Here is a 288,358-nt window from a genome sequence, read left to right as displayed (position 1 = left end):
CTAATTCAGGAGCAGTTTCTTCTCCTCTGCCATCAGATTTCTGAACGCTCCATGAACACTACCTCTATATTCCTTTAAATTTGTGCTACTTGTTTATTTAGTAATTTATGGTAGTTTTATGCCTTTGCACTGCTCGGCTGCTGCAAAACAACAAACCTGATACTGATTCTCATTCTGAACGCAGCCACCAACACCAGCGGCTACATCAATAGCCTGATAGTATCCACGTTGGCCATATTCCCAAATGGTCTGTGAAGATCATCCAGATTCACTCATGTGCACACACAGTTCCTGACAAGGTGCTAGCTTGGTCCATAGACACCAACCCAGTGATTGGTGTAATTTGGTGCCGGTTGTGGATCTGCTGGGAACCGCTGGTCCAATTTTACAAAGCCCTTAATTACAAATGGAAATGATCACATGGAATGGGATGCAAATAAGCGTGGGTGAATTCAGTTTTGGATCATGTAACATTGAAGAACAGCCAAGTCCATGGCACAGATATAATATTTAGAATTAATAGCCTGATCGTATTTCCGAATGGTTCATGAACATCACCTTGTCCTTTCTTTATTCCTTTAAATTTGTACTGCTTGTTTATTTTGTAATTGACAGTAATTTTATGTCTTTGCAATGCCTTGCTGCTGTAAAACAAATTTTCTATCAAATAGACAGCGATAATAACCTAATTCTGATGATTGTTCACTACATGAAAGGACAGTTATGAGTTTTTTATAGCTGTATGGGACCCTTTTCAAGCTGTAAGGAGAAGTGTGATCCAATTTCAGTTTTAACACGCTGTTTAGCAATGGATTGTTGGTGTGTAATATAAAAAAATATATTTTAGACAGGGCCCTGATTCTTTGGTTTGACTTTTTTTAGTTTTTAGCATGAATAATTCTGCCGTAAATGACGCATTTGTCACTGTTAACTTCAAGGAATGAATGGGAAAAGGAGTGCGTTTGGAAGGTAGCCATAAGGGTAAACTATACAAACAAGTAGATGAGTAAGCCCATTTTCACTGATGTGCTCAGTTGAAAGTGACAATGTGAACTTCTGTTCATTTTCTTCCAAGTGAGTGAGTGAACTATAACACACAGGAATAAAACTCTGTCAAGATAACAGGGGAGCTAATAAGGAAGCCTTTCTTTAGATATCTATTTGTACCTGATTTCACAGTCCATTCACCATTCTAATTTACACTTCCTTTATTGTGCTTGCGATGTTAATTTCATAATCTTCAATCTGACTCTTTAGGATTTACACAGGTGCTGTTTCCAGATGGCCTGCCTACACTATCTCACAGTTCCAGCAACTCCCAGGGCAAGGTGTGGTCGACATTGGAAGGGCAAGGCCAAGTCTAAATAGGCCCTGATTGCTGGCACACCACAGCAATATGTGGAATATTTTGTTTTTCCTTTACTCTCCACAGATACAAAAAATATTCTCACAAAATATATGAAGCATATATCTTGAAATGATTTTTTTACGGATTGTTTTGGGATTCCTGTCACAAATTTATCTAATTCAATGCTAGACCAGTCATTGGTCAACTGGCCATCAGCAAGCGTGTACTCTAACATATCCCGTTTGTTGTAGGTTTTCCCTGTTTCTGGGTCTGTGACAGAAATGACACGTCGCTGTGAAACGATCTTGAAGATCTTAGGTGAGATTTCATGTTTCAGATTGTGAATTTTTATTTGCTTCAAATCATCTGCCGCACACAGGAGGTGGTATTGCATGTTAGTTTTAGAGGAGAATCTGATAAAAACTAAAACAATTTGTTTCATTTTACTCATTTGCTCACCCCTTTGCATCAGGTTCCCTCCTGAGCCCAGCAGCAGATGCTCTCCTTGCCAGCCAAACATGAAATACTGCTGGGACCGGTCGGAACCCATCTTAGTGATCTCCTTGTCCTTATAAAAGCAAATTTGCTCAGTTGATAACTACTGCTTTACATGAATGGAACACGAATCACGCAACTCAGCTTAGTGCACAGATATTGCCTTTCAGGCTAGTATGAGATATGGTTCCGTTACGGACAACATTTATATGGTGAAATGTAACAGGTTTTATTTGCCTGCAAAGGATTTTATTTGCCTGCTGTCAGAAAATTAGGAAGATCTATAACCTTCATTTACCCAATTCTGAAACTAGCTGTTAGTGATTTTGTTGTTGAAGAGCGCTGTCAAGTCATGGTGACCCGAGAGGTGGTGTTGTTGTCCATAGGGTTTTCATGCCAAGATTACCTTTCTTCTGCACAGATACTGTTGCTGCCCAGGTTGGGGCACAGCCAGATTTGAACTCAGGACCATCTGCCTCCAAGTCCAGTGCTGAGACCACTACACCACCATCCAGTCCATTAGTGATTTTAATTCCCATTTATTAACTTTTCAGGTTGTAATCCCCATCTATAGCTCCAATGGCCTCATTGCTAGGTTATGGTAAATGCATTTATAGTAAAGTACTTTAAAAATTATTAATCTTTTAAAATATTACATTGCTAGAGAAACAATGCAATGAACACAGCAGGTATCAATTGTCTGCAGAAACACCACAGAAGTGGCAGTGGTAATTATCCTGTGATGGAATAACTGAGGATCTGCAGGTGTTATTATTTAAAAATATAAAAGAAAATCTATATCATTTTAAGAAAAAAGGCAAAACTTTACAAGTTCAATGCATTAACATTTAATTTTGTTTCCATTTAATTGAACATTTTGTTCTGAATCCAGGAAAACTATTGAACCCTGTCAAGCCAGTTTTTAAGCTCTGCAATTATCACATCCATTCTGTCTGTAATGATGCATGCCATTTGAATTTTCTCTCTCTAGTTTGATGAATGTTTGATTCCCAGGTGAGTAATTAACATTCGAAGCTGATGTCCATGCTTCAGTTGAAACCACTCAATTCTAGACCTCTCCTCAGTTTTGGTCTTCACATGGACCAAAGAACTGATCTCTAGAGGCGAGGTGAGGAGGACTACATGTAATATTAAGGGAACATTAGATAGTAGTATGAAGCTAATAGGTTCAGGAGAAAAGAAACAAATGTTCGAGTCATACTTCCAAAACAAAAAATGGTTGTGATGCCTGGAGCACAAGCATATAAGCCCCAGGACATCCAATGCAGGAGTTCCTCAGGAGAGTGATCTAGTTCTACCAACTTAAAGAAAATCTATCTGTAGTGTGTTCAATATTTCAGTAATACTTGAGTTGTATTGAAAATATATTGTTTGATTGAGCAGTCTTTGTTTATATAATTCATTAAAGGTTATTTTTAAGAATGTGAATGGCATACATTATTATGCCACCACATCATATGTGAACATTTCTGTAAAACAAAAAAAAACTATGTAGGCAAGTATCTTGGCTCCTGTATTTTTCTTTCAATTATTTTCTGGAGTTACAAAACATAACAGTGGCAATGAGGAAATTTTAAAACAAACCCAAGACGACTACCTATCTGTTGACACACAACCCATTTTTCTTCAGAAGGGGAGCAAGACATTCGAGTTTTAGAAAAGGCAGAAAACGGAAAAAATTAACACACAATGAGTAGGGCCACAGGTTGATAAACAGTAAGTATCGGAAAATAATAATAAATAATAAAAGGAGCAGAAATGGCTGACTACATCAGAAAGATAATTTTGATTGCGGGATAGATAACTGGATGATGTATACTGAATGAATTGAGCATAGCTGATGAGAAATGAGTTCCAGTATTGCTGAATGCATTGGGTGCAAGAGTGTACAGTTTGCTTAGAAGTTTAACTGCTCCAACCAAGGCAGCTGAAATGAGCTTTGCTGATACTGTGAACATAATACAGGAATGTTTAAACCCAAAACTATTGTTGATTGCATAACTCTTTAGGAATCAAAGAAAAGGAGTCCATTTCAGCTTACATGGCAAAATTGAAGAAACTGTCCGAGCATTGTCAGTTCAGTGATCGGCTTAATGACACACTGAAAGATCATTTAGTTTGTGGAATCTCTCAAGAAAGCATTTAGAAATGCTTCCTAACTGAAACCCAACTCACATTTAAAAGATCAGTTAAAATCATGGTCTCAATGGAAACAGCAGCCAGAGATGCAATTGTGTTGAATAAAAATGAGTTGCGCCTACACATCTTATGTGAGTGCCTCGCTTAAAAAAAAGGGGAAAATCTAAGCAGACAAATATCCCAGCTCCTGTATTTTCCTTTTGATTAGTGGAGTTACAAAACATAACACGCTCCTTTCACGTTAATGTCAGAAGAAGGGACTCGGGATGTCCAAGAATGATTCTATAAAGTTTAATTCCATTCACTGCTGATCAGCAAATGGAACAAAACTTGGGCAACTTTCAGGCACGGGCTGATGTGGTAAAATAATATTCATGCCTTTAAATGTCAGCTACGGTATGGTAAGGTAGCAGTTAGCATAATGCTATCACAAATCTTTCTGCTGCCTGTATAGAATTTGTATGTTCACCCCGTGACTGTGTGGGTTTCTTCTAGTTGCTCCGGTTTCCTCCCACCAACTGCAAGACACAAGTCAGGAAAATGATAGGCTTTTCTATTCCTGCCAGGATCACTGTAACCTTTAATAAAGTCAACTCCCTCCAGGACAAAGCAGTGAATGGTAGCTTTTCGTCACCCTTAACATTTGCTTTCTCCACCATCAGTGCACAGTGGCTTCAATGTGTACCATGTACCAAAGACACTGATATAGTTAACTGTAGTAAGATTTAATCTTGCTGGGTACTCTTCCAACTTTACTGCTTTCAAGTGTGACAATTTGCAGCTTTAAAACCAAGCCCCCCTGTGAGCAGCATAGTAGTTCATTCCACTGCATTGCAGTGTCTCGCTTCCCACCACTGTCTGTATGGAGTTTGTACGTTCTTCCTGTGGCCACTTGGGTTTCCTCCAGGTGATCTGGTTTCCTCCCGCGAGTTAGGGTTAGTAATCTGTGGATGTACTATGTTGGCGCCAGAAGCATGGTGACACTTTTGGCCTGCACCATCACCCCCTTCTTCCCCGCACAATCCTTGTACTCTGTTGGTTGTTGACACAAAATGACACATTTCACTGTATGCTTTGATGTTTCAAACTCCATGTCATAAAATAAAGCTAATCTTGTAAATCTTTCTCTGGATTTAAAAAATCTTGCTATTACTCTCTACTTAAATAAATTTTTAATATTTTATATTTTTAATCATATCATTTAAAGTTGCAAATTGTCTCACTTGAAATCATTAAAGTTGTACCTTTATATAGAGCAAGAATTTTCATTTTTTGCAGAGTCCAGGTGCCCTTACTGTGAAACCCTAGTGGACAACTTGAATGGTATCAACAGAAACCTTTTCCTGTAATTTTTTTTCAGATCGATAAAGCTATTTGGCAAAACAGTCTTATGTTGTTTAGAAATAGTTTCATCTTCTTACTGCCTCCCTTATTTTCCATATAATTATCTCCTAAACCTACCTCAATTGCTTATTATTTAAGTAATATCCAGAAATTTAGTACTCATTTGGCTGAATAAGTTTGTTTCCAACCTCTAAATATTTTTATTTGTGTGTTTGGAAATGAATACGTTCAGTTTCCTTTTGCAGTGGGCGGTACAGAACTCCAAGAAGAAAGGGAAGAAGGTAAGACTGCAATGGACGATTATCATCACTGCGAGTGGTAGTCCTGCCTAGTAATTAAACTACAGCATTCACAGGAATTGTCCCAACTGAATTACATTTTAAAAGCCTCTAAAGTTCTCTAAGAAGTACATTTGGGTATATTAATTCATTTCCATTAGCCATTAAATACACAGAACAATCTTCACATGCTGATACGCTGACAATCCAGGGCTCTGTGGAGTCAATCATTTTGACTAAATGAACTGAAATAGCTTGAACTCTGACATGCTTCCAGCTAATCTGCACCATTTCAGCTAACTTACGTTTGCAGTCCACACTAGTGATGTTCAACCAATGGAGACAAATGATCTACTGAAGGTGTTAATTAATATTGGTAGAAAAGTACAAATCAGAGGAGGTAATGATCATGATGTAGTGTTATGGTCAATCATTACTCAAACCTGTTTTAGTTGCTAAGAATTGGAAGAGTTATTCCAGGGCTTGAAGGAATGCAGAGAAGAGTGGCAATGCTTGTCTACGTGCATATGGCTCTTGGTGATGTAGAACAAATGGGTAGACTTGGGTATTTTAATGTTAGGTGAATTTTGTTACTTAGCTAAAGAAAGTTAACCTTTAAATTGCACTGTCAGAATCAGAATCAGGTTTAATATCACCAGCATATGTTGTGAAGTTTGTTAACTTTCTGACAGCAGTATGATGCAATACAGGGAAAAAGACTGTGAATTACAGTAAGTATAAAGATGCATGTAAAATAGTTAAATAAGTAGTGCAAAAACAGAAATTAAAAAGTCATGCAGTAGTGTTCATGTTTTCAATGCCCATTTAAGAATTGGATGGAAGAAGCTGTTTTGAATTGCTGAGTGTGTGCCTTCAGGCTTCTGTACTTTCTTCCTGATGGTAACAATGAGAAGAGGGCATCCTGGGTGGCAGGGGTCCTTAATGATGGATTCTGCCTTTCTGAGGCACCTCTCTTTGAAGATGTCTTGGATACTATGGAGGCTAGATCCCATGACGGAGCGGACTAATTTCACAACTCTCCGCAGCTTACTTCAATCCTGTGCAGTAGCCTCCCACCACGACCCCACACCAGATGGTGATGCAGCCAGTCAGAATGCTCTCCACGTTACATCTGCAGAAATTTTTGAGTGTTTTAGGTGACAAACCAAATCTCCTCAAACTCCTTCTGAAATACAGCTGCTGTCTTGCCTTCATTATAGCTGCATGGAGATATTAACACCCAGGAACGTGACATTGCTCACTCTCTCCACTTCTGATCCCTCTATGAGGATTGGTATGTGTGGTTACTGATGCTGAGAGCACGGTTGTTGCTGCAATGCCACTCAACCAGCTGGTAGATCCTGTGGCTGCAGTATTTGGGATACAGGAACATTTCAGTAGTAAATGTTAATTCTAGGACTGCTAAAGCAACTTCTACCTCACAAAAAAAAAGTGTCAGTGTGTGGAATAGATTTCCAGGCAGATTATTAGAGCACAAGCCTCAGAATTATTTGAACAGCTGTCAAATTTTCCAATAACAGGAAACTGTTGCAGAAGGATAAACTCTCATGGGGTGAGTATTTCTACTGGTGTGTCATTATTGTTGCAATGACCATGTGGATCTCCATTGCATGGGAGGCATTTCTATCAATATACACTTGAAAAGATACTGTACTATTTGGAAGAGGAATGGCATGATGTGATTTAATCCATGGATATGCCTTCTATCTGATGCTGTAATGGGAACTGAGTCAGAGATGCAAGATCTGCAAAAGATTTATTTCTGTACTTCAGTAGATTTAATTAAATTACTAATGTTTTAAGGCAACATTAATTTTAATTCTAGGCAATGGTATTGTAAAATAATATCTGAAAAGAAACATTTTAAATTCAATTGACTTTTTACTTTAGAGCAATTTATCCATTTCCACAAATATTTTGCCAGTATCTTCTTCCTCATTTCCCAATACAATTGTTAAGTACTCTAAACTTGTTAAATACTTATCACCCTTTTTGTCCTTAATATATCCTATTTGCCTCTTACTACCTGCTTCTCTGTGGATTGCCGTGCTGGAGAAGCTTGTGTGGTCCTGAGATCCCGAGAGCGATGCCATCTGGAGCTATGCTCCTGGTAGGGTCACCCATGGCGGTAAGGTCGAGGGTGAGGTCCCTGACAAAGAACAATCCAACCAAGACCTCAACGGTGGAACAGGCGGGCGAAGTTACTCCGAACTCAGCGGCTGTGAAGGCGGATGAAGGCTGCAACAAATCCATCAGCTCCAATCGTCGTGGTTTCCATGCCATTGGAATCATTTGGTTGATTTGTGAAGTATCGTGTGCTTCTTGGAGTGCAACATCAAGTACACGTTAAACAAATACACGCACAGGTGTCTTTGCTCTCTGGGCCACTTCTTCAGAACAAAGACCATCATCCTCGACCTCGAGAGATAGCCACGACGACCTACTTACTAAGTACAAAGTTCAATGTTCAAAGTAAAATTTATTATCAGAGTACGTGCACATCACAATATACAGCCTTGAGTTTCTTTTTCCTTCCGGTCTACTCTGCAGATCTATAGAATAGTAACTGTAAACAGGATCGATGAAAGATAGAACATAGAAGACAACAAACTGTGCAAATATAAATATAAATAAATAGTATTAAATAATGAGAGCATGAAATAACAAGACAAAGACTCCTTAAAGTGAGATCATTGGTTCTGGGAACATCTCAATAGATGAGTGTGGTGATCTTCTTTTGTTCAAGAGCCTAATAGCTGAGGGGTAGTAACTGTTTTTAACCTGGTATTGCAAGTCCTGAGGCTCTTGTACCTTCTACCTGATGGCAGCAGCGAGCAAAGAGCTTGGCTTGTGAGGTGTGGATCTTTGATGGTGCGTGCTGCTTTCCTACGACAGTGTTTCATATAGAACTGCTTTCCTGTGACAGCATTTCATATACAGGCTGGTAGGAGGTATTTCTGAGCTCCCTTCTGTTCAATGTATATTTTCTCCCTTTGCCAGTCATATTTTCCGATTCAGTTGCACTTATAATTTGTTTCTGGTCTGAACAGTTCACCTGCACACATCATGCACCCTCCATTTCAGTTTCATCATATTCTCTAATGCCCTCCCATCATCCAAAGCCCCACATTTGCCCTCTTGTGTGAATGAACAAAATCTGCATCTGAAACATTTTCTCCTAAAAGGAAATGGCTGCATAGTTGTTGGCATGAGCTGTTTTCGTGCCAACAACCTGCGTTCGATTCCGCCGCTGTCTGTACGTTCTCACCGTGATCATGTGTATTTCTTTGGGTGCTCCGGTTTCCTCCTACATTCTGACGATACACAGATCAGGAGGTTATTTGGTCACATGGGTGCAAATTGGCGTTGTGGTCTTGTCGGGCCGGAATGGCTTGCTACCAGGCTGTATCTCTAAATTTAAAAATACAATTAGCTAACATTCAGTTAAAGTATCTCCTTTCAACCTTCCATTGAATTTCACCTTGGCTGGATTGGTCTATGCCTTTTGGAGTAAGTTCTCTTCCTACTTAGAAATTCTAGTTCAGATTGTTCCTTTCCTTGGCTTTTATGGATTTTAATCACTCCTACCCAATGTTCTCCTGCTGTTAACTTGGTTTACTTGGCCCACTTCATTTTCCAGCACCAAATCTAGACACGTTGCTTTTCTCACTGGGCCAAGAACACTCAAATTTCAGAAAGTCTGCCTCCTCTTTTCCCCCTAACATTATCGCACTTAACACATGGGTATTTGAAGTCCCCCGGTATTCTTGCGCAGCTCTCTAATTTCACGAGTTGAGATGGAGGTTCGGGTTCTAGCATCTGGAGTTGCCGGGACTCTCCAATTTCTCCATTGCTTTGCTTTCCTCTCCAACATCAGGGGTATCAAACTCATTTTAGGTCACGGGCCGGATTGAGCAAAATGCAGCTTCATGCGGGCCGGATCAGTCGGACGCGTGCGAACGCAGCTTTCGTTGCCTCCGTTTTTTCAGCCTGCTCTCATGTGTCTCAGTCTCTGCTATAACTACAAAGTGTTTCACTTTACAAATTCCGTTTCTTATGAAGAAGACTGCCGAGCAAGACTGCCGAATAAACACTAAAAACCCTGAAAACCTGGTACCTGAATAAACTCAGCATTAGCCATATCATACGCCATAGGCGCTTCGATTACTGGGGCCAGCTTTAATAGTAATTAGATATTATCTCGCGGGCCAAAGATAATTCCACCGCGGGCCGGATTTGGCCCGCGGGCCTTGAGTTTGACATATATGCCTTAGGTCAAAAATCTTTCATCAGAACTTTATATTTTAGCTTTGTTTTTTCCTGAACACTTCACACCCATGAAAATCCAGACCTCACCCCTTTAAAAACTTGGCTCCAAAAGCAGAACTTATTTGGCTGCAGATTATTACAAACAAGATCATGCGATTACATCAAACTTCAAATCACCTGCCAGGTGCTACTCCTTCCCCTCCCTCACCTTCTCATTCTGGCTTCAGCCCCTTTCCTTTCCAGTTCTGATGAAGGGTCTCTCCCCTCCAAAGGTCCTGCCTGACCGACTGAGCTCCACCAGCATTTTGTGTGTGTTTCTAGTGAAACAGTTTGCACTACGGAAGTTGAGAGTGTAAATAAAATGACTGGTTGAATCATTAGGTTTTTAAGGAGTTTGACATAATGGGCAGGTTTAGTGAGAGAAGGGGTGGAAACTGGGCACGGAAATAATATTAGGAACACAATGTTTGACGTACTCAGCTTGTTCAGTGCTGTCCAGGGAGGAAACTCCCGTCAATCACCTTCGCGTCTAGCCTGTACAAACTGACCTGTTGATTGGCTGGATATGTCACCCGAGGATTCTAAAGAGAGTGCTAGGTTTCCCTGTGCCCTATAGCTGGAGCACATGTCGGTGGTCATGCAAGAAGTTAGTCTGATTTGACAATCAGTAAAATGTGGCAAAGAACAGGCCTCAAGGTACTTGAGCATGGGCCCAGCTTGGTGGGGGAAGTATAGGAACCCTGGATAACAACGACTTGGGATAAGTCACAAGTACCTGGATGCTGTCCTGAGAAAGATCCCATGAACGCGAAGTGAATGGCCAAGGACAGTGGGTACATTTTCAGTTACCATGTCCTACCTTCTGCTTTCTGGCCTCAGAATTCTCAGTTCTCAGCTCCATTCACTCACCATCAACCGGTAGCCCTCGCATCACTGCGCTAGAATGTTGAGGGTTCAGGTCCCACTCTGGGGAATTGTGCCCCCAAGATGCTGCAATATTTTGGAACAGCAACTCTGTCAAAGATGACATTAAGCTGAACCCTTGTCTGCTTTCTCTGGTGGCAGTGATGGGCTTGTTGTGAGGGCTGGGGACTCTGGGTGAGCACATGGTTAAAGGGCTGGAGAGCTTTAGTGAGAGAGGGTCTCACAGAACTCCCATAGAAAAGAAGGAAAGCTTCTTCAGGATAAGCATACCTCAGAGGCTTTGCAGTGGAGCATCAAAATGGAGACATAAAAGATTCTGCAGATGCTGGAAATCTCCGTTTTTCTTCCCTTTCCTCCACTCCCTTTTGCTTTCCTTCATTCCTGTGGCCCCCTCATTCCTTCTCTTCCCCTCTCCCGACCACCTACTTCCTCCCTCTCACCTGGATTCCCCTGTTACCTGCCAGGTTGTGTTCCTCCTCCTTTCTCTGCCTTCATCCTGTTCTGATGAAGGGTTTCAGTCTGAAACATCGAACGTTTGTCTTCCTCCATAGGTGCTGCCTGACCTGCTGAGTTCCTCCAGCATCTTGTTTGTATTGCTCGAATTAATGCTGATAACATTTACATGTTATTTCAGAATGTTAAGACCTCAGTTCTGCCACATGTTATGATAAGTAAAGATGGTATCAGATTGCACCTTGTAATGATCAAAATCAAAATAGACCACCTCATTGCTGAGGTCACACAATGATATGGAGTCCTAATTCCCAAGTCAATGATGTGTTGGACTGCGTCACACTGTACAAACAAAACCACTGGAGAAATGTTGTAGAGATGTTCATCTCTGACCTTGAAATACCAAAAACCTCAGTTTAATTATCAAGTGAAGAACAATAAATGCATTGAAAATGCACCAAAAATGTACTGGCCATTTCATATGGATACTAATCTATGCAAGTCACAAAATTCTCTTGATGTTTCTAATCATATTTTAAGTTTTTACTATCAGGATTTCCATGACAGCTTCTAAACCCTCTTCAGGAGCTATTGTAAGATTCTCAAAGCACTTAATTCCTCATCCTTAGCTTCTGACTAGTCTGCTTTATAGCAATTACCTAGATGTTAGGAACTCTGCTAATCTTTCTTTCTTTGAGATAAATGCTTTGCTACTGTCCTCATGAATCTTAAAGGTTTTTATTAAATGGTGAGAATCCAACTAGATTTATACTTTGTCTTTAATGGTTACCATTTTATAAGAAACCCTCAATTATCTTCAGTATAATGGCAAAGCATTTTCTACTAAAATTAAACAATTAAAAACGCAAAATGGAACCAGAAAGCACTTGAAATTGTTTTATTATTTCCCAGGGTATTTTAGAGGCAATTAATTGTATTTCTGTGCAGCCATGATTATATGTTAAAATAAATTAATTCTCAAAGTGTGCATATGAGCCTTGAGATTCATTTTCTTGCAGGCATTTACAGAAAAATAAAGAGATACAACAGAGTTTATGAAAACAATATATAAACAAAGACTGACAAATGCAAAAGTAGACAAGTTGTGCAACTAAAATAAATAAGCAAATAATACTGAGAACATGAGTTGCAGGGTCCTTGAAAGTGAGCCTGTGGGTTGTGGAGCAACACACAAGACGCTGGAGGAACTCAGCAGGCCAGGCAGCATCTATGGAAATGAGTAAAGAGTCAATGTTTTGAGCCGAGACCCTTCATCAAGACTGTAATGGAATCAGGTCAGAGTTGAGGCAAGTGGAATTTATTGACATTGGCTCAGGAGCTTGATGGTTGTAGGATCACGAGTTAAGGGTGAAAGGTGAAATGCTTAAGGGGAACGTGAGGGGAAACTTCTTCACTCAGAGGGCCGTGAGAGTGTAGAACGAGCTGCCAGCACAAGTGGTGCATGTGAGCTCAATTTCAACTTTTAAGCGAAGTTTGGATAGGTACATGGAAGGTGGGGATATGGAGGACTATGGTCGATGGTCATTTAACCAGTTTAAATGGTTTTGACATGGACCAGATGGGCCAAAGGGCCTGCTTCTGTGCTGTACTTTTCTATAACTTTAATAGGTAAGTAGCAGGTAGTAGGTAGTAGATAATAAGTAGGTAGATGCTGAGGCCAGTTTGAACGAACATAATTCTGAAAAGTGGAAGTGAAGACACAACAGTTATTGTGTTTTTAGTCGGCAATTCAGGAACAAATGTACAAATCAAAACTATTTACTTAATTCTTCAAACTGGATGCATGATCTGTTTTTGCAGCTGAATTGGCCGATGGCACTTCTCTGATGGCCATACTTCTGACAAAACAATGTGTGATTTATAAACTCCCTAAGTTCAAAACTGGGACATAAGATCACAAACTTCTCAAAACATAGAACCAAAGAGAAGTAGGAGATGGAGTAGACCACCAGATTTCTTCCACCTGATACTCTCTCTCAATACCACAGTGCCACTCTCTACACACTCCCTGTGACACCCTTTGAATCAAGAAATGTCTCTATCTCCTTCTTAAATATATCCAGCAAGTTAGTCATAACTGAGTAATGCAAAAAAGAGTGAGGGTAAGGTATTTGTGTTACTGGTATAAATTCAGCTGACAGTAGTGATAAATAGGATAAATGTCGAAGTATTTTAATGGGCATCACAGAACCATCGCATTGTTATGGCAGAGAAAGACGTTATTTGGTTCACTGTCTATGTTGACTCCACATAAATCAATCCTGTTAGCTCCTTTCCTACAGCCCAGTAGATTATTCCCTCTTGTATGTTGATCCAAAGCCCTTTGGAAGTGATTAAATTTCCACCTTCCTTACAGCTACTCTCTCAGCAGGAGTAATTTACCATGAAATATTCTGTCCAAAATTTTAAAATCTGTTTCTTTTGATTTTTGAATCGTCATCTTAACATTCAGCATTCCTCTGTTTACCTGGTCCAAACTGGTTGTGATCTTGTACTCATTTGTCAAACTGCTTCTCAAACCTCTCCAAGGACTATAATACCGGCTTCCTCGGGTAGAAGAGGAGCTGTTTATCATTTGACTTTTAACAGATGAGCCCTGTTGCACCCACTCTCGTACTCAGTACTTTTCCCAGCTATGTGGCTTTACTGTAGCTTTGACCTGGAGTACTGGCTGCCGCTGAGAAGCGAGGTGAGGCAAGGCGAGGAGCAGCCACCAGACCTCGGGCAGTGGATCTGCAGCCCTGCCCTGCGGCCGCCTGACAGCTTGCTGCTGTAAAAGGCCTTCGAAGTACTTTGAGATTTCTCTGAGAATCAGATACAAATAGAGGCTGTTCAAATAAATTTAAATAAATAAACAAGAATTAAAGAGAAATGTTACTTAAAACACCTTAAGTAACTTAAAAATAATCAAAAGCATAAAAATAAGATAATATAAAGAAAAATAAGCCACATGCTTGAACTTCTTTAAAAACAAGATTGGCAGTCCTATTCCAATGAATGGGGTTGTGCTACCTTTGCACAATGTGGTTGCTTCCAGTCCTTCAGCTCTGTGCACCTGCCTCAGGCCACCGAACCTGTTGGTGGAGTGGGAAGTCTGATGTGCCAGCATTGAGCCCCAGCTCATCCCTAACTTCAAGACACATCAACTAATTTGAAGACTGAAGACTGGAAACAAGTTTGTGTGGTCTTTCATCGATTCTATTATGGTTATTATTCTATTATGGATTTATTGAGTATGTCAGCAAGAAAATGAATCTCAGGGTTGCATACGATGACATGTATGTACTTTGATAATAAGCTTACTTTGAACTTCGAGGTATCTCTCATGACACTGTTATATTAAAAACAAGCTATGAAGAACAAGTGCCTAGATGATTTTGGACAGCTGTCATTGTAATGATCACCATGTGCTGTGGCTTTAGAACAATCGTCCTTCTGTACCTTGGTGCAGGAGTCTAGGCTGAGTTGTGACCAAAAACAGCGATCCTAATGAGGGTCAGACGGGGTTTGTAAAAGGTAGGTGTCCTCCGGAATTTTGAAGAAGGTAATTCAGCTGTTCCTAAAGGCAATTCGTGCTCAGTAACAAGCTGACCGAGTTTAGAAAAATCCTCAGTTAGATAGAATACGCTTTGAAAGTTTAATTGTTGTTTCAGACTATCTAAAATTTTTATATTAAAATGCATCATGTTATCTGATTTTAGAATAGAAAGAGGGGACATTAGCTTGCTGATATTTACAGTCTGGGCAGATCCATACACCAAGCATTTACAGTATAAAAAGGCACAGATATCATTTCAACAACTCTCATGCCTTCCTTTGAATTAGACAATAGGTGCAGAAGTAGACCATTCCACCCTTCGAGCCTGCACCGCCATTCTGAGATTATGGCTGATCATCTACTATCAATATCCAGTTCCTGCCTTGTCCCCATATCCCTTGATTCCCCTATCCATAAGATACCTATCTAGCTCCTTCTTGAAAGCATCCAGAGAATTGGCCTCCACTGCCTTCCGAGGCAGTGCATTCCAGACCCCCACAACTCTCTGGGAGAAGAAGTTTTTCCTTAACTCTGTCCTAAATGACCTACCCCTTATTCTCAAACCATGCCCTCTGGTACTGGACTCTCCCAGCATCTGGAACATATTTCCTGCCTCTATCTTGTCCAATCCCTTAATAATCTTATATGTTGCAATCAGATCCCCTCTCAACCTCCTTAATTCTAGCGTGTACAAGCCCAGTCTCTCTAACTCTCTCATTACTCTAATTCTCTAACTCTAACTCACTAATTAGTTTGATGTTTTGAAGTTACAAAACGTAACAGCACTGACATGCAACCCTGTTAAGGTGGATGAATTCTAATCGACTGAATTCTGCTAGTCAGAAAGTCTAGAAGCCAGAAACAATGTTAGAAAAGCACTGTAGTCTAGAAGTCCTGCTAAATCATTGAAGCATAATTGTGTTTCAACACCCTTATTTTTATTTCTACTTGGAGTTAATTATTCATAAGGCACTTTCTGCTATGTAAACACAATTATGTTTTAAAAGCATTTACTGTTGCATGTTACTTGTTTTATGGAAATTTTTTTTTCACTTTAAAATATAAGTATTGATCTGTAATATCTGTAATTTTATGCATCTTCAGATTAAAATACATAAAAGTACTGTCATAGTAATTTTCTTCCAGGCACCAAAGTTATTATAGAGACTTGGAAGTCAAGTTCAACAGAAATAGAAATGGAAAGTGCCAGAAATGCTCATGAGGTCAGAAAAGTCCTAGACGCCCATAATCAAGAATGAGGTGTTCACCCTGTTTGTCTTTCCACAGATGCTGTCCAACCTACAGAGCATCACCAGCATTTCAGCATCTGGCCTCCGCAGTTTTACTTTACTTTTAAATTCACCAGAAATATTTTGTGACAACCGAAAGCCTCAAAGTTAAAAACTCACCAAGGTTAATTAGGTAGCATGCCCTCGATGCTCATTTAGAAGCACCCAAGGCCTCGAACACCACCAGTTGTTACTGCATGCTTTATGTCCTGTAGTGTGTGCCAAGGAAAATGTGTTGTTTGTTAGTTGGTTCTGGACAGGGGAGATGTTGGGGAGGAAATAAGGACGGAAGTTGGTGGAGCGATTTGGGACCTGAAGGAGATTCCAGTGATTGGGACAGAGGTATGGTGTGGTGTCCACAAATCAAGGTTTGGGAAGGTGGGGAACAACGGGAGTCTGAAATGGGCTACCTACCGATTGGAACGGTGGCCAATTTCCAAGGCAAAGCTCCAGGAGAAATGACATCATTCCCAACTGATGCAGAACTCACACCAGCCAGGGATGAATACATCGTGGTGAGAAATACCTGGTTAAAGTTCCCGAGTGGCACATAGTGGCACCAGAAGCCTGCTGCCCCCAGCACAATCCTTAGACTCTGCTGGTCATTGACACAGATCGATGCATACATTGTTGTACAGTTGGCATCTGAAGCTAATCTTTATTCTACTTGGAAATTAATGCAATGGTTTCCATCCTGCAATATGTGGCACTGAACAAATCTGTGACATGTGAGCTTCTAGCTCATTGCCTCTGTGCAAATTCTCTGTGCAAAGTGTGTTTTCTGATTTCTTTCTTACTTCATCTCTCTCTGCGTTGTTTATGTCAGCGAATTACTCCTCCTCATATTCTTCCTTCTGTTTCTTAAGTGTTTAAGTTGAAAACATTAATTCCCTCAGCCTCCATCAGTGAGGAATTTACTTAGTCACATCTCACCAGTTTGATAGCTGCAGTAATCTCCCCACAGCACATCTTGTGCAGCAGTGTTCTAAAGAAATCCAAAACTGAACAGCCATCTCAGCTGCCAGAGGCATCTGCATCAATGTGTTGCATCTAGATGTCTGCATTTCTTTCTCGTCAGAGGAAATGCAGACATCTAATTGCAATGCATTGGCATTTTTAGGAATGAACAACAACACCCGTTTGTTAAAAGCAATGTTCTCTTCCAGTGTATGAAATTAGTTTTTAATTAACTGTAAGTCATTGCTGGAGAGTTGGAAAATGTACCATGACTGCAGTTTTCTATTACAAGAATGAAGTCAAATAGTATTAATTTTAAAAAAACAGAAATACTGGGATTACTTAAAACAATAGACAGTAGGTGCAGAAGTAGACCATTCGGCCCTTCGAGCCTGCACCGCCATTCTAAGATCATGGCTGATCATCTACTATCAATACCCGGTTCCTGCCTTGTCCCCATATCCCTTGATTCCCCTATCCATAAGATACATATCTAGCTCCTTCTTGAAAGCATGCAGAGAATTGGCCTCCACTGCCTTCCAAGACAGTGCATTCCGGACCCCCACAACTCTCTGGGAGAAGAAGTTTTTCCTTAACTCTGTCCTAAATGACTTACTCCTTATTCTCAAACCATGCCCTCTGGTACTGGACTCTCCCAGCATCTGGAACATATTTCCTGCCTCTATCTTGTCCAATCCCTTAATAACCTTATATGTTTCAATCAGATCCCCTCTCAATCTCCTTAATTCCAACATGTACAAGCCCAGTCTCTCTAACCTCTCTGCGTAAGACAGTCCAGACATCCCAGGAATTAACCTTGTGAATCTACGCTGCACTTCCTCTACAGCCAGGATGTCCTTCCTTAACCCTGGAGACCAAAACTGTACACAATACTCCAGGTGCGGTCTCACCAGGGCCCTGTACAAATGCAAAAGGATTTCCTTGCTCTTGTACTCAATTCCCTTTGTAATAAAGGCCAACATTCCATTAGCCTTCTTCACTGCCTGCTGCACTTGCTCATTCACCTTCAGTGACTGATGAACAAGTACTCCTAGATCTCTTTGTATTTCTCCCTTACCTAACTCTACACCGTTCAGATAATAATCTGCCTTCCTGTTCTTACTCCCAAAGTGGATAACCTCACACTTATTCACATTAAATGTCATCTGCCAAGTATCTGCCCACTCACCCAGCCTATCCAAGTCATCCTGAATTATCCTAACGCCACATGTCACACTGTCACCCAGTTTAGTATCATCAGCAAACTTGCTGATGTTATTCTCAATGCCTTCATCTAAATTGTTAATGTAAATCGTAAACAGCTGTGGTCCCAATACTGAGCCCTGTGGCACCCCACTAGTCACCACCCGCCATTCCGAGAAACACCCATTCACCATTACCCTTTGCTTTCTATCTGCCAACCAGTTTTCTATCCATGTCAATATCTTTCCCCCAATACCATGAGCTCTGATTTTACCCACCAATCTCCTATGTGGGACCTTAACAAATGCCTTCTGAAAATCGAGGTACACTACATCCACTGGATCTCCCCCATCTAACTTCCTGGTTACATCCTCGAAAAACTCCAATAGATTAGTCAAGCATGATTTGCCCTTGGTAAATCCATGCTGGCTCGGCCTAATCCTATCACTGCTATCTAGATATGCCACTATTTCATCTTTAATAATGGACTCTAGCATCTTCCCCACTACTGATGTTAGGCTGACAGGACGATAGTTCTCTGTTTTCTCCCTCCCTCCCTCCTTTCTTAAAAAGTGGGATAACATTAGCCATTCTCCAATCCTCAGGAACTGATCCTGAATCTAAGGAACATTGGAAAATGATTAACAATGCATCCGCAATTTCCAGAGCCACCTCCTTTAGTACCCTAGGATGCAGATCATCTGGACCTGGGGATTTGTCAGCCTTCAGTCCCATCAGTCTGCTCATCACCGTTTCCTTCCTAATGTCATTCTGTTTCATTTCCTCTGTTACCCTATGTCCTTGGCCCATCCATACATCTGGGAGATTGCTTGTGTCTTCCTTAGTGAAAACAGATCTAAAGCACTTATTAAATTGTTCTGCCATTTCTCTGTTTCCCATAACAATGTCACCCAATTCATTCTTCAAGGGCCCAACATTGTTCTTAACTATCTTCTTTCTCTTCACATACCTAAAAAAGCTTTTGCTATCCCCCTTCATATTCCTGGCTAGCTTGTGTTCGTACCTAATTTTTTCTCCCCGTATTGCCTTTTTAGTTAAGTTCTGTTGTTCCTTAAAAATTTCACAATCATCTGTCCTCCCACTCACCTTAGCTCTGTCATACTTCCTTTTTTTTAATGCTATGCAATCTCTGACTTCCTTTGTCAACCACTGTGGCCCCTTTCCCCCCTTTGAATCCTTCCTTCTCTGGGGGATGAACTGATTTTGCACCTTGTGCATTATTCCCAAGAATACCTGCCATTGCTGTTCCACTGTCTTTTCTGCTAGGCTATCCGTCCAGTCAACTTTGGCCAGCTCCTCCCTCATGGCTCCATAGTCTCCTTTGTTCAACTGCAACACTGACACCTCCGAGCTGCCCTTATCCCTCTCAAATTTCAACAAATTTTTAATAATTTATTTGCTATACATACATTGAAGAAAATAGTTTTAATTATGAATGGACCAACAAAACCTGCTTACTATATGAAAATGCATGATAGTAAACCAGAAATAGGTAGCTCTTAAGTACACAGTACACAGCTTATAACTTATAGGTATTCCTTTAAGGCATACAAATCAGGAACAGTTTCCAAAGTCTGAAAGGTAATAAATTTTGCCCCAGGGAAAAAGAAGGCAACAGATTGTAGACCAGCTAACTTGACTTGAAATGTGCAAAGTTATGACTTAGCTTCAGAGGGTAGAAGCAGAGTTAATGGTCCTGCTGCTGGCTGGCTTGAGTAGAACCAGATATCAGGAGAGAAATGGGGGAAAAAATGCAGTGTAAGGGTGGAGAATCTTGCCAAATCACTATCAGTTTTTGAAGGACCATTTGCTGAGTGTGTTTCAGATGGTAAAGTGATACATTTTTAGATATTAACAAAATCATGGCTTTGTGGACAGTGCAGAAAAGTGGCACAGGGTAAAAAATCAGCCATGGTCTTATCGAATGGTGAAGCAGGCATGAGGGGAAGAATTGCCTGCTCCTGGTTCTTAATCTTATCTTGTTCTTTTCATATGCTTGTCTCAGGAACACTCAATATAACCTGCATCAAGAATCCCAAGAAAAACACCCTTATGATTGGATTATGAGGATGTGGAAATGCTCACCAATCTTAAAAGAAAATGACTATAATGAATATTTTAATTCCATGCTACTTGTGATGTTGCTCCCCTGCTACAGTCCATTTGGTACTTTGATTACAATCAGATTCGCCATGTGAGGAACGATGTCTCCACGGACATTACTAATGTTGAGGAGTAGCCTCTGGAGAATGGCTTGTCACTGAAAGGTCTGGCATGTTATCTTGTTTATCAGCTACACTAGTTAAGCTAGCATCTTTTCTGAGAAGATCCTCTAAAAATTGTATATCAACTTCCAGTAAATAACAGAGTTTTACCTCTGGGATTTCCTCCTGATATCATTCAATTTGAAAGGACTTCCCCTTTAGAAACATAACTCTAGGCTTCTAAAGAAGGTGGATATGTAGTGATGGTTGCCATTATTCTAAAGATAATATCACACAACTGCAGCAGAATGGGGACAATGTTTCAAGTTTATCATCTGATGTATGAAAGGCTTCCTTTGACACAAAGAACTGACATCCTTTGTCATCGTGTTTGACATCGTGTTTGATGACTGTATTCAGACCTGTTTCCGCTTCTGAAATCTTGGACTTGGCTCAGATGGTGTATGGCATTTGCTCCCACCCTGTATCTAAAACTGAAACAGTTCATGCGCAAATGCAACAGAACCTGGACAATATCCAGGCTCGGGCTGACAAGTAGCAACATTTGAGCCACGCAAGTGCCAGGCAATGACCATCTCCAACAAGAGAGCAAGGGAGGCTCTAACCAACGTCCCTTGACATTCAGTGGCATCACCATCACTGAATCCCCTACTATCAACATCCTGGAGTTACCATTAACAGGAAGCTGAACTGGTCTAGTCATATAAACACTGTGGCTACCAGAGCAGGTCAAGGGCTAGGAATCCTGGGGTGCGTAGCTCATCTCCTGACTTCCTAAAGTAAACATAGAAACAAAGAAAATAGGTGCAGGAGTAGGCCATTCGGCCCTTCGAGCCTGCACCGCCATGCAGTATGATCATGGCTGATCATCCAACTCAGAACCCTGTACCTGCTTTCTCTCCATACCCCCCGATCCCTTTAGCCACAAGGGCCATATCTAACTTCCTCTTAAGTATAGCCAATGAACTGGCCTCAACTGTTTCCTGTGGCAGAGAATTCCACAGATACACCACTCTCTGTGTGAAATTCCACAGATTCACCACTCTCTGTGTGAAAGTTTGTCCACCATCTACAAGGCTCAGGTCGGGAGTGTAATGGAATACTCACCACTTGCCTGGATGAATGTAGCTCTATCAGCACTCAAGAAGCTTGATACCATCCAGTACAAGGCAGCCGACTTGATTGGTCCCCCTTCCACAAGCATCCAATCCCTCCACCATCGACGAACAGTTGCAGCAGTGTGTACTATCTACAAGATGCACTGCAACAACACCGAAGTTCCTAAGGCAGCATTGTCCAGACCCACGACCATTACCATCTAGAAGGACAAGAACAACAGATACCTGGGTACACCACCACTTGGAAATCCCCCTCCATGTCACTCACCATCCTGACTTGGAAACATATCACCATTCCTTCATTCTCGCTGGGTCACAATCATGGAATTCTCTCCCTAACTGCACTGTGGGTGTACCTACACCTCAGGGACTGCAGCGGTTCAAGAAGGCAGCACATCACCACCTTCTCAAGGGCAAGTAGGGATGGGCAATAAATGCTGGCTTAGCTGGTAACATCCATATCCCGTAAATGAATAATAAAGAAACCTAAAAAACTGTTTTCTCCAAAAAGTTGATAACACTCAAATTTCAAAAGTTTTGAGTCCCTGAGTCTACAACTTAATGGCCAAATAAAAACGAGAGTCATGCAGGAACATACTTGAAAGGTAAACGAGCCCGTTTCTCTTGTGATAAATCCTTGGGGCGACTGGGCCTATGCTCATTTGAGTTTACCAGAATGGGAAGCAGTTTTATTGAACCATATAAGATTCTGAGGGGGTTTCGTAGGGTAGATGTTCTCCTTCACGGGGGTATCTAGAATCATGGGCATCATGTTTCAGAATAAAATGTCAGTCATTTAAGGCGGAGAGGAGATGGAATTTATTCTCCGCAGGTTGAAAACCTCTAATCCAGAGGACAGTGAATTCTGAGGAGTCTGAATCTTGAAAGGTTTTCTTTTGGCCAAGCATTATGGGGAAGCTGAGAGCAAGGTCACATCTGCTGTGATGTCTGGAATGCGCTGTCAGGTATGGCAGTAGAGGCAAATACATTAGAGACTTTTAAGAGACGTTTGCATGGATGCGAGGACGATGGAGGGATATGGACATGGTGAAGGTAGGGAGGATTAGTGCTTGGGTGTTTTTGATTTGCATTTTGCTACATTCACACAACATTGTGGGCTGAAGGGCCTGTTCCTTGGCTGTACAGTTCTATGTTCTATGATCTTACTGAATAGTGGAAGAATAGTTTTGGTTACTCCTGGTTCAATTTCTCATTTATATATTACTCATAACTGAGCAGAAACCATTTAGACAATGCCTTTACAGTATTATGTTATTGTGAAGAAAACAATCTACCAAGGAAATGTAATTTCAAGCTTACATTTAATTTCTATTACCAAAGAAAACGCAAGTAAGTAAACAAAACACAATTTTCACTGAGAAGAGATAGCCCGGACACATTTATTTATTTAGAGATACAGAGTGGAACAGGCTCATCTGGCCCTCTGAGCTGTGCCCCCAGCAACCCGCCAATTTAACCCTAGCCTGGTCACGGGACAATTTACAATGACCAATTAGCCTGTTAACCAGTACACCTTTGGACCGTGGGAGGAAACCCACATGCACAAGAGAAGCACGTGTAAGCTTTCTTACAAAAGACATCAGAGTTGAACTCTGAACTCTGCCGCATTGCGCTAATCGCTGCACTAGCCTGGTGCCCCAATTGCTCCGCCGCATACCCAATATTACAGGGAGACTGCTATACTGGCAACTGTGCCTTCTTTCGGATAAGATGCTAAATCAAATCCTTGTTGCTTTCTCAAACGGACTTGAAAGGTGTCATGACACTTATCCTCAGTAGTACTGGGAGCTCTTTCCAGAGCTTTGCCAATGTTTATCCCAAAATTGGCATTCTTAAAGCATATTATCTGGTCATTATCACAGTCTGTGGGCACTTGCTTTGTACAAATTGACTGCTCCATTTTCTATATTACAATAGTGCTGCATTTTAAAGGCTTTTACTTTGCAATAAGCCACATCCTTAAATGAATGAGAAGAGTGATATAAAAATTGGATTCTTATTTCTTCTAATTTTGCCTCTCAATTTATGAAACAGAAGTCAAAATCCATTTTAGAAACCTTAATGATCTCAGGATGAGGAAAGTTGGCCTCTCTAACTCAGCCCACAAGTCCTCGTCACAAATTATTGAATTTAGCATCATAAAAAGTCATAAATTAAGAAATCCATTTCGAGCAATACATGTTATCATTAAAAAATGTCACAGTCATCACTAGATTAGGGTTGGGGGAATAATCTGCTTTGTAGTGAGATCAGGAATCCAAAAAATAGATCAAGAAATATTGTGTATGAATGAACAATGGCTTTTATGAGATGTTCTGTGAAATAGAATGGAATGTAATTATCATTCTAAGTGAACTGTAGAGGTAGGACGCCAGCTAATAGCTCACTTTGGGATTTGCATCACTGATTCATAACTGCATTATAATACTTCAAAGCCTGCAGTCCATTGCATGATCTGTGAACACACACAGACACCGACCCATTATGTAACAGATTAGTCGTCATCGGGACATAGGGCCACTGAGCTGGAAGTTATTCTGAATAAAATGATGGAGAGTGAGCTATGAAGGAAGCTGAAATTGGCTCTCTGTTATGATCTATTCCACAAGGAAGGCAGTGGGAATGTTTCGACAATTGGATGCCCTCCGCTGGAGTGTGGGTGGCAGAATAAGCTTTCTTCAGGGCTTTGCTGAAATGAGGTTATAAGTGTAGAGAGGGATCAGAATCAGGATTAATGCCACAGGCATATGTTGTGGGATTTCTTAACTCTGTGGCAGCAGTACAATGCAATGCATGATAATAAATATATATTAAAACTGTAAATTACATTAAGGATATAAATGTATATTAAATAGTTAAATAAGAAGTACAATAACAGAAATAAAAAATAGTGAGGTAATGTTCATGGGTTCAATGTCCATTTAAAAAATTGGATGGCAGAGGAGAAGAAGCCATTTTGAATGGTCGAGTGTGTGCCTTCAGGCTTCCTGATGAGACGAGGACATGTCCTGGGTGCTGGGGGTCCTTAATAATGGAGGCTGCCTTTTTGAGGCACTGCTCCTTGAAGATTTCTTGGATACTATGGAGACTAGCTTCCATGATGCAGGTTACTTCAATCCTGTGCAGATGCCCCCCCCCTCACCAGACGGTGATGCAGCGAGTCAGAATGCTCTCCACAGTACATCTGTAGAAATCTGCGAGCGTCTTAGGTGACAAACCAAATCTCCTCCAACTCCTAATGAAATATAGCTGCTGTCTTGCTTTCTTTATAGCTGTGTCAATACGTTGAGACCAGGTTAGTTTCTCGGAAATATTAACAGCCAGGAGTTCCAAATTGCTCACTCTTTCCACTTCTGATCCATCTGTGTGGACTGGCGTGTGTTTCAGCTCACCCTGCTCTTCTTGGGCACTGGTATAATTGTTGCCCTTTTAAAGCAACAACCCACAGATCTAGCCTCAGCAGACAAACTTATTGGCTTATCCATGGATTTTGATTTGATTATGTGGTAAGTTCTCGTAGGGACACACTCATCCACACAGGTTTTGATGAAGTTGGTGACAGGTGTGGCATACTCATCCAGGCTCAATGAAGAGTCCCTGAATACAGTCCAGTCCACCGATTCAAAGCAGTCCTGTAAGCTCTCTTCTGCCTCTTTTGTCCATACCTTCTCGGTCCTCACTACTGGTGCTGCACTCTTCAGTCCCTGCATATACTCAGGGGGTAGAGGTACACCAGGTGATCAGACTTTCCAAAGTGTGGGTGTGGAACAGCAGGGTAAACACTCTTGATGATGGTGTAACAGTGTGTTGGTCCCTCTGATACTACAGGTGATTTTGCTTCCTGAATACCTTTAGGTGTATCTTATGAATTTTGGGCTAGTGATCATGAAAATCACCATGAAATTTTCCTATCACTCACCATTTTTTGAAATCACATGTTTATTATCTCCATTCATAATTCAAGTCAATTAAAATGTTGCCTACAATGGAAGCTGGAAAGTTTTCTATCTGGTCCAGGCATGCTTTTTCTTTCTATCCCTTTTGCCAAATATCCCCTCTCATTCTCTCCCCTCTCTCCCTCTGTCTGAGAGGCTGCTGTCGAGAAGTTTTGATGCTACAGCGCTGGGTGCCAGGGTTTGCTGTGAGCAGGGGACAGGTGGTTTCCAGGAGACCTGGGCAAACTGAGTAGATGAGCAAGATTGTGGCAGTTGGAAAATTGTGAAATCATCCAGTTTGGTAGGAAAAGGAGCAATATATTTTAAAGCAACATGCACAAAAAGCTGGAGGAGCTCGGCAGGACAGGCAGCATCTATGGAAAAGGAGTAAACAGTCAACATTTTGGGCTGAGACCCTTCATCGGGACTGGAGAGAAAGATGAGAAGTCACAGTAAGAAGGGGGGGAGGGGGAGGAGGAAGTACAAGGTGGCAGGTGATAGGTGAAACTGGGAGAGAGGGGGGTGAAGTAAAGAGCTGGGAAGCTGATTGGTGAAAGAGATAAAGGGCTGGAGAAGGGGGGATTTGATAAGGAAGGGTAGAAGACCATGGAAGAAAGGGAAAGGGAAGGAGCACCAGTGGGAGGTGATGGGTAACTGAGAGAGGGAAATGGGAATGAGGAGTGGTGCAGGAGAGTTGGGGGGGGGGGCAATTACTGGAAGTTCAATAAATCAATGTTCATGCAATCAGGATGTAGGCTACCCAGATTGAATATAAAGTGTTGCTTCTCGATCCTGAGTATATTTTTAAATACTAAGAGCTTGAAAAGCTTTGGTATTGTTTGGGACATGGCTGTCATAGAAACACATATCGTGGACACATGCTATTGGTCCAATACTGACTGTTAGGTGCCCACTTACAGAAATCTAATTTTATTCCTCCCACGCTCCTGCATCAATTCCCCCAGACTGGGGCTATTTACAGTGACCAATTAACCTACTAAGCCGGTTAGAGATGAGGGAGGGAACTGGAACCCCTGGAAGAAGTCAGTGCATTAACCAGGAGGACAGAATCCATCCAGACAGCACCAGGGGTCAGGGTTGAACCTGGGTCACCGGAGATGCGCAGATGTAGCTTCATCACCTCTGCCACTCTGCACCCCCAAGCACGAATCACTGAAAATTAACACTGAGGAAGGTGAGTGGTATTGCAAGAGGGTTTGTGTACACAAGAAACGTGGCTCATTAAAACTATATAGGCCTTGATGGGATCACACTTGGAATAGGTCCAGATCCCTACCCATATACATGAGCTAGAGGAAGGGCAAGGAGACGTTCACCAGCTTGATCCCTAGGGTGGACATATTGAGCACAGACCGGCCCTGTATCCCTCAGCTTGGAGGAGTGAGGAAATCTCATTGAAACATACAATGTTGATCCAGGAATGATATTTCCCCCAGATGAGGTGTCTAGAAACAGAGAAGGCAGTCTCCAGTTTCAGAATGAGCAGTTCATCATTCAGAGATGGGGAGGGCAGTGAACATTCACAATTTTCTGAAGAAAAGAGCTGTCCTGGGGTTTGAGGTGGGGGGGGGGGGGTTGTGTGTGTGTGTGTGTGTGTGTGTGTGTGTGTGTGTGTGTGTGTGTGTGTGTGTGTGTGTGTGTGTGTGTGTGTGTGTGTGTGTGTGTGTGAGAGAGAGAGAGAGAGAGAGAGGGGAGGGAGAGAGAGGAAGTGAGGGGGAGAGAGAAGGTAGGTAGGGAAGGGGCTTGTTTCACTGTTGTTGCTGCTTGTACTGTTCTGCTGAGCAAAGTGGACATGCTATCAGACATCCCACCCTGCAAAAACTTATTTCAGGGAGGTAGCAGCCCCGCCCCCTGCAACCCCATATCCTCCCCCCGTGCCCCCCCCGTTGACCTCCAAGTGTGTATGTAATACTTTGTTTAGTGATTTTGTCTTATCTGTTAACCAAGCTGGGTATATGCAGAAAATGTGACACTAAAATATGTACTTATATTATATTATCATGGAGTCATTTTTTATTCTATTACAACTTTAAGCAAGTCTACAGGGAGTTTGGCCTCATCACGTAGGACATCAATAGAGTAGCTACTTAGCAGCTAGCCAGCCAGTTTAAATAACGTTAGCTATGCTAATGAATGAATGACACTTGTTAAACTCACCTCAACATGTTTTTTACATTTTACCCCACCATGGGCAATAGAAAAGTCACTGTTGCAAACAGTGCAGCGAGCAACACTGGCATTATTTTTGGGGTCGACTGCAAAGCCCGCCCACAGAGAAAACTGATAGGTCTACTTAGCATGAAGAGAGACCAATCAGGATGCTCCGTCTTGCTCTCACTCCTCCTCTTCCTCTCCCTCTCAAAAAAATCGATTTCTGGGATATTGTATATAATTTGCGGGTGCCAGGGAGCCGCTATCAATATGCGGGAGACTCCCGGAACTTCTGGGAGAGGTGGGATGCCTGTGCTATGTTGGTGCTGGAATGTTTGGCAACACTTGTGGGCTGCCCCCAGCACGTCCTTGGGTGTGTCGGCTGTTAACGCAAACAAAGCATTTCACTGTATATTTCGATGTACCCGTAACAAATAAATCCGAATCTGTGGAGGGACGGTTGTGGAATATATTTAAAGCAGTGATCATTAGGCCTTTGGATATTAAAGGAATCTAAGGACGTGCTCTTATGTCAGAGATAAGCCCGTAGTTGCTGGGAGCCGCTATGCCAAGTCTGTCAGTGCTGCTTTTATTCTTATGGTTCATGTTTAACATGGTAACGAGCGATGCCAGGAGGCTCAGGGAATCCAGCGGAGTTAGTCCAGCAGTTACCAAACAGTGTGACTCCACCTGCTAATGGCGAGACATTGTGGGAACTGCTGGTGTGGGTAATTAAGAATTCATTTTATGTTAAAAGCATTGTGTGGTTGATATCATTACCATAAAGGAAGAAAAGCATGGAGTGAAAATGATAAAGCAATTGCACAATGAAGCTGTTCCACACACATTAAATTATGTTAGCAACCATTTCCAGTTTGACTAGCAACCACTGGAAAATTGGCCTACATAATCTGGGCATGATTCATCTCAGTGTAACTCAGTATTTCTTTCTACAGGAGGGTGTCTGAGCTATTTAGTAATTCGTAACACTGCCTTTTAATTCATTTCTCAAGATGTTGCTGTGTTCTTGTCATAACTTACTTGCAAAGAAGGTGCAAAGAACGGTTGAGTTTCTTCCTTCGGGAAGCTTATTCAGTTTCTTCAAGCCTGCCGAGCTTCCATGCACGCAAGCACAACTCTTACACATCAGCTAAACTAGTGTCTGCAAAGAACCAAATGAAAAGCCATAAGAAAAACCCACAAAACCTACATGACCACTTCTGGCTTGGAGGTGAAAAATATCAGCTGTATACTCTACAGTTAATTCTGTACCGTATGAAAGAAACAGATCAGTTTCTTGCAATTCCCCTCCAATATCCTGTTTACAGATTTTAGATTTTCAATTTTTGCTATTTTTTGATAAAAACTCTTTGTTCCAACCTGGCATCTGGCTTGTAGAATAACTAGTATCCATTAACATTTAATTTATATATTTATTGTTATATAAATATACTGTATACATCATTACAGTGATGTACTTCAGAATTTTGTTTTGCTCTTTACTGTTTTCTCTATTTACACCTCCATCAGACGGGCTAGCTGCCTTTAACAAGTCTTTATCCTCTCTCAGCCAACGCCAAACCACCCACCAATTGTCTATTGGTCTCCATCCTGTCACAGTCATTCTTGGTTTTTCCCCACCTCCTGTCATTTCTTTGCAACTTAAAACATTGTTATTCCTTTCCGTGCCTTGTGGCGCATCGGGCGGCAACCTTGCCACTTCTTTAGCATTGTGACTGCAAGGCCGTGGCCGAGTTGCTGGCTCGATGGTCAACCCTGCACGGGTGCAAAACGTGCAAGGAGCTGGCGGATTTGAACCTGGGACCACAGTCTGGTGCTGATGCCACTGCACCACTGGCCAGAAAACTTAAAACAGACTTACTTTCTAATGCTTCCTTGTTCTGATGACAGGTTGTGGATAAGATAAGATGTTTTGGTTGCATCTTAAGGGAAGTCCTCAAATACTTGAGGAGGTATTCAGGAAGGAGATGGATAAGTGAATTTTTGAGCAGAAAGGAAAGCTTTATTTGGACCTGAAGGTGGAAGGAAAAGTTTGGGGACATTGTCAAGGCTAGAAAACTTGCTGATACTTTTACTTTGCCTATAAGAGGTCCAAGATTCTTCTTCTCCAGCCTTTTCCACCTATCACCCCCAGCTTCTTACTTCATCCCCTCTCCCACCCACATGGCTTCAACTATCACCTTCTAGTCTGTCCTTCTTCTCTTCCCCACCCCCTCCCTCCTTCTTATTCTGTCATCTTCCGCCTTCCTTTCCAGTCCTGATGAAAGGTCACAGCCTGACACATCGACTGTTTATTTTTTTCCATAGATACTGCCTGACCTGCTGAGTTCCTCCAGCATTTTTTGTGTGTTGCTCTGGACTTTCAGCATATGCAGAATCTCTTGTGTTCAGACAACGTAGTATCTTCAGAAATTTCTGATGCAAGAGGAGGCCATTTGGCCATCATACCAGTTTTAAAAGTGCTACCCGGTTTCACCACAACTTCTATTGCTAGGTCATTTCCAGAATCCCAATACCCTCTGGATGAAAAACTTTTCTTCATCGCCCCACCGTCATTTTGCAATAATTTATGCCCTCTGCCTTTTGAATTTGGAATTTGATAAACAACTGAAACTTAGAATTCTTTAAATGACATTAAATTCTTTCACTTGCATATTAATGATAATATGCAAATAAGTGTGATGTCACTGAATGGCATACTTGTGAATCATTATCCACATCTACACAGTGCGCATGCTTTTACGCATTGAGTTGCTGCCACGTGATTGGCTGTTTAGTTATTTGCATTAATGAGCAGGAGTTCTGGTATATCAAGTAAAGTGGGCCCTGGGTGTATTTCCATATAATGGAACCACTTTCATTCCCCACTTTCTTGCATAACATTAATGTGAAATACATTTCTCTGCCACTCCTGTATTATTTTTGAAAGCTCCAGTTTTCAGTGAATTGTAGTGCAACCACTCAATTGAAAGTAATTATGTTTATTCAGTCACATTTCAGTACATTTTGCACAATTAAAAACAGGCCAAATGCCAGAGTGAAATAATAAATATGGAAAAGAAGCACCTTGGCTTGTGTGTCTGTACTGAAATGAGATTTAAGAGCACATGTAATCTGCAGCACAGTAATGCAATGGCTGACCACCAAAACCAAGACATTCTCCAGAGGAGAAAGGTGGGAGAGACATCCCCAGGGAACCAGAAGGCCATTCAGGTGCTCAAAAGGCAGAAGGCTCCTCTATTCTTCACCAAAAGCACCATCAGCTTTGGATACTTCAGATCTCCCCCGTGCCCCAGTCACTTGCCCCAACAACCCCACTATTTGCAGCTTCACTTTTAGACCATAAGATATGGGAGCAGAATTAGGCCATTTGGCCCAGCGAGTCTGCTCTGCCATTTCATCATGGCTGATCCAATTCTCTTCTTGGCTGTAATCCCCTGCCTTCTCTCCATATACCTTTATGCCTGTTCAATTAAGAATCTATCAACCTCTGACTTAAAGATACATAAAGATTTTTGTACCAATTAAAGCTTCACACCTTCATCCCACAGCTTAGGTTAGACAGAAATTGTGGAGCTGTGTACATGGCCCAGTCCACCAAGCAAGCCAGTTTCCCTCCTGGTGACTCTGTTCACACTACAGGGTCCTCAGGACTCAGACCACTAGGATCAGGAACAGCCATCAGGCTTTTGACCCAGAGGGGATAACCTTCACTTGCCCCATCATTGAAATGTTCCCACAACCTATGGACTCATTTTCTAGGACTCTTCGTCTCATGTTCTCTTTTCCAATCTCTATTATTATTATTAATAATATTATGAGCAAAATACAATTGATATATTAATAAAGGGATTACAAACATACAAATTCCCATTACACATGAAAGAATACATAAGCAATGATTACAGTATAAATGAGTTTTCCCAAAACATGGACCATACAGTATATGTATGAACAAGGTAAATCTAGATATTTCATAATATATGATATAAAAAAACAGAAAAAAGAAAAAAAAAATGATTGCAAAATTGACTAAACTACTAATCTAATAGCTAATGAAGAAGAAAAAAGAAGAAGAAAAAGAAAAACTAAAAAGGAAAAAAAAGGGCTGTTTATAATATCTCACAAGAATACATAAACATCAATGTCGTCAACTCCGATCCTCTCAACATAAATAAGATTAAAGCTGGAAAATCCAATAAGCTTGGAACAGGGTCATATTACATCATATGAAAATATTGAATAAATGGTCTCCATATCTCTTCAAATTTAATAGAAGTATCGAATACACCACTTCTAATTTTTTCTAAATTTAAACATAACATAGTTTGAGAAAGCCAATGAAATACAGTGGGAGGATTAATTTCCTTCCAATTCAACAAAATAGATCTTCTAGCCATCAAAGTGAGAAATGCAATCATTCGACAGGCGGAAGAAGATAAATGAAGTGAGTCCATCATTGGTAAACCAAAAATTGCGGTAGTAGGATGGGGTTGTAAATCGATGTTCAATACCGCAGAGATAATATCAAAAATATCTTTCCAATATTTTTTCAAAAGTGGACATGACCAAAACATATGAGTTAAAGATGCGATTTCAAAATGACATCTATCACAAATAGGGTTTATATAAGAATAAAAATGAGCTAATTTATCCTTGGACATATGGGCCCTATGTACGACCTTAAATTGTATTAATGAATGTTTGGCACATATAGATGATGTATTAACTAATTGAAGAATTCTATCCCAATTCTCAATAGGAATAATAAGATTAAGCTCTCTTTCCCAATCATTTTTTGTCTTATAAAGGGGCTCTGAACGTATTTTCATAATTATCGTCTCATGTTCTCAATATTTATTGCTTACTTATTTATTATTATTACTTATTTCTTTTTGTAGTTGTAGAGTTTATTGCACACTGGTTGAACACCCCAAAATGGTGTAGTCTTTCAGTGATTCTATTATGGTTATTAATCTATTATGGACTTATTTAGCATGACACAAGAAAATGACTCTCAGGGTCATCAATGGCGACATATATATATACTTCGTTAATAAATTTACTTTGAACTTTGAATGTCCAGTTGCCTTGGTCAGTCAATGCAAGGGACTGAGAATACATATGACCAGGCTCAAAGACAGCTTCTATCCCGCTGTCATAGGAAATGGAGAGACCTTTTCTGAGCTCAAGATGATCTCTCAGTCTACCTCATCATGGCCCTTGCACCTTATCGTCTCTCTGCACTGCACTGTAACTATATTCTGTACTGGAGACTCTGGTACCCCAGCGATCCTCTGACATTTTGTGCTACGTTCTGCATTTTGTTCTTATTTCCTTCCTTTTGGAATTGAGTTATAATTCCTTATAATATATGAAATTATCTGTCTGATGGGATGCAGACCAAGGCTTTACACTGTATTTCAGAACAATTGCCATAACCTTTCACCTTTTAAATGTAACAGCCACACAGGCATGCACGGGGGAGTAAGGGCAATTGGGACTCAGCACTGTCCCTTCCAATGAAACGTGGAATAATTGTTGGTGCCAGACAGATTAATTTGAGCATCTCAGAAACTGCTGATCTCCTGGGATTTTCACACACAGCAGTTTCCAGAGTTTACAGAGAATGGTGCGAGAAAAAAAAATCCAACGAGATGCAGTTCTGGGGTGAAAACGCCTTGCTAATGAGAGAGGTCAGAGGAGAATGGCCAGACTGGTTCAAGGTGACAGTAACCCAACAGCAATTTGTAGAGGAGAATCTCTGAATGCATAGTTGTTGGCCTACAGCAGCAGAAGACCACAAGTAGCACTCAGTGGCTACTTCATTACGTACAGAAGATACCTAACAAAGATCCAATGGGAATTGCTTGTTGTGTATATATGATTAGAGTGACTAATAAGTTGCCAGTAACAACTCAACGTTTCACTGAACATTGTTATACACAGGAAATACTTGATGTGTTTAATATTTCTTTAACATTAAAAATGAACTTTTGCTAGTTGAATATTCATTCACATTCCACCTTTTTGATACAGTTTGTAATAAAGTTCTTATATCAATAACTTTATTGCTCAGTGCCTTTTCTGTGTTAACTGTGATAAGCATTCCTTCTCATTTCACATTAGGGTAATGACTTTTGACCTGACATTGCCATCTGAATTATGGAGTCAATAGATTTCCACCTCAAATATTAGCTGGTATATCCTTAATGAATTTCTATATAATTGTTGTTTATTTATTGAAAACAAATGACCTTTGAAACCAAAATTTATTCATAAAATGAAATGTTTCATGAACTATTTGTTATATTATGGCCTTTAATTTTTTGCCTTTAACTTTTTGTTACTTATTGATGTTATTTTGGCGAAATAAGGACAATATTGCATCTTTTCACAATGGAGACAAAGCTGGAGCACAAAACAAACTGCCAAGGATAGACAGGTTGGTGTTGGACTGGGGCGTGGAGGTGGTTGAAGTAGCTTGCAACCAAGAGTTCAAGGTGGTCATTGTGGACAGAGCACAGGTACTTGGCAAAGCTGTTGCCTAGTCTACACTTGGTCTTGATGCTTGGCAAATGCTCAAGACCTAATTAATAAAGTCAGAAGGCCAATGGACCTCCTGCCTTTGGGTGTAACAGGCTGAATGTTGAGGCACTTGAGCAAGGGTGGATGTTGTGAAGTCCAACTCAGCTGATCAACCACAATAGGACAGCTCTTCCTTTTGTCACATTGGCAGAGTTTGTAGCCATTCATTGGTCTTACAGTGGCAAACGTTTCACATCGATGGCGGAGATTCCATCTTGAGTAACCAATCACCTACAACCTTGGAAAATGTGATTAATGTTGCAGCGGCACCATCAGGAAGAGGACCCTGATTAGCATGACCAATTCTCAGTTCTGTGAAGTTTTGTACCAATTCCAATATTGATTAAAACACCACACTGAGAATGTTTCTGTTGTAATATTTCAGAATCAAACAATATTCATAAAATATATTAACTTACCAAAGATACACCTACAATATATGATAAGAAATAATTAGTAGAAAGGCAATGCTATACTTTGGAAAAAATAATGTGATATGTCAGTTATGTTTTACATCTGATATATCAAAGCTGATCTTTTAAATGAGATAAATGGTTAATTGATAGTGAAATCATGACCCATTGAAGCATTGTATTCAAAGGACTTCCATCCAACTCAAATATATATTCAATATTAGAGAACTGATCTGTTGTTTATTTCTTATTTTGGTAATATTTGAGTAATATTGTAAATATATTGTTTGATTAAGCATTCTTTGTTTACATAATTCATTATGGGTTGTATGTAAAAGTACGTGAATGGCATACGTCATCATGCCACCACATCATAAGTGTGCGCTTCACTAAAAGTAAAAACAAAACTTGGCACTTTGTCCCTAGCTCTGTGTTTCTCTTTTGATTAGCTTTATGTTTTGGAGTTACAAAACATAACATAGTCAATATTTTCTCAAAGCTCAATTCTTTCCAGGGGCTGAAAAACAATTAAAGGTTTTGAGTCTAAAATTTTATTCACAAGTATTGTCAGTGCTTTCCATTTTTAGTTCTATCTTCATGAGGCTGACAAACATGGTTATATCAATATTTCTCTCTTCTACTGTAAATAATTGAAATATTAATAGATAAACAAAATTCAAGTGAGGCATATATCTGCCCTTCATGTTCACATCTTTCTAAGTGGGAGAATATTATTGGAGTAATTTGGAAATGGCTCTCAAAATCTAATTTACATTGGATACTGTCCTGAATGTTATATTGAATTTTCCTTTATACCTTATATTATTCCATGAATGATGATAAAATGCTTGAAAGCAATTTTCAAGGCTGGAAATGCACAAAAATGTTTGAAAAATGTTATTTGTGTTACATGACGTGTGGGAAAAGGAATACAGGAATCCTTTGTCCTCATCTAACAGACTTGATACTACTTTCAGCCAAGCCGTAGCAACTACTCACTCAGTGATTTAATTGGTTTAGTAGGACTCCATATATTAATGATTCTGAATTTGTCAATTGAAGTGGTTCTGCCAGGTACATTTCCTCTTCTCTTGTCAGTTTACACTAATTGACAAGTTTAACAAGAGGAATTTTAGTCACTATAATAACTGCGTCAACAAATCTCAAGCCATTAGACTTTGTGACTAATTTTGAAATTTTCCAACATCAAGCTTTCCCTTGGGGTTAGGTAGGAGTTGATACGGAAAACAAACCAATATAATGTTATTAAAAATTTAAGCCTCAAATGGTGTTGGCTATCATTTCCAAGTGGACCTATAATTAAAATACAGGAAAGAATTTTTAATTTTATTTTTGATTTTTCTTGCTTCTGTTGGCTAAAGCTTCAAATTTAAGAACTAATTTATTAAATAAGCCTATACTTAATATATTATTAATAGTAAACATTTAGATATTCAAACTCTGGAACTCAGCAACAAATGAAAATTAGCAGGTCAGCTTTTATCATTATAGAGAGAAATAGTTAATATTTCAGCAAAGTGACTTTACTTGGAACTAGAAAAAGTTGTATGCAGATGATGGGGAAAGCTGGGGGTTAGGGGCTGTGGTGCTGGGAGGTAAGGAAACAACCATGTCTATCAACAGAGAGAAATCGTGGACAGATTACTTGCAAAGGGATACAAGGTGAAAGGATGTATTCTGAATTTTGATGCAAAAGAATGGTTCAAAAATGTGAGTAGTTTATTTTGCTGTAGGACTAAAGACAAAATGTTGCAGTGATTGATGAGATAGATATTTCCTGACTGCTCTCCTTAATGGATGCTTGCTGATAATGAAATTTAAGTACTATTTGGTTGGTTGTATAGGTTAGTTAGCATTTTTGTAAGGGTCAGTGGGCTTTCTATGAACAGTAAACATCCTTCTACTTTGTTGTCCTTCTGCCTTGCACTTGTGAGCTTTCCAAACCTTCATACATTACACATAACTTAACCACCACCTTTGTCTGAGACTATATTAATGGGCTAACAGTTAATGGCTCATCTTTTGATTTCCTTCCAGAAATTCAATTAGGATTGACTCTGGAATAGCAGAGTTGGCACTGTACAATATTGGTGAATGCAAACCGTGTTGAATTCTGGTTTCATAAGGCCAGGACTCCCACATTTTCTGGGGGTTTGCTTTTATTTGCCTGACTAATATTAATAACTGAGCACGACGGTAGAATGATTCTTATACCATTGAAATTTGTTACTATTGACTGCCAGCTAGGTAAGGATAAAACATTAACGCTGACAATTGCATGATGCTAAAAATAATTTTCAATTAAAGGCAACAATCATGAATGTAATATTCCTTTTGTTCTGTCCTGAATACTCTTCACTGAGGGCTGACAGTTTTTTTGGATGAACTGGTGTAGGCTGCCAGATTTTTGAAAAGAATATCTCCAGGCAGTACACCAAAGGGTTTTTGGGTAGCGTAGTCAGACTGCTCATTGGGTCAGTTCTTCTTACTGCGTGAGACCCAGTCTTCATAAGCTAGTAGTTATTTTATCAGCTTATTCTGTTTGAATAAAATATTCATAGTATATGTAGTATTCAAACATAATAGAATAATGTAAGTAATTAGAAATGTTCAAGCTAGTGAGTTTTAAGGAACATTGATTGAAAAATTTTTTCCCAAGTGATCACAAAAATATTGTCCAAATTTATTTGTAGACTTATTACTGCCTCACTACGGATGCTTATGAATTCCCATTCAATTTCTAATATTTTTATACACTGAGTAACGAAATTATAGTTCATTTACTCTGATGGCATCTCAATGTTTAACAATAGAATCCTGTGTACAGTCATTAATAGCATTTTGACTTACAGCTGTCACTATTTGTCAAAGATAAATTTTCAGTTTTATTTGGATCCTATCTTACTTCATCTTGGAACATGAATGCCATTCAATGCCATTTTGTAAAACGTGTGAGATTCCCACATATAGCATGTAAGCTAATGAATGTTATTCCAATACGTATGTTTAAGATCTGTGTACTTTTGTTGATGGTTATTGTATGTTAATTATTCCATCCACCTTTTGCCCCACTTGTTCTCTTGTCATGCACTTGGCATCCACACAGAGCTACAGCAGACTATGTAGGAAGCGGTTTATAATTTGAAGTGCTCCATTCAGACTGTTTCTCTGAGGAATACCAGAATATTCTGATATAAAACTATGAATGTCATTTCCCATTTATTGGCCTCTTTATGACAGACAGAATGAAAATGTAAGCTCCAAGGACTTGAGCACAATGAGTGAGTGAGTGAGTGAGTGAATAAATAAGCAGGCAGTGGAAGAGTCTTCAGCTTTGTGAGATCCAGTTCCACGATTCTCCCAGACACAAGCACTTTCAGAATTGCTTGGCAATTTATGATGACTGCGATGTTTCAAACTGGCCATATTTAATGAACTTGTAAAATGATTTTCATTTTTAAAAATCTCCATTGCGTAGGATAACAAGCTTCCTGGCCTTTGCTTAGAGGTTTCATAAATCTATTTTTAATAAACCATAATTTATTTCACCTTTAGTCTAGAAATATGATTACACATCATTCCTGTACTGCAAGGATGAAGAACCTTCAATTACAAGCAAATTCAATGTTAATTTGTTCGTATACAGGTGCTTTGGGGTATCATTTATTTGTTTACTTGCTTAGCGATACGGCGTAGAACAGGCCCTTCCAGCTCAACAAGTACCACTGCCCAGCAACCCATCTATTTAACACTAGCCTAATCACAATGACAATCTGACCTACTAACCGTTACATCTTTGGACTGTGGGAGGAAACCCATTGCAGTTCCCTAGGAGAACATGCTAACTCCTTACAGATAGCGCTGGAAATGAACTCCGAACTCTGGAATGCCCCAAGTTGTAGTAGCCTTGCACTAACTCCTATGAGAACGCAGGTTGGTATTTACATTGGTTATCCCAAAGATTGCTTGAAATGTGCAACGTGCTCTGATATTTTATGCTTGTTGAGTGAAAAGTTTAGCCATAATCCTGACTGATATAGAGCAAAATATTATAATTTGAAAAGCAAAAAAAAACCCAGCAGATGCCAGAAATCCAAAGTTAAAACAAAAAAGGAGGTTGAGAAGACATGTGATAGAGGTACAATAAATAAATTTATGAGCAGAATTGATAGGGTAAATGACCAGGGTCTGCTTCCTATGGTAGTGGAGGGAATATCTGGAATGAGCAAACAGAGGAATGGAGGAAGCAGAAACTGTAATGACATTTAATGGATGTCTGGACAGGTATGTGAATGAGCAAGGTAATTGAGAGATATTGAATTAATGCATGCTAGTGGGATTATTTTAGACAGGCACGGTGATCGATACAGACACAGTGGGCTGCAGTGCAGTACAACTCTGCGAGGTCAAACAGCTTCTCTGCAGAGAGAAACGGTGTTGTGTATTTAATATTCCAGTAATATTTCAGTAATCTTGTAAATATATTGTTTTATTAAGCAACCTCGTTCATTTCAATAATTCATTACAGGTTATATGTGTAAATATGTGAATTGCATACGCCATCACGCTACCATGTGACGTGTGCGCGCCTCGTGTAACGTAAACACGAAATTACACCTGCATTTCGGACTCCCATGTCTTCCTTTCAATTAATTTAATGCTTTGAAGTTACAAAACATAGCAGACAGCCTGATTAAAAAGTCAGCAACCTGAAATGTTAGTTATTTTTTCTTCTGATTACCTGACTAGTCAAGTATTTTCCATTAATTTCAGTCTTTTAATGCCATAATAAATAGTTTACCAACAGTAGGCATGCACAGGCCAGATTAAACTGACTAGTTGTTGCTCAAGTTGCTATTTTGTTCCCACAGCTCTCAATAATAAAATTTATTTTCTATTTATTTCACCGGTGTTAACAGTACGTTGCGGTGAGCAGAATGGTTGCCACTTGTGTCTCAAAGATCCCAGCAGTGAAAAAGATGAATATGCGCATAAAGAACATCGGTGCACTTCATCCAACTAAATCAAGTTTAGGTTTTTCATTGGGACTGTATTCCAGCAGACTGTAATAACATCATAAAAACTTGACTGAGGGACGAGCAGGTTGGTAGCTCTGATCTCTGGAGTATAATGCTACAGGTGTGATGAGGTGGAGGTAATAGAGAAGGGTGATAGGGTTTTAAGTAGGGAGGATATCATGGCAGTATTTAGAAAGGGTCCTGTACTCCTGGGAGAAGGTCCAGTGAAACTACATAGGTAGAATTTCAGAATAAGAAGGAGTTGACTATTTTGATAGGATGGTAATTTAGGCTTCTCAGATAGAGCGGGAGTTAGAGAAGCAAATATACAGGGAGACTACAGAAAGCTGTAGGACTAAAGGGGTTAGACCATAAGACATAGGAGCAGAAGTAGGCCATTCCACCCATTGAGTCTGCTCCGCCATTCAATCATGGGCTGATCCAATTCTTCCAGACATCCCCAATCCTCCACCTTCACCCCATACCCTTTGATGCCCTGGCTAATCAAGAACCTATTTATCTCCGCCTTAAATACACCCAATAACATGGCCTCCATAGCCACTCTTGGCAACAAATTCCACAGATTTAACACCCTCTGACTAAAGTAATTTCTCCGCATCTCAGTTCTAAATGGATGTTCTTCAATCCTGAAGTCATGCCCTCTTGTCCTAGAATCCCCTACAAGGAATACAGCCCAAGAACTGCCAGATGTTCCTCATATGGTAACCCTTTCGTTCCTGGAATCATTCTTGTGAATCTTCTCTGAACCTTCTCTAATGTCAGTATATCCTTTCTAAAATAAGGACCCCAAAACTGCACACAATACTGCAAGTGTGGTCTCATGAGTGCCTTATAGAGCCTCAACATCACATCCCTGCTCTTATATTCTATACCTCTAGAAATGAATGCCAACATTGCATTCGCCTTCTTCACAACCCACTCAACCTGCAGGTTAACCTTTAGGGTATCTTGCACAAGGTCTCCCAAGTCCCTTTGCATGTCTGTGTTTTGAATTCTCTCCCCATCTAAATAATAGTCTGCCTGTTTATTTCTTCCACTGAAGTGCATGGCCATACACTTTCTAACATTGTATTTCATTTGCCACTTCTTTGCCCATTCCCCTAAACTATCTAAGTCTCTCTGCAAGCTCTCTGTTTCCTCAACACTACCTGCTCCTCCAACTACCTTTGTATCATCGGCAAATTTAGCCACAAATCCATTAATACCATAGTCCAAATCATTGACATACATCGTAAAAAGCTGCGGTCCCAACACTGACCCCTGTGGAACTCCACTGGTAACCGGCAGCCAGCCAGAATAGGATCCCTTTATTCCCACTCTTTGTTTTCTGCTGACCAGCCAATGCTCCACCCACACTAGTAACTTCCCTGTAATTCCATGGGCCCTTATTTTGCTAAGCAGCCACATGTGTGGCACCTTGTCAAAGGCCTTCTGAAAATCCAAGTACACCACGTCTACTGCATCTCCCTTGTCTACCCCACCTGTAATTTCCTCAAAGAATTGCAGTAGGTTTGTCAGGCAGGATTTTCCTTTCAGGAAACCATGCTGGCTTTGGCCTATCTTGTCATGTGCCTCCAGGTACTCTGTAATCTTATCCCTAACAATCAATTCCAACAACTTCCCAACCACTGATGTCAGGCTAACAGTTTCCTTCCTGCTGCCTCCCACCCTTCTTAAACAGCGGAGTAACATTTGCAATTTTCCAGTCATCCGATATAATGCCAGAATCTATTGATTCTTGAAAGATCATTGTTAATGCCTCCGCAATCTCTCCAGCTACTTCCTTCAGAACCTGAGGGTGCATTCCATCAGGTCCAGGAGATTTATCCACCCTCAGACCATTAAGCTTCCTGAGCACCTTCTCAGTCGTAATTTTCACTGCACACACTTCACTTCCCTGACACTCTTGAATATCCGGTGTACTGCATACATCTTCCACTGCGAAGACTGATGCACAATATGCATTCAGTTCCTCTACCATCTCTGCACCTCTCATTACAATGTCTCCAGTGTCATTTTGTATTGGTCCCTGACTCTCTTTTACCCTTTATATACTTAAAAAAGCTTTTACGATCTTCTTCAATATTAGTCACCAGCTTCCTTTCATAAATCATCTTTTCCTTCCTAATGACTTCTTAGTTTCCTTCTGCAAGGTTTTAAAAGCTTCCCAATCCTTTATCTTCCCACTAGCTCTGGCTTCCTTGTATGCCCTCTCTTTTGCTTTTACTTTGGCTCTGACTTCACTTGTCAGCCATGATAGTGTCCTTCTTCCCTTTGAAAATTTCTTCTTATTTGGAATATATCTGTCTTGCACTTCCCTCATTTTTACAGCAATTCCAGTCATTGCTGCTCTGCTGTCTTTCCTGCAAATGTCCCTTTCCAGTCAACTTCAGCCAGTTCCCCTCTCATGCCATTGTAATTTCCTTTATTCCACTGAAATACCGACACATTGGATTTTATTTTTCCCTCTCAAGTTTCAATGTGAACTCGATTATATTGTGATCACTGTTGCTTAAGGTTTCCTTAACCTTAAGCTCTCTTATCACCTCTGAATCATTGCACAGCACCCAATCCAACACAGCCGATCCCCTAGTGGGTTCAATAACAAGCTGTTCTAAAAAGCCATCCCTTAGACATTTTAAAAATTCTCTCTCTTGAGGTCCAGTACTGGCCTGGTTTTCCCAATCCACTTCATGTTAAAATCCCCAATGATTATCATGACATCACCCTTCTGACACGCCTTTTCTATCTCCTGCTGTAATTTGTAATCCACATCCCGGCTGATGTTTGGAGGCCTGTATACAACTGCCATTAGGGTCCCTTCAGCCTTGTAATTTCTTAACTCAACCCATAGAGACTCTACATCTTCCAATCCTATGTCATCTCTTTCTAATGATTTAATATTATTTCTTATACACAGAGACACACCACCCCCTCTGCCTACTAACCTATCTTTCTGATACATCGTATGTCCTTGGACATTCAGTTCCCAATGACAGCCGTCCTTTAGCCAAGTTTCAGAGATGGCCACAATGTCATACTTATCAATCTGTAGCTGAATTTCAAGATTGTCCATTTTATTCCTTAGGCAACAAATTAAAGTGATATGCTCGTAATTCTACAAGATACTACCACAGAATCTGTGTGGAGCTATTTCCCACAGTTTATGCTGGCCTGGGCAGTATCTTTCATCACATAAATGGTGAAATCATTTGGTGTGTCCCTGATGTGAGAAAAGCATTTAACTGTTAATGTGAATTCAACCTAGAAGTCCCTGGCCCAGTCATGTTCCTGCTAAAACTACATCTATAGTCCCTGTTTCCCACCTGCCCCCCACCTTTGATTCATTCTGGGTAAACTTGTAATTGGATTGTTCTGCACTTCACAGTAAGCACCAATTTTAAAGCTAGTTTGTTTTAAAAGTTACCTTTGAAAGTGGTTTCTACGTGATACATACATTTCACTGTCATTTCTTCTCGATTGGAAAGTAATTAAAGATGATGCAGCAACATTTTACAACCAGTCATCGGGAGGTTCTCAATAACTGATTCTCGATTATTTCTCAGTTATGAAGTTTCAGTCAGTAGTCCTCTCATGTGCAAGTTCTTGTGCTTCACTGGTGTTCAATGTACTGACTGCTGAGAACCTTTGCTGATTGTCAGATGGAAGCGAACAGAATCAAAATGAACTAACCTCTGAATGTACAGTAGCAGAACCTGGGGATTGCCTTTCCAACAACACCATAGGACAATGAACATAACTACTCAAACCTTTGATATGTATGGCCTATTAAATAGATTAGTAACTCATAGCCTGCAATTACTGACCATGTAATGCATTAAACATTGCTTTTTGTGATCATTAAAAACACCTGTTTTGCTTAGTATGACCAAAGCAGATAACAGCCAAGAGTAGCCAGCTCTGGAGCAAAATAGTTTCCATGGTTACCCATTATATCTGGTTAGGCCTCAAAACATAATTGTCAAGGACTAAAATAGCTTAAGGCAATCAAATATGATCAAATTCAATGTAGATAAAACATTAAATGGAGGACCACCCGGTCTATGGTTCTGTTTTGCGATATTAACCATCAGTGGAATCTTTTTAACTTTCATTTTGAATGCCATTTATTAGAAGATCTAATGTTGTGTGGAAATGCAGTTAAAAATACAAATTGAAATGGAAGTATGACCGTACAAGTGTGACTAGCTTTATGTTATGTATGGGTATTATACAGACCAGTGGATTCTTAATGTAGGAGAGGTTTTGGCTTTTGTTGGGTGGCTGGTGCAAGAAGCTAGTCGTTGGAGAAAGCAAGGTGCCCTGCTGTGTTGTGGAAAATGATCAATCCCTCCCCCTCAACATCCCCACCCACTGGCATCACTTAACATTTGCCAGACAGTCACAGTGTCCAGCTTGCCAGATCTGGCTGAGATAAACAGGCAAGGGTTGTTGCCAGCACGGGACAGTGTATGACTGAAGAGGGTGGGTCTCAGGGGGAGAACAGCTCAGATTATTTATGCATGCCAAAGGAGTGTATTGTTCATTTGATACCCACAAATATAAATCAGGATTTACCCTCGATGTGCCCCTTCCCTTAGATTGCTGGAGATTCAAACTCGTTCAGATTTGGGTGTTCGGACTCAATCAATGCTCATCCTAAACTGAGCCTATCATCGGTTTACAGGGAAGTAGTCACCCCTAAGATGCAGGGGTTGGGTAGCTGGGTGATTCTCAGGAGAAGGAATGGGAAAGTGACCAGGCAGTTAGTGCAGAGCGCCCCTGTGGCCATTCCCTTCAATAATAAGTATTCCATTTTGGATACTGTTGTGAGGCATGACCTCCCAGCGAAATGCCATGGAGACCAGGTTACTGGCACTGAGTGTGGGCCCGTGGTGCAGAAGGAAAAGAAGGAGCAGAGGGGAGCGGTAATGATAGGGGTCTCAATAGTCAGAGGAACAGACAGGAGAGTCTGTGTATGTGAATGGACACCCAGATGATAGGTTGCCTGCCAGGTGCCAGGGTCAGGGATGTCTCCAACTGTGTCCACAGCATGTTGGAGGGAGAGGGAGAGCAGCCTGATGTCTTGATAATACCTGTGACATAGGAAGGAAAAGCAAAGGAATCCTGAAGAGAGAATTTAGAGAGCTGGGCAGAAAGCTGAGAAGCAGGACTTGCAGGGTAGTAATTTCTGGATTGCTACACGTGCCTCGCACCAGTGAGGGTAGAAACAGGACGATATGGCAGATAAATGCGTGGCTGAGAAGCTGGTGCAGGGGGCAGGGCTTCAAGTTCTTGGATCATTGGGATCTCTTCTGGGGGAGGTATGACCTGCACAAAAGGGATGGGTTGCACTTGAATCTGAGGGGGCTACTATTCTCATGGGCAGGTTTGTTAGAGCTGTTGGGGAGGGTTTAAACTAATTTGGCTGGGGGAGGGAACCAGAGTGAAGGGAGTCAGGATAGGACAGATGGCAAAAAAGCAAAGATAGCGTGCAGTCAGATTGTCAGGAAGGGCAGACAGATGATAGGACAAAATTGCAGCCAGCAGGGTGAGTACCAGTGTACTAGGGATGTAGAATAAAAGAAGTGCAGCAAATGCAGTACTCAAAATGTTATATCTCAATGCACGGAGTATAAGAAATAAGGTGGATGATCTTATTGCATTTTTGCAGATTGTTGGGTATGATGTTGTGGCCGTCACTGAATTATGGCTGTAGGATTGTTGTAGTTGGGAGCTGAATTTCCAAGGTATAGAAGGTAGGCAGAGGGGGTGGTGTGGCTCTGTTGCTTTAGATGATGGAATAGCTTTGTTGCCAAGTTTGCAGATGATATGAAATTGATGGAGGGTCAGGTACTGCTGAGGAACAGGAGGGCTGCAGAAGGACAATAGTAGAATGGGCAAGTAAGTGGCAAATGAAATACAATGTTGGAAAATACATGGTCATACACTTTGGTAGAAGAAATAAATGTGCAAACTATTTTCTAAACTGGGAGAAAGCCCAAACACCTGAGATGCAAAGGGACTTGGGAATCCTTGCGCAGAACACCTTAGAAGATAACTTAGACCATAAGACCATAAATTTGCTCCACCATTCAATTATGGCTTATCCTGGCTCCCACTCAATGTCATACATTTGCCTTCTCGTCGTATCTTTTGATGCCCTGACCAATCAGGAAACTATCAACTTCCACCTTAAATACACCCATGAACTTGGCCTTCAACACAGTCTGTGGCAGAGCATTGCACAGATTCACTACTCTTTGGCTAAAAACATACCTCCTTACCTCTGTTCTAAAAGGTCACCCTCAGTTTTTTGTTTTTTTTAAAAAAATTTTTTTATTAGTTTTTCAAAACATTTTACAGAATTAAAAACCCCAAATCCCAATGAGGAGCATTAATACAGAACAAGGTTAAGCATACAATAACAATATGCTACACAGGAAGAGAATTTAACAAAAAAGCACCTAAATTAAAGACAAGTGAGCTTAGTGTCCTCCCCAAACCCCAAAACACAAGAAAAAAAAACAACAGTTCCAGACCAACCACCACACAATATAGAGAGTATAAGTCCGGACAGTCAAACTCCCAGACTGTAAATACACTTAGCAACAGAGGATAGTAATGCCTACTACCAGAAAAAAAAGGGAGCTGAAAGCAAGGGACTGAAAAGAAAAAAAAACCCTAGTCAAGAGGAAAGTTATGAAAGTACTCGATAAAAGGCCCCCAGATCTTATGGAACTTTAAATCCGAATTGAGAACTGAATAATGAATTTTTTCGAGGTCCAAGCAGGCCATAATGTCGTTAAGCCATTGCGCATGAGTGGGCGGGGCAACATCTCTCCATCTAAGGAGGATCAAGCGTCTCGCCAGGAGAGAGGCAAAGGATAGTATTCGGCATTTGGTCGGACCCAGACATAAATCTGTCTCGCCCCAAAAACCGAACAGAGCAATTAAGGGGTTAGGTTCTAGGTGCTGATTCAGAATACCCAATAGTGTAGTGAAGACATCTTTCCAGAATTTCTCCAAGCTAGGACAGAGCCAGTACATATGGATGAGAGAGGCCACGCCCCTCTTGCATTTATCACAGAGTGGACTAATGCCAGGGTAGAATCGAGATAGTTTAGATTTAGACATATGGGCTCTATGAACAATCTTAAACTGTAAGAGACAATGGCGAGCACAAAGAGAGGTTGAGTTAACCGATTTGAGAACTGAGTCCCAGCTCTCCTCGGATAAGGAGATACTTAAATCCTGCTCCCAGGCCATTTTAATTTTATCCACTGGGGCCCGTCGTAAGGCTGCTAGTTTATCTTGGATAATTGAAATTAAACCTTTACCTAGTGGATTAATGGAGAGAAATAGGTCCATAGCATTTTTCGCAGGCATTTCAGGAAAGTTAGGAATTAAAGGAGCAATAAAGTGTCGGATTTGGAGATATCTGAAAAAGTGAGCGTTAGGCAGGTTGAACTTAACAGAGAGCTGTTGAAAAGAAGCGAAGCGGTTATCAATGAAGAGATCTTCAAAATGTCTAATGCCCTTCCTGTACCAAACATGGAATGCTGAATCGAACGTGGTAGGTAAAAAAAGGTGATTATGTACGACAGGGCTAGAAATGGAAAACCCCTGGAAACCATAGCATTTCCTGAACTGAGCCCATATATGCAAAGTGTGTCTAACCAGAGGATTAGCTATTGATCTGGGCAGACTGCTAGGGAGTGCAGAGCCAAGAAGTGCAGATATAGATAATTCTTTACTGGAGCTCAACTCCATTGCCACCCAGTTAGGGCACTCAGGTTGACCGTGGAAGAAAGACCAGAAGGCAGCACAACGTATATTAGCTGCCCAGTAATATAAGCGAAAGTTAGGTAAAGCCATGCCACCCTCTTTTTTAGATTTTTGGAGGTGGATTTTATTAATTCTAGAGTGCTTATTCTGCCACAGATATGACAAAATAATAGAGTCTAAGGAATCAAAAAAAGATTTAGGAATAAAAATTGGGATAGATTGAAATAAGTATAAGAATTTGGGGAGAACATACATTTTGACAACATTGATACGACCTACCAAGGACATAGATAGAGGTGACCATTGTACCAGACTCTGTTTTGTAGCATCTGATACCAGACTCTGTTTTGTAGCATATGAAGGTCACCCTCAGTTTTGAGGCTGTGCCCTCTAGTTCTGGATATCCACCACCATAGGAAACATCCTCTCCACATCCACCCAATCTGGTCCTTTCAACATCCGGTAGGTTTCAATGATGTCCCCACGCATTCTTCTAAGACTTGCATGTTGAGTCGGTGCTGAGGAAGGCAAATGTAATGTTAGCATTCATTTCAAGCGGTCTGGGATACAAGAGCAGGGATGTGATGCTGAGGCTTTATAAGTCATCAGTGAGGCCTCCCCTTGAGTACTGTGAACAGTTTTGGGCTCCTTATCTAAGAGAAGATGTGCTGGTATTGGAGAGGGTGCAGAGAAGTTCCAAAAGGATGGTTCCGGGAATGAAAGGGTTATCATATGAGGAATGTTTGATGGCTCTGAGTCTGTACTCACTGGAATTCAGAAAGATGAGGAGGGATCTCATTGAAACCTTTCGAAAGGCCTGGATAGAGTAAATGTGGAAAGGGTGTTTCCCATGGTGGGGAAGTCTAGGACAAGAGGGCACAGCCTCAGGATAGAGGGGTGTCCTTTTAAATAGAGATGTGGAGAAATTTCTTTATCCAGAGGGTGGTGAATTTGTTATAACATGCAGCTCTGGAGGCCGGGTTGTTGGGTGCATTCGAGGTAGAGGTTAATAGGTTCTGGATTAGCCACGGTATCAAAGGTTACAGGGAGAAGAACGGGGAGGGGGCTGAGGAGGTAGCGGGGAAAGGATCAGCTACGATTGAATAGTGGATTAGACTCAACTAACCTAATTCTGCTCCTGTGTCTTATGGTCTTGTAGTCTTATCTAAAACAGGCGGACACATTAATACCCACAGATAACAGCTTTAGAACATAGTGCCAAGTATCTAACTCGATAATAGGTTGGAAAGTCTAACGACCTCATTTTGTAGTCATTAACGCCAGGCAGAGGAGTGAAAGTCAACTCCATTAAACTCAAATGCTCTGAATTACATTTGACATAATTTCACCAGCATTATTAAAGTTCTTTAGATATAGCAACCCTCTGATGAATATATTGAAACTATGTAATTGTGTAAAGACGAATGTCTGTGTGTGTCTATGTGCACATTCTTGTATGTGTGTGTGTACAGTACTTATAAAAAGTATTCACCCCCCCCCCCCTTGGAAGTTTTATGGTTTTACAACATTGAATCGCAGTGGATTTAATTTGGCTTTTTTGACACTGATCAACAGAAAAAGACTCTTTCATGTCAAAGTGAAAAGAGATCTCTACTAAGTGATCAAAATTAATTACAAATATAAAACACAAAATAATTGATTGCATAAGTATTCACCTCCCTTTAATATGGCACAACAAATCATCATTGATCTAGCCAATTGGTTTTAGAAGTCACACAATTAGATCTGTTTTGGGAGACCTGTGTCCAATCAAGATGTTTCAATTGATTGTAGTAAAAATACACCTGTATCTAGAAGGTCCAGCTGCTGTGAGTCAGTATCCTGGCAAAATCGACACCATGGAGACAAAAGAGCACTCCAAGCAGCTCCACAAAAAGGTTATTAAAAACACAGGTCAGGAAATGGATACAAGAACATTTCCAAGTTACTGAATATCCTTTGGCATCCAATTAAGTCAATCATCAAGAAATGGAAAGATTATGACACAGCTGTAAATCTACCTAGAGCAAGCCATCCTCTAAAATTGAGTGACCGTGCAAGAAGGGACTGGTGAGGGATGCCATCCAAGGGGTCTATGACAACTCTGGAGGAGTTACAAGCTTCAGTGGCTGCGATGGGAGAGACTGCACGTTCAACAACTGTTGCCCGGGTGCTTCACCAGTCACAGCTTTACGGAACAGTGGTAAAGAAAAAGCCACTGTAAAAAAAAACTCACATGAAATCTCGACAAGAGTTTGCCAGAAGGCATGTGGGAGACCCTGAAATCAGTTGAAAGAAGGTTCTATGCTCAGATGAAACCAGAATTGAGCTTCTTGGCCATCAGACTAAATGCCACGTTTGGTGCAAGCCAAACAACACACATCATCAAAAACACACTATTCCTACAAGGAAGCATGGTGGTGATTGTTTCATGCTGTAGGGATGCTTCACTACAGCAGTCCCCGGAAGGTAGAGGGTAAAATGAATGCAGCAAAATACAGGGAAATCCTGGGGGAAAACCTAATGCAGACTGTAAGAGAACTGTGACTTGGGAGAAGATTTGTTTCCTAGCAAGCCAAATACCCAAGCATAAAGCCAAAGCTACACAGGAATGGCTTAAAAACAACAAAGTTAACGCCAAAGGTGAATCTACTAAATACTGACCGGAAGGGGGTGAATACTTATGCAATCAGTTATTTTGTGTTTTATATTTGTAATTAATTTAGATCACTATGTAGAGATCTGTTTTCACTTTGACATGAAAGAGTATTTTTCTGATGATCAGTGTCAGAAAAGCCACTGTGATTCTATGTTGCAAAGCAGTAAAACGTGAAATCTTCCGGGGGTGGGTGAATACTTTTTATAGGCATTGTATGTGTTTTTCTGTGTGTGTGCGTGAGTGACAGCCTGTTGACTTTCATAGCCTTCTCCACGTTTCCTTCATTACAGTAAGGCAAGAACATTATGTTGGAATGGCATCATTTAAGGCCAACTTCTGAAAATAGGATCATAAAAAACAGAAGCAGGAGTAGACAATGTGGCCCCTCATACCTACTCCACCACCCAATAAGATCATCGCTGACCTCAGCATCATTAATCCCATCTAACTATTTTCCTCTTGCATAAGCTGAGTGACTTGAGACTTCACAGCAGTTTTGGATAAAGAAGTCTAAAGATTCATTCTTCTCTGGAAGAAGATCTTTGTTATCTTCTCTCTCCTGAACAGCTTGCCCCCTAATTTTGAAACAGGCACTAATGATAAAATCCAACATTTTTCTTCTGGTTGTCTAAACAACCAATGGTTGTTTAGGTATATGTTCATCCATTTGTCCTTCTGGCAATAAGCAAAACCATTAGCTTTTTATGATTAACTTAAGAAGTCCAAATGGTCAATGGTTGCATTGGTGGCCTTCTGAAGTGTTGGCCCACTAAGTGACACAATGATTTTGTGCCATCACATGGCATTGTGACCAAGTTTCAAAGGTACATTTAATGTCAGAGAAATATATACAATATACATCCTGAAATGCTTTTTTCTTCGCAACCATCCACAAAAACAGAGAAATGCCCTAAAGAATGAACGACAATCAAATGTTAGAACCCCAAAGTAACCCTCTCCAGCTCCCCCCACCCGCATGTAAGCAGCAGCAAGCAACAATTCCCCTCTCCCCCCACCGGCAAAAAAAAGCATTGGCACCCGCCACTGAGCACTCAAGCGCGAGCAAAGCAACAGCAAAGACACAGACTTGCAGTTACCCCGAAGACTTTGTGTTTCACCCGGTATTCGACATACCACAGGCTCTCTCCCCACCCCCCCACCTCTCCCTAATAAGGGCGAAAGAGGTGCCTCCACTTCCATAGTGAGTGGGGAGACAGAAGTGTAATCAACTCCTAGATAAATTTAATTATGGATCTAACCATCAAAGTGAATCTATATGAATTCTACAAAAAATAATTTCATCTCACTTTTGTATTTGTAGTCTAAAAGAAGTCCCATGTTTTAGGGATCTTGGAATCAGAGTGCTAATAATAAGCACTGTGTATTCTATTATGCATTCCCCTGGTTAAGTAAAACAATATTGTCAAAGAGAGTAAAGCATTGCTAAAGAATAGCAAACAGGAAGTCTGCAGAACCAAGGGGAAACAGGAGCACAGTGGGACTAGATACCTCTTTCAAAGAGATAGTGCAGACATAATGAGGTAAACAGCCTCCTCCCGTGCAGTATCCATTCTATATTTCTTTGACACTGCTTCATCAATGCAAACAAAGATAGAAAATGCTGAAACCAATCAGCAAACCAGGCTGCATCTCTGGGAAGGAAAACAGAATCAGTGTTTCAAGTTGGAGACACGTTGTCAGAACTCAACAAACCTGCTGACTATTTCCATCAGTTTTTGTTCTTGCCTTAGATTTCCTGAATCTCCGCTTTTTTTGATTGTCAAAGCAATTTTCAATGTTTAAGCCATTAACACTCTAACTATGTGCCCAGAAGTGGAAAACATATTGTTTTTATCAAGTATATGCATTGGGAAAGAAACAGGAATCGTAAATTAATCAGTAGCTCAGCAATGTAATTGTTAGGGTTCTACAAGGTGAGTAATGAATTGCATTAATCTGAAAAGAGGACAAGACCACTTTATAATACTGAATTACAATGTTTGAAAAGACTGTCATTAACAAAACAATCAGGACTTAGCAACGCGATGGAAATTAACTGTGATTGATGAAAATATTACTTGAAGCAGACTTCAAGTATGGTTTCATTAGACTTGAAAGGAATTCCAAATCGAAAGATATTTAAATATGCATTAATACTCTTTTATCAGGTCTAACACAAACAGAATGTGAGACCTCTCCCTTGTGCTGTGGCCAATATTTATCCCTCAATCAAAACCCGACAGATGATCTGATCATTTATTTAGTTGCTGTCTTTCCACCATATTTCTTACATTGTCACAATTTCAAAATTAAGTTGCACATAAATGCACTTTGGGAACTTTTGACAGTAAGAGTTTTTTTTTCCACAGGTCTGTCTTTCATAGACCTGTCATTGAAGAGATAACACTATCTGTAGGTTGGACTCCTATATCAACGCTTACTGATGTTCTTCACTCTATTCAAGTTCTCAGTTTCTTCTCCACTCGAAATTACAGAATGTTATGTCACAGAGAGCAGCCCTTTCTCCTATCAAGTTTATGTTGGCTTTAATCGAACAATCGTGCCAGCCCCATTAACCCCTCTTTTCCTGCGGCAGATTATTCTCTCTTGTGCCTGTCTCTTCTCCTTTGAAAGCCTTGAACAATTCTCCTTCTTCACAGACTCTGGCCACCTCTTCCACTTGAAGGAAGCAGCCACCCATCTGCTTAGCTGCAGCTAATGGAGGAGCATTGCTTAGAAACGTTAGGCAAGGCAAAGGCTGTTGGAAGACAGCCTCAAAGGAAATACACAAGGGTAGTTAATTATTGATGCTCCTTTCCTGCTGTTGATTGAACATATAAAATATTGCTTGGTTCTGACTTTCATGATTTATGCAGAAAGGGGTACTGTGACGTCCATTAGCAGAGATGGGACTAAGCAAGACGTGTCCTGGAAATTTGTGTTTCTTTTTACTTAATGGCATTCGTGGGTGTGGATAATCATGGGAAAATTTTCCAACAAGGGTAAGGAAGAGTCACTTTCCAGACATGTTGTGGTGTTCAGGATGAGGGAACTTTGACTTTGCCCCTATCGAGCATTTCAAGGCAAGGGAATGAATAAGCCCATAGCAAAGGAGGGTATGCTTCCAGACGAGGATGCTGTTTACCCTGGAATACGACTTACAGTTCTCACCAGAAGGACAGCAAAGTTGCAAAGGCAGTCAAGGGTGGACAGAGATACAGGCCCTGGCGATGATGGCCAGATCCCAAGAAAGTAATAAATAAAATTAAATGCGGCTGTCACCATTGCAATGGAGCTCATTGAGGGTTTCCCTTATGATGATAATGAAGCTTTCACACGATGCTGACCTCCAGTTTGGTGTCAGTCTTGGGTGGTAGTGATAGCCCAGGGTAGGTTATTACACTTCCTGTGCCAATTGTCCACTGACGTGGAGATTTCATCAGTGCCATCAGAGTTTCAGTTTTAGGGCCTAGGACCGAGCCTGTGTTGATCTCTGGGATGTCTATAATGTAACACAGCAGTCACCAAGATGGCCCAGGGCTCTGTGAGGTCACACCTGACCCACTGGTTTATCTCCAAGTAGCTGAAGAAGAAGGTATCATAACTCAGTCACCACTGCTGTCCGAAGCAGAGTTCTTGGAACAATCTAGAGATTTGCTTTACTTGACGCATGGACATTGGAACATGTAGAAAAATGCATCACTTGCATCAAAGCAGACCAGCAAGTGTTGCCACGCGTCTGGAGCCAACATAGCATACTCACAACTCACTAACCCCAACCTTATGTCTTTGGGATGTGGAATGAAACCAATGTGGTCACGGGGGAATGTACAAACTCCTTATCGCCAGCAGCAGGAAGTGAACCCCAATCTTACAGCTGGTGCTGTAATAACATTACACTGACTGTAATGTTAGTGTAATGGAAGAGTACTCTACCATGCCATTGAAGACTGAAGTTTTTATCTTTGGTGACTCCCAGCCACATCTCCTCGCCTTTGCTCCTTCAGTCTCCTCTGGCAAAGTTTAGGTGCCTACTCAACCTCTTCACTTGGTCCTGATTGAGCCAGAGGTCCAGTGGGAGCATTGCTAATGGAACCAATTTTGATCAATGGCCCTTTTAAGTGACACAGTACTGAGCCTGTGAGTGTCAGTGTTATTTCTGTGTTGTGAGTTTCACAACATCAGCAGCTCCCACTGTGCCCAATAAGTTGTTTTTCCCTTTCTTCCAGGTTGTGTTCTGGGATTAAATTTGTGTGACAATCGACTGTGTAACATTCAAAGCCATGTGGAATTCATTTAAGTTTCTATTGCATAATGCTTTAACTGCAAAAAATGGCGATGGCCCAGATAACTGACAAGGTTTGGAACAGTGAGGATATTCCACACTTTCATCCACACAACTCTTCAATTCATGTGAAAAAGAAACAATGGAAAAAATGTGTGTTTACAGAACTGAGGACAAATCGTCTTAGGCCGTGTATCATTTGCAGATATGTGTGCATGCTTGTGAAAAAAAAATGTCTCACAGTAAAGCTCACAGACATTGCCATAGTAACTCTTATGAGAACATAGCAAGGATTTTAGAGCTTTATTTAAAGGGTAGGTGGTTCCCAATTTTCAGGCAGAAAGAAAAGGCAGTGATGACAATGGGAGACAGTATCACTAAACAGAATGGGAGACAAAGATAAATCAAGATTTCTTGTGAAAGCAAGGAGAACCAAAAGAGAAATATATTTAAGTTTACTTGTTAAGTAATGAGTAATGGCCTTGGCAATGAGGTGGGCAGAAATAGCTTTAAGTCATCACATGAAGTAATATTGTAAGGAACAGAATCTCATTTTACCTTTGTGCACTCTAAATTCTCATCTCCAGATCTTAGCTCTCCACAATTACCTTGTGGAGTTCTTACATTTACAATTTGTTGGTTTCTTGTTCATTTTGTCACAACTTAATCTTGCTTTTTCTTCTGATTTTTCAGCCTAATGTTATCTCTGTTTGCCTTTGAAGATGTTTCAACGTTTCAAATCTACTTTAAAACTATTAAACCAATCAGCCTTCTTAATGTGGACGATTAAAGGCCGGGTACAATGGAAGGCTCTATGCCTTGTCTTGTCTATACAGGACCAGCCACCGCCACTGGGCTATAAACGTGCAGGAGCAGTGTGTGGTTAAATGCCTTGCTCAAGGACACAACACGCTGCCTTGGCTGGGGCTTGAACTAATGACCTTTAGATCGCCAGCCCAAAGTCTTAACCACTTGGCCGCGCACCAACACAACATTGGGTAAAGCTTCCTCCTAAGATTTAAGACAGATTGCTTTGTTATTACAATCACAATTTAGTTAATTTAAAAACAATTTGTACCAAGGAAAGAATGTTAATTCAATTAGTCTTAATTTAAAATAAAAAAAACATCAGGAGATAGCACTAGGTCTACAAGTACTCTTCCTGTAGGAGAGGGATATAAGCATCTTCAGCAGGTTCATACTGACCAGCCAGTGGACATCTCAGGACTGCCAGCCAGTGGAGAGCAGGCGAATCAGGATGGACAGTCCAACAAACTACCACTTTAGACAGATTCTTCTTTTTATTCTGCTGCTCTCAGCCAGCCAGCCAGCTGATCCAGGAGAGAGATGCATCCAACGTCAACACAGAAAGAAAATCAAAACTTCTGGACTTTTAAAATCCAACGTAAGTTGACATTTCCTTCCCTCATGCTATGCATTGTAGGGTTAGGCTGCAGAGGTTAGACTTTGGTGAATAAGGCAGCGATATCATTTTAATTTTTTATTTGTTCAATCTATTTTCACTGTTCTTAATCTTGTAATTTTCATGTGTAGTAGTAGAAAGGAGGTACGCAGATTGCCTGCCGGTCTCCTATTTGTTGAGATCACCAAATGGACCTGGTTGTCTGAAATTATTACCAGAAGAAAGGTTATGGAGCATGACATATTGGGAGAAAGGATATGAGGCAGATAGTTCTCCCCAGATTTCTCCCTGTGCCATATACCAGTGCAGATAGAATAGATGACAAGTGGAACAGGGGTTGTGGGTGAAAGGTGCCAGAGCATGGCTTTAGATGCTAGGGGCATTGGGACTAATTGTGGGGACAGTGGATCCTGTACAGATCAGATGTGCTGTACCTCAATAGGGTCAGGACCAATACACTTGATGGCAGCACTTAAATAATTTTGGCAAAAGATGGTCAGCTCAACAATTAGAATTGAAGAGAGAAACGGGTGGCAAAGCGTTACTGAGAGAGTTTGAAAAGCAGAGAAAACTCAGGTTAGAACATTGACGATAAAAAGTCTGGTTGTGCTTAAATATATATATTTGTGCAGGAAGTGTAGAGAATTGAGATAACAGCAACAGTATGAAATTATAAATATTGGAGAAATCTGCTTAAAAGACGGGCAAAACTGGAAGCTTAATTCTGAATGATTTTAAGCAAATTTCTGATCAGCATAAAAATGCAAGAACATTAATAGTGAAGGATTTAGATAGATATAGAGATACAGGCAGTCCCTGGGTTACGAATGAGATCCGTTTCTAAGTCTGTCTTTAAGTTGAATTTGTAGGTAAATTGGAACAGGTACATGTGGTTCTTATTTAGCGTCAGTTAGTCAAATGTTTGTCTTAGTATATAGTATATATTTAACCTTTCTATGCATATAAAACACTTAAGAAACACTTCCAAATGCACTCAAACATCTTAAACATAATAATACAGTACATAATAATAATAATAGAGTAATAATAAAAGTAACTACATATGATACTGTACTGAAGAGAAAGAGAGAGAGAGAGGGAGGGAGAGGGAGAGAGAGAGGGGGAGGGAAGGAGAGGGGAGGGAGAGAGAGAGGGAGGGAGAGGGGAGGGAGAGAGAGAGGGAGGGAGAGAGAGGGGAGAGAGAGAGGGAGAGAGAGAGGGAGAGAGAGGGGGAGGGAGGGAGAGGGAGGGAGGGAGAGAGAGAGAGGGAGAGAGAGGGAGAGAGAGAGAGGGAGGGAAGGAGAGGGGAGGGAGAGAGAGAGGGAGGGAGAGGGGAGGGAGAGAGAGAGGGAGGGAGAAAGGGGAGAGAGAGAGGGAGGGAGAGAGAGGGAGAGAGAGTGATGTATATATATATATATATATATATATGCCCTGGTGCACTTCCTTCCTCTCTCGAAATGTAGGTTCTTTCAGGCATTTTTTTTTCAAAATAAGCCAGTCTCATCTACATTAAATATTTGGTCTGGCAAATAGCCTCCCTCCTCAATAATTTTTTTCAACATTTCACTCGCAGCACTTCCATCTGCACTCGCTGCTTCACCTTGCACTTTAATATTATGTAAATTTGCCCTCACTTTGAAACAATTGAATCAACCCCTACTCGCCACAAATTCTTCATCACAATCACCTTCACTTGCTACACGTGCAGCTTTTAAATCATTGAAAAGGCTTCGAGCCTTTTCTTGCACTAAAGTAAGGCTAATAGGCATATTACACTGATTTTGATCGTCTAACCAAATCATCAATAGCCTTTCCATTTCAATAATTAAACCATTGTGTTGCTTAGTAATAATTATAGCTTTCATCGAGGCAGGGCCTTTCACATGCGCCACTATTCTCACTTTAACCTTTAAAATTGTTCCGATCGTTGACCGACTGTAGCCTAATTCTTTTCCAATGACCGATGGAGTTTCACCTCTTACCAATCGCTTTATTATTTCCACTTTATTGAGCATCACAAAGTAGTGCGTGCGTTCATTATTACAAACCATTGTATTTAACTCAAAGTTTTAATATAATAAATTTTATGGCAGTCCGTTCGTAAGTACGAGTTGTCAGTAAGTCGGACGTTCGTAACCCGGGGACTGCCTGTAGATACTTTATTCATCCCAGAGGAAATTACAGTGTCACAGTAGCACTGCAAGTGCATAGAAGTACAAATATTAGAAGAGGAGTATAAAAGAATAAAAAATAAGTTATCATAAACAGTCTACAGGAGGGGGTCATCACTCCATAGGTTGACTCATTATAGATCTTAATGGCCGAGGGTAAGAATGACCTCATATAGCATTCTTAGGAGCAGCACAGTTGTCTTAGTCTATTAGTAAAAATGCTCTTCTGTTCAGCTAAGGTGGCTTTCAGAGGGTGAGAAATATTGTTCAGAATTGCCAGGATTTTCCACAGGGTGATCCTACTACCGACCCAGATTCAATAGACAATAGGTGCAGAAGTAGACCATTCGGCCCTTCGAGCCTGCACTGCCATTTTGAGATCATGGCTGATCAGCTACTATCAATATCCGGTTCCTGCCTTGTCCCCATATCCCTTGATTCCCCTATCCATAAGATACCTATCTAGCTCCTTCTTGAAAGCATCCAGAGAATTGGCCTCCACTGCCTTCCGAGGCAGTGCATTCCAGACCCCCACAACTCTCTGGGAGAAGAAGTTTTTCCTTAACTCTGTCCTAAATGACCTACCCCTTATTCTCAAACCATGCCCTCTGGTACTGGACTCTCCCAGCATCTGGAACATATTTCCTGCCTCTATCTTGTCCAATCCATTAATAATCTTATATGTTTCAATCAGATCCCCTCTCAATCTCCTTAATTCCAGCGTGTACAAGCCCAGTCTCTCTAACCTCTCCGCGTAAGACAGTCCAGACATCCCAGGAATTAACCTCGTGAATCTACGCTGCACTTCCTCTACAGCCAGGATGTCCTTCCTTAACCCTGGAGACCAAAACTGTACACAATACTCCAGGTGTGGTCTCACCAGGGCTCTGTACAAATGCAAGAGGATTTCCTTGCTCTTGTACTCAATTCCCTTGGTAATAAAGGCAACATTCCATTAGCCTTCTTCACTGCCTGCTGCACTTGCTCATTCACCTTCAGTGACTGATGAACAAGGACTCCTAGATCTCTTTGTATTTCTCCCTTACCTAACTCTACACCATTCAGATAATAATCTGCCTTCCTGTTCTTACTCCCAAAGTGGATAACCTCACACTTATTCACATTAAATGTCATCTGCCAAGTATCTGCCCACTCACCCAGCCTATCCAAGTCACCCTGAATTCTCCTAACATCCTCATCACATGTCACACTGCCACCCAGCTTAGTATCATCAGCAAATTTGCTGATGTTATTTTCAATGCCTTCATCCAAATCGTTGACGTAAATTGTAAACAGCTGTGGTCCTAATACCGAGCCCTGTGGCACCCCACTAGTCACCACCTGCCATTCTGAGAAACACCCATTCACCGCTACCCTTTGCTTTCTATCTGCCAACCAGTTTTCTATCCATGTCAATGTCTTCCCCCCGATGCCCTGAGCTTTGATTTTACCCACCAATCTCCTATGTGGGACCTTATCAAATGCCTTCTGAAAATTGAGGTACACTATATCCACTGGATCTCCCCTGTCTAACTTCTTGGTTACATCCTCGAAAAACTCCAACAGATTTGTCAAGCATGATTTACCCTTGGTAAATCCATGCTGGCTCGGCCCAATCCTATCACTGCTATCTAGATATGCCACTATTTCATCTTTAATAATGGACTCTAGCATCTTCCCCACCACCGATGTCAGGCTGACAGGTCGATAGTTCTCTGTTTTCTCCCTCCCTCCTTTCTTAAAAAGTGGGATAACATTAGCCATTCTCCAATCCTCAGGAACTGATCCTGAATCTAAGGAACATTGGAAAATGATTACCAATGCATCCGCAATTTCCAGGGCCACCTCCTTTAGTACCCTAGGATGCAGACCATCTGGACCTGGGGATTTGTCAGCCTTCAGTCCCATCAGTCTACTCATCACCGTTTACTTCCTAATGTCATTCTGTTTCATTTCCTCTGTTACCCTATGTCCTTGGCCCATCCATACATCTGGGAGATTGCTTGTGTCTTCCTTAGTGAAAACAGATCTACAGTACTCATTAAATTCTTCTGCCATTTCTCTGTTTCCCATAACAATTTCACCCAATTCATTCTTCAAGGGCCCAACATTGTTCTTAACTATCTTCTTTCTCTTCACATACCTAAAAAAGCTTTTGCTATCTTCCTTTATATTCCTGGCTAGCTTGCGTTTGTACCTCATTTTTTCTCCCTGTGCTGTCTTTTTAGTTAAGTTCTGTTGTTCCTTAAAAACTTCCCAATCATCTGTCCTCCCACTCACCTTAGCTCTGTCATACTTCCTTTTTTTTAATGCTATGCAATCTCTGACTTCCTTTGTCAACCACTGTGGCCCCTTTCCCCCCTTTGAATTCTTCCTTCTCTGGGGGATGAACTGATTTTGCACCTTGTGCATTATTCCCAAGAATACCTGCCATTGCTGTTCCACTGTCTTTTCTGCTAGGCTATCCGTCCAGTCAACTTTGGCCAGCTCCTCCCTCATGGCTCCATAGTTTCCCCTGTTCAACTGCAACACTGACACCTCCGAGCTGCCCTTATCCTTCTCAAATTGCAGATAAAAACTTATCATATTATGATCACTACCTCCTAATGGCTCCCTTACTGCAAGATCGCTTATCAAATCCTGTTCATTACATAACACTAAATCCAGAATAGTCTTGTCCCTGGTCGGCTCTCGTACAAGCTGTTCCAAGAATGCATCCCGTAGGCACTCTACAAACTCCCTATCCTGTGGTCCAGCACCAACCTGATTCTCCCAGTTCACCTGCATGTTGAAATCCCCCATAACTACTGCGACATTACCTTTGCCACATGCCAATGTTAACTCCCTATTCAACTTGCACCCAATATCCATGCTTCTGTTTGGTGGCCTGTAGACAACACCCATTTGGGTCCTTTTGCCCTTACTGTTCCTCAATTCTATCCATACAGACTCTACTTCTCCTGACCCTATGTCCCCCCTTGCAAAGGACTGAATCTCATTCCTCACCAACAGAGCCACCCCACCCCCTCTGCCCACATTTCTGTCCCTACGATAGCACGTATACCCTTGTACATTCATTTCCCAGGTCTGATCTCCCTGCAGCCATGTCTCAGTTATCCCAACAACATCATAGTTACCCATTCGCACCTGGGCTTCAAGCTCATCCGCCTTATTTCTGACACTTCGTGCATTCAGATATAGAATTTTTAGCCCATTTCTCCTCTCTCTGTTTGAATCGCTGCCTATTGCACTTAACCCAGCTCCCCGAACTCCCATCAGGCTATACGCCCCTAGAATTTTGTTGTCCTTCCTAATTTTACTTATTCTTTCAACACATTTAACTCCATGTTCCGTCAGACCATCCCTCTGTACATGTGTCCTCCTTATCACTTGTTCTGCCTCACCTTTCTCTACTACACACTTAATATTCTGGAACCGTGTAGTCCCCACCTGTCCTTTATTCTTCCTCTCGCTATCCTCTCTCACATTCTGGATCCCCGCCCCCTGCAAATTTAGTTTAAACCCCCCCAAGAAGCACTAGCAAACTTCCCTGCAAGAATGTTAGTATCACTCCAGTTCAGGTGTAAACCGTCCCTTTGGAACAGATCCCACCTTCCCTGGAACAAAGCCCAATTATCTACAAACCTGAAGCCCTCCCTCCTGCACCATCCTCTCAGCCACGTATTAATCTTTATAATCTTTCTGTTCCTTGCCTCACTCGCACGTGGCACAGGTAGCAATTCAGAGATTGTTACCCTGGGGGTCCTGCTCTTCAGCTTCGCACCTAACTCCCTGAACTCCCTACGCAGGACCCCCTCACTCATCCTACCCACGTCATTGGTCCCTACATGGACCACAACATCTGGATTCTTGCCCTCCCTGTTGAGAATAATATTCATTGTAATAATGTGTAGAGAACACAGAATTCCTAAATCTTTTTAGTCAGTCGGTAGCGAGCCTAACAGGAGTATTTTTTTTTGTTGTGGTAACAATTCGAAAAGATTTAGCATAGTCTTAGAAAAGGGCAAAGATCAAATTGGAGTAATTATTCTAAATTAAGGTAAAACTAGACTGGGGAGTGATTCACAAAACGGAGGTGGCAAACATCATCTTGGGGGTAAATCTGGCAATAGGAGCCATTTAAAGAGATTCAAGGAGCTCATGGCCAACATGTTCCCATGTGAGAATGATCCTTGGATGACGAAGTGCCAAGAGGATATCATAAAGGAACTCTATGTCTGACAGTAGGAGCTCATTGTAGCAGCAGGACAACTAGAGCAAAGAAAGTGTAAGAGTATATATAATTGTATATATAATTATCTGGATAGACAGGGTCTGATTAGGAACAGTCAGCAAGGATTTGTGCGTGGAAGGTCATGTTTGACAAATCTTATTGAATTTTTTGAAGAGGTTACGAGGAAAGTTGACGATGGTAAAGCAGTGGATGTTGTCTATATGGACTTCAGTAAGGCCTTTGACAAAGTTCCACATGGAAGGTTAGTTAGGAAGGTTCAACTGTTAGGTACTAATATTGAAGTAGTAAAATGGATTCAACAGTGGCTGGATGGGAGATGCCAGAGAGTAGTGGTGGATAACTGTTTGTCAGGTTGGAGGCCGGTGACTAGTGGTGTGCCTCAGGGATCTGTACTGGGTCCAATGTTGTTTGTCATATACATTAATGATCTGGATTATGGGGTGGTAAATTGGATTAGTAAGTATGCAGATGATACTAAGATAGGTGGCGTTGTGGATAATGAAGTAGGTTTTCAAAGTTTGCAGAGAGATTTACTAACGCCTGTTAGTAGAGTGGGCTAAACGATGGCAGATGGAGTTTAATGCTGATAAGTGTGAGGTGCTACATTTTGGTAGGAATAATCCAAATAGGACACACATGGTAAATGGTAGGGCGTTGAAGAATGTAGTAAAACAGAGTGACCTAGGAATAATGGTGCATAGTTCCCTGAAGGTGGAATCTCATGTGGATAGGGTGGTGAAGAAAGCTTTTGGTTTTCTGGCCTTTATAAATCAGAGCATTGAGTATAGGAGTTGGGATGTAATGTTCAAATTGTACAAGGCATTGGTAAGGCCGAATTTGGAGTATTGTGTACAGTTCTGGTCACCAAATTATAGGAAAGATATCAACAAAATAGAGAGAGTACAGAGAAGATTTACTAGAATGTTACCTGGGTTTCAGCACCTAAGTTACAGGGAAAGGTTGAACAAGTTAGGTCTTTATTCTTTGGAGCATAGAAGGTTGGGGGGGACTTGATAGAGGTATTTAAAATTATGAGGGGGATAGATAGAGTTGACATGGATAGGCTTTTTCCATTGAGAGTAGGGGAGATTCAAACAAGAGGACATGATTTGAGAGCTAGGGGGCAAAAGTTTAAGGGTAACACGAGGGGGAATTTCTTTACTCAGAGAGTGCTAGGTGTATGGAACGAGCTTCCAGTAGAAGTGGTAGAGGCAGGTTTGGTATTGTCATTTAAAGTAAAATTGGATAGGTATATGGACAGGAAAGGAATGGAGGGTTATGGGCTGAGTGCGGGCCAGTGGGACTAGGTGAGAGTAAGTGTTCGGCATGGACTAGAAGGGCCGAGATGTCCTTTTTCTGTGCTGTAATTGTTATATGGTTATATGGTAAGATTAAAAGGGAAATGATGACCAGAAGGATGCAATATCAATTGAATATCGGCAGTAAAATCAAACAAGGTCAAAAAATATTTTATAACTAATAGGAACGAGTAAGGGCCTTTGTAACTGAGCATGGAGAAAGGGGATGGGGATGCAGTTCTTAATGAGTACTTTGCAGCTGGCTTTGCAAAGGAGGTTGATGATACTGACCACGTAGTTCAGGCAGTTAAGTGAAATATTGGATGGGAAGAACACAGCAGAAGAGCAAGTATTAGGAAGTTTATCCCTGTCATGAATTGCCAGGCCTGGCTGTTAGAAGAAGCAAGAAAAAGAACTGAGGAGGCTACAAGTTTTTCAAACTCTCTGATGACAGCAGTGGTGGAGGAATATCAATGTATCCTGTTTGAAAATGGAGCAAGGTGTAACTTCAGTGGTGCACAAATGATTGACAATCTGAAGAACAGTATTAAACTTCACTTAGGGTAATCAGGGCAGTCAGCAGGCAAACACTTAATGGAATGCTGTGTTGCAAACAAGATTAAATTTTATGATTAGGTGATAAGGAAAGTTGTTGAGGGCAGAATGTTTTCGAAGTCAATGTAGATTTTTGCAAAACTTTTAACAAGTTCTCACATGGCAGGATCATTGAAAAAAGTCAAAGCCATGCAATCGAAAGGAAAGTAACAAGTTGGATTCAAATAACACACACAAAATGCTGGTGGAACACAGCAGGCCAGGCAGCATCTATAAGGAGAAGCACTGTTGACGTTTCGGGCCGAGACCCTTCGTCAGTTGGATTCAAACTGGTTCAGTGCCATGAAGCAGAGAGCAATGATTTTTGTGAATAAACTTTCTGGGATTCAACGTAGGGACGATGCTTCTAATAGTTAGAGAGTCTACAACCAGAGGACACAGCCTCAGAATAGACGTGCATGCCTTTAGACCAGAAATGAGGACAAACCTCTTTAGCTGGTGGCTGGTGAATCTATGGAATTCATTGGTGCAGATGTCTGCAGAGGCCGTGTCAATGGATATATTTAAAATGGAGGTTGCTGGGTTCTTTTTTTAGCAAAAGCATCAAAAGTTACAGGGGGAAGGCAGGAGAATGAATATAGAGGGAAATAGGAAAATAATAGACATGATTGAATGGCGGAACAGATTCTATGGGTCAAATTGTCTAATTCTGGTCTTATGTCTTATATCGATGGTTTCCAGTCAGGATGGTGCCTACATACAATGCTCCTTCAGTCGACATTTTCTGGATAGATCATGAAACCACATATCTCACTTCCTTCATGTCTTTTACATTTATTTTTCATACTGAGTGTGACTCTGGAACTGTTAGAGCCTGTGATTTGCTGTTTGGAGATTGTTTGGGTGTTTCAGCACTCTTCAGTCTCAAAGAGGATTCTGGGAGGTAGAGACAGTGCGAGCGAACTTTGTGGCGAGAAGGCTGCGGGGCGTGAGCCGATGTTCAAATCCGTTTCACCAATTAAAGCTTCCACTGTTCGCTGATTAAAGTGACGAAGGAGATCGAAACATTGAGGCCAATGCAGAAGGTAAGCACCAACTGTTTGCCTTTTGATCACAGGTGGGATCACTCTGCTGCCAGAGAGGGGAGACTGCCTTTTGATCACAGGTGAGATCACTCTGCTATGGAGGGGAGACTGCCTTTTGATCACAGGTGGGATCACTCTGCTGCCAGAGAGGGGAGACTGCCTTTTGATCACAGGTGGGATCACTCTGCTATGGAGAGGGGAGACTGCCTTTTGATCACAGGTGGGATCACTCTGCTGCCAGAGAGGGGAGACTGCCTTTTGATCACAGGTGGGATCACTCTGCTATGGAGAGGGGAGACTGCCTTTTGATCACAGGTGGGATCACTCTGCTATGGAGAGGGGAGACTGCCTTTTGATCACAGGTGGGATCACTCTGCTATGGAGAGGGGAGACTGCCTTTTGATCACAGGTGGGATCACTCTGCTATGGAGAGGGGAGACTGCCTTTTGATCACAGGTGGGATCACTCTGCTATGGAGGGGAGACTGCCTTTTGATCACAGGTGGGATCACTCTGCTATGGAGAGGGGAGACTGCCTTTTGATCACAGGTGGGATCACTCTGCTATGGAGGGGAGACTGCCTTTTGATCACTGGTGGGATCACTCTGCTATGGAGAGGAGAGACTGCCTTTTGATCACAGGTGGGATCACTCTGCTATGGAGAGGGGAGACTGCCTTTTGATCACAGGTGGGATTGCTCTGCTATGGAGAGGGGAAACAACCTTTTGATCACAGGTGAGATCACTCTTCTCTGGAGAGGGAAGGATCCCAGAGAATGTTACCCAGGTTTTCTGCTTTTTGGATATGGATTTAGACTATAGACTTTTATCAGTCTTATGAAGTTTCATATTCCACGTTTTCACCGGATCTTTCTTGTTTTTTTTTGTCTGTGGGGGAGGGAGGTTTTGTGGGTTGGTGTGCCTTTTCAATTTTTGTTCATTTTTGTGCGAGTGGGGGGTTTGGGGGTTGATGATCGTGCCGCCATTCTTTACTTTCTTGGTTTCGTGGCTACCCGGAGAAGTAGAATTTCAGAGTTGTATACTTCGCTAATAAAATGAACGTTTGAACTTTTGATTGTAACCTAAATGTAGGGAGCACAAGAAAGAAGTTTGCAGGTAACAGAACAAATGGCAGTGTGGCTGACAGTTAAGAACAAAACTACAACCGCAGGAAGACATAAATCAGGCATGGAAATAGCAAATGTAAATTAATCTAGAGAGCTACGAGGTAATTCACTTATAGGGGTGCGATAAGGGAATGGAATATACAATAACTGGAGGTTATTGAGAGGTATGGAGAAACAATGGGACCTTGTATCATTTGTCCTGTAAATGTATCAGGGGAGATGAAAGAGGTTTAAAAAGGCACGCAGTGTAGTTTCCTTTATCAACTGAAACCTGGGGACAGAAGAACAATGAAGATATAATAGAACACTAACTAGCCACAACGTGAGTACTGTGGACAGTTCTGGCAGTCAGGTTACACTACAGGTGAGATTGCACAGGAGTGGCTATGAAGGAGATCAACAGGGATTTCTTTGACTGGAAAACTGGAGCAGGAAAACAGAAACTGCTGAAGAGACTCAGCAGGTCAGGCGGTATCTGTGGAAAGAGAGACTGAATTAACATTTAGGTGAATGACTCCTCCTGACCTGAGTGTGTCCAGCATTTCCTGTGTTATTGTTAGATAAGTTAGAATTGTGCTCTTCAGAGAAGAGGGAAGCAAGGAGAGCTAATTGAGATGTAGAAAATGATGAGGGGATCAGAGCTGTGGAATTATTTTCTTTATGGGAGCATCAAAAACCAGGAAGCATAGATTTGAAATAATTAGTGGAAGAATTAGAAGGGAGATGAAGACACATTTTGTCACCTAGTGGACCCTGAAGGTGATTGAGACTGAACCTCATGTCACATATAAAACATAGTTGGATATGTACTTGAAAAGCTGTAACTGTAGGGCTTTGAACCTATATGGAGGGTGAGATTAGAGATGAGTCTGCATAGCTTTTTCACGAAAGGCACAGACAATGGGACAAATGCCGGACTTCTGTTTGATGAACCACCTGTGATTCACGCCAGAAAATGAAGAAGAGAGACACGTCTCTATCGTGGTCTCAGCAAAACAGAATAAACTTGGCACAACAGGAGGAAGAAGCTGATAGGTTGTCACATTGCACACCCAACGAAGGCAGGAACTGATTTACAACGATCCTATTTTCATTGATAAAAAAAATCAGCCCTGCAATGTTACACAGTTGGGGTGGAATGATGCAAGAACGCTTTGACATTTGAGTCAGTAAGGTGAAGATTTAAAGCCTAGGTAGGAAGGGCAATGTTAGCCAGCACCAAATGTTTAGGTGAGTCATGTTTGGGTTTCAGAAACCTGAGAAGAGGAAGATAGAAAGATTTATGTTGAGAGATTTATTTTACATCTCAAAAAACATCTCCAAGTACCCTGCTACAACAGACACTTCCTTTGAAATGAAGGCATGTTCTCCAATGCTAAGTTGGCTGGCCAACAAATGAAGGGAAGTCAGAATCAGGTTTGTTATTACTGACATATGTCATGAATATTGTTGTTTTGTGGCAGCAGTACAGTGTAAAACATAAAAATCACTTTAAGTTACAAAAAATAAATTCTAAGTGATGCAGAAGAGGAATAGTGAGGGAGTCTTTATTGTTTCAGGGATCGTTCTGATACCTGCTGGCAGAGGGGAAGAAGCTGTTCCTAAAATGATGAGTGTGGTCCTCAGGCTCCTGTACCTCCTCCTGGTGGTAGTAACCAGAAGAGGGCACATTTCAGATGGTGAGGTTCCTTGATGATAGAGGATGCCTCCTTGCTATGTGAAGATGGTGGGTAGGGTTGTGCCTGTGATGGAGATAACTGATTTTCTAATCCATAATAGGCCGCGATGTAGCCGGGCAATGATCGGATAGAAACATGTAATTCTGAGCCAAATTGCTTATTGTCTTAGTTTGAATTTGCCGAAGATACTGAAATAGATGCCAATTTTACAGGTTGACCACGAAGGTGCCAAATAAAAGGAGCTTTCATTGGCCATTAAATAGAAGGAAAAAAAGACTTGTATTTATATAATGCATTCGAGTGGCCCAGGGTGTTGCAGAGCATTTGACAGCTGAAGAAATATATATATGTGTGTGTGTATATAATATATATATATATAACAACTGAGTTTTCATTGCCCTCTTAATCACAGAATCCAATGATTTTCTACTCTCTGGATAAAGATATTTCTTTTCATCTCTGCACTGAATATCCAGCAACATATATGGTGAGACTATTAATGCTGGTTATAGATGCCCCAGCAAGTGAAAATAAATAAGGGCTGAGCTTCCTTTTGTCTGGGATTTTAATTTTTCATCCCATTCCATCTCTATGCCCTCCTTAGCTGTTACACTACTACACTGTCAGACCAGCCTGAATTCTGGGCACTTTCCACAGCCCTGATATTACCAACACATAAAGAAGTGTTATCAATTGCTAATTGCCCCCTTAACTCATTCCACTGCAAAACTGGGCCTCACCATATTCCCTGTGTTCCAGCTATCCCTTCCCAAAACCCCTTTGTAATTTTTGTTTCAGGTTTTCTTTCCTGGTTCCAACAAATAGTCTCAAAACTTGACATATTGACTTTCAACACGAGCTGCCTGACCTGCTGAGTGGTTCCAGCATTTTCTGTTTTTATTGTGGATTGCCAACTTCTGCATTTGCTAAGTAATGTAAACATTCCTTTGGAAACCATGATCTCACAAATGACGGTGGTCAAGATGTTTAACAGATGAAAAAGGACTCATAATGAAGACATTAAAGGCATCATTCCTCTTTATGTTTATGTTTTATGTTGAACCATCTCGGATCGCAAGACCCTGCAGCATACAGTGAGGTCAGCTGAGAAGATCATCGGGGTCTCTCTTCCTGCTATCACGGACGTTTACACTACACAATGCATCCACAAAGGAAACAGCATTATGAAGGACCCCATGCACCCCTCATACAATCTCTTCTCCCTCCTGCCGTCTGGGAAAAGGCTCCGAAGCATTCGGGCTCTCACGGCCAGACTATGTAACAGTTTCTTCCCCCAAGCTATCAGACTCCTCAATACCCGAAGCCTGGACTGACACCTTGCCCTATTGTCCTGTTTATTATTTATTGTAATGCCTGCACTGTTTTTGTGCACTTTATGTAGTCCTGTGTAGGTCTGTAGTCTAGTGTAGCTTTCTCTGTGTTGTTTTTTACATAGTTCAGTCTAGTTTTTGTACTGTGTCATGTAACACCATGGTCCTGAGAAACATTGTCTCATTTTTACTATGTACTGTACCAGCAGTTATGGTCGAAATGACAATAAAAGTGACTTGACTTGAGTAAATGTAATTGTTGCCAATGGTTGTAAGTGACTGGTTTTTAAATTGAGGAAAATTCCTTCCACTTTAATGTAGTTTGATCCATCTTGATTTATGTTGTTAGTGCCTAATTTATTAGCATTGATTTTCACAGAATGCTGACAATTATTGTTTACTTGTATTAAGATAACTTCTATTTGCATTGAGCAGTTCTCTCTGTGATAAATCAATTAAGAGTTTTGTGCAAGAATTGACTCCACGATCCAATGACATTTCTCCATTCACTTCATGATTGCATGGTCTTTACTAAGGGTTCCAGACAGGGACAATCTCCTGTTGGACTAATATCAAGAAAGGCTGCATCATTGCCTTGACATTTTTTTATCCATATTTCCCACTGTGCCCTCTAACAAAGTTCCTCATGGAATGAGCTAATCTTTAGAAATGACAAGGCCCTCTCAATCTGTGGAGTTTACACTCCAGAAGCAATGCCATTCCAATTTCAGGGGTAACAGAAGATGCACCTGTTTGTATGGATTTGGATGCCGAGTTCCAAATCACAATTGATTTGATCATGGAAGCAAAGGACAGGTTAAGTCTTTTGCTTCAGTTTCACAAGTCAAAGATCTGCTCCTGTCCTGCCTGTGCTTTTGACAATTACAGGTTCTTGGTGAGACCGGGGAAAACTTGAACCACTCAGACCACTCAGTGAAGACAGAATGGATGGTGATATTCATCCTCCGTATACCCATGTAGCCTTTGGCCTTCTGAAGGAAAGGTCCTCAAACTTGGCAAAAAAAAAAGTTTCTCTTACCAGGCTATTATTTCTGCCTTCCTGCAGTCTGAACTAGCTATAGCAGGCACCCCAGAGCACTGGGAAAATAGAACAGAAGGAGTGAGGTTGTCCGCTTTGGGACAGATGTGGTTTTACCTCTCAGTTTCATTTGTCTTCTTTATTTCTCTCTTCCTCTCACTGCATGATCTTTAAACTAATTGCTACATTGACTTCTATGGTCTGCATCCTGTAATGGACACTCTGTCAGTTCTTGTACCGGGGTCAGTGGGAGGAGCCACAGGAGCAGTCAGCAGGGGTCTGTGGGAGGAGCCAGCAGGGGTCTGTGGGAGGAGCCACAGGAACAGTCAGCAGGGGTCTGTGGGAGGAGTCACAGGAGCAGTCAGTGGGGGGTCTGTGGGAGGAGCCACAGGAGCAGTCAGCAGGGGTTTGTGGGAGGAGCCACGGGAGCAGTCAGCAGGGGGTCTGTGGGAGGAGCCACAGGAGCAGTCAGTGGGGGTCTGTGGGAGGAGCCACAGGAGCAGTCAGCAGGGGTCTGTGGGAGGAGCCACAGGAGCAGTCAGCAGGGGTCTGTGGGAGGAGCCACAGGAGCAGTCAGCAGGGGTCTGTGGGAGGAGCCACAGGAGCAGTCAGCAGGGGTCTGTGGGAGGGGCCACAGGAGCAGTCAGCAGGGGGCGTGTCCAGACAGGTATATGTAGTTCACCGCAGTATGAGGCTTAGGAGCCAATGTGACTTCTATGGATGATTTGGCAGCGTCCATGTTTGTGAGACATGGTTGTGCAGCCCACTTCAAAGAACTAATCACAAACACAGAGGCTTATAGCTCAGTGGAAAGCATCACATTTCAATAAACTCTAAAATTGTGACAATACAACATACAGTACCTCATAGTTCAATTTTGAAGACCAATGGGTTATTTCCAAAAGACTGGTTTATGGTTATTCCTCAATTAAAGTAATGCTTCAGGTTACTTGGTCAATCTTTGTTACCAGCAGGATCTTGCCTTAACAGGCTGCAGTCTTTCTGACATTGAAATTGTGTTTATATATTTTGTCTTTAATATAAGTGATAAAGTCAAATATATATTGTAATTGTAAGTCCATATTGTGCTATGCATATGACATGAGAAAAAGGCGATCAGTGAAATGTCAACATTCCTAATGGAGCTCTGCTTCCTGATGATACAATTTGTGTTAGCTCTAAATGAAACAGCCCTGATTGAAAATGGTCAATTGAATGTTTCAGAGATTTTCCTTTAATCGAAACAGCACTTCGCTGGCTGTGGAGTAGTCTGTCATTTTGTTCTGGAAGTCACTATGAGGTAGAGATCCAAAATGATCATTTCTTTTACACGATAAATTTGAACCAAGCAAAGAATTATGTGCTTCTTTAAGAAAATGTAAGAATGGAGGATTGTAGTCTGTAGATTGTTAGTTTGAGTAATGAATATAGTGTCAAAATCAAAATTAAAAGAGGTAAAGGAACCCCTGAATAAGAGAGTGATTAAAAAATAATAGAATAAGAAATTGCACAATTAAAAATATTGTATCTGAGGGGTGAGGCCCATAATTTTCAGTCAATGGAAAAACCGCAATGTTTTTGAAAGCATTTGATAACAATTTCTCATTAAAATCTATCAATGAAGCCGCCCTTTCTGAGCTTCTGGCTGTTAGGGGTCTGTTCAAAGTGAAGTAGCTGTGAAATAATCAAGCCAGTAGAACAGACAACTATGGAATCAAATCTTCACAGAAAGGAAACTGAGAAGTTTTTAATTAATTGAATATAGACTGCTAAGTAAAGATTTAAATTTACATGCATTGTAACCTCAATATCACAGTTTTGGAAATACTGTGGGGAATAATCATGATCCCAAGACAGATATTGGGCAAATATTAGTTTTACCTTTAACCCATGTTATATAGAAATTGCATTCTGTTAGAAGTAGATGAAATATCTTAAATTATTCCATTTTGAACTTGGTTTGTAAAGTTGTAACGCATATTCTTAAAATTAGAATATTGGGACAGATAATTTGATAAGCAGTAATTATAACTACAACCTAATTAAAAGTTAGCTAGACTTCATGTAACTGAGCACAGCTTTAATGGATGTTTTCTAGAAATGTTGCTTTGTAAATTGCTGAAATTCCTGCCAGCTTAGATGATACCTTTGGAGAAGAATGCAGGCAATGCAGTCTGAGATTTCTAAGAAATAAACCACACAGGTGAGAAAATATCAGCTTGGTTATCACTTTTTTTTTAGTGGTGGTAGTGATCACTGCTGCAGCAACGAAGAGTTGTGGATGCAGTATTTTGGAAGTAGCAGATGTTCAAATGATTCAACAGTGGGGAGGAAAATTGATGAACAAAGCCAATGATAAGAGATCACATAATCAGAGGTTGGATTATTGGATTCATAAATCTTTCAAGTCAACTCAGCTCAATGCAAGGGCAATCCACCTGGTCTTACTACCTGTATGCTCCCCATCGTCCTGAAAATTCAGATATTTATCCAGCTCCCTTTTAAATACTAGGATCTAATCTGCCCCCTTTGATACTCTGACAGTGTGTTCCCCACTAACTACTCACTGTGTAGAAGAATTGTCAACTAATTTCTTGACCTCTGCTCCAAACCGAACAAGCTCTCCCTAAGTTTTCCCTTCCTCACTTTGACAACTCTTTCAGATTTATTCTGTTCCAAGGAGAAGAGCATTAGGCTCTAAACCATCCACATAAGTAGCACTCTACTTCCTCAAAAGTTTGTGAAGATTTGGCTCCACATCTAAAACCTTGACAAACTTATATAGATGTGTGGTAGAGGGCATATTAACTGGTTGCATCATGGCCTGCTATGGAAACGTCAATTCCCTTGAACAGAAAATCTTACAAAAAGTAGTGAATATAGCCCAGTCCATCAAGTCCTCCCACAATTGGACACATCTACACGGAAGGCTGTCACAGGAAAGCAGCATCCATCATCAAGGACCCCACCATCCAGGGCATGATCTCTTCTCACTGCTGCCATCAGGAAGGAGGTACAGGAGCCTCAGGACCCATACTACCAGGTTCAGGACCAATTATTATGCCTCAGCCATCAGGCTCTTGAACCAAAGGGGATAACTACAGTCAAACTCACTCACCCCATGACTGAAGAGTTCTCACAACATATAGACTCACTTTCAAGGACTCTTCATCTCACTTTTTTGATATTTATTGCTTATTTCTTTTTCTTTTGCATTTGCTGTTTGTTGTCTTTTGCATACTGGTTGTTTGTCCATCCCGTTGGGTTGGGTCTTTCATTGTGTATCTTGGATTTACTGTGTGTGCCTGCAAGTAAATGAAACTATGGTGACATATATGTACTTTGATAATAAACTTACTTTGAACTTTGAACATAATTAGAGAGGCTTGCTCCTGAACTCATTTTGACAAATATCTCTGGCACCTGTGCCAAATCTTTTGTAAAGTGAGTGTGTGGTGGCTGAACTGGAGTTTTATCAGGTATTTTTTCATGCTGTTCTTGCTCTTGTTCTCTCTGCCTCTATAAATCCAGGATATGCTTATACCTTTCAGTAATATCCTCTCTTACTATCTGCCCCTAGATCTTTCTGTTCTGGAATTTAGAAATTCATCTCTACTTTATATTACTTTCCATTCTTTAATCAAACATCTGTTCCTTATCTGTAAATTCCATTGACAACCTTCCTGATTATTCCATATATCCGTCTATATTACCAGAGGATACGTTATAACAATACTCACAGATAACTGCATTTCCAAGTTGTGTATCTCCTGCAAATTTTGAAATTAGATCATGTCCAAGTCACTAAAGTATATTAAGAAATACTAAGAGCTAATATTTACTAGCTTTTATCATGCTGTGCTATTCCATGGCCTTCAATCTTGATGACAATTCTTTTATCTGCAACCTTATTGAATGGATTTTGAATATTTCTGTTTTCAGTCTCCCTGGTACTTCAAGTAAGCTAGTTGCTGTTCAGTTAGTTGAACATAATCTCTCAAGGCATATGCTGCAAAATCCAAGCCATGCATTAAAATCTGAAAGAATAAAGGAATCAAAGACAGCATGGTTATGTGGGGATTAGTGTAAAGCTATCACAGCAACAGTGAGCCCGGTTCAGTTCCACTGCTGTCTGTAAGGGGCTTGTCCATTCTCCCCGTGACTGTGTGGGTTTCCTCTTGGTGCTCCGGTTTCCTCCCACGTTCCAAAGACATACGGAGTTAGGCATAGGGCTGTACCCCACTTTATATCTGCATAAAAAATATGGGTCCACACTTTGTGAAGAATATGAAGATCTTGGAGTGCAGGAAAGGTTTACCGGAAGAGTTTCAAGGTTGAGGATGAGTTATTTCAACTATAATGTCAGACTGAAAAAGCTGGGATTATTCTCCATCTAGCTCATTCTCTATTTGGTAGAAATGTTGTACAGACAAATGTTGAAAGATTATGATTGGGTTAAGCAGATTTGAAAGAGGGAAACTGTCTCATTGGTGGATGCTTTGTGAACCAGTTAGTACAGAATAACATTTCTGAGTTGAGGATGCAGTGAAACTCTGACATCCCGTTGTTTCTATTTCAGGGAGCGCGAAGTGCAGAATCAAATATCACTGTGATGATTGTACGCTCTAGTATCAATTGTTTGGTGACAATAAAGTAAAGTAAAGTTTGGAAATCCTGAAGGTCTGGCACTATGGAGGAGACACAAAGGGAACCAGAAAGGCATTGCATGAACACAAGAAACTCCGCAGATGCTAAAAATCCAAAGCAAGGCACACAAAATGCTGAAGTAACTCAGCAGGTCAGGCAGCATCCAGGGAAATGAACAAAGAGTCAATGTTTCAGTCCTTCTTCAGGGCCATTAGCAGGGATGACAGTACAGATTCAATGGCTAGAGTTTCTAGCAGTAATTCAGAAGATGCAGGATTCGTTTGTCCCAAAGATGAAGAAGATGAGGCAACCATGGCTGACAAGGGAAGTCAAAGACAGCATAAAAGCCAAAGAGAGGGCATATAATAGAGCAAAAATTAGTGGGAAGCTAGAGGATTGGGTAGTTGTTAAAAACCAACAGAAGGCAACTACAAAGCAATAAGGAGAGAAAAAGATGAAATATGAAGGTGGGTTAGTAAAAAATATAAAATTGGGTACCACAGGTTTTTCAGATGTACAGTATAATGAGTAAAAGATTTGCAAGATTGTACATTGGACTGATGGAAAATGACACTGGAGCAATAGTAATGGGGGAGAAAGAAATAGCAAGTGACCTGAATAGGCATTTTGCATCAGTCTTCACTGTGGATGAGACCAGCAACTAGAATCACTAGATTCTGGATAACTGGAAAATTGCATCTGTCACCCCACTTTTTAATAAAGGAGGGAGATTTAAGGCAAGAAATGTTAGGCCAGTTAGCCTGATTTCAGTAGTTGGAAAGATGTTGGAGTCTATTATTAATGATAAGGTTTTGGGGTACTTGGAAGCACTTGATCAAAATAGGCTGAAGTCATTGTGGTTAAGGTAAGTCTTGCCTGACAAATCTGTTGTAATTCTTTGAGAAATTAACAGGCAGGGTGGACAAAGGAGAGTCAGTGGATGTTGTTTACTTGGATTTTCAGAAGGCCTTTAACGAAGTGTCACACATGGGGCTGCTAAGCAAGATAGGAGCCTCTGGTATTACAGGAAAGATATGAGCATGGACAGGAGATGAGCTGACTGGAGGAAGGCAAATGGTGGGAACACAAGGGCATTTTCTGGTTTGCTGTTGGTGACAAGTGGTGTTCTACGCGGTGGTCAGCAAGTCCGTTACTTTTCCTGTTATATGTTAATGATCTGGATAACAGAATTGCTGGCTTTGTGGCCAAGTTTGCAGATGATACAAAGATAGGTGGAGAAACAGATAGTGCTGAAGAAGCTAGGAGTCTGCAGAATGACTTGGATAGATTAAGAGAAAGGGCAAAAAAAGTTGGCAGATGAAATACAGCGGAGGGAAGTACGTATATGGTCATATACCTTGGTAGAAGGAATAAAGGCATACACTATTTTCTAGACGGGAACAAATTCAGAAATCAGTAATACAAAGGGATTTGGGAATCCTAGTGCAAGATTCCCCAAAAGTTTACCTGGTAGGTTGAGTAAGGAAGCCACATACAATGTCAGCATTAATTTCAGGGTGCACTAGAATACAAGTACAAGGATGGCTAAGGCTTTATAAGGTGTTGGTCTGACAACATTTGGAGGATTGCAAACAGTTTTGGGCTCCATATCTAAGAAACGATGTGCTGGCATCGGAGAGGATCCAGAGGAGGTTTATAAGAATGATCACGGGAATTAAAGGTTTAATACATGAGGAGAATTGGGCCCCTATTCACTGGATTTTGGGAGAATGAGGAAGGATCTCATTGAAACCTACTGAATATTGAAAGGCCTGTACAGAATGGACATGGAGAGGATGCTTTCAATGAAGGGAGAGTCTAGGATATCCTTTTAGAAAAAAGATGAGGAGGAACTTCTTTAGCCGGAGAGTGGTGAATCTGTGGAATTCATTAACACAGACAGCTGTGGAGCCCAAGTCTTTGCAGTTTAATATCTTCTTTCCTGTAGCAGGGTGATCAAAACCGATTGCAGTACTCCATGCGCAGCCTCACCGGTGTCCTGTACAACCACACCACGACCTCCAAACTGTTACCCTGATTGCCCTGGCTGACGAAGGCTAGCACGTCAAAAGCTTCACCATTTTGTCTACCTGTGATTCCACTTTCAAGGAACCTCTGTCCTACAACACTCCTAGGGCCCTGCTGCTCACTGAAAATCCAAACTAGATTTGACTTTGCAAAATCCAACACCTTACACTTACAGGAAATAAACTCCATTGGCCCACTTACTCATCTGATCAAGAGCTCGCTATAGTTTTGATGCCTGTCTTCAATGTCTATATCCCACCTATTTTAGTGCCATCTGCACTGTATTCTTTATAGTGGATGCCCTTCAGCTCAGACTGGAGAATGAGGGGGTGATAGGTGCTACAGGGAGGTAGCCACTCTTTAAGTTGCAGGAGGCAGGTAGCCTCCTATCAGGAGATGTAAATGAAATTGGTGGACAGTGCAGTGTCCCCTGAGACTGCTGCCCTCAATAATAAGGATACTGATTTGGATACCATGGAGGTAGGTGTTAACACCCGCTAGGAGGAAGCTGCAGTGGCTAGGTCTGAGTCTGGCTCTGTGTCTCAGAAGGGATGGGGGGAAGAAGAGGAGTGCAGTGGTGATAGGGGGATTCACCAGGGGGCACAGCCTCAGAATACGAGGACACCCCTTTAGAACGGAGATGAGGAGGAATTTCTTTAGCCAAAGTTGGGGGGGGGGGGGGGGTGGGGGGGGATGGAGTGAATCTGTGGAATTCATTGCCACAGACAGCTGAGGAGGCCAAATCATTGGACATATTTAAAACTGAGATTGAGAGGTTCTTGATTCGTAAGGGGGAGGTCAAAGGTTGTGGGGAGAAGGTCGGGAAATGGGATTGAGAGGGATAATCCGCCTTGATGGAATGGGTAGAGTACACTCGATGGGCCGAATAGCCTAATTCTGCTGCTATGTCTTATAACTTTATTTAGAATGATTTTGAAGCAGTATCGGTGTTTTTTTAAAAAAAAAACTGGATTAGGCTTCAAATGTCAAATGGGAAAGGAAGGCATGTCCATTTTTACTGGAGGATCAAGAGAAATCGGTTGGCGCGGCTGTTGGTGGTAGCTGCCACTGTGCCGTGGAGACTGAGCGAGTGGAATAACTGAGACCTGCAGCTCCCCCTTCATCTCTCAGTGTTTCACTCTGCCTCTCACTAACTGGGGATCTCATCTCTGAGCACGGGCGAACCGAGAACCCGCACGACTGAAATCGGGACTCGCACTCCAGGTATTTTTGGTCCGAACCGTGCTTTTATGGTTATGGCATGCTATAGGAGAGCGCTTGAACTATTAAATTTGAGTATAGTAACGACGAAATCAAAATCAACCGGAAAAATCTGAATAGTAGAATTACCCTCCCGGCAGCGGGTAAAATTTGAAGTTGTTGCAATTTTTCAGTAAACGCAAACAAATCAAGTCGCTTTTTATAAAATTAATCTCCGTTATTTATATCATTGTATCATTTTAACTTCCCCATATCAGCTCGGACTGTGCGTCGTTTAACTAGATTTGGTAGCAATTTTTTCCGCGGCAATTTACAATTTTTTGTTTAAAGTATATCGTCTTCATAATGTCAGGGGCACGTTGGTATTGTTTATGACTGTGTATACGAAGCTTTTCCATGAAAAAAAACTTACTTATTGTTCGTAATATTTTGTACCTGAATGTTTCTAAGCGCGGCATTTCAGCATCGGGGATCGGGACTGTTCCTGTAAGAAACTATTCTAACTGGCTGGTGATTGTTGTGGTTTAATCCGAGTGCGAAAGATCGGTTATAAAGCAATGAAAACAAATTTAAACACGATCTTGTAATCTAGTGACTTTGCTCAGAAATAATCATGGAGCGAGGGAGATGAACACTGCGGTGTGCAGAGATGCCACAGGACCAGAGAAAACATTGCATTTCAGCGCAGAATTTCCAATGTGGGATTGTCTGCTCGTCCTCTTTCCTGGCACATTAATGTAACTTCTTCATCTCATAAATGGATGAATGGTTACTATTCTGCCATATATGATGCTAAACTGGTATCGAGATGTTCGTTCACAACTCAGGCTTCGGGAAACTTATACTGTACATAGCTACGCACACAAAATGCTGAAGGAACTCAGCAGGTCGGGTAGCATCCATGGAAGGAACAAGCAGTCGACGTTTCGGGTCGAGACCCTTCCTCGGGACTTTAATTTCATACCCGAGCAAATAATCCGATGGAAGAGGGTTAATTCAGTTCTACGGCGCTCACCTGCCCCGTTGTTGGAACTAATCTGCTCAATGGCAGTAGATGGAGACCTAAACACGAAAAGAGAAAGCACTGGAAATACTCAAAACGCCAGGCAGCGTCGGCGGGGAGATTAACAGCATCAGGTGTTTCAAATTGACGACCTTTCGGGTTTCCCAGTAATAATCTGCCGAAGGAACTCAGCGGGGAGGGGTGGAGGGGAGGGGGTGTGGTGGGGAGGTGAGAAGAGGCACCTCAGCTGCTGCTCAACTCGCAGACTTCCTCCACCAGATTGTCTGTGGCTCCGGATTCCACCATCTGCACTCTCCAATGTGTCCATTTTACATTTCCAGCATATGTAACAGTCTTTTTTTTTTGGGGGGGGGGGGTGTTAATATAACAAAACAAATTCAGAACAATATCACAGAGGTGATATATTAAACAGCATATTTAGCAGGATTTGGTGTGATTAAAGACAGCTTGATACATCCCATTTTGAGCTTTGGATGCAGAACATACAAGTTTATCTTGAATTAAAGAGAAGCACTTGCTGGAAATACCCTGCAAGTCAGTAAGCATGGACTTAGATAGAACAACGTTCCCATTTCATTTGATGTGATGGGGCAGCTTGCCCAACCTTAGGAAAGGCAACTGGAGAGACGTCACTAAATGCTGCAGTTGCCAGTAATAGCCATATATAAGTAAGTATTCCTCTATTTGCAACTGGGCAACATTAAAAAAGAAACACTTTGGATCCCTTTCTTTACTCTTACCTCAAAATTCTTTAATACCTAATGTAAAAATAATAAGATTTGAATTTTACACTACAAGAATCCATACCATTTTCTGATCGAGCTATAATCCCCTAGGAAAATAATGTTTTCCATGACGGTGGATATATTATATCCTCTATTTCACCAATCTTGCTTCAGATTTATCTATATTGCATTTCTCTGCACTTGCTCAAATGAGGCTCAGTGGTCATAACTGTCCCTGCTGATGATCAAAACTTCTTAAATTAAACTTAACTGTTCCTTCTGCTTGAAGATTACGATAAAAGCCACAGTTTCCTTGAACCAATCATCCAAGGTTGTCAGAGTAACTGCTGAAGCATCAGTTGGTATCTTATTCCCGAAAGTGTTCTATGCTTTCTCGGCGGAAGTCTTCATGCTACTTCACCTTAGCATTCATGTTGTTTTTGGTAGAATTATTCTGGTGATGCAGTCATACTGAATAAGAGAAGTCACATGGAATTTTGCCCATCGCTGAACAGCATTACCATGTTTCTTCAATTGCATGCCTTCAATATATTGTTTGGCTATAAAATATCTGTTGAACTAGAACTGTACCAAATATAGAAGGAAGGGAATGTGGTTTCATAATTTGGTCAAGAGTTTACCAGCTCTACTGATAAGCCACATAGATTGTATTATACTACGGCATTCAGAAAATCATATTTGCTGGCTTTAATTCAGCATTTTTTGGTTTCAACTGGCCTGGTCTTTTCAAGATAAACAATTTTAGATTTTTTTGGTTGGGAAAGATATGGACTCAAGTTTAAATGAACAGAATTAGTTTTCCTTCTTGCTCCTGCTTTTTAGTCAGTTAAATAAAAATGCATAATTCTGCTTTTCTTAATACCCTCTAGTGTGTAACTTAATTGAAGACCTTTGGAAATTCATATATATAAATATAAACTTTACCATTGTACTGGTCTCCTCATAATATTTAGCTCTGTTGGATTGGCGTGACTTAATAAGAAATCCTTCTGGCTCCCTTTTATCATTTTGTCCATTCCTCAGTAGGATTCTGGTTAATTTTCCATCTCTCCATCTTTCTTAAATTAAAAATAATTAGAAAGTTATCTGAATAGCATAAAGCAAATGCTCTGCACTTTTGGAATACTATTGAAACTACTACTTTGCTATATAATTAATCTATTTCTTAACCTAGTTTAAAAAAACCAGTCATTACTTTTCTGTCAGTAATTTTGTACTCACAATATAAATTCCATTGAGTATTGAAATTTGCAGAATTAAATAGAATCACTTATTTTTCAATTTTCAAATATAACCTTGAATTATATTTAATTTACCCACTGATAACATCTTCCATAACAATTAAACATTTGAGTCTTATAAATATATAACATTCCTGTGTTGTGAGAAAAGTCTGATATATACAGTATGTATTAGACAAGTTTTTTTGGACATTAGGTCATAGCCAATGAGCTAAATTCATGCGCATGCAGTGAAGTCACAGTAGAAGCAAATGAGAGGTATATATGAGGAGTTGAAGCACGAGAGAGTTTGCAAATCCAGAGCAACACACACACACAATGCTGGAGGAACTCAACAGGGTCAGGCAGCATCTACGTAGTATATTTTTGCCATTTCCTTTGCTTGTCTGTTTTTTACAAATTGCTAGCTCAATGTTCAACCCAGCACCAATGGAAAGTGTGCAGCCAGCTGGATTTGAACCCAGGACCATTGGCCTCAAAGTCCAGTGCTGATGCCACTACGCCACCAGCCAGCAATGAGCACCTCTGTGCTAATTGATTAGACAGTCAACCTTTCAGAGACTTTTTCTTCAGGACTGGTAAAAGGTGGGCAGAGGGGAAGGAGGCTAGCTAGAAGTTGTTAGGTGAAGCCAGGTGGGTGGGAAAAGGTCAAGAATCTGATAGGAGAGGAGAGTGGACATTAGGGGAAAAGGAAGGAGGAGGGGACACGGGGAAAATAATAGGTAATTGAGAAGAAATGAAAGGTCAGACTGGGGAAGGAGGTTGGGGGAAGGAAATTTGTTCACCGGAAGGAGAAATCAATATTCATTCCATCAGGTTGGAGGGTACCCAGATGGAATATAAGGTGTTGCTCCTCCACCCTGAGGATGGTCTCATCTTGGCAGAAGAGGAGGCCACAGACTGATATGCCGGAAAGGGAACAGGAATCGGAATTAAAATGTTTGGCCACCAGGAGTGTACAGTTGATTTGATTTGATTGGCCAGAACAACATATACCTTTAGAGCATTGAAGAGCACAGTAATTCCAGATTTGTTTATTTCTCACACGTACACTGAAACAAACAGTGAAATGCGTCGTTTGCAGTGATGACCAACACAACTTGAGGAGGTGCTGGGGGCAGCCCGCAAGCATCTGCCCGCATTCCGGTGCGAACGCAGCATGTCCACGATGTTTGGCAGAACAGCAGAACAATAGCAACAAAGCAACAGCAAAAACAACCCCCTTCCTCTCTCCCACCTCCCCATCCACTCTCTCACTCACACACACAGATAGCTCTCTAACCTCAGGGCATGATAACCAGCTGCCTGACATTTATATTCCAAGTTGACTAATTATGAAATTGAATTGAAATAAAATCTGTTAATTTGGGGGGAAATCAATGCAAATACTTGTGGTTTGATATAGACCAAGTTTATTATTGTTTCTGCCTTCAGATAACTCTATAACTGTTAGACTGTCAATGTCTCCTTAACAGTCAATCATGTATTCAGTAATCTATTAGGTCCTAAAGTAATGACACGGCTGATGGGTTTTGATTTCTATCAACGTGTTAAAGCATTTGAGTGAACAGCCAAATTCACCCTATTAATCGTCCCTATTATGTAATATGGAATATGATTTATGTTGGATTATCAATCATTCCTAAAAGAATTTAGTTCATGTGGTAATTCTTCACCGTGCACAAGAATTTGTCTCATTACAATTAATCAAATATATCAGCATTTTGTAAATCACTACATCCTAGTTGGAATAGTGTGTGTAGAAATCTTGGTATCAGACCTTCAAAATTATAAGGAAAAAATAAGGAAAAAAACATAAGGAAGTGGAACTTGGCACTAAATTCTGAAGAATGTGATGGGGTTTGAAATGTGATTGCTTAATTCATGGACAATGCAATATATTGAGTTTAGATTGCACTCACAACAGTAGAGAGCATCAAAATTAACATGGTTTTCCTCAAGTAGAGGTTATATGAATTGATCCTCAGCAAAAGAAATTAATGTCAGGTCATTTGGCTGTATTGTGCAAAATAAAAGACCAATACAGAACAGGATGATCACAGGGATCATGAAACTGTCAATCATGGCATGCAGCTGTTAGCGATATCATGTAGCTTGACTTTATTGACTTTATTTTAGTCTGTATGGAATGAATGCTACAACCTTTGAAGCTTTACCTGTGTTTGTCACCGAATGTGGTCGGGCATATAATGAGACAAACTTGTTAATAGTCTCTAAGAGAAATAAACTTAAAAGACATTGAATAACCCTTTCAATATTTTGTGACCTTGTCTAGAGATTCCCAATAAATCAGAGACCATACATTTTTAATAAGGATAGGAATAATATAAGATGTAATTCAGGGTATCGTTCTGCTGTTATGTTGCAGTTGTATCATTTAAGGTATCCAATATCTAATTTCACTAAAAAAGGATGTTCTCTGAGTAATGTTTCTGAATCAAACTTTGCAGATTGCCACATAATTTTAAATCAATGTTTCCTTCCCTAGGTGGTATACAACAAGAAACAATTATTTATTTGTTTTGTTTTCTTTTTGTAAAGCATAGCAATGTTTGTTGAATGAGAATTGCATTGCGGTATTTCAGAATTACTAAACAGCTACAGCATAGAAGCAGAACATTTGCTTCTTTGATTCTGCTCTAGCTCATCGATTCCGTATAAAAGCAATCTCACTATTCCCAATCTCAAGCCTTCCCCCCAACACTGCACCTTATTTCCTTTAAGAAAACTTACCCAGTTTTCCTTAAAACCTATTGACACTTCCCCCACCATTGCCCCCTCTCTTTGCTGAGGAGGGCAGTCCCAGCTTTTCAACCACAATAACTAAATTCTCCCCAACCCTGGAGTCACTCTAGTGATATTTCCTTGCACTATCTCTAAAACCTTTACATCTTTCCTAATACATGGCACCCAGAACTGAACTTTACGATCCAGCATTTTAAGAAGTCTTTCCTCATCTTCTTTCTTTGCCCCTCTGATTTCCTTTTTTATTTTCTGTCTGTTATCTTTCTGATTCTCACTTGTTTGAAGCCATCTGTCATCTGCTTTTTCTCTGTCTTACTCTCTCTACCTTTTTGTTATTCATGGCTTTAAGTTTCTTACTCTTCTCCCTCCTGTTGAAATTGGCCCTTCTCCAGTTGACCATCTGAGGTGCAGGAGATGCAGAACTTTAATATTTGAAGGAAAGCATTTGTGATACTGAATAAGATGAGTTGATCCATTGTAAATATAAATAACAGGAAATTAAAGGCAGATGATACTAGACTGTAAACACAGACAATATGAAGGACTGGTTGATTTGCACCTGGAATTTTATTACATCAAAATCAAGCAGGATGTAATTTTGTAATTCTGTACAAAGTGAATGAATGCATGAATCAAACTGATGAGAGCAATGAACGAGTATATGTAATGAAATGAAAGCTGTAGCAGGCTGTTTCACCTTCTGTCCCCCTGCTCCACCACTCAATCAGATTACTGCTGATCTTTTACAAAGTACTTCTTCTGTTTTAAGTCCGCATTCTTTAATTTCCTTCAGATCTACAACTCAATTGACCATTTTGAATACATAAGAACATTAGAACATAAGGAACAGGAGCAGGAGTAGGCCAGCTGCCCGTCAAGCCTGCTCCGCCATTCAATCAGATCATGGCTCATCTCCACCTACCTGCCTTTTCCCCATAACCCTTAATTCCCCTACTCTGCAAAAACCTATCCAACTTTGTCTTAAATATATTTACTGAGATAGCCTCCACTGCTTCATTGAGCAGAGAATTCCACAGATTCACCACTCTCTGGGAAAAGCAGTTCCTCCTCATCTCCGTCCTAAATCTACTCCCCTGAATCTTGAGGCTATGTCCCTTTTACACTCAGTCTTTTATCTTCCACAGCTCACAGTGGTGGAGGACTCCAAAGATTCACTGCAATCTGAATGCTGAAATTCCATCTCATCTTTGCCCTGAATTGCCAGCCCCTTATTTTCATACAGTTACTTCTTGTTTTGGATACCCGTGAATCAATCTTCTTAAGGCCTTTGAGAATGTAAGGAATTGTCACTGATGTTAATTGATTTTCTGTCCACAGATGCTGCTTGACTGGCTGAGATCTTCCAGCATTTTTGTTCTTGTTTCAGATTCCTGTATTTGTTTTCCATAAGAATTTTGCAACTTTCACTGAGATCACCCCGTATTGTTCTAAACTCTAGGGAGTACAAGTCCCATTTGTTTAATCTTTTCTGACCAGCCATCCTCCGGTTTCAGAGATCAATCTGGCAAGCTTTCATCGAATTTTATTTAGCATACATATCCTTCCTCAGATAAGAGACCAAATCTGTGGACGCCATTTTGGGTACAGTCTCACAAGCTCCCGACATAATTTCACATAAAGGCTTACTGTGTCTGTACATTAACTCTCAATGATTTATGCTGAAGCTCTTCTAGGGCCCCTAAAACATCAGAATCAGAATCAGATTTATCATCACAGGCACGTGGCGTGAAATTTGTTAACTTAGCAGCAACAGTTCAATGTAATGCATAATATAGAAAAAATGATAATAATAATAATAATAATAATAATAAATACGTATATCAATTACAATATACATGTATTGAATAGATTAAAAATTGTGCAAAAAACAGAAATACTGTATATTAAAAAAAGTGAGGTAGTGTCCAAGGGTTCAATGTCCATTTAGGAATCAGATGGCAGAGGGGAAGAAGCTGTTCTTGAATCACTGATGGTAACAGTGAGAAAAGGGTATGCCTTGGGTGCTGGAGGTCCTTAATAATGGACATTGCCTTTCTGAGACACCACCCCATGAAGATGTCCTGAGTACTTTGTAAATTTACAACCTTCTGAAATTTCTTTCGGTCCTGTGCAGTAGCATTCCCCCCATACCAGACAGTGATGCAGCCTGTCAGAATGCTCTCCACGGTGCATCTATAGAAGTTTTTGAGTGTATTTGTTGACATGCCAAATCTCTTCAAACTCCTAATGAAGTGTAGTCACTGTCTTGCCTTCTTTATAGCTGCATCCATATGTTGGGACCAGGTTAGATCCTCAGAGATCCTGACACACAGGAACTTGAAACATCAACACCTTTCAATTTCACAGCCACACTCCCAACAGATATTGTAGTAAATCTGATTAGATTGAACTTGATCCCCGCATCCCGGTTACAGACGTGGTGTGAACATCTGCAGTCCCAGCACCAGTCCCTGTAGCACCTCATTATTACAGTATTCCAGTGTAAAGAAGATCAGTGTCTTCCAACCGCATCTCCTTTAACTTGTATCCTGTCCTATGTGTGTTCATTTTGTTTCCCTACATTGATATCAGGCTAATTGGTGCATAGTTCTCTTATATCTATAGGGCAGTCTGTACCTGATCGGTTCTGGTTATTATCCCCCCTGTATATTGTCTTACCCATAGGTCTAATTCACTAGGACGCCTGCTCCAGTTCATTCAAATGAAGCCAAACCCAACAGAACAGTTCTGCCTTCCCAGTATTAGTGCCACTATCCCATAACTGAACCTGCCTCTCCTGTAAGAGTGTTTTCTGGGGTTCGCTCATAGAGCAAATAATGTCAGCAAATGACTTCAGTTACCAGTCTTTAGATGTGAATTTGAACTGAGAATTAAATCTAAAATGCAGCTCTGAACAAGGGGCTCTTAAAAACTGTGAACCAGGTTAATTGGAAGACCAGAGAACACCGATTTAAATTAATTATTTGTGTATATTTGTGTCTGTTGTGTGAGTGCCAAGAGGGAGGTGTGAATGTGGTGTGTAGTTCAAAGGAAGCATTGTAAGTGAGGAGTTGTCCTGAAGTTTTCTTTGATCTTTAGCATATAAAATATCATGTAGCGTTTGGTCAAGCAGACGTCTTGCTCCAAAAGGGTCGCTCTCTTTCTCTCCTTCTCTCCCTCTCTCCCCCCTCTCTCGCCCTCTCTCCCCCTCTCCCATCCTCTCACCTCTTTCCCCTCTCCTCCTCCCCCTCCCCCACTCTCCCCTCCCTCCTTCACTCTCCATCCTATATCCTCTCTCTCTCTCTCTCTCTCTCTCTCTCTCTCTCTCTCTCTCTCTCTCTCTCTCTCTCTCTCTCTCTCTCTCTCTCTCTCTCTCTCTCTCTCTCTCCCCCCCCCCCCCCCAAAAGGCTATCAGCTTATTTACGAGTGAGTGTATCAAATCAAACTACTTTTTATATCTACCAAATGCATCTCTCTGGTGACTTTGTTCATGCAACAACATCTCCTATACCAACCTTTGAGCTGTGAATTTAGCTCCCCGAACTTGTCGATGCTATGCCAATGTGCATATGGCTCTAGTTGTAGTTTAATTTGGATTCCTACCTGATCACAGAATGACCTTAGTTCTACCCATGTGATGCGTTTCTTCATGGACTAGAAAATGGATCTTTACTCTCTCACCAAGTTCCTCCTCAGCCTCATAAACCTTACATTGGTTAAGCAACATAGTTCATGAGGCATGTTTTCACCTGCAAAGCACTGAGCTTATATCCTGCCCTATCCTGTTTCCTATCACAACTGCGTTCTTTGTGAACATCCCCCCACAGCAATGCCACAGTGCTGTGATGGGGTTGCTCACCTTCTCTGCAGACTTTGCCTTCATCTCCATGGACCACAAGAACTTGGTATCTGCAGAACATGGGCTTGGATTCCATTTTCTGGATTTCTAACTTGCTTCACATGTGATCACAGCATTCTGTTCCTTTGGACTGACCATTTCTGCACCTCAATCAAAGTGGCGTGACTCTTGAACCAAATCTTTAGCCAGCACCAATCGTCAGTGTACACATCAGAACTAGAATCAGGTTTATTATCACCGGCGTGTGACGATCGCAGTTCCATCGATTCTGAGCTGAAGTTCGTCAAACTGTAGACACTTACTTCTTCATGGTTCCGTTAGCGCTCAGTTACTGCAAAACATCATCTGTCCAGCCATAACTATCCTAGTTTAATTTATTTATTTAATGAGTTATTAAGATATCAACCAATAATTAGTCAATGAATTATTAATATAGTTTTATTTTATATTCTGATGACATGAACATTGAGGAGATTTGTTTAAATGTTTGTCTTTATTTCCAACATCTTACCCGCCAATTTCCTTTGCTTATTTTGTTCTTCCAGCAGGATTGAACAGATTATGTTCTGAGCAAAGTGATCTATTTAAGGAATGAAATTGTTGCCCATAATTTCAGTCAAGTAACTTGAGAAAAATAAATACACCAGAATGTGAGTTTTATGATAACAAAATGCTTGTTTGATTTATTTTCAGGTGCTTCAGACTCCAACTGAAGTGTTCCATTGTCCGAAAGTGTTGCTGATGATCCAAGTTACTTCTCTTTAATTCCTGGACTTTCAACATGGAAGAATCGAGATATTAGCAGAAGCTGGATTGGGGGATCCTAGAGTGGATAGAAACTGATTCCAATGAAACAATCTCTACCATTTTCATATCTTCAAATGACTTTATAGTCATTCTGCGGGTACAACACTCCAGTACAAGGCCTGAGTGTTAGAATCTTGCTAGTAGACTGGTCTCCGTTAGTCTCTTGTTAAGATCTTCTCAGTGCTGTTTCCTTGCTCCTGGTCTGGTGCGGAGATGACTGAGCTCACAGGCAGAGTGTCGCCAAACCCACTTGGTGTTGTTACAGCTCCCTGTGTGTCCAAAGTGGAGCTTCGTGTTGCCTGCAAATCTTTGCTGGACAGAGATACCCTCAATAAATCTGATCCTTCTGTGGTACTGTTGATGCAGTCTCAAGGACACTGGGTGGAGGTAGGTGACAGTCAATGGCTATTACCTGACTAGGATATTAATTCTTCTAAATCTGATTTTGCATGAGCGTGTGCAAGAAATTACCTTTGAAACAGCTGGTTATGAAAGGTGACCAGAAATTTAATACAAAGATCCCAGTTAAAATGGTAGATTGACTTTGCCGATTAATAGACTATGAAATATGTTAATAGTTCTCAAGGGTGCAAAGGAAATAATATGAATACAAGTTTTTCTTCTTGTGAATCCTGCATGTGACTGAGATGGAGGTGTGCAGTACTGGTTAGTGCACCAACTGACATCCGATCCTTTGATATCCAGATTCCTTTTCCCTCTGCTTTTGTAAGATTCTGTATTGGAATATAAACATGGAAAGGTTTAGAAAGTGAGATGGTGGTGGACTCCAGGTTGATGGACTAGCACATGAAGACGATGAATTGAGTGGCCTCTTGATGTTTTGTCTTTATGGTTTAGAAGTTCTAATTCTGTACTTTACATTCTTAATAAAGTAAATCATTTTCCAGACTGTCTACATAATATGGTCCCTTTCACTCAGAGAAAAACACAACAGTACTGTGATGTAAAAAGAATTTACCATGATAATGGAATACCACATTAGCTGGAGCAATTCTTACCACAGGAGATTATAATTTTAGGGAAGATTTTTTTTCATTCTATCCCCTGATACATTCTGAACCGTCAATGAAAAATAATGCACTACCAGCATTATTCGCTTATGGAGTGTCCTCAGTGAAATTATGGCTTTCTGATACTTGATTCAAACAGACATAGATGTACACATTAGACATTAGGCATAAGAATCAGAATGAAGTATGTTCTCCAGTTACATTAAGGACTACATAATTAATCTTTCTTAATGTTGATTGGATCAATTTTGTTCTCACAAAATGATCTCCTGTCAAATTTTATGGCCAGTTAGTTGAGGCAATGTCAGGACATGCTTTAAAAAAATGCAGGAAGGGACATCTCAAGCAAGAGAATGTCCGCAGATGCTGGAAATCCGAAGCAACACACACAAAATGCTGGAGGAACTCAGCAGGCCAGGCAGCATCCATGGAAAAGAGTAAACTGTTGCTGTTTTGGACTGAGAGACATCTGATGGGAAAGAGGGCTTTACTCCGACTGAACTGGAATACTTTAGGTACTCACGAGTATAAGATCAGGGTTAGCCTCTTGAATTTAGAGTATGCTGTCACTCATTTAAATTATAGGTTGTCCAGCTATTGCTTTGTTTCAATATTGTTTTATACATAAAACCAATAATACTCCGTTTTCTACATGGTTAACATTCCATTGACTACACTAATAATGACTGATTCTCTGAACCGATTATATTCTATTTTCCATCCTGATAATATTGCACTTTGTACACTGATATATTCCATTCTCCACACTTACGATAGTCCCATACACCCATGATGATATACCTGATCATATTGTGGCGACCCACTTTCTGCGCAGGCGAACCGGCTCACAAATAGCCAGCGTGCGGGGGGAGACTTTGGTAATGCGCCTCTGATGTCGTTTCCGCCCGGAGAGGGTGGGCGCTAGGGATTTAAATGCCAGCGCCGCGAAGCTTGAATAAACTAGTCTCGAAACGACTTACCGACTGCGTGTTGTAATTTCAGCGCTGTGTGTAGCACATCGCTACATTGGTGACCCCGACGGTCCAAACGGGATTTGGGCCAAAGATGACTGACTCTTCATCTGTTCACGCAGTTTCGCTAAAACTGCCGACTTTCTGGACGCTGCGACCACGCGTGTGGTTTAGCCAAGCAGAAGCCCAGTTCCAGATTCAGCAGATATCCTCTGATTCCACGCGTTACTACCACGTGGTGAGCGCCCTTGACCAGGAGACGGCCGCCCAGGTTGCGGATTTCATACAGTCGCCCCCGGAAGAAGGCAAATATGAAGCATTCAAGGCGCTGCTCATTGGGACCTTTGGCCTCTCACGGCGTGAGCGGGGTGCCCACCTGCTTCACCTGGATGGTTTGGGAGACAGACTGTCATCAGCATTGATGAACGAGATGCTGGCCCTGGCTGACGGACACAAGCCCTGCCTCATGTTCGAGCAAGCGTTCCTAGAGCAACTGCCTGAGGACATACATCTGCTGCTGGCCGGCGGAGATTTCAGTGACCCCTGGAAGGTGGCGGCCTGGGCAGATGTGCTGTGGAAAGCCAAGAGGGAGAACGTGGCGTCAGTCGGTCAGATTACCAGGCTACGCACCCAACAGCGGACCAGACCAGGCCTGGCGGGGGGGCACACACAACACAGAGGCAGGAGTGAGGAGGCCAGTGAACAGTGGTGTTTCTACCACCAGTGGTGGGGCACAGAAGCCCGCCGTTGTCGCCCACCCTGCAAGGGCCAGGGCCAGCTGCCGCTAATGACTATGGCGGCTGGCCACCAGGACAGCCTCTTGTACATCTGGGACAAACAGTCAGGACGCCGCTTCTTGGTCGACACCAGAGTGGAAATCAGCGTCTTGCCCCCGACGGGGTATGACACCTGCAACAGGAAGCCAGGACCCACCCTGAGGGCCGCAAACGGCAGCACGATACGGACCTACGGCACCCGCACAGTGCAGCTGCAGTTCGGCACCAGCCGGTTCACGTGGGACTTCACGCTGGCCGCGGTGGCCCAACCACTCCTGGGGGCGGACTTCTTGCGAGCTCACAGCCTGCTGGTCGACTTGCAAGGGAAAAGACTGGTACATGCCAAGACTTTCCAGACGTTCTCCGTGGGTGAAGCCAAGTTGCCGACCCCACACCTGGACTCCATCACGCTGTCGGACAACGAATTCACCAGAATCCTGGCGGGCTTCCCATCGATTCTGACACCGCAGTTCACGGCAGCCATGCCCAGACACGGGGTACAGCACCACATTCCGACCCAGGGACCACCTCTCCACGCCCGCGCACGAAGGATCCCCCCGGAAAAGCTCCGCCTGGCGAAGGAGGAGTTCAAGAAGATGGAGGAATTGGGGATCGTACAGAGGTCGGACAGCCCATGGGCCTCCCCCCTGCACATGGTGCCCAAAGCAGCCGGGTGTTGGAGACCATGCGGCGACTACCACAGACTGAACGAGGCTACAACTCTGGACCGCTACCCCGTGCCGCACATACAGGACTTTGCAGCAAACCTGCACAGGGCAAGAATATTTTCCAAAGTAGACCTCGTCTGGGGATACCATCAAATCCCGGTGCACCCTGAAGACATCCCCAAAACAGCACATCACCCCATTCGGCCTGTTCGAGTTCCTCCGAATGCCGTTCGGCCTGAAGAATGCTGCACAGACGTTCCAGCGGCTAATGGACGCGGTGGGACGCGACCTGGACTTTGCGTTCATCTATTTGGACAACATCCTTATAGCCAGTAGTAGTCGCCAGGAGCATCTGTCCCACCTCCGCCAGCTCTACTCCGGCCTGAGTGATTTCGGCCTCATGATCAACCCAGCCAAATGCCAGTTCAGTCTCGATACCATCGACTTTCTGAGCCACAGGATGACCAAAGACAGGGCAACACCTCTGCCCGCCAAGGTAGACGCGATCCGCCACTTTGCCCGGCCCAACACGGTCAAAGGCCTGCAGGAGTTCGTTGGTATGGTGAACTTTTACCACCGTTTCCTCCCCTCAGCAGCCCATATCATGCGCCCTTGGTACACCCTGATTTCGGGTAAAGGCAAGGACATTACTTGGGATGAGAAGGCCGCGGCCGCTTTCATTAAAGCCAAGGAAGCCTTGGCAGATGCCGCGATGCTGGTGCACCCCAGAACTGACGTTCCGACCGCCCTCACGGTGGACGCATCCGACACAGCAGTCGATGGGGTGCTGGAGCAGCTCATCGAGGGGCGCTGGCAACCCATGGCATTCTTCAGCAAGCACCTACGACCACCCGAACTCAAGTACAGTGCTTTCGACCGGGAGCTGTTGGCACTGTATCTGGCAATCCGGCATTTCAGGTACTTCTTAGAAGGCAGGCCGTTCACCACGTTCATGGACCACAAACCGTTGACCTTTGCGTTCACGAAGGTGTTCGATCCCTGGTCGGCTCGCCAGCAGCAACATCTGTCCTACATCTCCGAGTACACAACGGACATCCAGCACGTCTCGGGAAAGGACAACGTCGTGGCGGACGCACTCTCCAGACCAGCTATCCAGGCCCTGTCCCTGGGGGTGGACTATGCAGCACTGGCGGAGGCGCAGCAGGCAGACGATGAGATGCCCAGCTACAGGACCGCAGTCTCGGGTTTGCAGCTGCAGGACTTTCTCGTAGGCCCAGGTGAGAGGACCCTCCTGTGCGACGTGGCTACCAGCCAACCTCGCCCCATTGTCCCGGCAGCCTGGAGGTGGCAGGTTTTCGACTCCATACACGGTTTGGCACACCCATCTATCAGGACAACCGTCTGGCTGGTCTCCAGCAAGTTCGCGTGGCACAGACTTCGCAAGCAGGTCAGTGAATGGGCCAGAACGTGCGCGCAGTGCCAAACAGCCAAGGTGAAGCGGCACACTAAAGCCCTGCCGCAGCAGTTCGAACCCACCTGCCGCAGGTTCGACCACATTCATGTGGATATCGTGGGCCCCCTACCAGTGTCCCGAGGAGCACGGTACCTCCTAACTATGGTAGACCGGTTCATGAGGTGGCCAGAGGCGGTCCCGCTCACCGACACATCTGCCGATTCCTGCGCCCGAGCACTGATTGCAACCTGGGTAGCACGCTTCAGGGTACCGGCCCACATTACCTCCGACAGAGGTACCCAGTTCACCTCCAGCCTGTGGTCAGCTGTGGCCAGCCTGTTGGGAACGCAGCTGCACCACACTACTGCCTACCACCCACAGTCGAACGGACTAGTGGAACGCTTCCACTGTCACTTGAAGTCGGCTCTCATGGCCCGCCTGAGAGGACCTAACTGGGTGGACGAGCTTCCCTGGGTCCTGCTCGGAATCTGCACGGCGCCCAAAGAGGATCTGCACACCTCATCGGTCGAGTTGGTGTACGGTGCACCCCTGGTCATCCCAGGAGAGTTCATACCAGCCCCAAGGGGGCAAGAGGAAGAACCCGCAGCAGTCCTGGACAGGCTACGCGAGAGGCTCGGCAACCTGGCCCCCATACCCACTTCACAGCATGGACGGACCCCGACCCATGTACCCAAAGAACTGCAAAACTGTAAGTTTGTGTTTGTACTAAGGGGCGGACATCGGGCACCGCTACAGTGGCCGTACGAGGGGCCGTTCAAGGTGATCAACAACAACGGGTTCACATAAGTTCTGGACATTGCGGGGAAAGAGGAGGTTTTCACAGTGGACCGACTCAAACCAGCCCATGTGGACTTGGCGCAACCGGTCGCAGTTCAGGCACCGCGGCGCAGAGGCTGATCCAGACTGTGGACATTGGGGGGGGGGGGTGTATCGCCGGTTCAGGGGGGGGGTGGTTATGTGGCGACCCACTTTCTGCGCAGGCGAACCAGCTCACAAATAGCCAGGATGCGGGGGAGACTTTGGTAATGCACCTCTGATGTCATTTCCGCTCGGAGAGGGCGGGCGCTAGGGATTTAAACGCCAGTGCCGCGAAATTTGAATAAACTAGTCTCGAAACGACTTACCGACTGTGTGTCATTATTTTAGTGCTGTGTGTAGCACATTGCTACAATATAATCTATAACCTGATCATATTTCATTCTTCACCTGATAAGATTTAATTTTCACTCTGATACTATTTCATTTGGTGCAGAGGGGTGATAATGTTAATTCTACAGTGTGATTATATCCCTTCCATACGCAGTGGAAATATTCCATTTTCTGTACTTCCTCCATTCCACTCTCCAACCTGTTAGTATTTCTTTCTTCACGTGGTATTCATTCAGTGTACTCTATCCTGCACACTGATAATGGCCAATTCATTAGCCTGATGGCATCGCACACTCCAAATGCTAATATTCCGTCCTCTACGCAGACACCATTTCATTCTCCACCTCAGTTTTACATCTCATCATAAACTTGGCAGGGCCAAGACCCTTCATCAGAACTCTCCTTTCTTAAATGGTCAATTTAATGGTCAATGGTCAACCTTCGAATCTATGGAATCCATTTTAGTTTTCTTCAGTGTAGTTGTGTGCTTATTGCTGTGGCTGCTGCTGCACTAAAGCCAGATTCAAAATAAACACTGGAAAATAGAAAGCCCTCTCCAGAGATCATGGGACCCTTGTGTTAGATTCTACCTTGCTGCTAGAAGACTGTTGAATGGTTCTTTAGTACAATAAATTGGACTCTTGACCTCACAATCTACCTCATTGTAACTCCTATACTTTATTGTCTGTCTGCACTGCACTTTCCCTGGAGCTGGTGTACTTTATTCTGCATTCTGTTATTGTTTTACCTTATATTACGTTAATGCACTGTGTAATATGTTGAGCTGTATGAACAGTAATGCAAGACAAGCTTTTGTCAGTACCTCAGTACATGTGACAAAAAGTTCAATTCCGTCTTCTTGAAGGTGCAGTGCCACTGTGCTGCCAATCTACTTCTATAGTCTGTAATGTTCATTCATTATATCAAATAGGTTTGTTCCAAAAACTATGCATCCTTGGAATATTTTGGGTTATTATCAGGTAAATCCATTAGTGCAGGAAACTACAAATTAACTGCAAGGCAGAGAATCTTAAATCTCTCTTTAACCAGAGCTCAGTGCTCAGGACTGAGGTGCTGACCTTTCCTGATACACCCAAAGATTATGGACAGAAGTTGAAGACTTGCTGAGTATTATACCACAGTAAGCCCACAGATGGCTCTGCTGCTTGTCACTGCAATTTCAAAACAACCAAGCACAGTACCTTACATCACACTAAGCTATTATATTTCAGTTTGTTTCTTCCTAGTCACAAATACTCCAATAATGATATTTCCAACATATTCTGGACCTTTTTTCCTCATCCCTTTAAAGATGGCTAGGTTAAAATAAAAACACTGGATTTTTAGGATTCCCCAGAGGTGCATAATTGATGAATAGACACGAGTAGATCAGTGGTGCCCAACCCTCTTTTATGCCTGGGAACCCCACCGTTAACCAAAGGGTCCGTGGACCCCGGGTTGGGAACCCCCGGTATAAATGATTATCTTGAGGGTCAGGAATAGATGCACCGAATTTTTGCTAAAGTATGTTGTGGAATGTGCTTAAGGGTAATCTAAGCTTTATACAGTATACAGAAAGAGTAATTTGAAAAGTAGTAACACTGTAAAAAGCTGGAGGAACTCAGCGGGTCAGATGGCTTCTGCAGAAGGAAATGGACAATCAACATTTTGGGTCAGGACCTTTCATCAGGACTGGAAAGAAAAAGAGGTAGAGAGCCAGTATAAAAAGGTGGGAGCAAAGGGGCGGGGCAAGAACTGGTAGGTAATAGGGTGACCCATGTGAGGAAGTTAATAGGCAGCTGAGGGAGAGGAAAAGTGGGAATGAAATAAGAAGCTGGAAGGTGATAGGCAGAAGTAACCAATGGCTGAAGAAGGTAGAATCTGATTGGAGAGTACAGTGGACCATGGAACTAAGGGAAGAGGGTAAGGAGGGGAATGTGTGGGAGGGGAAAGAGATGGGATGATAGGGGTTGAGGGATAAGGGAAATAAAAGGGGAGAGGGGAGTGGTTAGAGGAAGGTGGAAAAATCAATCTTCATGACATCAGGTTGGAGACTAAAAAAATTCCTCCCTCCTCACTCCTTCTTCTGTCTCCCGCTCTGGATTCATACATTTTCTCACCTGCCTATCACCTCCCACTGGATCCCCTCCTCCTTCCCTTTCATCAATGGTCCACTCTCCTGTCAGATTCCTGCATCTTTAGCCCTTTACCTTTCCTACCCAACTGGCTTTAATTATCTCCTTCTGGCTATCCTCCTTCCACTCCCTCCATATCCTTTTTTATTCTGGCAGCTTCACCTTTCTTTTCCAGCCCCGAAGAAGGGTCTTGGCCTGAGATGTCGACCTGCGCACTCATTTCCATAGATACTACCTGATCTGCTGAGATCCTCCAGCACTCTCTCTGTGTTGCTCTGGATGTCCTCTGTAGATCTCCTGGTATACATGAGGTGCTGCTCCTCCAACGGGCTTCTAGTCGCAACTCAGCAGTAGAGGAGGCCGTGGACAGGTGTCAGTGTGAGAATAGGGAGTGGACTTAAAATGGCTGGCCACCAGGAGATCCCGATTGTTATTTCGAATGGAGTGAAGGTGCACAACGAAGCGATTTGTGTTGGGTTTCACCAATGTAGAGGGGACATTGGATACAGTAAAGGACACCAATGGATTCACATGTGAAGTAAGCTTTGCCTGGAAAGACAGTTTATGGCCCTGAATGGTGGTGATGGATGAGGTGTAGGGGCAGATGTAACACAGCCCATTTGCATGGACAAGTACATGGAGGGAAATCCATGGGGAATGACGAATGGACAAGGGAGTCATGGAGAGAACGATTCCTGTGGAGAGAGGGGAGGGGATGGAAAAATGTGTGAAGGGATAACATCAAGTTGAAGATGGCAGAAGCTGCGGAGAATAACACTCTTGATGTGCAGACTCTTGGGGTGGTAGCTGAGGACTGGGGAATTCTATGCCTGTCATGTCTAGTGGGAGATGGTCTGAGGGCAGATGTGCGGGAAATATTAGAGATGCAGGTGAGGGGTGCAGCCGGGGAGAGACACTGTTTTCTGAAAAACGGAGGACATCTTAGATTAGGGAAGAATATTTCTACCATCATGTGAATTGTAATCAAGCCTATTCTCTTGGGAAAGAAAATTGACATATACAGTAAGTGCAGCTCTCCTGAACAGTTACCTAGAGAACAACATGTAATGAAGGGACAAAAGGAGTTTAACCTATTCTACAATAGCTACATTCATATCAGCCCTGTATGTGTGAGACATGAAGAGTAACACCCAATGGAAATATGGTTCGTTATGTGAACCCTTAAAGGACTTGTTGAGTAGAAACCTTAAAATAACTGAAATGCACCATAATTGTATTCATAACGACAGCACAGATGTATGTAAAAGAATATTTCAACAGAAGCCATTCCTAAACTGCACATCACTCCCTCAGAAAAGTCATGATTATCCAGTTAAACAGATTCATTTTGAAGTACTTCAGCAGTGTGCTACCAGGTTGTAGTTGGTATCAATTCCTCACTCTCCAGGTGGTAAGTTTTGTCCTCTGGCAGATTCCCAGAATGTAAAAATATTTACAGAGCAGCAATTATATTAAAAAAAACAAAAGAATACTCGCTGTTCCTGTGAATACTTAATGAGATGAAAGGAATCTGTGGTCTATGTACTGTTATTTTACTGATTGTTTTGTTTTATGGCTTCATACATTGAATAAAATTAGATCGAGGCACAAGACAGAAATAACAGGCACCAATGTGATTTACCAAATACTGAGTAATTAATTTGTCCCTTTTTAAAATTAGCAGGATATATACATTATTGACTTAAATCACCAGAAAAATACCAAATAGCAATGGCAGATATGAAGATCAAAGTTTCATAACAAGAAGGTTTATCTAGAAAGCTTTATTGTGTAGTATTGAATAAAGATTTTATATTGAGTTAAAATACTGAAAGTGTACCAAAGAATACTTAGGCCTTTCAATAGAATTCTTCTTTTTCAGTTGTCCTTAAACACTGCAGAGCTAAGAAGAGAGAAAAATTAAGTAAGAGCTAGAATACACCTGGCAGGCTTGGAACATCATATCTCCTAGTTTGAAACCAAGCAGAAGTCAAGGAACAGATGCAAAATACTGGATAAACTCAGCAAGTCAGGCAGTGTCTATGGAGGGGATTAAACATTCAATGTTTCAGGGCTGATGAAGGGTCTTAGCCCGAAACTTTGACTGTTTATTCTCTTTTTTCCCCCTCTATAGATGCTGCCTGACTTGCTGAGTTCCTCCAGCATTTTATATGTGTTGCTGAAGATTTCCAGCACCTGCAGAATCTCTTGTGTTCAGAAATTGAAGACTGTGAATGAGGAACTTTAAATTGCCGTGCGTTTAAATCAATACCCTAAATGATATAATATTGCTGCTTAGCACCTGTCTTCTATGACACAGGACTTCCACAGCTGATGGGCAAACAACAGAATATTCTTGTATATAAAATTCTGAGGATTTATTTGAATATGTATGTTGGACCAACATACAGCCCTTTTTGGGTAGAATTAGCCTTTATTTAGATAGAAAAATACATTGCTGTAAGTATGGCTAAGCTTCACAATTTGCTATTGAACAGATGAATCATTTAGTACTTCACTGACGATCTAATAGGTCATGTGTACTCCAGCTTAGTAAAGTGGTTCTAATTTTATATGGTGAATGGTGTCTATAAAATGTTTAATGAATAAAATATTATTTATGTTTCCTTCCAGCTGGAAGTTTAGTTCAAATAACTAAACTCCTTTGTATAAGAATATGCACGAAATGTACAATCTTGTGACCATTAAATGTGACTTGTAACTTCATGGCATGATGGGAAAAGGGGCTGAAAAAGGCGTACAAATCTTGGAACTGAAGGCTGTGTGACTGTATCTGCTCTTACCAATAGGCAGGGAAAGAATGTTTCACTAAGAAGAGAGTCCAGCGTATGTCTGTACAGGCAAATCTGTATTCCACTGCCCACAAAAACATTGCAGTATCAAAATGGGTAACAACAAAATTTCTTCTTGCTTGCCATTAATTTGAGCATATTCTATATGCTAAAATGCAAAGGCATGTGCCAGGACATATTAAAGTCCAAGAACGTTGTGTACGATGAACACCAGAAGATAAAGCGAGTTTAAAACTGGCCATATTCTCAAGAGTAGATACTCTATGAGTTCCATAACCATTATTATCGTTATTCTTTTTGGTCCCAATATCTGAAAAGATGTAGCATGTAGTTTCACTGTTGATATGGCCAATTCAGGCTAATGCAGACTCTCCATGTCTCAGTAATATCTTTAGTTTAGCTTTCACCCTGTATCTTCTCCATCACAGATCTGCCATTGAATAGGTGAAGGGATTATACAAAGAGATGTAGAATATTCTCCTTAAGGAAGTTTGCTTTACAAATCCTTACAGAGATCAATCAAAATGGTGTCTAACAAAGAGCAAAATAAGATAAGTTTGAGAGCTCAACAAACCATACTGGCCTGGAGGGGAGCAATTATCACAAAACTATACATTTAATTACACCTATTGCATGCATTTCTTCCTCCTATCTCTGGATAATAGATTCAAACACTGCAGCCAATTTGGAGACTGTCCATCTCTGAAAAGATCTTGTGACTGACCTCCAATCCTGCATTACACATGAAATTCAGCTCACCCACAACTCTCCTGTTTGATCCAATCCTTCAGGTCTCACTCACCCTTTGCCCCTGCTCTCTAGATTAAAATACACCTTTAATTTTACACCTCTCTTGGTTCTCACCAAGGCCAACTATATAAATTCTTCCAGCGTAGTAGTTCTCTCCTCAAATTATATTTTTTTCCACTCTCCCCCACATCGTTGTACCACTGACCACAGGCATGTTCATCATCCTGGGTCCCACACTCTACAATTCACTCTTGAAGCCACGTCTTCTCATCTTTTAACACCCTCCTTAAAACCACCACTGACCAAGACTCATCCGGCTATCTTCTATCTCTTTCTTTATGCCCCGGAGGCTATTCCTCTTTTTAAAGGCACTAATTAAATGCAGGTTGTTGTTTTTGTTGCTGCTGCTTTAAAATCTTGAATTCACTTAGCAATTTGTTTAAAAAAAAGGTTGCTGTAAGGACAACAAAATCAAATTTGGAAAGACTGGGATATCCACCAATAAAAGCAGCTGTCACATACTCAGGTGACAACACTTCTTGCTTTCTTTATCAGAACAGCTGTTGTGTTACACCTGTCCTGACATATTTTGAGAAGCCTGCAATGCATGTGAGATGGGTTTGCTTCAACATTTCATATTCCTTAAAATGTGCATATTTCTGGGTGAAGATTTTCTTTGAAAATGAAACTTTTCCCTGTGGTTCTCCTAAAACAGTCTTTGAATGAGTCAAGAAAGTGCTTTGTTTAGGTACTGAATTGGAGTCATTGCCCTGCATGAATGCCTGACCCTTGATGCTCTTAACGCCTAACAATGCATATCAATCTCTGCTATGGCTCTTGGGTGACGGAGCCCCCACTGCCTTCTTGTCTGGTGAATTCCTTAGTCAAGTCAAGTCAAGTTTATTATCATTTTGACCATAAACTGCTGGGACAGTACACAGTAAAAACGAAACAACGTTCCTCCAGGACCCTGTGCTACATGAAACAGCACAAAACTACACTAGATGATGTGAGACAGCACAAGGCTACACTAGACAACGTAAAGCAACATAAAAACTGCACTGGACTACTGACCTGCACAGGACTACATAAAGTGCACAAAACAGTACAGGGCAGTACAATAATTAATAAACAAGACAATAGGCACAATAGAGGACAAATTTCAATATAATAATAAATGATGTAGATGTCAGTCTAGACATTGGGTATTGAGGAGTCTGATGGCTTGGGGGAAGAAACTGTTGCACAGTCTGGTCATGAGAGCCCGAATGCTTCGGTACCTTTTGCCAGGTGGCAGGAGGGAGAAGATTCACTGTCCTCTGGGTGAATAAATTTCTTCTCACCTGAATGGATGATTCCATAGCTCTGAGTCTGTGACACTGGGTTCTAGATACTACAGCCTGAAGAATCAGTAATCTACAGCCAGCATTCGAGACCCATCAGAATTTTGCATGTTTCAGTTTGATTACGTCTTAGTTAAACCTCCAGAAATGGTTATAATTGCAATTTAGTCCTGATAATGCCAATTTTTTATTGCAGTGCGCTGAAAACAAAAACCTACACTATACATCTCATTTCTAGGTCCTTGATTGATTTAACTTGCCAAGTTGGTTAGGGGAAAGACAGACACTGAACACTGCTCAGTGACCTACGTGGCAATATTGGAAGGGGCAAAGCAACAGGTGGTCATTTTTGTTGGGTCTGAGATTTTTATTTGAAGAAATGTTTTAGCTTAATCTTGCAAATTTATAGACTCTTCTTCGTTAAATTGTTGTGAGTGCTCTGATTTGTAATGTATTCAAAGTCAAGATTATTGTTTGGGGTAGTTAAAGAATTTGAGTTTATAGGGATTGGGCAGGAAAGTAGATTTGAGGTGGAGGGTCAGGCACAATTTTGTTGAATGACGGAGCAGGGACAAAGTCTGGATGACCTATTTCCCCTTCTGCTGTATTGTTAAGTTGTTATATTTACTGCTCAAAGTGTACGAAACATCTGACCTGGTCTATTGCTTCAGTTTTACTATTGTATAATAATTTTCCTTTGTTGACCCTGAAGATAACATCCTGCTCACTGTCAACTATATACATTTGTGTTCTCATTTTATCTGCCAGGAATATAATGAATCACTAGTGACATTGAAAACTTGTTTATTTCACTCTCTGCTCCTGCAGTGTGAATGTTTGCATATACATACACTGCACTTCCTTCCCTTGTTATAAAGCAGGATTAATTCCTATGTTCACATTATTTATAGATTTAAGCACTCTGCATGTTTTCTAAGAAACATCAATCTTCTAATGTTATTGATGTTGCACTACTAATTGAGGAAAATGCTGTTTCTTAACTCAATTCAATAGAATTTTGCATCGCTTCTTTTTAAAATTCCAAGTATCTTCTGGGCTACACTTATAATCACACACCACTTTGTTCCTTGTAGAATTGGATGTTTTGCATGTACACATTTAATTCTGATCTATTTTATTTGTTCCACAGAATTCCATTGTCCTTCCAATAACAATTTTGGAATAAGAGAAAATCTGCGGATGCTGGAAATCTGAGTAACACACACAAAATTCTGGAGGAACTCAGCAGGCCAGGCAGCATCTATGGAAAAGAGTGAACAGTTGACATTTCCGACTGAGACATCCTGATGAAGGGTCTCGGCCTGAAACATTGACAATACTCTTTTTCCATAGTTGCTGCCTGGCCTTCTGAGTTCCTCCAGAATTTTGTGTGTGTTGCAACAATTTCTGAAATTCAGGTGTGTTAGGAGTTTGACTGTTCGTGCTTTTTTCTCCCTGTTGCTTGAGTTATGATTTTTTTCAGGTTCAGTTGTTCCTTTCCCACACTCCCCTCAAGACTGAAGCTCAATTGTTTTCTGTTCATTAGTACCTCAACAGGAATATAACATCCCCCTGAATTTTATATTGTCTTCTTTGTTTAAATGTGTACTAATTGATGACTGATAAACTTGAATAGCTTTGTAATATTCCTTTTTCAATGCTTATTTGATAATAATCTGTTATTTGAAACTAATCTTTTGCTAAGCCATGATATAAGAAAATGTATCTTATATTTTCACTAGTGTGCTCCGTTGCAAATGGTAATTACAATATATTTCACTCCAATCCATTTTGACTGATTCCCATTGAACTGGTTGGGGAACTAGTGTGAGGTGCAGTGTTTCAGATTTCTGGATCATTGGGGTCTCTTCTGGGGGAGGTATAACCTGTACAAAAGGGATGGGTTACACCGGAACCCGAGGGGAACCAATATCCTTGTGGGAAGGTTTGGCAAGGGAACGGGAAACGCCTGATAGGGATGTTGGTTTACAGGCAGAGGTAGTGAGACTACCAGGGAGGACTAGCAGATGAGAGGGCAAAATTGCAGTCGTGGGCTGGATTGCTGTGTGACACGAGGACAAGATTGAAAAAGGTGTCAAATATAGGACTGTTATATTTGAATGCACACAGTATATGAAATGAGGTTGTTCAGTTAGAGATTGGCAGGTATACGTTGTGGGTATCACAGAGTCATGGCCAAAAGACGATTGGAATTGGGAGTTTAATATCCAAGGGTACACAATCTATTGAAAGGACAGGCTGGTAGGCAGAAGAGAGAAGTGGCTCTGCTGGTAAAACTGAAATAAAATAAGGTCACATAGGATGGGAAGATGTAAGAAGATGCTGATGAGATTTACTTACAGGCCTCCGGACAGTAGCCAGGATGTGGTGCACAAATTACAGTGGGAGATAGAAAAAACATGTCAAAAAGGCAATGCTACATTAGTCATGAGGGAGGGATTTTGATATGCAGGTAGATTGGGAAAATCAGTTTGATGCTGGATCCCAAGGGGGTGAATTCGTGGAATGCCTCTGAGAGGGCTTTTTGGAGCAGCTTGTAGTTGAGCCCACTAGAGGATCAGTAATTCTGCTTTGTGTATTGTGTAACGAACCAGATATGTTTAGGAAACAGTGCTAAAATTCACCCTGCAGTTTGAGAGGGAGAAGCTGAAGTCAGATGTATCGGTATTACAGTGGAGGAAAGACGTGAGAGAGGAGCTAGCAAGCATTGATTAGAAGGGGACACGAGCAGGGATGATGGCAGAGCAGCAGTGGATGGAGTTTCTGGGAACAATTTGGCAGGCACAGGCTAGATACATCCCAAAGAAAAGGAAGCATTCTAAAGGCAGGATGAGACAACCGTGGTTGACAAGGGAAATCAAAGCCAACATAAAAACAAGAGATCGGGCAGATAATCGAGCAAAAATTAGTGGGAAGTTAGAGGATTGGGAAATATTTTAAAACCAACAGAAGGCAACTAAAAAAAATGTAAGGGCAAAAAGATGAAATATGAAGGTAAGCTAGCCAATAATATCAGGAATGATACTAAAAGATTTTCTCAGATATATAAAGAGTAAAAGAGAAGAAAGAGTAGATATTGAACTGTTGGAAAATGATGCTGGAGAGATGGGGGACAAGGAAATGGCAGGTGAACTGAGTAAGTATTTTGCATCAGTCTTTACCATGGAAGGCACTAGTAGTATGCTGGACGTCAAGGGGCAGAAGTGAGTGTAGTTGCTATTAATAGGGAGATGGTGCTTGGGAAACTGAAAAGTCTGAGTATCGATAAGTCACCTGGACCTGATGGACTACACTCCAGGGTTCTAAAAGAGGTAGCTGAAGAGTTTGTAGAGGCATTGGTCATGATCTTTTAAGAACCATTAGATTCTGGCCTGGTTCCAGAGGACTGGAAAATTGCAAATGTCACTCCACTCTTGAAGAAGGGAAGGAGGCAGAAGAAAGAAAATTATCTACCTCAGTAGTTGGGACAATGTTGGGATTGATTGTTAAGGTTTTGGGATTCTTGGAGACAAAATAGGCCAAAGCCAGCATGGTGTCCTTAGGAGAAAATCTTGCCTGACAGATCTTTTGGAATTCTTTGAAGAAATAACAAGCAGGACAGACAAATGAGAATTGGTGGACGTTGAGCACTTGGGTTTTCAGAATGCCTTTGACAAGGTGCTGCACATAAGGCTGTTAAACAAGATAAGATACAAGCATGGATAGAGCATTGGCTGATTGGCAGGAGGCAAAAAGTGGGAATAAATGGATCCTTTTTGGATTGGCTGCCGGTGACTAGTGGTGTTCCACAGGAGTCTGTGATGGGATCATTTCTTTTCACATTGTATGTCAACTTTTGGATGATGAAATTGATGGCTTTGTGACAGTTTGTGGTTGATACGAAGATAAGTGGAGGGGCAGGTAGTATTGAGGAAACAGGTTACAGAAGGACTTATACAGATTGGGAGAAAGGGCAAAGAGGTGGCAGATGGAATACAGTGTAGGGAAATTTATGGTCATGCACTTTGGTAGAAATAATAAAAGCACAGACTATTTTCTAAATGGGGAGAAACTTTAAAGATCTGAGACGCAAAGGAATTTGAGAGTCCCTGTGCAGGATTCCCTAAAGGTCTGGCATAATGAACTCTTTGTTAAGATGAGATCCAAAGGAATATCTGGAAAGCTGCTTAGATGGCTGCAGAGCTACCTTCATGGATGGACCATCAAAGTTGTTATCTCCGGTCAGGCTTCTGGTCCTTTAACCATCAATGCATCTGCACCACAGGGTTCAATACGTCTGTTTTCCGTCTTTATTGACGACTTGGTTGATGCATGCAGTAATGAGCTATACCTGTACACTGATGACTCCACTCTATTTGCACCAGTTAGAGCAGGAGAGAGTAATACAGTGGCAGCAGGCCTGAGTAGGGATCTTGACAGGATGAAAGCCTGGGCAGACGACTGGAGTGTCACCTTTGAGCCTACTAAGTGCAAGGCGATGGTGATGTCTGGGAAGAGGAATCCATCTACCCCCGACCTGTATTTTGGGAACTGCAAGCTGGATTTAAAGAAGGAGTTAGAAATCCTTGGTTAGCAAGATGGTGTGGGATAAGCACCTTTCCACTATTTCAAACAAGGCTGGACAAAGGCTTGGACCACTGTGGAAAGTAGCATCCAAACTAGACAAAGAGAGCAAAGCCACAGTTTACAAAGCCCAGGTATGAAGTATCATGGAGTATGCCTGCTTATCATGGATGAGTGCCTCACAGAGTGTCCTTAGCCAGCTTGATTCCATTCAAAGAATGGTTCTCAGGATTATAGGTGTAGATGAAGCCACAGCTCTCAAGAAGCTATCCATCAGTAGCTTACACCACAGATAACAGGTTGCTGCAGCTACTGTGCTATACAAAATGCAGACCAGCCACAGCCCTGCAGACCTTCACGCCATGCTGCCTTCATCTTATGAGAGACGGCACACTACACGATGAAGTTTATCTATGCCTGCTCATGCTGTTTCTATGCCTGATGCGAGAACCTACACACTGGATAGAAGCTTCCTTCACTGTGCTATCAGAATTTGGAACAGCCTTCCAGATGCTGTGGTTGGAAACATCTGCGACGATGGGGTCCAAGCCTTCAAGAGTTGAGTGCACAAACACCTATCATCTCTGGGAGGGAAGTCACATGCTTCTCCATAAGCTGTCATGAAGGGGACCAGGATGGCAATGCTTGGTTGTTGGCAGGTAGGGTTAATACCTGACTTTCAAGAGCACTTGTGAGTTATGTTCTGGCTGGACTTTGTCCTTAAACTGCTGGATAACAGTGCAGAAAGATCAGGTGCTGCTTTCTCCTGGTAGGGATTAGTTTTTAGTTCCAAGTGCTCCTGTCACGTTTTTGTCACCCTGTAACCTTATCCTTCAATCTCTCTGAATTATGGAGGACAGCATGTGTATAAATGTCTCTCTCCAGCAGACTTCATCATGACTCCAGTATTTCTACTATTTTTTAATGTTTCTTAATTGTACATATGATTTTTTAGTGTTCTATCACTGAGCAGCAGTGAACCATCTGATTGGCCTATCAGAGTTCTCTTTGGGAACTAGTTGACTTGATCAGCATTTCTGCTCTGGTTATTGTTCACGATTGCACTTAATAAATAAAAAAAGGTTAATTTGCAGGCTGAATTGGTGGTGAGGAAGGTGAATGCAATGCTAACATTTATTTCAAGAGGACTAGAATATAAAAGCAAGGATGTAATGCTGAGGCTTTATAAAACACTGGTGAGGCCTCACTTGGAGTATTGTGAGCAGTTTTGGGCCCCTTGTTTGAGAAAGGATATGCTGACATTGGAGAGAGTTCAGAAGAGGTTCACAAGAATGATTCTGGGAATGAAAGGGTTACCATATGAGCAATGATTGAAGAACTAGGCATTGATTCATTGACATTTAGAAGAATGAGGGGTGTCTCATTGAAACCTATTGCATGTTGAAAGGCCAAGATAGAGTGGATGTGAAGAGGATGTTTCCTTTAGAGGAGAGAGTCTAGGACTAGAGGGCACAGCCTCAGAACAGAGAGATGTCCATTTAGAACAGTGGAGGAATTTCCTTCAACCAGAAGGTGGTGCATCTGTGGAATTCGTTGCCACAGATGGCTGCAGAGTCCAGGTCATTGGTTGCATTTAAGCTGGAGGGTGATAGCTTCTTGATTTGTCAGGGCGTGAAAGGCTATGGAGAGAAGGCAGGAGAATGGGACTGAAAGGGAACTGGATCAGTCGTGATGAAATGGCCTAATTCTGCTCTTATGCCTCGTAGCCTTAAGGTAATTGAGTATTAAGCAGTCATCAACCTTTGATATGCAATATTCCCTTTTGGAAAGACTTGGCTGACTATTCCAACTTTGTAAAGTGTGCCGTTAAATTGGTTTGATTTTGCAATCTTGAATGTTTTTGTACTTCCTTGTCTTCATAAATTCTTCCAATTTGACTGTAATCCATTTGAACCCACTTTTAAGTAACTTATTTCTATGAGAAGCACATTTCTTTCTTTGAGCTATATGTTGCATTTCTCGATTTGCCTCTCATGATATTCAAGATTTTTTTTTGCATTTCCAGTTCTTATTATTGGACAGACAATGATCTATACCTTACAATGCTTGTGATGTCTTGTCCATTGTAGTTTGGAAGACTTTGGGCGTGATTTCACACTATAAGTGGCTTTTGGTTCTGTAAAACAGGGTCTTATGTACACCAATTTGTCTTATCCATTCCTAAGTGAGTGTTTGGTGAAAACTTTGGGTCCTGCCAACTCTGTGTAAATTCATTTATTAATGGGCACTGGAACCTGTAATATACTTTTTTGAAGATTTATCCACTGTATTTCTTACTTTTCTAGTAGTACAGATAACTGATTTTGGAGAACACATTCATACTGAACACCTTTCCCTAGTCTAGCTTAAATTCAGGAGCCAATATTTACGCATCAATATTGGTTGATCTGTGTAAATTACCACAAGAATTGGTAGTTCTGGTTGCTGAATATTGTGAGTCACTATACATATCCATGGCAAAATCTTCAACAATTTACCTGAAGATATTTTCAAGTTCACTGTCTGTTAGTGATACTTTGCTAGACTTGTATCAAGTTTTACTAATCCATGACTGATCATGGATTATTGCCACGTTGTTGATACTGCAGTAACCATATTTCTACCTTGATGTTGTTTGGCTTTTTGCCATTGTTATTGGTAGTGAAAATATTACATAAGCCCAATTCTCAATCATTTTCATTGGTTTCAATCGTGTGAATTGCATTTCCACTACTTTTTACCTGATGCACCATCAATAACTCACTCTGAGACGTAAGAAGCGAGGTATCGGCTTTTATTGATTGGAAGAATGAACAACACTACATCCTGGGGAATGAGGCTGGGCATCAGGCCTCAATCGCCTTTATACAGGGGTCTGTGGGAGGAGCCACAGGAGCAGTCAGCAGGGGTCTGTGGGAGGAGCCACAGGAGCAGTCCAGACAGGTATATGTAGTTCACCACATTACCTAAAATATCTTCCCTCTGTGAAGAAATCATTGTTCTTGGGTCACTTTGACTATCTCAGCTTTAGACCTGTATGCTGAAGATATTGACTTTTTCAGTTAGTTTAAGGCTTTTTGATGTGTATTTGTTGGCTGTCTTCCATGGCATCTATTACAGAAATTTGTGCCAGTCTCTCTAGCTTGCTTCAGATTCTGCTCTGGACATGACCTTTCACAACACTTCCATAGTATTTGTACCTTGAGTTGGATACAGTGGCTCAGTATTGCTCAATACTTCTTTAATAAGGCATTGCAGCCTTGTGTGTAAGGTCAAATCTGAGCATCAGTGACTTTGATTAAATTTGCTACATGATTAAATCTGAAAACGACATCACGCTGTACATGGTCTAAGAAAGTGCCAAATTTTGATGGTTTGGCTGAGGCGATTTACTCACTTAGAGCCTCATCTAATTTCTGACACTTAATCCTACATTTGTAGCCCTCCAATTGTGAGGGTTTAATATTTAAGTGATGCTGTACTATTTTCATTTAACAGCAATGTTTTGTTTCTGTGGTGTTAGGAAATTTGATACCATACTTTAAATTTCTGAACACAATTCAATGAATAGTATAGTTTTTTAGTACAGAAATGTTGCAGGTTCTGAATTAACTGAATGAAATCACATTATAACAAAATAGGTGACTGAATGAAATGGTTATGACTTAAAAGCCCAACAAGAGATATGGTTGAAGAATGACCAAGGTTCGAAAATAAAATTATCTAGTATACTTAACGTTTAAATGAGATAAGCAAAATAAAAAAAAGGTGGGATAGATATAGAAGACAAAAAGGATCTTAGTTCAGAAAATAAAAAGGTAAAAGCAACTTGAATGGAACTAAGAAAGAATAAAGTATAGAAAACATTGCTGATGGTTGTACAAAAGGCCCTTGGAACTGTAGTGATAATGTGAGGTGCGGTACAAATAAGGGAATTACAGGTGCATGTAGCAGGGGTATTGCAAAGTTTGTGGGAGACTTTAATTTACAGAGAGGCTAGGTACATCCAATTGGTGGAGGATGAATTTATGAAAATATAAGAACTTTTTTAGATCAATTTTCTTTTTACGTTTGTGCAATGAGGAAGAGTTAATTGATATTCTGGTAGTTAAGGGGTTATCAGGCTATAGTGATCATATGATACCAGGACACTCCTGATCCTCATTGTAACAGGATTTTTTACAAAGATTGAAATTGATTTATTTCAATATGAAGCCAAGGACTTAAATCAGAATAAAGAAAATTGCGAAAGCACATGACATGAGTTGGTTCTGGTAGGTTTGGATTCTACATTAACAGGTACAGTATAAGAAAACACAAGGAATGCTGAACTTTTAAAGAATTAATACATAGGACATAGAAAACCTACAGCACAATACAGGCCCTTCGGCCCACAAAGCTGTGCCAAACATGTCCCTACTTTAGAACTACTTAGGCTTTACCCATAGCCCTCTATTTTTCTAAGCTCCATGTACCTATCCAGGAGTCTCTTAAAAGACCCTATCGTATCTGCCTCCACCACCATCACTTGCAGCCCATTCCACACACTCACCACTCTCTGTGTAAAAAAAATTGCCCCTGACACCTCCTCTGTACCTACATCCACGACAAGTATTCTTTTAGGTCCAGTTGTGGCTGCCAAAAGAAAGGTACTATTACGCTAAAAGCAGAAGCAATAAAGTTGAGGACTGAGAAAATTTCAGAATTCAGCAAAGGAGAACTAAGAAGCTGATAAAGAAAGGGGAAAAAAAATGACTTGGTCAGCAAGAAACAGAAAAACACTTGTATACATATATGAAAAGGTAAAGATTAGCAAAGTTAATGTATGGACTTTGCAGACTGAGAGGAATATATTGGGGAATTAGCAACTAATTGTTAGCAAATAAACAATTATTTTGAGTCTATATTTACAGAAGGAAAAAGAAAATCTGCTGCAAATAATGTAGGCCTTCAGTACTTGAGTCAACAAGGAGCTCAAGATAATTTAACATTCGTGAGAATAAGTATTATTGGAAAAATTAATGCATCTAAAACCCCTAGGAGCTCAAGAGCTCCAGATATTGTTTTGCCGAAGATGGTTATGGTTAATGCACTTTAGAAAATTCCATGGATTGTAGAATTTTTTCCGCAGATCAGAATATTGTAAAAGTAATCCCTTCACTTCAGAAATGAGGTTGGGATAAAATAGGGACCTGCACACCTGTAGCAGGATGATGCTGGAATCTGTTATAAGGGAAATGGTCATAGAGTGCTTAGACAATATAAATAGAACAAAGTTAATATAGACTTTTGAAAGGAAAGTCCCATTTGATAATTGGCAGAAGCAAGTTGGTAAAATAAATTACATCAATTTAATATATGAGGTTATTCATAGAATTTCTGGACAAACCTTTGATTTATTTTGATTGCATTATCACCCTCAATGGTAAGGGGCCTAAAGAGCGTTTTTAAATAGGATGCTCAGTTAAGGCTCTTTTATATCACTGTCACTAAGAATTCAGTCTGACCACAGTACGTTCTCAGAAAGTTTCCAGTGATCCCAGCTGCTTCCACCAACGTTTTGGAAGGTCAAGGGCTTTGGGTTCTCAGATTAATGCTGCCCATGGTCCCATCTGTTAGGAGAAGGGCTCACTGGAATTCTCCTCCCAGCGTCTTCTGGTTGAAAGCTGTGTACTAGCTGTTGTGTGTGTACACTAGCTCCTGTCAGTGAGTAAGGAAGCTACACGGTGCGGTTACTACCTGAGTGAGGCCAGTGGCCAACAGCAGGAGCTGGCACAGCATTGCTTCAGTGAAGGTCTTTGTCTTTAGCTCCTTTCATGTTGCCACAGGGCACATTAGCAAAATCAGACAGAAGGGAATTCATGCTTTCAATGATCACATCATTATCAAAGCAAATTACTTCCGCGTGTTCCCAGCAGACAGCAGGAAACAGCAGGGCAGGTTTCCAGGGTTCTGTAATCTCAGGCTCTCTCTCTCTGGGACATCATTTGATTGCAGCCGGCGGGGGAGGGATCTCATCAGACAATCTCACCACCTTTGTAAACTGCAAGCACTTCCACTCGCTAATAAGCAGTCGGCATACAACAGCCAGCCATGTATTATGCCGGTTTCTGTTTGCCGACTTCAATGCAGCTGCCACAGTACCTCTTGGCCATGCACGCGCGAGTCTGGCAGATGTTAACGAGGGCCACGTTCTGCATGGTCGGCACAGGATTCTTCCCCTGAACTGATACACATCTCATCCCGAACCCCTGGTGAGCACTCGAAAAGAGTAGAGGGCTGCGCTGAACTGATGATCTTCTGTTAGCTACATAGACCATCAAATAGTGCCATGAGATCTTTAATCATAAATTAATAATCCATTTATGATATAATCCAATAATAAGTGGCTACAGCATTGTACCAGAGCATTATTCTACCTACTAACGTATGTTATGGAGAGGAAGGTAAAACTGAAATCTGATCTGAAGATCAGGGTTCTATCAAATTATCCGAGCTTTTACAGGAACAGGAAGCCGAAAGGCAGGATAAATCAAATATAGAATTCCTTTGAAATAAATCACAGCTCCAACAAATATTGGCAAATTTAATAATACTGCATGTAAAATAGTAAGTGTGATACATAATGTTTTATAATGCAACAACACAGGTTACAAAATGGGCACCAGAAACACAATGTGAACGGCAAAACATTATAATGTCTTGTAACGTCTACAATATTAACATCTAACAGATTGCTGTAGAAAGATTTCTTCTTGCATACATCACTTTTAAGGTCTGTTCATTCTCAGTTTTTTTTCATTCATGAAGATGACACATTGGGAGAGAGCTTTTTTGCAGCTTAAACCGTTTAATCATCCCACACGCTGTTGAATTATCCAGAGAATAGACCTTAGGCTTCTGATAAACATTCTCCATTAAAAGAATATTATCATTCACTGGGGAGGGTAAGATCATGATTGGTTATGTTCAGGAAAAGGCTATGCTGCTCCCAGAAGCAGTGTTCAACAAAACCATGAATCCATAAGGTAATTATATCAATCACTGTGAACTTCGTCCTGCATCTTTTTATGAATTTTATACGTACACCTTTGATCAAGTATATTGATCATGTTTGAATTCCAAGGAGTTACCAAGTATTGATTCATCAGTGGAATTTGTACTAGAATTTTCCCAGGGCCTGCAGGGCCTAGTCATGTGACTTACCCAGCTCAAATGGTGTATTTTCATGTCTCTGTATATACACTATGTGCAATGCATTGATGACTACATTAAATATGGACAATGACATTGGTGTTGATTCTCCAGAGAGCTTTTTCTGATTGTGTAGGGGAGCTGCAGAAGGACTGAAACAGATTTGGAGAATGGGCAAGTCATGCATTTTGGTTGAAGGAATAAAAGCATAGCATATTTTCTAAATGAGGAGGAAATTCAAAAATCTGAGGCGTAAAGGGACTTGGGAGTCCTCGTGCAGGATTCCCTAAAGGTTAACTGGCAGGTTGAGCTGGCAGTGAGGAAGGCAATGGCAATGTTAGCATTCATTTCGAGGGGACTCAAATATAAAAGCAAGGATGTAAAGCTGAGGCTTTGTAAGGCACTGGCGAGGCCTCACTTGGAGTATTGTGAGCAGTTTTGGGCCGCTTATTTAAGAAAGGATGTGCTAACGTTGGAGAGGTTTCAGGAGAGATTCATGAGAATGATTCCAGGAATGAAAGGCTTATTGTATGAGGAGTGATTGATAGCTCTGGGCCTTTACTCACTGGGATTTGGAAGAATGAGGAGGGATCTCATTGAAACCTATTGAATGGTGACAGGCCTAGATAGAGTGGATATGGAAAGGGTGTTTCCTATGGTAGGAGAATCTAGGACTCTGAATAGAGGACGTTCATTCGGAGTGGAGATGAGGAGAAATTTCTTGAGCCAGAGGATGGTGAATCTGTGGAATTTTTGGTCACAGGTGGCTGTGGAGATCACGCCATTGAGTATATTTAAGGCAGGGCTTGTAGGTTCTTGACCAGTCAGGGTGTGAAAGGCTACAGGGAGAAGGCAGGAGAATGGGCTAAGAGGGAAATGGATCAGCCATGATGAAATGGTGAGCAGACCTGACAGATTAAGCGGCCTAATTCTGCTCCTATATCTTCTGCTCTTACTTCAGTCAGTGTTAATGTGCCATTCTTTATAGGCTTTCAGAAATTTGCGCTGGATTTCCCAGAGGCCTCAGTGAGCCTAAGTTACATTAGTAGAGTCATTTAATAGGTTGGACATCCTCATTGCCTGATGGATCTAAACTTTGTGACCTTGCTTTTTACGATGATGAGAAAATGCTGCCCGGTGCTTGTAGAGTTTCAATAGCACTTAAACTCGACTTACAAGATGAGATGGACCCTTGGCCTCACATTCTACCTCGTTATGATATTGCTTACCTGCACTGCATTATCTCTGGGAGTTTTATACTTCGTTCTGCCTTGTTATTGTTTTACCTTACTCCAGCCCAATGCACTGTGCGATAATTTGATCTGTGTGAGCAGTACGCACAACAAATTTTTCACTGTATCTTGTGGAAATTATGAACCAATCCCATCACCTCAGTTTTATATAAGTTAGGCAAAGTAACAGCTGATCCAACTAACATGAATGAATGCCTTGTGTTGGCAGAGCTGCACAGGTAACTGTCATTATATTTATGCACAATGGCTTGCGACTCCCTAGTTTATGAAACTCCTGAAGTGCTGTAACTAGGTCTCTCCAACTTCTTTATTATTAAGCATAAATGGGAGATCTGTGATATTATTTTACAATATTGAAAGGTAAATGGGAGGGTCATGCACTCCCAGAAGCAGGTGCAGTGTGGTCAGTTATGGTGCTGATCAAATGTGGAATTGCACTCCGTCCCTTACCTTGTGTTCGTATCAGGGTGGCAAAGATAACTAAGTCTGGCTGCGACATTGGATTGTAGCACTGCTTTAAAGTGATGATTTTAAAAATAAGTTTAGTAGTTCGGTTTCTTCTATTAAGCAAGCTGCTTCTCAAGTGAATAATATCCATAAAATTTGAATAGCCAGTCTAAGGGTGAAGTAAATCTAAAGGAACAGAGGCCACAGGGTGCGGTGGTGGAGGGGGTGAATCTGTAGCCTGAAGGGTGTCGGTAGGGTGTCAGTTATGTGGATTCTCCTACACTGGGCTGTGCCAAGCTTCCAGTGTTTTAGGAGCTTCACTCATTAGGCAAATGGAGCATATCCCAGACTTGTATCTTATACGTTTTAGGGAATCAGGAGGGGGAATGAAACAGGGAAAGATACCCAACCTTCGACCTGCTTTTGAATACACAATGTTGCTGCCATTGGCCAGGCGTGCTTCTGAATTGTAATTATTGTGTTGTTTAACTCCCACTGTAACACTGAAGGGAGCATGCTGGAAAGGCCAGCAAGATAAAGAAATCATAAATTGTAAACATGTGATATTCTGCAGCCTTGTTTGGGTTAAAGGAAATGCAATTCACCTGACCTCCAAGATGACAACCCCAGTGTCGAAGATATTCCTGTTCATTGTAGAAATGTGTCTACAAACTGAAGTAATGTCCCATTTGCTCATGCTGGCAAGGATGAGCAAGGGTTTTGCTGTTAGTTGTAGAACCCTCCAGTTGTGAAAGATCAGAAACTTTGCATTGTGGTTGAACTGAAGATAACACACCATTCTGCAGGCACTTTTATGTGGAAGTTCCCTTTTGTTTGTGAAATAGGGAAGCCTTGGTAGTTGGCTGCTTTCACACCTCAAGAAACTGCATACCGATCTCGCTACCTTTAGTTCCGTCTCCTGCAAGACCAGGAATGGGAGGAGAGAGCCAAAAGCGAATCCTCCCTCAGGGTGGAGGCCATGATCGAGGGCAGGAGAGCTCTGGCCAGGCCACTCACCCTCCAGCTGATCCTGGGAGCGGTCCTCTTATCCTATCCTGTCTGAGGAGCAGCTCATCCGGAAGCTGAGAGCCTTCGGACCACTGCAGACAACATCCGATCATGTGTGCCACGTCCCCCGATTTGCAGGTCACTGCCATACGTGAGACATCGTAAATATTTCTTGCAGGAGAGGGGACTTGGTCTCCGTTTGAGAAGAGGGCAGCTGGCGGTATGTGGATGCCGTTGTGCCACGAGTGGTCAAAATTTCCACAAGTGAGAGTGAACCTTCAGATCTTCATCTGCTGGAAAGCTCGTTGCTTCGACAACATCCGTATACAGTCCGATTGGCAACAAACAATCTTGTGGTCCATATCCAGGCACGGTTTGTTGATTGCTCTGTGCACCATGACTCGGTTGTCATGTCAAACACCATGTTGGTTTTGAGGAGCAAGGCTTTGCTCTCTTCCCTTTATTCCTCACTCATCTGGGCTTCTAGCTATCGCTGAAAATAACATCTGCAATTGTGTTTGCAAGAAGCTTTATGGAGAGTGATGGTCATGCTGGTGGACGTTGCCCTATTGGGACAGAGAGGGAAGGCTGCAGATAAAGGGGGAGCCCCTATACTAGATGTGCTGACTTTCAATGGCAGTAGAGGTAGCCCAGTCACAAACCAGAGAAGATCTGCAGGTGCTGGTCATCCAAAGCATAAAGTGCTGGTGGAACTCAGCAAGCCAGGTAGCATCTATGGAAAAGAGTAGCAGTTGTTGTTTCGGGCCGAGACCCTTCATCGGGACTGGAAAAGTCGGAGTAAGAAGGAGGGGGAGGGGAGGAAGATACGACGTGGTAGGTGACAGGTGAAACAAGGAGACGGGAAGTGGGTGAAGAAAAGAGCTGGGGAGTTGATTGGTGAAAGAGATAAAGGGCTGGAGAAGGGAGAATCTGAAAGAGAAGACAGAAGACCATGGAAGAAAGAGAAGCACCGAGAGGGAGGTGGTGGGCAGGTAATGAGATAAGCTGAGAGAGGAAAACAGGAACGGGGAATGGTGAAGGAAAGGAGGGGGGCAATTACCAGAAATTCAAGAAATTGATGTTCATGCCATCAGGTTGGAGGCTACCCAGATGGAATATAAGGCATTGCTCCTCCAACCTGAGTGTGGCCTCATCACAATGGCAGAGGAGGCAATGGACTGTCTTGTCAGAAGGGAATGGGAATGGGAACTGAAATAGGTGGCCACCAGGTGATCCCGCTTTTTGGGGTGGATGGAATGAAGGTGCTCTGCAAAGTGGTCTCCTAATCTGCGGTTGGTCTCACCGATATACAGGAAGCCACACCAGGGGCACCAGATACAGTAGATGACCCCAACAGAATTGCATGTGAAGTGTCGCCTCACCTGGAAGGACTGTTTAGGGCCCTGAACAGTAGTGAGGGAGGAGATGTAGGGGCAGGTGTAGCAGATGTTCCGCTTGCAAGGATAAGTGCCAGGAGGGAGGTCAGTGAGGAGGGAAGAATGGCCAAGGGAGTCGTGTAGGGAGTGATCCCTGCGGAAAGCAGAAAGTGAGGAGGAGGAGGAGAGGGGAAGATGTGTTTGGTAGTGGGATCCCGCTGGAGATGGTGGACGTTATGGAGAATAATGTGCTAGATGTTAGGTGCAGAGGCTGCTGAGTTGGTTGATGAGGACAAGAGGAACCCTATCCCTAGTGGGGTGGCAGGTGGATGGGGTGAGGGTAGGTGTGCATGAAATGGAAGAGATGAGGGTGAGGGCAGCGTTGATGGTGGAGGAAGGGAAGCCCCCTTCTTTGAAGAAGGAGGACACGTCAGTAATTCTGGAAAGAAAAGCCTCATCCTGAGAGCAGATGCGGTGGAGACAGAGGAACTGAGAGAAGCAGATGGCATTTTTACAAGTAACAGGTGGGAAGTGGTATATTCCAGACAGTTGTGAGAGTCAGTGGATTTATAAAACATATCATTAGATAGACTGTCTCCAGAGATGGAGACACAGAGATCAAGAAAGGGGAGGGAGGTGGCAGAAATGGACCGGGTAAATTAGAAGGCTGGCTGGAAGTTGGAGGCAAAGTTGATGTGATTGATGAGCTCAGCATGGGCACAGGAGGCAGCGCCAATGCAGTCGTTGATGTAGCGTGGGAAGAGTTGGGGAGAAACACTTGTGTACGCTGTTCCAAGTAACCGATGAAAAGGCAAGATATAGCTGGGACCTTTGTGAGTGCCCTCGCCAATCAACTTTCCAGCTCTTTACTTTACCCCCTCCCTCTCTTCTGGTTTCACCAATCACCTACCATCTTGTATTTCTTCCTGCCCCCCCCACCTTCTTATTCTGACCTCTCTTCCCTTCCAGTCCTGATGAAGGGTCTCAGCCTGAAACATTGACTGTTTACTCTTTTCCATGGATGCTGCCTGGCCTGCCAAGTTCCTCCAGCATTTTGTGTGTGTTGCTTTAGATGGCAGTGCCTTGCCAAATGGCTGTTGCCCAGATCAGCTGACTCTAGGGCAGATTTAGAGAGGCAAACCCTACTGTGCAGGAATAAGTCTTCAGATTCAGACTCAACAGAAGCCCTAATACTTCCTCGGAACCCATGTGGGTTAGGTAAGAACATCTAAGAGATCAGTTAAGAATAATTGAATTTCTAGGCAGCAAATTCTGTTTAGTAGCACAGCTTAACATAATAAAATTTATCCAAGAATAAAGACATTAAGTTTTATGATTGAGGTTAGGGAAGTCACAGTAACCATTAGTAAAACTCTACAGAGCAAGTATGATTATGTAGGAGTACTCGGCTAAGATACCTACAAAGTAATTCATTTTGTGTAGCCAAGTGTGGCAATTGCTAATTATGTTTGTGTTCTATGTTATATTATTTATATATGTTCACATAACCACTTGTGTGCCCCATGAGCATAAATGAAAGGTATAATTCAAACAGGTTATTATTATAATTCATAACACCTACATTATTATTAATGCAATTTTCCATTAATTATGCTTTGTTCAGGTATATTCTTCATTAGTTGAAAGAAAATACCAATTTATTCAGTAATAAGAGCCATTAAAACTGAAGGGAAAATAACTATAATAATGGAGAGGCTTGCAAAAATTTACCTGTAGAAAATAGGCACTATATTGAGAGCATTCCTGCTTTATTTGAAAATTGGCCAATTTTGCAGTGCTGCTCCTGAAGAGGCGCGATGTAAAAGGGGGGATCTCTTATTACCGGTTAGGGCAGCTCCATGATTAGGTTTGTACTGAAAGATTTTCTTTGAGAAATGATTTAAAAGCTTGGCTAGGGAGAGGTGGAAATCAACATTCAGGGAGGAGAACACAGAACAGTACAGCATAGTATGGACCATTCAACACACAATCTGTACCAGCCTATCTAAACCTATGTCACAATCATTCTAACCCTTTCTTCCCACACAGCCGATATCCCTCCATTTTACTTACATCCACATGCCTATCTAAGGGCCTATATTGCATCACCCATCACCCCAACTGAGTGTTCCAGGCACCAAGAGCGTTAAGCAGCTTTAGTGTTCCTAATATTACCTGGGAGAAATCATCTAGTCCCATTGGATAACTTTGAGACACTGGAAGAGCCAAGGGAGACAGTGGGTGGGCTAAATGAGATGTCATCAGCCAGCATGTGGAAATGATCCTGCATTTTAAGAAGATGCCACCAAGGAGCGGTACATAGCTGAGAAATGTTAGCAGGCCAAGAATTCCAAAGACAATACATAGTGGGGTTAAGAAGAGAAGCAATTTCTAATGATTCTTGGGCTGCCCTGGACTCGTGGCAATGAATGGACATGTTCCTGTCCAGCTGGGCAGTTGTAGAGAGGTGCTGGAGAACAATATTGTGGATATTGAAAATGTGCAAAAGGATAGGAACAGGGAGGAGGGACAACCTGTGAGGAATAGTCTCATAGTTTTTCCTTATTGTGGCCCGGATAGAATCCTGACTGGAGGGATTCAACATGTGTTCTATGTAAAGTCAGTTTGGAATCCCAAGGACATTCCTTAGACAATAAGGCCATAAAATACATGAGCTGAGTTCGGCCATTCGGCCCATCAAGTCTTCTCCGCCATTTGAGCATGGCTGATTTGTTTTCCCTCTCAAACCCGTTCTCCTGTCTTCTCCCTGTAAACTTTGGCACCCTTATGAATCAAAAGCCTATCAACCCTTGTTTTAAAATTTGATCTCCACAGCCGACTGCAGATTATTGCCATCTGTAGCAATTAATTACACAGATTCACCACCTTTTGGCTAAAGTAAGTCCTTCTTATCTCTTCTCTTAAAGGATCTCAGTGCCCTCTGGACTGAATATTGGAAACATCCTGTCCATGACCACTGTGTCTAGGCCTTTCAGTGTTTGGTAGGTTGCAATGAGATTCTAAACTTCAGTGAGTACAGTTCCGGAGCCATCAAACACTCCTCATACATTAACCATTTCTTTCCTGAGTCATTCTTGTAAACTTCCTCTGGACCCTCTCCAATGCCAGAGCATCTTATCTTAGATCAGGGGCCTAAGCCTGCTCACAATACTCCAAGTGCAGTCTGACCAATAATTTGGCATTAATAGAATTAGTCCCATGTTTGTCTTTGTTTCTCTCCTCAGAACTCTTTGGATAGTGAATCCCAGATTATTATCATTCTCACCAATCATGTGAAACATACAACACAGAAAGAGGTCGTTTGGGCCATTATATCATGCCAGCTGAGAAAGAGTCACCCCAAACTCATCCCATCTGCCAGTTCCAGATCTGTCAGCCTACAATCTTAGCTCTTCAAGGGCAGTTTCAATGCGTTTAGGGTTTCTACCTGTACCAACCTCCCAGACATTAAATAGCAGACTCCTGCCGCCCTCATTGTGATAAAATATTTCACCATTTCCCCACCTAGCCCACGGTCAATTGCTTTAGATCTGAGTTTTTGACCTACTGCTCAAGGAAAATGCTACTTGTGTTCACTCTGCACAGGTCTGTCATATTATACAGTTCAACTGTATGTTTCCATCAGCATCCCCGTTTGAAGGAAAATAACCCTGGACTATACAATCAATCCTCACACCCACAATGTTCCAGTGTTGACAGTGCTTTTGATGATCTCCTCTGCATCCTGTCCAGTGCAGTGACTATATTCGTGTAAGGCTGGTGCTGTTAATGCATCCTGCATAACTTCCCTGTTTAATGAGAGAAAATATTCCATATGCCTCTTTAACCACTTAGTCAACCTGTTGCGTTGCATTTAAGAAGCTCTGGACCTGCACTGAAAGATGCCTGCACTCTGATTACTCTACCACATCCGGCATATTATGTTTCCCCGCTACAACTCTCCAAATGCAGAGTCTCATTTTGTGAATTAAATTCTCCTTGTCATTTCTCAGCCCAATGAGCGAGACCAGCAGATGTCCTCATATAACTTTTAAAAAATTAACTTTCCTCAGTTGTTTTGCCAAGAGGTTAACTGATTATTGGCCAATTTTCCACTCCAAATAACCTATTTACCTTTCTTGACTCTGAACAACTCTAATAAACTTCCTCTTAACCTGTTATTCTAGGAATCAGCTTGCTATTTGTAAAGAATTGCTGAACAATTAGACTTTGTAGCTGTTGGGGCCAAAACAGAAAATGTTGGGAACATTCACAAGGCCAGGCAGCACCCGTGGAAAGAGAAAAAGAGCTAAAGTTTCAATAAGTGCTGGTCTTGCCAGCAATGTCACCATCCTGTGACCAAATCCATAAGAGGACAGCTGTTATCCCACTCTTATCAGACTCTTCATCGGACCTCTTCTGTTATAGTCTTCAGTAAGGTGAAAGAGCTGATTGTGGACTTCAGGAAGGGTAAGACGAAGGAACACATACCAATCCTCATAGATGGATCAGGACTGGAAAGAGTGAGCAGTTTCAAGTTCCTGGGTGTCAACATCTCCGAGATTTAACCGGGTGCCAACTTATCGACAGCGGCTATACTTTATTCGGAGTTTGAAGAGTTTTGGCATGTCAACAAGTACACTCAAAAACTTTTATAGTTGTACCGTGGAGAGCATTCTGACAGGCTGCATCACTGTCTGGTATGGAGGGGCTACTGCACAGGACCAAAAGAAGCTGCAGAAGGTTGCAAATCTAGTCCGCTCCATCTTGGGTACTAGCCTACAAAGTACCCAGGACATCTTCAGGGAGCGGTGTCTCAGAAAGGCAGCGTCCATTATTAAGGACCCTCCAGCACCCAGGGCATGCCCTTTTCTCACTGTTACCATCAAGTAGGAGGTACAGAAGCCTGAAGGCACACAATCAGTGACTCAGGAACAGCTTCTTCCCCTCTGCCATCCAATTCCTAAATGGACATTGAACCGATGAACACTACCTCACTTTTTTTAATATACAGCACGTTTTTTAATCTATTCAATATACATATACTGTAATTGATTTACTTGTTTATTATCATTATTATTTTTATTTTATTTATTATTATTTTTCTCTTCAAGATTATGTATTGCATTGAACTGCTGCCACTAAGTTAACAGATTCCACGTCACATGCCGGTGATAATAAACCTGATTCTGATTCTGATAACATGGTCTTGGCCTCACCATCTACCTCGTTATGATCTTGCACTTTATCGATTTCCTGCATTGTACTTTTTCAATAGCTTTTGCACTTTATTCTGCATTGCTATTGTTTTACCTTATACTGGCTCAGTGCAGTGTAATGGTTTGATGTGTGTACATGCTATGTAAGATAGGCGTTTCACTATAAGTTGGTACATGTCACAAAGCCATAAACAAAATGGAGGGTGAGATTTGAGACAAGAGATAACTCTCCTTCAGAACGAAAATTAGTGAGAGATATTATTATTCATAGTAACAGTTGAGAAAATATTATATCATGCTTCAACACCGTTGCAGTTTATAGAAGATTGTTATCAGCTCTTCAGGAGACTCCATGTGGTGGTTTTGCTCTTCCATGTGTGAGTTAACCCTTTCAATTTGTGGATGTCGAACCCAGAGTATGGTCTATTGATATTTTGGAGTCTGTTTTAAGTGTTAGTGAAGGGATGTAGATAATGACAGAAGAAGAATGGAGTTCCCCAATTCAAGGTTTAATGCCTTATCCTGAATATATCGCACTAAACACTTGAAAAGATTAATAAAGCACTGTTGTAGTTTAAGGGCCTTGGATTTACACCACTCTACTGCTCTTGCTGCAATAGTTCTGCTCCAGATGTAGAATTTAACATAGAAACATAGAAAACCTACAGCACAATACAGGCCCTTAGGCCCATAAAGCTGTGCCGAACATGTCTTCCCTTAGAACTACCTAGGTTTACCCATAGCCCTCTATTTTTCTAAGCTCCATGCACCTATCCAGGAGTCTCTTAAGAGACCCTATCGTTTCCGTCTCCACGACCGCTGCTGGCAGCCCATTCCATGGACTCACCAGTCTCTGCGTAAAAACTTACCCCTGACATCACCTCTGTACCTGCTTCCAAGTACCTTAAAACTATGCCCTCTTGTGCTAGCCATTTCAGCCCTGGGAAAAAGCCTCTGACTATCCACACAATCAATGCCTCTCAATATCTTGTATCTCTCTATCAGGTCACCTCTCATCCTCCTTCGCTCCAAGGAGAGAAGACCAAGTTCACTCAACCTATTCTCATAAGGCATGCTCCCCAATCCAGGCAACATCCTTGTAAATCTCCTCTGCACCCTTTCTATGGTTTCCACATCCTTCCTGTGGTGAGGTGACCAGAACTGAGCACAGTACTCCAAGTGGGGTCTGACTGGGGTCCTATATAGCTGCAACATTACCTCTCGGCTCTTAAACTCAATCCCATGGTTGGTGAAGGCCAATGCACTGTATGCCTTCCTAACCGCATAGTCAACCTGCATAGTAACTTTGAGTGTCCTTGGACTCGGACCCCAAAATCCCACTGCCAAGAGTCTTACCATTAATACTATATTCTTCATCATATTTGACCTACCAAAATGAACCACCTCACACTTATCTGGGTTGAACTCCATCTGCCCCTTCTCAGTCCAGTTTTGCATCCTATCAATGTCCCGCTGTTACCTCTGACAGCCCTCCACACTATCCACAACACGCCCAACCATATGTGTCATTAGCAAATTTACTAACCTATCCCTCCACTTCCTCATCGAGGTCATTTATAAAAATCACAAAGAGTCGGGTCCCAGAAGAGATCCCTGAGGCACTCCACTGGTCACCGACAGAAAATCAAATCAAATACTAACCTTTCTCAAATCCTGTATGTGTTTTGTTATGTAGATTCTCATTCTATTCTTGGGGAGAAATCAGTCAGAGCACTACCTGGGTCCAATTGGTTCTGAATAATGTTTGCATTCAGAGGTGAACTGTTTTGTAGAAGTGATGTGCTCACTGTGATATAGAAATGGGCATCCCAATGGATGCGGCTCCACAAGACAGGCTCTACTGATGATTTATCAGGAAATCATGACTCTCTTAATAATGACTGTAGATGAACAAAATAAAATTATCTCTGTTAACCTATAGATGCTAAAAATTGCATGAATGTGCTGTTTTTATGGATAAACTTGAGCAATGAGTTTATTAAACTTCAGAGGAAATGCATTCTCCAGTGGCTCCATATGGTGGTTCCGAATTAGCTGAGCTGAAATGCACATATATGGATGTTACAAAATGATCCTTCGTTCAATTGCTTTTCTCTGTGATTAGCACTGACCTTTGTTAATCTTCCAGATTCCAGCTACAGTAATTAAGATAGAAATCAAAATCTCTTTTTCTCCCCCAAGGAGTGAATCCACGGCTGCTACTGAGATATTATTACTATTGTTATTATGTTTTTGTGAGTGGTTAAATATTTTATTGTTTAAGAGAATTGTGGAACCATGCCCAGCTCCGGGCAATTCTGAAAGGCTACAGTATATAGTAGAAATGAAATCAGACATTTGTATTGTATGTATCACATATTTTTTCACGAGCAGAATCAATAGTCCTGAATTTCTTTCTCTTTTTTTTACAGGTTGATCGGACTGAAGTTATAAAGAGTAATTTGCATCCAGTCTTCTCTAAGATTTTCAATGTGGATTATTACTTTGAGGAGGTTCAGAAGCTTCGATTTGAAGTGTATGACATACACGGCCACTGCAGTATTGGCACCCGTGATGATGACTTTTTGGGTGGGGTGGAATGTACACTTGGGCAAGTAAGTAGCAAAGGAAATTGTGTCTCTTTTATATCATAGATAAACCTAGTTCTAATGTCTGTCATCTTTTTAACTTTTCAAACTCTTTATTACCCCATCACATTGAATTAGCAGTTAAAGGAGATGGTGCTCAAAGTTGGAAATAAGCCTCAACCACAGTATTGCAAAAATACACTGTTTTGAATTGCCATATTTAATAAATAAAAATAGAATTACAGACATATATTTAAAAGAACAAAATCATTTGAGCAGAAAGCTGAAAGAAATAGAAGTTGGAGTGGGCATCTTCATTTGAAATGCTATTAACTGAGAACTTTGTCCATCCCCACTGTGTGATCTCAATGTCCCTTGATTCCCTTTAATGTTCAGTTCTGTGCATGCTCCAAGTCCACAGTCCACTTGGTAAAGAGTGCTGAGATTAATTATCCTCTGAGTGGAGAAATGTGTCCTCATTTAAGTTCTCCAGGAAAAATTCCTTTTCCTGATCCCGTGCCTTCTCGGTGTTCACGCTCCTGCCTTTGAGAAAACGTCCTCATCATGTATCAGCTCTTGCAGAATCTCATCTCTGTTTAATGAGATCATCTCTAATTATTCTAACAGTAGTGAATGCAGGCCCATTCGAGTGAATCTCTCCTAACAGTTCAGCCCCATCTTCTCAGTTATACAATCTCTTGGACAAATTGGACAAGCAAACAAACATAAAAGGAAATGCTTATTCTCACACTCCATCCCATCTTGCAATAAACACAAGCATAGCGTTTCCCTTTTGGATTGATTGCTGTACCTGAACTATGACTTGTCAACCAATCCTTCAGGTCCCCATGAACACTGACAGATGCTACTCTTTCGGTCTTCAAAAGAAATTTACCACACTATCCCACAACTCCTCTTGCATCCTTTAGCTTCTTGCTATCCATTTAACCTGATGTTACATACCTTCACCAACTCTTAATATGTTCCTTGTCTCTTACCTTCTCACCTAGCTTTGTATCATTGGTAAACAGAAAAATGGCAACCGCTCCCAATAAAGATTACAAACAGCTGAAATGTCCACACCGATCCTTGTGCACTCACCCCATCACAAAACCAAAAATGACATATTTGTTCCTATGCCCTGTTTTTTATCCCCGGTAACCAATCTTCAATCCATACTTGATACTTAAACCAACTGTGTATCAAACTTCCCTGTAACACCATGTTAAGTGCCTTCTGAACTTCTAAAGAACCTATGTTCCTTTATCCTCTCTGTTGGTTACATCCTTAGCAATCTCAAATAGATTTGTGAAATAAATTGGAACTATGTTCACTCTGCTTAACCATATTGTGATTTTTAAGTCTCGTGCCACACTTCTTAGCTTTGGATTCGTGCATTTTCCAAAACAAGGTCAAACAGACTGTAATTCAATCACAAATGCAGATGCTGAAACAAAATGCTGGAGGAACTCCGCAGGCCAGGCAGCATCTATGGAAAACAGTACAGTCGATGTTTCAGGCCGAAACCCTTCAGCAGGACTGAAGAAAACAAGTTGAGGAGCAGCTTTAAAAGATGGGCTGAAGGGAGAGAGAAACACCAGGCAGTTGGTGAAACCAGAAAGTGGAAGGATGAAGTAAAGAGCTGGGAAGTTGATTAGCGAAAGGCAGAGGGCTGTGGAAGAAAGAAAAGGGGGGAGCTAATGGGAGGTAATAAGCTTTTAAATAAGCTCCAAGGGTATAACTTCTGTGACACATCCAAGACTGGATTATGATTCCAGAGGGAGGTAATGGGTGGACAAGGAGATAAGGTGAGAGAGGGAAAAGGGGATAGGAAATGGTGATTGGGAGGGGGTCGGGTGGGGGGGAGCTTTAATGGAAGTTCGAGAAATCAATGTTCATGCCATCAGGCTGGAGACTACCCAGATGGAATAGAAAGTGTTGCTCCTCCAACCAGAGTGTGGCCTCATCACAGCAGTGGAGGAGGCCATGGATGGACATATCAGAATGGGAATGGGAAGTGGAATTAAAACGGGTGTCCGCTGGGAGATCCCACATTACAGACTGTAAAGTTGTGCACTTACTGCATTAGGAGTTTTTTCCCTGGTAGTAGCTGCCTGGGAGTTCATGCCTCCTCGACAGTACTAATTGGGCTGTACAGCAGCATCAAGGTGTTATGTAACCATATAACCATATAACAATCACAGCATGGAAACAGGCCATTCCGGCCCTCCTAGTCCGTGCCGAACTCTTAATCTCACCTAGTCCCACCTACCCGCACTCAGCCCATAACCCTCCACTCCTTTCCTGTCCATATACCTATCCAATTTTACCTTAAATGACACAACTGAACTGGCCTCTACTACTTCTACAGGAAGCTCATTCCACACAGCTATCACTCTCTGAGTAAAGAAATACCCCCTCATGTTTCCCTTAAACTTTTGCCCCCTAACTCTCAAATCATGTCCTCTCGTTTGAATCTCCCCTACTCTCAATGGAAACAGCCTATTCATGTCAACTCTATCTATCCCTCTCAAAATTTTAAATACCTTGATCAAATCCCCCCTCAACCTTCTACGCTCCAATGAATAGAGACCTAACTTGTTCAACCTTTCTCTGTAACTTAAGTGCTGAAACCCAGGTAACATCCTAGTAAATTGTCTCTGCACTCTCTCTAATTTATTGATATCTTTCCTATAATTCGGTGACCAGAACGGTACACAATATTCCAAATTTGGCCTTGTACAATTTTAACATTTTATACTCTGCCTCTGAAATTCAGTTCCATTGAAGTCAATAGAATTAACACAACAAACTGATGCTACAATTTAGCATGTTTGGCTGTTCCAAACTGGGATGAATGCCTGAACTGCTTTTCATTGCCGTGTGATATTTTACTGCAAGAAAGGTTATTTAGTTTAACCTGCTTGGCAGGAAACACACCTTATTATTAGCCTACTTCAGCTACTGCTTGATTTTATTTCATTTTGAAGTCAGTTGGAAATAAAATAATGTGCCAGGTAAAATGAGATGCTGATCTGATTATGTCCGGTTTTTTTCTAATATGGGTTTAGGCCATCATTAATCCCCTAGAGATTGTTTTTGTGAGTAATGTTACAGAATTTTAAAGTGAACTTCAGGCTGTCTAGTTAGATGTAATTTTCATTATTTCATTTGTTTTATGAGATGTAATTACATTTTATCTTAATATCTAATTCTGATATACAGAGAGAACTGGAGATGCAACTACACAAATGGATAGAGTGGTCAAGATGGTGTAAGGTGTGGTTGTTGAGGATGAAGGGTGGGAAATCAAATTGCAGGTGTATATAACCTCAGTTCAACCACATTTGAAGCATTATGTTCAGTTCTGGTTGCTGCACTTCAAGAAGGATGTGCAGACTTTGGAGAGGGTGCAGAAGAGGTTCACCTGGATGCGGCCTGGATTCAAGGTGGTTAGTTTATAAAAGGAGAATTCGGACAAACTTGGATTGTTTACTCTGGAGTGTGAGAGACTGATAAAATCTCAAGAGGATTAGGCAGGGTAGATAGAGTTTTACTTTTCTCTAGGGTGTCAAATACTAGAGAGCACAAAGTGAGACAGGGAAAGTTGTCAGGAGAATTACAAGGCAAGTTCTTTCACACAGTGAGTGCCTGGACTGCCCTGCCAGAAGAGGTGGTGGAAGCAGATCTGATAACAACATTTACGAGGCACATGAACAAGTTAGAGACTGAGGCAGCTCTGAAGTTGAAGTTGGCACTTATTTGGCACTGACATCACAGACTGCAGGACCTGTTCCTGTTCTAATGTGAGGGGCTTTTCCAACACACTGTTGCTCCATCCACACTGATGGGTGATTTTATAAAGTTTACGCTTGAAAAACGCAGACATTTCTCTTCCACACTGTTGGACTTGAGCTTCAGAATGGGCTTCTATACTTCATCCATTTTAGAGTAGCTTTGATCAATATGTTTTTGCCAGTTGGGCGATTTCAATCCTCAACTCCAGACGCAGAAAATTTGATCTATCCAAACACTCTAAACTTGTATGCAAGTTTTCTAGGAACATATTTTAAAGAGTCCATGGAAGTATTCATATAAAATGCTGCTCAGACTTGCCGGAACCTCTTTATGATAATTGCTCCTTAAGGCACTTGGTCTACAAAAATGTTTTTTCTTCCTTACAATTTTTTCCCTCCGTTTTTCTATAATTATTTTTGGAGAGAAATATTTAATCAGCACAATGTTAAGTTTTGAAAATTAGGTTGTGTTTCTCGTAGCTGAAGAGCTAGAAATAGCTTTACTATTATTGGCTGTCTGTTGCATAGGGAGATTATCAGTTCCCAACATAGATAGTTCTATGACGTTAAGTAGATCTGTAAATTTGTAACAAAATTACTCATTGAGCTCTGGGAGAAGGAGATGTAGACTGATGAATTCAGAATTACCTGCAAAATTATCCTTATATAATCATAACATCACTTGGCACTCTGCCTAAGAAATTCATTCCATTAAGTCATTGAAACTATTACAGAGACAGAGTAACATCTACTACATCATATATTTAACTGATCAAGAATGAATTCCCGGGCTGTTATACTTTTGTTACCTAATTGGTTTGATCAGTTACTTTCAGAAAGTTTGCCATTAAGTCAATTAGAAATTCTCAACATCAAAATGATCAGCAAGGAGCTACCCGGCAGAAAATGTTGATTGCCAGATATTTTGGACAAAATTCAGAGAGAAGCTTGAAGTGCACATTGATCCACCCTGATTTCACTGATACTAACTTGATATATTAATGGTGAAACTTGGAAGCATTGTGGATGTAAACTTCCAACTATGACCAGATGGTTGGCAATCTATGCACAGAATTTGCCTTGCCAGGGTGTGCCTGAGGCTCCTCATTAACTGCATAAGCTTGAAAGTTTTCTATTATTACAGAATGAACTAATGTGTTTACTTTCAGACAGGCTCTTTGCCTCCGCTTGTTAACAGTTCCTAATCTCAAACTCAAACACTTATAATCAGCTTAGGGTGTGTGTATTAAAAGGGAAAACTTATCAGTGATAGCTTGATTGATTGAATCAAATAAATTAATTTCATATATTACCAATATATTTTTCACCTGCAGAGATGCATCTTCGGTTCAGCAAGTTACATGCCAGTACTCCTTTCCGTCTGACATGTTAGAATAGCTCACACATTAGCTTCACTCCTTTAAGGTAGAGATAATGACACACAGGGCCATGTGCTGTTACTGCAGAGGAGTCTCTGTCCTCAAGCAAGGCAGAGATGTCTGGCTGCCCTTTTCTGACATGAGAGAAGAACTACTACCATTGACTTCCATTCTCTCAAGTCTGCAATTCATTTTAGAAGCCACCGGTACTTTGCAATTGCTGAGAGGAGTCAGCGATTTTCATTTTCCAATGACAAAAACATTCTTACAACTATAGTATTTGGTCAATATTTTCCAAAATTATACAGCCCAAAATAAATAACATGGTAAGGTTAGTGTAAATGGGTCCTGGATGATCACCAACAACTTGATGGGCTGAAGGGCCTGATTTTGCACTAAAAGACTTTATCACTCTTTGACTGTCGGAGAGTAACTACACTTGGAAGATGCCCTGCACAGTCTACGATTCTAATTGGCTCTTCTTTCTAATGACAACCTAAGTGTTTAAGGTGAATGCTGTCTTAGTTGCTGTATTTGATGCCCTGTTGACTGTACTCCTAACTGACTTTGCAGTGCGGACTTCTTCAATGTGTCCAATGAGACAGTGGACAGCTCCACACATTTCTCTGATGACATTTTGGGAGGTCTGTCCAATGAGCTTCCACCAGGTTAAATCTATTGTAATTTGGTGCCCCTATTCAAATGATTGGGGGGGAAATGGGCTGCTGGTAGAAAGGCAAGAGGAGCTTTTGTTAACTAATTGTATTACTTCAGATGTTTTGAACAGGTCCCTAGTGGTTTTGTATATTTGTGAATGTTACATGATATTGACTCCATTCTCTGCCAGTGAGAGAGAGAACATTGGCCATTCTGCGAGTGCAGCCGGCCACTGTGCCAAGCGGACCTTCCGGTGCCTTCTACCATTCAGTCTGCTGGAAGTTCAGGTTCCAGTGGAGGACAGTGTAAGGGCCAAATTGGATCAAACAGCAAGACCCAGGGCGAAAAGAGCCGGCAGTCTGCACAGTTTCCATTTGTTAAGGACCTATGCTGGCCATTGCGGCTCCGTTTTGATTGGTGAATCGTGAATTTTATGAAAATGTGCAGAGTCACTCTGTTACTCCTATGTTCTCATAAATTAATTAATTCCTCCTAGAGTCTCAAAGTCTAACATTATAAAACAATTGCTCTAGTTTTTCAAATAGAAATCCTTTAATTGGTTAATTTGATTGTTAGAAATACATTCTAATGCAATATACTTTGATCAATAATAATTGCCAGATTTTTCTTGATCATTTGATTTTTTTTCACCAGCAATAATAATTTTTAATAAATAATAAGGATTTCCCATAGCTGCCGTATATCTGAGGCATAATGATTAGTCTGGGTTGGTACTTGATGGTTGATAGGACATGATGGCCTGAAAAGTCACTTTCTCATTTTATGTTTTCATGACATTTCATTCATTCAGTTTGTGCAATATGATTTTATATTTTACAGATTGTTGCTCAAAAGAAGATGACAAAGCCTTTGTTCCTAAAGTATGGAAAATACGCTGGAAAGTCTACAATCACGGTGAGCATTGTTATTTGTCGCTGAGAGGAAAATATAATAATTTTAGTAATGTTAGTTGTCAGGCCTGCACAGTCTCCACCAGCTGACAGGGGTTACCTGCCACTCGTTTCCAGCTCATCAACCTGCGGTCTATGTAAACCCAGCTAATCCACAGTCCTCGTTCACCCATCGAACCAGCCGGTCTCAACCAGTTACTCCTAGCCTTGTTACTTTGTTGACTGGTGTGTTTAGTATCTGTTGTCTCTTGTTTTGTGGCCCTTTGTAGCTTGTTAATTTTTAAAGTTATCGCTCATCGCTGAATTGCCTCCACTGCTCTGCTCTGGGTCAAGCCTCCGCTACAGGTCCCGACAGGATGGGTGAACCAGCGACCGGCTCTGCAGAGTTTGCTTGTTGAAAGGAAGTCATCTGCCGACACACGGAGCAGCAGGAAGCCAGTGACCATCTGCTTGTCACTCTCAACCAACTCTCCGTCTCATTGCAGCAACCCCGCGCCTGCCAACTTCTTCCCTCGGAGCCCCAGATTCCGCTGCCCGAATGCTTCAGTGATCCCCAACCCGATGCTGCAAGTGGGTCTTACACTTTGAGCTTCTTCCATCTCTGTATTCTACAGACTGAGCCAGGTTTGCCTTCGTCATCTCTTGCCCGAACGAGCTCTGACCTGGGCCGCTTCTAACTGGGACAATAAAACCACCATTTACAATAAATACGAGGACATCACCATTGAGGTGCGGTGGGTTTTTGACCACCTGGGAAGTGGAGAGGGGGCAGCAGATTGGATACTTCACTGTATTTGCGCTGGAATTCAAGGACTCTCGCGGCGGAGTGCATCTGGAATGCGGAAGCGCGGCAGGCCCGTTATCATCACGACCTCTCAGAGCACTTGAAAGATGAGCTGTCTACCCAGGAAATATTCACTGACCTTAAAAGCCTCATCACTCTGCTCCTCTGGATTGACGTATCTTATAGAGAGGCCCCCAGGATGACCAGCCAGAACCCCAGTTCCCTTCTCAAAACCATTTCAGGCTGCAGGACCCTCATCTGCAGTGCCTCCAGAGCCCATACAGCTATAGAGAACTCCCTTAATCCCCCAAGAGCATGAGTATGGGTGAGAAACAACTTGTACGCTTACTGCAGAGTGGCCGATCACCATGCCCACTGCGTGCAGGAAATGGCACCTCCAGGTAGAGGCAAGGAGCCTTCTATCATGCTGGAATTGAGAAAGTGGCCTGAATCACTCTCTATGTCCTCCTGCATATCCCAACGTGCACTGGAGGTTGTGGTGGATTCCAGCGTAGCAGGTAACTTTCTGGACTGGACTCTGTGTGTGTGCAGCTTGGACTCCCTACCGAGCCTACAGGTATCTCTTACCCCTTCAGCCATTGACCTACATCCCTTGGGGTCTGGGATGGCCAGAGTCTGCATGTGAGCATCGGAGATCACCACGAGTCAATTCATGTTCCTCCATTTCAATTCACCCCCCACTCCTCTCACCTTGGGTTACCCCGGCTCTCCGCTCATGACCCTCACTTCACCTGGTCATCTGGTTCACTGCTGAGTTGGGGACCCGCCTGCCTGCAACGTGCAATCCATGTGCTCCTGAGAACCAAGCCACGAATGTCTACCTCGCCAAAGTGCTACAGCACAGCTTCATTTAACTAACCCATGCAGGATTGATAAAAGAAAAATGGGGGGTCTCTGACCCTGCATTGACTACTGTGAACTCAACAAAATCTCCATTAAGAATCGCCACCCTCTCCCCTCGATGGCTAGTGCATTCAAAACGTTCCACAGGGCCCAAACTGAACCTGTGGAGCATGTGCAACTTGATCCACATCTGACAGGGGATGAGTGAAGGACATTTTTCATAACGCCCACAGGCCACAACAAATACTTGCTGATGCCTTTTCGACAGTACAGCCATTTTCCAAGCATTCATTAACAAGACCTCTGAGACATGCTCCACAGCTATGTATTCATCTACCTCGATGACATCCTTATCTTCTCCAAGGATTCCCAAGACCATGTCGGTCACGTCCGTTCAGTCCTTCAGCGTCTCCTCCAAAACCATCGGTACAGAAAATGAGAAAAATGCCAGTTCCACACCCCGAATCATTTCCCTCCTGGGTTGCATCTGTTCACCCCAAGGCTGGACTGCGCTCCCTTGAACAGCTACAGCGCCTGGGCTTCTCCAACTTTTACTGCCATTTCATTATGAACTACAGACAGATTGCCACTCTTCTCACCTCCTTCACCAAATTACCTACCTCATAGGTAACCTGGTCTGCTGCCGTGGACCACGCTTACGAGGAGCTCAAGATATGCTTCACCATCGCTCCCATTCTCTGCCACCTGAACCCCTTCAGACCTCTTGTGACAGAAAAGGACTCATCTGATGTGGGCTCTGGGGCTGCCTCTTCCCAGTGAGGACTGGACAGGAAGACACACCCTTGTGCCTTCTTCTCGTGCAAGTTTTACTTTACTCAGTGCCATTTTAGTGTAGGAAACGGAGCTACTCACCATTAAGTGGGCCTTGGAGACATTGGCTGATGGGAAACATTGAGCTCTTCCTGATCTGGACCCGCTACCAAAACCTCACATCTGCCAAGTCAACCCACGTCAGCCTCATGGAGTCTTCTTCGAATAATTCAACTTCACCATCTCTTACCGATTTGGCTCCAACAGCACTAAGACAGTCATGACAGTTCGACCCAGATGAAATAGAGTTCGACCCTCAGTCTGTCTTTCCAACTTTGTAGATCCTTTCCCCAGTCTTCTGGGATCTTGAGAACTGGATCCATCAAGCTCTACAGCAGGAGCCTGCTCTGGCCAACACACCTGACAACCACACGTAGGTTCAGGCGACTGTGGACCTACTCCTCACCCCTCTCCAGCTGTCTGTGATGCTGGCTTTGGTGGCCCACCATGATCACAAATGTATGTCAGTTTATTGTTGCCTTCCCTCAATGACCAATTCCTCCAAGCAGCGAACCTTGTGCCTCCTAGCAGTCCTTTGACTGCGGTGGTCCCACATCAGCATGAGTTCAAAGTTCAAAGTACATTTACTATTGAAATCTATGCATGCGAGCGTATATAACCCTGAGATTTGTTTTCTTGTGGGTATTCACAGTAAATCCAAGAAACACAATAGAATCAATGAAAAACTACACCCAACAGGACAGGCAATATGCAAAAGACATCAAACTGTGCAAATAAGTAAGTAAGTAAGTAAGTAAATAAATAGATAGATAGATAGATAAACAGTTAGATAGATAGATAGATAAATAAATAAATAAATAGATAGATAAATAAGCAAGCAAGCAAGCAATAAATACTGAGAACGTGATACGAAGAGTCCTTGAAAATGAGTCTCTAGGTTGTGGGAACAGTTCGGTGATAGGGCGAGTGAAGTTATCTCTGGTTCAAGAACCTGATGGTTGAGGGGTAATTACTGTTCCTGAAGCTGTTGGTATGGGGCCTGAGGCTCCTGTATGTCCTTCCTGCTGGCAGCAGCCCTGGATGGTGGGGGGTTCTTGATGATGGATGCTGCTTTCCTGCAACAGCGCTCTATGTAGATGTGCTCAATGCTGGGAAGGCTTTACCTGTGATTGGCTGGGTTGTAACCACGTTTTTTTCTGTAGGATTTTCCATTCAAGGGCATCGGTGCTTCTATACCAGGCTGTGATGCAACCAGTCAATATACTCTCTGCCACACATCTACAGGGGTGTGTCAAAGTTTTAGATGTCATGCCGAATCTTTGCAAGCTTCCAAAGGAAGTAAAGGCATTGACGTGCTTTCTTCATAATGGCACTTGCGTGCTGGGCCCAGGACGGGTCCTCTGAAATGAAAACGCTGAGGAACTTTAAGTTGCTGACACTCTCAACCTCTGAATCTCTGATGAGGACTGGCTCATGGACCTCCTCCTGGTCAATAATCAGCTCCTTCGTCTTGCTGACGTTGAGTGAGAGGCCGTTGTTGTGGCACCACTCAGCCAGATTTTCAATCTCCCTCCTATATGCTGATTCATCACGACCTTTCATCCGGCTAATGACATTTGTGTCAACAGCAAACTTAAATATGGCCTTGGATCTGTACTTAGCCTCACATTCATAACTGTAAAGCTGATGGAGGTTGTGGAGAAAAGAGGGCTGGGCAACTTCCAGTAGGGCCATGGTGATCATGACAGTGGTGGATCAATGCTTTCCACTTCATTGCCCTCTCCAAATTCCGTCAGCCGCTGAGGCAGTGGACCTAGTTCTCCACCAGCAGTTTGCCTCTATGGTTTCCCTCAGGACATTGTGTCAGACTAGGGCCCATTATTTTTTGCCCATTTCTGCTCCCTCCGATGTACCTCAGTAATCTTGTCCTCTGGCTATCATCTGCGGACCAATGGTCAGTCAGAAAGAGCCAATCAGCAAGTGGGGAAGCTTCTGTGATGCTTTGCTTCCCAGGGCCAAACTGTCCTGCCATCTACGCACCTGTTCTGCCATGGATACGTCACCCTTTGAAGTGCTTAATGGTTACCAACGCCTATTGTTCCCCACAGAGGAGCCAATAGTGCAGGTGCTGTCTGCCAGGGCCTTGGCTTGCCACTGCCAGAATCTTAGCTTCCAACAGTGCCTACTGCTGCTAGGCCAACCACCAATGGTGCCCAACCAGACTACTGTGATCTGGGGACCACGTCTGGCTGTTTACCCGAGATCTGCCCCCTTGCACCAAATTCTGTAAGCTCTCATCCTTTCAAGATTACCCAGATTATTGATGTAGCCACTTACTGTCACCAGCTGCCACGATCCCTCAGGATCTCACCTACCTTCCATGTGTCCTGCCTTAAACCTGTTTGTGCATTGAGCACTCAACCCACCTGATTCTGCCCTCCAGAACCTAGGATGGTGGAAGGCGGTCCAGTGTACATGGCTCACCCGGTTGATGGATTCCTGTCATCATAGACAGTGTGTGCAGTATCTGGTCCACTGGGAAGGGTACAGCCCAGTAAAATCTTGGGTGCTGCCCAGTTTCAACTTGGATCAGTCACTCAACGAGGAGTTCCACTGGGCTCATCCAGATCATCCTGAGTCGTCTATGCCCTCTGTAGGGGGGAGTGGATCCTGCCAGGCCTCTTCCAGTCTCCACCCAGCTAACTGGAGTCATCCACCACGAGCTTCCACCTCGTCACCTGCAGCCTATTTAAACCCAGCTCACATCCACAGTCCTTGTTCGCTCATATGAACCATTCAGCCTCGAGCAGCCGCTCCTAGCCTTCAGTTACCTTGTTGCCTGTGGTGTTTGGTATCTGTTCTTCTCGTTTTGTGCCCTCTCGTGGCTTATTATTTTTGCAGTCTATTATTAAAGTTATTACTCATCACTGAATCGTCTCCGTGTTCTGCTTTTAGGTCAAGCCTCCTCTATATTTCCTGACATAATTGAGAAAGATTTAAATATTTCATATTGAGTTTGTTGATTATACTTGAGAATGGATGGGATATTTTAATGTCTCATTGGTGAGCTCTTTTCATATGGGAGAGAAGCAGTTGTAATTTTACATTCAAGTGATTGAATCATAATTACAGAGGGTGTATCGCTGTACTGTTTCCATTGCCTCTGCAGTCTGGCACTGTTCCATGGTCATTTTTTGATGGCCACATTCATAGTTGTTAATGTCCATTTATGTATGAGTAATGTGCATCTGCTGTGGCTGGTACTCAAGCGTCACCCAGTAACCAACCCCACCCTCTTCCTTTCTCATTGTTTCTAGATGCAGCAATGGAGTTTCAAATATTTAACTGCCAATCACACTCTCTCCGTGGTCACTTTTTCATTCTGTGCTTCTAATTGTTGCCTTCTGTTCATACAGTACAGGCAATACCATTTGCTCATATTTTCTGCTACTGACTTGCAGACCACAGTTTGAGTGGCTTCACAACTGTGGGCCAGACATGGCTGTAAACCCCACAGAGGACTGTACTGGCTCCCTTCCTGTTTACCCTGCACACCCTGGACTTTAGGTACAACGCTGAGTCATGTCATCTGCAGAAATTCTCTGATAACTCAGCAGTAGTTGAGTGTATAAAGGGAGGACAGGAGGACGAATACAGGGTCCTGGTGGAGGACTTTGTCAAATGGTGCAAGCTGAATCATCTGCAGCTCAACATCAGTAAGATAAAGGAGATGGTGATATACTTTAGGAAGACTAAATCTGCACTCCTCCCTGTTACTGTTGATGGTGAGGATGTGGATGTGATGAGGACCTACAACTACCTGGGGGGTGCACCTGGATGACAGGCTTGAGTGGAGCACCAACACAGAGGCTGTGTACAAGAAGGGCCAGAGTCTCCTCTACATTTTGAGGAGAATGAGGCCCTTTGGAGTGTGCAGGCCTCTCCTTCACACGTTCTACCAGTCTGTTGTTGCCAGTACAATCTTCTATGCAGTGGTGTGCTGGGGCAATGGCATCAACACGGGTGATGCCAACGGGCTCAATAAACTGATTAGAAAACCTGGCTCTGTTATAGGAGTCAAACTGGACACACGGGAGGCTGTGGTAGAACAAAGGACCCTACAGAAAATCCTGGCAATTCTGGGCAATGTTTCTCACCCTCTGCATGCCACCTTGGCTGAACAGAGGAGCACTTTTAGTAAAAGACTAAGACAACTGCACTGCTCCGAAGAGCGCTGTGTGAGGTCATTCTTACCCTTGGCCATTAGGCTCTATAATGAGTCAACCTATAGCTGGGGAAGTGATGACACCCCCTCCTGTTAGACTGTTTGAGGTAACTTATTTTTTTATTTTTTCTTTCTCCTCGTCTAATATTTGTATATTTGTGTATCCGTGCACTTGTAATACTACCATGACACTGTAATTTTTGGGATCAATAAAGTATCTATCTATCTACTGAGACTTTTCTATACGGGCAATAACATGTACATTTATTATAACTTTTGCTTGAATTTTATTAGTTATTTACTATATCACATAATATTCTCAGTCACACACTTTCTATATTGCTTCTTATACATTAATCTTTGATCACACTCCTCCTTTCACATTTAAAGTTATAATAGCTTCCTGGAGAGTGCAGAGTTGCTGAGAGCTGGGGTGGGCTCAGTGACAAAGTTTCATTGGGCTTTGGCATGTCGATGTTTGCTAGTCGTTTTTGTAAAATTATATTCTGTTTCTTTCCCTGCAAAAAAATGAAGTTCAAGGCAGTATATGGTAACATACTTTGATAATAAATTTACATTAAGACCATATTTTTATGTGTGTTTTTAGCCTGTGATTAACAGCAGAGAAGATCACATTGATATGGATACACTTAGTAAAACACCAAGTACTTCTCCCTCTGTGTTTTAACCAATGTAAGGTGATTCTTCTAAACCTATTATTCATCCTTTCTGCTAGAGACTTACTAAGCACGGCAAATCAGCTCCACATCCGACTCCCTTAACGCTGTGGTTTTCTGCTGAGTTTAAGTGAATCGAGAGTAACATTAAAATAAAGAAAGTGGATTTGAAATGGAAATTGTTTTATTTACAGAGAGAACAGGGAATGGAGAGTAGTTTGAGAACTAAGTTAAATATAGAGGTAATTAAGCTTCATCAAATGAAGATGAAAAACATTGTAACTCAGAACTCATAAAAAGGTGAGATAAAGAAGCAGTAAGATTTTGAGAGTGAAATAAGAATAGGATGCAAATTAGGGAATAATTTTTGGATGGAAAAGGATCAGGCAAAGGATGGCTCTTTGATGGATCGTATCTGTTAGCATTCAGGGTCTCATTCTGAGAAAATGTTAATCTGGATAAATGAACTGCAATATTAAGATAATTTACACCCCACGTCTCTCATTATCTTACACAGATTTATTAAAACAAAGATCTTTTTAATGAGCATTGCAAAATGAGAATTTTAATAATAAATGTTCTTTCCATGTGGCTGGTTTAATAAGGATGAATTACCATAGCACTAACAACCGATTATTGTTAACTCTGTTCTCACCCTCTGACTGTTTTAAGTTTAAATGTTGTTTACAATGTCCTCATTGCTGCCGTGGAATGAATCTTATTCACAGATTGAATAGGCCATTCAGAAACCTTACATAACATTTCTGAGATTGAGTGGCTGGAACGGAGTGGGAAATTGAGAGTTATTTCTCACGGGGGACATGAAGTGAAGGTAATGGAGGATAAGAAACTGGTTCAAGAACCGAACTGATGTATCTGGAGGAAAAGGATGTGGGGTGAAGGATGCTAGTGTGTTGTTTTCAAGGAACTAAGGTCAAGAGTTAACAATTTTAGTTTGGGGTATGGGAAGAAATTTGAGGAAAGTGGGTCAGAATTTACATATGTAGAGCACATTGACACTTCCATGGAGAATCGAGGGCCTACTGCTTAGTGTGTATCAAGTCAAGTCAAGTCAAGTTTATTGTCATTTTGACTATAGTATATACATGCATACCACCAAATGTAACAAAATTTCTTTGGGCCAGAGTGTAAAGCACAGTAGTACACATAACACACAATAACTTTGGAAAATAAGAGTTAAATCTACAAATGAATTAAGCATAGATAAACTAGGTAAAGTGCATAAGTTAAATGTTGTAGGGTACAATACAAGTTGTCTGGTGACACTTCGAATACGATGCGACGGGGAGTTCTGAAGCTTAATGGCTGAGGGAAGAAATTGTTTCTCATCCTGACCGTTCTTGTTTTTATAAATCGGAGTCTCCTGCCTGATGGTTGAATGTCCAAGAGGATGCTAGATAGACAGGTGGAAGACTAAGGGCCCTGTGTACTCAGCACTTTTGATAAATATCCCCAGTGTTTGGTAAGGAGACCTCTATGATCCTCTCAGCTGTTCTCACAGTCTTTTGTAAGGATTTCCGGTCCAGTGCTCTGCAGCTCCCAGACCAGATGGAGATGCAACTTGTCAGGATGCTCTCACTGGTGCTCCTGTAAAATTGAGTAAAGATGGAAGGTTGTGTGGGGGGGGGGGGGAGCCTCACTTGCCTCAACCTCCTCAGGAAGTGGAGGTGATGCTGTGCCTTCTTGTTCAGGGAGGTGATACTGAGGGACCAGGTGAGGTCGTTCAAGATGCGAGCTCCCAAGAACTTGGTACACTCAACTCTCTGCAGGGAGTAGCCATGTATGCGCTGAGGGAGATGGTTCCATGATGGTCAAAATGGTCTGTACTTCCACGCCTGTGCACTGCAGTGTGCTGGAGACCAGACCGCTGTGTATCCATGGGTCCATGGGCGTTCAGTAATTTTAATTGCTGACAGACTGGATACACTTTGCATTTGCCCCCTTCATGATTGCTATATCTCACTCTGCCCAATTCATCCCAATGGGATCAACATTAAAAAGTTGAGCTAACTTCTCAGTTTATTTTATTTTCATTGAATATTTATTTTTAAAATTAATCAACAGAAATTTAGTACAGTATGTTTTATATTTTGGCATTTCTTTAGCAATTACAATATCTTGCCTGGTGTGTTCGGGCTGGGTGTGTCTGTACCCACACTACCCCCTGTCCTGGCAGTCCTTCTCTACCACCTGTCCCCCACTCCTGCCATGGTGCTCCACCCTTGCCATTTCAACGTCCTTTGCTTCTACAAACTCACTCTCCACTCCACATTGATGAATAAAATACTGTGTAAACATCTTAGACCATATATACACACACACACACACACACACGAAGGGTGATTGATAAGTTCATGGTCTAAGATAGAGGGAGTCAATTTTAGAAAACCTAGCACATTTATTTCTCCTACATTTACACACTTAGTCCAGCGGTCGTGGAGCATACGGATTCCTTCTTTGTAGAAGTCGGCATCTTGGACCTCCAGAAGTGGTCGACAGCAGGGGTGATTGATATGTTTGTGGCCTAAGGTAGAAGGAGATGTTATTAACTTCAAACTTTCTGTGTTTTCACTCCGAGTTGAACTGCATGTGCATGTAACAAGAGCTGTAAAACTCATCTCCTTCTACCTTAGGGCACAAACTAAGGACTAAGTGTGTAAATGTAGGAGGGGACTATGTTGAAAAATAAATGTGCTAGGTTTTCTAAAATTGACTCCTTCTACTGTAGGCCACGAACTTATCAATCACTGTGTGTGTGCGTGCGTGCGTGTGTGCGTGTGTGTGTATGTACACACCTAAGACTTTTGCACAGTACTGTATATGTTTATTTAATAATTTAAATAAATTTCAGAGCTGATTAAAAGAATGAAATTGGCTTTGGAGCCACAGTATAATCTATGTATGGGTTGGTCTCTATATTTGAGGAATAATGTGCTTGCAGAATAGTAAGGAAGGACAGGATCGAGACTAAAATTATTTATACAAAGACAACAGTGAACTAGTCTTATTGGGTTACTTCTGTAATAAAACAAGAGACTACATATGTACTGTATTATGAGACAAAGTAATGACTGCTTTCTGGGTAGCCTTTGCATTATCCCAGGATATCTAGATTTCTTAAGGATCTGATAAAATACAGCAGCATTGAAAATTTTCAGCCACTCCATATAGTAATACAGTATATATGCAATAAACTATATTGCCCCTCAATTGTCAGGCTCTTGAACCAGTGGGAATGACTTCACTTACCCCATCACTGAACTGTTCCCACAACCTATGTACAGTACTCTCTTTCAAGGATAGAGAGAGTACAGAGAAGATTTACTAGAGTGTTACCTGGGTTTCAGCACCTAAGTTACAGGGAAAGGTTGAACAAGTTAGGTCTTTATTCTCTGGAGTGTAGAAGGTTGAGGGGGGACTTGATAGAGTTATTTAAAATTATGAGGGGGATAGATAGAGTTGACGTGGATAGGCTTTTTCCATTGAGAGTAGGGGAGATTCAAACAAGAGGACATGAGTTGAGAGTTAGGGGACAAAAGTTTAAGGGTAACACGTGGGGGAACTTCTTTACTCAGAGAGTGGTAGCTGTGTGTAACGAGCTTCCAGTAGAAGTGGTAGAGGCAGGTTCGGTATTGTGATTTAAAGTAAAATTGGATAGGTATATGGACAGGAAAGGAATGGAGGGTTATGGGCTGAGTGCGGGGCAGTGGGACTAAGCTTACGGCACAGACTAGAAGGGCCAAGATGGCCTGTTTCTGTGCTGTAATTGTTATATGGTTATGGTTATATGATTCTTCATCTCATGTTCTTGGTATTGATTTATTTATTGATTGATTTATTTATTTATCTATCTATCTATCTATTTATTTATTTTTTAATCATTATTTCTGCTTTTTTCTTTTATATTTACATAGTCTGTTGTCTTTTGCGCATTGATTGTTTGTCCTGTTGTTTGTGGTCTTTCAATTTTTTTAAATGTTTCTTGGATTTACTTTCATAAGAAATTGAATCTCAGGGTTGTATAGGTGATGTATGTGGTAGGTACTTTGATAATAAATTTACTTTGAACTTAAACTGACTTTTAGGAGACATTGCTATTTTTGGTAAATACTTAGAAAAATGTAGTAGAAAATTACTGCCTAAAAACTGATGTAATCAGAGTCAAACAGCTTTTAAAAGGGATTGGAAATGTGCTTGAGTGAGTACAATTTGCACGACATTGGGAAAGACCATAAAACATAGGAGCAGAGTTAGTCCATTCGGCCCATTGAGTCTGCTCTGTGAAAGAGCAGGGAATGGGACCAATAGGAATGCTCTACTCGGATCAGCATAGTCTTGATGGGCCAAGTGGCGTCCTTCACTGAAGTAATGTTTCCAAAATTCGCTGAGAATAATCTGCAAAGCTGAACAAATCACAAGGGATAACATTAATTTTTTTGCTGGAAACGCATCAAAGCAGGCGTCGGCTTGAGAGTGTTGAGAAGTCCTTTTTTTAATGCTTCTTCAGCCCTCTCCTATCCCCCTGCCTGCCCAACTTACTCTTGATGGTGCTACTCAAAATCAAAGCTAAGTGGATGCCAATTACTACTTGCACGGAATCAAGCAAATTGTGCCTCACAATTCTGTACCCCTAATGAGTCGTAAACTAGGTTAGCTAGTTGTTTGTAGATGACAGTTATTATTGTCCACTTCTGTCTCAAATGTTAGACCAGACAAGTTAATCAAAGTGGCTGTAATTAAGGGCTCTCATCATTGGTGGTATTGTTATTTTTAATTTGCTTTATTGCACTCAGGGTTTCCATGTGCTTTGCTCAACAGAAAAACATAAGCTGCTACCATGTGATTATCAGGATTTCTGCTCGTTTTTACACCCTGCTGAAATGAAAGCGGGATTAAAGGAAAGGTACTCTATACTTTTAAATATATGGAGGAACCTAACTGAGGCAAAATGAAACTGGATAAATGGGATAAATCTGCAGTTTGTTGGGAAAATTGTCAGCATATGTCTTCTCCCCCAATAGATACTTCTGACACTAAAACAGGTGGTTAATCTATAACTTCAAAGTCAAAATAAAAGCCTATCGTGATGTCTGAGATCCTCGTTGTTATCGTCAGATTACACTATTCATCCAGTTCCATCCCCTGTTCTGGATAGGATTTGGTTTAAATTAACAACTGCGCTGTTGTGGCGACCCGCTTTCTGTGCAGGCAAAACGGCTCACAAAATGGCGCGCGCGTTGGCAGAGAGGCCAGCCTCAAAATGGCACTGGGCCTTCTTCTTCACTAGCAAGGGGAGAAAGCCTGTGTGCGGGAAGAGACTTTTGCAATGCACCTCTGACGTCATTTCTGCCCGGAGAGGGCGGGAACGGGACTGCATAAGAGCCAGTGCCGCGAAGTTTGAATAAACTAGTCTCGAGTGCAACTTACCGACTGCGTGTCGTTATTTCTAGCGCTGTGTGTAGCACATCGCTACATTGGTGACCCCTACGGTCCAAACGGGATTTGGACCAAAGATGACTGACTCTTCATCTGTTCACGCAGTTTCACTAAAACTGCCGACTTTCTGGACGCTGCGACCACGCGTGTGGTTTAGCCAAGCAGAAGCTCAGTTCCAGATTCGGCAGATATCTTCTGATTCCACGCGTTACTATCACGTGGTGAGCGCCCTTGACCAGGAGACGGCCGCCCAGGTTGCGGATTTCATACAGTCGCCCCCGGAAGAAGGCAAATATGAAGCATTCAAAGCGCTGCTCATAGGGACCTTTGGCCTCTCACAGCGTGAGCGGGGTGCCCGCTTGCTGCACCTTGACAGTTTGGGAGACAGGCCGCTGTCAGCATTAATGAACGAGATGCTGGCCCTGGCTGACGGACACAGGCCCTGCCTCATGTTTGAGTAAGCGTACCTGGAGCAACTGCCCGAGGACATACATCTGCTGCTGGCCGACGCAGATTTCAGCGACCCCCGGAAGGTGGCGGCCCAGGCAGACGTGCTGTGGAAAGCCAAGAGGGAGAGCGTGGCGTCCGTCGGTCAGATTACCAGGCCACGCGCCCAACAGCAGACCAGACCAGGCCCGGCAGGGGGGCGCACACAACACAGAGGCAGGAGTGAGGAGGCCAATGAATAGTGGTGTTTCTACCACCAGCGGTGGGGCACAGAAGCCCTCCGTTGTCACCCGTCCTGCAAGTTCCCAGGAAACGCCAGGTCCAGCCGCAACTAATGGCTACGGCGTCTGGCCACCAGGACAGCCTCTTGAACGTCTGGGACGCTGCTTTTTGGTCGACACCGGAGCGGAAATCAGCATCTTACCTCCGACGGGGTATGACACCCGCAACAGGAAGCCAGGACCCACCCTGAGGGCCGCAAACGGCAGCACGTTATGGACCTAAGGCACCCGCACAGTGCAGCTGCAGTTCAGCACCAGCCGGTTCACGTGGGACTTCACACTGGCCGCGGTGGCCCAACCACTCCTGGGGGCGGACTTCTTGCGAGCTCACAGCCTGCTGGTCGACTTGCAAGGGAAAAGACTGGTACATGCCGAGACTTTCCAGACGTTCTCCCTGGGTGAAGCCAAGTTGCCGGCCCCACACCTGGACTCCATCACGCTGTCGGACAACGAATTCACCAGACTCCTGGCGGGCTTCCCGTCGATTCTGATGCCGCAGTTCACGGCAGCCATGCCCAGACATGGGGTACAGCACCACATCCTGACCCAGGGACCACCCCTCCACACCCGCGCATGAAGGCTCCCCCCCCCCCCCCAGACAAGCTCCGCCTAGCGAAGGAGTTCAAGAGGATGGAGGAATTGGGGATCGTACAGAGGTCCAACAGCCCATGGGCCTCCCCCCTGCACATGGTGCCCAAAGCAGCCAAGGGCTGGAGACCATGTGGCGACTACCACAGACTGAACGAGGCCACCACTCCAGACCACAACCCCGTGCCACACATACAGGACTTTGCAGCAAACCTGCACAGGGCAAGCATCTTTTCCAAAGTAGACCTCGTCCGGGGATACCATCAAATCCCGGTGCACCCTGAAGACATCCCCAAAACAGCACTTATCACCCCGTTCGGCCTGTTCGAGTTCCTCCGAATGCCGTTCGGCCTGAAGAATGCTGCACAGACGTTCCAGCGGCTAATGGACGCGGTGGGACGCGACCTGGACGTTGCATTCATCTATTTGGACAACATCCTTATAGCCTGTAGTAGTCGTCAGGAGCATCTGTCCCACCTCCGCCAGCTCTACTCCCGCCTGAGTGATTTCAGCCTCACGATCAACCCGGCCAAATGCCAGTTCGGTCTTGATACCATCAACTTCCTGGGCCACAGGATTACCAAAGATGGGGCAACACCTCTGCCCGCCAAGGTGGACGCGATCTGCCACTTTGCCTGGCCCAACACGGTCAAAGGCCTGCAGGGGTTCGTTGGTATGGTGAACTTCTACCACCACTTCCTCCCCTCAGCAGCCTGTATCATGCGCCCTTGGTACACCCTGATGTCGGGTAAAAGCAAGGACATTAATTGGGATGAAGAGGCCGTGGCCACTTTTGTTAAAGCCAAGGAAGCCTTGGCAGTTGCCGCGATGCTGGTGCACCCCAGAATGGATGTTCCAACTGCCCTCACAATGGACGCATCCAACACAGCAGTCGGTGGGGTGCTGGAGCAACTCATCGAGGGGCATTGGCAACCCCTGGCATTCTTCAGCGGGCACCTATGGCCACCTGAACTCAAGTACAGTGCTTTCGACCGGGAGCTGTTGGCACTGTATCTGGCAATCCGGCATTTCAGGTACTTCTTAGAAGGCAGGCCGTTCACCATGTTCACAGACCACATACCATTGACCTTCACGAAGGTGTCCGATCCCTGGTCGGCTCGCCAGCAGCGACATCTGTCCTACATCTCCGAGTGCACAACGGACATCCAGCATGTCTCGGGAAAGGACAACGTCGTGGCGGACGCACTCTCCAGACCAGCTATCCAGGCCCTGTCCCTGGGTGTGGACTATGCAGCACTGGCGGAGGCACAGCAGGCAGACGATGAGATGCCCAGCTACAGGACTCCAGTCTCGGGTTTGCAGCTGCAGGACTTTCTCGTAGGCCCAGGTGAGAGGACCCTCCTGTGCGATGTGGCTACCAGCCAACCTCGCCCCATCGTCCTGGCAGCCTGGAGGCGGTGAGTTTTCAACTCCATACACGGTTTGGCACACCCATCTATCAGGACAACCGTCCGGCTGGTCTCCAGCAAGTTCGCGTGGCACGGACTTCGCAAGCAGGTCAGTGAATGGGCCAGAACGTGCGCGCAGTGCCAAACAGCCAAGGTGCAGCGGCACACTAAAACCCCGCCGCAGCAGTTCGAACCCACCCGCCGGAGGTTCGACCACATTCATGTGGATATCGTGGGCCCCCTACCAGTGTCCCGAGGAGCACGGTACCTCCTAACTATGGTAGACTGGTTCACGAGATGGCCAGAGGCGGTCCCGCTCACCGACACATCTGCCGATTCCTGCGCCCGAGCACTGATTGCAACCTGGGTAGCACGCTTCAGGGTACCGGCCCACATTACCTCCGACAGAGGTACCCAGTTCACCTCCAGCCTGTGGTCGGCTGTGGCCAGCCTGTTGGGAACGCAGCTATACCACACAACTGCCTACCACCCACAGTCTAACAGACTAGTGGAACGCTTCCACCGTCACTTGAAGTCGGCTCTCATGGCCCGCCTGAGAAGACCTAACTGGGTGGACGAGCTTCTCCGGGTCCTGTTTGGAATCTGCACAGCGCCCAAAGAGGATCTGCACACCTTGTCGGCCAAGTTGGTGTACGGCGCACCCCTGGCCATCCCAAGAGAGTTCATACCAGCCCCAAGGGGGCAAGAGGAAGAATCCGCAGCAGTCCTGGACAGACTACACGAAAGGCTCAGCAACCTGGCCCCTGTACCAACTTCACAGCACGGACAGACCCCGACCTGCCTACCCAAAGTCCTGCAGAACTGTAAGTTTGTGTTTGTACGAAGGGGCGCACACCGGGCACCGCTACAGCGGCCGTACGAGGGGCCGTTCAAGGTGATCAGGAACAACGGGTCCACGTATGTTCTGGACATTGGGGGGGAAAGAGGAGGTTTTCATGGTGGACCGATTTAAACCAGCCCATGTGGACTTGGCGCAGCCGGTCGAGGTTTAGGCACCGCGGCGCAGAGGCAGACTGCCCAAACAGAGACTGATCCAGACTGTGGACATCCGGGGGTGTATTGCCGGTTCTTGGGGGAGGGGGTTATGTGGCGACCCACTTTCTGTGCAGGCGAACCGGCTCACAAAATGGCGCGTGCGTCGGCTGAGAGGCCAGCCCAAAAATGGCGCCGGGCCTTCTTCTTCACCAGCAAGGGGAGAAGGCCCGCACGCAGGAAGAGACTTTTGTAATGCACCTCTGATGTCATTTCCGCCCGGAGGGGGCGGGAACGGGTCTGCATAAGAGCCAGTGCCGCGAAGTTTGAAAAAACTAGTCTCGAGTGCAACAATACAGCACAGGAGTAGGCCTTGCAGCTCAGGATGCCTCTGCAGTGTGTGATGTCAAATTAAACTAACCCCTTTTGCCTGTACATGATCAATATCTCTGAATTCATGTACGTGTCTAAAATGCAACTTGAACATCACTATTGATCGCTTCCATCATCACATTCCAGACAGCCACCACTCTGCTCTGCACTTTTCCTTTGAATTTCTATCAAGGCTCCTTTCAGCCTCTGCTGCTCCAGAAAAAAACACTCTATGTTTATGCAGACAAGAAAATCTGCAGACGCTGGAAATCCGAGCAACACGCACAAAATGCTGGAGGAACTCAGCAGGCCAGGCAGCATCTATGGAGAGGAGAACAATTGACGCCGAACTGAAGGGTCTCGGCCCGAATCGTCGACTGTACTCTTTTCCGTAGACGCTGCCTGCCCTGCTGAGCTACTCCAGCATTTTGTGTGCGTCGCCATGTTTATACAACTTCTCCTTATAGCTCATACGCTCTTATCCAGGCAGCTTCTTGGTGAATCTCTTCTCCAGGCCTCCCCATCCTCCCAGAAACAGGCTGACCAAAACTGCACACAGGCTCCAAGTGCAGCCTAACCAGATGGTTTTCCAAGCATACCCTTGCAATCGCTGAACTCACCCACAGTCCCAAGTGAGCCCAGCATAGGACGGTTCATTTCTGGCTGAACCAGAACGGGTGACTAATTCCATTGACATTTGCAGCTTCCACTTGATACAAACTCTAAGCAAGGTCATCCCATTTCCTTTGCTATGCAATCAATTGTTGTCTGACTTGAATTGTGGGCCCAGAGTTTGGAAAGGACTCTTTTTAATTTTGCTCAATATTTTGGAGAAATTAATTAACGAATTTCCAATATGAATTTTCATGAGGAAATGCTTCCTAATTTTACTTGGTTCTAATGTTTAAAATTCAAAATAAATTTATTATCAAAGTGCACATGTGTTACCTGAAATTCATTTTCTTGTGGGCATACTCAATAAATCTATAAAATAATCACCATTATAGCATCAATGAGTAAATACACCAACTGGGTATTCAACCAGTGTACAAAAGACAACAAACTGTGTAAATAGAAAAAAAGAAAGAAAAATAACTAAACAAACAAATAAATAAATAAGCAATAAATATCGAGAACATGAGATGAAGAGTCCTTGAAAGTGAGTCTGTAGGTTGTGGGAGCATTAGGGTAATGGGCAAGTGAAGTTATCTCGGCTGGTGCAGGAGCCTAATGATTGAGGAGTAATAGCAGTTCCTAAGCCTGGTGGCGTGAGTTCTTAGGCAGTTCTGATGGCAGCAGTGAGAAGAGAGCATGACCTGGATGGTGAGGGCCCGGATGATGGATGCTGCTTTCCTGCGACAGTGTGCCATGTAGATGGGCTTTACCCGTGATGGACAAACCCGATGACGTCAATTGTTTTCTGAGTTCATCCATCAATAAAATTGAAAATTGTTGCCCATTTTACGCTGAGCTTGCAGGTCAATGGGCATGGGAACTTCCAGAGCTGATCTTGAGGGTGCCCTGAATTGATTTCTTTTGGTGGCAACTTCACAGCTGATATGCTGAACGTTTCCTGTTGTGCAAGGCACAGGAATTGATGAGGCCTGGAAGATGATTAGATTCACATTGAGCAAATGGAAAATTGACATGAAAGTAGATCGATAAAGCAGTAGCAGAGACAGGTCCATACTGAATGGGTGACATGGCAATTAAACATAGAAAACATAGAAAATAGGTGCAGGAGTAGGCCATTCGGCCCTTCGAGCCTGCACCGCCATTCAGTATGATCACAGCTGATCATCCAACTCAGAACCCTGTACCTGCTTTCTCTCTATACCCCCTGATCCCTTTAGCCACAAGGGCCATATCTAACTTCCTCTTAAATATAGCCAATGAACCGGCCTCAACTGTTTCCTGTGGCAGAGAATTCCACAGATTCACCACTCTCTGTGTGAAGAAGTTTCTCCTCATCTCAGTCCTAAAAGGCTTCCCTTTTATCCTTAAACTGTTACCCCTCGTTCTGGACTTCTCCAATGTTGGGAACAATCTTCCTGCATCTAGCCTGTCCAATCCCTTTAGAATTTTATACCTTCCAATTGAAAGGTAAAGGGATTGAAACCACATCTTACAAACAGGGAAGGAAGGCAAAAACCACAAAAGGCAATGAGAATCTACTGAGATCTTCTAGGTGATTGCAAAATTTGAACACTTAGTATGATATAGCTTTCTTACACTATACTCCTTTCCCCTTGATGTATATGAATATCTGTACAAGTAGAAAGCCCTTAAAATGATTTTTATTTGATATTTGACTTTCATAAAGTATTGCAAGAACTTTATTTGGAATTGATCCTCATACAATGTCATTGAATAGGAGTGTTTGTAAGCCCTATTAGGAATGGCTTTGACTTTCTAGGGCTTTTAACACTGGACATGGCTGTATTTGGTCCTCTGGAGAGACTTGTGTTAAAGGTCATGAATATCTCTATCTCATTAACTATTTCAACTGGGGAATTCTTCCTGAGCCAGGCTTTAATGTGGAGTTGTTTGTAGCGAGGTGGAGGTTCTAGTGGGAAAGCTAGAAATCATAGTCATAGAGAAGTACAGCACAGAAACAGGCCCTTCAGCCCATCTAGTCCATGCTGAAACCATTAAAACTGCCTACTCCCATCGACCTGCACTGGGACCGTAGCCCTCCATATCCCCACTGTCCATAAACCTATTCCAAACTTCTCTTAAACATTGAAATTGAGCTCACAGGCACCACGTGTGCTGGCAGTTCATTCCACACTCTCATGACACTCTGAATGAAGTAGTTTCCCCTCATATTCCCCTTAAACTTCTCACCTTTCACCCCTAACCTATGACCTCTAGTTGTAGTCTCACCCACCCTCAGTGGAAAATGTCTGCTTGCATTTACCCTATCTATACCCTTCATAATTTTGTAACAGTTTCTTCCCCCAAGCCATCAGACTCCTCAATACCCAGAGTCTGGACTGACACCAACTTACTGCCCTCTACTGTGCCTGTTGTCTTGTTTATTATTTATTGCAATGCCTGCTCTGTTTTGTGCACTTCATGCAGTCCTGGGTAGGTCTGTAGTCTAGTGTAGTTTTTGTATTGTTTCATGGAGCACCATGGTCCTGAAAAATGTCTCATTTTTACCGTGTACTGTACCAGCAGTTATGGTCGAAATGACAATAAAAAATGACTTGACTTGACTTGATATCTCCATCAATTCTCCTCTCAATCTTCTATTTTCTAAAGAATACAGTTCCAAAGTCTTGATGTTTCCCCCCGCAGAACTGGCTCTCAGTCTGGCAGTCACTCTGATCATTAGTATTGATTTCCAATCAGTGAAGGAGCATCACCACATCAAAAACCTGCAGGCTCTCCTGCGCATATGGGAGTGGGAAGGGCTTGTCTGATTCTCGAGTTTCAGTGAAGGGTGGGAATTTGCTAATTACAAGTTATTTGATTTTGCAGGAGGTGTAGGGCTAGTTTCCCTAAAGACAGGTTATAACTGAGGTAGAATGATGTAGCATATCATGTACAATATCGATCAGCAAATGTACAGCATATATTTTTCTTTAATGCTTTCATCTCTTGAATGGTTCTTTCATGTGAAGAATGGCTTCTCATATTGAGGCAGTTGGAAAGAAAACAATGTTGAAGACAGTTGGACATAGCTGCGTGAACAGAGCACCTTTGCAAATAAATAGTTTTTTTTAAAAAAAGGCAGAAGCTGGAAATCCAAAACAAAAATAGTTTAAAAAAAACACTCAGAATAACAATTCGGCAGAGCTATATGGGCCACAGGGCCTGTTTCTGTGGCTACAATGTTCTACGTCTCTAGAAGCACTCAACACATCAAACAGCATCCTTGGGGAGAGAAACAGTCGACATTTCAGATCAGGAACTCATCATATTCACGTGTGTAATCATGGCGGTTGCCATGACCCGTACAGCAGAGGGGGGTAATGTTGTGTTAGTTTTCCACAACATTAGTAGGGGGGTATTTTGTTTTTTCCTTTATATTTTAATTTCCTTCTATCTTTTAGCCTGGATGATTGGTGGGGACACACATAGCAACACAGAGATTTTTATAAAGATTTCCCAAGATACCACAAAAGTGGAAAGATTAGGTATTATTATAGATTGGAATAATATAATAAAAAAAAAATGACTAATCTACTAAACTTTCTAAGTTTTAATGTTAATGGGCTTAATGGGCCAGTAAAAAGAAAAAGAATTTTAACATATATTAAAAAAATGAAAACAGATATAGCTTTTTTACAAGAAACTCATTTAACAGACACAGAACACCAGAAATTAAAAAGAGACTGGGTTGGAAATGTTATTGCAGCTTCATTTAATTCAAAGGCGAGAGGAGTTGCAATTTTGGTTAACAAAAATCTACCAATTAAAATACAAAACATATTAACTGATTCGGCGGGGAGATATCTAATTATACACTGTCAAATTTTTTCAGAACTATGGACCCTTATGAACATCTATGCACCAAATGAAAATGATGTAAAATTCATACAGGAGGTCTTTTTGAATTTGGCCAACGCACATGATAAAATATTAATAGGTGGAGATTTTAATTTTTGTCTAGATCCAGCTTTAGATAGATCAACAAAGGTTGTTACAAAATCAAAAGCAGTAAAATTAACTCTATCATTGATGAAAGACTTAAATCTGATTGATATATGGAGAAGAATTAATCCAAAAGAAAGAGATTATTCATTTTATTCAAATAGACATAAAACATACTCAAGGATAGACTTTTTCCTATTATCAACAAATATTCAAGATAGAGTGAAAAATGTGGAATATAAAGCAAGAATACTGTCAGATCATTCTCCTTTAATAATGACAATGATAATGACAGATAAAGAGGAATCAGTTTATAGGTGGAGATTTAATTCAATATTATTAAAACGTCAAGACTTTTGTGATTTTATGAAAAAACAGATTCAGTTCTTTTTAGATATAAATTCACATTCAGTTGATGATAAATTTATAGTGTGGGAAGCAATGAAGGCATACTTGAGAGGTCAGATAATAAGTTATACTTCTAAAATTAAGAAGGAATATATGATAGAAATAGATCAATTGGAAAAAGAGATTACGAAATTAGAAAAAGAATCCCAAAGAAATGTGACAGAAGAAAAACGAAGACAACTCATTAACAAGAAGTTACAATATAATACACTCCAAACATATCGAACGGAAAAAGCAATTATGAGAACTAAACAAAGATATTATGAATTAGGTGAAAGATCACATAAAGTTCTTGCATGGCAGCTAAAAACAGACCAGACTTCTAAAACAATAAATGCAATTCGAACAAGAGTAAATAAAATTACTTATAAACCTTTAGAAATTAATGAAGCTTTTAAGAATTTTTACTCTGAGTTGTACAAATCAGAATCACAAAATGACAATGTCAAGATAGAAAGGTTTCTATCACAAATAACTCTTCCAAAATTAAATACGGAAGAACAGAAGGGATTAGATATGCCTTTTACATTGAAAGAGGTCGAAGAAGCCCTAGGATCACTTCAAAGTAATAAATCTCCAGGAGAAGATGGTTTTCCGCCTGAATTCTATAAAAAGTTTAAAGATTTATTAATTCCTCCTCTTATGGAGTTAATACGCCAAGCGGAAAGAACGCATAAACTTCCAGAATCCTTTTCGACAGCCATTTTAATAGTATTGCCAAAAAAAGATAGAGATCCTTTAAAGCCATCATCATATAGACCGATTTCTTTATTAAATACTGATTATAAAATAATAGCAAAAATCTTATCTAATAGATTATCTAAATGCTTACCAAAATTAGTACATATGGATCAAACAGGATTTATTAAAAATAGACAATCAGCAGATAATGTAACTCGCTTATTTAGTATAATTCATTTAGCACAGAAGAGGGAGGAAATGAGCGTGGCAGTTGCTTTAGATGCAGAAAAAGCATTTGATAGATTGGAGTGGGATTTTTTATTTAAGGTATTGGAAAAATACGGATTAGGAGTATCCTTTATAAAATGGATTAAAACCTTAAATACTAATCCCAAAGCTAAAGTAGTGACAAATGGTCAAATTTCAACACCATTTCAGTTAACAAGGTCAACTAGGCAAGGTTGTCCATTATCACCTGCTTTATTTGTGTTGGCGATAGAGCCATTAGCTGAACTGATCAGAATGGACCCAGATATTAAGGGTTTTAGAGTTAACCAAGAAGAATACAAGATCAACTTATTTGCTGATGATGTTCTACTTTATCTAACAAACCCATTGCAATCGTTGCGTAAATTATCCTATAGATTAGAAGAATATGGGAAAGTATCAGGTTACAAAATAAATTGGGACAAAAGTGAAATTTTACCTCTTACTAAAGGAGACTATAATCAATGTCGATCAATAACCCAGTTTAGATGGCCGGCAAATGGTATAAAATATTTAGGTATAAGAGTCGATAATGATATAAAGAACATATACAAATTAAATTATTTACCACTATTGAAAAAAATTCAAGAAGATCTTGATAAATGGATGGTATTACCAATAACATTAGTAGGTAGAGTAAATACCATAAAAATGAATATATTCCCTAGATTACAATACTTATTTCAATCACTACCAATACAATTACCCCAGAAGTTTTTTCAAGAGCTGAATAAGTATGTGAGGAAGTTTCTTTGGAAAGGTAAGATGTCAAGAATATCGTTGGAAAAATTGACATGGAAATTTGAGCTAGGAGGGTTACAACTTCCAAATTTTAAGAATTATTATAAAGCAAATCAACTTAGATTTATTGCATCCTTTTTTGAGAAAGACAAACCGGCGTGGATCAGAATAGAACTAGATAAAATAGGAGAAAACATACCAGAAGACTTTATATATAAATGGGAATCTAAATGGATACGGGAAAAGAAAGAATCTCCTATATTAAAACATTTGATTGATTTATGGAATAAGATAAATGTTGACGATGAGACAAAGAAATCCTTATTAGCAAAGAGATCTTTAATCCAAAATAGACTTATTCCTTTTACAATGGATAATCAACTTTTATATAATTGGTTTCAAAAAGGGATTAGATATATAGGAGATTGTTTTGAAGGAGGTATATTAATGTCATTTGATCAATTAAAGAATAAATATAAAGTATCAAACAACACTCTTTTTTGTTACTTTCAACTAAGGGCTTATTTAAGAGAAAAGCTAGGTCAAACAATGTTACTACCGAAACCCAATGAAATAGAAACTTTAATTCAAAAAGGAAAGATTAAAAAATTTATCTCTTGTATGTATAATTTGATTCAAAAACAGGCAATTAAACAAGGAGTCCATAAGTCAAGACAAAAATGGGAAAGTGATTTGAATATTAAAATTGAAGAAAAAAACTGGTCAAGACTATGTCTTGAGAGTATGACAAATACAATAAACGTTCGATTAAGATTAGTGCAATACAATTTTTTACATCAACTATATATTACACCACAAAAAATAAACAAATTAAACCCAAATCTATCTGATCAGTGTTTTCGATGTAACCAAGAAATTGGTACTTTTTTACATTCTACTTGGTCTTGCTCTAAAATTCAACCTTTTTGGACAAATTTAAGAGTTTTACTGGAACAAATCATTGGAATACAACTTCCACACAACCCAACATTACTTTTACTAGGTAATATTGAAGGGATAAAACCGATATCCAGATTGAATAAATATCAGAAAGAATTTATAAAAATTGCATTGACAGTAGCCAAAAAAGCTATTGCAGTGACTTGGAAATCGGATACATACCTAAGTATAGATCGTTGGAAGAACGAAATTTATGGCTGTATTCCACTTGAAAAAATCACTTACAATTTAAGAGATAAATATGAAACATTTTTGAAAATTTGGCGCCCTTATTTACAAAAGACAGGATTAAATATATAGGTGCTCCGAAGATGAAATAATTGGTTACTTGGGGAAAGAAATAAATGCATACACTAAAGTTATTACGAACTCCGTGGAGCGTGTGGGGATCTTCCAATATCCAGGCATTCCCTTTTTTTTTTTCTCTTTCTTTTTTTTTAGGGATGTTAGGGGGGAGGGGTTAAGGGGAGGGGGGCTGGGTAACATTTTTTTTTTTTTCTTATACACTTTTATTCTGTAACTATTTGAAAACAATAAAAAAAGTTTAAAAAAAAAAAAAAGGAACTCATCATAACTCGGAAAGTGAGAAATTGAGCATGTTTTAAGTTGCAGAGAGGTTGGGGGTTGTGGATGTCAGCCATGGAGTGTTGATTAAAGCTGACAAAGCAGCATTTACTCTGACGTTCTCTGAAGAGGACACCCTATCCTTTGAAGGCAATGGAAGATGTTTTGTCAGACCTTTATGGTTTGTAACTCCAGAAATTCATCTAAAGAAAAACATGGGGAAAATGTTTTTACTTTAAGTGAGGCACACACACATGATGCAGTGGTGTGATGATGTATGTCGTTCATGTAGTTTTACATATGACCTGTAATGAATTATGTAAACAACAAAGAATGCTTAATAAAACAACATATTTACAATATTACTCAAATATTGCTGAAATATTAAATACACAGCAAGTTCTAAGTATGGTAAAATATTTCAGTGAGCTGCACTCAGAGTATGGGTTCTTGCATGTAGAGCTTGGGGTCAAGGGCTTCGGTATATTGTTCAGTTGCTATCAGTGGAGAAAATATAATCAAGTATTACCAGTTTTTAGTGGAATTTCAGACAGGTTGTGTGCTCTCTTGGTGGGCAGTACTCAACCTTCATATAACCATATAACAATTACAGCACGGAAACAGGCCATCTCGGCCCTTCTAGTCCGTGCCAAACACTTACTCTCACCTAGTCCCACCTACCTGCACTCAGCCCATAACCCTCCATTCCTTTTCTGCCCACATACCTATCCAATTTTACTTTAAATGACAATACCAAACCTGCTTCTACCACTTCTACTGGAAGCTCATTCCACACAGCTACCACTCTCTGAGTAAAGAAATTGCCCCTCATGTTACCCTTAAACTTTTGCCCCCTAACTCTCAAATCATGTCCTCTAATTAATCTGATTTAACGTACCATTCTTTGAGGATGCGGAAATTGTTGAATTAGATCTTGAACCACAGCCAAGAGCCCTAAATAATCAGAAATAGAAAGAGACAAGTGAAGATGAGCAAACAATGACTGAAGTTCTAAATGAGAGTAATCTTCACATGGTCACCAGCGATAACCTATAGCCAGATCCAACAGCAGTCAATGCTGAGGCCAACAGGTGTTTGCAGTGCTGGTCACCCAGATGAACAAGTTCTGTAGGTTTTGCAGAATGTGATGCATGGAGGTGGGAGTGAAATGCTGCTGGCTGGATGTCATGAACAAACAGGTGAACGAGTTAGAGAGACAGCCAGTGCAATAGTTTGCTTTGGGACAGCATTAAAAGTTACTGTCAAAATCTAGCTGGTTGTCTATGTTGTGGTACTTCAATATATTGATGACGAGGAAGAACTGATGTTGTTGCTGGGAGAATTACCAAACAGCAAAGAAAAGCAAATCTGCTGAAAGGAGAGAGACATTGTGCACAAATTGAGAAGAAACTACTTATTGTGATCTTTCATGTGGAAAAGTTTCAGATCCCTTATCAAGGACTCAAAAGTTGAGGAAATCAATGTGGCGAGGCATATTCTGGTTTCTTGGAGCATGAGATCAAGGAGTCTGCTTGTCAGGATGATATGATGTTGTGCTTGAAATGATTGATTCTGACAGAATGAAACGTGACACAGCATGAGATTGAAACAGTTAGCAGATCATACTTCCAAGCTGAGGTGACCCGGTCATTGAAAGGATAACTGTACCAGGTTATGAAGGAACACCATGGTTAACTGCTTTCATTCCTGATATCTTAACAGTTCACCAAGTACAATGCATCCATTTTTTAAAGATAAAATTCATATTGTCATATGTAAACTAGATGGTGGTTGGAATAGTCCGTTTTAATGGCAGGTCACATAATATTATATAAAGTAGGTGAAATGGCTTGAGAGAGAGAGTTATAAAGGGAAAAGAAGAAAAAGTAAAGAGAAATATTCTTTAAACTTTACAGTGATAATTAAAATATGTACACCACCCTTGCATTGGTTAGCTTTTAGAGCGATGTGGTAATTTGGCCTCAAAGATTCGTGACTGAGACGAGAATAAACTTCTCCTTCCCGATTGTTGTGTATCGTTGCAGTTCTCTACTCAAGGAGGCCTTTGAGGAAGTCACTGTGTTTTATCCGGTAGATTTTTAGATAATTATGGAATCACAGAATTGTGGGCATTGCAGAAGGAAGTGGCACTGAACTAAAAGATCAGGCAGGAACTTAATGAATGACTAAACAGGCACCAGGGGCTGAATGCTCTTTTAAGGCCAAGATTAAGACTTATGAGCCATGAAAATTCGACAAAAAGGGACAAGACAAATGTTTCTGGTGAATTCCATGAGCACTTGTCATCTGAATGCGTCATATTCATGTGAGAACCTGTCTCAATGTTGAATCTCACAGGGAGAGAGATACCATGTTGTCCTACTTCTGGTACAAAGCAATGCAAGCTTCACCCTGCTGATTTCCAAGCTGGACAACTGTATCCACAAGTTACTATTTGATTTGCTCTATAATAGTGGAGAACACTGATATCTCAATAGTATCCTCTCCCACAGAATCAGTCAAGTGACAGCAATTGCTTTGAAGTATGCCATTAATTCTCATATACAATTATCATTTTGGTGACTGTTTCTCTTTATGAACAATAGAACTTTCACCATTGTTCAGCTTGTCAATCCATTGTGTAAACTGTGAGATTTATCTAACTCTAATGTAACAATCATGCATTGTCTTTTATGCTCACAGGTTATTGCAGAGGAAATAAATGGAAACAATGGCTATGTGGAATTAGCCTTCTGTGCTAAGAAACTGGATGACAAGGTATGTGGATTTAAGGCAGTAAACTGAACATAAAACATTTAAAAAAATAAGAACATAAGCGGGTGATCCAATCTTGGTGTTAGTGTCACTTTCCCGCTCTCTGCCCAACTTCTCCATAGTTTAATTGTCTGTCAGTCTCCATCAGACTACATCCAATGACTCGGTCTGGATCAGAGAATTCTGAAGATTCACAGGCCTCTGGCAGTAAGCCTCGACATCTCTGTCTGAAAATAGTAACTCCATATTCTGAAACGATTCCCTCATAGTCCTAGGCACCGTATTAATGGAAAAGTAATTGCAACATCTCACTTGTCAATCCCACTAGGAATCTTATATTTTTCAATAAGATCACTTCATTCTTCTGCACTCCAGTGAGTTTAAGCCCAGCCTGCTCACCCTTTCTTCATACTTCAAACTTATTATCCTGTGAATTTACCTATAGAACCCCTGTGCACCATGTCTATACTGTACTTACTTCCTTAAAACCAAATCAAGGCTGAGACCCACAAGTGTGCTGCAAAAATGCATCAAAATCCCTCTATGTTTATGTTCCATTCCTCTTACAAGGAAGTCAAGTACTTTGTTAATCTTCCTCATTATTTGCTCAACTGTATGCTAATCTTTTGTATTTTATATACTGGATGGAACCCTCAGATTCCTTTGTACAATATTTTGTGGAACACTCTGTTTAAATAATAATTTGCTTTCTTATCCATCTTTCCCAAATGGATAACCTCATATTTTTCCACATTGTTTCCATCTATCAACTTAGGCTCATCACTGAGTCTATCGACACCTCATTGCACAACTTGCTAAACCCATCCATCCCCTACATATTCAACAAAATTGGCTACCATGTATATAGTCCCTTCATCCAGTTAAAAAACAAATACAGCAAACAGTTTATGAAACAGTCTTCACAATTTTGTGAGTCAATCCTATTGATTATACAATCTTGTTTACATAAATACTTGAAGTTAAAATGTTAACTTTGAACGATTTTTCTTTTTGTGAAGTTAAGCATATTAGATCTGAAAAAATTTACTCAAGGTATATGAGAATTAAACCTTAATGTTGAATTGTTTCTGAATAACCAAATGTGCATTAGTGCTTTCCACCAACTACTCTCTCCACTTTTAGAAACAGATTCATCCTTAATGCTTCATGACAGTCAAATAAAATTTTAATCTGTTGATTTGAGAATATGGACCAAGGGGTTCCAGTCCTATAAACGGATCCTTTTAAATGTGACCAAAATTAAAAGAAGCTTTGTCCCCAAGTTGTTTTCAGTAAAAATCATGAATAATCTGTACTGCTAAAATAAGATGATTAAATGCATCAGCTTCCCACCCACAAAATTACATTCTCCAAAATTTCCCTGCAATATTTTTAGTTTTTTTGCATGAGTTAAATAATGGTCTGGTTCTTGCTCTTATACTGATGATGCACTCAGGGAGATGAACTTGATTACACCTTTCCATTTACTCATTGTAACTACAACAGGTAGTGAGTGACAGTTCTGCTGCTGCTATATCTGCCCATGTTTTGTTGACAGAGTGGGAGAGCTGTCAAATAATTTCACCCTCTTAGATATTACATGAAAATAATGCAAAGGGGCAGGCAGAAGGTTACAAATCAGCAGGACTTTGCACAATGGGATTTCGTTCATGTGATTTTTGTTGAATTTGGGAGCCGTGAATAATTGTTTGAAATGTTCTGAAACATGAAATAACTAGGTCATAGTTAATTGGTTTGAGTTTTGTTTGGAGTATTTCTCTCTAATTGTGTAACGTGTCTAAATATATTTCTATTTTCCTATGATCCACCTGCAGGTATTTTTGATCTTATTAATTTTACATCCTATGTAAATTCAGGTTGGTTCACTTGTCACGTCAATCATTTCAAAATTGCCTTGAAGCTAATGATTTATTTATTTATTTTGCAATATGGAGTAGGCCTTTGCAGCCCCTTGAGCCACGTCACCACGGCAACTCCTGACAAATCCGAATAATCCTAACCTAATCATGGGACAATTTACAACGACCAATCAACCTACCCGGTACTTCTTTGGACTGTGGGAGGAAACCAGAGCATCCAGGGAAAACTCACACATTCCATGGGGAGGACGTACAGGCTCCTTACAGAACAGCCCCAGAATTGAACTCCGAAATCCGCAACACGCTGGACTGTGATAGTGTTGCGCCAACCACTATGTTACCATGGCGCCCATATGGTCAACAGAAAAGCAATAAGTGTTTCATTCATATCATTACAGGATCTTTTCAGCAAATCAGATCCTTTTCTGGAGATATACAGGATTAATGATGATAAGAGTGAGCAACTTGTCTACAGGACAGAGGTATGTAAAATATGTGAGGAATTTCCAAAAAGTACTTACAGCAGTCTTTCATGTCTCAGGGAACCTGCATAAAAATTATTAATTCTACAGCTCATGGTATGTTAGCAGGATCAGTCAGTTGTAGATATAATAATCCAAAAATAATTGTCAATGCTCTTTTGAGTAGAGAATGAATTTTTAGCCAACCTTTCTTGTACAAAACAGGTGGTTAAGCTTAGCTTACCTTTCTTGAAGTTAATCTCTTTTTTTCCCTTACATAAATTTTAAAAACTCATAAAGCAAACATAATGAGCACACATGGATTTCACCATCAATTGACATGAGACAATTTCTATCCTTGCTCTTGATGCTTCTTAAACAAAAAGAAGCTTGCTCACACATGTAAGAAGTTGAAAACTGCAACAAAATGTTCACTGCTTTCCAATGAATGGCAGGATGCTCTTCTTTCACAGAAATCCAGAATTTGTCCAGAGGCAGGTCAGTAAATCTCACAAATTTCTTCCTCTTCTCTCGAAGTCAAGCTCTCAGGCTGAGCAGAAGATTCAGGGAAATGGTCCCTAACCCTGTCATACACTTGTGCTGAGAGGAAGGAAAAATTACTATTCAATTTTGTTCTCTAGTTCTCCCAGGTGGTTTTCAATAAGACTTGAAACTTTCTGATCCTCCCTCACTCTCAAGCCCAAGCAGCAGTGGAAACATTTCAAGATTTCCTTTTGCAACACGATTTTTCCAAAGATCGTGTGGATAGTCAGAGGCTTTTTCCCAGGGTTGAAATGGCTAACCCGAGAGGGCACAGTTTTAAGGTGCTTGGAAGTAGGTACAGAGGAGATATCGGGGTAAGTTTTTGTGCAGAGAGTGGTGAGTACGTGGAATGGGCTGCCGGCAATGGTGGTGGAGGCGGAAACGATAGGGTCTTTTAAGAGACTCCTGGACATGTATATGGAGCTCAGAAAAATAGAGGCGTATGTGTGTGTTGCTTGAATTTCCAACATCTGCAGATTTTCTCTTGTTTGTGAAGTGACATGAAGATTATTTTTTAAAGCAAATAGTTAGATCCTGAAGGTAAACTACTACAGATTGGAGTGGAGGCATTCAAATGGGAGCTGGATGATTATGTAACAGAAAAGAAGCTGGAGGGCATTGTGTAGAGGGCAGGGACCAGCCAGATAGTTCGAACATTAAGCAGTTACATACTTTATGAGCAAATTTGCCTTCTTCTGAGCTATAAACATACTGTAAATAAGGAATGTGAAATATTAAACATATGAATAAATAAACTTAGTGACAACAAAGTGAGTGCAGAGTTGGTTAGCAGGTTATAGATCAATTTGGAATCACTAATCTGAACATGCAATGTTTCCAAAGAAGAAGGGAAGGCAATATAGTGACTGCATTAAAACTAGGAAGAGCATGCTTTTAAGAGCTTATATTGCTTTTAACATATAAATTGTGGTCTGTACAGAACCAATATATTGTAGAACTCTGATAGTCTGCTAATTGTTTATGAATCCTGCTGGTTTTGCATCTGGTTGGACCTGGTGCAGTTCCCCACATCTCCAAGGGGTTGAATGGGCTGGCCCGGCTACTATTTCTATTGTTCATACTGTATGTCCTAAGAAAAAAGATATAGTCTCTTTCTACGTGATTTCATTTATAATGGTCTCATATATAATTTTTTGGTGTCAATCACAAATCAAAACACCTTTCAAATCTTGAACCTAACCAGACAAAAGAAAGTTTCCAGCATTTCAAATAGTATCTTTAAAAGAACAGAACTATATTTTGTACATTAAATCCAGGGATGGAGAATTTTTTCTTATATAAATGCTGTGCAGTCCAAGGTCTAGCTTGCTTCGATGTTAACAAGGCTGCAAAATACTATAGCAAAGAATTTTTAGTGTGCTTGTCACTTAAATGCTAGCATGCACTGTGATGTACATTGCAGAATGACAATTCTAATCGCTATTTTTGAAGCAGGTGCCTACGAAGACTAATGAACATATTCTATTGTTAGTTTAAAAAATATTCTGTTTGAGCTGGTTATGTATGGCAGTCCTCATTAAAGTTATCAATAATAGAATAAGACAGCTTTCTAAACTTATGTAGAACGAATGAAGGTGCTTCTTAGAAATTTGACAAAGAAGAATTGTTGCTATGCTAATCAGTTGACAAAAAAAAAGAGAGAGAAGTTTGGCCAAAGAGATGAGGGTTACGGAACAACATGAGGAAGCCAAGAGAGGCAGCAAATGTTTTTTGAGATGTTTCTGGGGCGACGAGTGGGGGTGGGTTGTTGTGGAAGAAGGGGAGGCTGGTAGTGACTGAGGGATTGACATGATATTTCATTTGCCATTTGTGCCAGATTAGGAAACACATTCACATAAATCCTGGAATATTTCTTAAAATCAATTTAAAATATATAGGGGGGGGGGTGATTGATAAGTTTGTGGTCTAAGGTAGAAGGAGTCAATTTTAGAAAACCTAGCACATTTATTTTTCAACATAGTCCCCTCCTACATTTACACACTTAGTCCAGCGGTCGTGGAGCATACAGATCCCTTCTTTGTAGAAGTGGTCCACAGCATGGGGTGATTGATAAGTTCGTGGCCTGAGGTAGAAGGAGATAAGTTATTAAGTTCAAACTTTCTTCATTATCACTCAAAGAGTGCATGTAACGACAGCGTCTTGGACCTCCAGGTGGTCCACAGCAGGGGTGATTGATAAGTTTGTGGCCTGAGGTGGAAGGAGATACAGCTCTCGTTACATGCACGGGTACGTGCACAGATGAAAACGCAGAAAGTTTGAAGTTAATAACTCATCTCCTTCTACCTTAGGCCACAAACATATCAATCGCCCCTGCTGTGGACCACTTCTGGAGGTCCACGATGCCGACTTCTACAAAGAAGGGATCCGTATTCTCCATGACCGCTGGACTAAGTGTGTAAATGTAGGAGGGGACTATGTTGAAAAATAAATGTGCTTGGTTTTCTAAAATTGACTCCTTCTACCTTAGGCCATAAACTTATCAATCACCCCTCGTATAGCGGAAAACTTCTCGAGGAGCTTAATGAATCAGGCAGTATCTGTGCAGGTAAAGGGGCAGTCGATGTTTTGGCTTGAGATCCTGAAGCAGGATTTTTTCCTCCAGCAATTGTTTGAATCTTCATATTAAACATCTGTAATCTCTTGAGTTTCCTTTGGGATTCACAGTGCTGTCGTAAGATTTAAAGAAAGCGATAGGAAACAGGTTCATAATAATTACACCAACTTATCAGATAGAAATAACATGTTGAGAAGAAAGTTATTTCATTGAACAGCTTACTGTGATCTGAAATGCACAGCCTGAAGTGTGGAGGTAGCAGATTCAATAGTAAGTATGAAAGTGGAAGTAGATTTATGCTTAAATTGGAAAGAATTGAAGGTTTGTGAGGAAAGAGAATAGAGACAGTTAAATAGCTCTTTCAAAAAATTGGTATGAACTTACAAATGGGTATATGATTGATTGCTGTAATTCTATAATTTGTATTTCTCTTTCTTTTACATGAAGTATGTACAGTTAAAATGTCTCATGAGGCATTATTAATCAATTTATAATAATCTGTTCAATAGGGTACATAAAGATTTGATATGATATCATTAAAATTATAGGAAGTCATGACCATTTACAAATTGGAAAATAATCTTTCGTGCATTTAATGTGAGAGAAATTTGACAATCATAATTCTATTAATAGTGTATTTTAAGATTGTGAAACATGCAAAGTATTAGTAGAGTACTTTAATTCTACAGCTTAACAGGCTATTGGCCAGGCAATGACTCAACTTTTCTGTTATTTTTTGCTCTCTGTTTACATGTTCATGTAAAATAATGTTCAGCTACTTTCTATGTCAAGTCTGACAAGAAATTAATGACATCGTCAACCCCACTGAAGCAAACCTTTGATTTTTGCTTTTGATGCACAGATGACAAGAACTCAGTGTGATATTGAGAAGTTCTTTCCCCCCTCTGCTTATCCAGGTTATCAAGAACAATTTAAATCCTGTGTGGGAGTCATTTAAAGTTTCCCTGAGTTCACTTTGCAGTTGTGATGAAAAGAGACAACTAAAGGTAGGGATTGTAGAATACTGTCTGTTACATGAATGGTTAAAAGAGTATTTGTTGCATTGTTTGCTAAAGAATATTCCTGTCAGTGCTATTCCAAAATCTCCATGCCTCAGGACTCAGACAGAAGGGTAAAGATAATTTGTATAATTTCATGGAAACTCTTTCTCTTACAGGCACCCTATAATATTTAACATAATTCCCAGATGTAAAATTAAGCAGCAGATTAAGTTTTTATTTCATGAAGGGCCTTTAAAAATGGGCAATGCAACCAATAGCAGGTATAGATGCCTCCTCACTGTGTAAAGGTGAATGCTATGTGCATAACCATGTCAGCAGTGGAAACAACTATGTTTGTACAAACATGTTGAATTTTTATGACCACATTCTCTATGAAATGCTGACTATTGAGAAGAAATTAATTTATGTAGATTTGCAAGACTTGCACAGAGTTCTCAAGTCAAGTCAAGTCACTTTTTATTGTCATTTCGACCATAACTGGTGGTATAGTACCCAGTAAAAACGAGACAATGTTTTTCAGGACCATGGTGTTACATGACACAGTACAAAAACTACACTAGACTACAGACCTACCCAGGACTGCCTGTAGTCTAGTGTAGTTTTTTTCTGTGTTGTTTTTTATGTAATACCTTGCTTCCTCTTTACCTATACTTTGAGAAAATGACGTGACCATGGAGTTTGGTCTTGACATTCCAGTTAGCTCCAACAAGATGCAAACATATTTTAGTACTTACTGGATTAATGTAGACACTTTAATTCAATAGTCTACTTCTATAACCATTGAAATCCATTTACTGTTTGTTTGCTTTAATGATCAAATTAATTTTTAGCATTTTGACACTTTGTGTATAGCAGATAAGCTACACCAATAATAAAAAAGTACTTAGTCATGCTCATCTGCAGAAGAGACCAGATTTTCTTCCTTCCCTGCGTTTGTTTGTTCCAGTTTTATTAAACCGAGCATCTGCCACTTGACACTGCAGTGCCTCTCTGACTTCATCTCTGTAGTTAAGACAGCCAAGCTTTAAATGGCAGCAGATCGGAACATTTCATTAACAATGCATGGAGCAGTTTTACCAAACAGCGATAACAGTGCTCTTAAAGTGCAAGTACTGTATTAAAGTCACCAGTCCAAGATCTATGGTCCTCTTTAAAAAAGCAGATTGCACAGTGACGACATAATTGAAGGACTCACGTGCCAGTGTAAACTGAGTTGAAACTTGTTGGTTGCAAGAGGAGAGGTCCATCACCATTCCTTTAACACCATGAGAAAGTCACAGGGATTCGAGATTTTGGTATTGACTGCCCCCACTCCCCCAACACTCATCAGCCACAACTACTTCCACTACTACATCACGGCCCTGGAACTCTCTATGAAATCCCACCAATCCACTCAGATTGTGCCGGCTTTGTATCCCTGATTCTGTTCCCTAAGGCTGTGTATTGCTGGATGATACTAAATGCTTACCAGCTGCTTCCAGGAACTTCTTGACTGTTCTGACATCCTAAATTCTGACTCATTGATTGGTCAGTCTGCCTAGTTTCTACACAGATTATACTGTACCTCTTAAATGTTAACCTTTACTTCGAATATGTTATTTTTGCACTTAGGTTTCAACGTACATTAATCTGTCGTTACATTTACAGCCCTTTTCAGAATTAACCAAGTTCCTTACTCTTAATTCATTATGATTACCAAATTTTGATCTTGTCCTCCATTTTCCCGATGTAAGGAAGCAAAAAATACGTCACTTGATGTTCAGTTTAATTCTGTCTCTTCAGTGTTTGGTCTGGGATTATGATAGCCGTGGGAAACATGACTTCATTGGAGAGTTTTACTCCACTTTTGAGGAACTGCGGAAGGCAATGGGAGAAAACAAGGTAAATAATGTTTTTGGATATTTGGATTTTTGTTCCATCTACTACATAAGTCGCTTCATGTTATAAAAAATGTCCCACCATCCAAGGTGTTTCAGTGGAGAGACAGGGAACAATGTGCTTTTCTGAAAAAGCTAATGTAGGGTTTGGGAATATTGAAGTTGGAACAGTATTTGGGCCTCTATGAAGCTGCTGGTCTTATGTGTGTTATTAGTTCTGCATTTATTTAGACATGAAACCTCAACCATTATTTGTGAAAACACAGCCTGTTGCACACTAGATTGACTGAACAAAGTAATTAACAGATGAAATGTTGAACTTGTGAGTGACTGTACTGGGGTTCAATGTCACATTATCTGCTCTATAATCAGTGGCAGGATGTTTTGTTCCACCTGCTGCATAAGTTGCTTCATGTTATGATCTAAATTGTTAGTGGTATTCCCCACTGCTGTGTTATTTAACTTGATGAATATTTAAATGCCTCCATCCTCAACTAACGCATCGTCTGTCTTCGTGTGCATAGCAACCATTTTGTCAGCATACATTTCTAAACCCAAAGGTACTTCAGACAAAATTTTGGAGCACATTTAGAATTACAAATGATCTGTTGTGAGTGGCAGATTGGCTTATATAATGATTTAGTGATCCAATTGGGGCCTTCTCTTTTCATCAGATCCACTGGGACTGTGTTAATCCAAAATATAAAGCAAAAAAGAGACATTATAAAAATTCTGGAACTGTCATACTGAAAGATTGTAAGGTAAGGTGAACCAGAATGATATAAAGTTTGAATTGCCTAGATGTAAGTGAAGACCGATCTAGATGTTCATTTTTTTTCTATGAAACATTGACTACAAGTTCAAAAAGGTTCAGTGGCTGGTCATCCTAAAAACACAAAGATTGTTGCAGAACTCTCATCTATCCTGTTCTTCTCCAGGGAATTCTCAGCAGAAGTGCCTCCATAAGTAGCAGCACTGACTTTGGGGAAGTTTATTTATGAGATATATATTTTTTGTTCCTTCCAAAACAGTTCATAGGAGCATAAGAACGTAAGAGACAGCAATAAGAATGGGCCACTCTGTCATTCAGCTGAGCTTTTACCTCAGGGGTACTTCCCTGCATTAGCTTATTACCTCTTTATTTCCTTAATGTTAAAAAATCGATGGATCTCAGTCTGTTTCTGTTTCTTCTCTTCATTAAGAAGCATTGATTTACTTGCAACTAATTTAACTCAATATTCTGATAGAAAGACAGAAGAAATAAAAATCTAAAATTCCCTCCAAAGCCGTTCCATGTCCAATTTGTGCGGTGTGTGAATTTCTAACATGCTGATGCTGCTTAATTGAAAATAAACCACTGAATTAAAGAGTGATAGGCTGTGAAAAAGTTATGAATCACATTATTTCAATAGTCTAAGATTTCTATCATTGGTGTTATGCATTTTTTATGAGCAGTTTTCTAAAATTATTCAAGGAGCTTTTGCTGAAGAGATCATCCTAAGTAATATATTTAGTTTCACTCAGGCTCCAACAGTCAACAGAAAATCAGGAGGAGCCAATTTGAAAGAAAACTTGATTTAAAATGGAGTGTTGTTTTAATTAAAACAGCCTGTCATGGTACAGCTTTTGCTGGACAACCTTGCATTCAAAAGTATTGAGGTTAAAATTGTGATAAAAGCCCAAGTGAGTTTTATTATGAGGGAAGTCAGTCACTTAGGACTACACTTAATCCAGACCTTTATAAGCCTTTAAGCAAATTGTTACTCATTTATTTCAAGTAATTCTTTAGCACACATTCATCCCTGACAAACTGATATCATTAAAATATAATCAACCAGAAAAAGACACATAATCTACTTGGACTGCATTAATCCAAAATTAAATAGGTTTAATTGACGATTATGAATCACATGAACAGATTGAGGGGTCTTATTCACAAAAGATTATTAATCATTATATCTTGTGTATTGAACTGATTTACTTCTCTTGGACTAACAACCCATTTTTTCTGTGTTAAAGTTGCACAGGGTATATTCCTTTTTAGATTACATAATGGGAGGATGCCAGATTCACTTTACGGTAGGTCAATAGTTATTATGTTTTTAAAACTGCTTTCCAGTTTTGATGTTTCTCTGCCTTTGAAGATGGACACTTGATTTTACTTGAATTGTTGAAAGTGAACATCAGTTATGAGTTTACCGAAGGTTTGTATCGACACTTTCTGATTTCCAAGCTGGTTACAAAATTGTGGGGAAAAAGTTGCACTTTATTTTTGTTTAAGTTACAACCATGTGTAGAAGAAAAGTAATGATTCTGGATAAGTAAAAAAAAATGAAGAAGTAGCAATTAAATGGGAGCATACTGTTGATCCTATTTGAACGTATTCATTTTGATGTAAGGCTAGAACCCAACTCGTAACTGCAGAAAGTCCTTTGTTGCACTGGGTACTTTGAAGAGTGAAATATGACTGTGAGGAACAACAGCATTTCATATCCCTCTCTAAACACCACCCCCTTCAGTCAGCCAGTGCAGCGTAACTAATGCCGTTGGGTATTGCATCCCAGAAATTTGATAAAGAAACAGCAGTAAGTTTCTGGAAAGGTGACAGAAAGTAAACATCCAGGAGGTGGTCTTGCCATCTGTTTGTTCCCCTTCTCTTTTTGGGTGGTGCCAATGGTAAACTTGGGAGATGTTGTTTAAGAAACCCTTGTTTATTGGCAAACACTGTAGTTACAATGGAGGATGTGAGTGCTTTGGAAAAAGTGCTTTGTCCTGGATGACACTGAATATCTTGAGTGTTGTTGGAATTGTACCCACATAGAGAAGTGTTGAGTATTCTATTGCATTCCTGACCCGTATTTTCTAGGTGGCGGAAGAGCTTTGCATTGTCAGAGAGTGAATTATTCAGCACAGGATATCAATCGGGCTGCAACACCTATCACCAAATTGATTTGGCTGTCCTCTTCCCTCATAACTTTATATACATCCCTCCCAAAGCTCAGCGCTTGGTCATGAAAGATGTCTCCCTGGATGAGGCCCCCTCCACTGTTCCAGGGTGCTTGATGCAGCTTCTCCCCATGAGACTAAATCTCTGCGATAATTTATAGGAGTACATAGGGATTTCATGATCCAGGACTTCAAGGCACTGCAATTGGGGAATTTCAATAATGAAGTAATTTGGACTTTCTTTTGTTAGATCAGTGCCATCTTTCATAAATATTCCCTATTCTGACTTTAAAATAGAGGGAGAATGATGAGGTAAGGGTGCAGGGTTTCAGGTGTTTGAACAACTACTGTACCTTTACCATCTTCCATTGTGGTGGGAATGGTGTTCCTTTCCTCCTGGATTTTCATCCATGTTGATTGTTCTACTTCATACATTTCCGGTAATCTCAAGGACCATTGCTCTCACTTCCCTTATGGAATTGATTTTAATGCACTCAAAGGATGTGTATTTTCATGTCCAAAACTGTCACTGGAACTGCCTGGATAACTGATGATGAAGATACTCCTACATTCTGTTTAATGAGGAGTTTTTTGGAATTTTCCTTGGGTCACTGAAGGAATAACATTCATGTGCCAAGTCAGAATAGTGCACACATCCACGCAGCTGTTGTCTTTGCTCTTCACAGTGGGAGGGGTGGCGGGTTTCAAAGAAGCAGCTAATTTGCCTTATGTTGGGGTCAGTGTCTGTTGAGGTTCGGAGCTGGTAGATCTAGGATAACGATTGGATATGTAGGTGAGCAGGTTATTGGGGAACGAGTGCTGTTTGAGAGTTGCACTTTGCTGATGGGAGGAGTAATTGGCCAAATTGGATTTGTCCTGCTTATGCTTGGGAAAAGTCTCCAAATATTGCTTCAAGGTGCTTGAATGCGTTTGACAGCAATCATGTAAGATGCACCATTTTTGATATTTGGCATGCATGCTATCAGAGTTGTGTCATGTGGTCAGTGGAATGTTCCCAAGCTCCATTTAGCTTGTACGTCTAGCTTGTCTGCCTGCTGAGAATTCACAAATTCTCCTTGACCTCTTTCCCCGAAGTGGTTGCAGTGCATGTATTTTATAAATGGTGTTACAAATTTCCTTTTGTGAGTGAGCATTAATTAGCCATGTGCTGTTACACGAATAACAGTACTGTAGTAATCTCTAATTTGGTTGGCACTTCTACAGGAGAAGCCTACAACATTGTAGAAATTGGAAGTACTTTTGTTATTCAATTTTTTTTTGGTTTGGCATAATTGGGTCCTGAATGTCCACCCACCATCAGAATGCTGCCAGTTTTGTACCTGATCGATGAAGTGGACTTCAGAATGGGACTAGGACCTGCAACCCTTCTACGTGTTGTATTAGCATCCCAATTCTGATGGATGTGAGGCAGGTGGATGAACACATGCCAGTAAAATTGCATCCAAATGGCAATTTCAAATGGGAACAAACTACTCACTCTGCATTTAGTTGGCTCCAAGCCTGATCTTACCATTTTACCTGTGCTTATGCATACTTTAACCATCTCACCTGAATCTGCAGGTGAAGGTGGATGTCATATCTGAATGACAAAGTGCTGATGATTATATAGAAGAAATAACTTTCTGGCTATAATAATGCCTTGATTGCATCTTTTACAGCCTTTGTTTTCTTCTGAAGCATTTATCCTGAAATGTTGATTCACGTGAGCAGATTATATTGCTGAAACTATTTTGAAAAGCCAGTGTGAAACTAGTGTGCAGTACAAACTCGATTTTCAATGGGGATTGCCTTATGCATTAACTATCTCTTTGATGATGAGAAGTAAGAGTTATATAGGGAACGATATTACTCAGGCAGCCCAGAGAAGAGGCACGGGATACTCTGTCACTGCCATAGATAGATCATGCTGCTCCTTTTTATAATATTTTGATGGAGATGTGTGGAAACTGGGATCACTGGAGGATTTCAGCTCAGTGCGAGAATCAAAGTAATGAGTTGTCTCAAGGTTTGTGCACCATTGTAGAGTAATTGGAACATGAAGCCGTTCTGCTTTGGGCTTGTTTGCACTGGAGCCCTTTATAATGTGTCAATTTACAGTGCCTACTTGTATTAAATCACTGATGCCTAACTTGGCATGATAGAGCTTGTGTCTCCAAGCACTTGAATGGGCAATAAATGGTTACAGAAGTGCTGATCCACCTCCATTGGGATCCCTTCACAACCCACCGACATGGAAGACGTTCCCAAAAATCTGGGATTATAAACTTCTTTTTCAAAAACAATGTGAAACAATATATCAACCAAAAGGAATTTCACTCCATAAATATTTAAGCCATTATACTTAAAGTTACTATTTCCTCCAATTGTATGAGTAGAGTGCTGAGATCTGCCAACAAGGTTTTCTCTTCAGTCATTTGAGTATTTTGCTTTGCTTCTTTACAAATAACAAAAATGAATAAGAAAGTGTGAGGCTCTTGGTGTATGATATCACTATAGTAATAGCACTTCATAGTCAGAATTAACTGAGTAACTCTGGGAGTGGGGAGGGAACGGATAGCTTTGCTGGTAACATCAGGCATTTACAGGAGCTGTAGTGCCTGTTTCCCCTTTCCACACTTTTATTTTCTGCAATGGACCAGAAGCAAATTTCTGGAGGCTGATATTGACACCCTCAAAGTGGAAGATCAGGCACAGTCAACACCAGGCACCAGGGAGGCATCAAGCAAACTGCCAAGAAAGCTTGCTTGAAGCATTTTCGCTGAATGATAATCCAGTTCCTGTCACAACACATTACCAATCACACAGCTGCTTCATATTAGAACCCCTGGTGTTTTCCTAAAATCACATTTCCTGTGTGTATCTGTCAAACCAAGCACCCTGCATTAATGTCACCACAGAATCGGTGAACATACACAGTAGGGATGTATCCATTTGGTCCACGTAATCCTCTCTGGTACTGTCACGCCCTCCAAGTGCTAGCAAAACTTGTCCTGTATTTGCTACTCTCTCCTGCTCAACGTCACCAATCAGTGATGACTTAGTACAGGTGGCTTGCTGGAAGCATTCAAAGATTGGCAAGTATTTTGCTCCTGCCATTGGATGTTTGATGTAAAACCCCAGCCATTGTCCATCCCTCTGATGAACAACATGTCACACAGAAAAACAAGTGCATTCTGTTCATTAATCTTGAAGCTCTTTCAATTGCAGGCTACAATTTTTGTAGATATATGTTTCAGTGTGTCTTTCAAGTCTGCTGCAATATATTTGAAATGATGCTTTTCATTCTGATCTATCTGGCATGCGCTTTATTTAGAAAATTGTGCATCTACGAGCTTCTAAAGAGATGTAGCATTCAGAGCCTGGTGCTGTTAATTATGAATTACCACCTTCTATTTTAGGTAGCCATTGACTTCACAGCTTCAAATGGAGACCCACGAAACAGCTGTTCCTTGCATTACATCAATCCTTATCAGCCCAACGAGTATCTGAAAGCACTTATCTCTGTTGGTGAGATCTGTCAAGACTATGACAGGTAATGTTAATCACCCATCAGGAAAGAACCTCACAGTCTAGTAGCTAGTTAGTTATAATGGTGCTCGTTAGTCTCTTTAATTCCAGGTTTCCATTTGAACTTGATGTAAAGCATAAAGTCCTGCATTGTTTTTCTTTTATTTTCTTTGTCTCAACTTTGTAATAGGCCAGCTCAGGCTTGTGAAGTGATTGGAAAATAAATTTTAAAAAGAGGAAAGGAAACTGCAAAATCCCTACTACTTTTAACAATGGAAATTATAGATTAATAGGTATGGATATAACTTACATTTTATTCAGGCCAATTATAATTCTGGAGGAGTTATGCTAACTTATGGAGCTTTTATATAATTGAAAGTTGTAGATTATACTAGTGTAGATCCTGTGAAATAAGGCTTTACAAAAACTAGTTCATGGATGTTTGCCTGCTTTCAAAACAGAGATCACATATTTGAAATGTAGTCACATCGCAACGAAAGCAAACAGTGCTTCTGGGAATGTTAAACAGCTATATCCTTCTAACTTTCAAACACAGCTAATGGCATCCATTAGATTCTCAGTTCTCAGCACTAATGCATGACCACTGATACAACACACTCAGTTCAAAATCCACTTGAGAATTTTATTTTAAAAATCATTAGAATTGATCTGACATAACGACTCTGAAGATTTTACTAAGATCTTACTGAGACTGTTTCACAAATGCTGTAAAACTCAGCTAAGGTAACGATTCAACCCAACACCTCTTAATGCAGTTTATCTGTGAATTCACAGAGTGGGACAGGTGTAGGCAGCATACTAGTGGGGCAGTCTGTGTGACTGTGACGTTTTAAGGGGTTGGACATGCACAAATGTCTCAAATTAGGTGAATGATAAAATGATGGTCTTCCTTTGCTAAAGCTGAGGTAATTTGGAGGTAACCAGCAAGGTGAAGGTGAAGGCCACTCAAGGTTTGCTTGTGAGTAAGTTGATTGTGACTAGAGTTGTTGATGGTGTTGTTCCACCTCAAACTTCCACTCCAGCTCGAGGGGCCAGCTTGAATCTGCAGTTGCTCTGCACATCACAAGTTCTGCAAGTTCTTCATGTGGCATTCTTCCTGTATCTTACTGGAAGGTGACAAGATCTGTACCCATCTCACTGTTGCCTTAAATATTACTTCCAACTGTCCCACCTTTCTCATGGTTGACCCCGGGTGAAGCCAGGGATATTTTATTGGATCAAATAGGCTATAAAAGTGTAAGCAGTTTTCTTTCTGTGATACAGACAATGCATTGCACCCAATCATATTCCCCAGTATTGCTGCTCCAATAACTAAACTGTAAGTCCATGAATCCTACAATTCAACCAAATGGTTCAACTGGTTCCATTTAATATCAGAAAATGTATACAGCACACAACCTGAAATCCTTAACTCCTCACAGACATCCACGAAGCAGAAAAAACATGAAGAATAAATGACAGAAACATTAGAACCCCAAAACATAGGTTTGAATAAAATATTGCCAACCTACTTGTTGGATTTCTTAATGTTATGATTAGGCAGCAGTATTTAAGTATTCGTGACTTTCCCTCAGAATCAAAAGATTGTGGATTCAGGCGTCTTCTGAGATTGAAGTAATTCCTTAGGCCCCTCTTTAGGGGCGGTGTGGGTTCTGAAATGGCTGATGAAGCCAATTTGGCATCTGCAGATTTGACATAATATGGAGCGGGAGATGCTGGAAGGAGGCAGTAGGAATCCTGGAGAGGGGACTCAGGGCTTTCAGGAGTTATTTCTTCAACTATCAGGAATGTCAACAATATGGTAGAGTTGCTATGCTGCCAAAAAGAGCATCCTTAAGGCTTCCCTTTTGCCCACATGGTATTGTGTTATGATGAACTTTGGGATAAGAGAGTCTGCTTAGGAGGTTTGCTGTTGGGCATGCAAATAGTGCAACCTACCAAGACTCTGGCTGACTTCAACAGAGCCTCAACACCAGAGAGATGACACTGACATTGGTTCTTGCACATGGATTGGCAGGGTTTTGTGGAGATGGCACTGGTGGTATTTCTCCAGTACTCTGAGATGTCTGCTGAAGATGTCACATGTTACTGCTGGGAAGACAATGAATTTGTGTTAGGTTGAGATCTCGATTTTCCAGCACTATTTTCCCTGGACAGTTAAAGACTGAAAGATGTAAAGTAATCCACGTTTTCTTTGTTGGATCTTTATTGTCAGATACTATGTTCTGCAGGGAAGTGAGATAGAGCTGGGCTAGGCTGGTAGAGAACTTCTAATTTGCAGATATTGAGTGCAAAGCAAACATCACCTACATACTGAAACTTAATATTGTTGTTAGAATGGACCTTGGTTCTGGATTGGAGATGGGATGGGTTAAATAGTTTCCCATTTGTCCTTCAGATTAGCTTCATTCCACTGTGAAATGTACTGGAGACTGAATTAGTATTGCTGCAAGAGGCATTGAAACAAATGTTTGGATAGTTGTGTGGCTTGCTTGCATGCAAATTGGCACTGACAGTGAGTCTGTGGCGGATGCACTGCTTAAAGATCACTGTTTGTATTCTGTCATCTAGCTGATGTAATATGGAGACAAAATTCTGTAAGCAATCACATTTGAGGATATTTTACAGTCATTTTAAATTGGTACCAGAGATTGGTTGTGAGGTCAGTAACTGCCCTGTACAGTTGTTGAAGATGCTGCCTGTCTTTCCTTTGCAGATTGTGTCTAAGTTGCATCCAACTGGAGGAATTCACACAGTGATGATGGATTTCTCATGACATAGAGGAGAACCATGATGATGACTTACCCTATGACACAGAGCAGTGGGGTCAGTCCTTAGTTTCCTCGGTTGGATTTTTCACCGCAGTGGCAGCTGTCAAGCCCACTGGCTTGTTTTTCTTTTCCCACGTGTAAGGAATAATGTAGGGAAATTGTATCTAAGGTCCTTTCCATTAAAATTGTAGACTTGAGCAAAATCTTGGAATAGAAGGACATCTCTTTATGACAGAGAAGAGGAGGAATTTCTTTAGCCAGAGGATGTGTGAGTCTGTGGAATTCATTGCCTCAGACAGCTGTGGAGGCCAAGTCATTGGCTACATTTCAAATGGAGGTTGACAGGTTATTTATTTGTTTGTTTGTTTATTTATTTAGAGATATTGTGCAGAATAGGCCCTTCAAGCTGCACTGCAACTGTTAACAACCTCGATTTAACCCTAACCTAATCACGGGACAACTCACAGTGACCAGTTATCTTGCCCAGTACATCGGAGACTGTCGGAGGAAACTGGAGAAAACCCACACATTCCATATGGAGGACGTGTAGAGACTCCGTACAGAGGATGCTGGGATTGAACTCCAACAACTTGGGCTGTTATAGCCAACCGCTATGCCACTGTAGCACCCCTAGCAAGGGCGTTAAAGGTCACAGGGAGAAGGTGGGAGAATGGGTTGAAAGGGATAATAAATCAGCTATGAAGGAATGATGGAGCAGATTCAATGGGCCACACGGCCTAATTCTGCTCCTATGTCTTATTATCATCTGCTCCAAAGGCCTCATTGTTTTTCAGTTGACATATGGCCATTTTAGTAAATAGGTTTATTATTGCCATGTGTACAATGCGAAACATGACTTGAATACAGTACAGGTCAATTCACTACTGCTGTGCACTGAGGTAACGCAACATAAAACAGGAACAGAACGCAGAGTGACAGAAAGCGCGGTGCAGATGGAGAATAGGTGCAAGCTCATAATGATTAGATTGTAAGCTCAAGTGGCCATCTTATCATGCTAGGGGGCTGTTCAATAGTCCTATAACAGCGGGATAGAAACTGTCCCTGTGCTTTCAGGCTTTTGTACCTCTGCCTGATGGGAGGGGGAGAAGAGAGTATGTCCAGGGTGGGTGCTGCCTACTTCACTGAGGCAGCAAGAAGTATAGACAGTCCGCGGAAGGGGAGCTGGTTGTTGTGTTGAGCTGGGCTGTGTCCACATCTGTACAGTTTCTTGCAGTCGTGGGCAGAGCAAACCATGACACATCTGGAGAGGCTGCTTTCTATGGCACTTCGATAAAATTGGTGGGGGTCAAAAGGGACATGCCAGGTTTCCTTAGCCTCCTGAGGAGGTAGAAGATGCCAGTGAGATTGCTTAGCTTAATGTCAATATGGTGAAACCAAGATAGTCTATTGGACTTTGAAGCTCTCAATCTGCTTGACCTCAGCACCATTGATGTAAACAGGAGCTTGTACATACCACCCCTTCTTCTTGAGGTCACTGACCTGCTCTTCCAGTTTACTGACATTGGAGGAAAGGCTATTGCCATGATACCATGTCGTTAGGTTCTCCGTCTCCTTCTTGTACTCCGACCCATTATTATTAGAGATACGGCCCGCTACGGTGGTATCTTCTGCAAATTTGTAGATGGAGGTAGAAGCAGAATCTGGCCTTGCAGTCATGAGTAGGGGATTGAGGACACTCCAGTGTTGAGGGTAATCTGGCAGAGGTGTTGTTGCCTATCCATAATGATTGCGGCCTGTTGGTCAGGAGGTCAAGAATCCTGTTGCAGAAGGGGACATCAAGTCCCAGGTCTAGGAGTTTGCTTGGAATTACAGGTCTAGCGGTTTGCTTGGAATTACAGGTCTAGGAGTTTGCTTGGAATTACAGGTCTAGGAGTTTGCTTGGAATTACAGATCTAGGAGTTTGCTTGGAATTACAGGTCTAGGGGTTGGCTTGGAATTACAGATCTAGGAGTTTGCTTGGAATTACAGGTCTAGGGGTTGGCTTGGAATTACAGGTCTAGGAGTTTGCTTGGAATTACAGGTTTAGGAGTTGGCTTGGAATTACAGTAACGAAGGCAAAGCTGGAGTCAATAAACTAACGCAGGTGTCTTTACTCTCCAGATGCTCCAAAGCTGAGTGTAGGACCAGGGAGACAGCTTCTGCTGTAGACCTGTTTCAGCAGTAGGTTGACTAGGAGGCTGGAGATATTGCATGCCGTCACCAGCCTCTCAAAGCACTTCATGATAGTCATTGGAGCATATGAGCCTGTTTATCTTAGGTACTGGGGGCTACCTAAAGTGGGGTGAGATCCACAAATAAAAGCAGGGAGACATTAGAAATGTCTGAAAACACCCTTGGCAGCAGATCTGTGATCTAAAGACATACTGTAGCTAAGGGCACTATCTGGGCCAGATACTTCCTGTGGGTTCACTCTTTGAAAAACTGGTCGTATGTCTGCAGTGGTTTCTGTGGGTTCAGGGGAATTGGAGGTTGTTGAGCTGGGTGGTGACATTCTGATCCCCCCCCCCCCCCCCCCGATGAAAGCTTGCATAGAATGTGTTAAGATCATCAGAAGGGATGTGCTTTTTGTTTGCGATACAGCCTTCGTTTTGCAGCCTCTTATACCATGTGAGCCCTGCCACAACTGACAGCTGGCCTAGGATTTAATTTTGGACTGGCATTACCTCTTGGTATCTCCGATAGCTTTATGGAGGTTATATCTCAATTTCTTATAAAGGTCAGGATCACCTGATTTGGTACAAATTCATTAACACTGACTGACTGGCTGCTGTGTCTTTGAATATAGGCCAGCAACTCAAAGCAGTTACCCATAAATTCTTCTGTTTCCTCAGGCCAGTACCATATGAGTTTGTGTTCTGATTTTTCAGCACCTGTAGTTTAGTGGTGGTGGTAAAACTGGGCTGGATAGTTTGCTGTGGGGATAGTGTTTTCTGATGGATCACACCGTCAGGTGCCTGTATCTATTTTCCCTTCAGGCACAGTAACGTTTCAAATCCAAGAATGCCTTGCATTTGCAGTCTTTTTGCTCCCCGATCTCCAGATCATTCTCCTCTGATCGTGCCTGGTGATTTCCAGTGGAAAAGCCGAAAGCCTCCTCACAAGTGTTAATGAAGTGTTAATACAGTCCAGCACTGACGCTGGTGTCATTCGCTTAACGTGTGTGAGATCTCGTCTGAAAAGTGGGTTCTTTTTGTGGGTGGTGGCGTGATATGTAATCCTGAGTTTTCAGTATGGATTTTTCATGTTACTGGCATTGTTTAGTGTCCAGGCTGATGGAGATAACAGACAGGATGTCACAATGCATGAAACCTATTTTAGGTTTCTAAAGACACTTATAATACCTGGGCAAAATGGTTGTTAACAATCCTAACATATCATTATACATCCTATATCAGCAGAGATTTTGTATAACTACAATTAAAACTGTACAATCAGACTACATTTTCTAATTTGTTTACCATTCTGTCTGCCACTTATCCTTGGTTTGTTGTGTTTGCTGATCCTGCAGGGCGGAATTCTGTTGTAGCGTTCTTCAGCTCGATGAGCTGTCGTAAACAGGAATGTTTAAGTAAGCAATGTCCCAAATGTAGCATACAATAATTTTCCTTAAGAAGCAGATGGCTTTTTAACATCTTCAATAGATTATTGAAAAAATTATCGTAGACTTTCTGGATCAAAGTATACCACTTATAGCATTGATATTGCCCGATATGAGGCATAATATACAGTATATGATCAAAGGTTTGATATCACTCTTCTATTCTACTGCAAAACCAAGCAAGAGGGAAGCAAATCTGCAGTCCTTTATCCCAATTGCAAAAGTTTTATTTTCTGACACAAATACAGATGGTTGTCTCAGTAGCTGAACATTGGATTTGCCACAGAGATGCAAATTGGCTGCTATGTTCTGTTATACAAGGTTACACTCACAGTAATGACCAACCAAAGCAGGGTTTATAACTCTAAGATCTTGAGTTACTTCTGTCAGTCTTTAATTGGATATAGGCATCTTCACAACCCGTCAACCTTTTGAAAGTTGTCTACCAAGCCACGCGTAACGTGGCATGGAGTACACATAATTTTGGAGACTGGGGCATTTCATTGCGTTGGGTACATCAATGTGTAGTGCCATTAAACACCAGTATTTCAGTTACATCTCTCACCGGTGGGGGAGAATTTGCTGCTGATTCTCGAAATAAAAGCAATGCGGAGACTGTAACTTTGTAAGAGCGAGCTGTTTGTTATGTTGGTCTCCCCTCTCACTGTGAAAGGGGCTGACACCTCTCTGTCCCTCGTTGGTGTGAGAGAGAGAGAGAGAGAGAGAGAGAGAGAGAGAGAGAGAGAGAGAGAGAGAGAGAGAGAGAGAGAGAGATGAGAGGGAGAGGGAGAGGGAGAGGGAGAGGGAGAGGGAGAGGGAGAGGGAGAGGGAGAGGGAGAGGGAGAGGGAGAGAGAGAGACCGTTGCGAATAGTCAGGTGAACAATAGGTTTTGTTGGACTGCACATCGTGCTCTCCCTATGGGGGCTTTGCTATTGTTTGCTTGGTGTGTGCCGGGTGCTGATGCTTCCTGCTGAAATATGTGGGGGAGGGGGAAGGTTGATGCTTTGCTGATGTTTGTATGTGAGAGGGAGCTTTGGGATTCTAATGTTTTTGTCTGTCTGTCATTCATCCTTTGGATTCTCTTCTGTCTTCAAGGATGTCTGTGAAGAATAAGAATTTCAGGTTGTACACTGTATACGGTCTCTGATATTAAATGGAACAATTAAACATCTGAATGCAAGTATAATTTTTAAAAAATGAGTCATTTCAACAGTCAACATTTTTTGAGATCTTTTTTGCGAGCTTCTTCTCATATTCTCGAAGGGCGATGACATACATTAGTAGGGAAAATATTAGAAAGAAAATCCTAGGGAGTGCACTTATGATCACTTGGAAATGTAGGGACTGGCTTGAGGAAGCAAGCTGCATTTTGTGCATTCAAAACATTGCCTCACAAATGAGAGTTTGCTGAGGAGGTTACCAATAGATAAAGGCAACACAATAAAAATGGTATACATGGACAAGTTCCTGCTAGGGTAGGTTGGTCTAGAAAGTGAGAGCACATGGGTTCAAAGATGTTTCGGGCAACCGGATCCAAAATTAGCATGGTGATAGGAGGCAGAGGGTAGTGGTGGAGGATTGCTTCTCTGACTGGAAGTCAGCAACCAGTGCAGGGATCAGGTTGGAATATTTTTTCTTAGTTGAATATATAAATAACTTGGATGAGAATGGCTGCAGTCTGATAAGTATCAAAACAATAGCTTTTCAATGTTGACAAGCATCTGGCTGAAATTGTTTTAATATTATAACAATATATTTTCCATTGATTTGTGATTCATTTTATCCTCTAGTGATAAGAAATTTTCTGCCTTGGGATTTGGAGCAAGAATTCCTCCTAATTATGTGGTGAGTAGTTTATGCTGACTGTTTCTTGGTGTTATGTTGCTCAGTCTGCTCTGGGAGTGGCAGTTTCTTTCTATTTTCTCCACCTCTGTTTGCGTGCAAGTACTTCCTTTTATTTTCTACATGTCCGCTTTCCCTCTGTCCAAGCCAGCACAGACATCAGTGACAGCTGACTTGCTGTTCAACACCATTTCCCATTCACGAGCCTTCTGTCCGCTCTGTTACAGATTTGCATGTTTTCTCAAGATCCCTGTCCTAAGCTGTAACACCACCTGCTCTGTCTGCCTCTCTCTCTCTTTCTTGTCTGTTCAAATCTAATATTGGCAATGATTCTGTTGAGATACTTGAAGAATATTTGGCACTTATTTGGTAATATTTTCCATTTAATTCTGCTTGCTCGTACATTTTGGCGGAAGGCCTGTCCTCGTATTTGCAAAGGGAAGAAGATAAATCCTTACATGGTCCAGTTAATTTATTTATGTATGCCCTTTGTGTACTGATTATTGCTATTTAAAACCCAGAAATTGCACTTGATCTAGGAGAGTTCACTACTAACTCTACCCCACACACTTTCTCACTTGATTTCTGTCATCTCAATTCAATAAATATGTAGAAGAAATTTGTCCAGTTCTCCAAAGCGCTTCTTGGTCAAGATAAATTTTTTTTAATCAAACTTCACACTATACCGTGATGGCTCTAAATTTGCTATAGTATAATTTGCATGCGCACTTCAGGTTTATGGAAAACACGTCTTTAATTTGAGATTTTCACTCTGACAGTGTATGGAATCTGTTTTTCAATATTTATAAATCACAACCTGTCACCCTGAGCTGCAGTGGAGGAGGAGAGGATGTTTCTTCTTGTGAGAGAACCTAGCACAAGAGAGCTGCGGTTGAAATGAAGAAGTTGCCAATTTAAGATCAAGACAAGGCAAAATGACTTCCCCTAGTGGGTCGAATGTCTTTAGAGCCAGGGAGTTGTGTGCATAGAACCAGGTTCTTTGACACAGAAAGTCTGTGGCAACCATAAACCATCAATCACTCACTTTGATTAAAACCTGTACCAGTTGCTCTTTATTTCCCCACATTCTCATCAGATTCTGCCACTCATTTACACAGCAGAGACAATTAGTGATTGCCCTGCCAAACATACATGATTTTGGATTGTGGAATTCTCTGTTCAGGGAAGCAGTAAAAAGCTCCCTTAGTAAAATGTATTTAAGACACAAATAAACTTCTAAATCTATGGGGAATTAAGGGTTTTGAGGAAAAGGCAGGGAGGTGGAGATGACTCCATGGCCAGATCAGCCATGACCTTAGTGAATGGTGGAGGCGGGCTCAACTGTTAAGAATGGCCGACTCCTGCTCCTATTTCTTATGTTCTCATGAAACGTAGACTACTGAGAACTGGCAACTCTCACAGTCACAGGGAGAAGATGCACTGCAGGTCAGGAGCTGTGACCCCAGTGTTACTCTAACGTGGTGGAAGCAGAGAATTCTAAGGCACAAGTAGTCACAAACAAGGAGGTGAAACATCACTGCTGGTAGATGGGAATGCAGAACCTTATTGCAGGACAGGTTTGTGAGGTTTACCAACTTACATTCAAATAGTTCTGCAATATTAATATTGTATACAATTGACCAAAAATGTGAAGTAGAATAGAAAATGTTGTGGTCTCTAAATGTGCAAAGCTGAATCACTACTGAAATTCAGGACTGTGCTTTTTGCATTTTCAGTATCAATACTGCATTTCATGCACTGTGCTTTTCTTAAGTACATGCAGTATGAGCAGGACTGACTGGTTCATTACAGAATAACTGGGTTTTACTAATTTGTGATAGTATTGAGTTCAGTGATAAGAATCGCTGTAGGAGTCAGAAGCTTCCTCTTATTGGAGCTAGCTCAGATTGTAATATAAGACCATAAGATAGAGGAGCAAAATTAGGCAATTTGGCCCATTGAGTCTGCTCCACCATTTCATTGTCACTGAGCCATTACTGTCTCAGCCCCAGTCTTGTACCTTCTCCCATAGCCCTTCATGCCCTGACTAAACAAAAATCTATCAAACTCTTCTTTAAATATACCCAGTGATATGGCCCCCAAAGTTGCCTGTGGCAATGAATTTCACAGATCCACCACTCTCTGACTAAAGAAATTTCTCCTCATCTCTGTTCTAAAAGGACATCCCTTCTATTTTTAGGCTGTGTTCTCTGGTCGTAGACTGTCCCACCATTGGAAATATCCTCTCCACACCCACTCTATCGAGGCCTTTCAACGGTTGAAAGTTTTCAATGAGATTCCCCCCTCATCGTTCTGAATATTAGCGAGTACAGGCCCAGAGCCATCATAAGCCTTTCAATCCTGGAATCATTTTTGTGAGCCTTCTTTGAGCCCTCTTGAATGTCACCACATCCTTTCTTGGATATAGGGCTAAAAACTGCTCACTGCTCCAAGTGAGACCTCTCCAGTGCTTTATAAAGCCTTAACATCACATTTTAGGAAATAGGAACAGGAGAAAGTATTCATAAGCTATGTTTAACCTAACTTTCACTTTTCTGGTTGATTCCCATTTTCTGGCAGAACATAAGAACATAAAATTAGGATTAGGCCATTTGGCCTCTCCTGCCGGTTCCACAATTTGGTAAAATCTCAGTCAATTGTTTACCTCAGCTTCAGGACTAACCCCATATTCCTCCATTCCCCTAATATCTCAATATGTGTCTTGATGCTCCACATTCTTCTTGGATAGAATATTTTGAAAATTCACTATCTTCATAATGAATGTTCTCCTGAATGTTCTGAATTCAGTATCTTCATGACAGATAATGTTCTCCTGAATGTTCTGAATTCAGTATCTTCATGACAGATAATGTTCTCCTGAATGTTCTGAATTCAGTATCTTCATGACAGATAATGTTCTCCTGAATGTTCTGAATTCAGTATCTTCATGACAGATAATGTTCTCCTGAATGTTGGCCCCCTTTTTGGGGCTGTATCCCGGTTTTTGTCAGACCCACCAGTGGAATCTTGCACTCCAGACCTGACTTGCAAGTTTGCCAATAATTTTGAATGTTCCAAATAGATCATCTCTTGCTAATCTAAACTCAAGAAAGAGAGAACCATATTGTTTAACTGTCCTCGTGCAACCAAACTGCTGTTCCAGGAATCAAATGTAAATGCTTGCTGCTTTCTTTCTGATGCATGTGTATCCTTCCAAAGACAGGTGACCAAAACGGTTTTCCAAATGTAGTATTACCAGGGTCTAGAGTAATTCAGAATGTACTTTAAGTCCTCTTCCACAATAGACTAAAGTATTTTTGCCTTCCTAATTGCTTGCTATACCTGCATGTTAACTTTCAATGTTTTCTATTCAAGATCATGCATGACTACCTAACTCCAAGCCCTCTCAATCTCTCATCATTTGAGACTCATTATTTCTACTTTTTGTAACAAAGCAGATTATGATCTTGGATTTTTCTGCACTATATTCCATCTGCTGTGTCCTTGACCATTAATTTGCCTCCATTAAGAACTTCTGTGACATTCCAATGAGATTCCCATCGGGCACACCTGTGGATTCTATTTATGTGGAAGAGGAGGTGCAGCAGATCATGGATCACGCGGCTTCCAAATTACAACAGGAGATAAAAAATGCATGCTGGAAGGGCAATGTCACAATAGTCATGGGGGGATTCAATATGCAGGTAGATTGGGAAAATCAGGTTGGTGCTGAATTACAGGAATGGGAATTTCTAGAGTAAAGAAGTATTCTGAAGGAAGGATGACACAACTGTGACTAATAAGAGGTGTCAAAGCTAACATAGCAGTCAAAGAGATGGCCAATAATTGAGCAAAAATTAGTGGGAAATTAGAGGATTGGGAAGCTTTTAAAAACCAATGGAAGGCAACTAAAAAAATCATTAAGAATGTAAAGATGGAACACAAAACTAAGCTAGCCAATAATATTAATGAGGATACAAAACATTTCTTCAAATACATAAAAGACAACAGAGGTGTGAGTGGATATCAGACTGCTGGAAAATGATGCTGGCGAGGTAGTAATGGGGGGGGGGGGGAAATTAAATGGTGGATGAACTGAATAAGTATTTTGCATCAGTCTTCACTATGGAAGACGTAGTATGGTGGAAGTTCCAGGTGATAGGGAGCATGAAGTGTGTGAAGTTATCATGACTAGGTACCATGAAGGTTCTTGGGAAACTGAAAGGTCTGAAGGTAGATAAGTCACCTGGACCAAATGGTGTACACTCCAGGGTTCTGAAAGAGGTGGCCGAAGAGATCATCGGGACATTAGTACTGTAATGATCTTTCAAGAATCACTAAATTCTGGAAGACTGGAAAATTGCAAATGTCACTCCACTCTTCAAGAAGGGAGAGAGGCAGAAGAAAGGAAACTATAGGCCAGCTAGTCTGATCTCAGTGGATGGGAAGATATTACAGTTGCAGTTGATTATTAAGAATGAGGTCTCAGGGTACTTGGAGGTACATGATAAAATAGGCCGTAGTCAGCATGGCTTCCTCAAGGGAAAATCTTGCCTGACAACTCTGCTGGATTTCTTTGAAGAAATAATAAGCAGGATTAACAAAGGAGAATCAGTTGATTTGAGTACTTGGATTTTCAGAAGGTTTTTGACTAGGTGCCACACATGAGGCTGCTTAACAAGCTATGAGCCCATGGTATTACAGGAAATACACTAGCATGGATAAAGCAGTGGCTAATTGGCAGGAGGCAAAGAGTGGGAATAAAGGGATGACTAGGGGTGTTCCACAGGGGTCTGTGTTGGGAAAAATTGTTTTTATGTTATATGTCAGTGATTTGGTTGATGGAATTGATGGCTTTGTTGCAAAGTTTGCATATGATATGAAGATAGGTGGAGGGGCAGGCAGTTTTGAGAAGGTAGAGAGCCTACAGAAGGACATAGACAGATTAGGAGAATGGGCAAAGACATAGCAGATGGAATACACTGTTGGGAAATGTATGGTCATGCACTTTGGTGGAAGAAATTAAAGAGTTGATTATTTTCTAAATGGAAAGAAAATGCAAAAAACTGAGGTGCAACGGGATTTGGGAGTCCTTGTGCAGGATTCCCTATAGGTTAATTTGTAGGTTGAGGTGGTGGTGAGGAAGGCAAATGCAATGTTCCCATTCATTTCAAGAGGACTAGAATATAAAAACAAGGATGTAATGTTGAGACTTTATAAAGCACTGGTGGGGATCACTAGGAGTATTTTGAGCAGTTTTGGATCACTTATCTTAGAAAGATGTGCAGAAACTGCAGAGGGTACAGGGAGGTTTACAAAAATGTTCCCAGGTTTGAATGGCTTGTCATATGAAGAACATTTGATGGCTCTGGGCTTATAATCACTAGAATTCAGAAGAATGAGGGTTGATTACAATGAAACCAATCAAATCATGAAACACCTTGATATAGAGTTAATGTGGAGAGGACGTTTCCTATGGTGGGAGAGTCTAAGACCAGAGGACACAACCTCAGAATAGAGGGGTGCTCTTTTAGAACACAGACTGGGAGGAATTTCTTCAACCAGAGAGCTGTGGATCTGTGGAATTCTTTGTCACAGGCAGCTATGGAGGCCAAGTCTTTATGTATCCTTAAGGATAGATTGTTGATTGGTTAGGCCATGAAGGGAATTGGGGAGAAGGCAGGTGATTGGGGCTGAGGTGAAAATTGGATCAGCCATGATGAAATGGCTGAGCAGACTTAATGGGCCAAATGGCCTAATTCTGCTTCAGTATCTTTTAGTTTTATGGACAAGAGGGTGAGGTAGCATCTACAAAGCTAGAAGCCTCTAGCATTTTTGTAGTTACCTCATCACTATTTGCTAATAACTGTCCTGTACCATTCAGCTAGGTCTTCTAATATACAGAAACAAACTATGACTAGTTCAGAGTGGATTACATTATTAATGCATTTATTATTTTACTTGCAAGAGAAGTTCTATTTCCAGATGAGTATCTGGAAACTAGCTTCGAACTTACATATCAAACAAAACATTTTTATACTTTTTTCAGAGAACAGTAATTAGGTTGCTCCATTCCAAAAGATTCCTCTGTTAGCAGCATCCTTATCCAGTTCTGATGTCTGTTCTTAAGAAGCTCTGTCCTGTTTACCTCTGTTTTCAAAACATGCCCCCAGCAATAAAACACATCTTTTGTCATTAAGAAAAAACACACACAGCTTCCTATCATAAAACACACAACCAGACTTGTAAGCCTCCCATCCAAACCAGCTAAGCACTTTGGGATTTCATAGGTTCCATTTTGTCACGTTATATTTTATAAAAGTTACAAATTCATTAAAAAAAAAGCTTCAACATTACAGATATATTTCCACATAACTATATACAAATGACAAGTTCCCATGTGGGTTTGATAGGGAGTTAAGCAGTGAGAGGTTGTTTCAATCAAGTGGCAGTGGATTACCTGGATTGTCTCATGTCTCTCATAATTATGTTCATTTGGTTTTTACATTGCTGTGTTATTTCACAGCAATCCAGAGTGCACTTCGGTGATGCGTTGACAAGATGCACCGTTTCTGCGGAACACATTTTTTAGCATCACAACAAAGTTGGGGTTTCAAGATGACTTTCCAAAGTCCAGTATTGATACCACTGCATTTGCTTTCTGAGCCCTTGTGGATTAACTCCCTTAACTGTATGAACTGAAAATGCAGCCAATCATTTATTACTCAGACTGTGTGTCTGAGATGGTTCTGTGAAATAGCTGGCACTAAATGTAACTGCCATATCTCCCACACAATGCATTTGAAATAAGGTTCATTGTTTCCTTCTTTGGGCACTGAGTGATTTGGCCCTCTGTTGTATCGAATTCAGCAGAATTTGTTTGCTCCAAAATACCTAGCTCATTATTGGTTCTTGCCAATATTGGGGTTCTCATTTGGAAACCCCCATACTTGCCCCCCTCCTCCCCCCACCCCGTGGCTGATATTCTTCCCCATCTCCAGTTTGAAAAAATGTTGTAAAGGTGGCACTAAGACACACTGGATGCCTGTACTGACAAACTCAACCTCTGTGCAGCAAAATAATCCTACGTAATTGACTGGTGTAGTCTTCACCATTCTTAGCATTACAAAAGCTGTTCTGCTGCTCTTGAAGCTCCTTCACTTTAATCCTTCCCTGTTACAGGGGATTTGTGCCATTGCATCGCAAAAAGAAATGCAAATGTGTTTGAATTGCAATCAAGCAGAATTAGAAATGTGCATTATTGATTGCTAGAAGCAAATCCCAGCTATAGGGTGGACTGCCAACTCCAATATCCAACTCTATAAGCAGCATTGTCAAACTCCCAGTACCCTCGCTTTACTACTGAAACACATGTTATAGTGCTTTAGAGTTAATATTAAATATGAAGGATTAGTGGCCTCAATAATGCAAGAAAATTACAGACAAGGAATCCACTCAGTTTTTCAGTCAGTGGGAATCCAATATATATAAACCATTTTATGGTTTTTTTAAATTGCTCCATCTCCATATTTGGCATTTATTCTATCTTTTTGTCTCTTTGAGCATGAAGCATGAAATCAGACCTAAAACTATTTGTTACCAAGCAGTATTTGAGTCCTGAATCTTTACTTCAAAGAAAATTAAGAATTGTTCAATATGAACTCAAGGACACTGTAAAAAAATTAAAAAAACACGAGTGAAAAGAACCTTTTCAACCTTTTCAGTCATTTTAATGCATAATACACAGCCTCACACTCTTTTTTTATTATTAAACTTTGTGAAATGGAAAAGAAAACTCTTACTCTCCAAATAACTGTGTGTTTTGTTCTGGGTAAACTTGTGGAATTATGAGATTTGAATATAGCAAGCTGGCATATTAAATTAGAAAGATACAGATTCTGTAAATCCAAGTTCTCCCAGCGCTCTCAGTCTATGACATGTATAAAATACATGAGTCAGACATGTTTTCAAAAAATAATTAACTGAACATTGGAAAGCTCTTTAAGAAGTTACCCCTGCTTAGGTCTACCCATAACTCAAGCCTGACCTTAGGCTCTTTTGTTTAATTTCAGACCGTTTTGAAATTTTTTTCTCTTTGGAGTGAAGATAGTCAATTAAGCAAATTGTGTTGGCTGATTATTTTCAGGTATAACAAGATACAGTGAATAAATTTTATTTGTGTGCGATTCAGGCAGAATATAGTGTAACAGCTACAGAGAAACTGCCGTGCAGGTAAACAAATAAAGTGAAAAGGCCATGACAAGGTAAATTGGGAAATTAAGCTACGAAGTCTCTGAGTGTACCGATTAGGACAGTGCCAGTATTAGCCACTTCAATATTAGCCATAGGTCTACCCTGAAAACCATTGAAAGCTTAGCATTCCCTATTACTTTTAATGTTTCTTATATCAAACTCCAATATCGGCATAATATTATCAATGAATTACTAATTGATAATTTATGCTGATATTGCAGTTTAATATAAGAAACACCAATACTCATCTTTGGAGTGTGTGACTAAGGCTCTCCGAGCAGGAGCAATCAGATCCATTTTTGCATTTCATTTAGGAATATCTAAATGTGAACCAAACTGCTAGACTATTGAAAAATATTTATTTCTTTGATGCCTATATAATTTGCTTTAAATGGTGCAATTTTTTTTTAAAAAAAGATGAAACTGTATAAAATTATAACAGATTTATTTGAATGAGTCTATTGCTCACAGCGCCCATAACCCTGAACTCATGTCACACAGAACTAGGAAGGGCCGGGAACACTCAGCAGCCCAGGCAGCATTTGTGGAAAGAGAAACTGTTCTTCCAAGTGAAACATTAACTCTGTTTCTCCTACTGCAGATCCTGCCTGAGCTGCTGAGTGTTTCCACCATTTTCTGGTTTTTATTTACACCATCTGGAGTGTTTTAAATTTCATTACTTGAAGCAGAATTGTATGGCCAGACTTATTGGTTAAGACAGCTGAGCGGCAAAGCTCTGCAGAACTCAGTCTCCAATGATATAACAGACCACAGTACACTCCACCCACAAAACCCTCTTTGACAGTTCAAAGAAGCCAGGCCATACTCTCTTTTCATTACTACCATCAGGAAGGAAGTACAGCAGCCATAGGACCTACACCACCAGGTTGAGGAACAGTTATTACTCCTCTTGTTGGATGAGGGAAGGCAGGGAGATCTCCAGTATCCCTGACCACTACAACTGCGAGAAGTGTATCCAGCTGCAGCTTCTAGCGTTAAGGAGTTGGAGCTGGAACTGGATGAACTCTGGATCATTCAGGAGGCTGAAAGGGTTGATAGATAGGATATATGGAGAGGTAGTTACACACAAGGTGCAGGACACAGGAAACTGGGTGACAGTCAGCAAAGAGAAAAGGGTTAAGGAGCAGTGCAGAGAACCCCGTGGCCATTTTCTTCAACAACCGGTATATCACTTTGGATACTGTTGGGGGGAATGACCTAACAGAGGAAAGTCAGTGTGGTCAGGTCTCTGGCACTGAGTCTGTCTCTGTGACTCAGAAGGGATGGGAGAGAAGAGGCATGCTGTGGTGATAGGGGATTCATTAATTAGGGTAATGGACAGGAGGTTCTGGGGCGAGAACCTCCCCCACCACAGCAGATTGTATGTTGACTCCCGGGTGCCAGGGTTAGGGATATCTCAGATGGAGTCCTCAGCATTAAGTGGAGGGTGAACAGCCAGAAGTGGTGGTCTATGTACGTACCAATGACGTGGGTAGGATAAGTGACGAGGTTCTCTATAGGGAGTTCAGGGAGTTAGGTGCTAAATTAAAGGACAGGACCTCCAGGGTTGTGATCGCAGGATTACAACCCGTGCGACCTGCTACTGAGATTACAACTCGGAAGATTATACAGTTTAACACGTGGCTAAGGAGTTGGTGTAGGAGAGAGGGCATAAGATTTTTGGATCATTGGTCTCCCTTCCAGGGAAGTGAGACCTGTACAGAAGGGACGGTTTGCACCTGAAATGGAGGGGTCTAATATCCTAGTGGGAAGTTTTGTTAATGCTGCACTGTGGAGTTTAAACTAGAGTTGCAGGGGGTTGTGAAGGAAGATGTTGGTAAGACCTCAGTAAGTTAGGAATCAGAAGGTTGAGCATGATGCAATAAAATCAATGAGGGTGAAGGTGTTGTATCTGAATGCCTGCGGTATACGGAATGAAGTAGATGAACTTGCAGCATAGTTGTAGATTGGCAGGTATGATGTTATAGGCATCGCCGAATCACGGCTTAAAGATTATCGCTGTGAGTTTAATGTCCAAATCTACACATTGTATCGAAAGGATAGGCAGGAAGGCAGAGGGGGGTGACTTTGTATCATTGGTAAAAAAGTTAAATCAAATCGTTAGAAAGAGGTGACATAGGTCGGAAGGTGGTGAATCGTGGATAGAGCTAAGGAACCGCAAGGGTATGACGACCCTGATGGGGGTTGTATACAGACTCCACAAACACTAGTAAGGATGTTGCCTACAGGTTATAACGGGAGATAGAAAATGTATGCCAAAAGGGCAATGTTACAATAGTCAAGGGGGATTTCAATGTGCAGGTAGATCTGGGAAAATCAGGTTAGTACTGGATTCAAGGAAGTAGTTTCTCAAGAACTTATGAGCTTGCTTTTTATTCTGGATTGGGTGTTGTGCAATGAACCAGAATTGATTAGAGACCTCAAGGTAAAAGAACCTTAAGGGAAAGTGATCATAATATGATCAAATTCAGGGATCAAATTCACCATGAAATTTGAGAAAGAAAAGCTAAAGTCATATGTATCAATATTGCAGTAGAGTAAAGGGAATTACAGAGGCATGAGAGAGGAGTTGGCCAGAATCGATTGGAAAGGAACGCTGGCAGGGATGAAGGCAGAGCAGCAATGGCTGAAATTACTGGAAGCAATTGGGAAGGCACAGGATATATGCATCGCAAGGACGATGAAGTACTCTAAAGGAAAGATAACAAAACCATGGCTAAGAAGAGAAATCAAGCCAAAGAGAGGGCATATAATACAGCAAAAAAACAGTGCTAAGCTAGAGGATTGGGAAGCTATTAAAAACCAACAGAAGGCAACTAAAAGTCATTAAGAAAGTAACAATGGAATACAATAGTAAGCTTGCCAATAATATTAATGAGGATACCAAAGTTTCTTCAGGTACATAAGGTGCATCAGAGAGGTGAGAGTGGATATTGAACTGCTGGAAAACAATGTAGAAGTAGTCATGGGGGACAACGAAATAGCAGATGAACTGAATAAGCAATTTGCATCAGTCTTCACGGTGGACGACGCTAGCAGTATGGTGGAAGTTCCAGGTGTCAGGGGGCATGAAGTGTGTGAAGTTACATAGAAACAGAGAAAAACATACAGCACAATACAGGCCCTTTGGCCCACAAAGCTGTGCCATACATGTCCCTACCTTAGAACTACCTAGGCTTTACCAATAGCCCTCTATTTTTCTAAGCTCCACGTAGCCATCCAGGAGTCTCTTAAAAGACCCTATTGTTTCCGCCTCCACCACCGTCGCCGGCAGCCCATTCCACACACTCACCACTCTCTGTGTCAAAAAAGCCAGTTCTGGATCCACAAAGCAATGTCCCCTTGGATCCCATGCCTCCTTACTTTCTCAATAAAGGTACCTTAACAAATGCCTTGCTAAAATCAATATGCATTACATCTACGGCTCTACCTTCATCAATGTGTTTAGTCACATCCTCAAAAAATTTAATCAGGCTCGAAAGGCACGACCTGCCTTTGACAAAGCCATGCTGACTATTCCTAATCATATTATGCCTCTCCAACTGTTCATAAATCCTGCCTCTCAGGATCTTTTCCATCAACTTATCAACCACTGAAGTAAGACTCACTGGGCTATAATTTCCTGGGCTATCCCTACTCCCTTTCTTGAATAAGGGAACAACATCCGCAACCCTCCAATCCTCTGGAACCTCTCCCGTCCCCATTGATGATGCAAATATCATTGCCAGAGGCTCAGCAATCTCCTCCCTTGCTTCCCACAGTAGCCTGGGGTACATCCCGTCTGGTCCCGGTGACTTATCCAACTTGATGCTTTCCAAAAGCTTCAGCACATCCTCTTTCTTAATATCTACATTCTCAAGCTTTTCAGTCCACTGTAAGTCAACCCTACAATCGCCAAGATCCTTTTCCGTAGTGAATACTGAAGCAAAGTATTCATTGAGTACCTCTGCTATTTCTTATGGTTCTATACACACTTTTCCATTTCACACTTGATTGGTCCTATTCTCTCATGTCTTATCCTCTTGCTCTTGTAGAATACTTGTTCCCCTTACTCCAATTAAACATTTCCCTAACTTGTCTGTTCCTATCCCTCTTATTAGAGAGAAGTTTCTTGGGAAACTGAAAGGTTTGAAGGTAGATAAGTAACCTGGACCAAATGGTGTACACCCCAGCATTCTGAAAAAGGTGGCTGAAGAGATTATGGAGGCATTAGCAATGATTGTTCAAGAATCTGGAATGGGTCTGGAAGACTGGAAAATTACATATGTCACTTCTCTCTTCAAGAAAGGAAACTGTAGGCCTGTTAGTCTGACCTCGGTAGTTGGGAAGATGATGTGGTCAATTATTAAGGATGAGGTGTCAGGGTACTTGGAGCACATGATAAAATAGGCCATAGTCAGCATGGTTTCCTCAAGGGAAAATCTTGCTTGATGAATTTGTTGAAATTCTTAGAATAAATAGCAAGCAGGATAAACAAAGGAGATTCGGTTGATTTGAGTACTTGGATTTTCAGAAGGTTTTTGACTAGGTGCCACACATGAGGCTGCTTAACAAGCTACAAGCCCATGGTATTACAGGAAAGATTCTAGCATGGATAAAGCAGTGGCTGATTGGCAGGAGACAAAGAGTGGGAGTAAAGGGAGCCTTCTCTGACTGGCTATCAGTGACTAGAGGCATTCCACAGGTGCCTGTGTTGAGACCGATTCTTTTTACATTATATGTCAATGATTTGGATGATGGAATTGAAGGTTTTGTTGAATGGTTTGCAGGCGATATGAAGACAGGTGAGTGGCAGGTAATTTTGAGGAAATAGAAAGGCTATGGAAAGACAGACAGATTAGGGGATTCGGCAAAGAAAGCGCAGTTGGAATACAGTGTTGGGAAGTGTACAGTCATGCACTGTGGTAGAAGAAATGAAAGGGTTGACGATTTTCTAAGTGGACAGAAAGTACAGAAACTGAGACACGAGTCTCATTTGGGAGTCCTTGTGCAGGATTCCCTAGAGGTTTATTTGCAGGTTGAGTCTGTGGTGAAGAAGGCAAATGCAATGTTAGGATTCATTTTGAGAGGACCAGAAGACAGAAGCAAGGATGTAATGTTGAGATTTTGTAAAGCACTGGTGAGGCCTCCCTTGGAGTATTGTGAACAGGTTAGGCCCCGTTATCTTAGAAAGGATGTGCTGAAACCGGGGATGGTTCAAAGGAGGTTCACAAAAATGATTCCAGGATTGAATAGCTTGTCATATGAAGAACTTTTAATAGCTGTGGGCATGTACTCACTAGAATGAGGGGTGACTTAATTGAAAACTATTGAATGGTGAAAGGCTTTGATAGAGTGGATGTGGAGTGTCTAAGACCAGAGGACACAGCCTTAGAATAGAGGGGTGTCCTTTTAGAACGGAGGTGAGGAGGAATTTCTTTAGAAAGTGAGTGGTGTGTCTGTGGAATTCTTTGCCACAGCAGCTTTGGAGGCCAAGTCTTTATGTATATCTAAGGCTGAGGCTGGTAGATTCTAGATTGATCAAGGCAGGAACGGATACAGGGAGAAGGCAGGAGAGGAAAATTGGATCAGCCATGATGAAATGGCTGAGCAGACTCGATGGGCCAAATGGCCTAATTCTGCTCCTATATCTTATGGTCTCAGCCATTAGGCTCTTGAACCCAAGAGAATAAGTTCACTCAGTGTCTCACCCTAACACTGAACTGTTTCCGCAACCTATTGACTCACTTTCAAGGACTCTTCATCTCACATTATTGGTATTTACTGCTTATTTATTTATTATTATTATTATTTTCTTTCCCTTTGTCTTTTTGTATTTGGTACTTGGGTGCAGAGTACTCAGAAGGGAGAGGGTGAACAGCCAGAGGTCCTGGTACACGTTGGTACCAATGACTTAGGTAGGAAAAGGGAGGAGGTCCTGAAGAGAGAATTCAGGGAGTTAGGTAGGAATCTGAAAAGCAGGACCTCTAGGGTAGAAATCTCAGGATTGCTGCCTGTGCCACGTGCTAATGAGCGCAAGAATAGCATGATCAGGTGTATTAATGCGTGGCTGAGAGACTGGTGTAGGGGGCAGGGCTTCAGATTCTTGGATCATTGGGGCCTCTTCTGGGGGAGGTATGACCTGTACAAAATGGATGGGTTACATCTGAACCCAAAGGGGTCCAGTATCCTAAGGGCACATTTAATAGAGCTGTGAGGGAGGGTTTAAACTAAATTTGCAGGGGGATGGGAACCGGAGTGGTAAGGGCTGATGAAGGGGAAAACAGAAATAAATCAAAGATAGCGTGCAACAGAGATTTTAGAAAGAACAGGCAGGAGAGGAGGCTTAATTACAGCCAGTGGCATGAGTTATAGGGCGATAGAGGCGTGGTGTAGTTAAAACAGAAAGCAACAAACGCTGGACTGAAAGTGTTATATTTGAATGCACGCAGCATAAGGAATAAAATGGACTATTTTGAAATTCAGCTACAGACTGGCAAATATGACGTTGTGGCCATTTCTGAAACTTAGCTAAAGGATGGCTGCCATTGGGAGCTGAACGTCCAAGGACATACGGTGTATCAGAAAGATAGGTTAGTAGGCAGAGGGGGTGGTGTGTCTCTGTGTATAAGAAATAATATTAAATCATTAGAAAGAGATGACATAGGATTGGAAGATGTAGAGTCTCTATGCGATGAGTTAAAAAAATGGAAAGGGTAAAGGGACCCTAATGGCAGTTGTATACAGGCCTCCAAACAGCAGCCGGGATGTGGATTACAAATTACAGGAGGAGATAGAAAAGACGTGTCAGAAGGGCGATGTCATGATAATCATTGGGGATTTTAACATGAAAGTGGATTGGGAAAACCAGGCCAGTACTGGACCTCAAGAGAGAGAATTTGTAGAATGTCTAAGGGATGGCTTTTTAGAACAGCTTGTTGTTGAGCCCACTAGGGGATCGGCTGTGCTGGATTGGGTGTTGTGCAATGATCCAGAGGTGATAAGAGAGCTTAAGGTTAAGGAACCCTTAGGGAACAGTGATCACAATAAGATCGAGTTCACATTGAAATCTGAGAGGGAAAAAATAAAATCCAATGTGTTGGTATTTCAGTGAAATAAAGTAAATTACAATGGCATAAGAGGGGAACTGGAAAGGGCATTTGCAGGAAGGACAGCAGAGCAGCAATGGCTGGAGTTTCTGCGAAAAAATGAGGGAAGTGCAAGACAGATATATTTCAAATAAGAAGACATTTTCAGAGGGAAGAAGAACACTATCATGGCTGACAAGTGAAGTCAGAGCCAAAGTAAAAGCAAAAGAGAGGGCATATAAGGAAGCCAAAGCTAGTGGGAAGATAGAGGATTGGGAAGCTTTTAAAAACTTGCAGAAGGAAATTAAGAAGGTCATTAGGAAGGAAAAGATGAATTATGAAAGGAAGTTGGCGACTAATATCAAAGAAGATACTAAAAGCTTTTTTAAGTATATAAAGGGCAAAAGAGAGTTGAGTGTAGATATAGGACCAATACAAAATGACGCTGGAGACATTGTAATGAGAGATGCAGAGATGGTAGAGGAACTGAATGCGTACTTTGCATCAGTCTTCGCAGTGGAAGATGTCTGCAGTACACCGGATATTCAAAAGTGTCAGGGAAGTGAAGTATGTGCAGTGAAAATTACGACTGAGAAGGTGCTCAGGAAGCTTAATGGTCTGAGGGTGAATAAATCTCCTGGACCTGGTGGAACGCACCCTCAGGTTCTGAGAGAGATTGCAGAGGCATTAACAATGATCTTTCAAGAATGAATAGATTCTGGGATTGTAGCAGATGACTGGAAAATTGCAAAAGTTAATCCACTATTTAAGAAGGGTGGGAGGCAGCAGAAAGGAAACTATAGACCTGTTAGCCTGACATCAGTGGTTGGGAAGTTGTTGGAATCAATTGTTAGGGATGAGATTACGAAGTACCTGGAGGCACATGACAAGATAGGCCAAAGCCAGAATGGTTCTCAAAAGGAAAATCCTGTCTGACCAACCTTCTGCAATTCTTTGAGGAAATTACAAGCAGGGTAGACAAAGGAGATGCAGTAGACGTGGTGTACTTGGATTTTCAGAAGGCCTTTGACAAGATGCTGCACATGAGGCTGCTTAGCAAGATAAGAGCCATGGAATTACAGGGAAGTTACAAACATGGATGGAGATTTGGCTGGTCGGCAGAAAACAGAGAGTGGGAATAAAGGGATCCTATTCTGGCTGGCTGCCGGTTACCAGTGGAGTTCCACAGGGGTTGGTGTTGGGACTGCTGCTTTTTATGATGTATGTCAATGATTTGGACTATGACATTAATGGATTTATGGGTAAATTTGCCAATGATACAAAGATAGGTGGAGGAGCGGGTAGTGTTGAGGAAACAGAGAGCCTGCAGAGAGTCTTAGATAGTTTAGGAGAATGGGCAAAGAAGTGGCAAATGAAATACAGTGTTGGAAATGCACTTTGGTGGAAGAAATAAATGGGCAGACTATTATTTAGATGGGGAGAGAATACAAAGTGCAGAGATTCAAAGGGATTTGGGAGTCCTTGTGCAGGATACCTTAAAGGTTAACCTCCAGGTTGAGTCAGTTGTGCAGAAGGTGAATGTAATGTTGGCATTCATTTCTAGAATATTAGAGCAGGGATGTGATGTCAAGGCTCTGTAAGGCACACTTGGAGTATTGTGTACAGTTTTGGGCTCCTTATTTTAGAAAGGATACATTGGCATTGGAGAGGGTTCAGAGAAGATTCATGAGAATGATTCCAGGAATGAAAGGGTCACCGTATGAGGAATGTCTGGCAGCTCTTGGGCTTTATTCCCTGGAGTTCAGGAGAATGAGGGGGGATCTCAGAGAAATATTACAAATGTTAAGAGGCCTGAACAGATTAGATATGGCAAAGTTATTTCCCATGGTAGTGGATTCAAGGTCAAGAGGGCACGACTTCAGGATTGAAGGACGTCCATTTAGAACTGAGATGTGGAGAAATTACTTTAGCCAGAGGGTGGTAAATCTGTGGAATTTGTTGCCACAAGCAGCTGTGGAGGCCAAGTCATTGGGTGCATTTAAGACAGAGATAGATAGGTTCTTGATTAGCCAGGGCATCAAAGGGTATGGAGTGAAGGCAGGGGAGTGGGGATGACTGGAAGAATTGGATCAGCCTATGATTGAATGGTGGAGCAGACTCAATGGGCTGAATGGCCTACTTCTGCTCCTATATCTTATGGTCTTATTTGCAGTTTGTTTTCTTTTGCACACTGGTTGCTTGTCCGTCTGGTTGTGTGCAGTTTTTCATTGATTCTATCGTGTTTCTTTGTATTTACTGTGAATGCCTGCAAGAAAATGAATCTCAGGGTTGTATATGGTAGCATGTATGCACCCTGATAATGAACTTACTTTGAACTTTGATCTCTATCCTTGCTGCCTGTCAAAGGCTAAAGCTTTATAATGTTTCCGAAGGTAAAACAAAATGTAATAATGAATAAAAACAAGTCCAGTCAGAGCACTTAAACAAAAAATTAGCAGATATAGAACATAGAACATAGAACAATACAGCACAGTACAGGCCATTCGGCCCACAATGTTGTGCTGACCCTTAAACCCTGCCTCCCATATAACCCCCCACCTTAAATTCCTCCATATTCCTGTCTAGTGGTCTCTTAAATTTTACTAGTGTATCTGCCTCCACCACTGACTCAGGCATATGTATATTAATCTTCCTTTTCGTCCTCACACTGTGCAGCTACCATTCGGAGACCTTTATTGGGTGAAACTTGCTCAGGATCTGAGACAGCAGGGTACCAGGGAAATCACTAGGACAGACAGGACAGGCTGTGCTGCAGTGTTGGAACTGCTACATTCTCACTGGGAACCTCTTACTTCCGGGCATTTCCATGGGCATAATTACAAATGATCTGAAATAGCATCTGTTGTAAGGGTGACCAGCTTTCTTGAATGTACTGGAGATGACATTTTCATAGTCACTACTCATCTTCTAATAGCACTTTTAATGGGAGAGCAATAGGTTGATTACTGATGTTCAGGAATTCTACGTTACAACGGCAGGTGATTCTCTTTCCTGCATCTTAATTCGCTGTCGGACAATATGAAAAGATGTTATTTGTAAACCATCGACAGATGTGCTTTGCAGCTAGAACAGAATTAAATTCAATGTTAGATAGATGCTTTATGCTGCCAGTAATTGTGATCTTCATTGCTGGTAACGTGAAGGAAATGAGAAGTGAATGGTTCTCCTTTCCACTAAAGAATTAAATTGTTAACATAAAACTTTGATTAGCCACAAAAATTGAATTTCCTATGAGAACAGGTAAAAATTCATGTTTTAACTTATTTGAGTATAATTTTCCTTTTCCAGGTTTCACACAATTTTGCCATTAATTTTAATTCTGAAGACGATGAATGTGAAGGTAAGCTGCAGTCACTTCCATTCGCTTGAGGGTGTGGTTCTGCTGTCAAATTATATCACCAGGAAATCATTTATTCTTCATCACAATGCAGCATCACAGTGGAGCAGATGCTAGCTATCCTGGTGTAGAGTCCTGTGGTTTTCCTCCCACGAACAACACCCTCGCACATAACTCCAATACATTGAGTCAAACCAAATCTTAAAAGCCCACAATGGTCAATGAACCCCATAATGTGAAGTTGCTATTGCATTGTTAGTAAAGAGTTTTTCTTCTTAAGCAGGTATTTCTATCTCAAAGTATTTTAGAATTTTCCATCTAATGATTCATCCGAATCCAGGGGAATAACAAGTACAATAGAACATTTCAAACCACAGCAGAAACTTCTGTGTGCAGATTAATTCTAAAATTATTTTCCTCTGATTAATATAACAGAATGGTAAAAGCCCAGGGTGGACATGGTATATATCAGCTAAATAATCAGTCGCAGGGATCTTCAATGTTGAACAGCAAAGCTTGTTGAAAGATGCACAGGCTCCCTCCAGCTGCTAAATATTAATTTCCCCTGGTGCCCATTTAAAATGTATTAGACGTCAATTAGAAAGATACTAAATTAGAGTTAGTGTCTTAAATATTTGACTTTACAGGCAGCTGAAGCCAATAAAGAGAATACTGGCAGCTTATGTGTGCCTTGTTCTTCAATAGCTTCCTTGTTAAAAGCAGAACAAGATCAGGAATTAGTTTTATTAGTAAGATTACCACTTGGATAACTTTGCATTTAGATCCCTCAAGTAATTATCCATGGTCTCATCAAAACTGGCACATAATTAATAATACAAAATGATTATTTGGTCCAGTTAGAAACATTAATCCAATATTGCTCAGAAGCAGGATTTCAATGCATTGTAAATCTTCAAGGATTGTGTGCTTCATTATCTTATTTGTCCATGTCACCTCTAAGCAGAGTAGAAGCAAACCTTCATTCCTTGATGTTCACTTCCATTAACCCTAAACTTTTCTGCCTTGTGGTTAGTGAGACACTGCATGTGGTGCTAACTTGATGATGTCACTGCATCCTCTGACCATATAGCTGTGAAAATATATTCAGTGGCAACCCACTAGAAGCTCTATTTTCAAAAGTAATTTCCTGCCTTCCCAGTTCACAAACGTCATCATCTTAAATGGCCTCTTTACTTCTGTGATTAGGACATGAGCTCATTAACAATAAAAGCTCTGCCTACTGGCACCGGCCTCCTAGAACGTCCAGTAACCCAACACTGCCCGTCTCCTTAACGTTGGGATCATTTGTACGAGGAGATTCCATCTATCAGCAAGGAGTCAGCTAATGTCCATGGTGTTGACAACAAACTCAACCTCTTCCAATATGCCTTTCGACCCCCTCCACTAGCTGTGTATTGATAACCCAACATCCAGGCTTGGCTGTTTTTCTGTGACCTGCAGGTAAATGTAAGGAAAAGGGAGCTTTGGCTGGAGTCCCACAATAAATTCCACACTCATATATCTAACTCTATCTCTTTCCCACACTATGTATACACAGTGTACGTGAAGCAGGTAACTTCACTATTTGATTCTGTTCTGTACTAATCCTCCCACTTATCAATGCACCTTCTTCCCATTGTTTCCTACCTCTGCTCCATCTCTGGGATCTATAAACCTTTAAATCAGCTTCATATCAGTTTTCTGAATTACCTGGCCACTAAGTCTGTTGTTCCTAAAAATCCAACATATTTGAGCGGCCAATAAAAATTCAATCTGGTTAACCATAGGCCCAATATAAATTGAGCATTAGCACAAATAATATAGAATAAAATATCTGATGTCCTTGGGACTTTGGTTAGATGTAAAAGTGGGAAAGAGAGCCCAATGGGTTTTAATGGAGTGCAGGAAGCAGACCTTGATTATCCAAATGACAAAACATTGGGATTTCTGAACAGTGGGATGCCAAATTATTGGAGTTCCCCCCTATAAGGTATATGCTTTACCAGCACGGGGATAGACATTATAAATTTAATGTTATATACTTAAGCTTTATGGTTTTTTTTTACTTACCACACACATGAGAGCAATTGCTAACTTAACTCTGTCCTTGTTTAAGGAATACAGGGTGTAGTTGAATCTTATCAGAGCTGTCTACCTAAAATCCAGCTTTATGGACCGACAAATGTGTCTCCCATCATAAACAAGGTCGCGAAGGTGGCAGCTGAGGAAGAGAAGTCGAAAGAAGCCTCTGTATGTAGAACCTTACGCTGCAGCCATTATCTGCAGAAGTACATTGTTGGTGTGATTAACAGCTTGAATGTGTATATACACCCACAGGTGGTCACCCCCTCGAGCTCAAGTACAGACCGAGTTATTACTTGAGTGCACAGTAGATCACGAAGCACTGGATCAAAGAAAATTAGGCATTATTCCCAATACTGCAGCCAATCCTTAACACTAAATTAATATATCTGAGTTTCTCAGACCGTCGAAAGTTACATTAAGCTGGTACTGTATGTGGTAAAGTGGGGTTGACAGCTGTTAGACCCTCCATTAATAAAACCGAAGACGTCATAAGTAATAAAATAGCATAAAGGCCTTTCCTCGGTGAGGTGGGTGACAGATTGTGGGTTTATGGTAGTACTGGTCGCAAGGGGTGAGGTTATTGAACATAATTGGTTGAAAAGGAGAGGGTGAGTGAGACGGACCATAACCAGAATTGAAGAGCCCCAATAGTCAAATCCATGGAAAAACAGCTGATGTTTAAAAAGTAGAAACTGAAGTTCGACATGCAGAAAATCTCTACCACTCGAGTATGATCCCCCGAGATAGTCTGATGCAAATCCAGCAAAATTCATGGAGGAGATAGTGAACTCGATAGATGTTGCAGAAGGACAACCTTCTATCATTTTTAATAAATTTTGGAGGATCATCAGGGCTTCACAAATGATGGGGTTGAATCAATGAACCTGGTCAGGTTTTGTTCTTGCTCCTGACGCTTTTCCTGGATTTGACAGGCAGTGAAGATCATATTGATTGTCCTGCAGAATAATCTGAAACTGACTTCCCTGGTGAGGGGAATAATCAGTTTAAAAGGATAACCGCAAGTCAATGTCACAATAACTTCCATGCTGCACCCTGGCTCCTTTCTGAAAAGATCTAACAAAATCAGCATGTCTAAAGTCCTCTAGAATCATATTATTAAACCAGAGTTGAAGCTAGAGATTGTGAAGGTTCTGTGCCAGTTCTTTATCCCTACTTTGAAGACTCCAGCTGGTGTGCCATCTGGTCCCGCAGTCCTGCTACTTGTAGTTTGCATAATGGCAAGTCCTACTGCTTTTGAGGAGTAAGGTGGAGGTCAGCAAGATCTGCTCCTTCAGAGTGTGAAGAGATGGATTTAGCAGTGACATCTGTCACAGTTGACTCATAGTTCGGGATGTTACAAAGTGCTCCTTGGCTTTGATTCCTCAGAGAGCGTTGACCCATCTTTGGCTCAGATTGGAAACGTAGGATCTCGGGCCAGAAATAGTTCTGGAAAGAGCTCCTTGGTTTATAATAAAAGTAAAGCTCACTCCTCCTGGCCTTCTCTTGTCACCACATATTTTTGATGACTCAACACTTCCTTCGGGCTTAAACTTTGAACTGCTGGCATGACTTATTTATTTTCTGCTGGGCATGGGATGGTGTTTTGCCATATGTGATGGTTGAATAGTTCCTAAGTATCAGTTATCCACATCAAACCAAACTGATCTTGATAATGGCAGATGACTTTGCCAATGGTTTTTAATGTTCTTTAAACCGATCCAGAAATTTTTATTATCATCAACTCTACGCACAGCAGAGAGCTTCTCTTAGCGGACCAGTGAATTGTTGTCTTTAAGAGGCTAGATGCTGAGATTCCATTATGTCGCTGTTACCTTGTTACAAGGTGACAGTCATCAGTTTCATATATGCCCCTAGTGGTACACCCAAGCTTAAACTTCTAATGAAAAGGTGGTTAAAAAGTATGAAACTTTAGAGCAAAAATATCTTCATGTTGTCTTATACTTCACACTCCGTCCAAAATTGATCTTGTTGATGCCAAAGCAAAATTACACACACTTGCTCGGAAGTAGTATGCCATTAGACTTGGCCTTTTGGACTCTTCCTTTCGGTTGGCCACTAATCACACTTTGTACAATAATGCAGCCAGGAGTAGATGATGCTGCTTTGGGTGGGGTGGGGTCCCCCTTGAGAGGTCAGTAGAGGGGATCTCAGAAAGATAGGAAGAACAGCTCAGTAGAGAACTTATGCCTCTCTTCATCCGGTAGTAGGTTTACTGCCACCACCAGTTTGACATTATTATTCCTGTGGTAGAAAACCGCACATACTGTATAGTAGTTTCTTTTAAACCTGTTGTACATAAGGCAGCCACACCTGCTAGGCAAGTAGGAAATCCAGAGGTGAGGGTCAGGGAAAGTCTGAGATGACTGCAGGCTTTCTCTGAAGCTCATGACTGGTCCTCACATCTATTGTGGTGGTCATGGGAGGTGCACTGCAGTGACCTCTTGATGCACCATCAATAACTCTCGGAGACGGGAGTCAAACGATAGGCTTTTATCAGCAGCAAGAGACCACCAGACAACATCCTGGAGACTGAGGGAGGAGCAGTGCCTCCAATCGCCTTTATACAGGGGTCAGTGGGAGGAGTCACAGGAGCAGTCAGCGGGGGTCTGTGGGAGGAGCCACAGGAGCAGTCAGCGGGGGTCTGTGGGAGGAGCCACAGGAGCAGTCAGCAGGGGTCTGTGGGAGGAGTCAGCAGGGGTCTGTGGGAGGAGTCAGCAGGGGTCTGTGGGAGGAGCCACAGGAGCAGTCAGCAGGGGGGGGTCTGTGGGAGGAGTCAGCAGGGGTCTGTGGGAGGAGTCAGCAGGGGTCTGTGGGAGGAGCCACAGGAGCAGTCAGCAGGGGTCTGTGGGAGGAGCCACAGGAGCAGTCAGCGGGGGTCAGTGGGAGGAGCCACAGGAGCAGTCAGCGGGGGTCTGTGGGAGGAGCCACAGGAGCAGTCAGCAGGGGGTCAGTGGGAGGAGTCACAGGAGCAGTCAGCAGGGGGTCAGTGGGAGGAGTCACAGGAGCAGTCAGCAGGGGTCAGTGGGAGGAGCCACAGGAGCAGTCAGCGGGGGTCTGTGGGAGGAGCCACAGGAGCAGTCAGCAGGGGTCTGTGGGAGGAGTCAGCAGGGGTCTGTGGGAGGAGCCACAGGAGCAGTCAGCGGGGGGGGTCTGTGGGAGGAGTCAGCAGGGGTCTGTGGGAGGAGCCACAGGAGCAGTCAGCAGGGGGTCAGTGGGAGGAGCCACAGGAGCAGTCAGCAGGGGTCTGTGGGAGGAGCCACAGGAGCAGTCAGCAGGGGTCTGTGGGAGGAGCCACAGGAGCAGTCAGCGGGGGTCTGTGGGAGGAGCCACAGGAGCAGTCAGCAGGGGGTCTGTGGGAGGAGCCACAAGAGCAGTCAGCAGTGGGGGGGGTCTGTGGGAGGAGCCACAGGAGCAGTCAGCAGGGTCTGTGGGAGGAGCCACAGGAGCAGTCAGCAGGGGTCTGTGGGAGGAGTCAGCTGGGGTCTGTGGGAGGAGCCACAGGAGCAGTCAGTGGGGGGTCTGTGGGAGGAGCCACAGGAGCAGTCAGCGGGGGGGGTCTGTGGGAGGAGCCACAGGAGCAGTCAGCAGGGTCTGTGGGAGGAGCCACAGGAGCAGTCAGCAGGGGTCAGTGGGAGGAGCCACAGGAGCAGTCAGCAGGGGTCTGTGGGAGGAGCCACAGGAGCAGTCAGCAGGGGTCTGTGGGAGGAGCCACAGGAGCAGTCAGCAGGGGGGGGGGTCTGTGGGAGGAGCCACAGGAGCAGTCAGCAGGGGGGGGGTCTGTGGGAGGAGCCACAGGAGCAATCAGCAGGGGGGAGTCTGTGGGAGGAGCCACAGGAGCAGGCAGCAGTGGGGGGGTCTGTGGGAGGAGCCACAGGAGCAGTCAGTGGGGGGTCTGTGGGAGGAGCCACAGGAGCAGTCAGTGGGGGGTCTGTGGGAGGAGCCACAGGAGCAGTCAGCAGGGGTCAGTGGGAGGAGCCACAGGAGCAGTCAGCAGGGGGTCAGTGGGAGGAGCCACAGGAGCAGTCAGCAGGGGTCAGTGGGAGGAGCCACAGGAGCAGTCAGTGGGGGTCTGTGGGAGGAGCCACAGGAGCAGTCAGCAGGGTCTGTGGGAGGGGCCACAGGAGCAGTCAGCAGGGGTCTGTGGGAGGAGCCACAGGAGCAGTCAGCGGGGGTCTGTGGGAGGGGCCACAGGAGCAGTCAGCAGGGGTCTGTGGGAGGAGCCACAGGAGCAGTCAGCGGGGGTCTGTGGGAGGAGCCACAGGAGCAGTCAGCAGGGGTCTGTGGGAGGAGCCACAGGAGCAGTCAGCAGGGGTCTGTGGGAGGAGCCACAGGAGCAGTCAGCAGGGGTCTGTGGGAGGAGCCACAGGAGCAGTCAGCGGGGGTCTGTGGGAGGAGCCACAGGAGCAGTCAGCAGGGGTCAGTGGGAGGAGCCACAGGAGCAGTCAGTGGGGGTCTGTGGGAGGAGCCACAGGAGCAGTCAGCGGGGGTCTGTGGGAGGAGCCACAGGAGCAGTCAGCAGGGGTCTGTGGGAGGAGCCACAGGAGCAGTCAGCAGGGGTCTGTGGGAGGAGCCACAGGAGCAGTCAGCAGGGGTCTGTGGGAGGAGCCACAGGAGCAGTCAGCAGGGGTCTGTGGGAGGAGCCACAGGAGCAGTCAGCAGGGGGGGGGTCTGTGGGAGGAGCCACAGGAGCAGTCAGCAGGGGGGGAGTCTGTGGGAGGAGCCACAGGAGCAATCAGCAGGGGGGAGTCTGTGGGAGGAGCCACAGGAGCAGTCAGCGGGGGTCTGTGGGAGGAGCCACAGGAGCAATCAGCAGGGGGGGGTCTGTGGGAGGAGCCACAGGAGCAGTCAGCAGTGGGGGGGTCTGTGGGAGGAGCCACAGGAGCAGTCAGCAGGGGTCTGTGGGAGGAGCCACAGGAGCAGTCAGTGGGGGGTCTGTGGGAGGAGCCACAGGAGCAGTCAGTGGGGGGTCTGTGGGAGGAGCCACAGGAGCAGTCAGTGGGGGGGGGGTCTGTGGGAGGAGCCACAGGAGCAGTCAGCAGAGGGGCGTGTCCAGACAGGTATATGTAGTTCACCACACCTCTCTATCAGACAGCATCCTAAAACCAGTGTTTCTAACACTCCAACACTCCACCCACGACAGGCTGGACTTGTGAACTTACAGGCACGGCAATTACTTCGCCTGCTGATAGGTTACACAAGCAGACTCAAGACCAGACCATTTCGTTGGCCAGTTGATCATGTACTTACAGTTGGTCAGGGCACCAGTACAGCAGCCCTGCTCTTTTAGAAACAGTGACTCACCATCTGTTGCTTTGTACTGAGAAGGTGGATGGGGTTTGGTTTAACATCTGAAAGACACAGATAGTGAGATATTATGACAGCATAAGCTCATTCTAGATTAAATAGCAGGGAATGTATCTACAAGGCAACATTAACACGTCGCATTTAGCAGCCAGTAAAGAATGAGATATCCAAGGTGTGTAGTGTGTCCATTCCCCAACGCAAACTGAAGTCTTCACTAGTTTCTGAGACATAATAATAATGAGCGCACTCTGTGAAAAGCAGTATAAAAGCAAACGATTGTAGATTTGCAATAAAAACAGAAACTCTGCAAATACCTAGCAGGCCAGGTACCACCGTTGGAAATAGAAACAGCTGGAATTTCAGGCAACATCTTTTCATCAAAATGGTTCAAAAGGTAGTAATGAGCAATTAATAAGATGCAGCAAAAGAGGGGAGGGGCAGAGAAGACACAGGGAAACAAATAAATCACAAAAAGTTTCTCAAACAGTTTTCCATTTCTGTTGAAAGGTCACTGAATTGAAATGTTAACTGTTCTTTTTGCACAGTTTCTGGCTATCCTCCCGGGTAGGCCCTGAAAAGTTAGTTGTATTTGCTTTAACATTTTGTATCGGGGTCCCACTAATCCTAACTCTATCTTAATTTTGTCTTTGCAGCAATATTATATCCTACTGATTCTAACAGATGGTGTCGTTACTGATATGGCGGATACAAGGGAGGCAATAGTCCGAGCGTCATACCTTCCAATGTCCATCATCATTGTTGGTGTTGGGAATGCAGATTTTACAGATATGCAGATACTGGACGGTGATGATGGGGTTTTGCGATCTCCAAAGGGGGAACCTGTGCTTAGAGACATTGTTCAGTTTGTCCCCTTCCGTGAATTTAAAAATGTAAGAACTTTTTAGAAATGTAATAAGTGTTTGCTGAATGATAAGATCTTTAAATTAAGATTAACTTCTATTGGATTGATTCTCAAAACCAGAACAGAAAGGAAACCTACCCTTTCAATTGAATTACTAAATGCAATTGGGTACTTTATACTTTGGGAGCATATTTTTAATTGCTTATACCTTCACACTATAATATGAAAACACATGGCAGTCCCCAGACACTGGCAAACATTTTGACAATGGTCATTTTGACAGACTTGGACAAGGCTTCTCAGACACTATTTTAAAGTCTCAAATCACACTGCTCAGGAATCTGTGGTGTCTCCTTCCATGAAGATGCCCTCCTTAGTTTTTCATAACTACTGCTAGTCCTCAGGCATGATCCTCTTCATACTGCCAAAGTCCTCAGGCTTCTGACACCCACTCGATTTATCTCCTAATCATTATCATGCGGAATAGTCTCCCTGGCCCCACCACCAATCAACTCTAGTACCCCCCATTCCCACATTTGAACAGCTTTCCAATTAATATACGAGGGGTGATTGATAATAAGTTCGTGGCCTAAGGTGGAAGGAGTCAATTTTAGAAAACCTAGCACATTTATTTTTCACCATTGTCCCCTCCGACATTTACACACTTAGTCCAGCGGTCGTGGAGCATACAGATCCCTTCTTTGTAGAAGTGGTCCACAGCATGGGGTGATTGATAAGTTCGTGACCTAAGGTAGAAGGAGATGAGTTATACAGCTCGCGTTACATGCACATGCAGTTCAACTCTTTGAGTGATTAGGCAGAAAGTTCGAAGTTAATAACATCTCTTTCTACCTTAGGCCACGAATTTATCAATCACCCCGGTGCGTTATTAACTGATGAGCTATTAACTTCAAACTTTCTGCATAATCACTCAAAGAGTTGAACTGCATGTGCATGTAACGAGAGCTGGATAACTCAACTCCTTCTACCTTAGGCCACAAACTTATCAATCACCCCTGCTGTGGACACTTTCTGGAGGTCCAAGATCTGTAAGCTCCACGACCGCTGGACTAAGTGTGTAAATGTAGGAGGGGACTATGTTGAAAACTGAATGTGCTAGGTTTTCTAAAATTGACTCCTTCTACCTTAGGCCACGAACTTATCAATCACCCCTCGTACTGACCTTATAGCTGAGTATCTCTCCTGCTCCAGTTGGACCTCTTCTTCCAAGGCAGAAGGCTTCACTCTAAAGTGGTGCCTTCTTTCACTGTTGTTGAAACACATTTTCAGTCACATAACATTTTCTGTAATACACCACGAATGCAGTTCTTATTAGGCATTTGTGTCTGTTCAGTAACAATAGTCTTTCTTTTATATTCGCAAAGCGCTGCCTGTTAATTATTAGAAATATAAACCTCCCAATTTTAGAAGTGTTCACAGTTCTCCAAGTTGTCACAAAAATATGAATGCTATGCACTTTAATGTTAAAAATAGTGTCTAAAAATAACCATATTAAGTTAATATTATTTGACTGGTTATAGAATATAGAATGAAGAACAGTTCAGCACGTAAACAAGCTCTTCAGCTCACAATGTCTATGCCAATCATGATCTGTATCCCTTCTTTCCCAGCCTCTAAACACGTCTGTCTAAATGTTACTTTAGTATTTGCTCCCATCACTCCCCTCAGCATGTTCCAGGAACCCTCCACTTAATGTGCTTGCCTCATCTCCTGTAAGCTTTCCCCCTCTCACTGTAAAGCTAAGCCCTCTGCTTTATGATGCTTGCACCCTGGGAAAAAGCCTCTGCCTATCTATTCCCTGCATGATTTTATATACTTCTGTCAGATTGCCCCTCTGCCTCAGAAACTCCACAGAAAGTTATGTTTTGGACAAGTGTCTTATTTTAGTAGAAAAAACCTGGCCTACATTATACAGTAAAATTGAAATCAATATTTAGCACATTCCAATGCAAAATTTTGCTGCCGTTTTCTTGAAATTTAAAAATCTTCTTGTCTAGATTTGACAATAGTATTTTGAGTTCATTGGAGTACACATTCCCAGCAGTGAATCGGGCCAGGTATTCTGGATGTTATGCTCTTTTCTGAATGTGCTCTATTAGATTAATTCCTAAATAAGACCATAGGATATAGGAGCAGAATTAGGCCATTTGGCCCATCAGGTCTGCTCCACCATTTCATCATGGATGATCCAATTTTCCACTCAGCCCCAATCTCCTGTCTTCTTCCCGTATCCCTTCCTGCCCTGATCAACCAAGAACCCATCAACCTCTGCCTTAAATATAAAGACTTGCTCTCCATAGCTGCCTGTGGCAAAGAAGTCCACAGATTTTCCACTCTCTGGCTAAAGAAATTCCTCCCCAACTTCATTCTAAAAGGATACCCCTCTATTCTGAGGCTGTGTTCTCTGGACTCTCCCACCACAGGAAGCATCCACTCCATCAAGGCGTTTCACCATTTGATAGGTTCCAATGAGGTCACCCCTCATTTTTCTGAATTCTGTGAATACAGACCCAGAGCCACCAAACACTCTTCATATGACAAACCACTCAATTCTGGAATCATTTTCATGAACCTCCTTTGAACCCTCTCCAGTTTCAGCACATCCTTTCTAAGATAAGGGACCCGAAACTATTCACAATACTCGAAGAGGGGGCTCACCAGTGCTTTATGAAGTCTCAACATTACATCCTTGATAGAGTTTGCTTGGTTCGTTTACCAAGTCTAACTTACACCTTTAGTGTTGAGTTTGCTTTCGTCAGCAGTCTGGGATAATTCCTCTCTTTTGTTGAGTTGACCATGTGACTGTTCTTCCAATCCAAAGATAAGATTCCCCTGTTCAGGGTAGACACATTCATAAAATAATTGACACACTTCAGCTGTTTCATTAACAAGTTGATTTGAAATTGATACACAGCAGTTTTAACCAGAAATAATATAATAGATTCTCATACAGAAGGGCCCACTAGGGGATGGTGAAGGGTTCTTGTATTTTGTGTTGGGAGATGAGAAGATTATCTTATTCAAATATTCCCAGAAATCTTTCAGCATGGACTATTTATATATTTAAACATTCAGAATGATTTTTGACATTATTCCAAGTTTGCTCTTTATTCCCAGGTCAGCAGTTACTTTTTTTGCTGTTGTGGAAACACTAAGAACACAAGAGTGACTTCGAGTTACATTATAAGAGTTTATTAACATGATAACATGGAGAGTCTGCAGCAGTCTCCACCACCACCAGAACTCTGATTTTTAGGTTAAACAGAGCTCGTATTTATAAAGCAAGACAAACGACTTCACAGAGCTTTCTTTGGCATCCCATGGTCAATATATGATCAATTGTTTAAAAGACAAGTCAATTATCTCTCAGCGCGAGCCTAACAGTTCTTCCTGCTTCCTATTATTAGGGCTCATAATTAATATCCAGACGCATCCTCCCAGGGGCCTGGTCTCTTATTTATTGGAGATCCTGGTACTGCACTTATCCTCCAAGGTCATTCTCGACACGTATCAGCAGTCTTAAGCCCAGCTATCCCAGAATGGTGAAATATCCCATCCGACGCTAGTTTTAACCATTTCTATCACACTTGTGTTTTCTTAAATTTCTTCTTTCCTCTGTACTTTCTCATCCCTATAACTCTCTAGCGCACCAAGACTGGCAATTTTTGTTCACATGGTTCAACCAGGAGGTTAAGGAAAACCACCTTTGTCCTTGTAGGCAATTTTGTGCTCTTTAAAATTCTTTAGTACTTCTTTTTTCCCAAACTTGGTTCTTTTACCAAGTCTAATATATCAATCACGGTTGATATCAGTAAGACTGAAATCTTTCACATCTTGCTTGAAATTCCATTTCCTTGCAGTCTGTTGTTTCTGTCTGTGTTGTAAATAACTAACAGGTAATAGAGAAGGAAGGGACAAAACACCACAATCCAATTCCAATTCTTAACACTATTTCATTTTGCCAATAAACACACTAGAATATTACAATACGCACTCATGGGGTTACAGTAATATTGTTATTGAGATCCCTTGCTCAGTAGTAATTTGTGTTTCTTAATTTTCATTTACTAATAAAAACTGCACTTGGATTTGTCTGAAAGTGATGCATATGACTCATGGACAATTATTGCAAAAACTGCTTTAGGCTGTCAAAAAGTAAAATTTGATTAAGCTTCCTCATCCTACTTTTGGATTTTTTTTCTATTTAGTGGTTTTCAAACATAGTCATCTGTTTTATTGTCAAAATTATTTCCTTGTCTTCTCATTTATGAAGTGATATGAACACTAGACTCAAGATGATACATTAAAGATAGGAAATACACACAGAACAACAAAGAAACCAAGATGAAAATGAGGCATTTGGATTTTAACTTTTGATCTAGAAACCAAATGTATCTCCACTAGAAAATTTTTGTGAGTGTTTCATTCCTAAGGCTCTAAAGAATTAATAAGGCTGGCATGGAGTGTAATTTATTCAAGAGCATAAAAAGAGATCAAAATGTCAGAAGTATATATTGAAAAAGAGAGTTAAACATGAAGCGTATTTCATGGTTTTTAATTTAAGATGGGCTTGAAAATGAAGCTGTGATTTATTCAAAAGGCAGCAGACAACTTAGAATTCTGTTCTGAAGTTGCAGTGTGTTTTTTGAGGAAAATGAAATTGGCTGAATAGGATAAACTGGTAACAAGTCGTGTCCTCCGCAGGTTACGAACACTTTACTGATGTAGAGCCTATACATTCAGACAAACCTTTGTGAGACTGGTGTTGTCAGCTGCAACTATCTTCTGTCACCTGGGAACTCAGTTTGTGGCTGCATTTCTGATTTGTGAACTGTCCTGCTTTTGATAATTTCACAGGAACAGAACACTGCTGTAACCTGGGGAGGTCTATTTTTGAGTTATTCTTCACTAAGGCACTTTGATCTTTTATCACTCCTATTGGTCTGCCACTTGGCTACAAATCCACTCATTGCAATCCAAAATCTGACATAAGATATTGCAAAGCTGGGTTCACAAGATGGTGTCAGTAACTCACTGGGGATTTACAAATTGTTGTGAAACTTCATTTGGTTTTCACTAATGTGTCCAATGAACTAACAGAACTAATTGGTCAGTTCTGATGACATAGCAAAAGCGAATGCGAAAATGTCCTTTTGCCACATTAAATCAAAGGTGGACTGAGAGGCTTGCTGCTTGACTTTGACCACATTTTTGTGAGAGAATTACCCTCCTTACTGTCTCCTCCTCCAGATGACCGGCTGCGAGTACAGGTTCAGTGAGTGGAGAGTATGGCCACAGCTCTACATCTTCTTATTCCTCAAACTCATAGAATGTTAAGGAAGTCATCCAGTCCTTCTGTTTCATGTTGACAGCAATGCAGCTGGTTCTTTTCTTGAGTTCCTGCAGTTCTTTTCCCGGTTTCAGCACACCAGTGGTCCAAACTGTACCACTTTATACTCCTGTTCCATCTTCAGAGAGTCAAAGCGGTCCAAGTCTCCGGGGCTGCCTTTGGCCGCTTCTGTTTCCTCTGTGACATTGTGGACAGAGATTACCTACAATAGCATTAGTCACTCCCTGCATAGTCTCCACTATTACCTTCTTTTGTATTATCAGAGGCATGATCTGAAAATGCATTAGATTCCCTGAGTATCCTGACTGCACCCACACCAGCCTTTCTGTGGTACTGGGAAGACCAAAGCCCTTCCCAATACCACAGACACTACGGTGTGCCCTGACACTGACTCCACCTCTCTCTCTGGCCACTATCTGAGGCCTAACCTGTCAGTTCGTCTTTCAAGTTTCCCTGGAGATGAGATTCCAAATTCATAGTTGCTCCTTCACCGAACTATCTCCTTCCTCTACCTGAACATTGTTCATGGCCCTGGTCATGGCCTCAACACTTCTGCTGGCAAAACCCCTCAAGATTTGATTTTAGTGAGGCTCCATTGACCCAGCTCCTCTTACACCCTCCACAAACTTCACCCATTAAGTTACTGGCCCAGTAATGGTTAATAGCTAAGTGACTGGTCCAGGATTCTTAGCCTCTCGTTTTCTGAGAAACAAGCTCAAATCTAATACTGTGACTTCTTAAATCTTTAATGATAAGCAACTATCAATAATGGGGATCACAAAACCACCAGATTTCTATACCAGACTCACTAATGATTGCTGTCCATGCCTAGCCTGGCCTGTTTGGTCCCCAGACTCATGGTATTGGTTTCTCGGAAGTGCCATGCGGAGTGGCTCAGTAAGCCATTCAATTCACAGACATTTGTAAACTGCTAGACAAACATAATCTGGATCTTATTGCCCTGTCTATGGTGAAAGTACTGCCATTACTCATTGAACACAAAAGTTATTTCTAATTTTCATGCGCAGGAGGCTTTACAAACAAACCTTAAAACTGTTGGTAGTAAACCAGTGTGTGGTCTGAACTGCTGGGAATGAAGTTAAAATCATTATTTTACAAATTAGTCCTACTGTAAGAAAACTATATATTTAGTTTCTTGAGGTCTGATTGAATTTATAACAGAATACTATGATTAGCAAACCATGTGGCCTAAGAAACACAATTTTGGATGTATTATAATTTCCTTTCATGAATATGTCAAAGAACAAAGGACTTTAATATATATATAGAACCATAGAACATTACAGCACAGAAAGAGGCCTTTTGGCCCTTCTTGGCTGTGTTGAACCATTTTTCTGCCTAGTCCCACTGACCCACACCTGGCCCATATCCCTCCATACACCTCTCATCCATGTACCTGTCCAAGTTTTTCTTAAATGTTAAAAGTTAGCCCGCATTTACAACTTCATCTGGCAGCTCATTCCACACTCCCACCACTCTCTGTGTGAAGAAGCCCCCCCCCCCCTTCCCCCTTCATCCTTAACCCATGTCCTCTGGTCTTTTTCTCCCCAAGCCTCAGTGGAAAAAGCCTGCTTGCATTCCCTCTATCTATACCCATCATAATTTTATATACCTCTATCAAGTCTCCCTTCATTCTTCAATGCTACAGGAAGTAAAGTCCTAACCTATTCAACCTTTCTCTGTAACTCAGTTTCTCAAGTCCCGGCAATATCCTTGTAAACCTTCTCTGCAATCTTTCAACTTTATTAATATCCTTCCTGTAATTTGGTGACCAAAACTATACACAAATTCAGCCTCACCAATGCCTTATACAACCTCACCATAACATTCCAACACTTATACTCAATACTTTGATTTATAAAGGCCAATATACCAAAAGCTCTCTTTACTACCCTATCTACCCGTGACACCACTTTTAGGGAATTTTGTATCTGTATTCCCAGATCCCTCTGTTCTACTGCACTCCTCAGTGCCCTACCATTTACCTTGTATGTTCTACCTTGGTTTGTCCTTCCAAAGTGCAATACCTTGGAATTATTACTTATTTTCAGGAGTTAAATATATGATATTTATATAATCAAGTATTCATGTACAAAACTTTATTTAGAAGTTTGTACAATGTTAAAAGTTAATTAAAATTATCTCCTATCTGTGAAAAAATCTTTAATGTGATTGGCTGTTCAGCCAATATGATGACATCACAGTTACTGGATGCCTTTGGATTGGGAGCTGATAGCAGTAGACTTTGAAAAGGGGAACTTCTTAGCAGGGCTTAATGGAACTCTGGAACTATTTTTAAGATCAGTACAAGTGATGTCACTTCCCCAGAGCTCACAATTTATGGGCCATGAATTGTATCGAGGAAAGTCTCTATTTCTGAATTAATGTGTTTTTTTTAAACCACGTTTCAGGCTTCTCCAGCAGCTTTGGCCAAGTGTGTCTTAGCAGAAGTTCCAAAGCAAGTTGTGGAGTATTACAGTTACAAGGCGATTCCTCCGAAGTGTCCGGCGATGGATTCCTCCGAGTCGGCGTGCACAACTCCAGAGTAAATAAACTGATATTTGCCAGTGGAAGTCTCTGAAGACAGAAAATGATATGACAGCGAAAAATAATTTTCACATTACGTAACTGGTTTGCTACAAACATATTAATGTGAAGCAAAACAATTTTCACAACTTGAATAAACAAGTTGCTAAGTCCTTGCCAATGATCAACCACAGCAAAACATCTGGATGCTGAAAGATGATGTTTGGGGAACATTGGCTAATTCCCAAACACATCACAGTTTTAGTGCTTTTTCTGAATCAACGAGACAATTTAATATCTGGACTGAATACATCCAATGTGGCACTAGAAACCTCTTAAGACAACAGAAATATTGCATGAATTAATTCCTTTTTATTCACAGTACTTTCAAAAAACAATTACACCCACTGGGATAAAGGCAAACCACATATGGCAAATTTTCTTCATTTGCAACCTGGTAATTAATCTGGAAAGTTGGGTTGTTTGGTTGATTTTTGTGCAAATATTCTTCCAGCAGAATTTTACAAGATTTTGTTTTGCCTGAATTGTGAAACAAAAATGCATGCAAAAATTAATAGGCCTAGCACTAAAATAGGAAGATAGTTTAAATCAAGGTATTAAAAAATGGGAAACTACTCCTTTGGATCAGAATCGCGAAAAAAGAAAAGAATATCGAGGGATAATTTGAATCAGTAAGTCAGCATGTTTCTTTTATTTGCTAGAAGTAGTTGAAGATTGCTATTAATTCAAGGAAGTTTTTAATGTAAGAATGTTCACATCTCAGTAAGGGATTGATTTGATGTGAAGGATTGAAACCTTTCTAGCAGCTGACACAATAGCATATACAAAAGTTTGACTTACTCCCTGTTGGGTATGGTGCATGCTGGGAAAATATGCTGGATAGGATTGGGATATTTAAACAGCTGATAAATTTAAAAGGATTTTGTCTTCATGGTAAAGCTCTTGGCAAACCAATTATTTAATCAGCAGAAAGCGAGAGAGACAGAAGCCAGAAAAAAAACACATTTTATCCTCAAATGATGTTTTGGTATTCCATGAAACACATTTCCCTCTTGCTTTTTGTTATAAATAAGCCAACAATAAATGTTTGAAACACCAGTTCACGGATAAAGTGCCTTTTTAAAAAGGTAAGATCATTGCAGCATTCTCTACCACTAAATCTCTGAGTTATGAAGAACTGAATCCCACACATAGAATTTCCCTTGGATGGATATAGCAGTGGTGTTGAATTTAACTGTGGAAAATGGTACCTCACGGATTTCATGGCACAAGTGGGAAAAAAGACCCCTGTAGTATTTATCTTTTCAAACTTTTTTTTTGTTCAGAAAGTCTGTGCAGAAAAGGGGAAGTTGATCAGGGACTTAAAATAAAGTTTATTACTGTCAGAGAAATAAAACAAAACAATTGATGGACAGGAAGTAGTGGAGCCTGTGAAAGAGATTGAGCTGCCACAGTAGTTGGTATAAAGATGAGGATGGTTATGAACAAAGGGAGCAGACACAATAACAAAGGGAAAATGTGTGCACAATTAAGTTTTGTTATGTTAACACAATTCTACTGTAGAATTTCAAACTGACAGCATTTAGTTCACATTGTTTAATTTATACTGTCTGGCAAGTGCAGAATAATGGTTTTTTTGAATTTTTGGCAGCTACTTTATATTTTAAGGTGCAATTACAGCACAATCATTGAATCAGTGTGAAATGGTCAGGTTTGCATAATATTTTAACTAATCTCCCAGTAAAGCTGAACAGAATCGGGGCCTGGCTTGCCACCAAAGAAGAGCAAAATCAGAGTTCCAGTGTCTCAGTCCATTTTGTCCCACTCTCCCTTCAGGACATTTAGGTCTGGATTTTTGCTAAATAGTAAGATTGACAGGAAGTGGAACTCATTTCTCACCAGATGCCCCAGAATGCAAAAATGCTGCCGTTGAAAACTGGAAGTTAAAACAGCAAGTCCTGCAGGTGGTGTCTGCAGTTCTCAGAATATCTTCTCAAATTATAGAAACAATTTAAACCCAAAGCACCTGGTGAAAATCTGATACCCATTCATCTTGGAACCCATGAAATGTCATGTTTCATTTCAAATCATGTCTGGTGCAAAATATTATTTTCTGCTAGATAGCTTAAGTGAAAAACCATCTCGAATATTTTTGCTGTTTCACTGTTTAATTATAATCAACACTATCTGTGCACATTTGTTGGATTCATTTCACTATTTTAAAAAAATCCCATCTATTCCTGATTGATTTGGCAATGAAAGGAAGGTAACAAGCTTAAAATTGATATTATTTAAAGTGATATTTGGTTATAAAATTGAGTTTAAAGATTGTTTAAAATATTTCCATCTTTTATAGTTTTACTTATCTTTGCATCTTGATTCATGAAGATCACTACCCATGAGAAAACAGTGAAGTACCTAAGCCTCTGAAATAGATTGTTAGAGACAACAGGCCAACTTCGCTCCTCTTTAGAAACTTACTAATGTGATCACTGATTGGTCATCAAATGCAAACATTTTCAGAGTCTTTACCTTCAAGACTCTAACCCTAGAATTACTTGGAGCTATTTACAATGAAGATGTAAAAGCAACAAAAACATATATTATTCTGAATAATGAGTATAAATTGCTAATTTGCATCTGTGGTGTCTTACAACTTAGCCGTGCAAATTATATATATTTTTAAATTATTGCTGCTTTAAATACAAACTGCAAACACGTCTTCCCACACCACCCATGCTCCAGTCTGAACACCATCTTGTAATCCTGCTCTCCACATGAACTAAGACAGTGCTAGTGACTGCATGAAGTCTAAGGGCAAACGTCACATTTATTTGGGTTTGCGGGCTTGATTTCATGTTTGCTTTTTTTTAAATAAAAAATGTGTTAATAATCGCTAAGAATTTTCTAGATGTAGCACTTTTAAACTAGTAGCAGATCAGTGCCATAAAGCATGGCATTAATGACATCGTCCTTGTAAAGTGTGAATTCATCAGTGTTTAAGTCTTCAGAGTGAAACATTTTAGTATAACACACATGCAACATAGAAACATATCTCTAAAGTCGTTTGTAGCTCTTTTCAAACATATCAAAGTAAAATATTAAAGCATTTAAAATTTCAATAGTAGGAGGACTGAAGGAAATGGCAGTTATATTACTAGAAGAATTACTTAAGTTATATTTATCTTAATAAATATGAAGTAAATTATTATTGATGCACAGTATCTTTATGTGTTATTTCTATATATAAAAACAATGATCTTGATGTAGACGTGTAAAAAATATTATTTTCCATTATTTTAGAAAATCATTTATACTTCTGCTCACAATTTTTAATTAGCATTTTTCATTGCAAAATTAAAACTTAAAAACCTCATGGTCACCAGAGTTTACCATTTGTAGCACTGTATAATTTATCATTGTGATGTCAACAGAAATATTTCTTTGTAAGACATGATTGTAATTCAGCTACATATTTTCCTACATAAAATTGCAGATATATGAGAGTGCATGATAAAATGCTACCATAAATTAATCAGATTTTTGACACAATATGTTTAGATAATCAACAAATCAGTTAACTCCTGACCTTACAGCGACTTTGGTCAGCTACGGATTTGCATAGCCCATTTTCTTTTCATTTAAGAAATCTTAATTAAAATTCTCAAGAGAGCACCAGAGGAATGACCAAAGGGATATTTTCTCTGTGGATTTAGCTGTAGAGTTCTCACATTCCAGGTGCATGACTGTGAGAAATGGAATGAATATGAATGACTTTTTTATGGATCTCAATCTCACATTGGCTCCAAATCTCAAATTCTAAATGGGTTCCCCATATTTTTGAAATTCTTTAGTAGTAATCAATGAGTTTTGGGAGTTTGTATTGCATACCACCAGCAACTACCAAAGAACGAATGTCTCAAGTCAACTCTTCCTTAGTGCACGAACTCTGGATGGGACTGAGGTACTGGCCTGAAAGTAGCTTTCCTCCTCAGTGCTTCCGTAGTCAATAGGAGGAGTGTATAGGTTACCCATTGGTCTCAATGGAAAACTGAGTGTGTCCCATCATGGGTGGGCAACCCCATCAGTTTAGTTCTCAGACAATGAATGTTCTGATTCACATGTGTGTCCTTGGAAAGTTACATCAGCGGTTTAGTTTTGCTGATTATAAAGAAAGATTATAAAGATGAACTTAATTGTTCTGGCATTTGACTTCCAGCCTGAGACTGTAAAAAGGACAAATTTTGGGGGTAACATTTCAAGTACCCGTGGATCACATTGATTGTCGTTCCACCTTGCCTCTTAAAGTAGATGCCAGACACCTTGCATATATGTTCAGTGTTAGCTGAGGGGTAAACTTGTTTAAAATGCCCCTCCGTACGATACTGCCACGATGACCAAGCCTGTTCAGGATGTTTCTGCAGTGCTCATGTTTGTCAGTTACTTCTTATCAGATAAATTTTAAAAAATGAATTTGATTTAGATTTAAAGTGGCTTAAATTCCTGATATTTCACTTCCGAATTAATCCTATTAAACACACATCATTGAATGATCCAGTTTTTGTACTTGTATGGCTAAGAGTCATATCACTGAAAAATGGATAGTGCAGATTATATTGGTTTTATGCAGGAAATGGTCTGGACAACTATACAAGTAGATGTATGACTTTAATGCTACCGCCATATAAAGAATGATTGCTTATGCAAGCAGCTCTCATGAAAATAACAATGCAATTATGTCCAACTGATACGTGGGAGTAAGGTCGACAATGGAACTGTTTTGACTGGCAGCTAAGTCAGGTAGTGTGAGTTGAGGGAGATGATGGAAGCAAATGGAATGCTCTAAAATAATCTCAGAGGCCAGCTAAGGAGATCCTAAATGGGAGAGTGAAGGCTGTTTGAAAACAGAAGTTATAGTCTCTCTAAAACTTGCACTTGCAGAAATTATTGGAATATGCAAGACCAGGTTTCACAGGGTTGAGCTCAGAAGTAGTTTTATTGTGGAGAAAAGAGCTTTAAAATATTTTGCGTATGTTTGCTTGCTTTTCATGGAAGTGCATGCCAATAACAGGCCCATTGACCTACTCTGTGTTGTTCTGATTCCAAATAACTGTTTTTTAACATGCTGTATTTCACAATTCCCAATCAATTTGTATGAACTTAGTGGGTCTTTTACATCATCTAATATAAAGACTGCATGGAAATGTATAGTCTTCGTGCTTGTGAACTGAATGCTCAATCTCAGATTATATAAAACTATATGAATTTAACATTGTGTGTTTTCATTTAAGAAATGCTGGAATATTGATCAATGGCTGTTAAAACATTAGTAAGGATAGGGCACAGCTCTCTTGCTTTTATACAGATCTATAATAAATATAACTAAATACCATAAATACTTTCGCAAGGCTTAATTTTCTTTATTTCTTCCTGTTGTTTGGCATTTTAATGTTGTTATTCGTGGATTAAAGGACTCTGATACTAATGGAGAGACTGTGAGTTGACTGGGGAATAGAAATGATTTCCATATTGACACTGGGGTCTTTTGGATCTTTTAGTTCTGTCTTCTCCCTGGCAACCACTCAACTGGAATCCAGACCATCGCGGCTTGTGGAGTTTGGGCAAAGATGGTGGCAACAGGAATCTTGGCATCAGGAGCAGGAGGGAGCTTGGTCATGTTAGGGAATTGGGGGGGGGGGGGAATGTTGATCACCATATCGAGGACCCCATGAAGAATGTTATAGGAGCCTTTAGGGGAGTTTCTATTTCATGATAATTTCACAATCTCTGGGAAACCTATGATTATTTTCCCACTAGCCATCGAATGATATGATAAATAAAAGTAGAGTCAAAGTCATTAGCATGCTGAAAATGGCACTGGTATCATGCACAACATGATGAGGCCATGTTACAAATCCAGTATATCATCATTTAACTCCACTCTTGGTCCTTCTCTACCTGTTGAAATGAGATGCCAGTTAATATTAAGACCATAGTTTTCAATCTTCACATTACAGATGAAGGACTGTAAAGTTATTCCCATTAATTAGACTAATCTTTCTAGCTAGTTATTGGACATTAGTAAAACTCATGTTGACACTAATCGGTGTTCCTTTAAAGCATGACCAACGGAATATCCAGCCAAAGTTTATGTGAGGCATCGAAGTGAGAGAGCAATGACAGGGAAAGTGAGTAATTCCCTGTTCCTTCACAGGCTCCGACTTTTCCAGTGGGATTGCAGAAATCAGTGTATCCATCAGCTTCCAGATCTGGAAATTAGATCTATTATTGTCTGTTTGTCATGCATAATTGTGCATGAAAGCAATTTACCCAGGTTAGCAACCACTCCCAGGTGAAATTGAGGGCCCTGGTACAATAGCCTGTGACATACTGACAACTTTGTGGCAACTGGCATGGTGCTGATGACTGTGCATTTCCTTTTTTTTTAATTTTGTAACTTATTTTTTTTATTGAAGTTCATCATCAAACAAACATTTCCATAAGATGTATTTCAGACATTGTACATATATATCATATATGTCACAAATCTCCACATAGTATTTATCTGAGGTATACACTTATAGAAAAGAGTGGAGAGAAAAAACAAGCAAAAGGAAAAAACTATGTACAAGCAGGGAGTGATCTTTTTTTTTACAACAGATTCATTGATTTGTGAGAATAAAATCAGGCCTATGAGGCATTATGTAGTTAAACCATTTTTCCCAGTATGAATCAAATTGTTCCAGCTTATGATTAACAGATGCTGTTATCTTCTCCATTTTGTAAATGTCCATTGTAATTTCCATCCATGCATTTAAAGTTGGGCTCTCCTGTGATAACCATTTCCTAGTAAAGGTCTTTTTACCAGCCACCAACAGCATATTCATTAAATATTTATCTCTTTTCAACCATTCTTGAGGTATATATCCAAAATATATGGTCTTACTCTCTAAGGGTATTTCACATTTAAAAATGTCTTGTAGGGCATTGTGTATCCCCCTCCAATAGTCTTTGATAACAGGGCAGTCCCAAAAAATATGATAATGATTTGCATTTTGATTTCCACAATTTCTCCAGCGAACAGGGAGGTTACTATCATAATGGGATTTCTGAGAGGGTGTAATAAAATATCTTATCAAGTTTTTCCATCCAAACTCCCTCCTTTTCTGTGAACTGGTACACTTCCATTGATACCTCCATATTATTGTCCATTCTTCCTCAGATATAATCATCCCTCCTTCCTTCTCCCATTTTGTTTTAATGTATGAAGTCGAATGTGTTTTAAGATTTGACAACCCCTTATACATGCTTGAAATGATTCTTCTACCGTTATATGAATTATATGCTTTTCTAAATAGCTCTATCAAGCATGTACTTGCCTTGGTTACATTTTTAAGCGTCTTATTAACATCTGTAAATACCGATAAAAATCTTGTTTTTCTAATAAGTGTTTCTCTTTAAGCATTTCAAAACTGAACAGTGTTCCTTCTTTCATTATATTGCAAAGAACTGTTATTCCTTTAGCTGTCCAGTCCTTAAATGTAGCATCCAACTTATTTGGTGTAAAATCCGAGTCATATGCACACCATTTAAGAATTGCAATATCTCCCTCTTTCAGGGGTGTCAAACTCATTTTAGGTCACGGGCCGGATTGAGCAAAATGCAGCTTCATGTGGGCCGGATCAGTTGGACGCATGCGAACGCAGCTTTCGTTGCCTCCGTTTTTTCAGCCTGCTCTCATGTGTCTCAGTCTCTGCTATAACTACAAAGTGTTTCACTTTACAAATTCCGTTTCTTATGAAGAAGACTGCCGAGCAAGACTGCCAAATAAACACTAAAAACCCTGAAAACCTGGTACCTGAATAAACTCAGCATTAGCCATATCATATGCCATAGGTGCTTCGATTACTGGGGCCAGCTTTAATAGTAATTAGATATTATCTCGTGGGCCAAAGATAATTCCTTGAGTTTGACATATATGCTCTAGATTATATTCTTTTATAGTAGTTTTCCATATTTTAAGAGTCAATTTCACCCATGGGTTATCAATAGTATTTATGTACCTTTGCAGGTTGTTATCAGCCAAAATTGCTTGTATGGGGATGGGAAGTACCCGCTCCTCAATGCTTTTCCATTGAGCATCATATGATGGGTTGCACCAACATATCACAGCTCTCAATTGTGCTGCAAAATAATAATCTCTAAGAGAAGGTAGGCCCCATCCCCCATTTTCCTTTGCTGATTGCAAAGTTTTGAGACGAACTCTAGGCCTTTTACCCTGCCAAATGTACCTTGATAACATTTTGTTCCATTCATTGAATTGATTTTGATTAATCTCTATTGGTAGGGTCTGAAAGAGATGTAACAGCCTGGGCAGTATATTCATTTTAATAGACTCAATCCTTGAACTGAGACTGAAAAAAGGAATCAGGTTCCATCTTGCCATATCTTCCTTAATTTTTTTATATAAAGGCTGATAATTACATTCTGATAATTTTGCCAAATCTTTTGGCATAATGATGCCCGAATATTTGAAAGACTCTGTGTGCCATGCCCAGGGGTACCTACTTTCAATTTCTCTTGGTGGGCTATAGTAATATGAAAGTAATTGGGTTTTATCTATGTTAATCTTGTATCCTGATCATTGACCATATTGTTCAAAGGATTGCATCAACTTAGGTAAAGAGTATGTTAGTTGCCCTAGATAGATCAAAATGTCATCCGCGTAACAAGCCAATTTATGCTCTGTCCCTTTAATAGTAATTCCCCTGATATCTTCATTTTGTCTGATGTATTGAGCTAATGGTTCCAGATATAATGCGAAGAATAGTGGTGACCATGCACAACCCTGTCTCGTGCCCCTTTCTAGGGTAAGACTATTTGATAAATATCCATTGATTTTAATCCTAGCAGTAGGGTTGTCATATAGTGTCTGTATAGTTTTAATAATTGTGTCTTGGAAACCAAATCTATGCAAAACTCTGTAAAGAAAATTCCAATTAACCGAATCAAATGCCTTTTCAGCGTCCATGCTTAACATTATTGCTTCGATTTTATTTTTTTGTATATGATTCATAATGTGAAGTGTCCTTCGTATATTGTCTTGTGTTTGACATTGTCGTATAAAACCTGTCTAATCGTTACGTATCAGTATGGGTAGAAACTCCTCTAATCGTTTGGCCATGATGGAGGTAAATGATCTATAATCTACATTAAGAACGGATTTTGGTCTAAATGACCCACATTCCATTTTATCCTTGCCTTCTTTTGGTATAGCTGAGATTATTGCTTCCTTCCAACTGAGTGGCATTTGTGCCTTTTTTAGAGTCCAGTTCAGTGTGGGGAGTAAAACAGGAATTAACTCATTTTTAAATTCTTTGTACCACTCTGCCGTATACCTATCTGATCCTGGTGACTTGCTTAATTTAAGCCTACTAATTGCAGCTTTTAATTCAACTTCAGTTATGTCAGCAGTCATTGTTCTATTTTGTTCTTTGCTTAAAGTGGGTAACTCTAGAGAATTCAAGAAGGTGTCAATTTGGGTTATGCTTCCCCCTGGAACTTTGGAATATAAAGTTTTGTACAACACTTCAAAAGCTTCTTGAATTTCACTTAGCTTATTTTTTATCATTTTCGTTCTTGGGTCCCTAATTCTATGAATTGTTTTTTCTGCTATCTTTTTTTTTCAGTTTCCACGCCAGTATTTTCATAGACTTTGATCCACTTTCATAATGTCTCTGTTTTCAGAAACATTAAATTTTTCCTGATTTGACTGTGCATTTCTTACCCGCCATCTTAAGTCACAGTTTTTTTATTGCAGCCTCAAGCCCGTCTTGAATGCTTCCTATAAAACTGGAGCCACATTGCACTGTGGTCACCAGTGAGAAATCTATCAAAGGGTCAGGATTTTGGCATTGATTGCATCTGCCATCCTCAGTTTTCAATGCCCCATCATTGATTGCAGCAAGGAAACCACCTAAACTACCGTGAAAATCTTATGCTTTGGGAAATCAGGTAGTTTCTCAACAATGACTTGCTCTTCAAAGGTGTTTCACAATATTGTCATGGAAGTAAGGTTAGTAGACTCCAAACTGATGGCAAGATGATCAATTTCTCCTTCTGGTAAAAAAAATTTCCATCCCCCTCCCCTCTTCTTCTATTCCCCACTCTGACCCCTTATCTTTTCTTACCTGCCTATCACCTCCTCCTGAGTCCCCTCCTTCCCTTTCTCCTACGGTCACTCTCCTTTCCTGTCAGATTCCCTCATCTCCTGCCCCTTATCTTTTCTACCCACCTGGCTTCAACTATCATCTTCTAGCCAGTCCTCCTTCCCCTACCCACAGCTTTTCACTCTAGCGTCTTCCCCCTTCCTTTCCAGTTCTGACGAAGGGTCTCTGCTTGTTCATTTCCATGGAGGCTGCCTGACCTGCTGAGTTCCTCCAGCATTTTGTGTGTGTTGCCTCAGAGGAAGGAATTGATTTTAAGGTATTTCTTAAATTAGAATAGATGATTAATTGGAAGGCTTTATGGTGGGAACTTCAGATGTGTCTGCTATAAGTGAAAATTAGAAAGGGAAATCGAATACTAGAAGGGAGCATTTTGGAGGCAGGAGGATTGTAAGGACAGAGAGCATTAAAGATTAAGGCGAAGATCACAACTGTGAAAGGACTGAATGGAAGACTATGTATTTTAAATTGAAGGGATGTTTGTAACAGATGGCAACTAATCTGATTCATGATCCATGCTGGGACCTACGTACATCCTTTTGTATTCCTATTCTACCATATCATAGGGTAAGGCTGACAGGCTGGTTGGCCATTTTGAGAACTTGTAAATTTGAAGATAAAAGTAAGTGTTTAATGAAAGAAATTTTCAGCAAAGTAAGTGACCTTTTATTTCCATGCTGATCATAAGGGCTGACTTCAGATTTGATATGGGGACTTGCCTTTAATTTAATCTATTACGGCCAGTGAGATCATAACACACAGCAACCTTCTGCTAAAATGTGCCCTCCTTCAAGGAGGTCACCTATCTGAGCAGGAAGTAATGTGGGTCCAATCTACCAGTCTGAAACCTTTATTTGTGAGTAACTGAGAGCCTTGCATCAATTTACTTCACTGACCTATTAAAAAGTTCGTTATAGAATTCCACAGCTCATTTAGAATAATAAAGTCAAGATTTACACCACTCTCTGGATTTGCTCAAAGATAACCTAAGAACCTTATTTTCTTTTGCAATTAATTTATCTCCTATGTACTAGAAAGGTCCACTTTATAAGCAATAAATATGAGGTTAAAAACTAGAAAAAACATTGGTTACTCTTTTGTGGATCCTATTTTGTGAGAGAACCACAGATTATATTGCAGAGCCGTATTTGTGTACTGAGATGACAGGTCAGACACGAAGCAGTGAAGCTCAACCATCTGGAAATAATTGTTGGATACATGGCCTGTATGGATTGTTTTAGTGCTGATGTTCTTGGCAGTGACAAATGAAATAGCTCTGCACCATTAAAGTAGACGGAGCAACCATGTCTGATTGTAGAGTAAGCACATTAACTATTTATTCCAAACCTAACTCAAATCCTCTGTCATTTCTTTTCAAAAACAACTTGTATGTATATGGCACTTTGCAAAGGTATGCCTCAGTTCACTGTACAAGTGGAAGTGGGTGCCTGGCAGGAAAAATTGAAGTAGAGCAAACCAGCTAAAGAGGATTTTGATAGAAGAAGGAAATTAGAAAGAGAGTTGGTTTTAAGATTAAAAAGAGAATTAGAATTAGAAACAGAAACAGGAACATGTCGTTGGGTCCTTTGTCCCAGCTCCGTCATTCAGTAAGATCATGGCTGATTCTATGCCTCAAGTCAACTTTGCTCCACAGTTTCCATCAACTCTTATTTTCACATTGCCCAAAAATCCATTGAGCTCAGGCTTTTGATCTACCCAGTCACGGGGAATCCAAAGCATTACATCCCTGAAGTGGCTTCTCCTCAGTTCAGACCTAACAATTCAAGCTCTTAGCGTGAGAATATGCCAAAGGCAACAGCCCCTCGACATCCATGTTATGAATTCGTCAGAGGATTTTGTGGGCTCAGCAAGGAGTAGGCTTGCATCATTCCCGTCGATGGAAGAGAACATGGGTGATAATACAGAGCCTGTGAACTACAAGATGTGGACTGGAAAGTGTGACTGATACGCAATGCAATTGTTCATTTGGGAGGGTCAGAATAAGATTGTAGGACGAAGCTCTGAGAACAATATAAGACGTTCCAGTGGCATTTATTCTCCTCATTAGAAAGAATGATTCCACGCTGATGAAAATGCACACAGTGTTCATTTCCTATGGAAGCTCTTTGCCACTACACCAGCACTTACAATGTGATTTTATGAGCACACATTTCAACATGGCTTTATTGAATTCTCCTTTTTGTATTTTCTAGCTAGTTTCAGTATACTTAGGCTAAATGCTGTTTTGTACAGAAAAGGCATCTGAGAATTTCTCCAGACTTGTTTTCATTCTAGAGAAAAAGGATTGTGCAGAGTTTTCATGCATTAATCCATTGTAAATTTTCTTACACTGCTGTTTATAGTAGATTGGTTAAAACTAACTGAAATAATATTTTTGCCTCCACTTAGTCACATTGTGCATCATTTACTGTACAATGGCACAGAACTAGATATATCAATGCAGCAGGTTGACATCTCAAAAGATTTACAAACAAATTGTTGAAATTAAACTTGAAATAGTTTTTAATACAGCAGTTTTAAATTTCACTAATAGATAACTGACTGATGTCCTAAGCCATCTTTCTCAGTCCTGATACTCATGAGTTCTTAAGCACTATCATCATTTGTTGTTGCCGCAGCAACTACAATGACCTGCAGCATTTATTTGCCCGTTAGTTTTAGATGCACTCGGAAATGTGGGTAATTGTTTTAACAGCCGCTCGGAGAAATGTAGTTTTAATATCTTGATGATCCCAAAACAGCATTACATGAACAAACACTAAATCTTTGTCACCAGATGAATAAAATTACTATTTTGTGGCTAATTTTCTAATGCCTGAGGTTCAGAAAATATATACACTCCCGCGGTTTTCTCTAGCTGAAGTTCACACAGGAATACCATAACAACGCAGGAAAAGCCAACGAAACAAAGAGATTCTACTGTGTTATATTTTCTGCTCTTCTGCACTCTCTCATATCTAGGATAGGCCTTCCTCTTCAACTTCTTCCACCTCCCCAACTTCACATATGACCAATCATCCTTTGTCGTTTTAGTCACATCAAATATGATGCTTCGATCAAATTACAAGGCACAATTCAGAAGCATGAAGGAATATCCTCCTCCATGAGCAGCATATTGTGACTGTAGTGTGTAACATTTTCAAAGTGAACCTCAACCACCGAGGACAAGGGCAGCAGGAGCATCGATGACCTACATGTTCCCCTCTGAGTTGCACCGATTTGGAACTATGTCGCTAGTCCAGCACCTTCACAAGGAGGACCACAACAATTCAAAAATGCAGATCATCACCAACTTCTCAAGAACAATTAGGGACGGGCTACAAATATTGGCATGGCTAGTTATGTCCAAAACTCAAAATTCACCCAATAACAAACTCTACGTTTCTCCTGATTTTTTATCTTAAAACCAGTTTAACATCTACATTTAGCCTGCTCTGATAAACATCATCAGCTTGAGTTGTTGGGTTTGATTTGGCCGTCCGGTTGCCGGCAGTTCCAAAGTCAGTGTGACAGTGCATTCTGGATGCTTGTCTGTTTGTGTGGTGCAGATGTAGAGGTTGAATGTCAGTGCTGTCCACGGGGTCCAGGATATCAGGAGCATTCCATGATGAGCCGATCGGACACCCTGTGTACTGGCCCTTCATCTTTACACCAGCCATACTTCAGATGACTCACGGCAGCTCATTTCACTTAAAAGGTAAGTGTAGGTCATAGCTTTTGTAGCCTTAAAGCATGAATTCTCAGAATCAGAACCAGCTTTATTACCACTGATGTATGTCACGAGATTTGTTGTTTTGTGGCAAAAAGACATACAGTGTAAAATTACTGTAAGTTACAATAAATAAACAAATAAATAGTGTGAAAGAAGAAAAGTGTGATAGTGTTAATTAATTTACATGAGTTCAACGTGGCATTAAGTGGATTTATTATGACTCAATTTTTAATAGGATAAATAAATTTTTTTAATTATTCAATTTATTTTATGGCCGTCTGTGAGTGCGGAAAGAGAAACAGTCAACATTTCAAAGTTGAAAGTTCAAAGTAAACTTATTATCAAAGTACGTATACGCCACCATATAGAAACCTGAGATTCATTTTCTTGCAGACATACTCAATGAATCAAATAAACATAATGGAATTAATGGAAGACTTCACTGACAGGGCGGACAACCAGTGAAAAAGAAATAACAATAATAACAAATAAATAAATAAATAAATAATATCGAGAACATGAGATGAAGAGTCCTTGAAAGTGAGCCCATAGATTGTGGACGCAAACATGAGGAAATCTGCAGATGCTGGAAATTCAAGCAACACACACAAAATGCTGGAGGAACGCAGCAGGCCAGGCAGGAAGAAGCACAGTCGACTGTGCAACCAGTCTCCAGTCATATCTGTAGAAGTTAGCCAAAGTCATGCCGAATCTTCGCAAACTGGAAGTATTAACTATTTCTCTTTTCCATAGATGCTGCCTGACCTGCTGTGTTTCTGCCATTTTCTGTTATGATTTCCAATTTCTGGCATCTGCTGTTATTTTTAAATTTCTGCTTCTCTTTCTAAGTATGTCTGAGCATCAGAGACATCCACGAGCAGTGTAAAAGTCCTTGGAGAGGAGAAGCACTGAGGAGCCCATCAGACAAGTGTGCAATGGCCCAGTTGCTGGTCACAGTTGATTCCACTTATCATGTTAACTATGACAGTGACATTGGATGGGTGTTGGAGACTATGCAGCTGAAGATGTTAATTCAACTGTGGGCTAGCAATGAGTTGGGGGCTGTGTCCAGCAAGATCCAGCCCCTCTCTCCGTCGGCAGAAGCTGATTGGCCAGTTGGGTGTTACTACTGTTTACTGTTTTATTTACTTCAGATTGTCAAAAGTTCCAATCTCAGAAAGCAGAGAAATCCATAAACAAGTTTCTGCTCGATTCTTTTCCATCAACTTTTCCAATTAAGCCTTCTGTTGTCAGTAGCTGTTTGTGATGAGATCCTGAGTTCCCATCTCTAGTGCCTTACAGCACAGCTTACATTTATGAACCCAAAACACAGCAGGAAATGGGAAAATGCACCACTTGCTTCCTTAATGTTAAATGTTGTTGTGCTGCTAATTTTAGTCCCAAATTAATATCAAAGAGCAACATTTTCAGAATCTTAATTTTAAAGTTGTCTTCTTACAGAAAAATCCTAAAATACCCTCCCAGGGCTATCATGCTGGTTGTGAGCACGATCATCATAATCTGTCACGGATTAATGACATGAGCTCCCTAATCAGATGTTCAATATTGTACAAACTTTTTAATCTATATCACAGTAAGATACATATGAATCAAAACCCTCTGGTTACCATGGGAACTACCCCGAAAAATGTTGTATCATTGTAGTGAGGAATGTATCTACGATATAAAAATCATGCTGGTTACAGTTTTAGTTTTAACCAACAATAATCCCCTATTTCTTTCTTTCTATGGGAGTCCTTCAGGATTGAATATGCCAAGCCCCCCTATTGTTCTGTTAGTTCTAACGTGGAACTGCAAACTGCTTCACCACCACCATTCCTTCCACCCTTCTCCAAAACTTCTCTCTCCAACCTTTACACCCGCCTCCCTCTATCTTTCACTCGGCGCCTTGAATCCCTGTCTCCTTCCCTGGCTCGCTCTGCTGGGACGGAGGAGGGTGCGCAGTTAAGAGCCAGGGATAGTAGGGTGGCCAGGAGGGGAGGGGAAGCACTCATGGTTTGAATTGGGATATCATTGGAACTGAGGCAAGAGGGAAGCAGACAGGAGAAAGGACATAATTGGGGCATGGGGTCTGTGGGGCAAGGGGTAACAATGGGAGTGTAACAGATACCGAGAGCGGGGGGCACTCTACTGTGCAGGAGCAGCTAATTAACCGTTCACTGACCCATTGTCATCCCTGGCTGCCTCGAAAAGGACATGGAGGGCACGGGGTGGGAGAGAGAGAGGGCAGAAAAAGAGAAATTAAACTAAGAAGTATCCACAAATAGTTAGCTTCTGCCTGAAAGTGGAATTTCCTGTACGTCAATGTGTTGGAGTAGTACAGTTAATCCCTGCTGGCAGAGTTTGCCCTCCTGCAGACAGGAGAGGCATCACCAGGACAACCTTCACTTGATTGACATGATGATCTTAGTTTTTTTCCCCCTAATTGAATCCAAGTGACTATTTTTATTGGCCCAAGGCACTTAAGGTCTGTGACTGGCAGTCAACTTGTGGATGAAACTTCTGCAGTTATTGATTGAGTTTGAACTAATTGAATTTGAATTTAAAGTGATTACAGTGGCAGCTGGAGACGTACAGCAGGTCTCCGGCTTCAATTGACCGCTGTTCACAGCAGCTGCGGGTGATTAAGGCTGGATTAATGTCTGTGTGCTCCACAATCTTCAACAACTGGGTGCAAGGTGATAAGCAACGTCAAATGTGTCCAATCTACAAACGATTGCTGGGTGCCCTCGTGTTCTGGACAGGGCTATCTCAAGTGAAGCATTGCAAAGGATTGTGACTACTCGTGTGTTAAGTGTTTATGAATCCAATTCACTCAAAGTCAAAACATCACTGTTTTATGCAATGCTTCATCTCATTCTGTCCAAATACATTGTTATCCAATTGAAATCATTTGGAAACTATACCTCAGTAATAGGAAGGATGCATGCAATGGGCAGAAACTGAGCGGGGAACAGAAAGGGGGGCCACAGAACTCTTATTGAACATATAAATAACAAAATAATAATGAAAGGAAGTTTTGTACAAAAAGGTGTTTTTGTAGAATGCCTGTCGAAGCGGTGTACTGGGGCATGGCTGCTGTCGCAAGCAAGCAGCTACTTGAAGCCTCAGGTGAGAGCTGAGTGTCTGATGGGGACCAAAGGTGAGTGAGCAGCTCCAGAACGGCAGGCCAAACCCCCTCACTCCTCCCTGGACATCCCATACACACCTCTGTTTAAAGTATGGACTACCGATATCATAATCCTGCTTGACAAAGGCATTGAGATACGGTTAACCAATGTGCACCGGTAAGTGCACATGAGTTGATTTTAAAGACAAAATGGGCTGGAATTTAGAAAAGAATAAGCTAATAAATGAAAGCCAGTCATAAATTGTTTAAGTAAGTTGACTGAGATTTTTAAAGAGGATTGTAAAGAGAAGTAGCAGGACAAGTTGTGAAGGCTACTGAAGTGTAAGGTTGGCACATTTCACAGAAGTGTGAATGTTTCTGTAAACTCATGGTTGTAGGTTCAATAGAGTATTGTGTTCTGTCCTAGGCTGCATGCTTTGTAAAGGTCATCAAGGCCATAGAAAGGGAGTAAAAGTAATGTACAAGAACAGAATCCAGGATAAACATGCAAACATTAGAAAACCTAGGGTCATTCTTCTTGGCAAAGAAAATTGGAACTTATTTCTTTGGTTGACACTGACCAAGGCCTACTTTCTCTTACCAATCCATAGCTGGCCTTGGACCAGATTTCAGAAACCATTGCAACCATTTCAGAAAGCAGTTAAGATTCAATTAAGCATTTTTACATTGACCCAGTGGCTTTCTGCTCACCATTTCAGTATTATTTAAGTTAGGAGTTTGTCCCATGTAACACAATGACTCAGCTACTCCATTCTTGATTATTAATTAAAGTTTAATTTGATGAAAATGTAATGGTTCTCAGAGTAAATCAGGAGAATCTGTGTCCAGTGGCAGCCGACCTGATAAAACGTTATTAGCAAAAGCATCAGATAATATCTACGGAATTTTTATAAGACGGTGAGTTATGCTTTGAAATGCACTGAAAAACAGTGTTGGAATGTGATTCATTGTAAATATCAATGAGGCATCATTATCTATTACAAATAACTCTAATGCAATTTGAAGAATAAGTTTAAAGTCTTTGGTGGATTTTTGGTTGGTCTATCAAGCAAAAGATACTTGAAAACTAATACATGTTATGGTCAGTTGGACTCTGTCTGATTGCCTGGATGACACGGGGAGCCAGTTTTGGAATGGAATCTTGGAAGATTTTTACCTCAATAGAAAAATTAAAAATTTCCCAGGAATTGAGAGAGAGCCACTCTTCACAAAGGAATTGTCTAGATCAAGATATGTCATTGCATGATTACCTTTTTCTTTGTAACTCATCCAACGTTTTCAGAATCTTGACAATGGGTGAGCAACATGATAATAAATCATCACAATTATACATGTAGATTTTCCGCATAAGAAAAGTAATCAAATCAATTCTCTTAATGTCATTTCCAAGAATCTCTCCAACACTTATCTGTATTTAGATAAACTAACATTGGTGAAAATATATCGTTGATTTCTCCTTGATAATAAGTGCCTAATACCTGTAGACTTTAATAACCCAGCCAAAATTATAAGGCCACAGTCTTCTGTGATCTTTGTTTATGAGAACAATTCATTGCAAAAGGAACTCAATGTGATCTTTGTGGCAGATTTGATTAAGCATGGTCTAATTTTGACCTGAATGTAGTTTATATTTTTATATTTTGACAGCACCAGCTGCTTTTGAAGGAAATTGTAAAAGATTCTGTCGATGGATATTATACAGCCAGACAATGAAGATGTTATATAGAGTTCCCCGTCTTCATTCATCAGAAGGAATCATTCAGAGACAGGGATTTGTGTTTCATTTATGGGTGCAGGTGTTTGTTTCTGGACTCAGCCATTGAGCTGTCAGAATTAACATCAGGCACAAGACCAGTGATAACTTCTGAAAAACTCATTTCCAAAAGGAATATTGTTTTCTACCACAGGAGAGTGAGGAATTATTGCTCAGTTTGGCAAATATCTAACTTGGGAGAGATTCCCACTTAAGTGGTAACATAACTCAGCTGAATTTGGGAATTCTGTAAATTCTATAAAATGTCTTTTACCACATAAAAATTTACTGTTTGCAGGCTATTTCCCCTTACTTTGGGTGGAACCTGTGGAAAGGTCCTGAAAATTGTTTGGCACTTTTCTTCTGTCAGGTTTTCACAGGTAACACAATATCTGCTGACAGATTTCAATCAATTCCTAAATGTACAGCTTTTCAGGTTTACAGCTTGTAGATGAAAATGTATGTTACACCTAACTATTTCTTTGATGCTGTTTGGGGCATAATTCCTGCCAGACTATCAAATATCATTGTAATTGCTAATTGTAACAAAACAGGGAAATTATGAAAGGCATTTGTCTCTGAATGCAGTGGGAACTCTGGGCATATGCTTCTTCAGTTGTGGTTCTTTCTTTCTTTCTTTCTTTCTTTCTTTATTGAGATACAGTGCGGAATAGGCCCTTCGATCCACGCAGCCCACGTCCCCAATTTAATCCTCGCCTAATCACAGGATAATTTACAACGGCCAATTAACCCAACAAATGGTACGTCTTTGGACTGTGGGAGGAAACCCAGAGGAAACCCATGCGGTCATAGAAGAACGTATAAACTCCTTACAGGCAGTGGCGGGAATTGAACCCGGGTCACCCGTACTGTAATGCTTTGTACTAGCCACTATACTGCCATGCTGCACTTTGGAAACTAAACTAAAAATCCTTCCTGAGTTATAGATTGTGATTCTTAGACCTTCCTTGAACTACATGAGAATGTACCAAATTTAGTGATTGTGAAATGTCTGAATCCCAATCTGACTCAGTACCTCCAAAATAAAAATGCTAGCTTATTCCAAATGACAACCAGGATACCCTAAGTGGTTTTAAAAGCTCAAGGATATCAATAGAGTTTAAGTCAGGCATTTATGACTAGATTCAGGAATTAAGTTGGTCTTTTATTTCTTGAAGGTGTAAGTTCTGGTTCTTTTGTCTAAGTCAAGTATCTTCTTTCAAACCAATGCCTACTATATCTAATCTGGGCTAATTCTTTCATGCATTATGAAGAAGGTACAGTATTTCATTATTAACGATGATTTTAGATGAAACTTTGCAAAGAGTTCCTGCTTCTGTTTATGCTGTCAGATGAACATAAACATTTTTATGAAACATTTTGGTCTTATTAAAAGTTCTTGCAGTAGCCAGGACAGTATTAGTCCTTCAAACATAAAAAAGGTTATCTTTGGTGAAATTTTACTGCAGTGACCATCAATCAACTGTGGAAGTCCTTGAACTTGGCATTCAAACTGCAGGGACTTTCACCTAGCCACCATTTCAACCTTGTGAGTTTCTGCTGTTAAGTGAAACACCAGATTCTCAACAGAATGATGAGAAGTATGTAAAAAAAAGGCAGGGAAGGTGAAGGGGTGGGGAGGACAAAGTTGCATTTACAAAGCTTTCTTCATTTCCTTTGGGTGTCTCTTATTCATTAAACGACAGGATATTTTGATCGAGATACAAGTATTAATATTAAGCCAGAGATGATATTACTTAAGACTCGAGTTTTAGTCATAGTTGAGAAGAAACTGATTACTGAAATGCAGTAGAAAACTCAGCTTGCATACGGTTCACACTGATCAAATTATCACAGAGTGCACTAAGTTAGAACAAGGTGAAACAAGAACAATGCAGAAGAAAGTGTAACAGCTACAGAGAAAGTACAGAGCAGGTTAACAATAAAGTGTGATATCCTATGATGTAGATTGAGGACAAGAGATTATCTAATTGCATGAGGAAACCATTTAATAGCCTTATAATAGTGGATATAAGTTATCTTTGAGCCTGGTGGTACAGTACATGCTTTCAGGCTTTTGTATCTTCTGCCAGATGGAGGAGGGAAGGGACAAGGTCTGGGGTGGATGGGGTCACTGATTACGCTGGCTACTTTACTGAGGCAGTGAGAGTCCATAGAGAGATGCCTGATTTCCACGATGTGCTGAGATGTGCCGAGATGTGCCCATAACTATCTGCAGATTCATACGGTCACATGCAGAGCAGCTGCCTTACCAAACCATTACGCATTCAGATAGGATACTTTCTATGGCGCAGTGATTTTTAAAAATGATGAGGGTTGAAAGGAAGATTCCAAATTTCTTCAGCCTCTGAAGAAAGTGGAGGTGTTGGTAAACTTTCTTGGCAATGGCCTCTTTGTGGTTGGACCAGGACAAGCAACACCACCTTCCAGGAGTTATGGATCTGTGTTCAGATCCCTTTGTCCTATTGCATTCCTCAGTATCCTACAATTCACTGTATAAGTCCTACCCTGGTATGTTCTCCCAAAGTGCAGCACCTCACACTTGTTTGCAATAAACTCCATCTGCCATTTTCCCATCTGGTACGGATCCTGCTGCAAGCTTTGAGAACTTCCTTGCTGTTTACTGCACCCCCAAATGCTGGTATCATCCACAAACTTACTGGTCCAGTTTACCACATTATCATCCAGATCATTGGTATAGATGACTAACAACAATGGACACAGTACCGATCCCTGCGGCCCACCACTAATCCAAGGCTTCCAGTCAGAGAGGCAACCAACTACGACCATCATTCTCTGACTTCTCGTCCAAAGCCAATGTCTAATCAAATTTACTACCTCATCATGAACGCCAAACAATTTAACCATCTTGACCAACCTCCCATGCAGGGCTTTGTCAAAGGCCTTGCTACAATATCCACTGCCTTTCCTTCATTAACTTTCCAGGTAAGATTGGTTAGACACGACCTACCATGCACAAAGCCATGCTGATTATCCCTAATCAGGCCCTGTCTATCCAAGTACTTATATATCCCAGTCCCTTAGAATAATGTCCAATAATTCACCCACTACTGACATCAGGCTAATTGGTCTATAATATTCTAGATTATCCTTAGAGACTTTCTTAAAGGTTTGTTAACAAGAATTTTCATTGTTTTAATTTTAGTGAATTTTCTATTTGTTATTGACTTAGCATTTATCCTCCAGCATGCCACATTTCATAATGATTGTTGTTATTAGCTGGAGAGGCAAGATGACCTCCTTATATGCTGCAAGAATTCTATGATTTGCTGATCATTATAATGTTGTTTTTATGGGAAATTATTGTATAAAAATTGATTTCTTACATTGCAAGACTGGTGTAAGGTTTTTCAATGAACAAAAGACATTCAAAGGGAGCTTTATAAATGCAGGTTTGTCCTCCTACCCCACTCCGCCTTCCTTATTAACAGCCCTCATTATCCACACTTGAGTGCCAGTAGCGGGTGTGCCTTAGTTTTGCCAGTGGGGGGAGTGGGCTTGTTGCTCGCTGCCGCTTACGTGCAGGAGGGAGGGGAGCTGGGGGGGGGGGGACTTTGGGGTTCTAACATTTAACTGTCATTCATTCTTGGGGCACTCCTCTGTTTTTGTGGATGGTTGTGAAGAAAAAGCATTTCAGGATGTATATTGTATACATTCCTCTGACATTAAATGTACCTTTGAACCTTTGAGAGTGTGATACTCTCCTTAACAGCGGCAACTTGCAGATTTAGGAAAATGGTGGCTCGGTGAAAGTCCCTGCAATTTGAATGGATTGTAAGTTTTACAAAGGTGCCTTGTAGTTCGGTTTGACAGCTCTTGATGAAATAATAACTGTGCACTAAAATCAGCATGCAGTAGCTGGAAGACCAAGGTGAGTCTCCAGTGATAATAGCACGCTCCTGGCGTAAAATTTATTAGACTGGGTAATGGAGAATTGCTTGCTGCTACTAAAGCTAATTTGTCATCATTTTATTTTCCTTGTTTGAATAACTTGCCTTGTTTGGAGTTCTTTATTAAGATTAGTCAGGAATTAAAAATTAATTTTAGAGATTCATTCAACCAAATGGGTGAATTCGGATATAAACAGTTTCCAGTTTCCTTGCCCTAACTGGTTCATTTTCATCTTGAGTGTCCATCTTCCTACACCTCCACACCAGCAGGCCTGAAGAGTCTTCACTTCTATTTGATACTGGTCCTTTGTCTTCACTCTGAGCAGTGACAAGGCACAGTAAGCAAAGGTCAGGTCTTTTTCTTAGCCCTCTGTTGTACTTTTGCAACCACATATCAATTAAAATAAAAGCATGCACGCGGAGGTGGCTTTTACTGGTGTATTCACATTCCAGTGGGAGCGAGAATAATGTGCATGCGTAGACAACAGGTCAATGTGCATACTCAGACAATAGATCAATACGCATGTGTAGACCTCAATCGATCTTGTGGTTGAGAGGGTAAACAGCTTGGCATCCACATCACTGAGGACCTCATGTGGTCTGTACACACCAGCTGTGTGGTGAAAAAGACTCTTATTAGGAAATGGTTATCACAGGACAGCCCAACTTTAAATGCATGGATGGAAATTACAATGGACATTTACAAAATGGAGAAGATAACAGCATCTGTTAATCATAAGCTGGAACAATTTGATTCATACTGGGAAAAATGGTTTAACTACATAATGCCTCATAGGCCTGACTTTATTCTCACAAATCAATGAATCTGTTGCAAAAAAAAGAGCACTCCCTACATGTTGGAGATTTGTGACATATATGATTATATGATATATATGTACAATGTCTGAAATACATCTTATGGAAATGTTTGTTTGATGATGAACTTCAATAAAAAAAATTACCAAAAAAAAAGAAAAAGGCACAACAGTGCCTCTTTCACCTCAGATGGTTGAGGAAGTTTGGTGTGGGCCCCCAAATCCTAAGGATTTTCTACAGGGGCACAATTGAGAGCATCCTGACTGGCTGCATCACTGCCTGGTATGGGAACTGTACCTCCCTGAATCGCAGGACTGTTCAGAGAGCGGATAGTCCAGCGCATCTGTAGTTGTGAACTGCCCATGATTCAGGACGTTTACAAAGACAGGTGTGAGAAAAGGGCCCAAAGGATCATTGGGGACCCGAGTCACCCCAACCACAATCTATTCCAGCTGCTACCATCTGGGAAACAGTACCGCAGCATAAAAGCCAGGACCAACAGTTTCTTCCACCAGCCCATCAGACTGGTTAACTCACGCTGATCTGAATGTATTTCTATGTTATATTGACTGATCTATTTATTATAAATAACTATAAATTACTATGATTGCACATTGCACATTTAGACAGATGTAACATAAAGATTTTTACTTCTCCCATATGTGAAGGATGCAAGAAATAAAGCCAATTCAATTCATCTATACACATGTGTGGACACAGGTCAATACGTATGCGTAGTGCTGAAGGGGAGTCATTGCTGTAAAAGAAATTGATCCATACATTACATTTCCTTCCCCCTTTAGATTAATGTAACATAAAACTGTATATGTACCAGACATTCAAATTCCCTTTCATAACCCATATTGCAAATAAACATGCTTTCGCAATAACGGTTCATAACTTCACTACACTAAGGATTCAGTCTTTTGGGTGGTACGCTGTTCCTTTCAGGATAGCGCCTCTGGACCTGTGGACTGGCATCAGGTTTGACAGGTGTCTTGTCAATGACAACATTCTTATAGCGCCTCTGGACCCGTGGAGTGGCATCAGGTTTATTTGGTGTCTTGTCCAAGACAGCATTCTCAGTTGCTGGTGTTACATTGCTGTTGGTGACATGATCATCACTGAGTGGTAAGCCTGGCGGCTGTGATGTGTCTGTCTTGCTGGATGCAATCGACTGAGGTGTGTTCTTCAGTTGGGCATCCAGTATCGGGTCCACATGACATCTCCATATATGATCTCCAACATCCATTGTGTACATCAGAAGTCCAGTTCTTGTAGCTATCCTACAGGGTGTCCACTTGTCTTCTCAGTAATCACTCACTAGGAATTCCTATCCAATCTCAAAGCTGCTTGCGGCTTCACTTGGCAACTGGCTGAAATGTTTATGTTCTGCACTTCCCTCCATAGATCCGGTTTCAGGAGGTCTATGCAAGATCCCAGATTCCTGCTCACGAACAGCATTGCAGGTTTGATTTGTCATTGCATGAACGGAGTTCCAATACACAAAAAGGAAGCTGTCCACCTTGTGCTGTAGAGGAATGTCCTCCTTGTCCATCGCTTTAATGGACGTCTTGAATTTGTTGCTGGGTGGTGAGGAGCTGACTTGAAATATCTGATGCCATTTTTCTTCATGAACAGTCTGAATCCTTCTGACATGTATTGTGGTCCATGTCACTCACAATTTGTTCTGGCAAGCCATTTCTGCTGAAGATAGTCCTCAGGGCAGAGACTGTCTTTGCTGAGGTGGTTGACTTCATTGGTATAACCTCCGGCCACTTTGAATGAGCATCCACAGCAATCAGAAACATGGAGTCCATGAATGGCCCAGCAAAGACAATAAGTACTCTTTGTCATGCTGACGATAGCCACTCCCATAGGTGTAACAGTGACTGTGGGGGTGCATTTTGAACTTAATGGCATCCTGAACAGCTTTTGGCCAAGTCTTCAATCTGTTTATCTATTCCCTTCTCAAATATCTTCTCATTAGCATTAAGAGCTGTGATAGTCTCGAGTTAGTGCTGCTGTTTTGGGCTGTTGCCTGTTGATGCTACATTGAGAGTTCTGACAGTCTAGTTGGATTTTTCTCAATCATTCACGTCCGAGAAGTGCTGGCCCTCCACTTCTCAATACATAAAGCTCTACACATGCTGTGTTTGGCATCCGTACAACACATTTACTTTCAGTTTGCTTTTGGGAAACACTTTTTTCACCTACGTAGGTCTTTAGCATTGCTGAGGTCTTCTCTAATGGTAGCTTAGAAAACAGTCTGTTGTAGTCAGCCTCTGAAGTTATTGGTAAAGCTGTCCCTGTGTCCAGTTCCATTTTCAGTTTTTCAGCAGACACATCTTCCGATCCATATGATTTTGTGCTCTGCCTCAGTGATACTATGCACATTGTGGTGTGCATTGGCACCAACGATAGGTAGAAAGAGGAAAGGGGTCCTGTGCAGTGAGCATAGGGAATTAGGAAAGAGGCTGATGAGCAGTTCCTCCAAGGTAGTAATCTCTGGATTACTCCCAGTGCCACATGCTAGTCAGGGCAGGAATAGGATGATAGTATGAATGAGTGGCTGAGGAGCTGGTGCAGGGATCAGAGTTTCAGATTTTGAGTCATAGAAAAGTACAGCACAGGCTCTGTAGGTAAACCATGAAATCAAATCCTAAGAAAGAAGTGGCATATGATCAGAAGATGTAGAACCTTTGTGGGTAGAGTTACAAAACTGCAAGGGTAAAAAGACCCTCTAAACAGTAGTCAGGATATGGGATATGAATTACAACAGGAGATTGAAAGGCATGTAAAAAGGACAATGTTGCAATAATCATGGGAGATTTCAATGTGTAGGTAAATTGGGAAAGTTGGGTTGATGCTAGATCTCAAGAGTGAGAATAAGTAGAATGCCCATGAGGTGGATTTTTAGATAACTTGTGGTTGAGCCCACTAGGGGAAAGGGAATTCTGGATTGAATGTTGTGTAATGAGCCAGATTTGATTGGAGAACTTAAAGTAAAGGTACTCTTAAGAGGCAGTGATCATAATCTGATAGAATTCACACAGCAGAGGGAAAAAGAGAAAATAAAATCAGGTGGATCAGCATTACAGTGGAGTAAAGGGGCATAAGAGAGGAGCTGGCCAAAGTTGACTGGAAGGGGACACAGCAGGGATGATGGCATAACAGCAATGGCTAGTGTTTCTAGTGGCAATTTGGAAGGTGCAGGATAGATACATCCCAACGATGAAGAACTATTCTAAAAGGGGGATGACACAACTGTAGCTCACAAGGGAAGTCAAAGACAGCATTAAAGGAAAAGAGAGGGCATATAATATAACAAAGGTTATATTATATTATGCAATTTAATGTGGATAAATGTGAGGTTATCCACTTTGGTTGCAAGAACAGGAAAACAGATTATTATCTGAACGGTGGCCGATTAGGAAAAGGGGAGATGCAACGAGACCTGGGTGTCATTGTACACCAGTCATTGAAGGTGGGCATGCAGGTACAGCAGGTGGTGAAAAAGGTAAATGGTATGTTGGTATTCATAGCAAGAGGATTTGAGTACAGGAGCAGGGAGGTTCTACTGCAGTTGTACAAGGCCTTGGTGAGACCACACCTAGAATATTGTGTGCAGTTTTGGTCCCCTAATCTGAGGAAAGACATTCTTGCCATAGAGGGAGTACAGAGAAGGTTCACCAGATTGATTCCTGGGATGGCAGGACTTTCATATGAAGAAAGACTGGATCGACTAGGCTTATACTCACTGGAATTTAGAAGATTGAGGGGGGATCTTATTGAAATGTATAAAATTCTAAAGGGATTGGACAGGCTAGATGCAGGAAGATTGTTTCCGATGTTGGGGAAGTCCAGAACGAGGGGTCACAGTTTAAGGATAAAGGGGAAGCCTTTTAGGACCGAGATGAGGAAAAACTTCTTCACACAGAGAGTGGTGAATCTGTGGAATTCTCTGCCACAGGAAACAGTTGAGGCCGGTTCATTGGCTATATTTAAGAGGAAGTTAGATATGGCCCTTGTGGCTAAAGGGATCAGGGGATATGGAGAGAAAGCAGGTACAGGGTTCTGAGTTGGATGATCAGCCATGATCATACTGAATGGCAGTGCAGGCTCGAAGGGCCGAATGGCCTACTCCTGCACCTATTTTCTATGTTTCTATGTTAGTGGGAAGAAAGAGAATTGGGAAGCTTTTAAAAACCAACGGACAACTAAAAAATTCATAAGGAGGGAAAAGACGAAATACAAAGGGAAGCTACCAGTAATATAAAAGAGGATACCAGAAGTTTATTCAGATACATAAAGAGCAGAATAAAGGCAAGAGCGAATATTAGTCCACTAGAAAATAATATTGGAGAGGTAGTTATGTGGGAGAAAGAGTTAGCATTTTGTGTCAGTCTTCACTGTGGAAGACACTAGCAGTTTGCCAGAAATTGGGGAGTGTCAGAGACAGAAGAAAGTGGCGTTGCCATTACTAAAGAGAAGATGCTTGGAAAGACGAGAGGTCAGAAGCTAGATAAGTCACCTGGACCAGGTGGACTACACACCAAGATTTTGAAAGAGGTGGCTGAAGAAATTATGGAGGCACTAGTAATAATCTTTCAAGAATCACTAGGCTCTGGAATGGTTCTAGATGACTCGAAAATTGCAAATGTCACTCCACTCTTTTAAGAAGGGAGGGAGGCAGAAGAGAGGAGATTATAGGCCAGTAAGCCTGACCTCAGTGGTTGAGAAGATGTTTGAGCCAATTAGTAAGGATGAGATATTGGGGTACATGATAAAACAAGATAAAGCCAACATGATTTCCTTAAGGGGAAATGTTGCCTGAGAGATCTATTGGAATTCTGCGAAGAAATAATAGGCAGGATAGATACAGGAGAGTCAGTGATGTTATTTACTTGGATTTCAGAAGGACTTTGACAAGGTTCTGTACATTAGGCTGCTTAACAAGAGCCTGTGGTGTTACAGGAAAGATAGAAGACTGGCTAATTGGCAGGAGGCAAAGACTGGGAATAAAGGTTTTTTTTTTTAATTTGGCTGCTGCTGACTAGCAGTATTCTGCAGGGGACAGTATTGGACCCACTTCTTTTCACATTATAGGTCAATAATTTGGATGATGGAATTGATGACTTTATGGCCAAATTTATGGATGATACAAGGAGAGGTGAAGGGGTAAGTTTTCTTTTATCACTAGTCCCGATAAAGCGTCTTGGCCTGAAGCATTGACTTATAACTTTTTTCCATAGATGCTGCCTGGCTTGCTGAGTTCCTCCAGCATTTTGTGTGTGTTGCTTGGATTTCCAGCATCTGCAGATTTTCTAGTTTGTGGGGGGGCAGGTAGTGTTAAGAAAGCAGGACGTCTCCAGAGGACTGAGACAGATTGGGAGAATGGGCAAAGAAGTGGCAGATGGAATATAGTGTTGGGAACTATATGGTCATACAATTTGGTTGAAGGAATAAAGGCATAGACTACTTCCTAAACAGGAAAATTTGCAAAGATTAGAGGTGTAAAGGGACTTGGGAGTCTTTATGCAGGATTCCCTAAAGGTTAGCTTGCAGGTTGAGTCACTGTTAAGGAAGCTATTGGAGTGCTGTGAACAGTATTGGGCCTCTTAGCTGAGAAAAGATGTGCTAGACTGGAGAGGACCCGGAGGAATTTCGGAATAGTGAAAGGGTTAACGTATGAGAATTGCTTGATGGCTCTGAGTTTAGAAGAACAATGGGGGGGGGGGGGGATCTAATTGAAGCCTATCAGATATTGAAAGGCCTACATAGAGTGGATGTGGAAAGGATACTTGCCATAGCGAGTGAATCTGGGACCAGAGGGCATAGCCTCACAATAGAGGAATGTCCATTTAGAACAGAGATGAGGAGGAATTTCTTTAGCTAGAGGGTGGTAAATCACAGGCAGTTGTGGAGGTCAAGTCATTGATTGTATTTAAAGCAGATGTTCACAGTTTCTTGATTAGTTAGGGCTTCAAAGGTACAGGGAGAAGGCAGGAGAATGGAGATGAGAGGGAAAATAAATCAGCCATGATGGGATGGTGGAACATACTCGATGGGCCGAAAGGCCCAATATGGCTCCTATGTCTTATGGTTTTATGGTTGTTTTCCTGATTGGAAGTCTGTAATTTGCAGTGCATCAGAGCTGTGACTGCTATTTGTATAAATGACTACATGAGAATGACTGTGGTCTGATGGTAGGCTTGCTGATGACAAAACAATGGCAGAGTTGTAGAAGGTGAAGATGGTTGCTAAAGGATACAAGGACAATAGACAATAGACAATAGGTGCAGAAGTAGACCATTCGGCCCTTCGAGCCTGCATCACCATTCTGAGATCATGGCTGATCAATTCCTATCAATACCCGGTTCCTGCCTTGTCCCCATATCCCTTGATTCCCCTATCCATAAGATACCTATCTAGCTCCTTCTTGAAAGCACCCAGAGAATTGGCCTCCACTACCTTCCGAGGCAGTGCATTCCAGACCCCCACAACTCTCTGGGAGAAGAAGTTTTTCCTTAACTCTGTCTTAAATGACCTACCCCTTATTCTCAAACCATGCCCTCTGGTACTGGACTCTCCCAGCATCTGGAACATATTTCCTGCCTCTATCTTGTCCAATCCCTTAATAATCTTATATGTTTCAATCAGATCCCCTCTCAATCTCCTTAATTCCAGCATGTACAAGCCCAGTCTCTCTAACCTCTCTGCGTAAGACAGTCCAGACATCCCAGGAATTAACCTCGTGAATCTACGCTGCACTTCCTCTACAGCCAGGATGTCCTTCCTTAACCCTGGAGACCAAAACTGTACACAATACTCCAGGTGTGGTCTCACCAGGGCTCTGTATAAATGCAAGAGGATTTCCTTGCTCTTGTACTCAATTCCCTTTGTAATAAAGGCCAACATTTCATTAGCCTTCTTCACTGCCTGCTGCACTTGCTCATTCACCTTCAGTGACTGATGAACAAGGACTCCGAGATCTCTTTGTATTACTCCCTTACCCAACTCTACACCGTTCAGATAATAATCTGCCTTCCTGTTCTTACTCCCAAAGTGGATAACCTCACACTTATTCACATTAAACGCCATCTGCCAAGTATCTGCCCACTCACCCAGCCTATCCAAGTCACCCTGAATTCTCCTAACATCCTCATCACATGTCACACTGCCACCCAGCTTAGTATCATCAGCTGGTCAGAGACATAAACCAGCTGGGAAGTTGGGCAGACTGGTGGCAGAAGGAATTCAATCCAGGCAGGTGTGTGGGGTAGCATCCCTAGGATCATCTAATACTGGTTAGACATGTACAGTGTGTTAAAGGGGCCTTGGAACTGTTGATGTACAGAGAGACTTTGGGGTGCAACCTCGAAAATAGCAACACGGGTTAATAGGATGGTGAGGGTTGAGTTGGCTTGTTTGTCTCTATAGGCAGTGGTTTGGAATATAAAAGATGAGCATGTTGCAGCTGTACAAGACATTGGTTAGGCCAACTTAGAATTCTTCATCACCACTTTACAGAAAGGTGTGGTAGCACTTGAAAGAGCACAGAAGCATGTTGGTGGCAATGGAAGGCTTTAGTAATAAAGAGAAGTTGGATGGGATGGCATTGATTATTTAGTAAGATCTCCTCACAGAGCAAGAGGCTGAGAGGTGACCCGATTTTGGTTTATAAAATTAATGAGGGACAGATTTTTCCCAATATCGTAGGTAAGGTGAGAAGGGGATTATTTCATATATCTGAGGAGAAAGTTTTGTTTTTATACAGGATAATGCATATCTGGACAAGCTGTCAGAGGGTCATAGAGGCAGATACAATCACAGGGTTTAAGAGGTACATGGATAAGAAAGGAATAAAGGGATATGGGCCAAATGCAGGAAGATGGAATTAGCACAGAAAACAGGCATCACAATTGGCATGGAAGAGTCGGCCTGAAGGGACTTTCTGTATTGTATGACGCCACAGCTTTAAGATTGCTAGGTGAAGTGTACAGCTTACATTGCCCCCTGCCTTACTAACAAGCATACAATGTATTCCATTGTCAGCATCTCCCAAATCCTTTCGGTATATGCTAGTTTCACTTCTGTTAGACTGAGTTTGCTGATGAGGGCAGACTTAGCTGTTGCTGTGGGGGTGTGCAGAAACAAGTGCATATGAAGATAAGGTCCATGGAGTCTCCAACAAATTCAGCATTGTGCGTTTCTGCAAATCCATTATTCCATATCAATCCTCTTCTCGAACTCGAAACAATTCCTCCCGTTAGAACTAATGTCTCTTCTATTTTGCTGATCTGAACTTCGAGTTGCTGAGCTGATAACAAAGGAAAATGTAATTTATAATCCAAAAAGGATTTCTGAACTTATCTATCTCTTGATATCAGAGGAAATAAACCTATCCGAGTATTTGTCCTCAGACCAGCACATAAGTGTCACCACAAAGAGGACACGACAGCACCTCTATTTTCTTAGATTTGGCGTGTTACCAAATTTTGTTTGTGCACACTCCTACAGCTACAGCGAAGTCTGCCCCCAGCAGCAAACTCGGTGTGACAGAAGTGCAAAAGGATTTGGGAGATGCTGTCACCGGAATGCACTGTATGCTTGTTGGTCAGGCAGGTGGCACTGCAAATTGTACACCTCACCCAGCAATCTTACAGTTGTAGACTTGGCATATCTCCAAAAACTTTGATAAACTTCTCTCGATGAACAACGGAGATTATCCTCACTGGCTGCACTATGACCTGATATTAAGCAGCAATGCCCACAAATGGAAAATAATCAAAAATGGTGGATACAGTCTAGTCCAACAGAGGCAAATCTCTCCCTTTCATTGAGTACATTTACATGGAACGCTGCCACAAGAAAGTAGCATCCATCATCAAAGACACGTACCATCCAGGCCATGCCCTCTTCTCACTCCTACCATTGGGCACCAGGTTCAGGAGCAGTTATTACCCTACAACATCAAGCTCCTTAACCAGTGAGGATAACTTCAATCGCCACTACTCTGAACTGATTCTACAACCTATGGACTCACGTTCAGTGACTCTTTACAACTCGTGCTCTCACTTTTACTTGTACAGTTTGTCTTCATGTGCACATTGGTTGTTTGTCAGTCTTTATTAATGTATAGATTTTCATAAAACTCTATTGTACTTCCTTTTTTCCTGAAAATGCCTGCGGGAAAATGAATCTCAGATAGTATATGGTAACATATTTGTACTTTGATAATAAATTTACTTTGGACTTTGAACTTTTACTGCATCAGTGATGATATTACTGTTTTACAGTTTCAAGTTCCTGGCCCCAGCAAACTAATTTTCAGCATGGATACGTACCGTCTCATACCACATAGACCCGATGGCTCTTTGACTCTTCCTTGAAAAGAACCGGAGTTGCCTCTATCTTTTGCCTGGATGGACTCAGTACAATGAGCAACCTCCTGTAACTTGTTTCACATCCTCCAAACCGAAGCTGTGGCTCCGGGAATCCGCCCGGGTCCAAGCCTGCCCGTCTGTGGGGCATGTGGAATATTTCAGTCTCAGGTGTCCTCATTTTTTTCTGGTACGTTCCCGATTGTACGGGTGGCGATTACTGCTCATATGGAGCTTGGAAGTTTGTTTTTTCACTTTTGCTCCAGTTTTCCACCCTGCACTCACATCCACGTTGCCCTCCTTTCTTTTTTTTTCCTTTCCCTATCTCAGAGAATAGGTTAGCGACAGTATCTACTATAAACTCACACAACCACAGCTACCTTAACTGCAACTCCCTTTCATCCTGTTTGTCTTTTTTTCTCCTGGCATCTCCATCACAATTGTTTCTATTTTGGCATCACCCCCTTTCCATACCAACATTTCTGAGTTTTCCTCTTTCTCAAACCATATTTTCCCTTCCACCATCGTTGAAAAGCATTGCAACAATCTCTGTTCTATTGGTTATAGCTCTCCTCCTGTCCAGATAATGCACTGGGTCCCCTCGTCTCTGCCTTTCACCACCGTTCCTTTCTCCATGTTCAAGAGAACACTTCCATGTTTTTGGACACGTTCTAAGTGATTGCACCACTGAGCATTTTCCAGCAGTCCCCTTTCAACATCCCAAAAGAACCAGTCACTCTTTGATCTATAGGTCCACTATCTCCGCCAATACCCACCACCATTCACCATAGCACAGCCTTTGTCTCCTCACTCCTGTCAACTAAGGGCTCAAACATTCCTTTTAAATGAAGCTGTGATTCACTTGTTGTTCTAACAATTTAATATACTGCATTTAGAGCTTGTATTGTGGTCTCCTACGTTAAGAAACCAAATGCAGATTGTGTGTGACTGATTTGCAGAATACCCGCGTTCAGGTTGCATGGGTAACTTGGAGCTGTCAGTAGCCTGTCACTTTAATTCTTTATCCCACCCCCACTCTATCTCTCTGTCTTTAACCTCCCACAGTGTTCCAACAGAGCTCAGCTTATCATGAGGAACAGGAACGCATCTTCCAACTTGGCACATTACAACCTTCAAAACCTGACATGGATTCAAGAATTTCATATCCTCAGCCACGTCAGTCTTGAAACTCACATCTCCACCATTCAATAATTTTCCTCTTTGATGCTTCAGATTTTGTTCATCTCTGCATACTTATACCTCCTCCAGATCCAACTTCTGTTCCACTCTTATGCTTACTGCCTTCTTAAAGGCAACACGGCTTCCCACTTATGTCGTTCAAACTTCCCTACTATGCACCCCACGATGGGCCTTCTCTTCAGTTCTCTCCAGTCCTCCCACCTTCCTTTGCAACTTTAAACTTGTTTCATTGCCATCTTTATGCACTAATGATGCAAGGTTTCCAACTTTTGCTTTAACTCTGATTCTCTCTTGACGGGTACTCTCTGGCCTGCTGAGTATTTGTAGGATAATTCTGTGTTCAATTTGCAATTCATAATGTTACTCTGTCATTATGTAGGGCTCTCAGTACCAGTAACTGTGGTGTTAACTGTTCAGGCTAACAAAATGGCTTCTCTGTATTGTTATAATGAAATGGCTTCTCTGAAATGTTATTTAATGCTGTAATGGGTTTCTGAGTCTGGAATATTTGGGTTATGACTGCAGATAAGGGGGGGACTAACCAATGGAGAATTGTTGTGCTATCTTGTATGTGTGAGCTGAGCGGGAGTTCGCGGTCTTTCTCAGGAGGAGAGCGAGGACGATGGACGTGTGAAGAGCGGACAGCGGTTCCAGGGTGGTGGATGCTGGACATCAGCGGTTCGGACAGTAGCCGAAGGCTCGGAAGGTCGTTGTGGATGGAACCGGAGGCATGAGCTCCAACATATGAAAATATTATGTGCACAAACTGATAAACTTACTGATTTGGTGCCTTTAGGTTATCTGTTTCTACTAACCCATCACTAAGAAATAACTATAAAGTTGCAATTATTCACTTGCTGTTGGTGTATTGTCTGGTATTTGTGTGTGAGTGTGTACTGGGGGGGGCATTACACTATACTTACACCGAAGTATCGCACTATTGGTAAGGCGACAGCAGTTCACCCTAGGTGAACAGGGGTAAATAGGGGGCACAGATGCTACATTTGTGGGGTTTCTCATCCGGGATTTGAATGTGTCACTTACGGTGTAATTTGCCCTGGTTTAAACGAGGGGAGATGGATTTGGATAAGATTGAACTCTGGTGTGAGATCGAGGGAGTACCGGTTAGTCATGCCTGCGTATTAAATGGGGTGGACATGCGTACCTCGGTTGAAGTGTTAATTTGATGTTTGAGTACGGTTAGAGCTATCAGTAAGGTTGAAATCGTAGGCAGAAAGATTGGTAAAATGGGGGATTTAGGCTATGTGTTAGCGCGGATTGGTGCTGACGTCTTGGCGGTGGGACTGCCACCGTCTCTCGGTGACCTCAGTGATGCGGGGCCATGGGGCATGAACATTGTCACAGAGGAAAGGTTTGACGTGTCTGATGGGACACCAGAGGAGTTGCCAGCCACTGGAGGTGGAGATTTTCGAGAGCGGGTCCTATGGTTTTTGAAGGATGAAGGAAGGGAGTGGTCAGATTTGGAAAATCTAATTAGTTCCCCTCTCCCACAGAAGGGGGAGGGTTCGGAGTTGGCGTCAGCTGTTAACTCCTTGGTGAACAAGGCGGAGGGCCCTCATCAGAAGTTAAGAATTTTCTCAAGGAGGATTCCCACCCCCCGAAGGGGAGGAAGATTTTGAGGCCTGGATAGAACATGTCTCTGGGCTGCTGGGTGAGTGGCAGTATTCTGAGGAAGAGAAGCGGCAGAGATTGGTTGACAGCTTGAGGGAGGTCGCAGCTGAGGTAGTAAAAGGCGTGAAGGGCAGTAAACCCTTGGCTACCTGGAAGGAATATCTAGAAGCACTGGAGGAGGCTTTTGGTCTGACGGGGGCACAGGTGGAGCTTTTAGGGGGCCTTTGGAGTCTGTGTCAGGAAAAAGGGGTAAAGTTTTCTGAGTATCTTTTCCGGGTAGAGTGAAGGCTAAGTTGTTTGAGGCGACGGGGAATCATTTCAGAGACGGAGGTGAATCAGATAAGGATAGACCAGGCAGCCCGGGACGCCCAGAGACATGGTGTGATTGCTATGAGTCTCTGGCAGTCCTGTAGATCGTGGGCCCCCCCAACTTTTGTTCAGTTGCTCAGAGAGGTGAGGGAGGAGGAGGACGCATTGGAGTCAGAAGGGGGCTCCGTCAGTACGGTGCAGTCCTCTGTGGTAGCCCCTTGTAGTGAAGTGACTGGGGCCAGCTCCAATCGGGAGATAGTGAGGGGAGTCGTGGCAGATGGGGTCCCTCCAGGTGAGGGGACTGGCAGAGAGGGCCCCTCCCTGAAGGAACGGACTGCACAGAGGCCGGGGTTAAGCCGAGGTCCCGCGAGACAAGATGTGTGTTATAACTGTGGGGAAGAGGGTCACCAGGTGGGAATGTGACCGGCTGAGAGCCCCTCGGAGGGAGACTCCACGGGTGTCCCAGCAGGAAGGGGGTGTCGGGAAACTTAGAGGAGACCCAGTGTGGGAATGATCTGGAGTCTCTGGGAAAACACGTTCCCAGCAATGTGCCACGGGACCCCCGAGAGGAAAAGACCCTATCGCCGAAGGATTGGTGGGACCCCGATCCAGTGTGTCAATCCGGATAGAGGGAATAGATGCAAAAGCCATATTCAACACTGGGTCGCAGGTCATGCTATTGTACCGGTCGTTCTATGATCAGTATTTGTCACATTCATCCTTGACGCCCTTCAGTGCCCTGGAAATTTGGGGTATCAGTGCTGGTGATTACCCATACGATGGTTATTTGTCCATGAGGCTGGAGTTCCTAGAGGCCGAGGTGGGAGTGTCTGAGGCTCATGAGGCCTTGGTACAGGTTTGCCCAGACCCAATTGCGACTGGAGGTGTGTCAATTCTGGTAGGGACCAACACCCCTACTGTGCGAAGACTCCTGGGGGCCTGCAAGGAGAAGGCAGGTGAGGACTTTGTGGAGACCCTGTCGGTGCACCCAGTGTTTCAAGCTGCCTTTAAGGAGGTGTGTGGTCGCACGGGGCGGGACACGGCATTGGAAAGAGGAACTGTATGGTGTGCCCAGTCGAAGCCCAGGGTGGTACGACCCGGGGAAGTAGTGAGAGTAATGGGGATCCCCAGATACTCTGGAGTGCCTGAGGATGAAGCCTTTTTAGTGGATCTTGAGGGGGTCGAGATTCCCGGCTGGGGTGCTGGTGAGACCCGAGCTGCAGAAGATCTCGGTGGTAGGGACACGCCGGGTGGTGGTGAACATCAGGAACACCACGCAATGGGAGGTCACTTTTAAACGAGGGATGCCCCTGGCGCATTTGTTCCTGGTGACAGTGATGCATAGTGCCCCCATGAGACTCGCTGGGGGAGGGCCATTGGAAAACAGGGATAAGATGACTGACTGCTGGGTCGTTTAACTTTGGGGCCTCGCCTGTGGTGAAGAGTTGGAAACGGTGGATGGTGGAGAAGATGTTGATGCTGAAAGATGTTTGTTCCCTAGATGAGTTTGACGTTGGTTGTTCCAGGAGCATTCGCCACACTATCTGGGTGACTGAAGACACCCCGTTTCGAGAAAGGTCACGGCGACTGGCCCCTGCAGACGTGGAGGATGTGCAGTAGCATTTGTGTAAGTTGAATCATTTTGGATCATTTTGGAGTTCCACAACCCTTATGCGTCCCCGATAGTCGTGGCCAGGAAAAGAAATGGGAAGAGTCGTATGTGTGTGGACTATAGGACCCTGAATAGGCACACCGTCTCTCACCAGTATACAGTCCCCAGGGTTAAAGACGTGCTGGCCTGTCTGAGTGGGGCGAAGTGGTTCAGTGTGTTGGATTTGAGGAGTGGATGTTACCAGATCCCAATGAGTGAGGCGGATAAGGAGAAGACGGCATTTATATGCCCTCTGGGATTTTACCAGTTCGAAAGGATGCCCCAGGGCATATTAGGGTCCCCTGCCTCCTTCCAGAGGGTCATGGAGAAGACCATGGGGGATATGAACCTGCTTGAAGTGCTGATATCTTTGGACGACCTGATAGTATTTGGATCCACCTTGGAAGAACACGAAGCGAGGCTACTGAAGGTGCTCAACTGGCTGAAGGATGAAGGGTTAAAACTTTCCCTGGACAAGTGCCAGTTTTTCCAGACGTCTGTTAGCTACTTGATGAAGCCACACTCAGGTTGGAGGAACAACACCTTATATACCGGCTGGGTAGCCTCCAACCTGATGGCATGAACATTGACTTCTCTAACTTCTGTTAATGCCCCTCCTCCCCTTCTTACCCCATCCCTGACAATATTTAGTTGTTTGTTTTTTCCTCTCTCTCTGCCCATCACTCTGCCTGTTCTCCATCTCCCTCTGGTGCTCCCCCCTCCTCCTTTCTTTCTCCTGAGGCCTCCCGTCCCATGATCCTTTCCCTTCTCCAGCTCTGTATCACTTTCGCCAATCACCTTTCCAGCTCTTAGCTTCATCCCACCCCCTCCGGTCTTCTCCTATCATTTCGCAATTCCCCCTCCCCCCACTACTTTCAAATCTCTTAGTATCTCTCCTTTCAGTTAGTCCTGACGAAGGGTCTCGGCCCGAAATGTCGACAGTGCTTCTCCCTATAGATGCTGCCTGGCCTGCTGTGTTCCACCAGCATTTTGTGTGTGTTGTTTGAATTTCCAGCATCTGCAGATTTCCTCATGTCTGTTAGCTATGTTAGACATATAATCTCACGGAACAGAGTAGCTACAGACCCGACTAAGATCGAAGTGGTGACCACCTGGCTGAGGCCTCAGACTGTGAGCGCTCTGCGCTCGTTCTTGGAGTTCTGCGGATATTACTGGAGATTCGTGAAGGGCTACACCAAGGTGAGCCATCCTTTGAAGCAGCTTCTGCGTGGTTACCCCCCTCTGGAGCAGAAAGGGAAGAGGGACAGGAGGAAGGGAGGCTGGAGAATATTTGAACCTGGCAGAGGCCTTCAGCTGACTTAAGCACCGGTGCTGATGACCCTGGCATCGGCACTATTTGGGACACAGTGGAGAAGGGAGACGTGGCCCGGGTGGAGAAGACACAACATGGCTCAGTGTCTCTGTTACTGAGAGAATGGCCTCGGTTGAGTTTGAAGAGCCAAATGTTATACCGGGTAACGTCACCCCTGGACCGACTGTGGTGAACTACATATACCTGTCTGGACACGCCCCCTGCTGACTGCTCCTGTGGCTCCTCCCACAGACCCCCTGCTGACTGCTCCTGTGGCTCCTCCCACAGACCCCTGTTTAAAGGTGATGGAGGTCTGAGCCCGGCCTCTCTGTCTCCAGGATGTAGTATGGTGGTCAACCACTGCTTGTTCCTTCTTCCAGTCAATAAAAGCCGATATCTTGCCTTTACGTCTCAGAGAGAGTTATTGATGGTGCATCAATTTTATTGACTGGAAGTTTTAAAACATGGAAACCGTTTTACTTCCGGAAAGATTGGATTTGGACCCCCAAGACCCTGAAGCAGCTCTTGCCTTTGAACTCTGGCTTGCATGCTTCCAATCATACTTGGAGGAGGTTCGTGCAACTGACCCCGCTGTTATGCACAGAATTCTCCTCTCGAGGGTCACCCCAAAAGTTTATTCATTTATCAGGGACCTGTCGACCTACGAAGGGGCACGGGACGCCCTCAAAAGACAGTACCTGCGGCCGGTGAACACCGTCTACGCAAGACATCGTTTAGCTACGCGACGACAGCGGCCTGCAGAGTCGAGTGCCCAGTTTCTCCGAGCCCTACAGACACTCATCCGAACTTGTGACTGCAAAACTCTCACGGCGGAACAGCATGCGGAGCTGCTAGTACGAGACGCCTTTGTTACAGGAATTAGGTCAGTGTATGTGCGCCAGAGGCTGCTGGAAAACGCCAATCTTACCTTACGCTCAGCGATCGAGACGGCCGACACGCTGGAGGCTGCTCTGCACAACGCTGATGCTGTCCAGCCGCACAATTCCCCGCCAGTTCCGTGGACACCTCAGACCCCGCCGCCGCCGGTTCCCGCGAGCGAATTCGCCAACGCCGCTGCCAGTTGTGATTCCACGAACTCCCCGAACCCGACCACAGCTGCTGCCAGTCGCAAGCCCGAGCTGTGTTACTTCTGCGGACTCGAAAAGCACCCCCGAAAACGCTGCCCGGCCCGAGAAGCGACCTGCTCCAGCTGCGGGAAGAAGGGCCATTTCACCAAGGTCTATAAGTCTAAACCACGAGCGGGGTCGAGCAGCGCCGCGTGTGAGGCATGGGGGCTGCCATCTTGCATGCCCGGATGGGGGCGGCCATCTTTATCGGCGTCAACATGCCCCGCCCCCTACCCGTGTGAGACATGGGGGCCGCCATCTTGCATGCCCGGATGGGGGCGGCCATCTTTGTCGGCATCAACATGCCCCGCCCCTGACCCACCGGCGTTTACCGGGCACCAAGACGGCAGTTCAACTCTGGCCACCGTAACCCTCGACCAAAGCACCCCACACCAGCTTGCAAGGTCAATGATGGACATCCTGGTGGAGGGGCACAGGACTAGCTGCCTGTTTGACACGGGCAGCACTGAGAGTTTTATTGACCCGGACACAGTGCAACGCTGTGGACTCGTGACACGGCCGGTAAGTCAGAGGGTCACCTTGGCTTCTGGGTCGCATTCCACAGACATCCGGGGAGGTTGTGTAGCAGGGCACAGAATATCGGAACTTTGCGCTACTGGTCATGCCTCGACTGTGCGCGCCTGTGCTATTGGGGCTGGACTTCCAGAGCCATCTCGAATGTGAGTATGGCATATGACGGGCCCCTCCCACCACTCAGGAATCCTCAGTTTGGTGGGATATCGCCATATACCCCGCTTCTGACCACACACACACACTGAACCACACGTCCCGCCCAGCACCATGCCGATAGCTGTGCTACTGACACTACTTGCAGCCTCTCCACCCTCAAGATTCCTCCCCCATCGCTGTTCGCCAACCTGACCCCCGACTGTAAACCTGTGGCAACTAAAAGCAGGAGGTACAGCGCGGGGGACAGGGCCTTCATTCAGTCAGAGGTGCAGCGGCTGCTCAGGGAGGGGATCATTGAGCCAAGCACAAGCCCTCGGTGGTCCCAAGTGGTTGTTGTTCGGACCGGGCAGAAAAATAGGATGGTCGTGGACTATAGTCAGACCATCAATAGGTTCACGCAGCTTGACGCGTACCCCCTACCCCACATCGCAGATATGGTCAACCAGATAGCTCAGTACAAGGTGTACTGGACAATAGATCTGAAATCCGCTTATCACCAGCTCCCCATCCGCCCAGAGGACCACCCCTACACCGCCTTCGAGGCGGGTGGCAGGCTCTATCACTTCCTGCACATCCCATTTGGTGTCACAAATGGTGTCTCAGTCTTCCAGAGGGAAATGGACCGGATGGTGGACCAGTACCAACTGAAGGCCACATTTCCCTATCTGGATAACATCACCATCTGTGGTCGCGACTGGCCGGATCACAACGCCAACCTCCAATGATTTTTCCAAGTGGCCGAAGCCCTGAACCTTATTTATAATAGGGACAAGTGTGTGTTCAGAATCACCCGACTCACTATCCTTGGGTATGTCATGGAAAACGGGGTCATTGGCCCTGATCCCGACCGTATGCGCCCCCTGTTAGAACTCCCTCTTCCACCACTCTCAAAGCCCTCAGACGGTGCCTGGGTTTTTTTTTTCTTATTACGCCCAATGGGTCCCCCATTACGCAGACAAGGCCCGCCCCCGGTCAAGTCTATCTATCACTTTTCCCCTCTCTGCTGAGGCCTGCGCGGCCTTCAGCTGCATTAAAGGGGACATTGCCAAAGCAACGATGCATGCGGTGGACGAGATCATTCCCTTCCAAGTAGAGAGTGACGCCTCCGATTTCACACTTGCTGCTACCCTCAATCAGGAAGGCAGGCCAGTAGCATTCTTTTCTCGTACCCTTCAAGGCCCTGAAACTCGGCACTCTGCGGTGGAGAAAGAAGCCCAGGCCATAGTGGAAGCTATTAGGCACTGGAGACACTATCTCGCCGGCAAAAGGTTCACCTTGCTGACCGACCAGCGCTCGGTTACGTTCATGTTCAGCAACCAACAGCGGGGCAAAATCAAAAATGATAAAATTTTGTGGTGGAGAATAGAACTCTCCACCTACAACTTTGACATCCTGTACCGGCCTGGCAGACACAATGAACCCCCTGATGCCCTATCCCGGGGAACGTGTGCTAGCGCACAGCTTGACCAGCTATACGCCCTTCATGCACATCTTTGCCTTCCGGGGGTCACCCGATTTTACCATTTCGTGAAAGCCCGGAACCTGCCGTACTCCCTGGAGGACATCAGGACGATGACCAGGGACTGCCAAATCTGCGCTGAGTGCAAACCGCACTTCTACCGTCCCGAAACGACGCAACTTGTCAAGGCCACCCGCCCTTTTGAGTGACTGAGCATTGACTTTAAGTGCCCCCATCCCTCCACCGACCGCAATGTCTATTTTCTCAATATTATCGACAAGTACTCGCGGTTCCCCTTTGCCATCCCCTGCCCCGACACCACTACCACGTCCGTCATAAAAGCCCTGCGCCAGCTCTTCACTCTGTTCGGATATCCCTGCTATATCCACAGTGATAGAGGGTCCTCCTTTATGAGTGACGAGCTGCGCCGGTACCTGCTAGCTAGGGGCATTGCTACTAGTCGGACCACGAGTTATAATCCCCGGGGAAATGGACAGGTGGAGAGGGAGAATGCCACAGTGTGGAAGGCCACACTTTTAGCCCTTAAGTCAAAAGGGTTGCCGGTCTCTCGATGGCAGGAGGTCCTCCCTGAGGCACTCCACTCTATCCGCTCCCTGTTATGTACGTCCACCAATGCCACCCCTCACGAGCGCCTATTCTCTTTTCCCAGGAAGTCTGCCACTGGGACCACCCTACCAGTTTGGCTGACGTCCCCAGGGCCAGTGCTGCTCCGGAAACATGTGAGGAGTAATAAATACTCCCCACTGGTCGAGAGGGTTCACCTTCTACATGCGAACCCCCAGTATGCCTATGTGGTCTTACCTGATGGGCGGGAGGACACGGACTCCGTCCGCGACCTGGCGCCCGCAGGAGCAGCAGACCACTACCTCAAACACTCCACGGTAACTATGAATGCTGTACCTGAGGTGACACCGCGCACACCAAGCCCTACACAGACTCCTCACGAGACTCATATACCGGGCGTCTCGTACGCGTATATACCAGGCGTGAGGGATCACTGACGCCTAGTGGGCTGACACCTCCAGTTAGGCCGGAACCAGCACAACCACCGTCTCCGGTGCAATCACCACCGGCATCTGTGCAATCACCACCGGCATCTGTGCAATCACCACCGGCACCTGTGCAATCACCACCACCGGCATCTGTGCAATCATCACCACCGACACCTGTGCAATCACCACCACCGGCACCTGTGCAATCACCACCACCGGCACCTGTGCAATCATCACCACCGGCATCTGTGCAATCATCACCACCGACACCTGTGCAATCACCACCACCGGCATCTGTGCAATCATCACCACCGGCACCTGTGCAATCACCACCACCGGCACCTGTGCAATCATCACCACCGGCACCTGAGCAATCACCACCACCGGCACCTGTGCAATCACCACCACCGGCACCTGTGCAATCAACACCACCGGCATCTGTGCAATCACCACCACCGGCACCTGTGCAATCATCACCACCGGCACCTGAGCAATCACCACCACCGGCACCTGTGCAATCACCACCACCGGCACCTGTGCAATCAACACCACCGGCACCTGTGCAATCACCACCACCGGCACCTGTGCAATCAACACCACCGGCACCTGTGTAATCACCACCACCGGCACCTGTGCAATCACCACCACCGGCACCTGTGCAATCACCACCACCGGCATCTGTGTAATCACCACCACCGGCACCTGTGCAATCACCACCTCCGGCACCTGTGCAATCACCACCGACACCTGTGCAATCACCACCACCGGCACCTGTGTAATCAACACCACTGGCACCTGTGCAATCACCACCGGCACCTGTGCAATCACCACCGACACCTGTGCAATCACCACCACCGGCACCTGTGCAATCACCACCACCGGCACCTGTGCAATCACCACCACCGGCATCTGTGCAATCACCACCGGCACCTGTGCAATCACCACCACCGGCACCTGTGTAATCACCACCACCGGCACCTGTGCAATCACCACCACCGGCACCTGTGCAATCACCACCACCGGCATCTGTGCAATCACCACCTCCGGCACCTGTGCAATCACCACCGACACCTGTGCAATCACCACCACCGGCACCTGTGTAATCAACACCACTGGCACCTGTGCAATCACCACCGGCACCTGTGCAATCACCACCACCGGCACCTGTGTAATCACCACCACCGGCACCTGTGCAATCACCACCACCGGCATCTGTGCAATCACCACCGGCACCTGTGTAATCACCACTGGCACCTGTGCAATCACAGCCGGTGCTACGTAGATCGCAGCGACAGATTCGACCACCTGATAGACTTAACCTGTAAATATACTTGTAAGAAACTTCACCCCATGGGGACTCTTTTTTTAAAAAACAAAGTGGGGGTGAATGTGGTGAACTACATATACCTGTCTGGACACGCCCCCTGATGACTGCTCCTGTGGCTCCTCCCACAGACCACGGTATAAAGGCGATTGAGGCCTGAGCCCGGCCTCTCTGTCTCCAGGATGTAGTATGGTGGTCAACCACTGCTTGTTCCTTCTTCCAGTCAATAAAAGCCGATACCTCGCCTTCACGTCTCAGAGAGAGTTATTGATGGTGCATCACTGACCTCAGCGCTGGCAGCTGGTCCTGCCAGAGAAGTATCAGAAGGTTGTGATGAAGTCACTGCATGATGACTCTGGACACTTGGGGGTGGAGAAGACCTATGGGTTGCTCCAGGACCAGTTTTATTGGCCCCGAATGAGGTCAGAGGTCGACAAGTATTGCAAGTCGTGCATTCGTTGCATACGCCGGAAGACGCTGCCTGTGCAGGCTGCTCCGTTGTCGCACTTGCAGAGTGCGGGGCCTTTGGATCTGATGTGTCTGGATTTCCTGGCCATAGAACCCGATACCAACAACACGGCGAATGTCTTAGTCATCACTGACCATTACACCAGGTACGCTCAAGCGTTCCCCACCAAGGATCAGAGGGCAATTACAGTGGGAAGAATGCTATGGGAGAAGTATTTTGTGCATTATGGCCTTCCCTAGCGGATACATAGTGACCAGGGGCGGGACTTTGAGAGTAAGCTCATCTATGAGTTACTGGATATGCTGGGAATTAAGAAAGCGAGGACCACACCCTATCATCCGCAGGGCGACCCCCCCCACACAGCCAGAGAGGTTTAATCGGACCCTGCTATACATGCTCGGGACTCTGGAGATCAGCAAAAAGAGTCGATGGAGTCAACATATTGGACTGTTTCACATATTCACTGTTACAACTGTACACACAATGCTGCTACTGGGTACTCGCCCTATTATCTGATGTTCGGGCGTGAGGCAAGGTTGCCCATTGAACTCTGTTTTGGGATGGCCGTGGGTGAAGTATCGTCGAACCCTTACTTGAAATATGTGGCTGATACGAAGAAGGAGCTGCAAAGGGCTTATGAGTTGGCTGGAGAGGCAGCCGCCAAGCAGAATGGGAAATAAGAAGAGGTACGACCAGAAAGTGAAGTTCTCCCAACTCCTGCCGGGAGACCGAGTCCTCATAAGGAATTTGTGTTTGCCTGGGAAGCACAAGCTGGCTGATCGCTGGTCGGGCATGCCCTATGCGGTGGGGAGTCAGATGCCCAACTTACCAGTTTTCCGAGTGCAGCCCGAGGATGGGAAGGGGCCCGTCAAGATTCTCCATCGGAATCATCTGTTGCCTCTGGGGCGAGATGTACAAGTAGAGCGGGAGCCCGAGGTGCCGGCTACACCTCGTACCAGGACTTTGCATCCACACAGGGTGGAGGAAGAGCCCATGCCAGGAGAGACGGGCTCTGGCTCCAGTGAGGGATGATGACTCGGAGGATTGGTACATGCTGCCATTCGCTGATGCCCCTGTGATGGAGCAGGAGGCTCCTGGCCCTTCCCCCACTGGGTTAGACAGGGTAAGGGGATTAGTGATGAGCCGTCGGGAGTACCACAGGGTGTCAGCAAGGAGGATGTGGGGCCCAAGCAAGAGATAGAGGGTTCTGATGTGCGGAGGGGTTTGGGTGACCGCTAGCAGGAGGGTTCGCCTCATACTTTCCATGAGTCTCCTGTAACATCCGAGGTGGAGGAGTTAGAAGAGGGAGTGCGCAGGTCTGAGAGAAGTAGGCACCCCCCCAGATAGTTTGGCCTATGTAGCACCTGGGGAACAGGGTGTGATCTCCACTGTTTTGGGGAGTTACGTCACTGCTTTCTGCACTTGGGTTGGGCTTTGTGTTTTTCAGGAAGGGTTGGCAAATTATCTGAGCGTCATGAGGGCATGAGGGGGAGAACGTAGGGCTCTCAGTACCAGTAACTGTGGTGTTAACTGTTCAGGCTAACAAAATAGTTTCTCTGTATTGTTATAATGAAATGGCTTCTCTGAAATGTTATTTAATGCTGTAATGGGTTTCTGTGTCTGGAATGATTGTGTTATAACTGCAGATAAGGGGGGATCTAACCAATGGAGAATTGTTGTGCTATCTTGTATGTGTGAACTGAGCGGGAGTTCGCGGTCTTTCTCAGGAGGAGAGCGAGGAGGACGGACGTGTGAGGAGCGGTCAGCGGTTCCCAGGTGGTGGATACTGGACATCGGCGGTTCGGACGGTGGCGGAAGGCTCGGAAGGTCGTTGTGGATGGAACCGGAGGTGTGAGTTCCAACATATTAAAATATTATGTGCACAAATTGATGAACTTACCGATTTGGCACCTTTAGGTTATCTGTTTCTACTAGCCCATCACTAAGAAATAACGATAAAGTTACAATTATTTACTTGCTGTTGGTGTATTGTCTGGTAGTTGTGTGCGAGCATGTACTGGGGGGGGGCATTACGTCATATTTACACCGAAGTATCACACTATTGGCGGGCGACGGTGGTTCACCCTAGGCGAATGGAGGTAAATTGGGGGCATGGATGCTACAATTATCATCTGATTTAAATACATCTTCTCTGCCGTCTTCAGTCTAGAAAAACTGATGCTTCTAAAACCTGAACAACATAAGCAGTGACGGTTTAGACCATAAGTCTTAAGAGCAGAATTAGGGCTTTCAGCCCATCAAATCTGCTCTGCCATTCAATCATGGCTGATTTATTATCCCTCTCAACCCATTCTCCTGCCTTCTTCCCATGTCTTTTGACACCCTTACTAATCATGAACCTATATAACTCTGCTTTAAATATACCCAATACTTGTCCTTTCCAGCAACATTCCCTCCAATTCGTAATGACCAACGTGCGCAAAAATCTTGTGCTGTGCAATTTTTTTGCCCAGTGACAACAACATGTGTGGACCAAATAATTTCAATAAAAACAGTATAAATAAGCCAGTTCAAAAACTGAAGACAAATCATCACAAACTCCATGTTGTTGACATTGTACACATCAGAAACCGGAAAAGGAAATGTCATTGTGAAATATACTTAACACGCCAACGATGTAGAGGGTGACAACCTTTCGTGCACAGTTTTAGTTCCTTTGAGCGGTAGTAGCATAAGATGTGTGAGCTTGCACATACACACACTGTAGAGGGAATATTGCTTGACAAGTGTCTGTAGCAAGGATTTTCACAGATTCACCACCCTCTGGATAAAGAAATTCCTCCTTACCTCTGTTCTAAATGGACATCCTTGTACTCTGAGGCTGTTATCTCTGATCCTCGACTCTCCCACTAATGGAACCATCCTTTCCACGTCCACACTAACTCAGCCGTTTTGACACTTGATGGGTCAAAGATGGCACCTGTGTATGGGCAATGATGACAGCTGCCTACAATACTCCCACGGTTGACATCTTCTGGGTAGATCATGAAACCATATATTTCACTTCTATGTCTTTTATGTTTGTTTTTCATCTTAAACGTGATTCTGGGACTGTTGGAGCCTGCGACTTGCAGTTTGGAGACTGGCTGTTTCAGTGCCACACAGTCTCTGAGAGGTTATGTGAGTGAACCTCATGGTTAGAAGGCTGTGGGTGGGACGTGAGCCCATGTTTGACCCTATTTCGCTGATTGAAGCTTCCATTGTTCATTGATTACAGCAAGAGTGAGATAGAAACATTGAGGTGAGTGTGGAAGGTGAGTGCTGGCTGCTTGCCCTTTGATCGCTGGTGAGATCGCTCTGCTGACGAAGAGGGGAGATTACCTTTTGATCGCTGGGGAATCACTCTGCTGATGGAGAGGGGAGATTACCTTTTGATCGTTGGTGGGAATCACTCTGCTGATGGAGAGGGGAGATTACCTTTTGATCACTGCTGTGATCACTCTGCTGCCGGAGAGGGGAATCTGCCTTTTGATCGCTGGTGGGATCACTCTGCTGATGGAGAGGGGAGATTACCTTTTGATCGCTGCTGTGATCAGTCTGCTGCCAGGGAGGAAAGGGCCTGCCACTGTGCCCAGAGAATGTTTTCTGCATTTTGGATATGGAGGTGGACTGTGGACTTTTTGTTAATCGTATAGTTTTTATATTCTGTGTGTTTTTCACCCAATCTTTCTCGTTTTTTTGTGTGTGAGGGAGGGGGATTTGGGGGTCAATGTGCCTGTTCCATTTTTGTCCATGCTTTTGTGCGGGGAGGAGGAATTTGGTGCCGTTCTTTTCTTTTGTGGTTTCGTGGCTATCTGGAAAAGAATAATTTCAGATTTGTATACTTTGATAATAAATGAATCTTAGAAGAATTGCTTAACTTATTGTGGTGAACTACATATACCTGTCTGGACTGCTCCTGTGGCTCCTCCCACAGATCCCTGTATAAAGGTGATGGAGGTCTGAACCCAGCCTTTCTGTCTCCAGGATGTAGTATAGTGGTCACTCACTGCTTGTTCCTTCTTCCAGTCAATAAAAGCTGATACCTCGCTTTTACGTCTCAGAGTGAGTTATTGATGGTGCATCAATTTTATTGACTGGAAGAAGGAAAGATTGGATTTGGACCCCAAGACCCTGAAGCAGCTCTTGCCTTTGAACTCTGGCTTGCATGCTTCCAATCATACTTGGAGGAGGTTAGTGCAACTGAACCCGCTGTTATGCATCGAATTCTCTTCTCGAGGGTCCCCCAAAAGTTTATTCACTTATCAGGGACCTGTCGACCTATGAAGGGGCACTGGACGCCCTCAAAAGACAGTACCTGCGGCCGGTGAACACCGTCTACGCAAGACATCGTTTAACTACCCGACGACAGCGGCCTGGACAATTGAGCACCCAATTTCTCCGAGCCCTACAGACACTCGTCCGAACTTGTGATTGCAAAACACTCACGGCAGAACAGCATGCGGAGCTGCTAGTACGAGACACCTTTGTTACAGGAGCAGTCATCAGGGGGCGTGTCCAGACAGGTATATGTAGTTCACCACACTTATTTCCTCAATAAAACCATGAAGCCAGTTATAAGGAAATTAAAAACCTCACACCCTGCCTTCAAATATTATAGTAATACATCAGAGATAAAGAGGGTCTGATTTAATTTTAATTAATATTTTTATGTTATCACATTAAGGATTCTGATCTCACTTTCTAGTAAAAAATAATTTAGAAAATTGCACATAAATAAGATGTTACTTTGTTCAAGCACTCATCTAGAAACATGAATGAACGTGCCATGCTTCTAATGGATTTTTATAAAGCAGCTGCAGATGAGTGTGTCCACACTAAATCATTCAGAGTATTCCCCAATCAGAAGTCCTGGATGAAATATGATCCAAAATCTGCTGAGGGCCAGATCAGAGGCATTCAAGTCTCTGTTCAAATTCAAGAAAGCTACAAGAGGTGCGGGTAGGAAATTGTTTCAGTAGTGTGTAACACTCACCTGCTCCAAGCAGGCTGCAATCATACCAGTGCCCAAGAAGAGCATGGTGCCCTGCCTCACTGACTATTGCCCAGTTGCATTTACATCCACAGTGAAGAATTGTTTTAAGAGGCTGGTGATGAAGCGTATCAGCTCCTGCTGAAAGGTGACTTCGATCTGCTCCCATTTGCCTACTGGAGCAACAGGTCCACAGCAGATGCCATCTCATTGGCTCTTCACTCATCCCTTGAACACCTAGACAGCAAAGATGCATACAGCAGGATGCTACTTATCGATCAAGCTCAGCATTTAATAGCATCATCCCCTCAAAACTAATCAATAAGCTCTACGACCTTGGCCTCAATGCCTACTTGTGCAATTGGATCCTGCAGTTCCTTACTTGTAGACCCGAGTCAGTTCAGATTGGCAACAATATCTCTTCCACTATCTCCATCAGTACAGTTGCAGCACAGGGCTGTGAGCTTAGCCCCCTGCTCTGCTCACTTTACACCTATGACTGTGTGGCTAAGCACAGCTCCAATACCATATTCAAGTTTGCTGATGACACCACTATTGTGGGCCGAATTATTGTGGGTCAATTATGGAAAACTCTGAACATCCTCTACATAGCACCATCCAGAGACAGAGAAGCAGTTTCAGCGACAGGTTACTATCGATGCAATGCTCCTCAGACAGGATGAAGAGGTCAATACTCCCCAATGCCATTAGGCTTTACAATTCAACCGCCAGGACTTAAGAACTTTTTAAAAGCTATTATTAATGCTTTTTGAAATAGTGATTTAGATGCATATCATATTTTTTACTGAGTTAAGTATTGTATGTAATTAGTTTTGCTACAACAAGTGTATGGGACATTGGAAAAAAAAGTTGAATTTCCCCATGGGGATGAATAAAGTATCTATCTATCTATCTAAAGGTGGTGATGAATCAACATACAGGAGGGAGATTGACATAACAACAACATAGAAACATAGAAAACCTACAGCACAATACAGGCCCTTCGGCTCACAATGCTGTGCTGAACATGAACTTACTTTAGAAATTACCTAGGGTCACCTATAGCCCTCTATTTTTCTAAGCTCCATGTACCTATCCAGAAGTCTCTTAAAAGACCCTATTGTATCCGCCTCCACTACCATCGCCGGCAGCCCATTCCACGCACCCACCACTCTCTGCGTAAAAATCTTATCCCCTCTGTACCTACTTCCAAGCACCCTAAAACTGTGAGCTCTCGTGTTAGCCATGACAGCAAGACCAAGGAACTGTTTGTCGATTTCAGGAGAGGGAAACCCAGAGGTCCATGAGCCAGTCCTCACTGGAGGATCAGATGTGGAGAAGGTTAGCAACTTTAATTTCCTGGGTGTTACTATTTCAGAGGACCTGTCCCGGACCCAGTATGTGAGTGCAATTGTGAAGAAAGCACGGCAGCACCTCTACTTCCTTAGGAGTCTGCGGAGATTCGGCATGCCATCTAAAACTTCTGTAGTTGTGTAGTGGAGAGTATATTGACTGCATCATGGCCTGGTATGGAAACGCCAAAGCCTTTGAATGGAAACTCCCACAAAAGGTAGTGGATTCGGCCCAGTACATCACAGGTAAAGCCTTCCCAACCACTGAGCACATCGACATGAAACAATGTCGTAGGAAAGCAGCATCCATCTTCAGACACGCCCACCACCCAGGCCATGCTCTTCTCTCGCTGCTGCCATCAGGTAGAAGGTACAAGAGCCTCAGGACTCGCACCACCAGCTTCAAGAAAAGTTACTGCCCACAACCAAAGGGATAACTACACTCATATGCGCAACCAATGAGATGTTCCCACAACCAATGATTTTATTTTAAAGACTCTTTATCTTGTTACTTCATGTTCTTGGTATTTATTGCTATTTATTTATATCTGCATTTGCACAGTTTGTTATGTTCTGCACTCTAGTTGATCTTTCATTGATCCTGTTATAGTTATTATTCTATAAATTTGCTGAGTATGCCCACAGGAAAATGAATCTCAGGGTTGTATAAGGTGACATATATGTACTTTGGTAATACATTTATTCTGAACTTTTGAACTTTGAAATCCAATTTAAAAATTGATGCATATTTTTCCAATAAAATAACATTGATCTCCCCCATACAGGAAATTCCAAATGCACTTTAATAGTGATTTACGTGAGCAATAGCATTAATTTCACTCTCTGTTGTGTATGTTGCTCAGTTATCAAGATTAAATAGTAATAAAATTATACTGTATGAATTTTATGAATCATTTGACTTGTAAAGATTGAGATTTTATCAACAAGAGAAAATCTGCAGATGCCTGAAATCCTAGCAACACACACAAAATGCTGGAGGAACTCAGCAGGCCAGGCAGCATCTATGCAAAAGAGTAAACAGTCGATGTTTCGGGCCGAGACCCAAGGACCTGCTGAGTTCCTTCACATTTTGTGTGTGATGCTTGAGTTTTTATAAATCTTTTAGGTTAGGGGGAAGAGTAATGTCAAATATTGCAAGCTCTCTGCTTTCAGCATGCTATGTTCTGCGAAAGGATTCATCTAGGAGGAGAATGGAGAGAATTGTTAGGAGAATTTAATTCTGCCATATAAACCTTGGGACGATTTAGACTGAATACAAAAGTAGATGTTACGAGACGCTCCCAACCACAGCAGCTTCCGAAACTTAAATGCTCTAATTCTCCAGAGTATGGGTAGCTGGCATGGCCTCTTTAAGAGCTTAGGATGCTCCCATTAATTGATAATCATATTTTGGGTGCCAAGAATCGAGTATTTAAGGAATGCCTGAACATAGATTCAGTGCTCAATCGTAAGCCTCACTGGTGATTTCGTCTGGCATTTGTTTTGTGCTTCATTCCCGATCCATGGATACTCCAGCATTTGGGTCCGAGCCAACCTCGTCAAGGACTCTCGTCACAGTACAATTGAGCCTACGTGGACCCAGCAGGGTATCAGTGTCTATTGTCCGCTGTGACCAGCACAGCAAAGATATTTCCAGACAAAGCCTGGAGATTCATGACTTCCAGTAAGCCATTGGTCAACTTCTGCAAGGAGGAAGCTTGGGAGAACCAGTTGATCCTGCTTCGGAGGCAGTACACATTCCAGTCTGGGAGAGATTTGACAGTAACCCGGGCTCTTGCTTCCTCATTCAATGTTTGTTAATATTTGAACTTCAGCTGTTCCAGTTCCCTTCGGAGTGTGGAAACATGGCCTTCATCATCTCTCTCCTGACTGGAGGAACCCTGACCTAGGCCACCACACATTGGGAATGAAGGTCAGAGTTCTGCGCAGATTTGGAGGAGTTTGTGGACAGACAGACAGGGTAGACCACCATACTACACCACCATGGTCTCCAAGACGAATTGAAGGATTCCAACGCCCTGGGAGGGCCAGCAGAGAACTCAACCAGTCCATCCGTCTCAATAATCGTCTGGCAGAGTGGAAGTGGGACCGCTTCAGGAGGTCGAAGAGAGCCGGTCTGAGCCTGGGCCTTACGTATCACTGTTCCACTTCCCAGTCTCGGGCCAAGACCGGCCCACCGCCTGCTCAAGATTCAGCCAAACCCATGCAGAACAGTTGCACTGGACTCTCTGTCAATGAGTGGTCCCAGTGTCAGAATCAAGGTTGCTGGTTTTACTGTGGGGAAGCAGGTCACCTGCGGGCCAAATGTCCAAAGCTGCAGTCACCTGGGGAACTGCTAAGACCATCAGTGTCAGGAGGACTGTGACGGTAGCAGCAACTATGCCCAATCCCACAGGTTCTGGTTTTGTACTGAAGGTGGAATTCACCTGGCTAAGAACTTGAGACAGGTGAAGGCTTTTATGGACTTGGGGGCAGTGGGTAATTTTCTGGTTTTAGGAACTGCCTGTCGGTTCGACATTTCACTGTGAGAGTTAAGCCAGTCCTTGTGCGCAACTCTCTTGGACGGCTGCCCACTAGGTTCCGGGCAGATCCAGCAACAGACTGTGGTGTTGCAGATGAGGAGAGGGCATCATGTGGAAGACATTCGTTTCTACATTATTGACTCTCCACTCATACCCTTGATCCTTGGGTACCCTTGGTTGTCCCAGCATAACCCATTTGTGGGCTGGAGGGAGGGGAGAATCATTACGTGGTCCAGTTATTGTAGAAGGCTTTGTTTATGGCATGGTGTTCTAACACCCAGACTCTCTAGTGACCAACGGCCTAAAATGGGGCAGGCAGGGATACACAGGAACCTGAGACCTTCTGGAGACCTAGTCCAGTCCTCAAGAGCAGACAAGCAGGTTCTGGCCAACGGGACAGTGTGAGTCCCGACACAGTCCAGCCAGATTCCCGCAAAAACTAGAGGGAGGGAATTTCTAGGCCAGGAGAAGACCAAAGAGATGCCCAAGCTGTCTAGGAGACTTGCTGCTAAGCTGAAGGAACATAACCACCAGATCTCAAGGAAGGGAAAAACTCCTTTATGCATTAGACATAAGGAGACCAGAACTGCACACAGTACTCCAGGGGCGGCCTCACCAGTACCCTGTACAGTTGCAGCATAACCTCCCTGCTCTTAAATTCAGACCCTCTAGCGATGAAGGACAATATTCCATTTTCCTTCTTGATAGCCTGCTGTACCTGCAAACCAACCTTCTTTGATTCATGCATGAGCATTCCCAAGTCCTTCTGCACAGCAGCATGCTGAATTTTTTTTAACCATTTAAATAATAACCTGCTCTTCTATTTTTCCTTCCGAAGTGGATGACTTCACATTTGCCAACGTTGTACTCCATCTGCCAGACCCTTACCCACTCACTTAACCTACCTAGTATATCTCTCTACGGACTCTCTGTATCTTCTCCACCATTAACTTTTGCACTAAATTCAGTGTCATCAACAAACTTAGATACACTACACTCGGTCCCCTTTTCCAAATCATTAATATATATCGTGAACAGTTGCGGGCCCAGCACTGACCCCTGTGGAACACCGCTCACCACTGATTGCCAACCAGAGTAACACCCATGTATCCCAAGTCTCTGCTTTCTATCAGTTAACCAATATTCTATCCATGCTAATACATCGTCCCCAACTCTATACATCCTTATCTTATGGATGAGTCTTTTAGGCAGTACCTTATTGAACACCCTCTGGAAATCCAAGTAAGTAATGGCCATCTGCTCCCCTATATCCACTGAGCTTGTTATATCCCCAAAGACTCCGGTAAGTTTGTCAAACAGGACCTGCCTTTGCTGAATCCATGCTGTGTCTGATTGATGGATCCTTTTCTTTCCAGCTGCCTCACTATTTCTTCTTTAATGATAGCTTCAAGCATTTTCCCAACTACAGATGTTAAACTAACTGGCCTATAGTTACTTGCCTTTTGCCTACATCCTTTTTTGAACAGTGGTGTGACATTCGTCATTTTCCAATCAGCCGGGACCAGCCCAGTATCCATAGAATTTTGGTAAATTATCACCAAAACCTCTACTATAACTTCTGACATTCTTTCAGTACCCATACAAATGTCACTCCATTCTTCAAGAAGTGGGGGGGGGGGGGGGGGGTTGGGAAGGAAGAAGAAAGGAAATTATAGGACTGTTAGCCTGACCTCCGTGGCTGGGAAGATGTTGGAGTGGTAAGAGTGTGGATTTTGGGTACTTGGAGGCACATGATAAAATAGGCCAAAGTCATTATGGTTTCTTTAAGGGAAAATCTTTATTCCAATTCTTTGCCTCCTGAAAATTAGCCAAACTTCTATCCATGCTAGTACCTTTCCTGTAAATCTTGCCTGACAAATCTGTTGAAATCCTTTGAGGAAATAACAAGCAGGATAGACAAAGGAGAATTGGATGTTGTGTGCTTGGATTTTCAGAAAGCCTTTGACAAGGTGCCACACATGAAAAACTAGAAAACTGGAAAATTGCAAATGTTACTGCACTATTTAAGAAGGGTGGGAGCCAGCAGAAAGGAGACTACAGGACTGTTAGCCTGACATCAGTGGTTGGGAAGTTGTTGGAACCGATTGTTAGGGATGAGATTACAGGGTATCTGGAGACACATGACAAGATATGCCAAAGCCAACATGGTTTCCTGAAAGAGAAATCCTGCCTGACTAACCTACTACAAATTTTTTGAGACAATTACAAGCAGGGTAGATAAAGGAGATGTAGTAGACGTGGTGTACTTGGGTTTTCAGAAGGCCTTTGACAAGGTGCTGCACATGAGGCTGTTTAGCAAGATAAGAGCCATGGAATTACAGGGGAGTTACTAGCGTGGGTGGAGCATTGGCTGATTGGCAGAAAACAGAGAGTGGGAACAGAGGGATCCTATTCTGTTTGGCTACTGGTTCCAAGTGGAGTTCCACAGGGGTCGGTGTTGGGACTGCTGCTTTTTACGATGTGTGTCAATGATTTGGACTATGAGATTAATGGATTTGTGACTAAATTTGCTGATGATACAAAGATAGGTGGAGGAGCGGGTAGTGTTGAGGAAACAGAAGCCTGCAAAGAGACTTAGATAGTTTAGGGGAATGGGCAAAGAAGTGGCAAATGAAATACAATGTTAGAAAGTGTATGGTCATGCACTTTGGTGGAAGAAATAAATGGGCAGATTATTATGGTCTTATGAGGCTGCTTAATAAAATAAGAGCCCAAGGTATTACAGGAAAGATAATAGCATGGGTAAAAGATTGGCTGATTGGCGGGAGCAAAAGAGAGGGATTAAGGGGAAAAGAACTTGCAGCACAGTTGCAGGTTGGCAGGTATGATGTTGTAGGCATCCCTGAATCATGGCTGAAAGAAGATTACAGCTAGGACCTTAATGTCCAAGTGTACACATTGTATCAAAAGAACAGGCAGGAAGGCAGAAGGGGTGATGTTGCACTGTTGGTAAAAATTGAAATCAGATCATTAGAAAGAGGTGACATAGGGTCAGAGTGTGTTGAATCATAATGGATAGATCTAAGGAAATGGAAGGGAATAAAGATGTTGATGGGAGTTGTATACAATCCCCAAACAGTAGTAAGGATGTGGCCTACAAATTACAACAGGAGATAGAAAATGCATGCCAAAAGAGCAATGTTACAATAGTCATGGCGGTCTTCAATACACAGGTAGATTGGAAAAATCAGGTCAGTGCTGAAATTTCTACAGTACCTGTGAGATGGCTTTTTACAGCAGCTCATGGTTGAGCTTACCAGGGGCTCAGATATTCTGGATTGGATGTTGTGCAATGAACCAGAATTGATTAGAGAGCTTAAGATTAAAAAAATCCTTTGGGGAAAGTGATCATAATATGATCAAATTCACTCTGAAATTAGAGAAGGAGGAGCTAAACTCAGATGCATCAGTATTACATTAGAGTGAAGGGAATTACAGAGGCACGAGAGAGGAGTTGGCCAGAGCTGATTGGAAAGCAACACTGGCAGGGCTGATGGCAGAGCAAAGATGGCTGAAAATCTGGAAGCAATTCAGAAGACACAGGATATATACATCTCAAAGAGGAAGAAATATTTCAAAGGAAAGATGGCACAATCAAAGATAACAAGAGAAGTCAAAGCCAGCAGAAACCCCAAAGAGAGGGCATATATTAGAGCAAAAAACAGTGCTAAGTTAGAGGATTGGGAAGCTTTTAAAAACCAACAGAAGGCAACAAAAAAGTCATTAAGAAGGTCAAGATGGAATACGAAAATAAGCTAGCCAATAATATTAAAGAGGAATTGAAAAGTTTCTTCAGATACATAAAGTGTAAAAGAGTGGATATCAGACAGTTGGAAAACGATGCTGGAGACATAGTAATGGGGGACAACACATTAGCGGATGAACTGAATAAGCACTCTGCGTCAGTCTTCACTGTGGAAAACCCCAGCAGTACGTTGGAAGTTCCAGGTACCAGGGGGAAAAAGTGTGTGAAGTTTTCATAACTAGAGAGAAGGTTCTTTGGAATCTCAAAGGTCTGAAGGTAGGTAAGTCACCTGGACCAGGTGGTGTACACCCCAGTGTTCTGAAAGAGGTGGCTGAAGAGATTGTGGAGGTATTAGTAGTGATCTTTGAAGAATTACTAGATTCTGGAAGACTGGAGAATTGCAAATGTCACTCCATGCTTCAAGAAGGGAGGGAGGCAGAAGAAAGAAAACCATAGGCCAGTTAGTCTGACCTCAGTGGTTAGGAAGATGTTGGAGTCAATTATTAAGGATGAGGTGTCAGGGTACTTGGAGGTACTTGATAAAATAGGCTATAGTCAGCATGGTTTCCTCAAGGGAAAATCTTGCTTGACAAATCTGTTGAATTATTTGAAGAAATAACAAGCAGGATCGACAAAGAAGAATTGGTTGATGTTGTGTACTTGGATTTTCAGAAGGCCTTTGACAAGGTGCCACACAGGAGGCTGCTTAGTTTGTTACGAGCACATAGTATTAGAGGAAAGATTCTAGCATGGATAAAGCAATGGCTGATTGGCAGGAAGCAAGGAGTGGAAAAAAGGAGAGGTTTTTCTGACTGGCTGCCGGTGACTAGTGGTGTTTCACAGGGGTCTGTGTTGGGACTGATCCTTTAGAAGTTATATGCCAATGATTTGGATGATGGAATTGATGGTTTTGTTGCAAAGTTTTCAGACAATATGGAGATTGGTGGATGGTCAGGTGTTTTGAGGAAGTGGAGAGGCTGCAGAAGGACTTAGACACATTAGGAGAACGGGCAAAGATTTGGCAGATGGAATACAATGTTGGGAAGTGTATGGTCATGCACTTTGGTAGAACTGAAAGGGTTGACTATTTTCTAAATGGAGAAAAAATACAAAAATTGAGTTACAAAGGAACTTGGGAGTCCTTGTGCAGGATTCCCTAAAGATTAATTTGCTGGTTGAGTCCATGGAGAAGAAGGCAAACACAATGTTAGCATTCACTTCAAGGGGGCTAAAATACAAAAGCAAGATTTAAATGTTGTGACTTTATAAAGGACTGGTGAGGCCTCACTTGGAGTAGTATGAGCAGTTTTGAGCCCCTTATCTTGGAAAGGATGTGCTGAAACTAGAGAGGGTTCAAAGAGGTTCACGAAAATGATTTCAGGATTGAATGGCTTGTTGTATGAAGAGCATTTGATGGCTCTTGGCCTTATTCACTCGAATTCAGTAGAATGAGGGGATGACCTCATTGAAACCTATCGAATTGTGAAAGGCCTTGATAGAGTGGCTGTGGTGAGGATGTTTTCTATGGTGGGAGAGCCTAAGACCAGAGGACACTGTCTCAGAATAGAGGGGCATCCTTTTAGAATAGAGATGAGGAGGAATTTCTTCAGCCAGGAGAGTGGTGAATCTGTGGAATTCTTTGCCATAGGGAGTGATGGAGACCAAATCTTTATGTATATTTAAGACAGAGGTTGATAGATTCTTGACTAGTCAGGGCAAGATAGGATATGGGGAGAAGGCCAGAGATTGAGGCCAAGAGGAAAATTGGATTACCATGATGAAGTGGCAGAGCGGACTCGATGGGCCAAATGGCCTATTTCTGCTCCTGTAGCTTGTGGTCTTATGGGGCTTTCTCCAGATGGCTGCTGGTGACTTGTGGTGTTCTGCAGGTGTCGGTGCTGGGATCGTTTCTTTTTGCGATGTCTTGGTCTTGGACCGAGACATCGACGGTTTACTCGTTTCCATAGATGATGCCTGGCCTGCTGAGTTCCTCCTGTGTTTTGTGTAAGTAGAAACGAAGTAAGCAGAGTGGCAGAACAATGCCAAGAGTCTGAAAGATGTTGTCCTTTTGCTGCCTTTGTTCCTGTGCTATTCAGTAATGTTTTCACCAATATGTTTTTACAGGTAAAAGGCAAATTTGATAACCTCCCCACATCTCTTGATATTTTAAATTCATGACTCTATGTTGCAGAAGTTTCTTCCTTCCTGCAAACTAAATGGAGGGTACATGTTCTTTGGGGAAGAGAGGCAGCGTTATTTTACAGCAGGCTGTTCATTCTCATGTCTCACATGTGTAACCAGTGCTTCCTGTCAATCAGCACCACTTCAGGGGGTTCTATGCAGAAATTACACATTGAAGGTAGGCGGCAATGACAAGCTGAAGTCATAAGTCAAACTTTCTATCATTATTGCCATAGTAACACAGAGTACTCATAATATCAACCCGATACGAGCTTCCAGGATTACTAAGAGCCTGCAGAATCCTGTTAAAATTAAAATCTTTCCTCACAGACATGAATTGATCTTGCAGTGATCTGACATGTCACAACTGGCACTTCCCTGATTAAATGGGTGAAAAGTCTGCCTTGCTCTGGAATTAAGGTATCTTACAACACAAAAGAATGTCATTCTGCCCATCCCATCTTTTGTCCCTTTGAAAACATCGTCCATTTTAATCTCACGTTCCACTAGGATGGGGGGGGGGGGGGTGGGTAGAGTATCTGCTGCAGACGCTGCTTCACAGCTTCAGCAACCTGGATCCAAACCTGACCTCCAGTTCTGTCCACGTCTCCATGTCCTCGCTGTTCCTACATGGGTTTCCTCCAGATGTCCAGTTTCCTCCCTCATTCTTTATTAGATTAGCTTCCCACTGTAAATTGCCCTGAATGTGCAGAATGGTGTTGGAATCTAAGGGGAGTTGTTGGAGAAAATGGGGAGAATATTACAATGAAAATTGGAGGAATGGGACTGATCCCCTTTTTGAGAGAAATATTGAGCTGAGTAGTGTGTTGCCTAACTTTGGAAAAAATGCTTCGCTTGGTTTCTTTTTCTGTTGATGTTAAGTAAGGGGCAGCACAGATTGGACGCGAAACGAGGCACCTGAGGTCCTGCCTCTTGGGCCTGGCAGCCAGCATGTGAGCAGGGTCATGGAAAATTAACTTCATCACTGTCAGCAGGAATTTCAAACATCCACACAAATAAAAACTGAATATGCTGGGATACTCAGCAGGCTAGACAGCATCCCTGAGCATAATACAGTTAATGTTTCAAACAATGCCATTATTTAGTGTAACACCAAAAGTTTTCTGCATCTCTACAGACCTCTATGTCTTTAGAGAAATGTGATTAATAATGGATCTTTTGAAAGACAAACACTAATGAATTTTCCCTGTTTTTCTAAAACAGGATCTGGTGGTACTTTGTGCAAGGATCCATTGATTATTTGAATTTCCTTAGTTTCTCATCGTCCATGTGTATTGAAAAGGTCTCACATCCTTTCTTCAACTATTTTCAAGTTTCTCCTTCCCAAACTGGTCGAACATATTCTATCCATCTCTTGACTAAATGACCACTCATTGTCCATCTTGCCACAAGGACAAGAGGGCAGGGCTTGGGACTTTGAATGATTTTCCCACTAGTTCAAGCTGCTTATTTAGAGCTGAGGAGAAGGCAAGCTGAATGATTGACTGCAAGGTAAAGAGCACTTCTTTGCTCTCCAAACTCTTCGAACTTGGTGTGCTGTGGAGACTGAATTTGTATAGATACCATTCAAATGTAGAGAGCACTTTCTGTGACTTGGATCCTGTTTCATTGGTTTCAACTGACCCATTTGGCTAGACGAAACACTAAATCCACCCCACATTATGTTTTTGAGAAAAATCCCACTCATTGCTCCTGATTGTGTAATAGAATGAATTCACTTTGTTCTGTGCTCCGGTGTTAACTGAGTATATGATATTTGGACCTCAATGGTCAAATTCAGCGATGACACGACAGTGGTGGGGCTCATCACCAATAAAGACAAGACAGTCTACACTACAGCAAGGAGGTGGAAGAGCTGAAGGCATGGTGCCAGGCAAGTATCCTCTTCCTCAATGTTAGCAAGACACAGGAGATGGTTATAGAGTCAGGACAACTTGTACCACTCACACCCTTCTTTACATCAGCGGCACAGCAGTGGAAACTGCAAGCAGTTTCAAACTCCCAGGAGTGCACATTACACACAAACTCTCACAGTCCCAGAACACATCATACACAGTCAGGAGAGCTCAACAACACGTTTACTCTCTCAGGAGGGTGAAGAGAGCTGGACTATGCACATCTGTACTCACGTCCATCTACAAATACACAGTAGAGAGCATCCTAATGTGCTGCATCACTGCATGGTAAAGCTCAGAGCGTAAAAACCATAACAATTAGTTACTTGTTATGTAGTCAATGCATTTATATTGTCCCATTAAGTACAAGATTAAAAATTCGCATTCAATGGACCATACGCAACCTATTTTTCTGAAGTTTCTTGTACTCACAATACATTTAGAGATTTATTAAAGCATAATGCAACATGTTATTTCAGTACATAACATAACCATAGTACAATGTTCCTCAGAGGCAGTGAGGAACAGATCAGGAGGCAAATTTTGGAAAGGTGCAAGAACAACAGTGTTGTTGTCATGGGGGACTTCAACTATCCCTAATAGTGATTGGCACCTCCTTAGTGCAAAAGATTTGGATGGGGTAAAATTGGATAGGTGTGTCCAGGAAGGGTTCTTGACTCAATATTTAGACAGGCCAATTAGAGGAGAGGTCATCTGGTGCTAGACAATGAACCAGGTCAGATGTCAGATCTCTCAGTGAGAGTGCATTTTAGACACAGTGACCCTAACTCCCTGGCCTTGGAGAGGGATAGGAGCAGATGGTATGGGGAAGTATTCAATCGAGGGAGTAGGATGTATGATGTTATTAGGCAGGAAATGGGGAGCATAAATTGGGAACAGATGTACACATGGAAATGAACAACAAAATATGGAGGTTGTTTAGGGAGCACATGATTGGGGGTCTGGTTTGATTAGCCCCTTTGAGACAGGGAAAGTATGGTAGGATGAAGGAACCTTGGTGGACAAGAGATATGTAACATTTAATCAAGAAGAAGAAAGAAGCTTACTTAAGGTTTAGGAAGCAAGGATTAGACAGGGCTTTATAGAATTACAACATAGCTGTGAAGGAACCAGATGGATTTAGGAGAGCTAGAAGGGCACATGAGAAAGACTTGGTGAGTAGGATTAAGGAAAATCCCAAGGCATTTACACATATATGATGAACAGGTGGATGACTAGAATAAAGGTAGAGCTGATCAGTGAGTAGAGAAAACACGTGTCTGGAATCAGAGGATGTAGGAGAGGTCCTTAACGAATACTTGGCTTCAGTATTCACCAGTGAGAAGGATTTTAATATTTGTGTGAACAGCATAAGTTGAGTTGAGAGTTAAGGGGCAAAAGTTTAGGGGTAACACGAGGGGGAATTTCTTTACTCAGAGAGTGGTAGCTGTGTGGAACGAGCTTCCAGTAGAAGTGGTAGAGGCAGGTTCCATTTTGTCATTTAAAAAAAAATTGGATAGGTATGTGGGCAGGAAAGGAATGGAGGGTTATGGGCTGAGTGCAGGTAGGTGGGACTAGGTGAGAGTAAGCGTTCGGCATGGACTAGAAGGGCCTAGATGGCCTGTTTCCATGCTGTAATTGTTAAATGGTTATAAAACAGGCTGGTATGCTAGAACGTGTCAACTTTAAGAAAATGGAAGTGTTAGAACTTTTGTAAAACATTAAGGTAGATAAGTATCCTGGGACAGACTGGTTATAACCCAGGTTAATATGTAAAGTGAGGGACGAGATTGCCGCACCTTTGGAAATCACATCTTCATTGGCCACAGGAGCAATACCTGATGGTTAGAGGGTGGCAAATGTTATTCCATTGTTCAAGAAAGGGAATAGGGATAACCTTGGGAGTTACAGACCAGTGTGTCTTTCTTCAGTGGTGGGCGAATTGCTGGAGAGGATTCTTAGAGACGGGATTTACAATTATTTGTAGAGGCATGGCTTTGTGAGGGACAGGTCACATCTCATGAGTCCCATTGGATTCTTTGAGGATGTGACAATGCACATTGAAGGTAGAGCAGTGGATGTGGTGAATATGGATTTCAGTAAGGCACTTGATAAGGTTCCCCATGGTAGGCTCATTCAGTAAGTCAGGAGGCATGGGATCCAGGAAAAGGTGGCTGCATGGATTCAAAACTACCTTGCCCACCGAAGGCATAAGATGGAAATAACGCACACAAAATGCTGGAGGATCTCAGCAGGTTTGGCAGCATAAATGGAAATGAATAAACAGTCAACATTTCAGGTTGACACTCTTCTTCAGGACTGGAAAGGAAGGGGAAGACACCAGAATAAAAAGGTGGGGGGAGAGGAAGGAGGGTAACTAGAAGGTGATAGATGAAGTCAGGTGGGTAAGAAAGATAAAGGGCTGGAGAGGAAGGAATCTGATAGAAGGGGAGAGTAGACCACAGGAGAAAGGGAAGGAGGAGGTTGACCCAGGGGAGGTGATAGGCAGGTGAGAAGAGGTAAGAGGCCAGAGTGGTGAATAGAAGCTGAAGGGATGGGGAGGAAATTATTTTTAACCAGACGGAGAAATCTATATTCATGCCATCAGGTTGGAGGCTACCCCAACGGAATATAAGGTGTTGCTCTTTCATTCTGAGAGTGGCCTCATCATCGCACAAGAGAAGGCCATGGACCGATGTTTCGGAATGGGAATAGGAATTAAAATGCTTGGTCACCAGAAAGTTGAGCTTGCGGTGCATGTGCAGAGGTGCTCGACAAAGCGATCCCCCAGTTTACGACAGGTCTCACCAATGTAGAGGAGGCTGCATAGGGAGCTCCGGACACAACAGACAACACCAGCAGATTTGCAGGTGGAGTGTTACCTCACCTGCAATGACTGTTTGGGAGCCTCAACGGAGGTGAGGTAGAAGGTAAGTGGGAAGGTGTAGCACTTTGGCCACCTGCAGGGGTAAGTGCTGGGATGGAGATTAGTGGGAAGGGATGAATGGTCAAGGGTCCATTCGATGGTAGCGAATGAAGTATATTCTGCCTGGAAGTCAGTGATCAATACTGATCTGGGATCCTTGCTCTTCAAGATTTTTATAAAAGACTTAGTAAAAGGGTGGGTTAATAAGTTTGTAGATGACATAAAGATTGGTGGAGTTGTGGATAGTGTATGGGTTGTTGACAGTTGCATAGGGACATTAAAAGGCGCGTGGCTGGGCTTAGAAGTGGCAGATTTAGTTCAATTCGGAAAACTATGAAGAGATTCATTCTGGAAGGTCAAGTTTGAAGGTAGAGTACAGGGTTAATGGCAGGATTTTTGGCAGTGTGGAGGAGCAGAAGGACCCTGGGCCATGTCCATTAATCCCTCAAAATTGCTGTGCAGGTTGATAGGGTTGTTAAGAAGGTGTATGTTGTCCTTCATGAGTCAAGGATTGAGTTCAAGAGCTGCAAGGTAATGTTTCAGCTCTATTAAAATCCTGGTTAGACCACACTTGGAATATTGTGTTCAGTTCTGGTCCTTGTGGGATGTAGTTTTAGAGAGGGTTCAGAAGAAATTTACCAGAATGCTGACTGGAGTAGAGGGTATGCCTTATGAAGATAGGTTGAGTGAACTCCAGCTTTTCTCTTTGTAGCAAAGGAGAATGAGAGCTGAATCGATGGAGTTGTACAAGATGATAAGAGGCATTGGCAGAGTGGCTAGCCAGAGACTTTTCTTTTCCCAGGGCAGAAATTACTAATAGAATGGGGAATAATTGTAAGCCGATTAAAGGAAAGTTATTCCCATAATCTTCCTCAGATTAATGGGGGTGTGAAATGCCCTGCCAGGGCTGGGTGGTAGAGAGAGACACATTAGGGGCATTTAAGAAACATGGATGATAAAAAATGGAGGGCTATAAGGGAGGGAAGGGTCAGATTGCTCTTAGAGTAGGTTAAAAGGTTAGCACAACATCAGGGGCCAAAGGGTCTGCACAGTGCTGTACTGTTCTATGTTCCAAAGGATGGTTGATTATTCAAAGTGCAAGAGCTCAGTTCTTTGTTGGTTAAATCTATATCCAATGACACTTTTTGGAATTGCATACCTAGATAATACCTTCCCTTGTTTTCACAATTAACTACAGGATTTCAACATGCCTGCAATGAATTATGGAAACAAATTAATCCCTCTGGTATTCCTGCTGTAAATTGCTAACTGAGCCTGAAAATGTCATTAAATCTGCTCTGAGAGCACTGCTAGTTTAGTACTGGATATTGAGTAGGAGACAATCACAGATATTTACTGAACCTGGAGGACTATAGTGCTTCTCAGGTTTTAAGTCCTGCATTTACAGAGATGAATTGCAGTGTGTCAGGAAACTGCTTCCATAAGCAACCTTTAGGCACCAATTTTAACAGTAAAATTATTACAGCAATTTTTTTTTATAAATCACGCTACACCAGAAACGAAGGTAATAATAATGTGTGTGACTTCAAACTTTTCAATATAAATCACGAATCTAATAAAATTCCATAATGTGACTGAAATTGAAACTAGTAAATGGTGTAGATTCACTTGTGTGGTTTTATATGCATGGATAAAATGAAGGAATGTTCTCTACAGATAATCATATTACTGACTGATCTGTTGCTACCAAATTATATTGGAATTGTATGTATAAGAAGTTCAAATTCATAGAATATTCCAATGTATTTTGATATGGAACTGTTCCCAAATAAGGATTAATTATAGGTTCTGAGAGGAAATCTGATGAAGCCGACAAACTAGAGGCTTTAAAGGAGGTATTGGCTAGTTTGTATATCAGTTGGAGGTTGTAGGGTTGGAAAACATTGTCAGAATTGAATCAAGAGGTGACAGAAACATGGATGAGGGCTTCAGAGTCATTGAAAGGCTATTCAGTCTATTGAGTGCCTATCAACTCTATGTAACTGTAATCCACTCCCACTCCCCCAACTTTCTTATAATCCTGTAAATTGTTTCCCTTTTGTTAATTATGCTTCTTCCTTTTGAGCACTACAATTGTAACAGCCTCCACCACTACCCATGACAGTGCAATCCAGGCTCTAACCATTAGAGATTCTGTAGATGCTGGAAATCCAGAGTAACACACTCAAAATGCTGGAGGAACTTAACAGGACAGACAGCATCTATGGAGAGGAATAAACAGTCGATATTTGGCACGATAAGACATAGGAGCAGAATTAGGCCATTCAGCCTGATGAAGTATGTAAAGGGTTAACATGGTCGGTTAAACATAGCAGCCTGTTTCTCTGCAAGAAATTGCTGATGATCAACAAACGTGTTAATCTTACTATTCAACGCTGAACAATATTTCTTCTTGTAGTTAGGCAGTTAGTGTTTCAAGGTCCCTGTCTCATTGTGCAACCATGCACGTAGATAAGATCAGCTCCAGCCTGTCCTGTGTATGTGAGCCACTATATCTATCCTGCAAGAGGAACTGCCAGTTAGTTGGTGGACCGAGCAGTAACAGTCACTGACTGTTCCTGTTTGAGCGACTAACCAAAGTGCCCTGGAGGCTTTGAATAAAGAGTTTGTACTTATACGGTCTCTGAGTGAGTTTATCTGGATTCGACTTCCACAGGCCCATCAAGTCTGCTCCACTACTCCATCATGGCTGATCCTGGATCCCACTCAACCCCATACACCTGCCTTCTCGCCATATCCCTTGATGCCCCGCCCAATCTGGAAACTATCAACCTTTGCCTTAAATATACCCATGGACTTGGTCCCCACTGCAGTCTGTGGCAGAACATACCACGGATTCACTACTCTCTGGCTAAAAAAATTCCTTCTTACCTCTGTTCTAAAAGTTAGTAGTTAGTAGAACACCTTCAATTTTGAGGCTGTTCCCTCCAGTTCTGGATACCCCCCCCCCCCCACCATAGGAGGCATCCTCTCTACATCCACCTAATCTAGTCCTTTCAACATTCAATAGGTTTCAATGAGATTCCCCTGCATTCTTCTAAGTTCCAGTGAGTACAGGCCCAAAGCTGCCAAAATCTCCTCATATGTTAACCCCTTCATTCCCAGAATCATCCTTGTGAACTTCCTCTGGACTCTCTCCAACGACAACACATCCTTTCTGAGATATAGGGCCCAAGTGCAGCCTATCTATTGTCTTATAAATCCTCAGCATTATCCCCTTGCTTTTATATTCTACTCCCCTTGAAATAAATGCTAACATTGCATTTGCCTTCTTTACCACAGACTCAGCCTGTAAATTAACCTTCTGGGAGTCTTGCACAAGAACTCCTTAGCCCCTCTGCACCTCTGATGTTTGAATCTTCTCCTTATTTAGATAATAGTCTGCACTATTGTTCCTTTTGCCAAAATGTATTTTTATCCTTTTCCCAACACTGTATTCCACCTGTCACTTTTTTGCCCATCTTTCCAGTTTGTCTAAGTCCTGCTGCAATCACATTGCTTCCTCAGCACTACCTACCCCTCCACCTATCTTTGTATCATCCGCAAACTTTGCCACAAAGCCATCAATTCCATTATCCAAATCAATGACAATGTGCACAGTAGCGGTCCCAATACTGACACCTGAGGAACACCACTAGTCACTGGCAGCCAACAAGAAAAGACCTCCTTTATTCCCACTCACGCCTCCTGGCTGTTAGCCATTCCTCTATCCATGCCAGAATCTTTCCTGTAATGCCATAAGGTTTTATTTTGTTAAGCAGCCTCATATGTGGCACCTTGTCAAAGACCTTCTGAAAATCCAAATAAATGACATCCACAGCCTCTCCTTTGTCCACCCTGCTTGTTGCTTCTTCGAAGAACTCTTACAGGTTTGTCAGGCAAGATTTCTCCTGACAGGACTAATCAACTTTGACTTATTCTATCACTAGTCTCCAAGTACCCCGAAACTTCATCCTTAAATATAGACTCCATACATTCCCAACCACTGAGGTTAGCCTAACTGACCTATAATTTTCTTTCTTTTGCCTTCCTCCATTCTTAAACAGTGGAGTGACATTTGCAATCTTCCAGTCCTCTGGGACCATGCCAGAATCAAGTAACTCTTGAAAGATCATGACCAATACATCCGATATCTCTTCGGCAACATCTCTCAGGACTCTGGGATATAGTCCATCTGGTACAGGTGACCTATCCACCATAAGCCCTCTCAGCTTGCCTAGCACTTTTTTCTTTGTAGTAGCAATGGCACTCACTCCTGCTCGCTGATACTTAAGGACCTCTGGCACACTGTTAGTGTCTTCCACAGTGAAGACAGATGCAAAGTATCCATTAAGTTCCTCTGCCATTTCTTTGACCTCCCCCCCCCCATTACTACCTCACCAGCATCATTTTCCAGTGGTCCAATATCAACTCTCACCTCCCTTTTACTCATGAACCCCTTCATCAGGACCTGATGAAACCTGATGGTAACATCTAACCATTAGACATTTTTCATTTACTTTTGATCCTTCAGTCAATCACTTTAACTCTAGATCCACTCATTGTTGAACTTTCTAACAATGGGGATAATTTCTGTCTGTTTCCTCTGTCTATACACTTTATGATTCAAAATTAGATTTCCCTGCAGCCTTCTTGACTTTGAGAGAACCACTGTAGCTTCTCACTATCCACATAACTGAAGACCCTCATCCTGGAATCTATTTGCAATTACCTTCCGTAGCTTTTGTAAAGTCTTGACAACTGTCTGGATACATTGTGCCATTCATAGTGGAGCCAGTGTTTTACAAAGGTTCATCACATTTTATTTTTATACTCTTTACCTCTATATAAAAATCCCAGGATCCTGTGTGCAATTCTATCACTTTCTCAAACTGCCCTACTGCTTTCAATGAGCAGTACACCAATGCCTTCAACTCTCTCAAAGTTGCCTTTTCTCATTCTTCTTGCCAATATGTAATATTTTGCAATTTTAGTATTAAACTTAATCTGTCACCCATCTGCCTATTTCACCTTGAAATGTAATATTATCCTCTCCACAGTTACTATGCTACCAATTATGTGCCACTTCAAATTTGGAAATTGTGCCTGGTCCAAGTTCTAGAATTGTACTGCAGGGAAAAGGGGTCTTTTAGCCCCATTCATTCATGCTAATTGCGATGCCTATCCATGTTAAAACCACTCGACTGTGTTAGACCCATATCCTT

General features: G+C 42.1%; 1 protein-coding gene across 1 annotated transcript; it reads left to right on the top strand.

The window, feature by feature from the left end:
• Positions 1-78,328: 78,328 nt before the first annotated feature.
• Positions 78,329-223,657, top strand: cpne7 (copine VII). Its single transcript, XM_073070216.1, has 16 exons — positions 78,329-78,466; positions 88,793-89,293; positions 125,491-125,673; positions 132,320-132,394; positions 160,206-160,280; positions 162,556-162,639; positions 166,654-166,743; positions 168,541-168,639; positions 169,310-169,396; positions 170,655-170,718; positions 175,005-175,134; positions 183,312-183,366; positions 202,014-202,065; positions 204,179-204,312; positions 210,126-210,362; positions 218,138-223,657. The coding sequence occupies exons 2-16, from the start codon at positions 89,120-89,122 to the stop codon at positions 218,273-218,275; spliced, it is 1,677 nt and encodes a 558-aa protein (XP_072926317.1). The 5' UTR covers positions 78,329-78,466; positions 88,793-89,119; the 3' UTR covers positions 218,276-223,657.
• Positions 223,658-288,358: the final 64,701 nt, after the last annotated feature.

This window comes from Hemitrygon akajei, chromosome 17, assembly GCF_048418815.1.
Source record: "Hemitrygon akajei chromosome 17, sHemAka1.3, whole genome shotgun sequence".
Classification (NCBI taxonomy): Eukaryota; Metazoa; Chordata; class Chondrichthyes; order Myliobatiformes; family Dasyatidae; genus Hemitrygon; species Hemitrygon akajei.
The sequence above is the reverse complement of the archived record's forward strand: the minus strand, read 5'-3'. Positions and strand labels throughout refer to the sequence as shown.

Coding starts and splice junctions, on each gene's coding strand:
- cpne7 (XM_073070216.1), top strand. CDS start 89,120: ATGACTGAGCTCACAGGCAGAGTGTCGCCAAACCCACTTGGTGTTGTT. Junction 125,674..132,319: donor TGGAATGTACACTTGGGCAA/GTAAGTAGCAAA, acceptor TATATTTTACAG/ATTGTTGCTCAAAAGAAGAT. Junction 202,066..204,178: donor TGAAGACGATGAATGTGAAG/GTAAGCTGCAGT, acceptor TCCTTGTTTAAG/GAATACAGGGTGTAGTTGAA.